This window comes from Rhea pennata, chromosome 17 (genome assembly GCF_028389875.1).
Source record: "Rhea pennata isolate bPtePen1 chromosome 17, bPtePen1.pri, whole genome shotgun sequence".
In the NCBI taxonomy this organism is placed as follows: domain Eukaryota; kingdom Metazoa; phylum Chordata; class Aves; order Rheiformes; family Rheidae; genus Rhea; species Rhea pennata.
In genome coordinates, this window is record NC_084679.1 from 9,822,041 (window position 1) to 10,110,398 (window position 288,358).

General features: G+C 40.0%; 10 protein-coding genes across 17 annotated transcripts in view; 4 read left to right on the forward strand and 6 right to left on the reverse strand.

The window, feature by feature from the left end:
* Positions 1-268: 268 nt before the first annotated feature.
* CDC45 (cell division cycle 45) lies at positions 269-12,234 on the reverse strand. 2 transcript variants are annotated; one of them, XM_062590058.1, is made up of 18 exons: positions 12,184-12,234; positions 10,887-10,946; positions 10,462-10,554; positions 9,882-10,019; positions 9,412-9,555; positions 8,165-8,220; positions 7,522-7,570; positions 6,682-6,743; positions 6,247-6,297; positions 5,374-5,493; positions 5,003-5,134; positions 4,489-4,587; positions 4,166-4,327; positions 3,804-3,942; positions 3,382-3,465; positions 2,081-2,199; positions 1,198-1,274; positions 269-345 (listed from the first exon to the last, which is right to left on the reverse strand). In XM_062590058.1, the coding sequence occupies exons 1-18, from the start codon at positions 12,232-12,234 to the stop codon at positions 281-283; spliced, it is 1,701 nt and encodes a 566-aa protein (XP_062446042.1). In that variant the 3' UTR covers positions 269-280. The 2 variants fall into 2 exon arrangements, with proteins under 2 accessions (XP_062446042.1, XP_062446043.1); XM_062590059.1 differs by lacking the exon at positions 9,882-10,019.
* Positions 12,235-12,570: 336 nt separating this feature from the next.
* Positions 12,571-20,703, forward strand: UFD1 (ubiquitin recognition factor in ER associated degradation 1). 3 transcript variants are annotated; one of them, XM_062589840.1, is made up of 12 exons: positions 12,571-12,642; positions 13,283-13,415; positions 14,078-14,110; positions 14,971-15,092; positions 15,441-15,571; positions 15,986-16,058; positions 16,758-16,826; positions 17,282-17,347; positions 17,549-17,596; positions 18,063-18,151; positions 18,905-18,986; positions 19,820-20,703. In XM_062589840.1, the coding sequence occupies exons 1-12, from the start codon at positions 12,640-12,642 to the stop codon at positions 19,892-19,894; spliced, it is 924 nt and encodes a 307-aa protein (XP_062445824.1). In that variant the 5' UTR covers positions 12,571-12,639; the 3' UTR covers positions 19,895-20,703. The 3 variants fall into 3 exon arrangements, with proteins under 3 accessions (XP_062445824.1, XP_062445825.1, XP_062445826.1); XM_062589841.1 differs by lacking the exon at positions 18,905-18,986; XM_062589842.1 differs by lacking the exon at positions 12,571-12,642 and having other exon boundaries at positions 13,306-13,389.
* Positions 20,704-20,856: 153 nt separating this feature from the next.
* On the forward strand, positions 20,857-22,799 carry C17H22orf39 (chromosome 17 C22orf39 homolog). The gene is made up of 3 exons (XM_062589844.1): positions 20,857-21,046; positions 21,128-21,295; positions 21,958-22,799. Exons 1-3 carry the CDS (start codon positions 21,023-21,025, stop codon positions 22,081-22,083), a joined length of 318 nt encoding a protein of 105 aa, XP_062445828.1. The 5' UTR covers positions 20,857-21,022; the 3' UTR covers positions 22,084-22,799.
* Positions 22,800-23,126: 327 nt separating this feature from the next.
* On the reverse strand, positions 23,127-26,046 carry MRPL40 (mitochondrial ribosomal protein L40). The gene is made up of 4 exons (XM_062589843.1): positions 25,944-26,046; positions 25,208-25,291; positions 23,846-24,001; positions 23,127-23,720 (listed from the first exon to the last, which is right to left on the reverse strand). Exons 1-4 carry the CDS (start codon positions 25,985-25,987, stop codon positions 23,411-23,413), a joined length of 594 nt encoding a protein of 197 aa, XP_062445827.1. The 5' UTR covers positions 25,988-26,046; the 3' UTR covers positions 23,127-23,410.
* Positions 26,047-26,948: 902 nt separating this feature from the next.
* On the forward strand, positions 26,949-65,328 carry LOC134148144 (protein HIRA). Of its 2 annotated transcripts, none has more exons than XM_062589966.1 (25): positions 26,949-27,065; positions 36,869-36,931; positions 37,700-37,810; positions 38,587-38,677; positions 39,190-39,284; positions 40,082-40,177; positions 41,494-41,654; positions 42,568-42,735; positions 43,244-43,357; positions 45,074-45,144; positions 48,719-48,824; positions 49,420-49,647; positions 50,474-50,559; positions 51,270-51,464; positions 52,843-53,013; positions 54,538-54,742; positions 55,532-55,636; positions 56,430-56,578; positions 57,859-58,020; positions 58,685-58,743; positions 59,784-59,889; positions 61,422-61,544; positions 62,018-62,181; positions 63,761-63,849; positions 64,418-65,328. In XM_062589966.1, exons 1-25 carry the CDS (start codon positions 26,987-26,989, stop codon positions 64,532-64,534), a joined length of 3,114 nt encoding a protein of 1,037 aa, XP_062445950.1. In that variant the 5' UTR covers positions 26,949-26,986; the 3' UTR covers positions 64,535-65,328. The 2 variants fall into 2 exon arrangements, with proteins under 2 accessions (XP_062445950.1, XP_062445951.1); XM_062589967.1 differs by having other exon boundaries at positions 26,956-27,023.
* Positions 65,329-66,774: 1,446 nt separating this feature from the next.
* PPIL2 (peptidylprolyl isomerase like 2) lies at positions 66,775-143,005 on the forward strand. The gene is made up of 20 exons (XM_062590263.1): positions 66,775-66,862; positions 67,157-67,206; positions 67,833-67,878; positions 68,805-68,867; positions 69,054-69,105; positions 84,497-84,548; positions 86,751-86,842; positions 88,677-88,766; positions 96,558-96,633; positions 97,731-97,891; positions 99,445-99,520; positions 100,728-100,834; positions 113,567-113,656; positions 115,631-115,664; positions 125,546-125,663; positions 128,167-128,223; positions 139,169-139,241; positions 139,393-139,455; positions 140,011-140,150; positions 141,357-143,005. Exons 1-20 carry the CDS (start codon positions 66,831-66,833, stop codon positions 141,448-141,450), a joined length of 1,566 nt encoding a protein of 521 aa, XP_062446247.1. The 5' UTR covers positions 66,775-66,830; the 3' UTR covers positions 141,451-143,005.
* A 6,372-nt stretch (positions 143,006-149,377) lies between these two features.
* Positions 149,378-176,304, reverse strand: YPEL1 (yippee like 1). Of its 2 annotated transcripts, none has more exons than XM_062590160.1 (5): positions 175,853-176,304; positions 167,703-167,985; positions 157,256-157,299; positions 155,765-155,873; positions 149,378-153,726 (listed from the first exon to the last, which is right to left on the reverse strand). In XM_062590160.1, the coding sequence occupies exons 2-5, from the start codon at positions 167,817-167,819 to the stop codon at positions 153,637-153,639; spliced, it is 360 nt and encodes a 119-aa protein (XP_062446144.1). In that variant the 5' UTR covers positions 167,820-167,985; positions 175,853-176,304; the 3' UTR covers positions 149,378-153,636. The 2 variants fall into 2 exon arrangements, with proteins under 2 accessions (XP_062446144.1, XP_062446145.1); XM_062590161.1 differs by lacking the exon at positions 175,853-176,304 and adding an exon at positions 175,252-175,272.
* Positions 176,305-198,491: 22,187 nt separating this feature from the next.
* On the reverse strand, positions 198,492-237,045 carry MAPK1 (mitogen-activated protein kinase 1). Its single transcript, XM_062590512.1, has 9 exons — positions 236,710-237,045; positions 219,811-219,993; positions 217,983-218,172; positions 211,900-212,016; positions 210,017-210,131; positions 209,274-209,405; positions 206,866-206,975; positions 205,201-205,328; positions 198,492-202,641 (listed from the first exon to the last, which is right to left on the reverse strand). The coding sequence occupies exons 1-8, from the start codon at positions 236,850-236,852 to the stop codon at positions 205,212-205,214; spliced, it is 1,107 nt and encodes a 368-aa protein (XP_062446496.1). The 5' UTR covers positions 236,853-237,045; the 3' UTR covers positions 198,492-202,641; positions 205,201-205,211.
* Positions 237,046-257,374: 20,329 nt separating this feature from the next.
* Positions 257,375-284,462, reverse strand: PPM1F (protein phosphatase, Mg2+/Mn2+ dependent 1F). Of its 2 annotated transcripts, XR_009960142.1 has the most exons (8): positions 284,236-284,462; positions 274,528-274,658; positions 270,677-270,876; positions 269,884-270,072; positions 268,553-268,696; positions 267,340-267,433; positions 261,216-266,399; positions 257,375-257,451 (listed from the first exon to the last, which is right to left on the reverse strand). XR_009960142.1 is itself a non-coding variant. In XM_062589915.1 (7 exons), exons 1-7 carry the CDS (start codon positions 284,409-284,411, stop codon positions 266,026-266,028), a joined length of 1,308 nt encoding a protein of 435 aa, XP_062445899.1. In that variant the 5' UTR covers positions 284,412-284,462; the 3' UTR covers positions 261,196-266,025. The 2 variants fall into 2 exon arrangements, 1 of the variants encoding a protein (XP_062445899.1); XM_062589915.1 differs by lacking the exon at positions 257,375-257,451 and having other exon boundaries at positions 261,196-266,399.
* A 2,928-nt stretch (positions 284,463-287,390) lies between these two features.
* TOP3B (DNA topoisomerase III beta) overlaps positions 287,391-288,358 on the reverse strand; it is a 14,707-nt gene continuing 13,739 nt past the window's right edge. For both annotated transcript variants that reach the window (XM_062590310.1, XM_062590309.1), the window contains one exon: positions 287,391-287,916. In XM_062590310.1, the coding sequence (XP_062446294.1) occupies positions 287,435-287,916 (482 nt within the window). In that variant the 3' untranslated portion in view covers positions 287,391-287,434. The remainder of the gene's footprint in view (positions 287,917-288,358) is intronic.

Below are 288,358 nucleotides of genomic sequence, written 5' to 3' on the forward strand. Positions count from 1 at the left end.
AACTAATTTCTCCATTTCTGTCACAAGAAAAACAGCTGCTCCTTTTCCAGTTGAAACTAAAAATGTACAAAAATTATGAAAAAGGCAGAGAAGCTAATAAATGAATATATCTTTTTGGGGGGGGGGTGAAGGGGAGGAGGAAGGGGAAGATGCTATTCATATGTAGTCTATCCCTGTATTTTCTTACCATGTTCTACAAATAATATATGAATTTCACTTGGTTACTAATTTAATTCGTATTATTAAGTTATGAATTAATCTTCCTTACATTGTCTTACCCCTAGGACAGGAGAGAAATGAGGGCATCCAAAAATTTGCTCCGGTCTTCTGTTTTCAACTCAATTACTAAAACATGAAGTATTTTTTTCAGTTATTTGCATTTTGTAGTAATTTATCAGATACCACACTTCAAGAATATTAATTCTAGGTATACTCATTCACATTCCTAATCAACTTTACTAAAGAATTAGAGAAGGTATTTATTTGAACTAAATATGAAGTACATTGGTTATTTCACTCCTAGACTTCAGCAAGCTCAGAGTTCTAGGTGCTCAATAGATATAGCCACTACTCTTTAATCTAGGAATCTTGCTTTTTAGGCTCAATATGCACACATAACATAAGCATCTAGAGTTAAAAACTGCCTCTTTTGTGAGCACATACGAAAATAGGCAAACCTTATCGCATAAGTATCTTGTTTTACAAATACACAATAAAGAATGCATCTCATATACAAATCAAGTATATTTCCAAATATGGCATTGATGCAGCTAAATATAAAAAACACCATAGATAACAGATCTTTATTGAAGTGCACTGGTCAAAATCATTACTCCACGTCAAATAGATTGTCTCAAGGAGAGATATGCAAGCCTCTGCTTAGTAGTTTATTTTCATTCCATATTTGGCAGATACTCAATACTTGCATATTAGTAGTTATTTTCTAACTTAGTAGTTATTTTCTGCACAGCAAGACACTACTTAAAAGAAAGGACTGACACAGTAACACATAGCTGCATGTTATACTGGAGTCAGGAACAGCATATCACATATACACACCTGATGCGCGCATCTAATACATACACAAATCAGTATACTGTCCACAGTCATTATGCTTTATGGAGGCTGTGTAAACACTGACCCCTAAAGGACTATTTGTCGAATGAAGTAAGTGATGTAGAAGATAGCATTACTCACTTGACATGTCAAAATGGTTGTGTAACGTCCTGGAATTGGTACTCTCTGCAGCTTTCTCAAATGCTCTCCCAAAAAAGCTGAAACAACAACAGAAATACAAGTTAATCACATATTAGAAGGTACAATTCATTAAATTTAGAATTTATTTTTCAAACATTTTACCTGAGAAAAGATATTTTCCTTCCCAACATACATCATCTGAACTACATATGATCTCCTACAAACACTTAGCATCTGCACAGAATACATAAAGACCACTTGTCTAAAGCACTTCATGTAAGAATAAGTAAGATTCTTTCCTAATTTAACTTTAATTCAATAATCAAAACTATGTTGTTTTTCATATAACTACCTACAAGTTCCTCTGTAAAACGTAACCAAACAAAACACAGACTCTGAGAAAAGTAAGGACTTAAGTTATAAAAACGTCTTTATTTTTGTAAAAGGATAAATATTACAATAAGTATTAAGAGAAAAAAATACATTTTACTAAGGCAGAAGTAGAAAACTTTATCCTTGCTGAGAATTGAAAAGATCTTTCAGATGTTTTTCATGTGCCATATATTCAACATACATCTCACTTCATTCAAATGCAAAAATCTTAAAGTTGCTGGATTTAAGAAATGAAGTTATGGGCCACATATTGAACTATATTCCTCAAAGAAATAGTTGAGAGGGGAAAATTAGTAAGAGGAAGCTGAGGAATATCTTCTCTTAAAAATATCTCATGCACACTATATGCAGGCAAAAAAACACATGTTTTTAATGGTACAATTCAAGTCAACATATTCAGTATTAAGTAGGTACAGGTAAGATGTATATCTTCTGGAGAGGAAAAACCTGTAGATAACCTCTAGGAAGAACATTTAAATAACGTCCTTACTTCTTTTTGTCAGAGCTTTCTGACTCCGGAGGAATCCCCACCATGATCACAGTTCCCTGTTCAACATCCATTGGTGCAGCCATTACCAGTGGCAGCAATTTACAGCGTTTGTTTTTTGTCTGGAAGTCAGAATGTCTTAATTAGACTCGAGAAACAATTTAATTTCACGTCCATATTTGACCTAGTAGTACAAATATTCACTTAAAGAAGCAACTATAAGTTGGACCAGCAGAAAGTGGTTTATTTCCGTAATCTCTTGATTTCCTTCTTATTTGAACTAAATCATTTTAAGGATCACTGGAAATTTCAATTCTTTACTAATCTGCATTCCATTTTAACATGGAAATGACAAACAGAGATAAGATATAATTTATGGTAAAGAAAAGAATCATTTAAAAGAAATGTACGTATTGTATGTATGTATGAACTATATCTAAAAACATGGAGTCAACACAAGATTTGCAATAATCATTTTGCAATGAAATACAACAGATAAAACTGACAAATACAACAGTCTTTACTGCACATCATTTTCTCCTGTCATATTGTTTTACAGCAGTAAGTGGTAGCTTTAAATAAACTTCTGCTTCATTTACTACCTTTTAAAAATATCTTCATAATTCTTAATTAAATCACAGATTTTTTTTAAAAGTGTTCTGATCTTCAAGTCAATATCTGATGAGCAGTTTTAAAATGCTGTTCTACTCTTAAGGCCAAGCTGGTTATTCGCAACGTCCTCCATCTTTCAAAATGAGGACTGACATATGCATCTAATAAGGAGGAACTACAAAAGTTTCGTGTATAAATTGGAAGTGCTCACTGTGAAGAGAGATCTTAGTTTAACCTCATTTTCCATCTGAATTGTATAACTAATTTATACAGTTCCAATAGTAATTAATGTAACTGAAATTAGATTGCCTTTCTCAGGATTAGGGTTTTTGTTATTTAACTAAAGAGAGAAGTCTTTAGATAACAACAACCAGTCCTGCAGTGTTCCTGTTTTCTGTGTCAGATTAACTTTTCTGAATACCTACTTTGTGATGTGCTCCCTCAAATTTTATAAATTACACAAAGATTCTAGATTATTAGCGTTTTGGAGATGAAAACTCTTTCTAGTGCTAAGAAGTTTCCCAGGCAGATATTTTTCCTAGAGCCGTATTCACATAGGAGCTAAAATTACACAACCAGTTAACTATAAAAAATTAAGATCTTCATATAATGTTTTTATAATCATTTCTAAGTATCCAACAACTATTACACAGACCAAAAATTAGCGAGTTAAATGTTTCTGATTTACTTACAGAACAAACAAAGGATTTAAGTAAGTATTTACTAAGCAGGCACAGAGACACTGGTTTCGAAAACAGTTTCACATCAGGCGTGCCCTGAGAAAAGAAGAATTATTTCAACTATAATCAAGTTCTTCCACTTATTTAATCTTAAGATCAGCTGGCACATCAAGAAGTTTTATGTCATTCAAAGAACACTAACAAGAATAATTACAATACACCTCACCAACTGGACTCGATATAAAGCCTTTCCTTTAACAGAACCGATAATACTTTCAGAAAGTTCAGAGCAGCTCTCAACAGTGACCCATCAGAGAACATACCGTATTGAAAAGTAAGTTCTTTCTGAACTCCTAATGGAGTCAAGCAGTTAGGAAAACGGTGTTATACACCAGTAAGTCAAACATGAGAAAGTCAAAAATTAGGACTCTGACCTCCATGAGAGCGCAATAGAGAAAAGGCCCCTGAGAAATTACAAGGTTGGTACAAATACAGCTGGCTACTGTCTGCTGAATAGCACGTAACTGTTTTTTGGCTAGGTCCAGTCCTTGGTGCAGTTTGTCCAGGTTGCCCCTAAGAAAGACAGAAGAAAAGGAAACAGTTTCACATAAAGCTTTTCACAAAAAAAAAAAAAAAAGATCCCCCCAAAAAGTGAGACATCTCCAAACACTATTCATAGGGGTATTTTCTATGAGTTTTCTTCAGTGGTTTATGAAGCATTAATTCATCTTTTATATATATTCAACCCATGTTCTGAAAATAAAATTGTAAAAGAATGAAGAGATACTTTCAGTACCTGGAGAGACTGTCCAAAGCTTTAATAAAGTTATCTGTTTCACGTCCCTCTTTCTCTATATTCTCCATGAGAGAAGCTGTTGCATAAACTATATCACTTGCTAAGAACTTGTTCTTAAAGCCAAAGTGAATGCTGAAGGTCTGAACTCTTAAATCCTTCATTCTGCAAAACGAGAGAAAACCATTGAAGATACATTATTAACACTGACTACCTGTTTCCCTGGTACATTAACATTAATCAAGATGTAACACTCCCCACACACAGAATTTTAACTTAATTGAAAAATATTTTCAGATAAAACTTTTGCTTCTAAAACAATTTACCCAAACTTGTTGGCAGATTCTTCAATCATTTCCCGAAGATTTTCTTTTAAAGAAATGTCCATGGAATTAAACTTCTGTTTCACCTGCTTCAAAGGCAAACTAGAAACAGAACGAAAAAAGAAGTCACTGATGGGTATGCCAGAACAGACTTAAATATTTTGCCTTCCTCTCATAGGGCATTCTTACTGTTAGATAATTTAGCAAGTTAAGCCTGACTAAGCTTTTTTTGGAATACTACTACTTTAATCATTGAAGAGAGAATGTGAGAAAGCACAGGTTACTTACTAATCTTTTATTCAATAAAGGCATACAGCTGAAGTATTCCTTCATAAGGCAACCCACAAGTTCTGCTACTCAACGCAGAGACTCCACAACCTACTCAAATCCCCATGATCATATTTAAAAAAGAGAGTTGAATACTTATTAGCTTAAGAGATCTTTGCTGTGTTCTGAATATTTTTCTATAATTCGTTGACAAAATGATTCTTCAATTGAGATAGTTTTTACAACTCACCCCATGTCAGCCAAAAACTCTTGAAGCCTCTTCTGCCCTTGTACAGACCAAAGTTTGAGGTTAGCAGAGGTATAAGAAGTATTACAGAGACTTTCATACAGAGACCAGTGCTGGTAAAGTGCCAGGCGCAGACTGAATATTAATAGGAATTAGGGAAAATAATTATATATATACACACATATTCTTCGAAGTTACAAATAGTAACAAAACTTAGTATCTAGTAGGTAAGTCTTAACTGCCCTGATGTAGTCCATCTCTACGCTCTAGGAAGGTGCAGTTAGATGCTGAAGGGGCACATAGCACAACACAATCAACACTGACTCATCCAATGCTGAAAGGTTAAGTTGAACTAAAGTTACATATAAGGATACTCGTATTCAAATGCTATTCGCATGCAGTCAATTGACAGAGAATTTTCTTCATCCTCGTTGCGGTGGTTATGGCGAGATACATGACGCTGTAGTATTCCAATATCAGTCACATACTTCATCCTTAAACAAAAACAATTTTGCCAATTCAGTTTCTTCCCATGTATTTTTGTAGTTAACTATACGAGTACAAACATGCTTCTTAAAGGTTATGAACTGGCCAGTCAGCAGTATAAAAACTGCAGATACATTTTTAGAAAATACGTTTAAAATAATGTTCATGCAAACTTAGCCATACACCCAATTACTTAAAGATAAAATAACACCAATACAGAGGAACAGCCAAAGAAACAGATGAAAATAGTTACTTATCAAATTTATCTTCTTAGAGACATCAAGGTACTATTAGTAACAGAACACTATAATTAAGGTCTAGCTACGCGCTACCAGAATTCTAATGGTTTCTATTAGGAGATAAGTACATATGGGGAAAAAATAAAGGGGGGAAAGAGAAACAAATTTGTAAGTAAAAGTAAGTAAAGTAAGAAGGGAGGCCTGGGTATACAGAACGTACTGATTTTTTTCCTTTAAAAAACTGTATCAAGGTCATATTTAGGTAAACTACAATAAAACACCATTTCTTATGGAATCAGAAGTGATTATTTTGTGGAAAACAAAACATTCTATATAGTAAAAGATGAATTACCTTACACTGACAAATACTCCAAATGTGTCTTTTGTAAGGTTTAAAGTTACATTTATTAAGATATTAAATGCCACTGTCTATTAATTATCTTATATTGTATTAATTAGTCTGTGTCCTGATTTCTATTGATTACTATTAGTTATTTCTAAAAAAGAAAAAAAAAATCTTACTGAGTAATTTTATCCTGGACCCATTGATCTGTTAAGCCAACAATAGCCCACCTAAAATTGAGGAGGAGGGGAGGGAAGTTAAAGCAAAATATATTTTGGTACAGTATATTATATTCAACCCTGTAAAACATGTAAAGGAACAAGTCACAAACTCAATTCACAATCTGCATTAAAGGAGAGCTCAAAAATAAAATTACATATTATTTTCTTTCTCTAGCAGATATACACATACAGTACTGTTCTCCAAAATCTATGGTTCCTTGTAGTTAATTTACAAACGTGAACGTATCTTACTCCAATATGTACAAAGACATACATCCACACAGAAAATAAACTAGAAGTTCAAATTGAAATCAAATAGTTTTGGGAAATTTTGTCACTTTTTACTATGGAATTAAGCTGTAGCTTCTACAAATAATGATCATGGACACGTACCACAACATGTCATTCAAGTCTTTAGACATTATCCATGCCAGATCAAACATCATCATTGCAGACTATATGAGAGAAAAGAAAAGAGAGGATAAATGAACTCTCACTCCATAAAAACAAGCAGGAAACATTTAAATTTGCCTAGTGCTAATATACAATTAATGCTTTAGAAATCGCAGTTCAGTCTGCTGATCTGCCGATGCCTACTTTCTAAGACACTACATAGAGAATAATATTCTATACAGCTTCACAAACCTGTTTTATATATAAAGCAGCACTCAACAAAGTATAAAAATAATAAGACAGGAAGCCAAATGAAGGAAGGAGCTGCTTTGTGTCTTAAGTACTATGTTTGAAATACCTTGACAGTTTGAAAACAGAAAAAGACAAACAAATTTCCCATATCTTAAAGTCTTCTTGAGAAAGCATTTCATGCATAGACAGGTATTTCTATCACAACCTAAAACAAATACGCTATCACCAACTTTTTATATAAATTACCATCAACAATTACCGAAAAAAAAAAAAGTTAATAGTTCTGGTTTATTTATTTTCCATTGATCACATTATTTTACTCTCTATCAGTTAGTTGGCTGTTATCTCCCAATCTACCAGTATTGCTTTTATAACACCTAATTCCCCAGAGTTAAAATCAGATGTATGCAACCAGAATACATTAAAATAGACATAAATCAAAGTATTCAGTAGATTTTAAATGTCTTATCAGATAGGAGAATATTATTATAATACATAGTATTATCAATATAATTAAAACACTGGATAACATCCAGTTACTTCTACCTTGGTATCTAGTGTTTTTATGGCAAACAAGTTCACACTTACTGAGGTCCCATGATATTCATATTGCTCATAATCAAAAAGAATTTCTCGTCTAAAAGAAAAAAAAGAAGCATATTTAGTCAAATATGGTGAGCTGAGCATTAGTTCTGATTCAAAATATAAACCTAGAAGCATGAAACAAAGTTTTCATTTCATATTAGCAATGAGAAAAAAGTAAATTTGGGCTAGAAAATGTTTATTTCTGCAAGAGATTTAGATTTTTAGCAACAACATGGAAGCCACACTGAAACTGTAGAAACGAAGCATTAAATCTTTGATTCCTCAGAGCCTAATTTTTCCTCTGATATGTTCCTGCTCATTCCCATTGACAATAATGGTATTGCAAAGAAAGAAAACAGAAGCAAGAACTTCACCCTAAGACAGACGAGACAATAATGCTACAAGCTGCTTAACAGTCAAGCACTGCACATAATCACTTACAAATTGAGTAGCAGTATTTACAACTATGATCCATTTAAAAGTTGTAATATTTGAATATATAAATAATCCCCTTTACTTTCCGAATAAAGTTAGAACTAAAGAAGATTCCAAATCAAACAGTGTAATACCATGTTTTTGCATTCTCAACAAGGTTTCCCCTCAAACAGCCAGAAATATATGCAATGTAAAAAACACTTAAACATACCTTCGTGCCTCCCATTCTCGCTTTTCTCGCCTTTTCATTGTTCTCTCAATTACATCCTGCAAGTTGATTTAGATGTTAAACGGGTAGAAAAATTACTCTAGCAAGTTAGCATCGCTCTAGTTATTTGAATGCATACGTCTTCATTAAAAAGATGTAAAAGCAGAATTAGATATTGTTAATAGGAACCGTAGAAAAATTGTTATTATTGAATATTTTCTGAGGAACACATTTTAATATAGTCACAGCATCTTTCTATGGTAGGGTTTATTTAGCTCATCTTCAGAAGTAGAAGTGCTTGCTGTAAAGTGCTTTCAACTAAACAACATGCATTCTGCCATCTTATAGCAAATAAATGAAGCTGACGAAAAAATAAAATGAGATGATTAATCAAGATCAGAAAAAAGGCAGCACAGCACTCCTCAATGTTTATTCATTCTCCAGAAATAGTATTATCAGCTTGAAAACTTCAAGAAATCTAAAAGACTTCTGTAAAACACTTAATAGATTTTAAAATAGCTTTTATATATAATATTTATAGATGTTTTGTAATTTTCTCGAATTAGTTTTTCCTGAGTAAATATATTTCTTCAATTGGTAGGAAAAAAAATACAAAGTTAAAAGAAAAGTAAAGTAATATGAAATGAAATTTTATTTTATTTCATTCAATTATATGAAGTGTATTACATTTGAGAATGCCCTTATGTTTAAGTGGCTCGTAACATTGCTAGATTCATGTCTTTGCTTTCTTGCATGTGATACTATGAATAGAAAATTTACTACAAATAATATGTGTCAAATTATTTTTTTGGCCTCTTTACCATAATAAATATATTTTTGCTAGCGCATTCTTAAAAGCACAGCCAAAAAGACACTGCTTAATTACTTGTGAGCTTCTATCTTCAAGCAGTAATTAAAAAAAAAAAAAAGTTTTTATGTAAATGACAGTTTTCACTAGATTATATCTCTGATTATGTGCTCTGGGTTTTTCAATCTCTTTAGTCTACTGATTATAAAAAGAGATCGTGATAAGAAAATATTAATGCACAGTGCAAATAAACGTTTTCTGAACGTGAAACACAAATGGTCATAATTTTGTTAAATTATTATCTTACACTTGAATTTGTGATCTAATGGAACAACCTTTTAAAAAAATCCAAGTGTGATTATTTATCCTGACAAAATGTATTTGTACATATAGTTTTATTTTCCTTCTTTTCATAATAAAGGTGCAGAAATGAGAAACACACCTCCTCAAATCGTCTACGCTTCTCTGAAGGTTCTGGCCCATCACTTTCATTCTCAGAGACCTCTTCTTCATCCTCTTCATCTCTGAAGATATCATCATAAGCAGGAACATCAAGATCATCATCTTGTTTAACTAATAGCTTAATCTAACAAGAAAAAGTATATTTTAAGAAGTACCTTGTTTAGTAATTAAAAAGCATTTCAAATGATAACTATAGAACACTTCATACTCCTTTAGTTAAAGAAATTAATGAAAACTATTGCACTTGCTCACAGTATATTTATCACAGAAAATAGGGGTTTTTTCCTTATTATGTACATTACCACTGCAAGCGTCGTTAACACTGCTTCCTTAACCATTGCTGGTCTTTTAAAGAGTTTTGCAAGACGTAGAAAAACACTATGCTATCTACCAGCACATTGGACATTCTAAGATTTTTATCATATACGCTTTAAAAAAAGCTTTATTTACCTGTGTCTCATTGTAAACATTCACTACATTTATTGGTCTGTGACTGTCGCATACGAAAAAAAACGTGTCTTCTTCAGGCTGCAGGATCTCCAACAGGTCAACATTGGCACCACAATTAATAAGAACAAAGTATTTGAACTGAAAAAATAATAATAATAAAAAAAAAACTTTTACTCAAATTGGCAGGAAACATGGAAGACTGAAAACACCTTACAAAACCTCCGAAGCACTTGTTGCTGTTGAAATTTATATTTACTTCCTGACATTTGATGCTTGAGAGGAAGGAAATAAGTTTGTAAGATTTCATTCAAATTAACCCAATTCCAGGATGCTGAACATCCAATCTTTCACATCCCACAATAGGTGCAAAATTAATTTGAACTTAGGAGAATTATTGCCCATTAGTTTGTGTAGAAAATTTTACAAGTTTGTTACTGGTACATTTAAACTTATCCACCGTTTTGAGGTAACCAATACTAGTATTAGTTTAAGAGCTTACATTTTAGATTGAGAAGAAGAGGGAAGTGCATTTATACATTGCAGTGCACCTCACATAGCCAGGTTTCAGTATGATTTTTACCTGATCTTTATGTTCAAGAAAGGCAGTTTCAAGTTCTTGCCACCCAGATACTGGAACTAGTGTATATTGTACATGATCACATTGAAATAAAGCCTGAAAAGAAACAAAGAGCTGTTAGCTAACAGGGAGGTGTACTCTACTACAATGCTATACATACTCCACTACAATACTACACTATCCTATAATTTTATTTAATAAAAATCTTTATCTGGAAAATAAAAATGACAAATTCTAGATGACCTTTGGGAACTTATCAAACTTATCAAGTGTCAGTGTCATGACTAACAGAGCAAATGTTGTAAACTATAAAATTAGTTTAACAGTTCTAAATCATTCCCTCATTCCTCAGTTAAAACCTATTAAAAGGATCCGAATGCATCATTTCTTTCACAGGTAGCCTACAACGATAATGAGCGAGGACTTACTTGGAGTATTTTACAAGCACATAATGCATCAACATCTGAAGCAACAAGAAGAAGAACACGCTGCAAAAATAATAATAAAAAAAGCATTAATATATTAGTGTAGGTGACAAATCACAGGTGCATATACCACTTTCAGTTCTTTCTAAAAGTACCAGCTTTCTTACACAAAATTTCAAGTCCTATGCAAAGATGCAATCCCAGAGAAATGCTTAGATCACTGTGAGAACAGAAAGGTAGGAATTTGGGCAGAGATCATTATAAGCATAAAATATGTCTTTTGAAAGGACACTCCAATTGAAATAACTTCATCTGGATCACTGTAAGTATTGGAACAATATTTACACCTCCATCTTACAGGAAGGTAAGCCTTAATTGTGACACAACAGTGAAATCAGATTCAAAACATCAACTGCTTTGAGTAAATGCAATTATTTTGACCAGTATGAACAGTGTATGATTTTGAAGGTTCAAAGTTTGTCAACTCTGCAAACACTTTAGAGCATGTTTCAGGTAATGTAATGGATTACACGTCTAGAATGGCCTCTATTTTCAACATGGTACCTGGAGCAGTTTTGACAAAGGAAAACCGGGGGGGGGGGGGGGGGAAGAAAAGACAACCCCTGAAATAATTAGGCCAAGACAAGAGACCTTGCCCACAGCTGGAGAATTTGAGGGAAACACATTTACACAGTCCATAACACAGTTTCACAGGTAGAAATACTAAAAGATCGTCCAACACAAGCTTTTTGTCAAACAAAAGCTTTACCACTTTATTATACAGCTCAAGTCCGAACAAAATTAGCAAGCAGCAAACAAACAACGAGAGCAGCAGACCAACATTAGCATCACCGTCGCAAAAGACTGCGAGAAAAACTTCGAAGCAGACAGAAGACAAAATTTAATGTTTGGGCAAACATGACAGTGATTAAAAGGATAACAAGGAACAGCTGCAGGATTAAACCAAAGAGTTGTTTTAAAAAAATATATAAAAAATAGAAAAGGCAGGTTTTGTGTAAACAGCTGGTGAGAGCGAGGCGCGGGCTGCAGCTCTGCCGCAGGTTCTCCCGCTGTAAAGGCGCTCAGGACCTCCGCACAACGGCCGCCAGCCCCCGCGGCAGCCCAGGGGGCCCAGGGAGACCCTGAGGCGCCGCGGCCGCCTCCGCTGACCGGGCCGGGGGCGCCGCGGACCCCTTTCTTCCCCCCCGGCACTTCGAGAGGGGAAGGGAAGGCCCGAAGCACGGGGCAGGGCAGCCCTCTCCGCTCGGCTCAGCCCGGCCCGGCCCGCGCCCCCTCCCACCTGGTTGACGATCACTTCGTAAAACTCCCTTCGGTAGTCGGAGAGGAACATGATGGCGGCGGCAGGGAACGGGACCGCGGCAGGCCGCCTCCGGTCAAACCGGGCGCCAAATCACCGCCGCTCCCCGTTGGCCTTCCCGCCACAGCCCGCTAGCCAATGGAAAAGCTCCCACCGCTTCTTCGCAGCTCGGATTGGTTAACTGCTCGACCTGTTCACGGCCTTCGCCAATCGGATTGGGAAAAGCCCGCGGTTAGCCAATCCGCACAGCCGAAAGCAAAGCGCCAGTTTGATTGCCATTCCGCCATCTTTAGTGAGGGCAAGGCGCTTATTTTGCCATTAGGCCGCACTGACATGCCGCCGCGCGGCACGCTGGGAGCGGGGCGGGGCGGGCAGCGGCCGCGGGGCCCGGCGGGAGAGGGGCAGCGCCGGGGCAGGAGGAGCTCGAGCGCCGCCGCCATGGTGAGGCCTGGGGCGGCCGGGGGGAGGTGCCGCGTCATGGCTGGGCCCCGAGCGCTGCCGCCGCCGCGCTGCCCGGCCTGGCCTGACCCGAGGCGCCGGGCCCCGGTGGGGGCGGAAAGCCGGGCCGGGTTTCCCTCGCCGCGCTCCCTGCGGCGGCCGCCGGCCCGGCCTGCGGCCGGTTCTCCTCAGGGAGGTTCTGCTCCTTTGCCAGACCTGTTTCCCCAGTGCGGGAGTAATGGGAGCGCGCTGTGGGGCCTTCCCTCCCGTGCAGCATGAGCCGTAGGTCCGGGGCAAGAGCTCCGCATGCAGCCTCGGTGAATACCTGCTGTTCCTGGCTTGGGCACTTCCATCTGCAAACACTTGTACTCAGATCTTACTCTAAATGTAATCTAGCAGCGTGCTACCATATTTTTTACCATACAGTTCATGACGTATACATACAGTTTATAAAGACTTGTGTTTTGAAAGAAGAACAGCACCTCAGTTATTAGGAAAAACAAATATAGGACTTGTAAACATAGTTTTAGCTAAACAGAGTTCAAGACACTTCAATATGGTTAGCAAATGTGGTAATACTTCGATTCCTTATACTTGAGAAGTCATGTTAATACACTGTTGCTTTTTTTTCTCCCTTTCCTAGTTCTCTTTTAATATGTTTGACCATCCAATCCCACGGGTTTTCCAGAACCGATTCTCAACTCAATACCGTTGCTTCTCAGTATCCATGCTTGCTGGACCTAATGACAGGTCAGATGTGGAGAAAGGCGGGAAGAGTATGTGCATGTTTTATTTTGACTAATAAACTGTTGAAGGCTATTTGTGAATAATATCAAGTAATACAGCTTTTGGTCAAGACTGTAGAAACATTGTTGGACAGTATGGAGATGTACTGTTGGCTGTGTGGCTTAAGCAAGAAGAGTGCTAAGGGGCTATAAGAAGGAAGGAGGAAGATTTTTTTAATTGCATTATTGTCTAAAAAATTTAGTAGGGAGTCAGTCCTAAGGATCTTATCACTGTTATGAGAAATTCATGACTAATAATTTAACTTGTCTTGAAGAAAGAAAATAGGTTGTCCAATTTTACTTTCAGAATCCCATCTCTCAGGCCAATGCTGTGTTGTTTTGAGTTAGCCTCAACTCAAGGGGACATGTAAGCATAAACAAATTAAAGTACCTTTAGGAAACATTTCCTTTAGTACTAGGTATTGTAAAATTTTGTCTTATCTAATTCCTGATTAAAATCTAAAATTCCTATGCTCGGAGGTGTATTTGTTGTGACTGATTCTACTGGAATCTGTAGTTCAAATATTAATTTACGTGCAACTTTAGAGTAAATATTACTCTACAGGAAAGAATGCTAAAACTGTATGTTACATTCTCTTTGTACAGTCATACTCTTCATAATCTTACTTTAATTCTCTTATTAATTTCTGCAGTAATTATGCCACCATCTGCTTTGGATCAACTCAGTAAGTGGAAATGTTATTTTGCAATAAGAACATTAGAAATATCAATATACGCATAAGCAAGTATTTTTAAAAATTATCTCTTAAAATCTGGCTTAAATAGAAAGCATAAGATTAAGTTGTTTAAAAGTTGCATTTAGGGGCATATTTTGTTTCTCAGAGTTAAGGAATTCAGTCTGCCTTTAAGTATAGACATCTGAAGTACCAAGCTACTGCATGCATGAATCTATACTTATTAACTATTAATAACATACACAATGTAATGGTTACAGTTAATCCAGTGAGTTCTTAATCTCACTTACTTGTTATGGACACTTCCCTGAGGAAAAATTTATTTTAAAGACAGAATAAATGAAAATGAACCTTGAAATGTGGGAAAGAGGATAACTGAATTAATAGTTTAAATGGTGTTTATTGCCACTTTTAACAGGATTTTTTTTCTTCTCTGTGTTTCTTCCTTATTAGAGTTTTTTTGAGAAATAAATTAACTCAGGATTTATTTTTAAAATAGGCAAGGGATGCTGGAAATCTTTGGGAGCTAGCTAATAAAAGCCTAAGGGCATAACAATAGTGGGGTTTTTTTGTTTGTTTGTTTGTTTGTTTGTTTTTTGCTAATACCCACTGCCTGCTTATCTCTTAGTTTGAGGAAATTCTGGGGAGGCATTTAAAGCTCTTAAATGCAATGGCAGTGGAGTATTCGTGTATCTGCTTTCTCTCCTGGATGTGTATTTTCGGGGAGTTGGAACAATGGTTGGGATGGATCTCCTATACTCTCTGCCATTCTCTTGCTAATGTTAAATCTCTAAAAGCCTTGTAAAAGTGGCTTTATAACAAATTAAATTCTTTTTATTCTTCCTCACCAGGCCGACTTAATATTACTTACCCAATGTTGTTCAAGCTGACCAATAAAAATTCAGACCGAATGACACACTGTGGAGTGCTTGAATTTGTGGCTGATGAGGGCATATGTTACCTTCCACACTGGGTGAGTTGTCTCATGCTGACCTGTCAGAACCTGAAGGGTAGGATTAATGAGTTGCCAGTTTAATATTAAAGAAGCAAATGGTTTGCTGAAATTGCACATCTTTCTAGTCATGTTCCAGCGGCTGCTTTCAGTTACAGCTCAGGTTTCCTTCTGTGTTAACTAAATATGCAGAGCTGACTGCTTTTTAAGATGCACCTGACTGTTGTCTTCCTGAAATTAAAATAGAAGTAAACTGGTGGATTTCAGGTAAGATGGTGGCCCCAATGTATATAAGTATATTCAAGGGAAAAAAGTAAAAAAGATCTGTTGTGTTGATACGGGTTTGCATCTTTGTTGTTATTCTTGCAGATGATGCAGAATCTGCTGCTGGAAGAAGGAGGCCTGGTACAGGTGGAGAGTGTTAATCTCCAAGTTGCCACTTACTCAAAATTTCAGCCACAGAGTCCAGATTTTCTTGATATCACCAATCCCAAAGCTGTGTATCCTTTCTATTCAACTATGGAGCAGGGAACAAAAGTTTTCTCCCAGATTGAGATGATGAAGCACGGTTGGCTTTTCAGGTGTTGTTTGTACTTTTCCAGTAGCAGATAGCTACTACTGCCTGAAGACAAAATGGAGGGAGGGCTTATATACAGAGAGGTTGCAAGCTCAAAGTGCAGTCTAGAGTGAGAAAGCATGCATTTTGGTTTAAAGTCCAGTGAGTCTGAGTGTCCCTTAGAATATCTACAGAGTATGTTGTACTTTTTTTGTATTTACTAAAAGGCTGCTCATGATACTGATGATTTTTAAACTGTCTTTGAGAGATCAAGGACTGGAGTTCTATAACTTAGTAATTTTTAAAGCTTTGATGTTACATTGAGCACAAATACGTTTCACCTTAACATACTCCAAAGATTAGAAAATGCATTGAGAAACTTTGCTTGTCTAACTACTGGGGATGTTATTGCCATCAACTACAATGAAAAGGTACAGTATACAACATCATGTGTGCAGGTTTAATTTGGATGCCATCAATCTGAGGAAAAAAAATCTGCTCTATATTAAAAAAAAAAAAAAAAAAAAACTCCCACATTTCTGTGTATTGTGACCACTTATATAGTTTGACTACATTCTGTGGATAGATTTGATAGATGAGCAGTAGTGGATAAAGCTTTTGGCAGCCCATGTGCACATTTGATCACTTAGGGTTGCAGGCTAACTTCTGGATGGTGCTGCAAAAACAATAAACACAGAGCTGTGCAATATTGTTGACATGCAAATCCTAGATAGTAGATTTCACAATCAATTTTCTGTTGAAAAACAGGCAATTAAATCTTCCTCTGAGCTGCTATTTAGACTGGTCTTTGACTCATCAGAGAAAACTTTATTTGATTTTTCCAAACTTCTTATAAATCATAGGACAGAAATCATCCTGAATCCATAATTTGCTTTCAAAAACACAGGTTGACAGTTAGATTTCCTAGCTCCAGTATATAGCGATCATGTCTAGGTTAATACCTTTGTTCTCATATTCTATGTAGACCCTGCGGAATCCAGTCCCCAATCTAAAGAGCATGTGTTTAAATTTACTTCAAACTTTCTGAAGGGAAAGGTTTAGCTATGCTTTTCTTTTAGTTACATTGTGCTCCCTCATGTACAATCTTAAAATATTCATTACTATTTCAGATATATGAGCTTCGGGTAATGGAGACCAAACCAGATAAGGCTGTGTCCATCATAGAATGTGATATGAATGTAAGTTCACACTGTTGTGGAAAGTCTGCTCTTACTACGTCCTCCTAAAAGGAGGTGGTTGTCCATTAATAGCACTGAATATCAGGTACCTCTGATGAAAGGTAAAATCAGATGGGGTGGCACTTAATATGCCTTCAGGTGCCTCCAGTGCCTAAAATCTCATACGTAGCTTCAACATATCATCTTATAGTCTGAAGAGGCTTACTTAATATCCTTGTCTTGACCTTCAGTCTCCAATTGCACTGCAGAGTTCTGTTCTCCTGGTCCATTCCAAGTACATGCCGAGACTCATACGTGGGAGGGTTAGTCTTCTCTTTTTCGTAATAAAAATGTTTAACAAACCTCAGTTCATTCTTGTTTAAAATGGAGCAATAGTTTCTGGAGTTCTGAGGAATAGAGATATAAAGCTTATGAAAAGAAAAATATTGATTATGCTTATTTTCCTGTGTAAATAGGTAGATTTTGATGCTCCTTTGGGGTACAAAGAACCAGAAAGAAGTGCACAACATGAAGAGACCACAGTAAGTGAAACTTCTGTTCTTCAAAATGCATTTTCACCAGTTACCTGCCTTGGTTGTAGGAGATGGCTGTTTAGAACAGTCCATTTCCGAATGAACAGTGGGTTTGAAGACTTGCTGTATTTTTTTTGGTCAGAAATATGCGGAACTGTTTTCTTATCATAACATGCACATATTGAAGTAACTGTTTTTTTCTCCTCACAGGATGCTGAAGCAGACCACAGTGGATATGTGAGTGACCTAGGATTTCGTGTAAGTCCTCTATTTCTACTGTTTTCTAAATGTTGTAAATGGTGAGGGAAAGCAAAATCCTATTCCAGACTCTCTCTTCTTAGAGGTGTTCTTCATTAACTGGTAAGTGTGCTTTCTACCTAGGAATCCCAGCAGCTGCAACTCCTACAGCCTGCTTTTCAGAAAGTAGGTCATCTTTGTTGATGGTTTGTGGTGCTCATGGCATGTAACTCTGACCTCAAAAGGCCAGTCTTTAAACAGGAGACTGAAACGTACTCCTACACCTAGGGATCATCAGCTTATTATATGTACTAAAAATAAGCATACTGAGTCAAATAAATAAAAATGATGGTATTTTTTTAGGGAATATAGTATTTTTGTGCAGTGTGCATTCAAATACAAGATATGGTTAAATCAAAACTCATTATATTTGTAATTCTGAAGTGGAATGTATAAAGACCTAATTATATGTCTTGTACGTATGTAGGCATTCTCTGGTTCTGGGAACAGATTGGATGGTAAGAAGAAAGGTGTTGAGCCTAGTCCGTCACCAATTAAACCAGGAGACATTCGAAGGTATGTCTGTTTCATTCACTTTTCAGCCAGTGAAGGATGAGGGAACGAGTACATTGTTTATACAGCAAAAGCAGGAAAAAATAGCTGATTTCCTCAGATATCTGCATATAAACGTACACAGTCTAATTTTCTAGACTGATCTCCCTGACTATTTAAAGTGCTGCCAAAACTCTCTTAGTTCTTGCTCTGTAGAAGACAAAGAGGCAGAGGCAGCAGGTCGAGACTGGGGCTGATGAGCTGCATCCAGCAAGGCACAGAACCCTGCCAATTTTCTATAATGAAATTTGGCTTACAGTGAGATCTTTCTTGAGTTGGGCACATAGCCAGAAACAAAGGCCATGGGATTTTTTTTTTCTTCCCCTTAGAAGCAAGCTTCTAGATTCAGACTTAATAGAAGTGGTCTTCTGGAAGCAGTGGAGGGATGCGTTTTTTTTTTTTTTCATTTATAAGTGTCTCAATAAAACTTGAACCCTTCTGAAAAGGGGTCCTTGGCCCCATGGAAACCACAGATGCTGGGGAAAAATGCCACAGCCAAACTTGTGCATCAGCTTCAATATCTGATTATTTTCTTCATGCAATGTATGCTTACCTTCAGGAAATAATGCAATAGTTTAACTCTGTGATTATATGGTAATGAAAATTGCAGCAGGCATTGGTATAGCATTGAAAAGAATAGAACAGGTCTCACTGTACTGGATGTTTCATTGTATAAAGTTTCTTCTTTATTATACTATTGTCATGCTTCTTTTCCAGAGGAATACCAAACTATGACTTCAAGATTGGTAGAATTACATTCATTAGAAACTCACGTCCGCTAGTTAAGAAAGTTGAAGAGGTACATAAAGTTTGATCTTGCTAATCTTACACAGAATATGTGACAGATCAGGTATCTATCTCCAAAGCAGTCTACATTGCTTGCCAATTCTGGCAGACCTGTTTGGAGTAGTTCACTTTTCTTATCTGATGATATTGTATATCTGAGAGCAGAACAATTGAGAAGATACAGCCAAGGGAAAGATTAACTGAAGAGCCAACTGAATTCACAATCCTTTCCCAGTTGTATGTTCCTGTATTTGCACTGCCCTATTTTGCTCATTTCTCTAGTTATGCTGGGCCATTGATTAGTCTGATTTGTCCCCTCATCTGCTTCAGCATATGGTCTCACCATATGGCTGTAATAGTCGCTTTAGTTACTTTTCATGCATCCTGTAGAGATAGACTGGAGTTGAAAAAACACTGTCCTGTGTAAAGCAGGAACTTCTTATTTGGCAATAATAGCTTTTTGCTGAAGGCAGTGGAACCACTGTCTGAGTTTGTGGTTCCTCTCTCTCTGTATTTGACTTTTCACAGAGAACTGCTGTTACAAAATCCTGTTAGTAAGTTTCATTTACATGAAAGCAAGCTCTGATGGCTTTGCTTGCTGATGAAAGATTAACCTTATAAACGTTTAATAAGCCAATGCATACTTGTGTTAAGTTGCGGAAAGGTCACTGAAATGCTCATATTTTTTTGAAGGAAAAAAGCGGTTATTATGCAGATAAGGATGTGGAATGTTTGCAGTTTATTGCTGCTCCGCTAGGATGCTTTTTCTGGTGATTGTTCAGTTCGTATTACACAAGCAGTGAGCAAAGAAAACAGGTAACAACCTTTTCTCCTTCCTTTATTCAGGATGAATCTGGAAGCCGGTTTATTGCCTTTTCAGGAGAAGGCCAATCCCTGCGCAAAAAGGGAAGAAAACCATAAGTTGTGGAACCTTCAGTTCAGTTAGGAAGAAAATAAATTAACAGTTGCAGTATATTGGATCTTAGTTATTGCAGTTGAGAGGAGAGACCATTTTGTAACACAGGAGCACTTTTACTGATTTTGGTTTCATGTTTAAAAATGGAGCTTAAGACTGTCTTAGTTTTCAGTTGAAAATTAACTTCTAGGAATTTTGAAGCAGTGGGGTTTTTGTATGTGTCGGAAAGAGGGAAAGTTTATCTCAGGTAAACCTGGGAAGCAAAACCAATGAGTTTTACCTTACTAAAAGGTCCAGTTCTTAGACTACATTCTACCCTCTTTTATATCCTGAGTGATGATGGTCTCCCATTGCTTTGTGCTTGATTTCCTTCTCTCTATATATATTCTGCCACAATTTCCGATCAGCTTTTTGGTGTGGTGTGAATGAAGGCTAACACTTAAGTGTTGGAAGACCTTGTGCAGGGAGCCTCTTTGATCTTAGCTTGAGGGGCTGGGTTACAAATCATTCTGAGGCACCTCAGGCTCTGACACCCCTCCCCATCGCTTTTTATATTTAGAATTAATAACACGCCTTTTTAATAGTTCAGATAGAGTAAGGTATCCTACACTCTAGGGCATGCGACCCCCACCTTCTGCGGCGCCTGCGATGGCGTGCGGCCGCCTCGTGGGCCGTTCCTGGGCGCACCGCGAGGCAGAGGCGCTAACGTGCGCCGCCCGGGAAGGAGGGGACCTGCGCTGTTCACCGTGGGGGCTGCGGGCACCTTGTTAACCGAGCGCGTCGCGTAAAGCGCGCAGTAAAGGTCCTGATAACAGGTGGTGTGTGGTGATTCCGGACGCCTGCGAGCGGCCCGCGCGGCGGCGGAAGCGTCGTCCTTGCGTCACGAGCACGCAGCTGCGTCACGCGGAGGGTTCTGCTGCGCTGCCCGGCCGCAAGCGGCACCTGTGCGGGGGGGAAGGGGGGGTGAGGTGGCTGCCATTGGCTGTCCGGCGAGAGAGGGAGTGACGCTCAGCAGCCGCTTTGTCCCGGCGCTCCCCATTGGCGAGGCTGGGACGCTTTCTCCGCAAGCGGCGCAGGGATTGGCGGCTGGGGGCGGCTCGACCGCCGGGGTGGGACTGCGGCGGCGGGGCGGCATGGCCGGCAACGAGGCGTGGCGGGTGAGCGGGGCGCGCGCGGCGGCGGCGGCGGGGGGAGGTCGGAGCCGCGGCCCGTGCTAAGCGCCGTCTGTCTGTCCCCAGCCGCCGCGGTCGTGCGAGGACTACTGGGCGGAGTGGAAGCAGTGCCGGGGCCTCCGCCACGCCTTCCACCACTACTACGCGCACGGGGAGCTGCCGTCCTGCGCGCAGTGGCGGGCGGACTACGCCGCCTGCCGCGCCTGGGAGAGCGGCGCCGGCGCCGCCGCGCAGGTACCGCCGCGCCCCTCGCGCCTGGCCACGCCCCCCGCCGCCGCGCCCCTCGCGCCTGGCCACGCCCCTCCGCGGCCCCGTGAGGCGCCGCCGAGCGACGCGGGCCGTTGGGCTGCGGTGACCGTTGGCCGCTTCCCGAGGCGGTAGCGGCGCGTCCCGAAGACTGTCAGGACGAATTGGAAAAACTGGCCGCTGGGTTGGGAAGGACATCCATGAGATTTTTTAAGGGATGTTTTTGTACTGAATCATTTTGTGTTGTGCACCAAAAAGCTCTTCTGTCCCAGTAATTTATCTGAAAATGAAAGATTATCATGCTACAGGGCAGAAGCATTCCTGAGGCGCCCAGAAAAGCTCTCTGCTACTGACCCTTTACACACTGGGAACAAACTTCTTTTATTAAAGAGCGGAGCAGCAGTCTTCCTTTTAGCCAACAAGGACTAATTCTGGGGAGGGTAGCACAAAACTTGTGGTTTTCCTTATTATGGGAGAATCAAAAGCAAAATGTACATATGACATAGTTAAAAGCTTGTCTCCTGACACAATATTTATTTTACCATAGTAAAATTGTGTTCCTGATTTTATCTCGGTTAGGGTAGGAAACAGCCTGTGTAAGATTTGAGCATCCAACAATACTTTGGGTAATACTTCTTCCTGTATTTCAGGAAGCTTTGTGCAAGAGTGAGAGATCTCGAGTTCTGGAAAAACAGAAATATGCTCCAGTGTGGCAGCTCAGGAAGAGCCCGCCATCTGACTGGTACCTTCCACTCGACCAAGACAAACCAAAATAACAAGACTGTTATGCCATATTTGGTCAGTATGTAATACACAGTGCAGGACAATGCTGTTTTTTCCTTCCACATGATCTTGAAGTTATAGAATTATAGCTCTGCCCTGTATAGTTTGTCCACCAGTTCATTCGAGAAATATTGAAAGTTTATTCAAACAGCCAGTATTTTTTAAAGCGAGAATTTAGTGCTTGATTCCTTCCTGCTGTCTCACACTTCAGGACTTCTTTTCACCAACTGAGATGCAAACAGCTCTCAAGTTAGCACATCCGACTGCTCTTCCTCAACAAGGACTTCTTCCCTGACCTGCTGTTGTTATACACTGTTGGAGCAAGGCACTACCCAAGACCTGCCACTTGAGAACACAAAAGCAGGCTAGGACTCCTCTTTGCCTGTGCAGGACGATCATAACCACTAGCATTTAAAAGGCATTATACAGATTCAGTGTTGTCATACTTCAAAGATTCTCTTGTGGTAGCATGATATTGCAGATCCTGAAGCATGCCTGCCTTTGTGAAACTGCTTTTGGACAGTGGTGTTTGTTCTTTTTAAATGTCTATGGCAGTACTCAGTGTTACTACAAAAATAAAAGCTTAAATGACTGAAAAGAGGTCAGTTTCATTCTAAGCAAATACTGTAAAATATAGCAGCTTATTACAATATTACTTACATACTAAGTACACACTAAACTTCCTACTGTACTACAAGGCAATAAAAAAAAAAAAAAACTTATTTCTGGCTTTGTCACAGAATGTTTTTCATCCATTTCCTCCCTCCCTATTATACACATGGATATTTCAGTGAAGTCTGAATAGAAGAAAGGCAGGAAAAACAGCTACTACCTCTCTTCTAATATAGACTGATGTAATTACTGTACCACTGTTTCCTCATATCATAGGAATCTTAGAAGTTTGGGTTTGTGCAGAACCAAACAATACTGCTCAGGAACATATGGAGGGATGAGAGAAATAAGGCAGATAAAATATTCTGTGAAATGCTACTTCCCTAGGCTTGTTCTAGTATGGGAAAGAAGTAGAGCAGTACAGTTCTGTTGAATGTTTTATTACCTAGGTAGCTGGTTTTGAAAGGAAAACACATTTCATGGTGGTGAGTTTTTGGGTTGTTTTTTGTTATTGCAGTCACACACCTACAGGGTTTTAAATTGCAAAAGGAATCATTCATTCTCATTCTGATCTTTTATTCTTCAACTAGCTGAGTAGCTCATGCCAGATGAACGATAAACTCTTCCCTTCTCATTACTTTATTAAAGTAATATAACTTCCAGCACTCCAGAATGTAGTATGTTTTTATAAGATTTTCTGCAGACATCTCACTGTGTATATACCTTGGTGATATCAACACATTTTCCTTCAGGAGGATCATAACCAGGAAGTGGTGGGGTGTAATTAGGTCCATCTCTCTCAAAGGGAAAAAGTCCCTCATCTCGTCTTATTGCTGCTTGATATAACTCCTCTGATTCAAGGCGCAGCTCCTTTAGTGCCTCTTGTTGAGATGCTACAAGAGCCTGAATTGCTTTCTTCTCTGCCTCGTCTTGTTTCTGCTTATACAAAGACCACTTTTTCATAAGTAGAACTCTTCTTTCAGTCTCCTCAAAAGACAGAGTTTGAAGACTTCGCACTCTGATAAAGAATAAAACAACATTGTAATAGAAAAATCTCTTGCACCCTGAAGAGCAAATTACCCCCCCCCAAAAAAAAAATCCCATCCCAAGTACAAGCTCATGGTGAAAGACAGTCTTAATTACCTGTTGCTTTCTGAGTATTTAGGCAGTGTCAAAAAATCCTCAATTGGAATCATTTCTGGGGCAGCTTTTTCCAACTTTCTTATCTTCTTCTTCATACGATCCTTCTGTGCTTGCTCTCTCTTTATATCTACTTTCTTCTTCTTCTTTGGTTGTACTCTAGCAAGGGAAATAATTACATGCATGAAAGAAGGCATGCTCTCACTGAATTCAACACCAGCAAGTTGCAATTCAACTTTATTTTTCTAAAAACCATTCCTTCCCATTGCCTAATTTTATCCCTAGTTGAAATTCCAGTCATTATCTTTAATAAAGTAATATGACTTCCAGCACAAGGTTATGAGATTTTCTGCAGATAGAACTGTATCTGCCAGAGAAGAGCAACCTCCAGTTCTGTGCTAAAGGTCAGAATTACTTTAGGAAGTTCCACAAAATTTGAACTGGAACTTGTTTCTAACTAGCTCAGAGCGCAACAGGGCAGGTAACAGGTTTATCTTCAAATACTCTGGTCATCTAAGATTGAAAAACAGTGAGAGGGTGATTGTATACAAGTTTTTAAAATTTCCACGCTTGAAGCCAAATTCAGGGTCCAGAAATTACTCCTCTGTTGTACTTATCCATACAAACCCAGTATATGTAAGAGGACATACGCCACACCACAAACAAACTGATCCTCATGGTAGTCCTGTAGGGTATCATTTCTGCTTTACAGGTAGGAACTTAGAGATAATGCAGTTACTGGTTGGCAACCAACTTATTTTGCAAATGGGTACTAGAAAGCAGGCGCTCCCACTTTTAAGTTTGGTGTTCAAATGTCTAGAAGAGGCACACTGTCTCTGCAGCACTGCATACAAACAGCCTACTGACAAACAACCTGTAGGATGTGAAAGTCTCTCTGATAGTAGCAAAAAGTTACCGTATCTTAAAGCTACAATAATTTAAACCTAGTTGCATCAAAACAAGTATGGATACCAAATCGTATGAGCATAAATATAGGCTATCTAATATATAACTTTAATATAAAGTATTTTCAGTTTAGCTAGTTTTTCATTTCAACTGTTGCTGAGAAGGGATCTGTAGAACACAGTTTAAATATGAACCACAAATCTCCAACCATATTATATGGTTGAGGAAGCAAGTAAACACAACTAAGTGTGTTTACATGCAATACATGCATGCAAGTACATGCAATAATTTTATAGATTAGCATTAAACTCTTCTCAAGGACCCAACAGCTTTGCTGTTTTTGCATATAATATCCTAAATGCAAATATCTGCGTTCAAAAACTAACTTGGATTGGGGAAAATTTATGTTCCTGTAAAGATGAAGACACATCTATGTAACTCAATGAAAGTTGCAGTCACCTCATAGGGAGAGATGCCTTAAATGCCAGCAATGAAGTTTGCCAGTGACTTCCTTGAAACTGAACCGTCTGGGGCAGCCATGAACTAAAGAAGAAAAAGAAACATAAAGTATTAGGAAAATCTGAGTTTGATCACGTTGATCTGGGAAACTGTACAAAATATTCATTAAAGTCATACAGAACAATGATGAGTTTTGAATCACCTTTGACTGTTTAGGCCACGACAGTATATGGCATCAACCCAGAGACAAATGGACCTCTTCAACCAGGTAACTGAATCCAAACTTCGGAGTGTTCAACACTGAATCCAGATGGGTCCGAACAAAAAAATGGATAACTTAAGTCTATGAATGGATTAAAGTGATTTTATTCTAAGATTCACATAATGCTGTTTGAAAGACTCATTCTGGAGAAATAAAGTAACCGCAGTTTAAATCGGAACCAGAGAGAGGAAGTTTCCCAGGCCTCAGAGGATGTCACGAAAGGAAGATAACCCGCTACCGTGCTTCAGCACCAGCTTCTCGCGGCAGTTCACGGGGCACGGCCTAGGGCTGCCCACACGGCCACCGGCGCCGAGGCGCAGGCCCAGGCCGCCGGGGAAGGAGCCACCGCAGAGCCCGGCGCTCGCCGCGGCCCCCGCCAGGTGCCTTCGCTGGGCTCCAGCCCGCGGCCGCAGCGAGGGGCGCCCGCCCCGCCCCGCCCCGCCCCGCCCGGCCCGGCCCGGCCCCCCGCCGTACCTGAGCCAGGCCCCGCCGAGCCGCCGGCCCGCCGCCGCCAACATGGCTCCCGTCACCCGGCGGCGGCGCCGCCCCGCCCACCGCGCCGCCCGCGCGCTGCTCCCGCCGCTCCCGTTCCGGCTCGCAAAGGTTCCGGGGCGCCCCGGCGCCCCTCCCCGGGCCGCGGCCCCCTCCAGGCGCTGCTGGCCCGGCCCGAGCGAGGCGCCGGGGCCCCCGGGACGTGGCGATGCGGCCTGAGCGGCCCAGGGCGGCGCGGCCGAGGCGAAGCCGGGCGGGGCGCTGTTCCTCCCGGCAGCCGCGGCGGGGCCCGCTGCCGCGTAGCGTCCGCGCGGCGCCGCCAGCCCTCCCCGCCGCCGCCCGCGGCCCGGCGCCCGGCCCCTGCCGCCGCCCGCCCGGCCCCGGAGCGTTTCCGAGCGTCCTCGGCATGAAGCCAGCGCTCATGTGCGCAAGGCGAAACCGCCCCTGGCGGGCGGCTCCCTGCCGCCCCGAGCGCTCCCCAGTCCCCGCGGCGGCGCGCAGAGCTCGGCCCGCGCCGCCGCCCCGCCACGGCCGCCGCCCGGCAGGGGGCGCCGCCGCCGCGGAGGCTCCGTCCCCGCCTTCGGCACCCCGCGGGCGCCGCCATGGAGGCGGGGCGCGGCGCCGCGCGGGAGCTCGCCCCCCGCCCGGCCCAGGCGGGGGGAACGCTGGGGCTCGGGGGCGGCTGTTTCCCGCCGGGCCGGTTAGGCGGTTGCCAGGCGCCGAGTTCCGGCGTTGCCGGGGAGCCGAGCGGGGGATGCGGCCAGGCGACAGCGGCCGCGGCTGTGGAACGGGCGCGGGCGACGCCGGGGCATGGAACGGCGCTGAGGCGGCTCCGGCCGGCGGAGGGGGCGGGCAGAGCGGAGTGCGGCGGCGGCGGCGGCGGCAGCAGCGGCGGCGGCGGCGGCAGCCCATGGTGGCCGGCGGCCGCTGAGCTCGGCGGCGCGGAGCGGAGCCGCGGGCAGCCCGGGCGGAGCCGCCCTGGGGCGCCGGGGGCCGCGGCCCGAGGGGGCCCCGGGCGGGCGACAATGAGGCTGCTGAAGCCGACCTGGGTCAACCACAATGGTGAGGCCGGCGGCGGCGCGGGCGGCAGGTGCCGCGAGGCAGGTGCGTGCGCGGGCCCCGGCGGGGCAGGTCGGGTCGCGGCTGCCCCACCGCCCCCACGGGCCGCGGTTGCCCCGCTCCGCAACCGCCGGGAGCCGGGGAACAGCCGCCTGGTGCGAGTTAACCGCAAAAATGTAACCGACCCCGCGGCGTAACGCGGTTGCCCGGGCGGGGGGGCGCTTTGGGGTGCAACAAGTTTTCGGAGCCTGGGCTTGCCTGGTGCCCGCGGCGCCCGGGCCGCGGCAGTGGGCGAGCAGCGCCTGACGCGGTTTGCCAAGGTGAGTGGTGCAGAAACGAAACCGCGGCCTCGAGGGAGGCGCCGCTTCCCCGGCACGGAGTCTGGGTGCTCGAGGAGCCCTGGGGAGGGGGCCGCGGAGCAGCGGGCCGTTGGGTTCTGTTGGGGCCCCCGCCGCGGCGACGGCCGCCGCGTTGGGGCAACGGCTGCCGCGGCAACGGCCGCTGCGTTGGGGCGACGGCCGCCGTGTTGAGGGGCCCCCACCGCGGCAACGGCCGCTGCATTGGGGCGCCCCCACCGCGGCAACGGCCGCTGCGTTGGGGCGACGGCCGCTGCGTTGGGGCGACGGCTGCCGCGGCAACGGCCGCTGCGTTGGGGCGATGGCCGCTGCGTTGGGGCGCCCCCACCGCGGCAACGGCCGCTGCGTTGGGGCGACGGCTGCCACGGCAACGGCCGCTGCGTTGGGGCGACGGCCGCCGTGTTGAGGGGCCCCCACCGCGGCAACGGCCGCTGCGTTGGGGCGCCCCCACCGCAGCAACGGCCGCTGCGTTGGGGCGACGGCCACCGTGTTGAGGGGCCCCCACCGCGGCAACAGCCGCTGCGTTGGGGCGACGGCCGCTGCGTTGGGGCGCCCCCACCGCGGCGACGGCCGCCGCGTTGGGGCGACGGCTGCCGCGTTGGGGCGTCCCTGCCGCGGCGACGGCCGCTGCGTTGGGGCGACGGCCGCTGTGTTGGGGGGCGCCCCCGCCGTGGCCTCTCTCCCCGGAGCCCCTGCTCAAAAGTCAAGAGCTCATCTGCGGCACGTGTTCCGCGGAGCACTGGCTCACCACGGCGAGCAGCCAAGTGCTGCTGGCTGGATGCTGAGCTGCCTTCACCTGCCTGGCACAAGTTGAGCAGTGGGACCAGTCCCTGTTTGCGAACGCGCCAAATGATGGCTCGAGTCTCGTGCAGTGCATGGGAAGGAGAGCGGAGGCCCTCACACAGCAGTTTAGTCTGTCAGTCTGGCGTGGAAGTCCCGTGCACGCGGCAGTGCTTACTGCAGTGGTCCCTCCTGGCCAGCTGTGTTCAGGGTTAAAGTCCCCAAGTGGATGAGCTTCCGCGTCAGCCTGCTGTGCTGTCATTAGTTGGGGGGTGGAAGGCTGTTTTGATTGAAACTTTCTGAGTTTGTACAGTATCTTGTCTGCCTCTCCTCTAACGATATCATAGTGATGGGTGAAGTAAAACACTTTAGAGTTAAGTGTTAATATTGAGACAGAAATCTATATTTTTCTAAATTAGTAACTACAGGACAACATCAGTGTTTTGTATTTGCACTGCTTATGAACACTCTGAAGAGGAACGTTTGTATCATTCCTAGTGTAGCAGTAAGAAGAAATATAACATGTGAAGAGCTCCCTTTTTGAGTGTGCAAGCTTTGTCCTCAAATTCATGCATACAACATTATTTTGACTATAAATTTTATACACTGATATAAATGCCTATAGTTGGACTTACCTAGCTGCTTTCTATCTAGAATAAGACCAAGCTAGAGCCCAGCTCATTCAAGTTGGAGAACTTTCCTTTGAGTTAAAAAACAGTTGCAACTTTATATCTAGCCTTCAGTAGGCTTTGCTGTTTTTGTAATCATGCCACAGGTTTTAAGAACCTAGCCTACTTAAGCCTAATGTTGCAATTCATGTGCATCTTTATTACCCTAATTATATAGTCAGCAGATGAACCTAGACTTGTAATGAAGGGTCACACTGAACTAAGAGAAACATGAAAGTACTTTCAGTTGAGGCATGGTTTACATTTTTACTCGGTTAATCTGAACAAGTGTAGCATTTAAATCTTGATCTTTGGCTGCATGTGAGCACACTGTTGTATGCCTCTCTGGATCTTAGCATCAGCGGGAGCCCATTTGCAAAGACCATTCCTGTCTTTCCCTTTCCCCACTCAGTTTGGGGATTTTCATTTTATTGAATGGACTAGAACAAGTTTAGTGATTCTTACAGGCATACATTCTCCGTGAATTAACAGGAATCAGAAATCAGTGTCACATGGAAATCATGTTCAATACAAATGGAAATTGTACACAGCTCAGCTGAGATGCTGTGTATTTACTATAAAAGCACTTTAATACATTTTGGTTCTATAGGTTTTTGTCTTGGAGTTACTATTGTTGACTTATCTGAGTACTTATTGGAAGTGTTTATTCAAATGGATATGCTGTAAGTCTTTCACACTGTTAATGCTAATTTATTAGATTTCTCATGAAATTCTCATCGTAATCTTGTTCTCATCTTCCATATTTCTTTGACTTAGAGCAGGGGAGCATATTGAAAACCATAATTTCATGGCTGAGGGTGGTGGTGGTGGTGAGTTAAAAATAAACCTGTAAAATGTAGAAGGTGTGTTTCTCCTTCCTGGTTTCTTTCATTTGGTACCTATGTAAAGATGTATCATGTATCCACCAGCTGTATATACATATTTTGCACACAATTCTTTGAGGACCTTGGTCTTTCAAGATGGTTAGTGCAGGTGAGTGCTGAACCCTACAGGAGATCCCTTGTAATTCGGAGAAACTTTTGCAAACCCCAATGTACTGTGCTGTTCATGTATAACAATTTGTAGAATTAGAGCCTGCTTTTGTTTAAATGTAGGCATAGAGTTTATTGTCTCTTCAAGGTATAATGGTGGAATGTAAATATTTGAATTGATTTGTGAGTCATATTGAATGTTACGTAGTAGATGGGCTGGAAGCAAAATAAATAGAAACTCATTCATATTGTAGTACAAAGTCACTGAAGATTGTCTTTATAGTTCATTGATTGTTGCCTAAAGTTAAAAAATAACAAAAATAACAAATATTTAAAGCTGCCCATATTTTTTAAGATGGGAACCTCTCTTTGAGCTATCTTGACTGTATTTTTTTTTCCAGCTTGTTTCACTATTATTATTTCTTAAAGCACCCGAATACTTATAATATACGTAAAGCAAAGAATTCAACAGGATGTCTCAGTCCATCATAAGGTGTTCTTTTTCTGCTGAACTTAGTTTTCTTTTTTTGTGTTGAGTGATATTGGAACTTCAATAATTTAAGCTATTTTTTCTAGAGATTATTACAAGAGTAAGAAATGTCTTAAACCACAACAGGTTAAATTTTATTGTTAGTGTTCAAGTTACTTATATTTTGTTTTTATGCTTAATTACTAGCAGGAAATTCAAAACTTCTCCAGTGGCCTGAGTATCCAAAATGTAGGAAAGCATTTATTCATTTTAAAACAGGATTCTTTTGCCCTTTGGCTCTTTTTAACAGGGTTTAAAAACGTAATCAGTTAAAGGAAGAAGCAGACCCCGAGAAGGAAGTGGTTGCTATCAAAAAATGGCTCCTTCTCTTTATTTTGAGAAAATATCAGAAGTGAGGGACAAATACAGTATCTGTGATCAGTTTATAAGCCATAAGTACTATGGAACAGGTTTTATAGCTTTAACCTGTGAGAGTTGTCCACTACTGTAGATGGTCTTACCCCAATAACTGCACCAGGCAAGAAGAATCACCCTGAAAATGACTTTTTGCCTTTCTTAATTTCTGTCCTGTAATCAGTTAATCTATAGTCTCTCTTTCTCTAATCATTTTACATCTGTAGACTTATAAAACTAGAAGGAAATGTAAGTCTTCGTTTACTTGAGCAAACAATCTAATGATTGTTGAAGTTGTTCTGTGTTTTAAGGGATATAGAAAACATTGAAGTGTATTGAGCAAATAGTGATTAAGAACTACCAAGAATTTCCTTTTAGATTGTAAAAGAATTAATATACATTCACAAGTATGCAAGTTTTTATTAATGATCCCATGTTTTAAATGTGTCTAATCAAGACAAGCTGTTTCTCAATAGCCGAGAAATTGTAAATGCATGTAAGTCTTGGAAAAGAACACTAGAAAGATTTTCCTTGTCAAGGAAAGTGTGTTTCAGTACTCATGCTTCTTACCACTAGCTTAGAGACTTTGAAGTGCCACTATGAAGTCCACATATATTTTACCTATCTCTACTCATATGTGTGCCTGTGTAACAAAGCTGAGTTGAAACTTCATGCAGTGTTTGTGCTAAATGGGAACTGAATTTGTTTGTGATTTTGATACACTGCTTTCTAATAAATAGTAAAGGTAAAACTCGTTTCTGGAGATGAACAACTTTCAAGCTCAGTTGTTTTTATTGAGGATTAATTTGCATGCCCCAAAAAACCCAAACAAAAAGAAAATAAACAACCCCACAGCAAAAGCTGCCTTACCTAACTCTAAAAGTACTGTATGAATCCTTTTGGAGTGTTCTGAAAAACTTGATTTTTTCTACTTTAAATAGGCTTTTTTGGTGCACTTGGAACTTTTGCACTTGGAACCTCTTTTTTTTTTTTTTTTTTTTTTTTTTCTCCCATGTATCACATAAAGTTACCTGTATCCCATTCAGATCTGCCTTTAACTTTTAACACACTTACTTTCTACTTTTTTACAAATACAAAAAAAAAAGTATGTAGCATTTTGTTGTTCAAAGACCAGTGTGTTGGTACTAAGTACTTGTATTTTGTAACAGAAGCAAAAGTGCTGTTCTGTGATTACTTAAGGTGATAGACTGTTCTTCTGAATCCTTCCCTTTTCAGGCTCCTGGAGAGGTGGTGGTGTGGTGGTTAACGGCGAGTTTTAAAAGGACCGTGAGGGCACTTGGCTAACGTGTACACAGCAGTGGCTATGTGCAGACCTTCTACTTCTGAAACACTTCACCTCACTGCTATAAATATAAAGTCATATACCTCTGTGCATATGAGCGTGAGTGCGACTCACCCATGCAGTGCCTTCTGGTTTCCCTTGGGCTATAGGGCATCATGTGCATGAGGTGTGTTCTCTTTTGCTTCTCATATGAAACTCCACTGCTTGTACAGAAATAAGGAGCAGACCTGCGAGTGTGTCCAGTTATAACTAGGGCTCTTCTACAGACTGTTCCTTGGGAAAAGGGCCCAAACTGTGTGCTGCCTCGTTTGGGTTATACCCTATGCATCTGTGCATCTCTGTGCTTTCTGGTGCTGAATTGCATAGTAGCTCTGCTATTGCCTAAAAAGCAAGTGTGAACAATCTAGCTCAAGTGGCAATAGCTCAGGCTTGTAGATCCAGTAGTTGTTTCCTGCAGAAAGCCCTAAGCAGGGCTGCCGCGGTGCTTGGCTGTTCTCTTAACCAACAGGTAAGTTGTATGCAGCCAGAGGCAGGAATGGAATCCTGATACCGGTGGTCTTGAGGTAGGTCATAAGTGGTTGCTTCCCTCACTGGGTTGCTCTTCTCAAGTTACACTTACGCATTCCTCCACTAATGAAACTTGTACTTGAAGTGCAAGAGCACAAAAAACATTGTGGACTAAAGGCTATGGGCTCTGAACAACTGTATAGTCCATGATTAATCATATTATCCACAGATCTTAGAATAGCTTCCAAAGGAATTTGAAATAAAGTCCAGATTGACTTGGAAATGATATTTTATCCAGGTCAACTTGTAAATATTTTGCTGTGCTAGTATATAACATGGCATTTTGTAGTTACTGTTTGTGTTTTGAATAATGCAAGATGTTCACTAAGAATAGGTGACAGATTGGCAGTGGGGTTTTTTGAGACTGGATGTAGTTTGACAGATCTCCTGTATTTGGAAAATGGAGGACTCTTATCTATAGAAGCTCCAAGAAGTCTGCACTTTGATTTAATAAAGTAATGTTTCTATAGGGGGGGAAAGCATACCTTTCAGAGTGAGGATTAAACATTGCACTTGTTAGCAAACAAGATGCATCTGGATGTTGCTGGTGAGATTCATTCAGAGACTTTTCTTTCTGTAGGTAATGTGGCTAAAACTAGCCCAGCTCATTGGGTGTTATCTATCAGATGGGAACTATTTGTTTCTTACAGGAGATGAATTTCACATGCACAAGCTGCCATGCTTTAAGCTAATTGGCTGATCCTGCATGGCTCATTCTGTATGGGTAGTTACCTGTGGGAGAAGTTCTCTTCATCAAACCTAGGAAACTTTATCTGCTATTTCTTTGAGGGCTTTGCTTATCAAGGCTGTCTTTCTTGAGTACGAAATCCATACGCTTTTTAAACTTTGCCTGCAAAATGTTGCCCTGTGATCTGATGACTGAGACCTCCACTGAGATTTGAGTTTTTAGGACTAACAACTTGTGAAATATCTACTCAATGCTGATTAGATCAAAAGCCACATTTATGCTAGGACTAGAATTAATAACTGGAAATAAAACTTTATGCTACTGTATAAACACGTGGAGCATTTACACTTGAAGAGGCTTTCCAATACAAGTTCCCTCCAATGTCGTAAAAGATATTGGAGAACTGAAAGAGGCACAGAGAGGAGAGACCAAAATGAGCAGAAGTATGAAACAGTTTTTCTACGAGGAATGACCGAGTAGACTAGGACTCTCAGCTGGAAAAGGGAGGACTGAGTGGGAGGTACGGTGAATGTGTATAACACTGAATGGTGGGGAAGGAGTGAGTGTGGAATGATTTCTTCCCATCCAAGAATTAAGGGCATCAGAGAAACAGGTAGCAAGTGCTGAGCACATGAGGTAGGTTCTTCACTGAGCTGCATAGCTGAGTTGTGGACCTCCATGCATCAGGGGTAGTGGGTGATAAGGATTCTAGACTTGAAAAATGACTAGAGGAATGTGTAGAAGATAAGCCAATTGCAGGGTACTGAGTACAAAGATCCCATCTCTGGTTCAGGAAGTCCAAACTGTAAATTCTTGGAGCTGGAAGATTGTTCTAGGGAAGAACTGTTGTGTGATTGCCATTGTAGATAATCCTTAGGTAGATACCTGGTGCTGGTCCCTGTTGAACACAGAATATTGGGCTAGGTAGACATTTTCTCTAATGTGGTGTGGCTGATTTTAGGATTTTATGATGGATTTGCAGCTAAATTACCTCTGGTTCTGTAAGTAAGATAATTTGTTAAATTTCCATCAACTCCATTTGTGGAGCTACACAAAAGCTTTTCCCAGAAAGAGGAAGCTAGGTGATGTTACTAATCCTGAAGAATTGTGCTCTTAGAGTAAGGCAGAAATTGGAGATGTTATGATAGTTTTAAGACATAGCAAAGAAAAAGGTAACTACATTTTAACTCCCTTTTTTAAAAAAATATAATCTAATAAATATTTTAGTAAAGCCTATTGTCTTTTGGGTTTAATAATGTCACATCTTGTAAGTAGCAGGTATCCAGATTGTAGCTTCAAATGTAGATGTCTTCAGTTTATCACTTTTAAAAATTGGAACAAATGATCATGTACGCTCACAAAGGTAGCTCTCAGAAGAGATCAATGTTATCTTGTAATTTTAGGTGGCACACTAACATTTTAATGTCAATTTCTGCAAAGCAATAGGCGTAACACTGATTTCACAGTCATTCAGAATGTGTGTGTGGTGTGTCTATTTTGCCCAAATAATGAGAAGCCAATGTGTCTGCTAAACAAAAACTTGCCATCGTGTGCTTTGGTTGCAGTTACTTTTTAATGCAGTCTTTTGCACCTTTTGGAAAGGGTGAGTGGTGGAATTGGAGCAGATGAGGGAAGGGAGGGGAGAGAGGCAGGCAAGGTGCTATTAACAGTCAATTTAGTGGAATGGAACTTCCCATGCAAGACAGCTGCATCTGCTAAATGAGTTTTAAGTGCAGTATTGCTGAACTACAAACCACATGAACTCTGAAGCCTTATTCATATGGGCATTTTCATCTATGGAATTTAGTCTCCCCTGCTTATTGATGTCCTCCTGCTAGAGGTTACAAACCCTTCTGATTTGCTGGGCAATTGTTTTCTAGTCCTGTGCGTGATACCTAATCTGCTATAAGCAAAATGAACCAGGCTCATTCTTTGACAACTGGAGGGAGCACTTACCTGATCTTGTGCAAGGGCAGGTCTGAGCATAGAGTAACTTCCTTCCTTGGAACTGTTGGCACAGATGAAAGCCTTTCCCACTGCGAGGTCTATGGAATAGCCTGTTTCCGTGAGTGTTAGTTTTTTCATCTAGTTTAAATGATGCACTGACTTAATTTAAGGGAATTTCATTATCTTTGGAAGAGTAAAATAATGTTTTCTTTCTGTGCTCAAAATGTTCAGCTTATCCCTGTATGTTACATTGAAGGTAGTAGAATAAAGGATAGATTCAGGCTCAACAACCTGAAGAGAAGCTGTAGCTTAACATCAGCTTGTGTGTCTTATGTGGTTTAAAGGACATGGAAGGAATGTAGTTTTAGTGCCATCTTTCTGTACTTAAGGTCTTTGCTTGGCTGCCTTTAAAATTTTAAGGGAAATCACATGTCAGGGTTGCATTAAGAATCCAAATAAAATAAACCTTAAAAAAAGTGAACATAAAAGTTATTCAAAGCAGAGTGCATATCCCTCAACAAGTAAGAAATACTGGACATTTTATAGCGTAAAACGTATGGTTGGATAAACTGGGTAAGTTCCCCAGGTTTTGTCATTTATGTCTTAGCACACCACAGCAATACAATGCAAGAATAGACATACCTGGGAAATTTATCAAATAATCTTGACAGGTGAGTTGTGGTTCCTTTTGCCACTACAACAAACTGCCATCTTTCGTGCTGGCAGGCTTGTGATCTTGCTTGCGGGAGCATTCTTATTTGTAGAGAGTTCAGACTGCTGCCAGAAATTATTTGAATGTAGAAATCACGTGTAGTCCTTAGGTTTTGCTGCTTGAAAATCTGGTGTACTTCAAGTCATCCTTAGCACTAGCTTTTCCAGCACTGTTGAAAGGCAACAAGTTACTTCTGTGTACCACCCTCTACCCACTCCTGCAGAGGCTGAACCAACTGTGAACGTAAGGAGAGTGCGTGATCTAATGGTCAGAGCAGAGCAGGCTGAGAGTGGAGACTGCCTGCTTTCAAAAGCTGTTCCCTCACTATGCTAGTTATTTGTTGGATAGTTTAAGTTTTTATAAAATGATTACTTTTCTTCTGGAAGATACAGCCTATGGAGACTATGAATGACTTAATTAGTCTTCCTTTGTCTATTTAGAAGTCATAAAAGTAAAAGATAAATTTTTGGCAGAAGCATTTCATGACAACAAAATTCAAGTTTGAGGCAGATAGTTGTATGACCAACAGATGCAATCTGAGATTGGGGAAGATTAAAAAAAAAAAAAAAAAGAAAGAAAGAAAAGAAAAGGGAAAAAAAAGAAGGGAAACCTAAAAACAGACACAAAATCACATGTTGCTCCAGGTTATCAACTAATGAACTACAGAAACCTGAAGGAAATTGCTTACTCAAATACAGTTTTACCTAGTTGACATGTGCATTGTGAGATTATTTTGCTTTGCTGTATTTGGCGTATCCTGCTGGGTTAAGGGTCCTTGATTGTTACTGGTTTATTATGCTGTGATAACTTCCACATTATTTTACATTGTAGCTACAGCTTTTAGGAGAAAATTGTTATTTGATAGCCAGAACAGTTAGGATTCTTTTGGCATTGCTGCATTTTATCAACTATAAAGCATTTCAGTATGTTTCTTCTTGTTCCCTAATTGCAGGAAAGCCAATATTTTCAGTGGATATTCATCCAGATGGGACCAAGTTTGCAACAGGAGGGCAAGGTATGTCTGTGTACTGACAGAAGGCAGAATTTTGGGCTACGATAATCTTGTGCTCTCACAGCACTATAATCATTCTGACCCTTTTAAAAATGCATTTCTTAGTTCTCCAAGAAGCAGATAATTATGTAAATCATTAATATGTATTGAAAAGTGTCCTGTGTTGCTAGGGTAGGCAGGGTCATAGTTTCTGATGCCCTTATCCCCTTGAGCATCAATTGACATAGTAGCTGAGCAGTTGAGATAGTTGAGTTATGATCATACTGGCCACATTGCTTTTATATCTGAAGGGGAACTGAATGCGAAGTTTGGCCTTTTGAACAGCTACGTAGTGGAATTATTGGGACAAAAAAAATCCAGTTATGTAGATTGAATTGTTCAAGAAATATAAGCTAAAATATAGGTTGGATTGCTATAGTGAATGATTTTATATTGGATACAGCAAGTACAATTTAGGTTTTGACAGTCTCTCTTCTCTTGTTAAATACAATTTGATTATAAATAATACATTCTTATAGTTGATATAACTGTTAGGTATAGTGGAGTTTTTTGTTTTTCTTGAACCAGGCTGTATAACTCTTTTTTAATAGCTTCAGGAAAACACTTTTGAGTACACAGTTGAATCAGAAGGACATCTATTATTAAATATTTCCAAAGTTCCCACTGCAGTAGTGCTTAAGTGCTACTGTCTGCTCTGAAACTGAGAGTAAGTTGAAAACCTGTTTTGATTTTTACACATACATAAGAGGATGGCTTTTTCTTCATCTGCAGGCCAGGATTCTGGGAAAGTTGTGATCTGGAATATGGCTCCTGTCCTGAAAGAGGAAGATGAAAAGAATGAAAATATTCCCAAGATGCTTTGTCAGATGGACAATCACTTAGGTAACATAGATTCTTTGTACTGATTGTAGGTAATATGCCAAAGCTTAAGCACTACATCTGTTTGTAATTATGAAAATAATGCTATGTCCAGTGGTGAAAATCAATAAAATACAGCAGAGCAGTCTCAGACTTTGGCTATGTACTTTTCTAGGTATTCAATGGAACATGTTGTTATGCTGTAGAAAAATATTTGGAGAAATATAGAAGTATTTATTTTTGGAAATCTCTTCCTTATGAACCTTTTCAGCTGTGTCCACAAAATAATTCATAATACACATTTTGAGAAACTGGATAACTTTGAAGGAAAAAGCAAGAGAAGGAATAAGTATGAAGGGAACATATGAAGTATATCGGTTATAGTTCAATATTATTTTAGGTTTATTGCATATTGTATTTGAAGGAACAATGGTTATCTGTGTTTTCTTCGAGATATACTTTTCCTTCTTTTTCCATCTTAATCTTGCCTAATTTATAACAAGCGGTTTTCTTTGTTAGGTGAATATTAATCTTTATCCTTATGAATTACTTTTGCTGAAGCTTTTTTTTTTTTAAATAAGGGGTGATTTCTTTAAACTAAGAAGTTCTTCGACTGCTACTGTAAGATAAGTACCAATTCATTTATCTGAAGCAGACAGAGTAACTGCTTTGAGTAGAAAAAGCACACCTACTAAATTCTAAACATCTTCTGTTAAGTTTTGCTTATAATGAATTCTTTCTCTGGTCTAGAACCATTTATGCTTGTTTTTATCTTACAAATTTTCTTTTCTACATTTCAGCTTGTGTGAACTGTGTGCGATGGTCCAACAATGGAGTTTACTTGGCTTCAGGGGGAGATGACAAGCTGATTATGGTGTGGAAAAGAGCTGCGTAAGCATGTTTTTTCCTTGGCAGTTCTGTATTTTACTTCAAGCAGGCTACTCTGCTAAGTCTCTTGCTTCTTCTTCCCCATGCCAGCCTTTTACAAGTTCTGTGCTTCACATTATGCACATGGTGCCGAAATCAATCAGATCACATTACTGATATCGGAGACTTGTTCTCTTATCCTGTCTCTTGGCCTGCAGTGTCTCTATGGGACAAGTCATGCTCCTGTCTAGGAGCTGAGGCATTTTCTTCTGTCCTTGAAGAAAGCTTCTCAGAGATTTAAAAAGTTATCTTAAATATTAGCATTTTCTTACTATCTGTAGACTTTCTACTTTTTGTTAGTTAAATTTTAATAACTGTAATTACTTTGTTTAAAAAAACCTACATTTTTGTGTTTCAATTTTCTATTTACTTGTTTCTGCAATGAAAATAGAAGTGTCCTTTCTTTAGGAAGAAAGAGATCAATTAAGAAGTTGATGTGGTTCTGCTGATAATTCTGTTGTTCCTGTTTTAATTAGGTACATTGGACCTAGCACTGTGTTTGGTTCTAGTAGCAAACTTACTAATGTTGAGCAGTGGAGATGTGTATCAATTCTCAGAAGCCATTCAGGGGGTAAGTTAAAAGGTGTAGAATGAACCTAATCTGAATGTATTTGTTAGAATTTGTTTTCACTAGCATACTTCTCTTTTCAAAACCTATAGAATCGGTGGCAAGTCAGTAATCCCTTTTAAGAGCAACTGTGAAAATCTGTTGGAAAATGTTGCTAATCAATTTTCAGTTTTCATACAAGTAACTTGTGGCTCTGGAAAAAATGAGTAACTAAGGAATTTCTTTCACTATTTATTAACTTAAAAATTAATCTGAATAAAGGAAGCTAAGCTGTATTTTTATTTAAATAAATGTCCAAAGTTAAAGTGGATAGTCTCCTGGTTGGCAAAAGAAAGTTGTGTAAACCAAAGAATATTAGTGTTTATTTAGAACAAAATAATGAAAGAGCAAATACAAAAGATGAATACAACTCCCACTTGTTGATGTGAACTATGATTAAAATCAAGATTTCAGTCACTTTTTCCAACGTACATGAATTGATCAAAGTAAATGCATTGCAACAGCTGCTATTGTTTTTTCATTCAAAAAGCAAAAAATATACTTTCTATGGGTGTATTAGTGCTTCCTATAATTTCTAAACGTTGCATTTTCTACCTAGAATCTTTTTTGTCGTCCCCTGTTGAACATTACAGATGGGAGTGCCTTGCTCCCAGATAGTCATGTTCGTTTTCTTTCTTTCTTTCTTTTACTCTGAAGCCATAATCTTTTTCACTGATGGGAAAAAAATTGTCACAAGTTTTTTAAATAGAATTTTGTTTTTCAACAATGTCTTATATGAAAACATTTGGGTTTTTAAACAGATGTCATGGATGTAGCATGGTCGCCTCATGATGCCTGGCTGGCATCATGCAGTGTGGATAACACTGTTGTCATTTGGAATGCTGTCAAATTTCCAGGTGAGAATTCTTATATTTTAGATGTGCAGGTATGTAACTCTGACAAACTTCTCCCTTTAATGCTGTATGTCAGTGATTGTGAAAATGTAAATGTAATGTATATATGTAGTGTATGTATATGTGGGAATGGATTATCCTGTCTTTTGAGATGACACGCAGTCTGGTGAGTCAGTCATTATCCCAAGTTTTGTTGACAATGTGCTGTGGATTCCTCTCTGCTGTAGAGAGAGGTTACATTCAGATTGTGCTGCTAATTTTACATGAGGCTCGTTATTACATGTATCTTCTTTCTCTCTTTCTTTGTAAAATCACAGATAAACAGAAATTTGGCATAATATTAGGAGTATATCTGTAATTCTTTTTCTGCTGCTTTGGTACCAATAGGACTTTCTGTCCTTTTAGCTTTGAGGGCCCCTTATCTTATTTACCACATTCTAAATATTGCTGCTTAATAACCTCTCTGAATTTACTTGATGAAAGGGAGAAAGGAAGAACTAGGAGAGCCTTAACGCCATCTTCTCTCACAGTAACAAAAGTTCTTCAGTCTTCCCTTTGGCTGTTTTCCTTCTACTGCTGCAGTGCTGGCAATTCATATAGTCCTAAGGCCAGGTGCAGCTAGTCGGTCTACAGGACAGCTTTATTTGACTTGCAAGGGCCTGCAGCAGCCAGGGAGTACGTGCCTTTATTTGGCTACTTCTCTTCGCATGATATGATGTAGGCTCAAGCTCCCATTGCATGATGCATAGACACTATGGCTTGTTTTAGGGCTACTGCCTCAGTATCTGATAATATCAGGTAATATCAGAGGTGTTGTTCTTTCAAGCTGTGTAGCCTGTGCAGTATTCTCAACCTCTTCTTTAACACTCTGATAAGCAACAGATTAACTGATAATAGGTTACTGGGTCTGCCAGGCTTCCATATCTCTTCAGTCATAATTTAATTCATATTTGGTATACAAAGATAGGTTTGTTTTGATGGTCTTTGGGTACAGAGGAAAAAATGAAAGTTTGACTGAAGTGCTAATTAAAGTACAGCTTTCCATACCTTGAAAGTGCTTTTCTAGACTTCCTAGGTTCTGCTGGTCTCCCAGCTCTGATCTATTTCTTATATAGGGTTTGACACTCCTTATTTTGACCAGAGTTCTCTTTATCATGTTTATGTATCACTCTTGGTTTAAATATAAGTTCCAGTTTGGTTGGTGTTTGTATATTTAGAAGAGATGATATTTAATATACTGTTTCAAGGAGACCTGTCCTGAAAGAAATACAGTATCTGTTCTGTATTCTCTCCTTTTTTTTTCTTTGGTATGTGCTCAGAAATTCTTGCCACTTTGAAGGGACATTCTGGCTTGGTGAAAGGACTGACTTGGGATCCTGTAGGAAAATATATTGCCTCTCAAGCTGATGACCGAAGCTTGAAGGTGTGGCGGACCATGGACTGGCAGTTGGAAACCAGCATCACAAAACCGTTTGATGAGGTATGAATGTGTGACTATTCTTTATAGAATAAATTAAAAATTATAAGAATAACTCTGATGTTACAGAAGTATGAATTAATTAAAAAGTACTGGATCAACTGAAACTAATCACTGGTAGATTAAAAAAAAAAAGAAGAAGAGGTAGAATTGAGACTCAGATTGCCATCGAATGTTGTGGATGCTGAAAGTTTAAGTGGATTACATAAAAAGCTAAGTAAATTTGTGGAAATGCAGCAGTCATTCCAAGGAAGTATTGACCTGCCATTCCATTGCTCTTATGCTCTTCCCTACACATCTTCTGTCAGCCACTACCAGGTAAGTATCTGGGATCTTTGGTCTAGCCTAGTAGGGCCATTTTTCTGTGATGACTTTGACTAAAGGATTAAATTTTGGGGTACAGAAGCTGGTGCTTGGTGAGTGGAACGTTTTACAGTGGTCTTCTGGTACTGTGATTAGTGTAATTGCTCTTAGCAAGAGATTAAATTCCTGAATTTGTGTCTGCGTTTGTGTTTGCAAAGTCAAAATTCATTGTTGGCAGCTGTTATGCTACAACCCTGTCACTGACCAAGATCTTGATGAGTGTACAGTATCTAGAGAGACTTGCATTATTTTAAATGCTAAAGAAATGCACTTTCTGGATTTTTTTTTTTCCTTTTTAAAAATTTTCTGAGTTTCTTTTTCCCCCTTTTGGTAAGGCTTCATAAATTATGTCACATCAGCTGTATAAATGTGGCTAAGTGCTGAGAATTGTGTGCAGTGTCATTCTTTTATATCCTCAGATTTGTTTTGTGATTATTTTCCCTAAATATAAACTTTAAATGATTTGTATTAAAATCTTTTGTTTGCCCAGTCCAGACACTTTTAAAGCTCTGGTATGCTTTGTTTAGTTTTTGTTTTATTTTGTTTTTTCCAGTGTGGAGGGACAACGCATGTGTTGCGTCTCAGCTGGTCACCTGATGGTCACTATCTTGTTTCTGCTCACGCCATGAATAATTCTGGACCTACTGCTCAGATCATTGAGAGAGATGGATGGAAAACCAACATGGATTTTGTAGGGCATCGGAAGGCAGTAACAGTAGTGGTGAGTGAACGATGGTAACTTATCTCCAAAGTAAAATTTCTAGTATGTGTTTTCTGATAATTTTATGCATAAATGGGACAATAATTGGAGAGAGGTGCAGAGGTTAGTAAAGCTAACACATGATGGTGTTTAAAAATGTCAGCTTTAATGTTGGAATCAGTTCATCAACCTGCTCTTGAGGTAAGGGAACTGAAGGTAGATGAACACACTAGGAACACCAAACACTAACTTTGTTAGCTGTTCAGTGACTAGATTGAACTGACTCTAGGTTTCTAGTGTGTTCCAGTTTGCTAGGTAAAATTATATTCTTTGGCATTCGTGTTAAGGCATTCAGAAGGACCTTTAAGAAAACATATGTGCATTTTGTCAGTGCCATTATAAAGTCTGGTTATAGAATTTATTTCCATGAAATGCTATTTTTTTCATTTTTTGAGTATGAAACTTGCTTTTAAAGCAGCTATTCTAATGTAGTTACTATAATACATCTTGTGTTATCTTGCTTGTTCAGAAATTTAATCCAAAAATCTTCAAGAAGAAACAAAAGAATGGGAGCTCCACCAAGTCAAGTTGTCCCTACTGCTGTTGTGCTGTTGGTAGCAAGGATCGATCTCTTTCTGTCTGGGTAAACTTTTTTTTTGCTTTCTTTGACTAATGTGATCATTTGGATAACCTGAAGATTTAGCACAAACGTCATATGTTCAGCATTAGAGTCATATATTTAGATTCATGTTTATTTTTTTTTTATTCTCCCTGTTGTTAGAGGATTAGCTGAGGGGAAGTGGATTGGTATTAGTTCATTTTAGGAATTCAGTATTCTAGAGCCAAAGAGCAGCTAGAAGGGGATGACAGACTATGCTGCCCTGGTTAAGGAGAATAATGCATTGCCACAGCTAATAAATGTAATTTAGCCCTGTTTTCTTCCTCTGTCTTTTATGCGTTCTCCATGTAAGTCTTAAAAGAAAAAGACTTTATTCCATGTTTAACCCACCTATCCTTTAATAACTCCTAGAATCTTGTTTTGCTACTCTGTCTTTTATGGGTATAAGAATAATATAGCAGGTACAGCTTAGCTGTTTCTAAGTGTATATATGCCTCATCTGCCTGCTTCACACTGGCTTTTACCTTCACTTCAGAAAAAAATGTGAAAGTGAGTTAACTTTTTAAAAATACTTTCAGGTTTTCAGTATATGTGTATATATACTTTTTAAGCTACACTAAAATTTTATTTTGTCTGAGGGAAGATTAGCTATTCTCACATTTATAGCTGCAAGATGGGTGGTTTGGCAACTACGAAGAGTGGGGAATCAGTTTAACTGATTGTAAGGCTTTGTGATGAGAACATACACCAGAACACACTGATTGCTAACTACAGTCTACTATTTATAGATTCTAGTGTGGTATTTATCCATCAGTCACTAAATGCATAACAGTAAATCTGTTTTTGGCAATGCTACTGGTGCATACTCATATCAAAGTATCATTCTAAGTATATTTTGCTTTCTATTTATACCATGATTTCATGTAGAGTGCCTGTTGAGGTTGTACTAGGTATTGTGGAGATTATAGGCAGTCTTTGCCCTGAAGAGCTAAAGAGCAATATATACACAACACAGATCTATGATGGAAACATAAAAGAAATAACTATTGAAAATCACGCCTTACATCTGTGTACCTATGAACATGAAACATCCTAGATCACATTGACCTCTCCTGTCTCCATTTTACTTGTACCATATACTGTAGCTATTAAGTCCATTGATTTAACTAATCTTAAACTTAGAACAAGTTATTGGGAATTTTCATACTCAGTTCTTTATTACTAAGGTGATCTGTAAGTATAGAGGACTAATTTTTAAGAATAATAGCAAGTTGATTTCCCCTTGCTATTGACTGGCTTCGCTTGTGTAGAGGAGTAGTCTGAATGAGGACATGGAATCCTAATCTGTGTTCTGTCTTTCTCTTGTCCTGGCGGTTTGCAACATCCTCATCTCAGTAAGGCTTAGAATAGAAGCTGTCTTTAGCATCTATGGAATTACTTTTTGACTGGTAGCCTTTTATGCTGCATTCATAGAACTTTAGGTTCATTAAGAAATTCAGTCTATGTTTAATAAAGGAGGGGAGAATGGAATGTCAGCCATGCTTCTCCAAGAGTTTTCTGTGTTAGTAATGGAATTGCTAACTTTGCACTTAAGATATTGCCCTGTCAAGCATACAGCTGTCTCTTGGCCAGATCTTGCGTGGTAAATATTGTTAAGACTCTAGGAGAGGATTAATGTGCTAATATTTGTGCTAATATAGGACCTCTACAATTCTGAGCTCTGTTTCTTCTATTTTTAAGCTCACGTGTTTGAAACGACCTTTAGTTGTCATACATGAGCTGTTTGACAAATCTATCATGGACATCTCCTGGTAAGTTGTTTGCTTCTGTTTGTTACCATGCTTTAAAAAAAAGTTTCAGTAGAATAGGTATTTGATAAAACTTGAGTCCACCATGTCATGTTTTGCGCATTACGTCAATGTAAAGTTATTGCACTGTGGAGTGATGACAGTTCAGGTGAGCCTTCTAGGCCAACCGTTCCTTTATGCCTAAGGATACAAGTTATCTTATATCCAAAGAGAAAGGTTTTGGATGTGGTGTTTTTTTCTTTTTAAACGCACACACAGATGCACACACAGACTTTGCTGGAGAATTTTAATGTAGAAAAAAGTGAATGTAATATCTCTGGTCGTTTAGCAAGAATATAGTTACACGGTGGTATTGCAGTGCCATGTGAAGGGTATAGATTGCAGTGTGGTAAAGAGTAGTTGTGGCTGATCAGGTAACAAGACTCAGAGAAGGGATAATGAAATCATTACACCCAACTACACCCCTTTCGTCAACCACCACACAAAGGTAGCAGAATGGGAAGTACTGAGCTTTCCTAGAAGGTTGCAGGATATGACTGGGTTGGACAAACCCTTCTCCCATCAGCCTACTAGCCCAAATCTATTTTTCTCTTTTCATGGTAAGTGTTGCTTCCTCCTTTCCTGCTTTCTTCCTGATGCCAGTGGTTGCAGAAGCACTGCAGTGCCAAATAGTAACAAAAGCCATGTGAAAAATAAACCAGTTTAGCCAAATATGCAAGGCTGCTGAAGTCATTCTTTGAACACAGTCAGTGACCCTATTGTGTATTCCCAGAACCATGTCATAGTTCATCCTGTCCACCTTGGGTTGGTACCTTGGTGCTACAGTGGAGTGGGAGATTCCTTCTCTCCTCTGAGTGCTCCCAGCTGTACTGAAACCCACCTCTTCTTGTCTGTTTGGGAAAGAATTGCAGCAGCCAGAAGCATGGCACCAGTCCTGGTAGCAGCAGGAGGAGGTAGTGTGGCCAAGATTGATGGGATGGCAAAGAGCAGGCTGGAAAGTGGGGAGGCAGGCCAAGTTTCTTCATTCAGCCTCCTCTTGCTACTGGTGACATCAAGTCTTGGGCTTTCCATGACTGTGCTTCTAACTAGCTTTTCCAGTTTATATCCTCCAGGTTCTTCTGTCTGTCATAGCAGTCCAGCTGCACCTTCCTCCTTCTGTTTCCCAAGGGCTACCCTTCTTTCTCTCCTAAGAGTGTAAAGCCTGAGTTTAAACCTGCCCCATGTTCCTCAAACAAACTGGAAAACCAGCAAAGGGAAAGCAAAGGGAAAACTGAGACTAGAGGAAGCTGGAGGGACTAGGATAAGGAGGGAATACAGCTGGTACAAGAACTGCTAACAGAAGAAGGATAGGAGCATGGGGGACAAGATGTAAGGGAACTAACTACACTGGAGAAGTAGCTCCCAGTTAGTGGAGTCTACCTCACTGTAGGGACAAACCAGCATCAAAGCCCTGATCATAAAAAATACGATAGTTCTTTATTCACTACATGGTTTGAATAACAAATGACAAATACATGAGATCACCCAGTAAATGATACTAAAAAGAAACATTCTGTGCTCGTACATCAGGTAATTAACAGAGTTAAGGGTTCTGAGGAGGGAAATAATAACTTTCTCATAGTATGCATACAGCTTAATTCTAGCACTTCCTAGCTTTTGAAACAGTACCTTCACAGCTGTTACTGTTCTTGGTTTTTATGCTGTAAATGTTAACGCTTACAGTCATGCAGCTTCTTGTTTTTTATGTGCCACATGGATTTTGCTATGAAGCTCAGAAAAGCATTGTAAAAACTTTTCAAAACATTTTACTTCAATAAGTTAAGGCTTGAAAGCCAATAAATGGACTAGTTCATGAGAACTGCTATTCTTATTGTAGTACAATAGCTTTGAATACTTTTGTTTTTCTGTATTTTTTCTTAATTCTCCATCTGCAAATTGCACATTTTTCTTGGCATAGTGTCATTGGGAGTAATAGCTGGTTAATATTTTTCAATTTCTAAGTAAATGGTTTTGTGGGATATTTGAGAGAGACAAAGGATCTTCAGGAACCTTTTTATTTTATATCCTGTTTATAAATCTGAATGTATGACTAAAATTTCAATAATATGGGATGTTCCCAGAAACATGTTCCAGTTCTTCTCCAATTCTAAAACTAGACCGAATAAATTCAGAGAAACTTTATACTATAGTAGTGTTGTAGCTGTCAGTTTCTATTTTAGGCTTTTAGACTTGCATCCATCATTAAAGTCCCTCTGCACCATTATGTTTTCATGTAATAATTGGATGCAAAGGCCAATAGAAGCAATTCTATATATTAAGCAAGCAAAAAACTCCCAAGATTTTATCATTTTTCTAATTTACAGTAGTATTTGTTAACCTAGTTACACAATATTGAGGCAAATTCATCTGGATGCGATAAGATCAGGACAACAACCACCAATAATAATAAAAAAAGCTGTAGGTGTTTGAAAACAGCCGCAACATACGTATTATATTTTTAATCTGTATTGTGCTAGTTTGGATAGGACTTCAGAGTTTTACGTGTTTTCTTTTCTTCTTTGTTCTCTCTGACAAGTCATTGATAAACCCACATGTCACTGTCTCTATAAGCTCTGTGATTGGGAGCTGCTGGGTCAACAGTCAAAATGCCTATCAAATACTTTTTCAAATACTTTTTCCTCCCCCCCCCCCCCGCCAGGTGTTGAATAATAGGTTATAGATGGAAGGCTGTCATTCCATTAAGGCTGCAATGTATAGTTTCTGCCATTTCTCTCCCTCTAAGAAAATCCTTGAGACCTTCAGAAGAGTTAATATCGGGCATCTCTACATACAAGGGCACATGAATTTTGCTTAAAAACACAACGAAATCAAACATATGCTCTTGCCTAATGAAGAGGTTAATGGGCTACTCAAATGCACATCTTGCTTTCTTTTCATTGCTGTTGCTTCGGATAATGATGATAGAGAAGGGTTAGTTTAGCCAACTAGCTATATAGTCTCTTCTCTCATTCCTATCTTGTTTATTTAGAGTGTAAGCTGCTTATAGGTATGGACTATCTGTTATTTGTCTCCCATGCATGCTGAATCTTCATCTTCTGTGGGCCTCTAGATACTATGCGAACACAGTAATTCTAAGGCTTAAAAAGGTACATATCCATTGCTTCGCTGCTGAAGGCCCCTTTCTTCACTTAGTTCCTTTAACATATTAATTCTTCAAACAGTTTCTACAGCAAGTATATTTATAATCTGTCATTCTTTATTGTGAACAGTTTGGTTTGTATTCTGTTCCACCTCTACAGAAAGTTTTCATGGTGCTGATAGTGCTGTGGGTAGGTGTGTTGTTCTCGAGCCACCTTCCTCTGTGTCCTCTCTGATGTGCCACCTTTTGGAATATCAGCACACAAGCTCCTGCTGTCCATCACTCTTTCTCTGTGCTCTCCTACTACTTTTGTTCTATCAGTAGTTGCTGTGATAATAAATCTTATGCTTCATGTTTTTATTCATCTTTTATTGCTTATTGGATTGCCTTTCGGCATCAGTAAAAAACATTGAAAACAAAGATCTTTATTTCCTTTAGGACCCTTGATGGACTTGGTATCTTAGTGTGTTCCATGGATGGATCGGTGGCATATTTGGACTTTTCCCAAGATGAACTTGGAGATCCACTAAGTGAGGAGGAAAAGGTACAGTAAGCACTGAAACATTCTGTGATAGTACATACATAATGTATTGATTCATTAAAATATTGGATTATTTATAGAAGTATGTAGTGACTTGTTTTCATAATACAGGAAAAATGTGTTCATGTTTACTTTCAAAACAATTTTTGAAAGTAGTCAAGCTAAGAAAAAAATCGTAATATTAGTATCTACTCTGGAAAGAAAAATCTATTTGAAAACATCCCCTTGCGTATACATCATTATACATTTTAAGTAATCATTTGGCCAAGCAAACAAAGAGTGGGTGCTTCAAAACATTTTGAAATTGCTCTTTGACTTATTTCTATGCAAGTCTCTTTTTAAACTGATTTGGTGTTCGCTGTTACTTCTTTTCTTTCTTTTACTTACTGCTATTAGCAACTAAAGCTTTGTATCCCAATTAATTTAGGTATTGATTAAAATATAAATAAATAAAAATCCTTGGCATATAAATTATACAGAGGATTTGCATTTTATTGATTCCAGTAGATTTGTGTAACTCCTTTACAGCATTATCAGTGATGTCATGCTAGCACTTATAGTCACTTCTTTGCTATGGTACATTTTTTAACACCCACAGAGCAACATCCATCAGTCCACCTATGGTAAAAGCCTGGCGATAATGACTGAAGCTCAGTTGTCTACTACCATTATTGAGAATCCAGAGATGCTCAAGTATCAACAGAGACAGCAACAGCAGCAGGTGGAACAGAAGAATGCGTCAATAAAGGAAGCGTCTGGGACGGCCACAACAGCTCCCAAGGTGGCAAGCATGGTTAATGGGGAGAGTTTGGAGGACATTAGAAAGGTGGGTGTTCTTGGATGGTTGTTTTACAGTGTCAAGTACTAGGTCTGTAAGTATCAAACTGGTTGTTTTAAAAACAATTGCTGCATCCTTGTTCACATTGTAGGGCACCTTTCAGTCTATGAATGGGCTCATTGACATTTCTGGGACTTGCTGAAGGCTTGAAATGCTCTAATTTGAATTAAGACCATGCAGGAAGAGACTTGTGGCTATTTCTATGATGTGTGCTAAATTCTGGATGTGCAGAAAGGAAATCAAAGATGGCTAAAAGCAGTCTAACTATAGAACTGTACTTCAATTTCTCTATGGGAGAGGCTGGGAAGATCAGTTAATTCCCTCCTAAACACAGGAGAACAATTTTAATGAAGGATTCAGTGCACACAGATGAGAATGTTTCAGACTTGGCTTTGTAATGGGGAAAGCAGAATAGTTCTGAGTACTGCTCTCAGACCATACCATAATACAAATTATTATTGCCCTCAAAGCACATATTTTTAATTTCAGATTTATCCATCTCTAGACAAGGCATTTTTGGAGAATGTAGAGTTCTCTGTTGTACTTTGTACTATATAAACTTTTGTTTAAACACCTATTACTAGTCAAAAAATGTTGCAATACTAAAATACGCTTACATAAATAGGAATATAGATTGAGCCAGCATTTACATAATAGTAGTGCAGTCCAAAGACATTATACCAAAAAAAAAAGGTCTCTTAACAAATTTAATTGTGGAACATCTTTCATCTAATACATTCATCTGTCAATAGAGGTTAAAAAAGCCAGACTTTTCTATTTATCAGAAACAATAATGAAATGTATTTTCCAACAGAATCTCTTAAAAAAGCAAGTTGAAACACGGACAGCAGATGGTCGGAGAAGGATCACGCCTCTCTGCATAGCTCAGCTGGACACTGGGTACATTTGGAAGTAGTTTTTAAAATCATTCCTGACTTTATGTGTATTTTTTTTCCTAATGCACACTAAGAACTTGGACCTGTTTTGATCTCATGGAATCTTAAAACGTTTGCTGGGAATATCCTGCAAGTATTTATTTATGAAATGTGTTCAACCTGTGTTTTCTTAATAGTAAAATCTGAGAATAACCTGTAAGTTGTTAGAATTGAAAGAATTATTATCTCCTCCAGAATGGTTGCCTTTTTAAAACTTCTAATGGATAAGGTTCATGACCCATGATCTACCACTGTAGATAAGTGAAAATTACTCTAAGATACTTCAGGTTCCTATCTGCAGCACTACTTATTGGCTTTAGTTTCATTTTAAATAAGAGGAATGACTCTTGATAAGAGGAACTTTGAAAGGTCGTATATATGTATCCATATGTGGAAAAGGGAATAATGGGATGAATGTTGTAGTTAAAAGATTTTTTTGGAAGTGTTTTAGAGAAAATGTATTTGTTGTTTTGTCTGTCTTTTTGCTTAGGTTTTTTTTGAAGAATTTCAGAAAAAATATATTTGTTGTTTTGTCTGTCTTTTTGCTTAGGGATTTTTTTGAAGTATTTCAGAGAAAATATATTTGTTGTTTTGTCTGTCTTTTTGCCTAGGGATATTTTTTTTGAAGTATTTCAGAGAAAATATATTTGTTGTTTTGTCTATCTTTTTGCTTAGGGATTTTTCTACAGCGTTTTTCAATAGCATCCCAATATCTGGATCTCTGGCTGGCTCAATGATGTCTTCTCAAAGTAACCAGCAACTCATGTCATTAGATTCTAATGCAGCCAATTCCCTTAATACTTCAAAGCCTTCTGTAGAGCCAACAGCAGCCAGTATAAAACCAACAGATGATACAGCAAATAAAGATGGGTCAGTATTTGCAGAAATGTTGTTTCTCGTTTACATGACTTCCTATGAATTTTAATCCTCCTTTACAGTTCTGCAAGCATGCAATTATTAAAGTGGTTTCCCTATCCCAAAACTTCAAGAATCTAACATTCCTGCAAACATGAAGGTTTTATTAGTGTTTGGTTACACTCTAAAGAGTGATAAATCCCCATGCATAGTTCTGAAAAAGAACTTCAGTGCAATGAGCTGTAGAGTTGATTGTGTGCTAATGCTCTAACAAACTGGCTTGCTTATAGAATACTGGCTTGCTATCAGTAAATAATAAAAGCTTTCCCAGCAGTGGAAGTTTCCATCAAATTCTGTCCTGAATCCCCTAGATCTCCTCTCCTCAAACGTGATGCTACTTTTGTATAACACCCTGTCAGATGAGAGAGAGCACAGGGACTGGCTCGTCAGTGCATGTGTGCTAGTTGGGCAGGGTTTCTTTCAAATTAAGTATGGAACATGTAAATTTTACCTGCACTTCCTTGGGTGGTAACACTAATTTGGCTTCCTCTCCTCAATACCACCACTGTTTTTATAACACTTGTGAGAGCATAATGTTGTTGGAACCTCTACCACTCCATCAAACTTAGCTGAAATTGGCCGCAGATTCAAAAGTGAGTGAGTAGACTGTGAGGGATGATTGACAGACAAAACAATTAAATCTCCTTTCCTTTAGAAATTGGGCTTCAAACTTCTTTTTAGTACAAATGTCAGTTGTCTTAGAGCTATTCTTTGCTCTGAATGAACTGAAAATCTCAAAAATAAACAGTTATTCAAAGAAAAAGATATCTGGAATGTTTTAGTATGGGGAAAACATAATTCTTTGCTTTAGAGTTATACTTGGAAACTGCCTAAGAATTGGTTTGGATTCTTCAACAAGAACAACAGAATTAAAACCTGGCATGAAATGTTTCAGCTCAAATTGTTTGATTAATTAAACAATGGAATATAATCTTGTAATGGAAAATATTTGATGACCTGAAAAGTAGGTAAAACTGGGAATTCTACTCATCATTTAAAATAATGATTTCTTCTGCTCTATACATAAGCATAAGCTGAAAACATTGTTTCATTCCTGAATTAAAAAAACCTAAAGAAAGAATCATTTAAATATATCTTGATTTAAAGATTCTATGCAAGAACATCAAGATCTTAACTCTCATAAACAGCTTTTGAGAGTAGATAAAGCTTAGAAGACATTGACACATGAAAGGTGAAAAAAGCATATCATGAGTGAAAGGTTTTAAATATGGTTTCTAGTCAGTATAATGAATATTAGCAAGTTATTATGAGTGACAGAGGTTATAAACATTAAAATTCTTTCAATCTGTTTTTCTGTCCTTTCTATTGACAGTGTAACTACTACCTCTGCTTCCACTGTTCCTCCTGCACCATCTTCTTCTGTGCTTACAACTCCATCCAAGATTGAACCTATGAAAGCATTTGATTCTAGATTTACAGAACGATCCAAAGCCACCTCAGGGACTGCTGTCGTAACAAATACAAATCAGACTGTTGTGGACAGGTAAGATATAGCATGAGGACAAAAAAAAGGGATAGTAATGTACAGAGTTTAAAAACTTGGTTTTCTGTGGTATGAATGTCATGGTGCTGGTGTTCTGGAAATTGTCCTAGGTCTCCTCTACAGATGGAAGGAAGGAGAGCCATGAGTAGGTAAAGTTCTTTGCTGGCATTATTCCTTTTTTTATGTTCGTCTCTGGCAGACCCTTCAGGATATTTTCACTTTAAATTTTTTGTTACAAGAGACTGTGTATGTGTGTGTGTGCATGCCTTTATGTGCGGCTGCGTGCATGTGTGTGCTTCTTAGAGTATGAAAGTCCCCAGCCTGCATCTCTCTGCAAGAGTGCCGTTTACTTCAAGATAAATTACAATACATGTCTGCATTGTATGTACATACACACTGCAGATGTGTTTCTGTGTTTTGCTGTGAAGGCATGCGAAGAAGACGCTATGTTTTTAAGGTTTTGGCTCTGGATCCATATGGCTTAAAAAAAAAAAATAATAGTAGTAATAGGAAAGCCTTTGGTTTTGTGACAGATAGTGTGTTATGGCATAAGTATTCCAGCTTCACCAAAACAAATGTTATAAAGCATAGCAGTCTTGAGAGAAGTATGTATTTCCCCAAGTTAGTACCAATAAAACATTTTTTCCTAAATATCTCCATAATTTTATATCATAGGGTTTAACCATGTGATACAGAGGAAAGGTGTTAAACTTACTCTTATAATTTTCTAATGTTTTGATAAAATATGGATAAAAGAGAATTATTTGGCATAATTCTGATGCCCAAAAAGGGGAGATGGGGTGCTGACTTGTGCAAAATATTCACAGGAAGCTGAATGGTTGTGGAATAAGTCACAAAACATTGTCCTAAGTTAATAACTGGCTATTCTAAGGAATGTGAAGAATATGTTTAAATGACCTATTTTAGGGTAGAACAGTTAAAAGTTCACAGGGTGTTGTACTTTTTCATCTTTAGCTCTATTATATTCCTGAAATGGAAAATGAAGTAGTGAGGCCATCTGTATGGTTTGCACATACACAACTTATATTAGTCAAAGCTAAGTAGGACAAGTTTTGTGAATAGACAACACAGTAACAAATCAAGTTCCGCCTGAGGGAGCGGAAAGTGTAATGTCCGCTGGAGGAAAAACATTGAAGTATTCTTGTACCTTAGAGTTCTGAGTTACCTCTACTCAGGGAAGAGATCTGATTGTAATTTCAGTTAAATGCTAAAATAAAGTTATTCTTTATAGCTTCACCCTGTTGCTAAATGGTAGTATTCATTTTTTAAGGTGAGATTATATCTTAACAACCTACATTATACATGTTAACTATTGTACTTATACAAAGGATTTGCTATACCTCTTTGGCTTCCCCTTCTTACCTTTGTGCTTTTTCAAATACACTCAAACAAACCTAAGGATATACTTTCTGACCTAGAAGCATGCAATGAGTAGGGTATTTGGCAGCTGTTGAAACCAGCTTGTATAAATTATGAAATATGTGGGCTTCTTTACTTGCTCAGACTGAAGGATCAGAATTTAATTAAAGACAATAAGCCCAAGGATATTCTGGAGAGCAGCAGTGACAGTGAAGAGAAGATTCCAGCTGCTAAACCACTCAGTGCACCTAAACGTAAACTGGAACTTGAGGGAGAAACAGTAGAAAAGAAGAAAAAGGGAAGGCCTCGAAAAGACTCCAGACTTGTACCAGTGACTTTAACTGTTCAGGTAAAATAAATAGATTGATAACATTCATTAGAATTTTCGATGTTCATCTAATTAAGTCCTGTGTTGACTAGTCTTAGCTTTAGCCATGATCAAGTCAAGGAAAGACCAGTAGTTTAAGGACCCTCAGAATTTTTAGCCATTCCTCTTCCTTGCTTTTAACATTATTATTTTAAAACTTTAAGATCTTAAAAAGAAGATGCACGTGGTGTGGCAAACCTATGTGCTTAGTTCATATACAAATGCAGCTCCTTACTAAACAGTGGGTGGCAATTATGCCAAATATCTGTATGGAATTAAAAAAAAAAAAAAAAAAAAAAAAAAAGCAGTCCATTAGCACATACAGGGACATGGCACATACACAAAAGAGTGATTTGGATTCGATGCCTTGAATGGTTATGACTTGCCTAGAATCTGTCAAGTAATAATATACCCTAAAAAAGATCAAAACTCTTGATTTAATTTAAGTCCTCTATTTTCAGTATTCCAAGCTTGGCTTTTCCATGAAATGTACCAGAATTTCCACTAATTGATTCCAGTTGAAAATTGTTAAAAGCAGACAGCCCATTACAGAAAGTAATGGCTGCATCTAGTTTTTGTTTGAATTCTTAGACTCTAGATTAAAAATACTTGCATTTATAAAACTAATGGGAATGAAATATATATTTCTAACAGGTGTTACTTGGAATTTCTAAAAGGTCTCCCCATTCCCAGGAAATCTATAGTATAGAGTATCTTTGTCCTTAACTCCTTTTAAGGAAAAAAAAAAAAAATTCTCAATTTTTTTTCCAGTCTCCAGCTACACTGGCCTCTGAGAAAGATGCTGCTTGCATCTCTGCACCAGCATTAGCACTTAAACTGCCAACCCCAATCCCACAGAAATCATTTACTTTGCAAGTAAGTAATTAACTAAAATGAATCAAATCTTGCTTATTTTTTACAAAAATAGAAGTATTTGTTCAAGCAGGATGTATTCTTCAGCTTCTATGAAAATGTGTGTGTGTGTGTACATCACACGTACATATATGGGAAAAGTCGATAGCAAATTTGCAAGAATAGGACACTTGTAAATTAGTTAAACTTCAGAGAGAAATACCGGTGGTTCGTCAATCCCTACTTCTGGTTAGCCAAAGTGTGTCAAAAAGTTAACACTGTCGACCTGTAGTAAAAGCTGCATTGTTACTATAGTTGAGTTGTCAGTACACTGCTAAAGAGGACAAAGTTGTTACTTGCTGTGAGATCTTTGGAGATCCTCTCCGTTAGAGGAGACTGGGAAATAGTATTAATTTAGGTATTTATGAAAAGGTTGGGGGGGTTTTCTGTTTGCTTATGCATTGGTAATTTGGTTCTAATGCAAGAATGCAGGAAGACCAGGCATATCTAGGCTTGATCTGAGGCCATTAAATAGGAAGCACAGGCTTGTGGAGGAATACGCAACCTTTCTCCATTCTTGTGCTCGGAATAGGCAGAAATAATTCATGTGTTCTAGCCAAGACTTATCCTTGGAGGTTTACTTCTTTTGAAGTAGCACAGTGTATTTTGAAGCTATTTTAAAGAGAGTGCCATCATTCAATCCATTCTTAGATTTGGCCTTTTTTTCGCATCTAACTGAGGTTGCTGCTTTTTTTTTGGTGGGGGTGGGGTAGGCCTTTTCCTCTTCAAAAAATATTTTGTTTTTTTTGTTCTTCAGATAAGTACAGATCCATCAATGTACCTTGAAGTGGAGAATGAAATGAGCACAGTGGGAGGTTCAAAGTTGAGCAGGTTAAAGTGTAATCGAGAAGGAAAGGAATGGGAGACTGTCCTCACCAGTCGAATTCTCACTGCAGCAGGAAGCTGGTAAGAGAATATATTTTTTGAGGCAGTAGGAGCCTGCAGAAGATAAGTAGTCCAGAAGACCAGAAAAAAAGATTTTAGGGTGCATGTTATCATTTTAAAATATGCTTTTTCAAGGTACACTTTGGGGAGAATCAACTACATAATTTTTGAAGATATTCTGTTTCATTTTTCTGCTATCTTGGCCTAATTGATGTTCTTAAACTCTTATCTTGTGCAGTTTTTGTGAGAATTCTGGTTTATTTCAGTTAACCACTTCTATTTACTGGCTTTATCGCCTTTCTTCCCCTACCCCTTATAATCTTTATAAAATACTGCATAATAACTGTTTTGTGGATAAAAATAATATGTACTGATTTTAGTCTCATGAGCAATTCCACTCCAAGTATTAGCTTTAATCTATGCAGTCTTATTAGGGTGTCTTGAATTCTGTAGCCACTTAGAAATATTTTCCCGTGATGTTACTTTTCTCCTTTAAATTTCTTCGTTAATGCTGACTAAATCATGGTAAGTAACAGTTGTTCAAATGTTAAGTACTAAAGAATGAAAAATTTGAAAGGAGATGCTATTGTAATGTAAAAGTATTTTCTGAAATTTTTGCAGTTTTTCTCTTTTCTCAAATTTACTTTTCTCAATTAGCTTTTTTGCCAAGAGTTTAAATTTAAAGTACATTTCTGAAGCCTAAGCCACGAGATATTCAACATTTCTCACCGAATGTTTTTGAAATGTTTTATTTTCCTACTCCAGTTTTAAGCTGAATCTCTGTTAATATCTTTAATAATATTTGTAGTTAGTAGTAATATCCTTTATTTAAACAGACTGGCATGCGTAGTTGAAAAAATTAGAAAACCTTTCAGGTGCACAATGCTTTTTTCAGGTCTGAAAAAGAAGCAGCAGATTTTAAAGCTAAATACAAGTTCGGGCCTGAAGAGTTCGTATACTCAGAAGCTCAACTATTTCCAACTATACCACTTGGTCTAATAAAAGATACTGTCTCTGCCTGCAAACCGCCTCCTGCCTATATCCTTAGATCATCATATTTATACTACTTAAATTAAGCAGACATACCATGCCTTTTTAATATGCCATTTATATTCATCTATAGGAAATCTGTCTGTTTTCTGGCCTTCCCATTTGAAACTCAGCTTTTACTTAAAAAAAAAAGAAAGTTCAAATAGCTACCTTTTGGGGGAACTATCTTGAGTTGTATGATAATCTAAGAAAGCAGTCTGGTTTTGTGCTACTTGTATTTGACAAAAATGTTGGGTGTTTTTTCTTTTTAGTGAGATTGTAAGCGTAGCCTGTGAGAAACGAACATTGTCAGTATTTTCGGCTTGTGGTCGTCGCCTTCTTCCCCCTATAGTATTAAATACACCCATCTCTACCCTACATTGCACGGGTTCCTACGTCATGGCTCTCACCACTGCAGCTACGCTCTCTGTCTGGTAAGCACCGAATTAGGCTGCAGCAGCTGCCTGGGCTGATTGCTGTAGGTTATCTTGTTCAGTGGCTGCGCTCATGCATTGCTGTTGAAACTGTGGCTTAAACCAAGTCAGGTCTGAGCACAAGTCCCTTTTGGGTGTAATATGCACTCCTGTGAAAAGTGTTAATTGTGCAGGAATTGAATCCTGTTTCCTCTCAGTTCTAGGATGGCACACAGCGTTGAATTTGATGCTAGAAAGAAGACAGGTGGTCAGCTAGAAGTTATTGGTTTAAACAGCTGCCCTAGGTTAGGCTTATCATGCATGTGGAATGATTTGGAGGGGGGTGTGTGGAAAAGAAAACTACGGATATTTCCAACTTCCATTGTATTTTAGCCAATAATTATTGAAGAAGTATTCCAGTCTTTTTCACAATACCAAGATAAAAATCGAAGTGCTTCAGCAAACTGTTTAGTTACCTTGTTACAGGGACAGAGGCCTTTACCAAAAGGGTGAGGTGAAGTGCAAGTACTTGTTTTCGGTTGTATATTTTAATCCAATGTTTAATGTAAGCAAGAGTCCTTAAGAGAACTGTTGGGATGGTCAGTGTTTGCTTATCTGTAATGAGGTTCCCTGATAGAAAGGGCTGTTTGTAAACTGAATATCTTTTCCTTTTGTCTGTTTTCAGGGATGTTCACAAGCAGACAGCCATAGTTAGAGATGAGTCTTTGCAAACAATATTGTCAGGTAATAAAAAGGATTATTTACTTGTCAATCTTCAAGCACAGCTATACTATTTAGTGCGTTTTAAGAATATGCAAAAATTTTACAAAACCTGAAAAGCCTAAACAAATAACTTTCCTTCTTTGTTAATGTATATCAAATGGAAGTCATTGGCAACATTGAACTTAGTGTATAAATAATTGAGATGAAAACATCAGCCAGTAACAGATTTCTACATGATTCTATTGCTTACAATATTTCAGCTTACTTTTGAATGTGAAGATGCACTGTCGTGAAGAACACAAGACAAATACTTCATGTAATCCTACTACTATTAGAACAGTTTCTCTGTACTTTGCCCATGTATTATCTTAATGATGAGCAACTTAACTTCTGGTTATCTCAGACCCTTCAATGTCTGTCATTGCCAGTGTCTGGGCAAAGGAATGATCAAAAAATCTGTGTCTCGGAGCACACTGGCTTCTGTTTTAGCTTTAATCCATACAGTATTAGTCAAAGTCTGGTAAACTTCCGGTGATGTCTTCACTGGAAGTTATATGGGATAATTAATTAGTCCCGTACTCAGAATGTGCACAAACCCTGGGAGGGGATATGCTGAGAAATGAGAGATTCTAGCTATCCCACTTGTACTATGTCTTTCCTAGAGAGCCTATCTTAAGTGTGCTGGTTTTTAGAATTTTGGCTTAATGAGAAAAAGAAGCTAAAGGTTTTCAAGTTACAGAAGACAGGGCAGGATTGCTGAAGATTTTTCTCTAGATATGGAAAATGTTTTGATTTAAGCCAATGTCTTGTATAAACTGTAATGTCAAGATTAATAATGTAATATGCAGCAGAATGATATTGATATTACTGCACTGAGCCTACTGTTCAACGTTAGCGTTATCTGATGCCTTGGCTTTCCTGTTGGTGTTTGAGAATAACACTTACTCAACCTTTTTCTATTAGTTGCTACGAGTAGTAATTAATGGTGGATAGCACTTAATACCATTATGAATGTTATGCAAAACTCCAAAAGAAATGTTTTGGTTTGATTTGATTTCTAGGAAGTGATGCAACAGTGTCGCAGATCTTGCTGACTCAGCATGGTATACCTGTAATGAGCATGTCTGATGGAAAGGCATATTGTTTTAATCCTTCTCTTTCTACGTGGTAAGTTGTACATTATTTCCTGCTTTTACAAATAGCTGAATTGACATGTGTGTTCTAATTTACTGTTTCACTCCATACTCTGAAAGCTAGTCTGATCAGAATCACACTCTAAGCTTTACTTTTGCCTTAGTTCATTAGTGGGTGTCTAGGCTTTAGAATTCTTTATATTGTTACAATTTGTTATGTTTAAAATAAGTTTTAAAAACTAGAAGGTTGAACTACAATTTTGTTTATCATTTTTTACTATACCATATATACTATTTCATGTTATTTATACCCGCCTACGTATGTGTACTTCTGTTGATGCACATCACTTGTATGTGTCAAGCAGTTGACAATAATTGAAAACCGTCTAGCCTTACAACTCACTCCTTTTACACTAAAAAAAAGAACAGTTCTGGGGAAAAATAGTCAAAATAGCTTTCACAGTTTTGTTGGAGGTTTAAACACATTTAAAAGATTTTGCCTGGTTTCCTAGGAAGATCAGACTTACGTGCTCCAACCCTGAGCGTGTATGTGTCTGACTGTCAGTGTTCATCATTCTTTGATCTTTTTTGGTTCTAATGACCACTTTTGGTCACATTTGAAGAGGGCCAAATGCCTCCAAGACGTACAAGCTTAATGAAGATAGCAAGTCAGGTAGGGGAAAAGGGAAGAAATCATTTGACCTGAGAAAATTCACATGGAAAACTTCACAGTCAATAGAGAGTAAAGGACAGGCTCAGCTATAATTCTGAATTTGTAACACAGCTTTGGGATTATATAAAAGAGCAGTTCTTTAGTCATCAACACAGATTTAAACATGATAAAGCAGTGAAAATTATTTTAAGTATTTGTACTATTTTACCTCTGATCTATTTGGAACTCTAAACTTAGCATTCATTTGAGCCACTGATTCCCCTGGCATCTCAAACCAGAGAAAATGATACCCCTGATTAGGTGTGGAAATGTCAGCTCTAACTGTCAAGCGCCCTCAATATGAAGGAGAAGTTGTAGTGTATGGGAAAGGTGGTCAAAATGTATGATCTATGATGATTTGTCTGGTGGGTGGAAGGACCTGACCTGAGGTAAAATTAAGTTCATAATGAGAAAGTCATTACGTGTGTTCCCTCCAGTCTTCATTTTGGAGCATAATTGTGGCAGATGGAAATCCACTTCCTACATGTTATTTTACATGTGCTTTTCAAAATTAATGCTGAATTGTATTGTGTCATTAATCCTGTCAGTTTTGGGATGAGAGAGATGTTTCTGTGAAAGCATAAGCAGAATTTGGATGTTGAATCAGAATAATTTTTGTCTGTGGAATTCTTAAGTGCCTCTGTGAGATACGTATATATGTGTGCATGTGTGTATATTTTTATTTATTTATATAGTGTGTGTGTGTGTGTATGTATATTTGTGAGTTTTGTTGGATTTTTTTCAGTGATCTCAGTGAGTCAGGCTCTGAGGCAGAACAGAGCAGGACCACTCAACATCACTGCTTATTCTCTTCAAACTTGTTTTTTTTTTTTTTTAATTTGCTTTTTTTACAGGAATCTTGTTTCTGACAAGCAGGACTCCTTAGCGCAATGCGCAGACTTCAGGAATAGTTTACCATCCCAAGAAGCCATGCTGTGTTCTGGGCCCTTAGCTGTAATACAGGGACGAACATCAAAGTATGCATTTAATTGTTTTGTTTTGTTTGATTCTTTTTATCTATTTATGTTCCTGAAGCAATGAGTTAATTTAGGAGTTAACCTAGGAGGAGTATAAATAGGAAAGGCAAAGATAGTCATCTTAATTTCCTGTAAACATTTAGGAGGACTTTGTCCCTGAAAAGCTTGTAATTTTTTTAAAAGAGAAATCAGATGAAAGGAGAAGAGAAAGAATAGGAGGTAGAAAACCTTCCACTGGCCTTGACACCTGTAAGCAGTCTAGCAGAGGAAGAAGGCACTTCTGATTTCTTCCCCATGTGATACAAGGGATCTGCTGCGAAGTGCTGCCTTTGTCATTGAAGATTTAAACCCCAAAAGCACTAGGTTCCTTTGAAAGACGAGTGTAGAGTATTTTCTGTATTACTAGAATACATATTTCATAAATTAACCTCTGAGTTTATGGCTGCTATGTTAATTTTCTTTTGGTTTTGCAGTTCAGGAAGGCAAGCTGCAAGATTGTTCTCCATGCCTCATTTAGTACAACAAGAAACAACGCTTGCATACCTGGAGAATCAGATAGCAGCAGCACTTATGTTACAGTCCAGTCATGAATATCGCCACTGGCTCCTTATCTATGCACGGTACCTAGTTAATGAAGGTGAGACCTGGCATGCTCTGTTACTTCTTTGCAGCTCTGATGGATTTTTAAGAAACCCTCCACTCATGTGATGTATATTTATGATTGTACTTAATCTTCTCTAGTTTAGCACTTCCCTTCTGGACACAGTGGTTGATTAAAAACAAAACAGCTGAAGTGCATTTGCTGCCTATAATGCTCAGTGCTTTAGAATCTCATACTGACACACTGACTATGAACTGGTAACACTTTGGGGAAACAGTGCCACCTATAGACGTCAATACCAGGAACTGCATTGTAAAGGAGGCCAGTGATCTGTCTGTTGAGCAATATTATAGCCAGATATATTATCTGGCAGCAACTACTGGCATGTTTGGGGAAGCAGCAATACCTTGTAAAATATGTCGTGTCCTCAGCCAAGTGGTGATCACTGCATGTTGTGAAATGGAAGAGTTGCTAGGGTTAGAGTTTATATCAGCGCATGGGCAAGCTTGCTTGTGTTACATACCTTTTTAAAAATAATATGCACATGTGTGTATGTGTGTGTATATGTATATATAAACATTTTAAATTTTCAGCAGCATGGAGTGGTGAGTTCCATAGGTTAAATTTCGTGAGCAAAGAAGCACAGAAATAAAGTTGCTTTGTATCTATTTTATTTCTGAATATAGTTTTTCTCTATGCTATTATTAAGGTTAATCAACTAGCCTTCTTCATGCTTCTTGGATGCAAAAGCACTCCATTGTACCTTTGCTTGTCTGTCTTCCAAATTTAGTAGTTCCCACTAATTCTGCCTTATTCCTCACCATGCATAATCATTTTACCTAAAGGGAAGCCACCTAACACCATGCTGGCAGAATTAAAATTCAGATAATTAATTATTGCCTTTTGATCACAACTTTATTAAATAAGAGCCAGGTGAATTGCATGTGGTTCTCTCTGTCCTCACACATTGAAATTAAAATGTTCATCTTAGGCCTTATGTGAACAAAGTTATACTTTAATTAAAAATCTTTGCTAGCTGAAATCTTCCCCAATTTGTACGCAGGATTCATCTTACAAGGTGATGACACCTTCACATTTCATGTATGTGCTGGATATCCTCTTTTCCCCTGCAGTGGTTTTCATCCTCTAGCTAACTCCTCTGATATCATTTTTGCATTAGTTCTTCAGTAGCAAATTCTGTCAGTTGCATAAAACATTTCTGCTGTTTAAAAGTATGGGTGTGTGTATACACTGTATACACTTGGGGGCAGGGGGAGGGCGAACAAAATGGAGGTTGGGATGGCTGTTGTAACAAACTAGACTACCTACTACAATATTTTTCCCTGTTGTAGAACAACATCAGTAGCTGTTTTTGTTTTTGAGAACTTCAGGTAAAGAAAACTTTGGAAATTTGAAATGAATCCTTTACCAATCATCTTATCTTTACAAAAATTTCCTGTTAGTTAAAGGAGAATATCTTTTTCAGGAATCATGCTTTCTGGCTTTATTTTATTCTAGATGCTTGTAACTCTTTTCTGAAGGGTTTTAGTTAGATTGTATAGTGGTTATATATAGTTAAATGTTTATGAATGGGATTATTTCTGATCATATTCAGGATTTGAATATCGTTTGCGAGAATTATGCAAGGATTTACTGGGTCCAGTCCATTACTCAGCTGGAAGCCAATGGGAATCAACAGTAATGGTAAGTTTTGACAAAGAATGAGGGAGAGTTCCTCGTATCAATCGTGGAAAATGGGTAGTCCATATAAATTAAAATATGATTGAGGCTTTGTAGCAAGAAAGCAAATGACTTTTGCTAACCCTGGAACGCCTTTGTTCTCTGCTTCTATCTCATAAGAAGGCTTCCTCCTCATGGAACTTGTATTTGTATCAAGTAAAACAGTAGACAAATACTGCGTTTCATGGTCACCGTTCTGATGCTGTTTTGAATATCAAGCAGATGGAGTAGAGTTGCACATTCAAGTCTCCACATTCCTCAGACGCCAACTCTGCAATAGGAGTGTGCCAGCAGAGTGTCTCCCCTTCTCAGCAGCACATCTGGAGTCTGTAACTGCATGGAGGATGCACCAGCTTCATGAATATATAAATGCAAAAGCAGATTTTATTTTGGGAGTTATGTAAATGGTATAAAAGCATGAAATACACAGCTCTCTCCAGGCAGAAAAAAGACAGACATGATTCATAAATAGTCCTATAGAAAATATTCACGATATTGAATACATTGAGCGTGCTTTTGTGTTTTTATGCAGGGTTTACGAAAGAGAGAACTATTGAAAGAACTTCTTCCTGTTATTGGACAGAACCTCCGCTTCCAGAGGCTTTTCACAGAATATCAAGAGCAGCTAGACATCTTGAGAGACAAGTAGCATGTCTCTAGATTTTCCCTGAGGAGCCTGGTCCGAGAGAAACTGCTGAACAGTGTTAAACAGAGTTAGAGGAGAGAACCTGGTCAGAATGGGACACTCCTGAAGAGAGCAATACTCTAAGGGTCCCAGATACTTCACGAGTGACCTACTTTAGTTTCTAAAGAAGCTCACATGTGGATTCATGAATATGAGCAGAAGAGCTAGACCATTTCTAAGTGAAACTTAACCATCAAAGCTGTGGCCTCTGTTTCTATGGAAAGTTGTGGATATGTACTTCAGGGGGTCCTTTTGGATCTGGATCTCATTTTAATATCAAAACTAGCTGAGAACTATTTGTAAGGTTTCTTGGATGTCCTGTGAAAAGCACAGTACTTCAGAGTACACTGAACAGCATATTTAACCCTGTTTAGGGTTTTTTTTTTTTTTTTTTTGCCTGAGGATTTATTGAGGCTCAACACTATATTAAATTAGATGAATGAGCCACATAAAAAGAAATTTCATAAATATTAAGGTATTATGCAGCCAATAGACTCTTACCTGTGAATATAATAATAATAAGAGGCTGTTCTAACACATGGACTATTTTTGTACTAGAATTTGCTAACTTGTAATATGGAATTTTATTTGGCCAGTAATCAGGCTATCTCTACAGAGTCATCTTGTAGGAAATTTAACTCTAATTACAAAAGCTATGTTTCAAAATAATTCTACCAAATTAACATGTCACCATCTGGTTTTTAATTTTTAAATGTTTGTAAAAGGCATTTGGGGGGAGGGGGAGGGATATAAGGGGGTGGCTCTTTTTTGTAAGTACAAAAATAAATGAAAGCTGCATTGGTTTAAAAAAAAAATCGTGTGTTATTTCAAAGGGTGCAGGAATCTCCAGAAATGCCAACATAGGCTGAATCATTTTAACATGTCTGAGGTGGTTTTGACTTAAGAATTAGAGTATTGAAATGACTAACTGCATGTCATTATCAAACTGTCACATAGGTGCATTTTGTCTCCTAAGCTCCTAGCAAAAGCAAGCAAAATCCTTCGCTCTCGTTAGGAATGCCAGGCAGCTGTGACAAGAACGTGCTGCCTTGGACTTTGGCTGGCGGGGACTGACCCTCTTCAGGCAGGCAGCTCTGCTGTTTACATGACTGGATGTTAGCAGGAAGGATGTTTTCTTTAACAGCAACACAACCTTCCAAAGGTGGAGATCCTGTATCGACTGGTCAAGGTCTTCCGCTACCTTGCAAAGCCCCAAACCCGTGAAAGGCCCTGACAGCCAGAGGATTACTTTTACTGTAGCAATCTCATGTGCATGCTGACTGAACTGTCTTAAAAAGCAATAAAAACAATGGGCTTCACAGCTATTCTTCAGTACAACATCAGTCCAAGTCTTCGGCTGTCACTGGGAAATGTCCTGGGAGCACAGTTAGGTTTTTTTCCATGTATGTGATACAAGCAATCCCACCCTCGTTGGAGACTCTGACAGCAGCGACTGTGGCCTCGTGCCCGCATCTGCTGCAGCCCCTCTCCTTCCACGGCGAGGAGGCGACGCCGGAGGCAGAGCCTGCTCGGCTCGCCCCGCTGCGAGAGCCTCCCCGCGGTGGAGGAGGAGGAGGACGAGGAGGTCCCCGTGGTGGAGGATGAGGAGGAGGAGGAGGTCCCCGTGGAGGAGGACGAAGATGAGGAGGAGGAGGTCCCCGTGGTGGCTGGGGAGAGACACTCACAGCCCTTCACCTCCCCCGAACCTAACAGCGCTGTGCCAAGCGTTACTGCCGTGAATGACTCGCTAGTTTATCTCAGCTCACGGGAACAGACCTCACATTCATCGTTCCAGGCGAGGAGCACGCTAAAAGGATTAAAACACCAGACAGACGCCGTACCGGGGGGCCTGGGCGCCGCTACAAACCTTGGGGCAGGCGGGGCCGCCCCCTGTGTCCGCCCGGCCCCGGAACGCCGCCCGCCGCCCCCTGTGTCCGCCCGGCCCCGGAACGCCGCCCGCGTCCCCGCCCGGCCCCGGAACGCCGCCCGCCGCCCCCTGTGTCCGCCCGGCCCCGGAACGCCGCCCGCGTCCCCGCCCGGCCCCGGAACGCCGCCCGCCGCCCCCTGTGTCCGCCCGGACCCGGAACGCCGCCGCACGCGGAGCGGGAGGCGCCGCCGCGCCGCGGTTGGGGGCTCGGGGAGGCGGCGGCGGCGGCGCTCGGGCCGCGTCCCGGCGGCGCGGAGGGGCCCGGCGGCGCTCGGGCCGCGTCCCGGCGGCGCGGAGGGGCCCGGCGGCGCTCGGGCCGTCTGAGCCGCCGCCATGGGGAAGAGGCAGCACCAGAAGGACAAGATGTGAGCGGGCGGCGCGGCCGTTGGGCCGGGGGGGGGGGGGGGAGGGACACGCGCGGGCCGGCGCCGGCGCCTGCGAGCTCCCGGCGGGGCGGAGGCGGCGGGGGCCGCGCGGGGGCCGGCGCGGGGCCGGTGGGGGCTGCGCGGGGGCTGCGCGGGGCCGGCGGGGGGCAGTGCGGGCCGGCGCGGGGCCGGTGGGGGGCCGGCGCGGGGCCGGCGCGGGGGCTGCGCGGGGCCGGCGGGGGGCGGCGCGGGGGCTGCGCGGGGCGCGGCGCGAGTGACGCGCTGTCTCGGCAGGTACATCACGTGCGCGGAGTACACGCAGTTCTACGGCGGGAAGAAGGCCGGTGAGTGGCGCCCGGCTCCGCCTCGGCCCCGCGGCGCTGCCCTCGCTCCTGCCGCCCTCGCTCCTGCCGCCCTCGCTCCTGCCGCCCTCGCTCCTGCCGCCCCGGCCTCGCCCAGCCCTCGGCTCCGGGCCGCCGGCAGCCGCTCTCAGCGCTGCTGCGCGTGTCCCTCCTCGCTGGAAAACCCCGCGGCCTGGGTGCCGTCCCTCTCCCTTGCGGCCTGCCGACGTCCTGCTCCTCTTGCTGACTCTTCCTTGGTTTTCATTCTGTCCGTTCTCGTGTCTAAAGTCTCCTTCTGTTCCCTTTGTTGGAGCGCTTCGGGGTTTGGTCTCCATGGCCCCTCCCTTGCTTCCCCCGTGCAGGCACCCCGAGGCTCTCGAGGACGAGCGGGCTGGTTCCGCACCGGGTGGCCACTGAAGTGACCTCTTCGAGCGGAGCGTTCTCCTGTTGCTGCTCTGGGGTCTGAGCTCGTTCTGAGCTGGCTTTGACCTGCTGGACTTCAGAGCCCTAAAGCGGGGACACGGATCTCAGGCTTTCTCAGCTGTTCTGTGTGAAAACTGTAGGAGTATTTTTGTTACCTAGAATACTATATACTTATTAAAATCCTGTGTATTCTTTTTCATAAACAGACCTCCCACGAACTAATTTTAGACGTTTATCGTTCGATCACTGCAGGTAAGAGAACAAAATCATGTTAACACTATTCAGTGATAGAGGTATTCATCGGTCTGTTGACCTTGAACTATTACTGAAGTTACATGTTCTACTGAGGTAGCTATTTCCATTGACTTGTGTCTGCTATGAAATTCATGTGACGAGAAATATTCCACTGAATCTGTGCCTGTACTTTCCATGATTAGTGTCTGCTGAGATTGAACCTGATAGCTAAAAGAGAACAGAATACACAAGTGATAAAATATTTCAGTTAATATGCATGTTCCAATCTTACGATCCCTATAATTGGGACTTGAATCTCTGCTTTTGGTCAGAACATTCTTAATCAATCATTCATCTTTCTGCAGCAGGGGTTAGACTGAAGGAGTATACATGTTAATAATTTATGCTTAGAATTTACTTACAGTGCTAGAGTGAAAAGAGTGAACTTAGTAAAGGTGTTTTTAAAATCCTCTTGTGAATCAAATATTTCAAGAAGTTACTGACCCCATCAACAAATTACTGTTGCTTGGCAAAAAGCTGGATGGATTATGGAAGCACCCCTAAGAAGGGATGCTGATGTGACAGCTGATTACTCCCTTACCTGCTTCAGTGCAAAGGCAGTGTGTGCTTGAGCTGTCTTTTGTGCTGCTGGGAGCTGGCATAGCAACAGAAGCAGGCTTGGGAATAATACAGCATCCATTCCAGTGGCGGTATGGTTTTGAGCGCTGGCAGCTACAAGCTATTGGACTACATTTGTTCCTTTAAATAATTTTTTTTTAATCTTATTTTTGTGGAATCAGATAACAGGTGTTGGTAACTACTCAGTATTTTCATTGGTGTAGACTTTGCTTTAATGTGCCAATAAATCAGCAACATGTTATTTGCTTTTGTCATCATGATTTCCAGATGATCTTGCTAAAACAGTATGTACTTTTTTTCCCTAGTTTGTCTCTGCAGCCTTTTGAGTACCCAGTTTGCACACCAGATGGGACAGTCTTTGACATACTGTAAGTTACTGTCTGTACTTTGCTTTATTTTTGTGTCACTGAATTGACTTGCTTACAGCTGTGCCTCAGTTTTCTGTGTGATCATCATTTGGTCTTGGCAAGTTGGCAAAAGCAGTTTGCCCGTCAAAGCAAACAGAGGTTTTTGGTGGCACTTTTCTCTTACTAGTTTATCCCTTTTCATTTCAGGAGCATTGTTCCTTGGATAAAGAAATATGGAACCAATCCAATCACAGGAGAAGTGAGTAATTATGGTTGTATTCCGTGATGTGTTGGCTTTGGTTATGTTCAATTTCCTATTTAATGTGTGGGAGAAACAGAAGTGCTTTTGAAAACAAAAAGAAGTCGAATGAAAGTGTTATTTTGAAATACGATACTTATGAGAGTAAGTTTGCTGAAATTAGACTACAGATTTATTAAGAATCTCCTTTTTTTAGCTAAAAAAATAAAAAGGAACTATTTAGTTTTGAGACCTGACATCTGCTCGCTGCCATCCTGCTTATTATCTTTGTAGCAGAAAATAGTGGGCCTCTGACTGTGTGTGGGGAGGTGCCAGAGGAAAGAGGAGAGTGTTACATTTTCTTTTCTTTTTTTTTTGTTTGTTGTGTTTCTGTGTGGTAGAGGAAGCGAGCAGTTAATTTATATAAAATTCCCAGAATATCTTGCTTGTACTACAGGTGTGCTGTGTCATAAGTTACTCTCTTGAAGGTTAATTCATACAGAGAGTTTGTTAAATCATGTGAACAATTTATTTAATTAAGTAAGCAGCCACAAGCAAAACAGCGCTGGGCAGCCGGGGAGTCTCAGCTCCGCCAACGGCGCGCGCCTCCTTCACATACAGTCCCCTTTTTATAATCTGCGTTGTAATCTCCTGGTGTGTTTTGCGCATGTGTGAGTTGCTGGGGGGGGTCGTCTGAAGCTCTCTGGTGGTCGTGGAGAGGAAGGCTGTGGTCGTCTTCTGTCTCTTTATTTTGGTTTGTCTCCTTGTGAGTGATCACAGGGGTTTGCTTATCTGTTGTGTTGACTCCCTTTTGGGATGCTGTTCTGTGAGAAAATTACAGGCGCCTGCTTATCTTTTCTTTATCCTTTTACCTTCAAAACCTCTGAGCAGCTTGTTGCTTACTTCAGCTCTTCATAGTCCTGCAAGATAGCTAGGGCCCCGACACTGGTTCCACAAGGGGTCATATAAGCTTTTGTGCTTACCATAATTTATTTGTCTGACACCATGTCTCAACCCTGATTGTTGTAAAACCTCCTCCTCCCCCTTCATCGGCTTATTCCTCCTTCTAAACAATGAACAAATAGTTACAATTTATTACATGCTGTAATTAAAGTCTGTATAGAGGAATATGCTGACTTCCCTGTTACTGCTAGTGCTCACAAAGCTTAATTGGTGAGTGATAGATGGGTGGATTTTGGAAAAAGCTCAGTGCTGCTGCCTCATACAAGCAGAACTCTGTTCTATATGGAGCAAGATGCTGGCCAGTTCACCTCTACATCTGTGATAAAACTTGCCGTGATGCTTCCTACCCAAATGGATATTTGGCTCTATGGAGATTAGGGAGATAGCTCGTTTTGCACCTCAGAGTAGCATTGATCTGCGCTAGTTTTATTTTGGCAATATATTTCAGAAAAATTCTGTCCTATCTCTTATAATAGTTCATTATAAGACTAGGATTTCACACTGTAATCAATGCTTTAGGTTTTATATTCCTTTATTCTGCATAAGTGATAGCTTACTATTAAGGGATTATTTTGTATAATAATGTGAAGCTACAGAACACCAGATAAAGAAGAAATACGGGAGAGGTTTCCCTGTTGGTGTTACATTTTTGCTGGTGTGTTTAAAGTGAATGAACTCTTTATTAGGGCATAGAGAAAAAAAGAATTAATAGAAATTGTTGTGTGAAGTACTGAAACTTGTTTTTTCCTCAAGTAAATGCAGTTACTTTCCTGAACATTAGGTGGCAGCTAGTGCACAGAGTTTTGGCTGGTTTGCGGATTGTTTTGTGGTAACAGATTACCTTTGAGACATCTTGTGTTTTGATTAAAGATTTTCCCAGCAGACAGATATAAGGAGAAGCTAAATACAGATGCAGCATTCCAACTCTAGATGTGTGCAGTCTGTCTGAGACTGGATATCTCTAGAGTTGTAGCAGACTGCGGCTGTGGTTGCTTGTGATCATCAGAGGCCTGCCTTTGTACACGAGGAGGTCAATATGCGTTGCTCAGAAGGAAAGGAATTACAGCTATTTCATTTGTCTTTGCCACCCACATAATGCCTTACTGCTCTATGTGTTGATTGGGAGTTTTGGAGTGTTGCCAAGTTGCTTGTTTTCACTCAGATCAACTTCATTGCACCTGTTCTCATTTCATATTGTGAACCGTGATGTGGTTTAAAAGTACTTCTGTAAATGCTAAGCAAGATGTGTAATGTGGCTAGTGGTATTGTGGAGTGCAGAGTGGAAATTTGATGTATGACGTTTGGTCTGTGGACTTCTAACAGAGTTGTTCCGTTACATCTGGTTAATTTGTACACTCCCTCTTGCACTGCCTGTGCTCTGCTGGGAGCACCATTCCTCCCCAGCAGCAGTGTTTTAACACAGGCTCCTTGTCCCTGAGCAACAGTGCTCTGTTATTATTTCTACTGATGGAAACTATGCTTTATGGAACAAGTGAGATTGTGCAGGATTTACCTGCTGAGCCATAAATGCTCAAATGAAGTCCAGCTTTGAGATCTGCTGGCATAGTAAACCTGTGTTTCCACAGCTGAGCTGCAGTCACTCCCACCTCTCCTTCACCAGTTTCTCCCCCACCTTCTATGTATCGCCCTGTTTAGGGAGCCCTTTCTCCTTCCTGTTTATTCCGAGGTTTACTCATGCTGTACCACTCCGTCCTCCAGAGGACGAAGGTGTTCCACACAACATGCAAGAGAAAGGAGGTGTTTGCACTTCGTAGCAGTGCACAGCACCGCTGTACCGAGTCTCGTGGAACTATAGTTTGAAGAATGGGGTTGAAAGAGATGTTGTAACTCAGTTGTCGTTCCCCAGAGAGCCAGCTCTGTTTTTATGAGGGGGAGGATGGTGCTGGGCAGGATGGGGAGGGGTGTGCTGGGACAAGGCAGGGTAGATGATAGAGGAAATCAGTCAGCTGAGTTTATGCAGCTCTAAACTTTACTGACCCCCAGGCTTAGTGCTTATCACCCTCTATTTAACTTATCACTGCGCATGCACCTTCTGTTACTTGTACCACTTGCTCACTGCTGAAGCCAGAAAAAAAATCTGTGATGAGTTGGTGGCTTAGAGAACTGCAAGTCTCCAGGTTTGTTTAAAAGGAATTGGACCAGATAAGCTACGCCACTGTTTTGCAAGACAGCTGAGGAAATTACTTTGTTCAAACTGATGATTCCTCACAGTGGTGAGGCTCTAGAGCATTTTTCTCCTTTTTGTCCTGAAGTTAAAAATGATAATGAAGTCTTCTGTGGCTTGTACTTGTGTTGTTATGGTTTGCTACAGGCTAAACATTTGAGATAAATCAATAGGCTACTTGGGAAAGGTATTGTTAATGACACACTCATGGTACTCACTAATTCTGTCTAGCTGTCTTGTTTCTGAAGTGGCCCCCGCAGTGAAGATTTTGAGAGCCTTGCAATCATTAATGTATTTATCTTTGCAGTGCTCCCAGGAGGTAGAATTGTGCTAGTCTTTTATTAATTTCATGTTCGTGGAACTGATCTAGAAGTAGGCAAAGTTACTGCTCTGATTCTTCCGAACCCTAAACCATTGCACTAGCCTTCCTTTTAAAGGAATTTTGCAATGCTGAGATTGCAGTTATTCTTTGATATGTTTAAAACACTTTTTTTTTTTCTTTCCTTCCCTACAATTTCTCATGGTTTATTTCCTCTTGCTTTTCTGAATGTCCTCTTGAGGTGCAGTGTGGACACCAATATCCTTTTTAGGAGAAACAAATTACTGTTGACCTTTGTCTAGAGTTTCCCATGAGCTGTTCAAGAAAGTAACCTTAGATTCTTTTTTTTTTCTTTTTAATAATGCAGAGCAGTAAAAAAAAAAAAAAAAAAAAAAAAAACACTTCCGTTACTGCACTGATAATTTTGGAAGAAACAGTGCATCTCTTGCAGCTGAACCACAGCCTGTCAGATGGTGTTGACTTGCTTACATTTTTGTCAGCTTTGCCAGGACACTGCTCTAGCTTATATTTACACTGAAATTGCATCAAATAAAGAGTAACTGGGAAAGTCATAGTAATCTCATTCCTTTTCACTGAGAACAGCACTTTGGCCTCTCAGGCCTGCAGAGAGCTGCAGGCTTGCCGGAACGTGTCATGCAGCAGCGCGCTGCCAGTGCTGCCCACTTGCCCACCCCAGGCGGGCGGCTGGGCTCACGAGTGCTGCTTCTAGGAAATGAGATTGGTCGGGTCCTATCTGGTTTGTTGGAGTCTCAAATATGAGCAGATGATAGAGCTGCGTGAAGGTAGCAGTGTGCCTTTTAACAGGAATTTCAAGCAAAATAGATTTTTGGAACAGATATCTTATGTATGAGTTATTTTTCTCCTTCATACTGTAACGTTTTCGATGTAAAGACCAATTTTTTCACTCTGGTTCATTGACGTTCTCGATATGTGTGGGCAGACTACATTATTGAGATTGACCTTCAGTTCTGTTAGAGCCTGGCTCTGTAACCCTGGGCAAATTGTTTCTCCTCCATTTCAGAAGTAGCTACAGTCCTGGTCCCTTGTTCCCACTTTTCTGTGGAAATTTAGTTCTTTTGGACAGTTGCAAGTCAGTTTGTCTCTGGTATTTGTTTCTAAGGCTTTGGTCCGAAGTCTGTGGTGATTGTAAGGACATCTGTTTTTAAATTCATGTAGAGAACTCATCTATGCAAACTTTTTGTGTACTTCTCAGAGCAAGCTAAAATTCATATGGCTGCTGAGTCTGCATAACCCCAAGAAGCAGTGCCCTTCTTCAGGGGCATGTGTGGCTGTCACAAATGGATCTGTCTTGAAGGGCAAAACAAATTTGGTGGCTCGGTCAAGTTAATTTAACTTGAACTTAATGTACACCTAAGAGTGCAGCTACGACACCAGAAGGCCCTGCCTGGTGATTGCTGTAGCTTCGTGATCTCCGCAGATAAGGTGGTAGTGCTGCTCTGCAGAGGCGCCCGGCCCTTGTGCCTGGGCTGCTGGGCGCCATGTGTGAGCGCTTCTCCTCTGCAAAAGCACAGGTGAGCCAGCTCAGTTTCTGCTGTGTCTGCCCTGCTGCAGAGCTACTGCCACCACGCTAGGGCTGAGTGGAAGGACAGTCACTGCCATACCTGCCAGGAGCTGGGCTGAGCCCAAGCTTGGCTCTCCTGCTGGTCTCTGCCTGCTGATGGGTTGCATAGGTTCAGATGGGAGCAAGCCCCTGGCAGCCAGCTGGAAACTGTTTACCAGTCCCTTTTCCTCCATTCTTGCATGGTGTCAGGTGGTTGGTGGGTATTTTTTTGACAAAGTGGATGGAAAATAGCATTTGTTGAAATCAAAATTCTTTGCAGGTATGGTTTCTAATGAAATACATTTTGGGAAAGTGTTCTCAGCTCCATTGTGAAATTTCTGATCATAACCATGGAGATGAGTACTTAGTGGGACATAAAACATTAGGACTCACATTTCCAGTCCAAATGAGACAGAACACACTTTGGTTTGTGCCTTGTCTTCTGCAAAGCTAGGATCTGGACCTATAGGCTATTTTGAGAGAGTCTTTCTGTAAGTTAGCATCTTACCAAGGAGAAATAAGGAAATCTTTCAAATTGGGAGGATTTTCTAGAATTGTGAAAGCCTTCTGCTTGGGCTGCCATAGAAGATATCCATAAAAAGGAGTCTGGTGATACAAAAAAGCAGCAGAAGTCAGAGCCAGCAACATGGGAAGTAAGGGTTAGCTTTGGGGTTGGAAGGTTGCAGATCTCCAAAATTTCCCACTGGGAGATCTGCCTTCTTAAAAGAGAGCTCTGCCCAAAGTCTCACTCCACGTAAAGGTAAATATTTGCTGCTGTTCTCCCCTACTCTTAGTCCTTAATTTACCAAATAAAAATGTCACAGGGCTGAGATTATGACTAATGTGATCAAATAATTGAGGGTCTTAGATGTCTGGCAGTACAGGTGCGTGCCTTGTCTGCTAAGCCTGTCTGATCCACTCTTTGAAGGCACCTGTAGAGGCAGATCTTGCCCCTTGCTGTGCCCTGCAGCAGTGACAGAGGGCGCAGCGGGCACCTGCTCTATCTGGCACTGCTGGCATACAAACCTTGCTGCATGCAGATGTGGGCAGTGCTGTTTTTTAAACGTTTGTTTGAAATTGGTAATGTGATGCTTGCCTGAGTAGTTACAGGCACCTTCAGAAATACTAATTTTTCATCCCCCAAGAAGAAGTTGTAACCGAGTCTGTTATTTTAAAACTTTAGAAGAATCATTCTCAAATACATTTCTTAAGTATGTTTATGAGCTCATTCTTCTCCCAAGTGCTGGGGATTGTTGTTACCTCATTTAATTATGAAAGCACATTTTCTTTTCATTTTGATAACTGAAGTTCAGGCAATCTCAGAAATTAGTTGCTGGTATTGAAGTGGGAGAAGCTTACTGATGAGGTTGATGGAGATGGGGTGTTGTAGGATTACTTCCTATATTCTCTGAATATATTAATCACACTTTAAATATGAACAAACAGCCTTACAACATTGTGGGTTTTTCCTGCTCTAAAAAAGTCTTTGGCTATCTGAATAAGGGAAATCCTGCCTGAAAAGGATACAGAGGTTGGAGCAAAGGTGGAACTTCCTTAAACACTAAGTATTTTTTTACCCTGTGTATGTTTTGAGAACATAGATACGAAGATAGAAAGCTCTGATAATTATTTCTTCACCCGAGAAAGAAGGCTTGGATATTTTTTGTTTGTTTGTTTTACAGTGTTGTAATGAAAGAAACTTCATGGAGTCAGAAGTGTGAGAAATACCTGGTACTGCATTGTAGAACAGGTGTTAAAGCACAGGTTAAATTCCAGCCAAGGTTTTATAATTCACTACAGATTGCTCTACGCCTTTATCAAGTAATCAGTACAGAGCCCATGTGCTTCAGGAATGGATTCTGGTAAATGGGTTACAGGAGCCAGAGGGGTAAAGGCCAGGATCACAAACAAAACCATCAGTGTTGCATGAGCTGAGTGGAACAGGTCTCTGGCCTGAATGGAGGAGAGGACAAGTTCATGTTTAATGTGATTCTTACTAGCTAAATCAATGGTGACTGTGATTTTCAACTTAGTTCTTACAGTTTGTGTGGTAATTCTTTGCAAATTGCTGTTTTAACTATGTTATTCCAGGTATGTTTCCAGCTAGTGAGCGGCAAGTAATGGATGTCCTCAGACAGGGATCGGTGGTTTGAAGGTGACCTCTCTTGTGCCAGGGTAGTAGTAGCTGACATTGGAATACACTGTCAGGAAAATGTAATAGCTGTAGATAGTATTGAGTATGATGACCTTTCTGAGTACTTGTCTAGACCTTTCTGCAGCATGGCAGCAATATTATCGTAGGATTTGGAGGGTCTTTTAAAGGTGACGTGTTGCAGCATGAGTCAGTTCTTCCTCATGACTTTTCAGTTTTACTTTTTTTTTTTTCTCTCTTGAAAAGTTTTTTTTCACTCTGACTCTTTCCAAAGAGAATGTGCTTACTCTGAGCATTTTCTTTCTTTGTCTAAATATAAAATGCTGTGAGAGGAAAATGCTGTGCAGCCTTATATAGTCAGGCTATCTCCACATCATTTTTCAATTTCTAGAGTACTGGGACTATCTAATTATGAGGAAAACAATTTGACCAATCAAGATAGTTTTCATTATTTAGAAAAATACAGGAACGCAACATCCTCCTTTCATGGGGATTTTTTCCTCAAGATCTGAGACAATTCCTGAAATCCAAGTAGCCTGTTGCATTTTCTCCGTGGAGCATTGAAAATGAATGATCACTTAGGTGGATCAGTAACTTCAGGTCTCATTTGGTTTTAGTGTAACTGATGAATAAATGAGAAATTTAAATCTTCTCCAGGGGAAACTTGTTACCTGCATGTCAGAAGAATTTGGCACATCTTCAGCTTTAGAATTCAAGGGATATTTCTTAAACTGTCTGATGCAATTCAGTCAAATGTTCAGCTGTTACACAGGTGAACATGTCAGTTGCCCTTTTTTCCTTTTGATAAACTCACTATATTTTTTCACTTCACTTTTGAAATGAAGGAGGTTTTTTTTCTTTTTTGGGGGGGGGAAGGTGTTAAGAAAAGTTCTAGTGGGGGTAGCAGTACAACATTGTTCTGAGTAATAGCTTACTCCAGTGCAGAGAACAGTGCTTCCAGGAGTAAAGCCAAGGGGAGTCTTGTTTAAAAAAGATTTAGAGAAATCCAGTTCAGGTGATATTCCTGTGCTGCAGAAGGAAGAGTGAAAGGATCAGGAGCCTAAGGCTGGAAGACTCTCATAGCTCTTCAACTCTCCTGAAATTTACTTTGTAAACTTTGTGCTGTCTTGAATTCGTTTTCTTTCTCCCTGCTACAGTTGCTGAGAGGTTGTCCTGCTGCCTTTCCAGTTGACAGATATCTTCTTTAAATTTTGATTTTGAGGGGCTTATTCTCATTTCCATTTGTGCTAGTATTGCTCTTCTCACAGTTGCTGTTTACAGCTGTGTATATGTTAGAAAGGAATTCAAAGCTTTCTTGACGTTTTCTTGTTGAGACTTGTATTTTCCTGTCATATGTTCATCTTGCCTGTAGGTTCTCTGTTCCCCAAATAGTCACAGTCATACTTCTCTACATCTAGTTTAATTTATCTTTGAACATAGATAATCTTAATTATACACAAAAAATGCTGGGTGAATGCCTAATACAGTAGAGGGAATACTTTCTAATCTCTTCTTGCAACACTGATAATACTTTGATACATTATACATGATATTTTAAGACAGAAAATGTTTTCAGAGTATGTGTTGAGGCATGAAGGTTGCTGTCAGAATATGATTAAGTCGACAGTTTTCTCTTGATAGCTTCAGTCATTTCAGAAGAAGCAGGTACTTTTATAAATAGGAATTAGCCATGATGAGCTGTGGTTCTTCCTGTTCTTTTTTTGTTTCCAGTTGGATGTAGCATGTTTTTCAGAAACAGATGTTTCCAGTCTTCTCTATTGATTCATTAAAAAACTCTCTCCAGGTGCATTTTTATCTAAGTGGATAGCAAATATAGGCCCCTCTGCTTAGATGTCTAGAATCTGCTTTCAACAAAATGAACTCTTCAATATGCAGCAACTGGACCATATCTTCTTACCTCATTTGCTTCAGAAATCATTAGCTTTTAGCCAACAGGCTGCATGAGTTAATATTTGACTAGTGACCATAAATTTCCAAGGTCTCTGGACAGAAACATATTGGGATATGATTCCTGCCCAGAGCAACAATCAGAAAATCATGTGTCATGACTCGTAATAGTCATAAAGTACATGCAGGTCAAGGGGATGAAGGTCCTGGTTAGCTAATAACCTGAGAGAGGACTTTCCTTTCTTACTGGTGAACATGTAGGTAATTGTTGGCTGTTTCTCTTCCAAAGTTGTATTTGTGTGTAGTAGACAGTTGTATCTGCCTACTACAGTAGGTAGCAGTGCAGACAACACTAATAAACATTTGTGTTTTTTTGTTTTAAAAGGAGGGTTTGTTTTTTTATTTCTCTAAGTCTTTGGGAAAGAGTGAAAGCAAGGATGATGAGATTTACCTAGACTTACTGTCCAAGGGCTTTATCATAAAAAGCAGTTTAAAACTCCCCAGTATTGAGAGTCCCTGGCCAAGCTGCTGTGTCCCCTTTGCACTCTGCTGATGGGAATTGTGGTGGTGGTGGTAGGTAACGTTTTATCTAGTAAGCCAGCTCTGGACACAGATAAACATGTCTAGCATTATTCCTAATGCATTATTTCCCTTACAGCAAAAAAAAAAAAAAAAAAAAAAAAAAAAAAAAAAAAAAAAAAAGTATTTACATCTAGATTTTATAGACTGAACAGATGGTTTGTTTTTGTTTGTTTGTTTGTTTTTCTTCCCCTCCCTTCTTTGTTTTGATGGAAGTGTGCACCACAGTGGATGGGTTTTCATGATTGTGACACTTGGAAAAACTAGCAGCTGTGAAATGCTCTAGCATTAAATGAGATGCAGTATGAGGTTCCCACAGATCTTTGCTTGCCTATTCTTCATTAAAATTGGAGACTAGCTTTTTGATGATGCTGCATAACTTTATTTCCATAAATCTTTGTGGATTTGGTGGTGGATGCTTTCTTTGGAACAGTGACTTCTGACTGCACTAAGGTTGCAGGTTTAATCTTATACCCGAAACAGCACATCTTTTTTTCACAGTATTTTTTGTTAATTTACTCTTTGGTATAGCAACATTGTTGCTAGTATCTGTGAGCCGTGTGTATGTTATCAAACATGTCTTTATTATTCTCTAGACGAAGCTTTGGTGACTGCATGGTGTCAGTTTAATTAAAATTGAGATATGGAAAAGCAGTGGTCTGGAAGTGGGTAGAAAAGGATCTTTTGTATATACTTCCATAGTAGATGAAAGTATTGGATGAAGCTGTATTTTTACTGTACTTGTTACGGAAGTTAATTGAGGTTCTCTCTTTAGCACTTGGTCGGCAGTTGTCCATGTGATAAATAAATAGCATATATGCTGTTGAACTGTGCGTAGGAGTGTTTGCTTGAATCAGGAGACTGTCCTGTCCTGTTGGTTTTTGATCCAAAACTTTCTATAAAGTATTGAACTACACGAATACAGCTTATCTTGTTAAACTAGTGCTGCTGTTTCCTGTGGCATTCCCATAATGTGTAGAAATCAGGATTTCCAGTGCCTTTCATCAGACTGAAATCCACCTTAAAGGTCTGAAATAAGTAACAGTATGTATGTAGTTATTCAAATACAGTTCCAGCATTCAATTATTATCCCCATTTTTCTTGAAGGTCCTACATCAGGAAAAATTATATGGTGACTTCTTGAAATGTAAAGTTACATAGAATAGTATGTCTCTTTAAAGAAACCAAGAGTTTAATACAAAATTCATGTGCTGTTAAGATGAATTTGGTACTTGGTAGGCAACATTCAATTTTAATACTGATATTTAGTTTGGTTTTCTCTTCTATTTGTGGTGTTCCTTGTTGCTTGTTTTGGTAGGATGAGAACCTACCAAATGGTCATGTCAGCACTGGATGATTTTGACTTGGTGTCATCTAACGGTTCAGATGTGATACATTAATTTTTCCCCATGATAGCATTACTGGATTATTGTGTGTTCCTGCCAGAGGCCAGTAGGAAGAGATCTGATTCGTAAGTGTTTAACGTTTTAATGTTAACTCAGTTAATTTTGATAAAATGGGAAAATCTGTATTTAGGAAATACAGCTCGTGCTGCATGTCACCAACTCCATCCACGTGTGGTTAAAGACTCGAGTGAGTCCCTTGGGACTGTTTTCCCAGCGGGTGCGTGTCCGGCAGGGCCAGCACGACCACGCTGCCGCAGACCGAAGGGAGGCAGAGCGCGTCGCTGATCGATGCGCTGGAGTTGTAGGTCGCGTCGTCGCGAGAGGCGCAGCGATGGCAAAGGATGGCTTAATTAGAAACGATCGGCACGCTTCATCCGAGAGCTGCCACAGTGCCCCACTAACCTACCCATCCTAATAACCTCTGCTTTGAGCGGCTATAAAGGAGCTGCTGCCCTTTGGGAGCGCAGGAGGGATGAGCGATGGCAGCCAAGAGAGGAGAGCAGGGGGCTGGATGCTGCTGCGAGAAAGTAGGTCACAGCCCAAAGTAGCCTTGGCTGGCTCCGTGGAAGTGTGCCTGCGAGTGAGGCGTCAGCTGAGGAAAAAGCCGTAATGTTTTTTGGTTTTGTTTTTTATAGTCCTCCCTTGTTGTCGAGCAGCTGGCATTACATGTCATTAAATGATTCTGCTTTGCAGTATTCTTGCCTAAAATATTTATAGAAGTCAATATACAGCTTTTATTTTTGTTTAGGGGAAATGATGCATGCTTGTGGCATTTTATTTTGATTGCAAGCTTTGATTATGAATTTGGAATTTTAATTAGATGAAGTGTTTTTAATAAACAGAGCTTTTTCCTTCCTTTCTTTACTGGAATCTTAGTGCAACTTGATAGTAGGTGCGTGGAGCGGGGAGGCTCAGATTAGAAATAGCTTTGACCTCAAGTTGTGTATGCAGTATTTTAGCTCCTTTATGTTTTATTACTAATAAGAAATACATGAAAACAAGTACTTTAACTCATTTAAGGGCTCATTCGCTCCCGCTGTCTCTTCCTGTGAAGACTGGCTCCTCTGGCATAATGGTCATTTCCATGGCAACAAACTGCGCTCTGGCACTTAGAAAGCTTTGACTTTTGATGGAGCATAAATAAAAGCAGATTCACCCACATGCCGGATAATCCTGTTTTCATGTGAAATAAAGAACCTGAAGAGAGGAAAAAAAAAAAGATGACGCAGGTTTCAGATGCCGTCTTCTGTCACGGTTTCCTGTGCGAGGTGCAGGCCTTCAGAAAGGGGAAAGGCTGGGGGAAAGGCTGGTGCGCGGGCCGGAGCCCCTGCTTGCGGCCGCCCCGCGCGCGGCTGCGGACGCTGCCAGCCCCGTCTCGGCCACGGCGCTGCCTCTCTCGGCCCTGGGAACTCTTTGTGGCCCAGCAGAGCCTGTTTGTGCTATTCTGGTGCTCCAAAGATTTGCTTTGGCAAATCCTGTCTTTCCACACATTAGACACGTTAATCAACCTTTAAAAATATTCTCAAGTGTAGCCCTAGTGATAGTCTCCTTGTGTATTTTTTTCATATGCAACCCACAGTCCATTTGCGTCCCTCTCCGTGGGTAGCTTGCACAAAGAACACCCTTGGGAAGCATTAGGGAGTTTCCTCGCGAGACGGCAGCGGGCCGTGCGCGAGCGCGCCGCTGGCCTCCCCTGAGCTGGAGGGCAGCGCTCCGCCGAAGGGCGCGAGCTGAGGTGCCAGGAGGCCAGGCCGAGGCGGTGAAGCCTCGGCGTCTGTACGGCACTCCGGCGTGGAGTCCACATCCCGGAAAGAAACTCCGATCCATGCATGCATTTCAACTCTTAAAGGAAAATTACTATTTCTTAATCTATTGTTAAAATACAAGACTGTGTAAGAGCTGGTGACAGAGGAGAACAGTTATCAGCTTAAGCAACTGGTGCACTGTGAGTAACTGAGGCTGAAATATAACATTTTTCTGTATTATGGAAAGATGTGGCCTGCAGTGCCGTACTATTTCCTTGAGTACAGAGTAAGAGTCCAAGGGGTTGGCGGCCTTTGCAGTGACACATCACGCTTTGACAGATGAAACGCTGTACTGCAACTTTCGTTCCTTTTAAGTCTGTATAGCAAATTTAATCTCTGTTCCACTAAATTTCTGTCAAGGTGTAAATCTGAATTTTCAGGTGTGCTAGAGTCTTTCCTGGAGAACTGTTTGTATTTTTTTGTTTAAAGATGATCTGCTCACATGTTTTGGGGACAGCTAAAGTCTGCCAGGAAGATAGTTGAAAGGCCTTCCTTTTAAATTGTCAGTGTTTCCAGAGGTCGTTTCTCTAAAGAAGCTTTTTTCTTTTTAAACATGATTTTTAGGCTGCTCTACAACATGTGCACAGATGGTTGCTGCTTTGTGTTAATAAGCTGTTTAGGTTGAACAGATCTGTCCAGGATCATATGTTCATTTTTGGCACCTCGACTATCTCCCTACTACTTCTTTGACAATTTTATTCTAGTAAAAAGGTAAATAAGTAAATGAATAAAATTCTGTACTCATGTAGTCATTTGAGAACCTGCTGTTGCCTTGCTGTCTCTATCCTAGCAGTGTGCAGATGATTTTTTTTTTTTCTTTTTACCCCCTTGGGAATCCATTTAATAAAACCAACCATACTGGTCTTGCATCTCCTGACTGTTGGACAAAATATCACCTATTTTGGCTTCTCTCTTTTGTTCCTGTCTTTCTCCTAGTAGCCCTCCCTGTCTCTCTCTGTTCCTCTTGCGAATAAGCCAGAGGGATAGTTACCTTCCTGGCAGCGAATTAGCCTGCCAGGTGACTAAAAACAACTGGAGAAGCGCCCTCCTTCAGATCCAGCTGTCACAACGTGTGTGCTCTGAACCAAGAATACGGCGTTTGATTAGACATAGAAAAACCCACTGACTTAGCGTCGCACGGTTTTGTTCCCACTGTTTGCCTCAGTGACTGAACTAGCAGTGTCGGCGCCGCGGCTGGCAGGTCTCCACTCGTGTCTGTTTATAAAGAGCTGTCTGGGTTATAAGAACATCCCTAATCTGTTCAGGTGCATGTTTTGAGAAGAGAACTGATTGTTTCTTTTGAAAGGCCTGTGCTCCATGTGCTTTTAAGGGTGAATCTGGCAGTGAAACTGTTTCTGACAGCCGATACCATCAAAGGGCTTTTTTTTTTTTATTCCTGAGCTCCTGGCTCAGCTTTGAAGCCTGCTGCTTGCCGGGCTCAGTTTTGTGTCTGGGCTGGATGCCACAGCTGAGCGCTGCCTGTCCCTCCTGGCGAGTCCTGCTGTGGGTTTGGGGGGACCTGGGGCAGCTCACCACGGTCCTGGTGTGCCCCGCCATGCCACTGCGGTGTCCAGGTTGCATCCTGCTGCCCCTCTTAAATGACCAGCGTATGTGGGCCTGCCCCAAGATGTTACTGAAGATGCACCTTTACTTTGGCCTCTCACCAGGTTTGGGGGCTTTGGTGTCTTAGGGAGGCTCCGAGAAGGACGCAGCCTGATCTTCCAGAATGATTTGCTCTCTCCAACCTGCGTGCGGGCCGCCCCAAAAAGCTGGGTAAATCGTTCCAGTGCTGTGTGGAAGTTGGTTTAGTTTGCAGCGCTCCCTCTGAATTAGAGCGCCTTAAAGTGTCTGCGCCAGCCTGTGCAGTCTCCCTCCATCAGCTGTTGCCACAGTCCTGTAATCCACGGAGTTGCTGCAGGAATTAACCGTTCCCAAGCTGCCTTCTGGGAGGCTGCCCCAGCGTCCCCAGCACGGTTGGTTCCTCAGTCACGCCTCTGCCTCCCTTCGTTATTGCCAGTGCTTTACTAGTTACCGTGTGCTCCACTGTGAGTTTGCCAAAGGAAAAGAAAAATGATAGCTACTTCAGAAAAAATAAGCTTGACTGCCAAAATAGTTTGCTGGCTTTGACTTTCGTCGGAGGTCCTTTCAGCACTGTCCCTTCTGATCACTAGCAATAACCTTTGCCTCTTGCCTTCTCATGCCAGCTCCCCTTTTGATTTGTGCCAGCGCAAAGCTACATTAGTTCTCAAGTTTATTCACTTTGTTTTAGCACTGTACTATATCAAACTACAACACTGTTAAATCATCCTCCAGTGCTCAGGTTCCTTGAGCCTCACTTTTTGGGCTGTCTGTAACACTTAGATTTCCAGGGTTGTGATGATTCAAATGACTTGCAGTTTATTATCAATTAATTATGAAATATTAAAGTACTAACACTAATGTCACAGTTTCCTTTTATTTCCATGGTTAGATTCTGTTGTGACTATTTTTTTTTCGTATTTTATTTTCTGTAGAAACTAGATGCCAAGTCACTTATAAAGCTAAATTTTGCTAAAAACAGTGAAGGTAAGTGCATTGAATTTCTGTGATTTCTTTTTCTTAGTGCATGCTTTAATAAAACCTTGTTTGTCTCCTACTCATGTAGCTTGTGTTCTCTGTTATGTTTATTTTATTTTTTTGAGTGGAATAACTGCTTTGATCAACATGTTTATCTTTAAAGCCCCATTTCTGTTCTCTTTACACTGGGGAGCTGGAAACTGCTCAACAATTCCACTTTACTATAGCTACTACTGTAGTAAGGTACTGTTTACTGTAAGGAAAAATTTCAGAAATGGCTGGAATTTCTGTACTGTCTCATCTTTTTCTAAATTTATTTGTGGCATTATTTGTTGTTCATTTGATTTTGAACCACATTTTGTATATAAAAATAATTATTGGTAAATGAATGTGTTGGATTTCATGAGTAGCAGCATAAAAGAAAGCAGCCTCAAAACCTGCCAGGAATAAAAGAAAAGAATAGAAATAAATTTATCTTTTTTTTTTTTTTGAGAAAGATAATGATTCCTTTGAAGTGAGAGTGACAAGGATCAGGTGGGAATAAAATTCTGAAGTGTTTGTCTCCTCACCCTACCAAAGTCCATAGACTGTGGTCTGTTCTCAGACTCCTGTAGCTGATGGATTTCCTCTGAGTCTTGTGTTCCATGTACCTTAAAAGCAGGGAGTTAAAAATGATCAGTAGTCACTTTGGACAAGGTTTTTGCAAGATATGGTGAAACTGTGCTTTCCTTAAAGAAGTCCAGTTAATGATGCTGAGGTGGAAAGCTGGCAGCCATGCAGCCTCAGAATCTTTTCCCCCTTTAAAAAAATAAAAATAAATAATTATAAAAAATAAATGGTATGTTATGTCATTAGCAGATCAAGGGAAAATGCAATAAAAGAGGAAGCGTAAAAATTATATTTAGGTCTATCAACAAACACTTCTTGAAAACAACATGTTGCTATGTATACAGAATCTTTTCTGTTCACACCTGTCCAATAAAAAAGGCCCTCATATGTTGCAGTTTCTTCCATTTAATGATGCCTCTTTAGCTGAATACCTTTTATTCAGATCAACGGCATGTATGTGCCCTCATGAGCCTCACTTGTGCTAAAAAGGAAAGCAGGGTGATCTGTTTTATGAAGCTGGAATGAGGCTTCACATTTCACTAGTGTGTTTATGTATTCAGCAGTTGGGCCCTGATGCCACTTCTAGAAAATCCTTTCTGAACTTTCACTTGAATTTCAGGCCTTTGTGGTAACAGCTTTCCTTCAGCTCTAGTGACACTAACAAAAATAACGCCAAACTTTTACTTGCTTCTGCATGTCGGAGGTCAGAGTGCCTCCTTTGGCTGATTTCTTAATAGGTAAATGCTCGGTAGGTGATTGCTTTGCCTGTATTTGTAGGTGCTGTGAGCAGTATATATTCCGGTCTCCCTGCTGGCTTTGATTTTCAGATGGTAATTAGGAAGAAAAGAATCAAATAGGCCCAACTTATTTCCAAACCTTACCCAAAACTGCCAGTCTAGCAAACTGATAAAGTATTAATAATCTTCTCTTAATTGCTTTCTACTGAGTTCATCCAGGCATTTTTATTTTTCCTCATCCATTGGCTTCCATCAGTTTGCTTGTTGTTGACATGCTTAATATTTATGCTGACCCTCTTGGGAAAATTCACAGCTTGATTAGAGAAGAAGCTGGGTTCCTTATTGAATAACGTGTTCAGATTTAATGAGATTCTGCTTGCCATGTTTGAATACAAAATGCTCTCGTCTCTTAAAAGCAGAACAGCTTTCAAAGGGCATCATCTGCTGTGAACTTTTGGGTATAAACTAAAGTTGTATTCCTGAGAATGACGCTGAAAATGGAGCAACTGGCACGTAAAAGATACAGGCTCATGCTCTCAATAAAACTTTGATTACAACAACAATAATCATATTACGATACTTCATAGGTATCAAGCATGTTAGACGAAGTTTTGTGCTGGGGGATTGAGGGCAGTAGATTTCAAAACTGCATTTCCATTTCTTGAGTTAAAATTCTCTTGTAAGTTACTTTTTTGTTTAGCACTGAAGAATCAGCATGAGTTAAAACAACAATAAGTAGACATTAAAGTTGCCTTTTATGTTGAAAAGGAATGTAAATATTCTTCACAAAGATAACAGAGTTATTCCATATTTTAGAAGTCATGAGCAGTTTATCCCAAATTCAGGCTTTTTCTCCCCTTATTAGGTAAATACCACTGTCCAGTGCTGTTTACTGTATTCACCAATAACTCCCATATTGTGGCCATCAAGACAACTGGAAATGTATTTGCCTATGAGGTAGGTTCTGTCTTGCATTTTGTTAATATTTTATGTTTGATGCATTTGATTCAAGATCATAAACAGTTTTACAAAGATAGGTAAGTTTTATTCTTGTTTTACAGCCAGGGAAATGAAAGTATATGGAGAGGAACTGATTTCACGTGGACATGAAATGTCTTGACCGCACAAATTGTCACCCCACTTATGCCTTCAGAATATCAGTAAACCCACAATACAATTTAAATTTACTTTTTGAAGTCTTTTCCATAGTTAATTTGTATGGAACCAAATATTGTAGAGATTTGTAGACCAAATGTGTTGCTTTTATGTGCTCTTCAATTGAATTAATAGACAAATTTTCTGTTGTCGTCTTTCTAATACGAAGTCATCACCAAAACACAAATCGCCTGCCCTCTGTTAATGCCAATGAATAAGTATTTTAACTGGAGCTGGGGAAAGAGTGGGGAGAATGCCTTAGTAGACACACCCAGTATGTGTTCTGTGAACGTTTGTGTGATCCCAAGTGGAATTTCTGTTGTAATTTTTTGTTTATTTGTATAATCTTATTGTAAAAGCAAGTGTTATTTGTTTTTCAGTAGCAGATAAATCCTTCAATTTATGGATTCACCATATCTATTATTATAAAACGTCTGAATGTTGAAACATCTGCTTCTTGAAATTTACTGATGGGAAATTCCTGTAGAACTTTAGGATATTAAGAGAGGAAAAAAGCTGAAACACTTCCAAACAGGGAAAATGCCAGATTTGTCACATTTTTGAAAAATTACTCTGTTGTAGTTGAACTGACTTCATTCCAGTTTCAAGAACAGTTGAGATTAGGTTAAAATAAAAAATGTTTTCTATTCCTTCTGGAAACTTGAGGATTTGATTGGTGTGATGAAAATCAAGAATGATTTTAGAGTAGTTTTTGTTAAATGCTTGTCCATGTTATGAAACTGTTACTCAGTTTGTTGTATTTATAATACAGTGCTTCCTAAAGAGAAGCTTGGTCAAGAGGTTGTGTTTCTTATGGAGTATATTACTTGAAACAAAACATTTATATATTTACTATAAGCTCACAATTCATGTGTAGACTTCTGGAGTTACTAGAAAAATACTATTAATTTTAGCTGAGGAGACTAGAAGGCAATTGGATGAGTAATGCTGAACCTGTATTTTTGCAGGTAGACCTCCGTAGTCATCTGTTCATGCGATGTATTTGGTCGTAAGAACAATGTATTTATTCCACATTGATTCTTACTGTGAAGTAACATACTGCTGCTTTGCAGAACATCGTTTGATTTTTTTTTCAGGTGGACATAAGCATTGTTCCAGGCTAGATGCAGCAGTGGGGTAGATAGAGTATGAGGGACTAATGCAATTCTGCGTGTGCTGTTGTCCCAGCTGACCTGGAACATGCATCTTTCACTGAGAGGCCCTGATGGGCAGGGGGAGATGGAACCCCGTGTTAAAGCTGCCTGCCTTATACCATCTGTAAAATACTTGACCTAGAAAACTGCAAGCAGGGCTTTTTATTTTGGCACCACTTTTAAGATGAATTTGTTTAAAATCATGTGCGTTAAAATCATGTGTGTAAATAGGGAATGCAGATTACTTTTTTTTAAGAAGAAAGCTTGAACAGAGGTAGAGATGAAATAAAGGCTTCTCATTTCTCATCTCTGTTAAGGCACACAATGAAAATACTGCAACTGCCAATTGAGAATGGAGGGATGAAATTGTTTTCTTCATCATTTTATATCTGAAGGTTTGGATAGCATAACGTCTTTACTTGTAATGCTTACATATTACAGTGTGATTTTTTTAATATCTGTATCTTTCACCTGGCCATTAGGCAGTTGAGCAGCTGAACATAAAACCAAAGAGCTACAAGGATCTCTTGACAGATGAGCCCTTCACTCGGCAAGACATTGTGACATTGCAGGTAAACTTTCCTCTCCTCTGCGTGTCTTATATTATACCTTTTTTTGCAGATGAGGTGTTATTACATAGACTGTTACAGCATTTACAATAAAGTAACTGAGTTGAGAAGCATTGTTCTGTATGTGGTGTTGGTTAGGAGACTTGCTCTGTTTTCTTTGTTATCTAGATGAGCCACAATGATGCCAAGTAACTTAGAGCCTGAAAAATATTTACAGTGATCTCTGTGCGCCCTATATATAAGTAGATTGCATTAGCTGAAGTTTGTGAATTGAAGAATAAAGCTGTATGGTGCACAAAAAAGTCAAAAATGTGAATTTTGACAGATGTACTCGTGTTGCCAGTTCACAGGATCTTACTGAACATAAGATGTATGTAATCATAAATTTTAGTTATGAAACTACTTATAAGGATTTTTGTTTGTATCTATCCATTTTATCTGAAAATTGTTGCACCACTGTTTTATTGTGAGACTTAACAGAATTGTGTTAGGGTAAAGGTTGAGACTGGATAAGGGAAAGGAAGAGGTATATCCAGAATCATCTTCAGCTGTGGACAGCCTGTGTAACATGGTCTGTGCTACCCAAAACAACATTCTTTGGAATGGTGAAAATTTGCATGTAGAAGACTTTCACATTAAAGCTGAAGTTGATTGTCTCTCTTAGTCTTCAAAGGAGGCTAAAATAGTCAAAGTTTCGGAAAAGCAATTTTTATAGAAAGCTTCCCTACATGTAGTATAAAATAAGCAGCAGTTTGAAGGATTTCATTTAAATGTTTGCTTTTGTCTAACTCCAAATTGTTTTTAAAGGGAAACTATAAAATGAGAAGATGTAAGTCTATGAAATGTAAAATGGAAGAGAACTACTACCACCAAAATTGAAATGTTTTTTCCTCTTAAATGTGAAGAGATATTGATGTTACAGTGTTTAATGATTTTAACAATATTAAAACCTAAATTAAAAGCCTGTAGAGCAGCATTTCAGAATGTAATAGATGTTTATTTTACAAATGAAGCTTAGTATAAAAAGATAAAAAGTATAAAAATTCTGTTTAAAAAAATAAATCGTAAAATAAAGGCATTTTAAGCTTGTATGATTGCAAGATTGGGGAAAAGAAAATTTCAAAAGTTATTATTATTGGAGTCATGAGTTAGTGTGCATCTCTCATGAACAGGTAATTGCCAGCAACCAAGACTAATACAGTCTAATTTGAATAGAAAAATATTTTTCATTTATGTCTAACTTTAATTGAAGTGTATCTTTTCTCTGCTGCCCCCCAATGCTGAACAACATGTTTACAGATTTTTTTTTCTCCCCATTCATTTGGGGACATGGCTGTATCTTTCCTGTATCAATACAACAAAGTAAAACATTTTTAATCCAATGAAAGCAAAAATACAACTTTTTTCAGAATTAAGTTTCCCAGCAGAATGATATTTGAATGTAACTGCATGATTGCTAACGGATTTGGAACAGTAAAAAGAGACGTGAGTGAATGGAGAATGTTTCTGTTTAGCAGTATGGAAGACCAAATGGTTTTGAAGGAATAATTGAAATGTGCAGTTATTTAAAATATTTTGGTATTTTTTGTATGTTTGGAATTGAATGCATGTATGAAGAGTGTGTTCTTGTTACAGGCCTAGCTTAGATTTTTCATTTAAGCAGCCATATGCTGTAGCTCTCTAAGCTTCAGAATGTGGTGACTAGCAATTTTGTGATGCCTGTGTGGCGACACGGTGTTTTTCAATGTGTTTCAAAACACCTATCAATGTTTCTTATCTCAGTTCTATTCCTGACATGTTGGGTTTCTCTTTTGCTCACAGTAGGATGTCCATTAATAGAAACTAAGCAGATTATGATCAGTGTCCAGTCACTTGTACATTTATCCTACCAGCTACATGGAGGTTACAGTCAGACGCTGCTTCTACCTCTCCTATGCCCATTCTATGATTCTCTGATTTAGGATGATGTATATAGTGCATGAGTAGATTTGTTCCCCTTAAATAAACAATATGTTACAGCCTTATGTTAGCTAAGTTTTTGTAAGTGCAAAATCTTGTGGTGTTATTGTCTCAAAGCAGCTTAGTAATTGCAGAACTTTCACTGTCTTTGGGATTAGTCTGGAAAAAATTTTGATCATCCGAAGGTGGTTAACCAACTAAAGTTTGACCCTCCATCCAAATAGTTTTTAAATCTTATTTCAAACAAGGATGTTCAGCAAACAGGCTAGAATGACTCTAGGGTACTGAATGAGAAGACGACTTGCAGGTATGCCTAGATTTCTCCTACTCGGATGCCACCAAGCCTGACATGCTTAATTTGAGACCAGGATCAGCTCAAAGTGGTGTGGCTAGCCTGGGTATTACTGCCTGTGTGTATTTGATATATGAATCTGCTGTTATTTTCTTGTAGTATTTTCTTTGTGCAAATTGTTGTGAAGGCAGACCAGTATCTCCTCCAAATTCGCATGTTGACAGTGCTGTAGTAAGCGTCATGGCTTCGTGCTGCCAAGCTCTGCCACCTGTGGCTTTGGTTCCCCGCCAGGGTTCGTGACTGCAATCTGCTGTGCTCCAGTTTGTGGCTCTAGAGCTGTGTCCTCTGTTTCTTTCAATTATGTGCTGAAATTTATCACTTTGTTTTCCCCCTTCCCCATGTAAATTGAGTATTGAGTGAGCTGGTAACACTGACCCTGCTGTTTGGCAAAAGGTTAGATATAAAGGAGGTTGCTATAAAAAAAAAGAAGAAAAAATCCAACCAACCAAAAAAAAAAAAAAAACCCCACTCTGCTTTGCAAATAACAGCTGAATAGGACTGTCGTTAATAGCTCTGTTTATCAATAGCAAACAGCATTTCCAGAGTCTGACTCTGAATGTCCTAGGAAGCAGATGGGGTAGATGTGTTTGGTAGTGAAATAGAGCAAGATAAATGGAAAGTTTGAATAATGTAGTTTACAAATTATTTATACAAACAAATTTTTCCTTATTGTGCTAAACATTGTGCAAACTTTAATAACCTGTCTATGCTATCTTTTCTGGTGAGCATCATCTCAGCTGGACTTTTTTATTTTTATTGAATCCTATGGACTTCTTTTGATCACAATCAGTGTGCAAGTTTCCTAAGGAGAGCACAGTAACACCTGTCATGACATTCTGCTTGCATGAGGCCCACGACCCATTTTGGGGCAGTCTTCAGAGGTACCCAGCAAAAAAGAGCTCCCCTTTGCCCCCAAGCTGAGAAATGACTGCAAATTCTTTGCCTTCCCCTGTATCTCTGTACAAAAATCAGAAATAAAATGGCCCCCAAATTTGTGGGGATACAGAAAAAGTTATTCCTGCTCAGGGAAACCCGTAGAAGCTACTGGTGGGCTGTGCTCAAGGGGAGGGGAGCTGGCAAGGGATGCACAGCCCTTCCAGGCAATGCAGGAGCAGAGGTTGCCTGTTCCCCTGTAGCTGGAAGAATTGCAATAAAACCCTGCCCTGTCATGCCAAAGGTAATAGGCATCGTCCCTCTCCGATGGCAGCCTGCCCAGAGCCTTCCCCAAGCGATGCTGCTGGCTAACGGCTCTGCTCTGCACCACGGACGCGGGTGGAGCTTTCCTGGGAGAAATAACTAGAGACAAAAGCGCACTTGGGCAGAGTGCAAACAGGCTTGCAAAGGAGAAAAGGCTCATACTCTTACGTGCTTCCTTCTGTCAATTTTATTGTTTCCATACAACCTAATCAGCTGTAGACAAGACATGGCTCCTGACAAGCTGTTAAACACCATTGGCATTTGTGACAGGGAGCATAACTAATGAACCTAGCTGGAGGTAGCTGAGCAGCACACCATTAATTGATGTTTCAGTCCGCAGCCAGTTCTCGTTTGCTCTTCGTGTGGCAGGAGGTCAGAGCAGATTTTCTCTCGGTTGCAAGTGAGGGCTCTCTGGCAGTGAGTCAGGCACATACGTCTGCATGTGCCGGATGGCTGCTAAAGAGGGGGCATGTTGGGCTGTGGTCCACGCTGAACTTCTCAGCTGGGGGGTAGGAGGGAGAATATGGCCCCGTTCCAGAGAGAAAAATGCAAAGAAAACCCAAGAAGTCCCAGCGTTTTGCAGTCCAGGCAGAGTTCTTGAGCAGACAGTGTGTCTGAAACTACCTGCAGCCAAGGGGCAAGGCTGCCTCGCTGGGCTGGGGGCATTCATTCACAATATTGTTTTCAGAGACAGAATGCCAACTGGGAGTTGTTTGGAAACCAGTCGTGTCAATTTGCAGAACTTCTCTCAAATTTAACATGCCTGGAGTCAGACTTTATCATCGGATCTGCTGTGTTTTTTATGCTTCCAAATTGTGTGATTTGAAGATAACATTCCTGAAAATAGTTATTTGCATGTAGTATGGCCAACCAAACGTTAATAAAGAAACCAGGCCTCTAAGAGATCCCACAGTCTCAGACTCTGTATTTTTTTTGACCTGATTTTTTTTTTTTTTTTGTGTGTGTGTGTGTATGGTGCTTAAGATGAATGAGTTTTAAGCTGTGTCTCTGAGTAGATGAACTGGAAAATGTTGAGGGAAAAAAGTAGAAAAAAGCTCAAGATTGTTTTCAGAGCTCAACTTTCAGGAAAACATCAAATATGAGATTTATAATAATCATGATTGTTAGCAACCCTTTGAAGTCAGTATCTGTGTTAGTAATTTGCTAAATTTTAGTTTTTAGTTCGTAGGCTTAATTAGAAAGACCTTGAGAATGTTAGCATGTTTAAAAATATTTATTCAAATTCCCATGGATAAAACAAACAGAAGTAGGTCAATTAGCTCTGCTCTTTGTGGGTCATCTTGGTTTTTTTGATTTCAATGTGCTTACACAGAACTTCCTTCTTTAGTTTCACAACAACAGCAAGGTAATGTTTAAACAGCAGAATGGTATTCTGTAATAATAATAAAAACACCAATTTCTGACCGGAATGAACAAAAGCTATTTAGGTGTTCAGGATTCTTCCTTATAACTTGGCATTTCCCTTTGCAGGTAGCAGAGATCCCACCCTCTTGTAGCTCTTAGCAAAAGGTGGATTCATAAAGTAAGACAGAAATTTGCAATAATCATCCAGCAGGCTTCATGTCATAGGCCTTAATCTTAACGAGAGCTGGAATATTCCTCATGTTTTCAACCTTTCACTGAAAAGGAGAGACCATTAATACAGCAGAGCTCAAGGCTTTCGTGAAACAAGTACGTTAGCCTCTCTGTCTGTACGGTGTCAGCATTCACATCTTGGTTGGACTGCTTTGGTTCTGCGCCCAGGAACTGTCTTTGAGGCACTGAGTGGAACTTGGCAGGCTGATTATTAATGTTGAGACAATTTTCTTCCTGAAGTGATATGTTTGAAGAATGTGTGCACGCTTTAAATTTACATAAAGCTACCTTGAAAAATGCTCATCTTTTGCAATAGGAATCTTCACCATCAGTAAGATGTTAGTCTGTGTTCTCTGCAGGGCAGGTTGGACTGGCCAGATCTATTTCTGCTATTGGGGACAGTAGAAGCAAATGGTATCTTGTGTTTAAGTTAATATTCAATGTGCTACTCCTGGACTTAGTACACGTATTTATCTGCTTCTAATCAGACTTCTCCTAGTGTCTCATAATGCTGTTTTGTAGAGGGAGGAGTCTGTGGGTGAGTTGTCCTATGTAACCTGTGTAAGGTGACACTCAAGTTTCAACTTGTGGAACATTTTTTGTTTTTTCTTTCCAACGCGGGCAGAGGGAAGCCAGCTAGGGAATATGCTTGAGTTGTCTGCCTTGTCACTAGGTGACCATTTGAGTAAATGGCCCACCTGCATGTAATGAAGAACTGTGCCCAGGACTTGGGTGTCTCGTTTTGGTCGTGGTGGCTTTGAGCTCTGCAGGGTCTCAGAGAGCAGAAGGGCTGCGGTCTCTAAGGCGAGAGAGCAGTTTGGCCCTTAGTGTCCTTCATACTGCCATGGTTGAGCTGCCGGTGGGGAGCTCAGTGAAGGTTTGGAGAGCCCTGAGGAATGTCTTACAGAGAAGGAAGCTATTATTCTTTTTTTTTTGTTCTTCTTTTTTCTTCTTTTGAGGGGAGGGGGGTGTTGTTTTTGGCCTGAGTTGCTCAGTACCAGCAGTTAGGCTAGTTAAGCCAGTAAGCATTTAAATGAGCTGTTTGTGAAATGATCTGGACTAAGCTGATTCACAGTACCCTCTGCGCAAAACACTTGAGATTTCATAAGGCACTGATAATCTGGATGTCCTTTTTTATTTTTGGAAGACCTATAAATCAGTAAATCAAAAAGATGTGTTTAGAGGAACAGAACGAAAACGTTACCTGGTTAATCTTTACTGCCGTCTCCTGCCCTCTCTCCCTTCCGCTTGCTATGAAGAGTCTTTTCCAGGAGTGAATCTTGCCCTTCAGTTTTGCCATGAGCAGCAGCAAAGCGGCTTGCTATAAATCCATTTGTCTGTATTAGTATTACTATCCAGATTATTTTCCCCTTCCCTGGAAGGGGCGTGCAGTCTTGCTTGCTTTACTTGCAGTGGTGGCTCACTGAAGTGCAAGGCCGTCATTTCTGTTGGTGGATGTTGCAGTTTATGATTAGTGAAGAAGATTTGGGAAGAGGCAGGTTGCATCTTCTGGAAGCAGAACATGAGCCTTTGTCTGGGCTTTGTCCACACGTGTTGTTGACTGTTGGAGTGCAGGGCTGAAACCAGTTGTACATACATATTTTTGAGGATGGTCATATTTTTGTTGTCACAGAAATTGCAGGAGTCAAGAGCATACAAAAATGGCTTAAAAGTAGGTTCAGATTTCCTATTTCTTGGTAGATTTTTGTAAAGAAGGTCTCTTTCTAATGCAATATCTTAAAGATAAAATATCTATTTTTTGGCATCCCATGTCTTGATGAAGATCTGTCAGAGTGGCTATAGTAGGGCAGCAAACAACAGAGAATGAGTACGTGATGATGTGAAAAAGGACAGAAAAAAGCAAGTGGGTCATCATTAGGGTGTAGGCTTATGCAACTTGATTTCATAGATGTGTTTTGGTTTTAGTCTCAGCCATAAAACTGAAAGTGTACTCTGCACTGGAAGCGTACAATTTCAGGGATGAATGAAAGGCATAATTACATCATTTAACATGTGATGGAGCTACCAGCTCTGCTTGTATTAACCATTATTTTAGCAGAGATGGAATTGTCAGTATTTTTTTTTTAACCGATAGGAGTGGCGTAAAAAACTTTATTAAATTTATTCGGGATTATACTATTTGGATCAGTGTTACAGTCCTTTGCATAATATGTTGCATTATTTTTATCCTGAATTTAAAGACTATTGCATTTTATTGAGATAATTGCTATAAGATAGAATTTCTAGAAATGGTTGGATGTCCTGGATGTTTTGACCTTTTTGTGATACAGAGGAGCTTGAAGAACAAACCTTGAAATCATTGTAGGAGGAGGATTGAGGACTATTTAACAATAAGATAGTGTAACCTAGGTCACCAGTATGCATTCCCTGTCTCATCCACTCTAACAAAAGGTCAAATTTGTGCAGAAAGTTACCCAGTGATAGGATAAAGACCCACACTTAATGGACTGTGGATTTTATTGCTCATTCCTGTAGTGACCACTTAATAATACCACTTTTTATTGCCTTTTTTAAAAAATGTTATTCTGTGTCTAAAAAAATGGTTATGCCTTTTCTCTTGCTGCTCTCTTTGGGTTTATTATACTGGCATCTACCCTTCAAACTAGTTTGTTTCATGAAAACCTGTGCTTACCAGACTCTCTGATATTTGTCTTTTTAATTATTTTTAGGACCCAACAAACTTGGATAAATTCAACGTTTCTAACTTTTTTCATGTTAAGAACAACTTAAAAGTAATTGATCCAGGTAAGGATGAATTGATGGCAGGCTGTGAAAACACCAACCCTAAAATGTAAATTCCAAAGACTACATTATGAATTGGCAGAGTTTTCTGAATGGGCAACCCTCAGTGTCTAATGGTAATTTTGAAAGATATTTTTGAAAACATTTTAGCATTAACAACTTGTTGAAACTGTCCCTTTCACATCAAAAGGTGTTGATATATTTTCAAAGAAATGATTCTTTGAGAAATGATTGACTATCTCGGTTGGGTGCTGTACAAACAGAACACTTGTATGCCCGTTAAGAATCGGTAGATAGGTAGAATAGGTAGAGAGAGATGTTAGAGAGGAATGAAAAATGATTTGTCAAAAAGTCCATTAGCCTTGTACCAGAACCAAAAAAGGTGAACCTACGTCTTCTCATACCTGCCTATTTTGTGGTAGGCGCTCTCATGTGTTAGCTGTACTTCTGTCTGGATGCCAATAAAATTCTTTCAAGGTGAAGATTGATTTAAACTTCCTAAAATGCTATAAATATTCCCCAAATTATTTTAATCCTCAAAAAATAACTGCATATTTTATCCTTTTTTTTGTAATGCTTTGATAACTGAATGCTTAGTGATATGTGCTAATATTAAACTGTTGATGGAAAAAATGTTTCCTAAGCCCTTGTGATTTCCTTTAGAACTGTTTCTGATGAGATGTAATTGCTGATCCTATACAAGTTTTTTGGGGGGTCTTATTATGTTCCTCTTTTTGTTTTAAGCTATGAATTCTACAGGAAAACATCTCTCTTTGTGTATTCACATTTATTTTCAGTGGATAGTAACTCGGAGATTAAATGTTTAATTTCCAGCAAATAGTAACACCAAGACACAGAACAACTGAAATTTATAAAAATATATTTGATTTTTAGTAGATTTTTGCAGTAATTTATCATTATGTATTGCCAATTGTTACTGTTTTTACAGGAATAAACAGTTTTACTGTACTATTTTATTAAGAAAGTAGAAATAACATCTGGAAGATTTTTTTTTGCAACAAGATACATAATACGGTGAAGGAGAAAAAAAAATAGAACTTATCTTTTAACTCCAAATGATTTGACTTTGTTTTATCTAGAGGAAGAAAAAGCAAAATTGGATCCATCTTACTATTTGAAAAATACAAATACAGAGACCCGAGAGACTTTACTGGAACTTTATAAGGAATTCAAAGGAGATGATATTCTAGCAGCTACTATGAAGGCTCCTGAAAAGAAAAAAGTGGATAAACTGAATGCAGTAAGTTGACTTGATTTATAGTTTGGCACTAATTGACTTTTTCAAGAACAGTGATAGATGTTTTTCCTTTTGTTTTTGTTGCACATAAATTCATAAATTTATCATAGATGAGAATATGAGAATCATATTGGGATTCCTTTGTAATACATTGTACATGTCACTGAGTTTCTCTTTGTTAAATCATTGTAAACAAACTAAAACATTTCAGAAATGGATTACAATAAGGAGGATTTTTTTATGATGTAGTTATGATGTATATGTTGGCAGAGCCTTTTTCTCCCTCAGGTTGTAATCTCTTGCATTGAATTTGTTTATCATTGTTTCCTGCAGTTATTGACAGAGGGAACACACTGTAAGGGCAATGCAAATGAGTCATTTCTGGTGTGGGCAAATATATAAATCATCACAGCTGCTTTGACACTTTTTCCATGGGAATGCAGGAATTTTAGTGAAATATTTTAAAGGATCTTCTTCTAGGTGCATATTACTGTGTGTTCGTGGCTGTCGGGAGAAATAATTCATCTACATCTTGATTTCCTGCATTAAAGGCTGCTTGAAATGGGAAGACTGTGTTCTTTCCTTTAATAATTCTGGAACATATGTGTCTTTGTGCTTTGATTACACTTACATGAAAATGAATTGCATTGCAGCACATGGCTTTTTATGAGGGGACCTTGTGATGGATTTATTAATGAAGTTACGTGACATAGGGGTAGGATCACACATCCTCCTTCTTCAGGGAACCATAGCATTATAAGAAAACAAAAGATGTAGGGAGAAAAATTAAAATGAGAAAGAATAATGAGCTCTTCATATGTTGGAGAGCCAGATTGTCAGCTAATAATGTAGACGGATATAACTGTAAACTCTCATAGGATGTAGTGTGACCTAGTGGTTGGAGCATTGACCTGTGACTTAGAGACCTGTATTCTCTGCAAGAATTGCTCCAGAGTCACTGGAAATGTCTCTGGTTCATTTGGTCTTTGTGATTCACTATAAAACCTGTGTGTGCTGTTCAAGTTTCTTTTCTGCAAAAAACTTGTGAAGCTCAGAATAGGCACTGGAAACTAAGAGGTGGCACCAGTGCATGCAGAAGTCCTGTGCATGAGAGGAGGTTGGTTGTTTTTTCTCCTCCACGTTGCCATGGTTCGTTGGATCTTCTATCCACTCATTCAGCAGCATTGGAAAATTTTTACAGATGTCTTGCCAGCAGTACTCATTTCATATCTCCACCTCTGGACATACAAATATCTTTTGATAATAAAATCTTTGAATAATAATGTATTGAACTATTGTGGAAGCTGTGAGCGCTTTCAGCTCATTGATTGGGCAGCCTTAAGTAGAAATTCATCAGAGTAAATGTTATTGGTAACAGATGGAGAAATATCACTGCGTCATGCATTTGTTTCTTTCTATAGGAACTAGAGCGGAAAGTCTGCCTTCAGAAGGATAACATAGATGACATTTGTGTTTCTAATATTTAAACAGTATAGAAAAAAAATGGAGAAATTCTAAGATGAAATGTCTTCTCTTGCTTTTTTCTTTGTGAACAGGCCCACTATTCCACTGGAGCAGTAAGTGCTTCATTCACCTCCACTGCAATGGTGCCAGAAACAACCCACGAAGCAGGTACTAGAACTACCTATCTACAAGCTATTTCTGTCCAGTTTTGAAGTGTACTCCTTAGTGCACACACATTTATGTGGGCTGCAGGAAGGCATTGGTAATTGGTTAGTAATGATGCCTTGGCAATGTATTCCCTGAGCAGATATATCCTTACTTTCTGGTGAGCTAATTTTGAAAATAATGAAACAGTTATGAATTAGCTTTGGATTTGAATGTTAGGTATTTACCTTCAACTGAAATTAATGAGGTATTTGCTATGCTCATAGACCACAAAATGGGATATCCGCTTACGTAAGTTAGGAATGAAGCATAATCTCCCCTCAAATTATGTATAAAATGTTTACCATCTTTTCAACTTAATCAAGTATTGGTTAGAATGACAGCAAAAATTTTGTGGGGATGACTTTTGATTTACTGCTTTTCAACGTTAAACTCTAAGCAAAAATATGCTTTAATACTAGAACGTTTCCTTTCAGCTTAAATACAAAAGTATATAATTTCTTGTCACTTAAATGGCTGGACAATTAGTATTTCCAGCAGAAGAGAGAGGTTTGACTTTTTGCACTGAAAATGTAGGAGTATGTCACACACACAGGCAGAGATTGAACAGAGTGGTAAAATTGCATGCTTACGAAATTCAGTGTCTTTACTTGGTGGATTACAATGATTTGGAGATGAATCTTTCAGAATGTTAAAAATATCTGATTAAACTGGGTGTTTTGACAAAATAGAAGTGGAAACATCCTACACTGGTCCTCTAGTTTGACTTTCCTGTAATGTTTCCAGTAACTTAGCTTCCTATGTTTTCAGAGCTGGGTAGGTTCTCATATGTCAGCAATTTGTGGTTGACTGATTACTACCTGCTTGGCTTCCAAGTTTGACAAGAAACAATTTGATTTCAAAGCAATGTCTGTGATTGGTGGGCATTACTTGAAAATTATAGTATGTAACACTGAATGTTTTCGTGACTTAAAATATGGATGATATTGTTGACTCCAGAGGAGCTGGTGCCTTTCTAGAGTGCAGATTGTTTTGCATGGAAAGGTTAATATGAAGTTATCGTAGGTGAATTGTAGAGTGCATTTCCAAGGCCCAGTGCCCCAGGGAAACAGGTCAGACAGTAGAATCTAGTCATTTTTTTGCTGATGATTTCTAAAGATAAATGAGTAAACTTCCAGAGAGCTAATTATTGCATTTTGTTTTGAGACAGCTGCTATTGAAGAGGATGTTGTAAGATACAAATATGTGAAGAAGAAGGGCTATGTACGACTTCACACTAATAAAGGAGACCTAAACTTGGAGCTGCACTGTGACATGGTACTGTATGCCACATAGGCTGAATCTTATAAGGGCTCTCTAGATAATGAACAGAATAGGAAAAGGCAAAGGAAATACCCAGGGATAGGAGTAGTGTGTAGTCATAGTAGATACAGGCAAGTAATTGGCTTTCAGTGGTTTTGGTGTTTCTTTATCTATGGAGTTTTATCTTTCAGGCAAGATAGCATAGGAGATCTTGAGAGCCTTGGAATTGTTGCAGGGCTGAATGTGCTTCCCTTGCTGTCGGTCATCTAGAGAAGAGGGTTTGTAAGTGAACAGAGGTTACCTCTTGATGGTAGATGTGATGAAGTTTATGAGAAAGAAAAAAAAAATCTGAATACCATAGCCAAGCAGATCACCTCGCTTTTTTTGAGGGGATTAAGGGGAAGCATACCTTAGTAAAGTAGGGGTTTTTCAAATGCTTCCCTTTCAGTTCTGAATGAAGGTTCTTGCCATTAAGAATGAAATAGGTTGAATAGAGCAGCGATGTATTCTTGTCTCTCTCGCTGATGCTTTGTCTGTACCCTTGCTTTAGCTTTTTTTTTTTTTTTTTTTTTTTTTTTGAATGAGGATAAGATTTCTCCTTCATTATTTCTCACACCAGTAAAGCATTTAGGTGATTCTTGGATAAAAAGGCTGTGTTTATCTGGAGGACTATTGTTTTACTATAAAGCATGAAAAACTGCACCAGTAAACAAAGTTAGCATGAGCTTCAAAATCAAGAAATGTAAAAACAAAGATACCGGTAACATTTAACTTTGTTTAGTTACACGTCATGTTTCTGTTCAGAATGACGTTAGACGTGTGTTCAGTTAATTGTACATTTAATCAGATAAACAGTCATAGGAAGTAATACATATGTGCAAATCTGACTGTTCCATTAGCCCTTGGAATCTTGTTCTTATGTAACAATTAAAATTGCAATTTGGAGATAATTTCACAATAGCTTTTTTTTACCTTTTTAAAGAAACAACTATCTTGTGCCACCTGATGAGTACATACTCAGGCACATTAATTTCATGTAATAGCTATGTTGCATCTATGTTCATTAGGGCAGGCTGGACTGCATGTACTGGGCTCCCTATTGTAATGTATATATTTTAGTGGAGCTATTTAAAACATGTCAAAGTACCTGTTTAGAAGTTTGAAGGATCAGGATTGTAGTGACCCAGGCAGTGGCTAGGCAAGGAAGACACAGAAAAAAGGAGGAACAGCGCAGAGAAGGGAGACTAACCCAAGATTATACAGCAGGTTACTGGCAGAACCAGGAAAAGAACTTGAATCTTGTAATGATCTCACATGTCTCATATCAACTAGACTTTGTTGCCAGTATTTCTTTTATCGGGTAGTGCCACTGAACCTCAGTGAAAATCAGAGCAGCCAGCAGTTCAGATCCCCAAATTACAAATTCTCCATGCTGAAGTTTGACATCAGTGCTTGCTGGTGTGCTTGCTTACTTGTTTGTACAATCACATTTATAAAAGGGGAGGAAAAAAGGGAGCATTTTCAGTGTTTAAAAACAAACGATCTTCCACTGTGTGCTGAGTTTTTAAGCTTGGGAAATTGCAAGCCTGAATGTAGATGTTTTGGAAAGTTAAAGGATATGAATAGGGGCTTAAATGGTAAAATTTCCACCTGTTGTGACCCTCATAGAACTATAGGAGTACAGGAACTGGGACATCCAGGTACCTGCTGTGGAATTGAGAGCTGAATTGGGAGAATCCATCTATTTTTGCCCAGCCGTTTGCATGGCTGGGAAAAAGAAAAATGAGCAGACAGGACAGGTCTGCCAGCTCTACCTTCTCCTTTCTGTCATGTGAGTAAGGAGCAAGATACACACAAACATCCCAGCCTAATCTGTGGAAACCACATGAGGATCTCCCCAGCAGCATATCATACTGGTGATTCTGTAGGTCTCTGTCATCCGTGCAGGTGTTTTCCGTTCTCTTAAATAGTAGCACTATGGATTAAGGCAGAAAGCAGAGGATGTTAGTACGACAATATTTGGGGGAAGCAGCCGAAGGAGCAGATTGCTTTGACTCATGTGTTTTGCCTTATGTTCTGGAGCTGGTGCTGGCAGAGGCGGGCCGGCTGCAGCCGCTTTAGCCAGCAGGGTGTCTGGGGCCACGGCCACGGGTTGGACCAGTATCACTCGGTCCTGCAGACCCAGCCTCATCTACCTTTTTTAAACTTCCTGAATGATATCCCTTATGTTTTTTTTTTTTTTTTTTTTTTTTTCTTCCGGATGAGTCCCTGTTCATTTCCCTTTCACGTACTGCTTCCTCCTGTGCACACTGGAAATTCGCGCTGTTTTGCACAGCCAAATCTGCCTGAATGCTGGCCTCTGGCCATCCATTTCTTTCATTTCTTTGTGCCACTTGAGTCTACATGACTTACACAGACATTTGGCACTGCAGAGGGAAAAAAGGTATATCTTTAGAATAGGTAGGAAGCGTGCTGCTTTAAGTTTTTCACAACATCCACTTTAGATCACCATTCTAGGTCTGTTACATCAGTCCTTCCTGGTGTTGGTTGTTTTTCTCTCTTTACTATATAAGGAACTTGTACATCTTTGTTTTTTCCTGAATCACGCTGTAGTTAGTTACATAAAGTAGCTCAGTGTAGACAGAACAAAATTTTTTTTTTTTTTACAAACACATAATGTATATATAGGTCACACATACATATATGGAACAGCTGCAGTAGATCTGTAGAAATAGTAAATTCAGGCTTTTTTAAAGACAGCACTCTCTAATTGGTTGTTGCCTTGCCCTGACCACAAACTTTTTTCTATCTTCTTTTTTTTTTTTTTTTTTTTTTTTTAATTGCTGAGTGATATCCTGTCCTTGGGTTATTATGGAAGCCATCCTAACAGTGGTTGTATTTGCACTGTATTGCATAGATGTGATTGTGAAATGCTTGAAGTTTGGGGATGAAGTTGCTATATAAGTATGAGAAATGAATACTTGTGTCCAGAGGTAGGACTTGCAATGGTCAAATTATTTTTTAAAATAATTTTATGGGATAGATTTCAATACATATTTTGAGGTGAAGTCATCCTGCTGAAATAGAGAGTAGAAGTTTATCTACCATGCAGTCCTCAGCTGTATTTTCAGGCCTGTCTGTTTAAACAACTGAGATATTCTTGCAGCTCTGCTCAAACTGTCTATCTGTCTGGTGAAGTTATGTACCCAATATTGTTTTTTACCCATCCCCCCCCCCCCCCCAGCCCCTTGGGTTCTTCTTTCCTTTCCCTTCACAGTTCCCTGTCCTCAGTTCTCTCTTTCCCATGTTTTTTTGTGAGCTGTTCAATAGTGTGGATTATCTGAAGTTCAGTCTATATGTATGTGTGGAAATATAGTGCTTATTTTCATTTAAAATTAAGTCTAGGGATCCTCATACACTAGTATGAGCACTGTATTTAAGGTACCAGTCTAAAGACTGATAGAGTTGAGATTTTTCCTAGCACCAAAAACCTAATCAAGAAGTGTTGTGTATTGATCCAGGGAAGGAAATCAGTATTGCAGTGTGATTGAAGTCATCAATTACTTTGTGACAGGGTACAGAAAGAGGGCATGAAATAGGCCAGGAATCCAAGCATTTTTTGTGTTTGAAATCGCTTGTTCAGAGTACCAGAAAACATCAGTTAGGTTCCAGAAAGGCATCGCATGGTATAAGACATTGATCTGAGAAGAGGCAATAGAAAGGCTTTGGAAGATAGGCTGGATTTCCCTCACACAAAACTTTTGATTTTGTGCCTCAAGTGAGCAAAAGTACATTGCTTTTGTCTTTTTCTCTTTGCACTGTAGTGGTGTGACTATGACTTTTCTTTGCTGCTACTTTTCCTCCTAGTCTTCTCATTCAGATACACTGTGTTCCTCCTAATGAGGACACAATCAGATGGCCATTTGTTAGGGACATTTTCCTGGAAGCTCTGTTCAGCTGGGCATAAGCAACAGTTGTTGTATATACTAATTGGAAACAAATTTACAAAAATTCTGCTTGCCAGAAGTCATTCTGGCAAGTACAGATGATTTAACAACATCCAACAAGTGTTACTCTTTCGGTTCTGATCTTATGTATTGCCAAACAAATAAGTTATGAAGAAATAACTGATAAAAGCAAATGAATATCGCTTGTATTTTTGTATTTTATTTCTATGATCTTCCTAGTCTTGAGCTATTTTAACCAGGATGCTGCTGGGAATGACTGTTTATATCATCTGAGGGGATTCTGCTGTATTACTGACTATATTGATGCAATTAGACATCGTAGATGATAACCTGCTAAGTGCAGATGGAGGCTTTATGCTGTGAAACATCTCGGATTGATTTGGATGTGTGAGTAGAAAAGTAGCATGGTGTAATGGACTGAGTAGAGAAGCAGGACCCAGGAGTCCCTGAGTCCTGGGCCTTTGCCATTGACTTGCTGCATTACAGGGCTGTATCACTTGGATATGTGGTTTGTTTTTTGAGGGGAGGGGTATTGTTGTTTTTAACTAGAAACATCCCATTTTTCGCTTCACTGTGCATAATAAACACGGGCATCATTTTGAATTCCCAGGCAGCAGCACACATCATAGATGCCTGATTGTTGGAGTGTAGCTACCCAATTAACCTAAGCTGTGTGTTCAAATCAGAAGCCCTGCCTAAGAATAGACAGAGTATCAGACTCCTAATCTCTGCACCTGTAAAGGAGGGAAAAAAATACCTGCTTATGCTTCTTGGTTGATTTGGGGCTTTCTTATTTATTTTCTTAGTGCTTGTACTTTGTTGCTGTGCTTTGGAAATACATAAAAAAAACATAGCGCTCCAGAAGTCCCTGCCAAAGTGATTAACAGATTTTAGTGTTATGTTCCATTTTTCTTTTCTAAGTTCTCCTTATAGAAGTGGTCACTATGGAATAATGATCTGGTGGCTCAAAACATGCTGATAGCTGTAACTGAATACAAATCTGTAACTGGTTCAGCAGTTTTTGTAAATTCTTGTTTCTCTTGGATTTAGTACTTTAAGGTTTAAGGGCAAATTGGCATAACAAAGAAGAATGTGAGATGGATTGCAGAGCTCTATCCAGCACTCCACAAATGTCTTTTGAGGTTTTAGGATCTGGCAAGCTGTGCCTAATGGTGATGTCTTGGCATAACTATCTGAAGAAGCCATTATTCTACAAACACTGATGTTTTGATCTTCTGAGGCCCTCTGACCTATTAAATATGCTTGTGATCTATAAAGGTGTAATCCAGCCCCTGTTCTTTGAAATCATCTGTCCTGTTGTGTGAGGGACTGCTCCAAATATTGGAAGCCTGTAAACTACTGCTCCATTTCCAGGGGGAAAGAAGCAAGTTGTTTTTCTTTTTTTAAAAAAAATCCTTTGGCTCCATGTATGCCAGTGTTTCCCAGTCTTCCAAAATCCCTCATTTTTTTTCTGATTTTGATGTACTTTCTGCTCACTTGCTGTTTGCTTCATCAAAGCGCTGCATTTGGCAAATATCTGACTGATGTTATACCAGTGTCTTGTTCAGTCAGAAGTATGGTTTTAGGGGGGTTAGTTATCAGTCTCAGTTGTAAGTGGTTTATTCCAGATGTTTTTCATCAAAATATTTCATTGCAGATACAGTTGTTAAGTTTTCATCTTTTAGCACTCTTGTCAACGGAAACTAATAGTTAAAAAACCAGCCAAAAACTGTTCAACTTCCCAATAGGAGAACAGTCAGGCAAAATGTTTGTTAGAGAGGATATATTCATTTACTAGTGGGTGGTGGGGTTTTTTTGTTTTGTTTTTTTGTTTTTCCTGAACATGCTACAGTGGCAGACAGGTCTATTGCCCTCTGTTGTGGTCAGCTGTGGTCAGCACTAGAAGAGCTGCTCACAGCCTCTGCTGCTTAACAGGTCATTTCTTGGTTGCTTCGAAGCAAGTAGGAGCTAATATTTAAAACGTTTTTGGATGTAGCTTCCATTCGTGAGATAAGAGGATAGTTTTAAGATATTAGTAGGAAATGATTCACCTGGCTGCTGTCAAAACACCACGCAGGACAAGCAGGTAAAGATCAGCAGTGAGGAAGAGGCGTGTCCCATCCCCGTGGTACCTGGCCCTTGGCAGTCTTACTTGTCCACTTCTTCCCTTGACCATCCCATCGTCTTGGGGACCTCTGCACCAGACTTTCCTGGCAGCCTTTGGGCAGTTGGGAAGGCATCTGGTGCATTTGGACCTTTCCTCCTCCTTGGCACCCCAACAAGCTGGATCCAGGGGAGGGAATTGATCACTACCAGCTTGTGTCTCTTGTTTTTTGACTTTGGATGAGACAGGTATGCTGTACAGCTGTCTGCGGCTCAGCGATGCCAGGCCAGAGGGTAACACAGGCGGTTCGGAGTTACCCGACTGCAGCTCTCCATCTCCCATCTGCACCTTGGCTCCTCTGACGAGCGCCTGGTGACCCTGGCAGGCTGGCAGCCACCAGGGCTTCGCGCTCTGAGTCCAGAGTTGTTATGATGGCATCTCTTGGGAAGGCGGACTTTGTGTGCCAGTGGTTGGGCTGACTTAAAGCTGGGCAATGGCCTCTGGGCCCGTGCTTTACAGCTGTTGAAGCTTGCTCAAGCAGTTCAAACTGTGTCTCTTAAACTGTACCTGATGGTGCTACATGAGATTTGTTGGCCTTGTCCTTATCAGCATCTGGCCTTGCGCAGGGCTGTCTGACAAGCTGTTCACCCTTGTCTGTCCTTGGTGCTTATACTTGTGGGTGGTATTTTCCTTTTAGTATTGTAATAAATAAAAGTTAGAAGGAAAGTCCTGACTGCAGCTGGGAATGACCGCTCTACCTCTGGAGAGCCAGCAGCGAAAGCTCACAGATTTGGTGAGTGGATTGAATGCCCTGTTTAACTGGAATCAGGCTCATCTAAATTGATCGATTGTCCCTGTACTCACTAAAAAGTGAAAAAGATGACTGTGGTGTCTGTTTTTAATTGGCATCTCATCTAACCTTAGCATCATACTTAGTCTTTGAGGAAGTCTTTAGTGGCTGCATCATTTTCATGAGTGTCAGCACTCTGGATAAAATGCCGTTGAAAGTTTTAAAGTTCAGCTATCTCCTGGAGTCTTTGCTAAACAGCTAATTAAATTACAGCAGTTTTTGGTGTAATGAGAATGAAGTAATTCTGCTGTTTGTTTTGAGCAAATTTTGAGGTAGCAAAAAAAGCAAATGTTTGCTATTGAGTCAGCAGCCTGTTCATGGAGGCATAGTTTGCTTCTGATTCTTTTCTAGTATCAGGAAGAGTCTAGCAAAGTGTTTTACCTCCAGTGCCCCGATGCTTTGGTCTCACTGGCACGGCGCTCCTCGAATCGTGGATCACAGGTTGGCCTGAAGGTGTCTGCACGCTGTGTCATCAGACTGGTGAGATTGGCGTCATTCACATGCGCTGTCCGTTCTGAATCGAGCCACAGTAAGCAGCTGTTAGCGTTTCCAAAGCAACCTGTCACCGGATCGACCCTTCGGAGCGCGGGGCAGCCGTTGCCGGAGCACGGGAGCTGGCAGGGGAAGTGAGCCAGAATACACGGCTGTGCTGCAGGAAACCACGTGGGCTTCCCTTGGTGAAACCCAGCAGTGCTTTTGCAGCGGGCTCCGTAGGAGTGCGGATCTTCTTGTCCTTTTGCTCTAAGACAGAAATGGAGTGTGCTCCTGGTCCGTTTGGTGCAAAGTGAAATAGGGAGTTTAGGTTGCCTTCCAGTGCAATGTTTTGCTTTGAAATGTACTGAAAATATTTCTGGGCAGTTCCTTTCTATGGCTTAGGGAAGGGAACAGACACTTTACCTGCTGGATGGCAATTTCTGAACCTGCTGTTACACAGCCGTAACAACAGTGCCTCTCACTAAGCCCTGAGTAAAGCTGAGCTGCTTTCCTGCTGCACAGGTGGGCTATAAGGATTGGTGATCAGAAGGGATGGGCAGAACTGAGCTTAAGCCTTACCAAATCACCTTTATATAGTTCATGCTATGGAACAGTTGTTAGAATGAATAATTGCACAAGTGAAAATGCTCCTTTTTTGAGGGGGGGAGAGAAAAAGTAAATTACTAAAGCAAAACAAAATCTGCTTTGCATTTTAAGAGCTCTGCATTAAAAAAAGTTGCAGGCTTAGTCTGAAGCCTTAGAAATTTCCATCACTGGTTCATGTCTCTTAGTAGCAGGATTCTGGCATTTGTGTAATAAGATGAAGACTAGTATAGAGAATGTAATTTTAATTCATGAGGAGCCAGCTTCTCATTATTACAGATTATTTCAGCTTTGAAACATAGAGTGAATGGGCATATATCAAAGCTCTGCAGTTTAGTGTAACTACGGTTAGACCAATTCAGCAAGACAAAAAGAAATGAAGAGGTAGAATTAGCACAAAAAAATTATACAGATGTGCAAATGACAGCTTCTGGATGTTTGGCGTGAAATTTCTCTTTAAGGTTCATGCAGATCCTCAAGGGATGGAGCATTTTGAAATGATTAGCTCTTCACATGGCAAAGCCTTCTTCCCTGCAGTCATAGCAACAACGCCGAAGCTCTGCTCTTCTCCCATCCGCTGCACCTTGGCAACAAGAGGGCCACGCGGTTCTTGTCTACCTCTGGTTGGTTTTGCAGCTGTCCAGTACACAGGCTGAATTAAACTAACTTTTAAAATTATAATAACTCATTTTAACTGATGAGAAAGGAGATAGTAACCTGGCTTATTTGATCTTTCCCCTGAAGTCTTAGCATGCAGTAAGAGAGATGAATTTCGCAAGGTATGGTACCACCCTTTTGGGGAAGAAGGAAAACAATATCAGCCCAGTTGATACTTAAAAGTGAAACAAAACAAAAACTGCATGTTTTCTAGAACTTTATAGTAATGTCTTTTTTTGTTATTTGGCTTTATTTTTTTTAACTTTATATTCCTTTGTCAGTGTTTTCCCAGTATACATGATTTCACAGTCAGCTTCTTGTCCCTACTGTGTTTGCATATTCATTCTTTAGAGCAGTCTTTTTTAAAATCCTGATATTTGTCCAGGCCTAGTAACTGGTAGAGCACTGATGTGTGTGTCATGGTACCGACTAAGTGTTCTAGCTAAATGGAGGCTTAAACAAAAGTAGAAAACCATTGGGCTGTTTCCGCATTAAATATTTATGTCTATGAGCCAAGCAAAGTATTTGGGTCGTCTTCTAGGATAAGTACTCTTCTGGATTCCTGTTTTGAAAGACTTAATATAAGTTTATTGCTTGTTTTGGGTGTGAATTTTTGACAGTTGAACGACAATTGTCTGTCATATTGGCATCTACAAAATAAATGGGGAGCAAAGTGGGGACAGGAGACTCATTTTAGTATAACTGAGAGGTGTCTTTCTTACCGTTTGTCACTTGAGCAGAAGTGTCTCTAAGGTGAAGGACGTTGTACAGAGGCACCATGTTCATTTCTGCATAAAGGAGGATTTCTCACGGCTGCCCTTAAAGACCGCACTCCTTGGGGAGAAAAGCTTTCCATAATTTTGACTTCTTGGGAGTATCATTGTGTCCTTGTGAGAAACCATTGCGGTAGACTTAAAACATAACCTTTCTGTTGCTGACTTTCAAATGTAGGATTACAGAATGAAGCAGCATTTTTACCTTGACTTTCTTGAATATATGTCAAAATCATTGTTGGCAAATTAAAGTAACTTAAGTCATTTCCTGCTTAATGCAAAGAAAGAAGAGAGAGAGAAGTTAACTGTTGCTGCTGCTGGCAGTTCCAGATGAGAACAGCCAGAGGTAGAATGAAAATCCGGAGTCTGTGATGGGTAATGAGCCAGTAAGAACTCAGCTTTGCTTGCTGCGCTCACCACCTTTCCATGTGCCTGGACCGTTGCTTCCATCCTAGGGAACAGGATGATGCCGTGATGGGATGGACCTTGCTGAAGAAGCAGAATGATTTGCATTCCAAGGTGGCTAGTCCCAGGTCTTCCAACAGATCTTACACTCAAATAACAAAGACATTTTTGTTTATATGTATTTGTCATCAGTCTTTGTAGTTGGAACAAAGACTTCAAAGACCAGCTGTGTTTATAGTCAATACAGAAGTAACTTGGTTCCTGAGGAGCTACACCTTCCCCTCCAACCTCAAGTCTCTTCCCTTGCTTTTGACAGGATGCTGCCTAAAAAAAGCCTCTGAAATATGCTTGGCAGTACAAGATTTGGCAAGAACATCAACTGTTCTGATTTAAATCAGATAATTTGAGCCAGATAGTCTAGATCAACTACCTGATGGAAACTGGGGTTTATTACTGATTGAATGCAAACCTTGTTATTTGTGTGTCTATTAAAAGGCATCATAAAAGGCAATGGTAATGTTGCAAAGAGCTGTTTACCTACCAAATGTATCTGTATGATACATGAAGTGACCATGGGAACCAATTTGGTGGTAATTATTTAAAGAGAAAACCTTGCAATAAAATAGTAATTGCATGTATATGACATTGTATTTCAACAGTTGCATAGGAAAGCTGATTTTTGGGAAAAGATGTAACAACTAGAAATCTGTTTTGAGAGAAGGACCCAGATAGGACTTGCATAAAAAAAATACATTACTGGAGCCAGTTTTTTTGATGTATATTTTACAAATCGTGTTTTTAAAAGCAGTAGGAAATCTGTGTATGGTTATCAATGTTGTGCAAGTTTAAAACAGTTTGCTATGTATTCCTGAGGGACTCAGTCTTTCGCCTGATTTCATTTTTCTTAAAAAATTAATTACAGGTTGCTGTATTCCCCCCAGAGAACTTATTAACTGTGTCTCTGTCTCCAAAGAGCATTTGGTTCTCATGAGATAAAGAGCCTTAGGCAAAAAGCTGCCAATTCCATTTCTGATTCATAAAGAAATTTTTTAAACTTACTTTTATCCTTACTGACATTTTTCATGAGTGGTAATTAATAGTACTACATTAGGATCAAGACTTATGATATTGTCTTATAAGGGAAGCATACTCTCCACAAATTGTTTTTCAGAGCTTCAATTTTACTTGAAGTGTTATTTAATATATAAAAGATCATTTTCAAGCATATATATATATATTTATGCACAGTTCAAAGAAGAATTTTCAATGCTGTAAGCACTGAAACCATTGGAAAAACCTTCTATTGCTTTAAGTAATTTTCGTGGCATATGTTTACTTACAAGTTGCCTTAGGGACGTTACAAAAGTACATTCCTAAGCATCACTGTACCAAACACCATTACCATTTTTACCCAGTAATAAATTACATAGCAAATCTGAGATTAGAGTTAGTGTAAGACTGCATTAGAACTAGTTTATTCTTCTAGTAATGGTAGCTGATAACTTTGTCCTTTATCTGTGTGAAGTGATTTAAGAGAGAACCAAAGGAATTATTTCCAGTGCAGCAATGATACGAAGCATTTGGATAATTAAGGGAAATTTCAGTGTAAATAATGTGTTTCTGATAAGGACATACAGCATAAATTTGAAGTTTTGGATTGTTGAGGATGAATACTTGAATGGATATACTTTTAAAAGGGTGGAGATTCTTTCATCCTCAAATGATCGTAACTGGACTTGCTTTATTTTTAAAATAGATCCATGGGCTTTATTTTAGTGATTCTGAGCCACTGCAGGTTGAATCGCTCAGGCGCGTTGTGTCTTTCTGCAGATTTCAGACTAGTGGTACAGACCAAGCATGAAGTCATGTCGGTGCAGAATGAATCAGGATCTTTGAGAAGGAGGCTCAAAGTCCTGTGTGTGTTAATTCACAGACCCTGCGACTCATGCTGAGGCTTTATTTGCAGGCACGTACCACAATAAGGACATTGTTAAGGCCTGTAACAACTCGGATTAGTTAGATGAATTCATTTGCAAGATTGGATCATATTTATGCACACAATCCACAGTGGGGATATAAAACATGCCCAAATATAGAAACCATGCTGTTTCTGTACATGTGTTTTGTACTTGCATTTTATATACAAAGATATTTAAGTGTTGCAGGAAGGAGAATCTGTACAGGATGATTGAGATAGACAGCAAAGGTTCTGAGAGCTAATGTTTGAATGCTGTGGCTCATTTCAAATAAATGGGTTTAATTTAAACACTGTAAAAGCAAGAGAGAAATGGGCAGTATAATGAGTCTCTGTTTTTTTAAGATTTTTGAAAACAAGTTGTCTTTCCATCTCCTCCACTTCCCTTCCCCCCCCCCCCGAATGAACCAACTTTCAAAATGAGGACTTGTGGGTCAGTCTCATTTTTAGTTCCAAGTGCTGAAGAAGACCAAATGCTTCTTTCCTACTTGGCTTCAATGTCTTCACTTTGGAATAGCTGAGCAAAGAAGTCAGGTTCTTTCTTACTCTGAGAAATAACTTTTTTGGGGTGCTAGAAGTCCTCTTTTGGAACAGGATTAAGATGCACTACTGGGACTGTTACTTGAAAGTTTCTGAGCTTTTTTACTTTCGTGTTCATTATATCTACTGGGAGTTCTTGCAAAAATCACATTTTTCAGAAAGAGTTCAGTACTACTTTGTGCTAACTGGGAGGTCTAGGTTTGATTTATTTAACACAGCGTGCATCTCTCCAGTATACTTTAAATTTTTTTTGTAGATGAAGACTTATTCTTCTTCAGAGGTCATACATGATTGTTTCTATGTAAGATGCACACATGAAAAGTGATTCTTGTAAGTGATTTAATGACCAGTTTGGTTGTCTAAAGGTATTGCTTACGTAAAATTTCTTTCTTTTTCAGACACCACGAACATGTGAAAACTTTATCAAACTGTGCAAGAAAAACTATTACGATGGGACAATTTTTCACAGATCCATTCGTAATTTTGTGGTAAGTAATTAACAAATCCTGTGTAATGAGCAATAATTGAAGTCCTCGACATGTTTATATAGGTTAATTAAGCGTTCCTTCCATGCATGAAAGTTTGCAGTAGATGTATAGTAAAAATATACCAACAGAAGCAGAATTGTCCTTACTTACTAACTTTGTACTTTACAGGGCTTACTAACAACTGTCTCTGACTACTACTAGCCCTTGGAGCATCACTGCATTTAGCAGTGCTTTCACTGGCATTCAGACTAAGCTTTTGGGAGTAGTTGCTTTAGCAAGATTCTTGTTATCTCCCCAAAGCTGTGTGTAGGTGGCTAATGAACAGAAAGAGAGAGAAGGAGGAATGCTAATTTGGATAAGTGATACTGTGAGCATTCAGATGAAATCTGGTTTTAGAAAACAGCCAAATTTCTGTTTCGGGTTGTGGTAGTTGGATGCTATCAGATCATCCTTTCCTGAAAGTGATCCAGGACTAAATGCCCAGGCTTTGTTTGTGAAGGGGTTAAAAAGCATGTAGTGAACCTGGAAGCTGACTTTGGTAGTCAAAGACCTAAACTTTCAGTATGTAGCTGTGGTCCTTACACAGCTTTTACCCACTGGTTTATGTACAGTTTTAAGCACAGCTGGTAGAAAGGAGCAAAAGATGCTCTCATATGAGCAAAGCCCATTCTACAGCGGTGAACAGTTTGGATTCAGACTTACTGGTCATTTTAAGCATCGGTTCAACTTTGAGTGTGAGAGTAGTTATACCATAAGCACCGTGCACAACTGGCTGAATTTGGATGGAGTGCTCAATGCTATGTGAACTTAAGTCATTAGACTTTGTCTAATCAGATTTTGTGAGCACACATCAGTTTTTATAAAGATACCAAGCTTTTTTGAAGACATCAAGCTTTAATCCTTCAGCAACAGTTTAGAGCCTTTCTAGGGGAGCTGCATTTACTAACTCATTTTGATAGTCTGAAGAAACATGTTTTATACTGGGAGATTTAATTCTTGGAACTGAAATTTAAATTTGGTTACTCAGCATACCTAGTAAATGGCTTTTCTAATGCATTTTTAGCTTTGTATAAACAAATGTCAGATGTTATTAGGAGATGAGTTCTTGATGCATCTTATTGCTATTGCAGCCTATTAGAAGGCCTGGAAAGATAACCTTTGTTTACATAGGTACTGTTCCGGCAGCTTGGGATGTTGTGGCTGTTCTGTAACTTCTTTTCAAAATAATTAACAACTTGATCCTGGAGGCAGTGCATGTCTTTCAGGGGACATCATTGAATGTTACATTCCATCCTGTCATCCTAAAAAAAGCTTTCTTCTTTTGACAGCACTGTGCATTTCAGTTGGTAGTTAAACTCACAATTAAAATTGTGCTTGTGTGCTACCTCTGTAAAGCTGGTCATGTCATGCTCCTTCTAATAATATTACAGTATTGTTTCTGTAGGTCCTGCATACATATACAATGATTGATTTTTGTTGCTGAAAGATCACTTCCACATAGGAATTTTTGCTAGTGCAGGTAATAAGGATGATGCTGAGAAATATAAACTCAAATACAGAAAATATTTCATATCCTATTTCCTACTTTCCCATTATCTGGAGGATTGGTGGCAAAATATAAACCCTTTTCAGGCTTCAAAACCAATGCATCATCAAGCAAGCTAGGACCCAGCATGTAACAGAAAGGATGATCTGGTTAACCCATTTGAGACTGTTTATATTCCCCGTTTACCCACAAGAGACCTATTATTTTCATGAAATTGTCATTCTGCTCTTGGATGAGTCATGTAGGAGATGACAGCCAATTGATAAAAGAAGGTCCAAATGAGTAGTAATTGTTTCCTTGTTGCTAACTTGTCAACGTGACAAAATACAGAAGGAAGAAAATTGAGCAGAATTGATTTTTATGGCTTATATTTAATACCTTTCCTACAGATATATGTAAGGTAATGATTTTTTATTTTAATTCTGCAGATCCAAGGAGGTGATCCAACTGGAACAGGAACAGGTAAGATTGTATTTAAATTAAGCAAGCTGTTTTTGTTTCATGCACTGTGTTGTTACTTTTCTTTCAAGCCACCTTGTAGAATAAAATTTACTGATGACCTGTAGTCTTTATTAAGCATTTCTGCTTTAAAGCAGAGGTCCAGTTTTGTAACTATACTTTTATGGCATTTTGAACTATGCTTAAAATTCCATCCCTTATATTCTTAGTCTAAAACTTGGGCAGTCTTCCGTGTACAATTCTTGTTGGAACTTTGCTTGCTTTTTATCCCAGAAAATAAGTAAATAAAAATTATAATGGTTTTGTAGACAGCCTTTTCCAGGGTGAAGAACAAAGGAAGGAAGAGTCATGCAAAGCTGATTTTGAACATTAAATCTGAAAATTAGAGACCTGCCCCTGAATTAGTGGATGGCTAGATACCATCTCTTCTTCCAGCTGGCTGCCTTGAAAGGCCTAAGCTTCTCTTTTTCTAACTTTTAGAGATCAGTGCCACTAATTTCTTCTGCTTGTTCTATCTTAGTGATCTGTATTACACCAGTACTAGAAAAGGTTGAGAGACATAACAGCTACTCCTTGTGTGCCCTGAAGGGTGCTCAGGGCATTGCCTGCTCCCATGTCCACCATCCTGTGATGGCCCATGCATTTTTCTTCTGATTCATCATGCATCACATATGCAAAAGCACTGTATTCTTGTGTGTGTGCTTGCAGGTCATCCAAAACAGATGCCGTTGTAATTGCTAAATACTTAAACGTTCTTTATTTTTTAAGTAATATCACTGTGAGCTGCCCAATGTCTTTTTTTCTACTGCATACGTTAGTGCATGCAATGTATGTGCTGAATGCAGTTGCTGAAGTATGCGACTGTTGAGTGAAGCTGGTTAAAATTTCTGTTTTGCCCATTGACAAGAGATGTTACTCTATCTGCTTGGACTGTCAAAGTAAATGTTTTTTAGAAGGAAAATACTGATTCAAATCCCAAAGACATAATTAGGAACGTCTTTTAAAATGAGAAATTAAAGAGGTGTCAGGAGACTAGAGATACTTAATGGGTTGACTCAGAAACCTCTCACCCTTGTAGGCTGAAGTTCAGACCTTGCTAGGGAATGAAAATGAACTCGTTGGTGTCATTCTTGTCTCTATTTGTGCAAATGGTAAAACTATTAAAAGACAGCACAATTAATAGTTGGCAGAGGAAAGACCTATCACTGACCAGCAGCGCAACTACATTGAAGGTCAAGACCTAGCTTCAGGGCCAAAGCAAGTAGGAAGTAAAATGCATAGAAGAAAAGTATTTATGCGTATTCTGTTATTTTAAAAGAAGAAGTCTAATGATGTCTAGGTTTTTTCCATCTCATTTTCCTCTTTGTCATCTTAGTTAAATATGCATATACTGCAGACTAGGTGTCACGCAAACATCTGTAGAGGCTATTAAAGTTCTAATGAACTGGTCAGTTTACGCTCAAATAGGTATGACAGGTGTTGCAGATTTTTAGGCTGTTTGTGGTTATGGCAGAGTCCAGGTAATAGAGCCATCATCTTTGCAACTGAATGGGTTTGGGGTTTGGAACAGGGCTGAATTTTAAATATCCTTACTTAATCAGAATACTAAATAAAATGCAACTGCACAACCTGTTGAGCTACTAGATTTCTTCTGTGTATTTAATATTTATTTAAATGAAGCAGCTTAGCTGACAAAATGCAAATAGACTGTCAGGTTTTGTTCCCAGTTATATGATAGATTTTGCACACTTGAGTGTGAGGTTGGCACTACTTCACAAACTAATGTGTTTGCCTGCCTGATTTAGCTGGTATTTTGTGCTCTTATCTAATTGCATTGTCTTCAGTTGTGGTGTTTGGTTTTACAAAGCATCTCTGATTAACAGTTAATGAGCAAATAACTACAACTCTTTAAACCCTTTCCCGACAGTAAAGTGCAAGTATAGCCTTTCAAAATGTAAGTTTTGAAACTTTCTGATCAACTTTGCCGAACGTTTTATCTTGTGCTGAAAAGGAGCATTGGGATGGAGACTCGGAAACATTCCTACCTCTCCTTTAACAACAGGTGGAAAAATTAATGGGTGCAATCTTGATCCACAATTCATGTGGTCACAGTATTGTCAAGGAAATTTGGAAGACAGATGCAGTTTTTAATATTAGAGGAGTATGTTGGAGGGAGGGAATGACTGAAGATGGATAGTGTCGTGGATGGAAGAATTGGAAATGCTTCTGAAGTCATATTTCAGCATTCCAGGGGAAGCTCTTTTCATGTTATAGAGGGAAACTAAACGTGTGGTTTCTGCAATTGCTTTGTCCTGGATATGTAGGAAGGAAAACAGACTTAGATTTTAGCAGGAGACAGTGACAGGCTGTTGTCTGATAACTTTATGAATGTTGAAAGATTTCAAGCTCAAAAAAGGATGGTTTAATTTTAGGCATAAAGACAACTAAAATGTTTTCTGTCTTGTCCTTTAATTTGAGATGTCAGGCACACAGTAGCTTTAGATCAGTAGGAAACCTGTCTTAATAAACTATAAAACTGGCAGAAGAAAGGGGGGAGTGAATGCTGTTCCCTGAAACTCTCTGTTCCCCTGTACAAATTAATGAATTGTTTAGGGTTGGGTGGCTTAAATAATGTGAATATTTAAGTCTGTTTATGTTCAAGCATGTCTACTGCACAAGAAAGGACGTGTTCATCGTGGATTTAGCAGTGGAACCACTAGTTGGTTGCAAGTGACGTTCAAGAGCATTCTGGAATTGTTCTGCTGATTCTGATTAAATAAACTGAAATATTTCCCATATTATGTATGTGCATTGTGGACCTTCACAGTTCACCAGTGATATGAACTAAGCCTTAGGTAGGGTCATAAATGGTTTTAAATAGTCAGAGAGATTTCTAAAAGCAAATTGTCAAAATATCTATTGATACTAAGTTGAACATGGAGATCTCAATTATGTGGGTAGATTATTTACGTATCCCCCGAGCATGTGCTATCAAAACAGTGGTGAAACCCGAGGCCTGTCTGGCTCCCTGCTCTCTCCGCAGCAGTGTGGCTCGAGGAAAAGTACTGCCAGGCACCAGTGGAAGGGATGCTCCTCCAGCCTCCAGGGCTGTAAAGCTTTGGGCCCATTTCTAGGGAATAGCTGAAAGTAGTTTGTATATTGTTAGTGTGGTCATCAGAATTAGTGCGAGCTTTAGAGTAAAGCGCTGGATTTCAGTATTTTATACTTCTTTCACACAGGTCTTGCATGTTATTTGCGGTATGAATTCACTTTTGGATGTCTTCTGGTAGCTGGAAGGAGTTTTGATACATCTTTTACTCACGGTTTCCAGGAAAACAGTTGCATTGTCTAAAGTGGAAAAGACCATAGAGGTTTAATGGTCTTTAGAGGCTTATTTTGGGGAGTAAATAATTTGACTTCTGTAATATTTGAGAATTATATGAATAGGATGGGGCTTTTTCCCTGCCGCCTTTCCAGATATTTCCATTGGTAGTAGGAAAGACTAGTTGGAGGTTACCCTGTAAATTTGTATATTTTAAATGGCCAGAATTGTTTCTATTCGCCTTTTATAGGAAAACTTAAGACAGAACAAACCTCTTTTGTTTCCCTTTCCACAAAGGACCTTCCGCTTTAACTGAAATTCACTGGCTTTGAGGTTTGGAGGGGCTTTAAATGCCTTCTCCAAACTGATATGTGGATGGCACATTAAGCCTGTGTATATTTTTATTTTGTTATATCTATTTACTTATCCCTGTTCATCAACTCAGGAGCCAGAATAGACTTGTTCAGAAATCTTCCCACCATTTGGTTTGTGTCATCTGACATTCATCCCCTGTTCAGCAGCAGGTGTCAGGTTTATGGTTGCACCACCCAAATGCTTCGATGATCACCCACTCCATTACTAGATAAGCTCAGGGCTGCTCGGCTTCTGGGCGGGTTTGGGCACGTTCAGTGCAACATGACTGAAGGTTACATGTCATACATATATAGACTGCAACTATGTGCTCAGCTTGCAGGGATAAATGTGCTTTTGTTCTGGACTCATGTCACAAATGTAAAATGCCAAGCTGGTTATGCATTTGTGTCCCCGCTGAGTCTCTGTCTGACTGTCATTAGTGGAACTGTAGCCTAGTAAAGCATGTGAAAGCCAGTGATTTCTGGCACTCAAGAGTTGACCTTGGGATGGGAGGAGGGTAGAAGTTAGTGTTATGGCATCCTGAAGTTAAGATACCACACTAGGAAAAGACTGACGAGTAAAGTTCTCAGTAGCTTAACATAACTGGCAGACCTGCATTGCAGAGCACTTAGGTATACAATACCAGGCTGATACTTCTTTAGAGACCCAAACTAATTTTCTACAGCCTTGAACTTAATATTTCAGAAGAACATTGGGAGAGATTTTATTGTGCTGCTGGAGCTTATTTCTTTTCTTTAACAAAATAACCACCCATAGAGGCAGTATTCAGAGCAATCAGCTGAGTCACGGTCATTCTTTGTAATGATTAATTATTTGAAAATGAATTTTACATTTATGATGTATTTTTTTTCCTGCTGTTCATAACAACTCAGTGGTTGAATATTGTGAGTAATTCTGTCTAGCTCATGCTAGTGCAAAAGGAACGTCCGCTCTGCGTTTTCAGTGTTCCAAACAATAGAAGAAAATTTGCATGGAGGAAAAATAGGTTTAATATCATAAACCCTCTGTACAAAAGAAGGAGAACTATTCATAGGACATGACATTTTTAAAGCAGTGCGGGAATATTTCAGGTACTCTCACCTGCAACCTATTGGAAGCTTTTATGAATTGGCCCGTGTGCGCCTCTGTCCCTTTGTGAATCCCAGCGGGCACAAAGGTGGTGTTATAATAGCTGCAAAAGTCCAAGGCGCACTACCACCAGTAGATGGGAATTGCGTTTTGGTTGGCAACTAGCAAAGGAAAGCACTTTCTTCTCTCCTCTGAACTCTCAATAGCAAAGGGACTGCGGAGAGACTTGGTTGGTTCTGCAATGTGTTTCTGTAGCAAGAAAGGTGCCTAAAATGTCCCCAGTTTCAGGGCCGCTGTTCTTGTGTTGGCTGGAGCTTAGCAGAGGGAGAAGGGCAAGGCCTTTTCATCTAGTGGTGTACTCCTTTTAAACTGCCGCCCCGCTGAAAACCCAGCCTCTGCTGTGCGGGGTGACATGTACAAAATTAATGTTCTTTAATCATTGGGTTAAAGTGCTCTATCCTCTTATCTGAAAGGAGAGAAGTACTTACGTCTCTTCACCGGCTGAGCTAAGGCTTTCATATTTGCAAAGTGATTCAAGAATTTGACTTGGAAAGCTCTGTAGAAGTGTCAGATGTTATTATGCACTTCGTTGTTCCAACTGACAAGAAGAAAATTGCAGAAAGTAAGCCGTCATTTTTATGAATCAGAGCCCTCCTACTTCCTTACCACTGCCTTAGCAATTTTTATGCCAAAAAAAGGAAGGATTTTTTTAAATTCACAACTGTCATGAGTGATGATTCCCAGCCCACACCTGGGTTTTGGAATATTACATTTCTGAAGCCTGAGGTGCATCTCTCAGCTCCTTGGAAAAAAAATCGTTAAACTGTCTGAGATTTAAACAAAAAAAATACTTTCTGAAAAAATAATAGTTTTAGAAAAAAATTTAGACTACCAGAGAATAAGCTGTTTTAGTTTGCAAGACAATCTGAAAATGTAGCTTTTTTTCATTGTAGTTGCTAGCATATGATTGCTCTAGATGTCAATTTAGATCTATCTACCTTTTTGCTATCAGCACAAGATGCAGATATGAGACTGAGTAACTAATCATGCTTCACCTACAGTCTAGATATATATGGCTATCCTGCACAGAAATGATAAATGCAATTTTAATATTTGTGTGATGTGTGGTCTGTTTGATTTCACCTCTAATTCTTGGTTAGAATTAGGTAAATGTCTCCTCATATAAGAGAATCTTTTTCATTGTGCTTTTATGGAAAATGTGAGGAAGTGGCTCTCAGCTGCCTTCAACTTTGAATTTTAGGTATCTAGGTAGGTAAGTGATTTTTATTTTGTGGAATTTTGCAAAGAAATCTGTCCAGGTCTAGGAGGCTTTTAGAAGGCCAGGTTATTGCAGTAACCGATCCAAAATATGTTTTCAGCTTTGTGCAAATGAGAGGTCTGTGTGTGCAGGGTTATAAGAATGTGAGCTCCCTTTTGCACTCCCAGCACCAGTCCAGCCAAGTGGTAGTACCCACGTGGAGCCCTGCCTGCTGCCAAGGGGCTGTGCCTTTGATTGTGCCACTTTGGCACAGGATATCCCCCAGGATTTTTTTTTTTTTTTTTTTTTTTTTTTTTTTTTTTTACAGTACTTTTTCTAAAAAGGATCTCAAAAACATTGCAAGTCCATTAGGTTCCACTGTGACAGAAGATAACCTTATCTGGGAGTAAATTGAGAGGAAGGTGAAGTGACAGGCAGCAGTGCCAGCCGTGAACTTAAGACCTGGAGTCCGCTCTTGTTTTCCATGAGCTTTGCTTGCAGGCTGGGTAAGTCGGCTTGGGGGTGAGGTTTTTGCATCATCTTGGCTCCATATACAGCGAGTCGTGACGTGTGCTCTTCCAGAGGAAAATTTAGGGACTATGAGGAGCTTCCTTTCTTTGTGTGATATACAGAGAGTGTAAAATTAGAGAGCTAAAGTAAACAGTGCAGCTATTCCTCCTCCTCTTTCTCCTCCCTTGTCTGTATGCCTCCATTCTGCATGCGGAAATCAAGGTTGATGGCACATGCACACCTCCCATCAGGTTTGAGCATAAATGCAGTAAAACTTGCTCAATCCTCCAGAGTGCCTCGTAATTGCCATCAGTAGGTTTGGGGTGTGCAAGTTAATTTCCCAAGTTTATACTGGACTCTAGTAGAGAGAGCGAAATGTGGAAATCTGAACTTCCCCACTGCCCAAGCACTAGGCGTTGCGCTGTCACGCCAGTGTACTAACAGGGGATCTGTGCTTAATCTTCAGAGAGAGTCATTCTGGGTTTCAGTAATTAAAAAAAAATACATACATTTAACTTGCCATCTTTTAGCTTGCTGCGTCTGGTCCTGCTTCAGGCAGATACTTGAAGGTTGGAACGATTCCAGAGGTTAGCAGGAGTTTGTCAAACAGTCCGTTCCTGCTATTTTTAATTTAGGGAGAATACTTTCTTCTCCCCCCCCGCCCTTTAAAACGACAAAAATAACAAAACCCCGAATCATTCCTTTGCTGTGGTCTCACTGTGTCCCCTTGCCAGGCAGCGCTGCCAGGCCTCCCCGGCCCGGCGGCTCTGTCCTTTCGAGGACGTCTGGCCTTTGCGGCGAACGCTGTGCCGACCACGCTCTGTTCTTGCCTGCAGCACTTGGGCAGACAGAATTAGCCTTGGAAACAGCTGTATGGCAGACAGAGGGAGCGAGCGCCCAGATCTAATGCTCTAACTATCTACTAAAATAATTGTTCTTATTTCCAGAGAGCTGGAATGGACCGAAGTGAGCTGTTATACATATCAGATTAATTCTGACCCTCAGTGTATGATCTGAAACAAAATTACAAGAAAACAAGTATTCCAAAACCTGAAGACCATAGCTCATTGCTCCTGTCCGTGAGCTCTTGAGTCTGGTTGCTTGTGCCAGGAGAAGGGTCTCTCTCTGTCTTTCACAATTTTTTGCTTTCCCTTGGATTGTTTTTCTGACCAGCTGAGGTTTTGGGGTTGATTTCACCCTCTTACAGCAGCTTGACAGTGCTGTAATTCCAATATATACTGAGAGCATATGAAGGGTGTAACAGGCTCAAGGATTTGGCCGCTTGTGGCTGTGCAGCGTCTCAGTTGGATGTGTTTTTGTGTGCATAGTATCTGAAAACATCTAGACAGCAATTACTCCTCTGGTTTAGGATTCATAGCAAATGCATCTGCCTTACAAATAATTAGAAGTTCCTTCAAAGAGCTCCTTTGAAGTGAAATTATCTATTTTTCTTAGGGAAATTGGAATGAAGTTTATTACCTGGGTGCCCACAGATCCAGCTGCAGTAGAGTCCAGCGCTGCAGGGCCGCTCTCTGTCGGCAGAGAGAAGCAGGGGCGGCACGGGAGCGTCGTGGTGCTGGAGGCAGGCAGTCCTCATTGCTGCCAGGCTAGGCCAGATCACAGTGGCTCAAAACAGCATGACGTGGTTGTCGGCCTGCGAGAGGACTGCTTTTCTGCAGCAAAGCAGGCGCTACGCAGGAAACCCCTTTTAGCAAATAGGAACGTGCAAGGAGATTCATTAGCAAAGAAAATTATTATCTTCTGCCAAGACATTTTCTAATAGGTTGAACTCTTTGGATTTGTCTAGAAGAGCTGTTTTTTGGATCCATCTTTGGCATAGCAGAGTTAACTGTGGCTATACCATGCCCCTTTCACCCAGAATATAGCATTGGAAGAGGCTGTCATACAGAATAAAGCTGACGTAATTTATTTGATCTTAAAGTATTCAGTAGCCAAAGATTGCTGATGTAATTACTCCATCTCTACTCCAGATTACAGAAAATCCCTGTAGGGTTTGTTCCCTTTTGCTGCTTTTCATCAAACTGAAGAGCAGGCAACGTTCCACTCATCAATAAGTCTTTTGAACATGATTAATTTGATTTTTAAGTGGGTTAGTTTCTTCTAAAATTTCTTGCTTATTGAGTTCTACTGGCATTTGCAGCTGTCTACCTGTGATTCTTCATTTTCATGGGATCATCTAAAACCCTTTTCTCATCTGATACACACTTGTGATTTTCCACATAAGTTCTTATACGAGCCTGTTTTATTTCTGTTTCATTTGCTTCTTGCCTGTACAGCCATATCATCAAATTGCTTTTCTGTATTATGTATGCAAGTAGCTGTTGAGCACTGCAGATGCTTTACTGACCTCCTGCTTTGCGAGCAATATAGCTACTCTGGACAATTCCTAAGCTGGTTCTGCAGCTGGACCAGTCTTGTTGCCTGTTTGGGTAGTTTTGTTTGTTTTATTTTTAATGCTATCCTAAGTTTAAATATTCTTCATGGATTGTCAAACAAGATTATGGAGTTGACTGTAAAACTATGACTCATCTTAGCATTCTTTTTTTTCTTATTAAGAATGATCCTGGAGGAAAGTGAAAACGAAAATGTCAAATCTGTCATAAATAATGTAAAAATGACAGCCAGGAAGAGAGGTCTCACTGACCCTCTTTCTAGCCTTAGCTATAGAAAAGAAATCAATCTTGGAAGGCCAGGTCTGAGGCTGATGCAAAGTTTTATCAGCCTTTTGGGCATTTGTCTGTGTACATCATCCAAGCTTCTTGTCCAAAATATCTGATTTTTGGCTTTTAATTTGGAGGAATGGATATTCTCATTCATAGTTGTTTAGCTAAGAGTTAAGCATCTGAGCTTATAGTTCATGTGCTTAGCTAATTCTGTGAACAAGTTTCATCTCCCTAGTATTTTATTTCTGGAAGCAATACTATATCCAGAGTGTAATTAAACTGGTAATTTTTTGCTCTTTCTTTTGTCAGGAAACCACCTTTAAAGATTTAATATGTCTATCTCTCAGAAAGAAAAAAAGTACAATGGACCAGCAATAAAAAAATTAAATCCTTGACAGTTTTCCAGCGCACAGCATGTAATGCTATTAACAAGTCCCATCTGCTGCACTCACTAGCAGTGTGGAGACACAGAATTGTATTGCCAGTTGCAAACATTGATTTCAAGAGCATGCTCACCTATTAGCTTAGCAATAGAAATGGGGTGAGGATATGTTAGACATAGCAGTCAGGAGCCCCAGAAACTTTGAGTTTAATAGCAGTGTCTGTTATAAAATGTAGTAGGAAACTAATGAAAACAAACATTTATTCTATCTTTTTTTCTTTCAAGGTGGAGAGTCTTACTGGGGAAAACCTTTTAAAGATGAATTTAAACCCAACTTGTCCCATACAGGACGTGGTGTTCTCAGTATGGCCAATTCAGGACCTAATACAAACAAGTCACAATTGTAAGTAGTCACTTGCTTTCTGTGTTTTATCGTTTCCCTCTAGACACTGTGTCTTATACTATTAAGAAAAAAAATGACATTTTATGAGCTACTCTTTAAAGTTCAGTCAAGTGAAACGTTCTGTCAAGTGCTGCATATTGAAATCTGCATAGCTGCAGCTGCTCTTTCCCACTGTAAGAGCACCATGAAGTATGTCAAGAAGACCTGTGTTTTATCATATCATCATTAACTTATCTTTTCTGGTTTTGTAATTTGTAGTGTTTTCTTTTTCACAATGTCTTCCTACTGTTATTCTTCTGAAATTATTATACCTATCCACTCTGTTTAAATTTAGCCATATAGTGAAATTTTTGAAGACCTTGATGAAATAGAACGTATATTCTCTACCGATGTTACTTCTTTTAGTTGCCCATTTTTAAATAAATAAGAACAATTCTAGAGTATTCAAAGTGTAGAATCTAAGTGACAGTGCAGAATGTGGGATTGAAAATTATTTATTTTTCTGTGTACAAAAGCAGAATAAGGACTCAAATGAGAAAAAATGAAGAAGCAGAAAGAACAGCAAATGAAATTTTAAAATATTTTAGTAGTAATCATCTACTTTGTGTAATGTTAATGCGGACATTTGTCTGCAGTCTTTTTGAAGTGTTCTGTGTCACTGGAACCATTTATTGGTTGCTCTCTAATTACTGAAGTACAAAAAAGTTTGCCTTTATTGGTAGCCTTGAGGAGGGTCTGGGTGGGTAGCACACAGTGCTGGATGTTGGGACTGGGGAGCAAGGGAGGAGATTCTGGGTTGGTCTTCCAAGGTGCTGAGGTTTATTATAGCTTGGAAATTATGCAATGGTGTGATTAACTTTAATTAAACACAAGTGCTAGTCTAATGGTCTTTAATAGACTTACTCACGTGCTTAAGGCTAAACACATGTAGGGCAGTGTGCAGGACTGAATTGTTGTGGAGCTTATTTTAGACTGGAATTTTATTGCAAGTACTCAGTGCTAAGTTAGGGGAGAGTAGAGGCTTCAGAAAAAGGATCCAGGAAGCAGAAGTTACAGAGACTGTTCAGAAGTGATGTGCTGTATTCAGTTGCATCATCTGCCATTCCAAATGTGATCACCTACCTCCTGAGAGAATTTTTAAATGAATGTGAAATTCCTTTATATGTGAAATCCTTGAGAAACTCCAGCTACCTGTATTAATAAAATTTCCTTAGCGATATTTAAAAACTCTGACTGTTGTGACCTTACGAGCTGGGTGAAGAAGTCTCTGGGTAAGTGATAGTCCCTGCAATGCAGAACAAGGTGGGTTCATTGTGTAAAGTTAATGCAATGCAAGTACGTGCAGGTGGCACTAACCAGAGCTGGAGGGATGCTCAAGACTTCTCCCCCAGGATCAGCAGGAATTAGGTTAATTCCATTGACCTTATTTTATTTTGATTGTTCTGACTCTCTCTTTCTCTCTCTCTCTCTCTTTTTTTTTTTATTACAATATTGCTAATTGATCACCGGATAATCTAAGTACTGGATATCTGGGAATAAACTGGTGCACTGCGCATGTGCACAAGACTAAGATACAGTGTATGCCCTATGTAGGAGTTTGTATTCTCCACACTGTCTCAAAGCTTTTCCTAGGGCAAACTATGTCTTAATAGATTATCTGGCAGATTGCAGCCCCTGCTATTTGCAATCATATATCTTCCCGAGGCACTTGCTTATATGGAAAAGTGCTTCTGGAATGTTTATATATTTTTAGCTGTCTGTAATGTAGCGTAACAGATGGAGACAGGGAGGAGAGCCAGCACTGCCCATCCAGCCAACACAGACCATCGTGGTCTGCAAACCACAGTGATGGAAACCTCTGTCTCTTGCAGTCCAAGACTTCCAAAGAAATGTTAAGCTTTAGAGAAGAGTTCTAGTAGTGAGGGTTGTTTTGGATTTGGTATTTTAGTTCTCGTGTGTAGGTTTAAAAATAAAACTAGAATATATTAAAAGTCTTAAGTTTCTCAGTTTTTTTTCTGCCTCTAAGACTTTTAAATTTTCATCTATCATTTTTGTTACTTAAGCTCAAATTTGCTGGATGCAGAGAAAAAAGGATTGTGGGAAGGCCAATTTAATGGAAACAAAATGCAGAAAGTAAATATCCTGAAAAATGAAGTTCATACTGGCAGGTGGTTATTGAGTTGTATAACTATATTTGCTGGATACAAATTCTCAATCACGTACATGAGATGTACTTCACAAGCAGGAGCCAGGTCTTACTGCCCTGCAGTGAGCAGGGATACTATTTGCAGTACTATTAAAGGATGTTAGTAAGGTATAAATATGAGAAGTCCAAACTCCAGAAATCCAAGATGAAATCCACAAAACAAGAGATTGCTGAGAGCTGCTGGGAGGGGAGAAGACCCTGTTTCCTTGCAGGGGCTGCTCTGTTTCTCAGCCTAGCCAGCCGCAGCTGAGCCTTGAGCAGATAACATGCTAAATGTTATGTCTCTCTTCCTTCCAGCTTTATCACCTTCCGCTCCTGCGCATATCTGGACAAGAAGCATACAGTGTTTGGAAGGTAAGTGAGGGGTGATATCAAACCACAGTGTAGCAGACATGCTCCCTGGTGGGTATAAAGCCTGGAGAAGTATCTGGTGACTTCTGCAATTGAACTGGAACAAAATCCTAGCTCACAACCAGTTCATTTGATTGGGAGTGCATGACCAACCTCTCACCGGTGCCAGTCGTCAGGCTCTACTTTTTGTCTCTTTACCTCCCACCTCTGTAAACTGCCTTATTATTAAGAGTTTCCCTTCTGTATGTGGCGCTCTGGGGAGTCAGGAACAAAGTAATCAGCATTTGGTAACCAATCATCTTAATATTTGTGCACACTAATTGCTGAGATGCACAAGATTACCTCTTCAATGCTGCTTTCATCCTTTTAGGAACTGTCAACCAGTGAGTCAATCGACTGGTTTGTCTTCGTTGTGGGGCAGGGCGTAGAGCTTTTGCATAGATAAGGTCTTTTGGCCTTTTTCATTCTTTATCCCTGACATTCAGCATTGATATGTAGGTGTGTGTATGTATATGTATATCCACATACACACACAAAAAAGTCGGCAATGCCAGGATAGTGAGGGAACTTCAAATCATCCTTTATAGCAACTGCTGTAGTACTCCCAAAAGCCTTTTCCACTCAGGCCCTGATATATATATTACAGAATATATTACAAAATCTTTATATTACAGAGAGAAGGATGTACCTGTTTGCTCTTCATTTCTCCTGCTTCAGATACAAGTCCTGATTATAGTATTTACTAAGTGGTGCATAGCTGTTCTAACATATGCCTTGATGTGGTGATAGGCCAGGGAGTTTTACTAGCCTGCTTCGTTTGTGCTTCCCAAAGATTTTACAATAGTTTTTAAATGATTTTTTTTTCCCTAATTTTATCCATTTGCAAAGCAACAATGGAAAATAAACGCATGTGCTGTTTGCTTTGATTAGGTGTGACACAATAGAGCTGTACAATGAAAGTGATATATTTAATCCATCTGTTCTGCCTGCAAGTTCTTGAGGCAGGAGTTGGCTTCATTGTAGACTGTAGTAGTGCAATTAGCTCTGATACTGATTCTGCAGTAATTACTCCCTTTGAATTATACTTTCCTTCCTCAACTCTGTCCTAGCAAAATTTAAAGTTCCTTTGTCATTTGGTGAAAGCAGATAAATAAAACACATTCTAATACTGAAAGCTGAGAGCGAGTATATTCTTGCAGGAGTTAAATTACCGGTATCTTAGGACTGGTCTTTGTTGCAATTTCACTCAAGCTACAACTTGAGTCTCCTTGTAAAAATCCCATTAAATCTAATATGCTAATGCTGTTAACCTGAGCTTGCCATCTCATCAACTAATATTTGGGTTAAGACTGCTCAGCTGAAAATGTGACAGTTCTCCAGTTCTGGAAGCAGCCAGGCTTCACTTAGCATCCTGCAGTCTGACCGTGCCCTGTTTCCCAGGGGTGCCCCAGGTCGACCTTAGTTCGCTGAGAAAGAGCGTGGAGAGCGGCAGAGCTTCCTGCAGCGCAGGGAACGTGCTCCCAGAAACCTTGGCACTGTGCAGGACATTTCAAGCACCTTATGAGCAAAATAGTTCAAATGATGTTTCACACTGTGCAATGGCAGTTAGAGAGGAGTACTTGGTGTAGGTTACTCTGGTTAAATGTATAGCAAAGATATATTGAGTGGCGGTTTTAGCCTTTATTCTTGAAGTATCCTTGCCACTACAGAAACCTGAGTTTGGTTGCTATAAAGAATTGTTGCTGCTTTCAGAGAACTGGAAATGTTCTTAGTTAACTTTTTTTATTGTCTTAAAACCATATGTGGCTCCCTATATGAAAAATAACATCTTCATCTGAACACAGACCAAGTGAATTTTACCCTGGACACTCTTGTATGTAGAAAGATTAATCCAAAGAATGTCAAAAATGAAGATGCCAGAGTAGGTGCATTCCTATCATAGACATCCCATATTTATCTACAAATTGAATATTTGAATAATCAAATTTACCTATAGATTTAATATAGAGGCCCAATCTATGCAGATCTCAAGATTTGTATTCTACAGTGAAAATTCTATAGCTGTTTTTACCTGTATTTGTTTTTGTAGGCCATAAAAGCCAGACGACTGAAGAGATCATATCTTTAGTGCAACTCTAGCTTCATTTTGCTATTTTAGATCCTGGGTGTTTCCAGGATTTGCAGTCTGTATCTGATCTTAGACTGTATAATACAATAATATCTGGGAAGCATATCTAGGAATGATATCTCGGGTTAAGAATAGAATGAAACCATGAAATCAGAATTCTTTGTTTCCATGAATGTTAAATTGAATTGTCTTAACTGGGTGATTACTGGCCTATTGTGACTTTCACATAGATCTGAGGATTACTTTTTTTTCAGTTAATATAAAAGCTGAATCCTCTCTATGAGCGCTGCTCTACCCTCAGCTATTTCTGTGCAGCTCTGGTTCATGTTAGTGTGTTTGACGTGTGTCTTGGAGAGCAGAATTTGACCAAACAGGTCAAATGTAAACTTTACAGAACTTTTCAGAGGCTTTTCGTAATTCTGAGAAGCGCAAAAAAAGGGCAAAAGATCAAGAATTCTCCCTTCCTTCCCCCCTTTTTTGGTCTTGTGTGGCATAAGACATTGAAAAGTTCCTTCTCTGAAGAACTGCATTTTATTCGTGTCCCCACTAGTTTGAAATCCAGCTTTTGAATGGTGGTTGTTATTAGGAGTTGGACGTTTGGCTATTAAGTATGTTTGACAACCACAGCAGCTGGGAAGAGAGTCGTGTCGTGAGTGTGCTGCCGACCATGGCAATAATGCTGATGGATGTTACTGAAACCCAAGGAGATAATTTGGGCATGGAAAGGGAGCAAGAATAAGACAGTGAGTGAGAAGTGAATGCCTTCCCTCAAAGGTGCTGCGTGGCTTTCCTGCTCCAGCAGAGCTGCCTCAATTAACTTAGTAATTACCATTTCTAGTAATTACCATTTCTCCTGACACGGAGAATGCTGTAATTACCTTGAAAACTAACTACTGGCTTTTGCTGGTTTCTAGCTGCCTGGTAAGAGGTTTAATGTAGAAACCCAAATAATGTAAACCAACTGGTACTTGCTCTTCCATGCTGCTGCGCCAAGGTGGTCCCTCCTTAATGTGCAACGACTGAGAATTCAACGGCTGCATGAGCTGCGTGAGCTACAGGGATAGTGCAGCCAAAACGGCCAGTTTAGGCTAACGTTATTGTCTGTCACTGGCATGCTTTATGAAATTTAGATGCAAGCACATCCTGTCTGTGTTTTTGTTATATTTTATATTACTCCAGTGGCTCATAGCGCCAGTGGGTCAGAGATATAGTACATTTGGCCCTTTAAAAGTGGAAACAAAGATAATTTCTGTCGCAGAAGGTTGAACATGTAAGTAGAAAAGCGCCTGCATAAAGATACAAGTAAGCTACAATAGTGACCTGTTTCAGCCTCCCTTTCACCTAACAGCTTGTACGTACTTGAGAATCAAGGGAAAATGAAATGGCTTTGGATGCTTTTGGGGAACCCAATCCAAATTTAAAGGGGTACATGAAAAACTACATGTTAAAATCATTGTGGAAAGGGATGGAGGTGTCTGGATCACCAGGAAGGCAGAAATGATCTCTGAGAATTTTGGGGGAGATTTAGGACAAGGAGGGCCTGCTGGGCTCGCGAGTGAAGGTGCCTTGCAGGTATGCAGTGTGATAAAAGCAAGGCACGAAAAGGAGTGACAAGCAAAGTGGCGGGGGCAGTGACAAAGCTGGAGGTGGTCGGCGCAGCAGCTTGCTCTGTTCATTAGAGCAGCACATGTGTTTGCCGAGGTCTGAGAAAGGCACGTGGTGACAGAGACAGGAGACGAGAGTTTGGAAGATGATTTTTCACTTTGTATGTGGCTGCTTGCATCTGTCTTGCACAGATCTTTAGCTGCCTGGAAACTTCTGCCACTCATTCCTCGTTTCTGATGTTCCCAAGAATAACAAAGAGGGTGGTTTGGGAAACCTCAGACTTGGTCAAAGTGGAGGCATGCGCCTGTAGCTGATGTGCAGTCAGCTTCAGCTTCTCTTTTGCTTCCTCCTTCCCTTGCCAGATGCTTTTGTGGGAGGCTGTTGTGTTTCCCAGGATGATCATCATTCTGTATTAAATACGCCTTAGCCTCTCTTCGAGGTTCTGTGTTGCAGTACTGTTGAACAGAGCAATAAAAGCAACTATTGTCCTTTAAAGTGATTAGCTACTTATAACTACTGCTATGTGCTGTTCAGCTCTCTAGGTGTAGTTAAATAATGCATGCCGTCTGTTTCCATTTGTAACGTTCACTGTATGATTTGAAGTGGTGAAACCTCACTGCCTTCTAAGCTGGGAAACTCACGTTTTTGATGCTCTTTTGCTTTAGTACATCTGAAGAACAGAAATTGTATGACAGGGAAAGAAGAGCTGATTTTATTGCCGAATCTGTTCGGGGAGCCTGACGTAATTTTGCTCTGCAGAGTCTGCTCCCCAGGCAGCAGGACAGAAGTGAGGAGCGGAGGGGGAAGTAAGAGGCACCCCCGTGGACCACATCACGGTGGTGTGCCGTAGATCTCTGCGCTCTCAGAGCTGGGCTGGTGGCTGTAGCATGTCTCAGGACAGTTGTATGATCTCTAACGATGAACCCTGTGCCAAAGCAGAGAAATCCTTATGTGCCAAGTTCATTTGTTGAGTCTAGTTTCAAAATACTGTTTTTCCAAGTTACTCTTGTTTTTTCAGTGCTGTCATTACTTATCTCTCCTCCTAGTTTAAGCCCTTAAGAGATGTTTTGACTGCTTCCTTGTTGCAGATCAGAAATGTTTGCTGTGTTTCAGATCAGTGTGTTCATAGAAAACATGTTGTACTAAGTGGACGTATGTGTTTGTGAATGTTTATATGTTGAGGGGGTGTATAAATACATGTATTCTTTTTGTAAAAATAAGCTTGAGGGCAGAATGCATTTACAAAACAAAGTTTCCTTCTGGTTTCTGTTTGCAGTTAAAGCATTTTTTTTCACAAAGTCCAGACATTGTTCTTGTATTGTCTGCTAGCCAGGAAACTCTATCGTCTTGGGCCACTGCCATCACCAGCATTGCATAAGGCTTAATTCTTATAGTTCTTCTAAACAAAAGCATGAGAAATAGGAAGTCCATGTGTGAATGTCTGTGAGACTTCTAGGAAGTCACATTTTTTTTTGGGGGGGGGGTAGCGCTAACTAATGTGGAAGTGAAAATTTGCTTGGCATGTTGCAAATGAATAGAGCTCCCCCAGATATTCCACTTAAGCTTTATGCAAAGCTATTGCAGTGATTATGAGACAAGGTTACTAGTTTGCAAAACGGAGCCATAACAGGAAGTAAGATTTTAAATTACATCTGTAAATTTGAGATGTAAAGATTTCCAGTGATACTCAGTCCAGGTTTCAAGAAAACAGAATTGCACAAGTAAGGGTAGGTGCATGCTTTTGTTACTATGCTAGCGCAAAAAACTGGATGTACCTACCTCATCATCCATGCTTAAGTGTAATGCAACATTTATCAAGCTCCACTAAAAATACAACAAGCTGTCTCAGGGATGCTGAGCTAAATATATAGTTGAGATCATCATTTCTCTGTTCAACATCTATTGGAAGCAAACAGCAAAGCAGTTTCAGTTCTTCTAATGCAAGTGGTGTCTTGAAGGTACTTTTCTTTTCATTGCAGGTTGTCATCTGAACATCTGCTTAAACCTCACCAAAGTTTACTTGGTCAATTTAAAACAAAGTGTGAATGACCCCTTTCAAATGAATAGTGGTTCGTGTGCAGGCCTGAAACAGTGGAGGAGGTTAAACTTGTTTCTGCCCTTCGCCCCCCTCTTTTCTGCTGTGCTCCAAACTTAGCACAGCTGATGCTGACTGAGAAAGGCTGACGCAGTGTCAGGGATATTGGTCCAAACTTCCGGAATTTACGTTTAGTTGTAATGAAAATGATATACAGAGTTCCTTATGTTGGGACTCATATTTATTAATAGTGCAGATTTTATCTCTTTTTGTAAAAAGTTAGGGTAATATTTAATAGTGGCTCTTTTAAAGATTTTTTTTGCATGCTTTGATATACTTATCTGATAGTCTTTTCCACATATAACTTCTACCATTTTTTTTAATCAGATGTATGAGAGAGCCTTTCTTTCTAAGCCCATAATGTGTGTTGTGGGACAGGCAAAAAAAAATCATCAAAACTTCTCAATGTAGCATGTTTGTTGTGTCATTCTGTATGGAGTAATTTCTTTAATGGATGTCAGTGCATTGGCTTAGACACGTTATATCTTGTCATATTGATGTTGGTACTGCAATGAAGCATAATGAGATTTGACAATAACAACATACAACATTTTCAGAGCCTTCATATGTGTTGTCTCCCCACTTAAACAAATCAGAGGAAAGTTTGCAAAATCCTTCATGGGTTCCGTTGGAATATTTATTTTTTTGCATCTTGATGAGTGCCCTGATTAATGTGTGGTTCTGTTTTTACTGGATAGGTGACCTTTGCAATTGGGTGGTGTTCTTTATGGATTTTAATTTTTACTGAAGAAGCACCTAGCTCAGCTATGCCTGATCCTTGACAAGGCTTCCAAGTACTACCCTAACAAAAATGACTAGTAAATTATTTCCAGTTCCTGTGGTCATAACTCTCTTGTCTGAGCAAATTTGTCATATACAAATTCATTTTTATGATATGTTGGTATTACAGCAATGTCTAAAGATGTAAGCGGATATGGAGTCTTCCCTGTGCTGACACTGTAGTATGCATAGAAATACTCTGTGCAAAAGGTTAGAGAAGGCAGGGTATGACAGAATGCAATTTTCCCTTTTAGAGCCAAGCAAATAAGAAGAAAAGAATGATATGCCCTGTAGGCCCATCGCTCCAGTGACATGGGAAGGACATCGTTCCATCAAATGTAGTCAAAGATAGTGAGTGAGGCGCATCCTTGCTAGAAACCATTCATGAACATAAGGAAAACTTCTAGAGGCAACCAAAGCTGGATTTTGGGGAACTGTTGCCATAAAAGAGCCTTCATCTCTCTGTGGGAAGAGGGCAGGAACATCAGACTGATACCGTGGCCCAAGGCAAGGTGTACATTTAGCTAGTGTGCTCCTTGTAGCCAGGAAGGCTTGGCCAGAACAGGAGCCTGCACTGGGACCTGCATCCTTGGAGCACTTTCTCCCTCTCTTCAGGACATGCCTTCAGTTTCGAGTGGAGTTGGTTTAGTATCTTAATTTGCAACAAGATGCAGATTCTGTTATGTCAAGTCAAACTTTACCACAACAACAAAAATGATAGAAGGTATTAAAACAGCCTAGGTCCATAAAAAGTCTCAGCTGGCACTTTCTACTTGTATTATTTTATGGCATCAGAATGGTAGAGCTAAAAGACACCAAAACACCTTGAACATAACAACTTTCTGCCTTCTTGCCCCTCACCCTTTATAGTTGTGTCAAGATAGTCTGTATGTAGGTCATTTGCTTATGACCTCTGAATGCCGTGTTTATCGCAGCCTTTTAAATGTTCAAGTGACAAAGTATTCCCAGTAATGTTTAATTAGCCCCGTGAATGAAGATTTGAGAGCATCACCAAAATGCATTAGGGCTAATAGTGTGGGAGGTCTAGCTACGGGCTAAGGGAATACTCGACTGAGATTTCCAGTGTGTAGCTGATCTGGCTATTTCAGATTATCAGAACCTAATTAAATGAAAACATACGAGAAGATAATGAATGGGGCTGTTGGATAGAAAATCTTCCAATATTAAATCAGGAGTTTGCTTTAGGGGCAATGAAAATGCAGTGAATGTATCTTAGGTTGTGTTTTAATCATCAGTATTGTAAATGAATCTGATATTGGCCTGGAGGAGGATTTTAAAATTGTGTTTGTTATGAACTTTCAAAAGTTCATGCAGGGTTTTAAAACCCTGTCTGGAAAAATTCCCCCAGTGTGCTACCTCCAGCTGCAAACAAATGAGTCTGTTCTAGCTTGCGTAAATGTTTTTCAATTGCTCTTAGAAGTCATGACCTGTTACAGAATATCGATAGACCCTTCAAGATTAAAAAGGAGAGGTTTGGAGTAGTAGTGCAACAGCAGCAAAGCGTTAGCAAGAACAGAGCCTGCAGGGCAGGTGTTCAGTAGCTCCTTTCTGACTTGGATCATTTTTTTTTCTGTAACTAGGTCTTTCTTTTCAGTCTTGTTTAGTGTCTCTTCTTCCCAGCAGTGCTGCGGTGAGTTGCAATGAGGGACAGTGACACTGTGCTTAGCGTGCGAGGTGTTAAACGTGAAGGACCCGCTTGCCTCTCAGGCTGCTGTGGTCACTGTTTCGTACGGCTGATGCAGCTCTTGGAAGGAGCCCGTGAAGGGTGGGAAGAGCGTGGTGGGAGGGAGGTTTCTGCTCTGTGCCGCGTCTGCGGAGAGACCAGCAGTGGTGAGGGCTGCTGGCTGGGAGGACTGTCATGTTGGGGCTGGATGGAGCTGCCTGCCCGGGAGACACCCGGGAGAGCAAGGTTTTACAACAGAAGCTCACAAATGCATCAAATACTAGTAAATATGGGGTGTGTTTGGACTGAGGTATACAACCTCATTTTGAAAAAGTTGAGCTATTGCTCGTTTCATCGCTATAAAATCAAGAGTTAAGTAATAAAATACTCATTGCTAAAGAAAAATCACCATACAATATATGTAGAGTATCTCTGAGCACAGATTTCATGAAAGCATGAAAGAATTTGAGCTCAATACAATTTTTCAATGTGAAAAATTGTGGTTTTTATAAAACTGTTTCAGAATCCATAAATAGCTTGTTTTTTTCTGAGTGAAAATTGCTGTTAAAGAAATCCCATAGCAGAGCAATTCAGGTTTGCTGTTGTATGTTATGGCAGTAGTAAAACATCAAACTACAGAAGTTACCATGTTTGTATGGAGAAGCATATAGATGAAATGTCCTGAATTCCCTGCTTTCCCAGACCGAACATGCCAGTAGAAAGGGAAGCCTGTGGGATTGCAAGCTTCGAGCATCCACTGGGGCTTTGGTTTTGGAGAGCCGCCCCCGTCCGCGACTGCCCCATTGGGGAGGTGCAGCACCCGGGAGAGGCCCGTCCCTTAGCGTGCGGGAAAGGTTGCTCTGCGGGAGGAGGTGGTCTGCTTTTGCAGGGACAAAGGCTGAACGTTGGTTTATCGAGCTGTCTAGAAATTTGAGGGCAGAATTTTCTTTTTCTATTAAAAGCCCTGAGTGTTCAGCAGCAGCCCGGGGAGCACGGCAGGGTCCGACAGAGCTCTGCCTTGCTTGGAGCTCGCGCGGCAGATCCACACCAGCAGCTCTGCCTGGCCCGTGACAGCCAGGGTCTGCACGGGGAGGCAGCAGAGCTCACGGCCCAGCCCCGGACTCCTCCAGCTCCAGGATCAGTCTTCGTTAGAGCGGCTCTGGCTTTGGTTGTCCCACGGCCATGCACATGGGCTGTGCTTCTGATTCGCAGCCATGTGTTTGGCCATATTAAAGCAGCTGTTCAGCTGCAGCCTGCCTTTCTGAGGGATCTGGATTGCTCTGCATCAATGGCCTGTCTTCGTTATTTACTGCTCTTCTAAGTATAGCTGTTTGCAAACTTAATTGGGGATGATGACGTGGATAAAAGTGTTAAAAACCTTGCAACCAAGATCTGATCCCAGCAGGACCCCTTTGGAAACATACTGACTCAGTGGTTCCTATTTAAAATTGAGATTTTGACATCTGTCAGCCAATTTCATATTTAATGTGTGCTGTGTTCACTTCATATTGTTCTAGTTTCTCAATCAAAATATCAGCTGCCTTCCAGAAGCCTGTTCCACTGACACCGTTATCCGTATTAACCACATCTGTTGTCTCAAAGATAGAAGGTTGTTTGACAGAATCTGTTTTCCACAAAACCTTGTTGATTGCCGTTACTTATTTCCTTTCTTTCTTAATCATGTCCTCTCTCTGCTATTCCACTATTTTGCTGGGATGGATGCCAAGATGACAGACTTATAATTATCTCGGTCACCCCATTATCCTTTTAAAATATCCTTTTCTGGAACTTTCCCATTGTTTCACACATTTTTGAAAATGAACAAGCAACAGTCCAGGAATTCTTCAACCTAAACAGCTTGAAGCAAGTATTTGGATATCTGACTTGAAAAATCAGGGTTCTGACATCCTCCCAAATAAAACCTGCGATGAGAAGGGTCCCAGTAATATCTCTTGGCTGTGACTTGGTGCTCTGCTGCTTTCCCAAAGCCTTCAGAGAGCTGGCAGGCGGGATCCTCGTGCTTCCCATGCGCCCTTGTGCTTCCACATGATTAATGTCGTTATGGGCAGGCCTAGCATTTTTTCTAATATTGCTGTAGCATAGTTATGATTTTCTCTCTTCTAATAGCACTCTTTCTGATGCAGAATAAAAAAAATAGTTAAAAATCAGAAGTTAATGAAAACATTTGCTTTCTTGACCAAGACTGTTAGTTTAGTTTTCAAAGCTCATGGGGGCAGGAAATGAACTCCAAATGTATGGCTGTAAATTTAGCAAGTGAATCCACTTAGAAATGGGTTTGTGTCTTCATGCTCAAACTGCTGTGTACAATTGCTCTTTCTCCATCTTGCTGGTTTGCGTGCATTAGAAAAGCTATTTGGTTTTAGACAAATGTTTTTGCTTTGCCTCTTTTGACCCTTTCATGTTCTGTTTAAATTGAAATCTCGTTTGAAAAAAAATTCCGTACCTTCCACACTGAATTAGGTTATCTTAAGTCTTCCAAATATGGTTGCTGATTCTCCTTCCCCTAAAGACGATGGTTTAAAAGCTTGGATAATCTGAAAGAGTAATGGACAGAAAATAGATCTAGACTATAAGGGTGCAGAAATATTTTGAACCTACTGTCACAGCTGGAAATCATGTCTTTCATCTTTTTCAGAGTGGTTGGTGGCTTTGAGACTCTGACTGCTATGGAGAACGTGGAAAGTGACCCCAAAACAGACCGTCCCAAGGTAATTCAGAAATGAAAGCAGGTGTGCAGCAAGGAGCTAACCCTTGTCACGATGCACTTCACTCCACTGCTAGCTCTCTGAAACAGAGCTTGGAGAGGATGGAGCAACTTGAACAACAGCTCCTAATTGCTCTTTTCTCTCCTGCTCTCAGGAGGAAATACGAATTCAGTCAACGACTGTTTTTGTTGATCCATATGAAGAAGCAGATGCCCAGGTGAGGGTAGAAATTTATTTATTTATTTATTTATTTATTTATTTTGGATAGCCCAAAGCCCTTCCTTGCAGGACTCTGTAACTTGGTAACTTTGATTTTTATTCTGATTGGTCCCTCGCAGAATCCCTGCTTCTCCCGTGCTTTTTCTTCCTGTTTCTCTTTGCCTTTCTTCCTACATCCTGCTAAACATGGCCAGCCCTCTTACACAGGTGATTGCCGTTTGGCAAGGCTTTGTATGCGAGAGCCATCACTGCTGTCTTGATGTAGCCATCTCGCAGGGCTCCTGCTCCATCCTACTAACCATGACTTCCCTTCCCAGTGCCCACAGCACATGCTGGGGAGCTGCAGGTGAGGAGGGAGAGATGAACTTCTTCATAACAGCTACAGACAGCCCATTTGTAGTTGCCCTGGAGATCTGGCTTCTAAAACATGCCCTGTAATCACAACAGCACTCTTCGCTATTTTAGAGTGTTTTAAAGTTTCAAAATGCTTTAGGCATTGCCTCTTCACTGTGATCTAGCTCTTGTAACAGATTGTGCTGTTTGCTTCCTACAGGTTGCTGCAGAAAGAGAAAAGGTCCAGCTAGAAGAAGAAGCAGCCAAAACAAAAGCTGAGGTAGCCCCACCAAAGAAAGAGATCGAGATGCCTAAAACTTACCGGCAGGGGATTGGAAAATACATTAACATGGCTGCAGCGTAAGTTCCTTGCCCGACTGATCTTTGCTTAGTGCTTCAGTTGCCTTTGCTGCTGGATCCTAACACTACCCAGTGCACTTGCTCAGGGCTATTCGCCAGGACTCTGTAACAGGCCAAATGTTTGTTTTGCACCATCTCTTTGCAAAGATGCTTGCATGTGGTTGTAACAGTCAAGAGTTCCCTCTAGTTCTGTTGTTTTTCATGGTTAAAACTTAAGTGAGCTTTTATTTCTTCTTTAGCATTTGGATGGGACCTAGTTGGTCCTTAGCAGCATGGATGTGCTGACTTCACAACTGTAGATACATTTTCATGATACAGAAGTCCTTGAGGGGGAACTGTACTGTCACTTCCCTGATCATCTTTAATTCTGGCCTCTCTTCCACTTCTGTAGCTATTTCTGAAGGCCACTGTTCCAAAAACGTCTCTGCTAGCAGCTTCTCCCCTGCTCAAAGGAGTTGCCTTAAACTCGTATCGGTCTGCCTGTCCCATTCACTGTGCAGAGACAAACAAATGTACCTGCAGAACTGAAAGGGCCAGGAAGGGGAGCAGGTTGCCAGGGTGGCCGTGGGAGCACAGGATGCCTGGCTCGCAGCTCCGGGGTGCCCAGCAGGTTGCTGAGGCTCGTCCTGGGGCATCCTCTTCCAGAGCCCCTTTGCGCACTCGTCAGGATTGGCAGCACTGCTCATTTCCCTAAGGATAGGATGGAAATCTGCCTCAGCAGCAGCTTAGCATGGATTCTGGATAAATTAAAATAAATTTGTTCTTGATTTTTTAGCAGCCATCTGTAAAAGTATTTGCAAAAATGCTCTCCTCGCTGTGCTGCAGAAAGGCATGTATTTATGTATGCACGCCTCTGTGCACCTGCTTAATCAGCTTGTGTGTGCCTGTACATGCATTTGCATGTCTGTAGATGCAGAAATAAGTGAGCCCATATATGAGTTTGATGTGATGTCAGTTAAACATTTCATTTGCAACCTGAACCATCCCCACAGACTTGACATGCTCTCCCTCTTTTTGAGTAAGCCAAAAGCCCCCATCCACAACCCCTGCGGCTCCCGTGCCAGCACAGGGCTTAACGCTTTTCTTCCCTGTGTAAGTGATGGGTGGGCTCTGGGGTAGCTGCTCGGGGAGAGGGAGGGAATCTGCCTGCCCTGCTCCCCCTCAATAGTAAATAATCCCTGAGCGTTGTTTTTCTTTGGGCTCTAGGAAGCGCAGTGTGGAAGATGATGGGCCCTCAACCAGCACAGCTGCGAAGAAAGAGAAAAAGAGCACAGGCTTTGGGGACTTCAGCTCCTGGTAGCAGAGCGAGGAGCCTAGCACCGGAGCAGCACAGCGATAAAGAAGAGAGGGCCTCCCGCGTGTCCCCAGAGAGCCCCAAAGACAATCTGTCCTGGGGAGGGAAGGCACCGGCCTGCCCTTCCACTGCAGAAGAAAACTGTTGCTTTGTTAAGGCTAGTTAATGCGGCTTTGTTTTCGAGAGCGCTGCGTTCCCCCAAGTGCATCTTCTTCGAAGGCCTTTTTGTTGTTGTTTTGCTGAGCGGGGAGCGGCGGCGCTGCTCCGGGGGCTTCGCTGCAGCCCGGCTCCACCTGGCTGGCAGCAGGGCAGGCTGAGCCCTGCCTCGCCGGGTGCCGCTTCCGTGGACGGCTGTGCTGGTGAATGAGCTCCTTTCTCAGGTAATCGTTACCAGATGAGCCCCATCTGCCAGCTGAACAAATGAATTAAGGTGTCAGGGAAGCACCTTTGCAGAGAGGAGGAGAGGCCTCCGGCTCGTTCTGCCCTCCCTCGGGCTCCCTCTCCCTCGGGTTCCCTCTCTCTTTCCCTCCTTAACAAGGACCAATTCTGTCTTTGGCTGCTTGTGCCTCCGGGATGGCCCCAGTCTGCTGTTAGTCTCGGGGCCTCCTTGCTCACTCCAAAATGAGCTATGTCGCCCCATTTGTTTTTCTCTGGCAGCCTGGGAAGCAGCTGAGCTGCCTGAGCACCTGGTGTGACTGGTTACTCCATGTCACTGGCCTTGCCAGAGCTGTTGTGGCAGCCCGAGGGGCCAGGACGCATCAGTTAAACCTGCCCGCTGGCTCCAGAAACTTCAGCCCAGAGGAACTGAACAGGAACAGAAACTACTTTGCAGGGTTTATTTTAACCATCCTCAAAGCCTGGGAACACGTACTGCAGTCTGCCCTGACTTTGGGCCCCCATCGTTAGAGAAAACACGTGAGATGCAGCCAAGAGGAGTGCAGGGTATTTACCTTCAATGTCCACAGACTGTTAGGATGCTTAATAAAGGCCTTGTGGGGTAGAGACGCATCAGCCTGTGAAGTTTTAATCCAGAAATACCATGCGTATTACCATCATTCAGGCATAGGAGCTAGATCCAGATCATTGCATTTTTAGTTCATCTTAGGTATATTCAGATGACAGAAATGCCCTCCCTATGTTTGTGTGGCTGAGGAGATAGTTTTGTAATCAGATTTATAACTGATTTATATCAGTGCTTTTGTTTTTTAAGAGAAGTCTCCATTTTTATAAAACTGAAAAACATGTTGAAGGTTTTTACAGCATTAAATGTCTTTATTTTCTTTTGAACACTTGCCTTTGTGTTCAACAGTTGTTTCCAAGATCGTGGCATTACAAAATTGATTGTCCTACCAGGAAATGATTCATTCTTACTTTTTAAGATTCCCATAAAAAAACTCTGGGATTTTTGCGGATATGATTACATCTTTGTTAAATCATAGGAAGTTCAAACTAATTTGAAAGAATAATAGGGATTTTTTGTTGTTTTGAAACATCTTGCAGTGTATAAGTTTGAACACATGTTTGATTCCTGAAACAGGGGATATGATGATACTTTCCTCAAGCTGAGTTTCTTGTGTCTTCCTGAAACTTCTTGCCTCTCTTGGACTGGCCCTTTCCTGATAAGTTGTTATTGATCCCTTCTGTCTAATTTCTGCTTCAGCGTACTTTTGAGTTGTGAAGCTCACAGTATTGCTAAAGTTGGCACAGGCATAGTTTAATGAAATCTGTAAGAGTAGAATAAAGTGCTATTAAAAGAGATTAAAATGCAGATTAGTATAAAAGAAAGGAGCTTCTGGTTTCAAGGAAGGCAACGGAGGTATCAGCAAGAGTCCTTGCTGCAGACTGAGATAACAGACGGTTTCCACTGGCAGCAGCAGGCTGCAGAGATAGCTCAGGTAGCAGGGGAAAGGGGGCAGTTATCTGGCAACAAGCTCTGTGGTCCCGGAACAGCCAGTGCCTTGCAGCGGGCCGAAGGCCTGGCCTTCCGGGCGGCCTTACCCCCTGCCTGTTCTGTTACAACTTTCCACTCTAACAAACGTCTGACAGAAAAGAGAGAACAATTTCCTGACTTTGAGGATGGGCTGACCGTAACCCGCTCGGTCTTGCTCTGCTGGCCCGTTCTCTGGGCTGGAGGAAGGAGAGGTGAAGCTGCTCAGATGTTGTTCACCACTTGACCTTAAGCATGTTTTCTCGCTGGGCTGCTGGTACTTTCCCAACCTTTCTTCGTTTGCGTTCACTGATGCTCAGGAGCACAGCGGGCTGGGAGGAGTTGGCTCTGGTCTGTCACCACCAGGATGTTGCAGCTGGGCACGGGAAGTCAAGTGGTTTGGCCACGGCCGCGTGCCGAGTCAGCAGCTTGGCGGGGACTCGAACCAGGAGCCCTCGCACTGCAGCAAGCGCAGTCGGCGCTCAGGCGGCCAGACTGGGCAGTGAGGTTTCCTTCCCGAGTCCCACCTCTTTGCCTCAGCTCTCAGGCTGTGCTTCCTCCTACACCTGTACTTTTTGCCTTGATGGTGAGAATTTTTAAATTGATTTTCTTCTGATTGGCAAAACCACAGACACAAAATGGTACAAACCCCTTTCTGAAATACGAGGCAAAATGTTTATCCATACTGGCAGGGGCAGAAGCGGGTGCTGAGAACAGGGCAGTGTGTTGTAGAAACCTAGCTGCTTGCCAGCTGACTTGCAGGGCTGTCCCTACCTGAATCAAGAAGCGGGGAGGAGGAGGCTTTCGGAAACCTCTGCCCCTGCAATCCCCTTTGGGAGGAGCACAGTGTGTTAAGGGAATACCCGAACCAGCTCTGGCGCTGGCCTAAGGGATAGGCAAAAACTGTGTAGCTTTGCTGCAGCTGTGGTAAGAAAATTTCTTCTTTGCACTCTTTGTCTTCAGCACTTTTACAGGAAATCCTCTTGGAGGAGATAAAAGTGGGATTTTAACCAGAGAAGGTTAAAATAGGTGCTGTCTAGGTTTGGCTAGAGTAACACGAGCCGCCTGTTACTCTGCAGTGCTCCGTACCTGGACGGTTTTGCTGAAAAGCAAAGGCACTGGCCGACTGGCAAATTCATCAGCGTTTCCCGAGATCCTGCGTGGCCGCAGCAAACCCCGCGGGCGCGAAACGTGCCCCAGACAGCAGTGGAGCACAGCGGGCCGGCGGGCCGTGCCCGGCGCTTCGCACGCGGCCGCGCAGGGTCCCGGCGCTCGCAGGGGCTGCAGGGCTTTTCGCCGCTGCTTTTTCCGGTGTGAATTCGGCCCAGCCCTTCAAGGAGTGCACGACTGTCTGTGTGGGAAACGGTACTAATTCAACAGTTTGCGATTCTGTTTCCATATTTAGCATGGGGAACAAAAAAAATCCCAAAATACTGTTCTTCGGTTTAAGTTCGCCTATCCCCGCTGGTTTAAATTGCCACAACCCCCTTTCTTGGAAGCGGGAGCTCGTTCCAGCAGCTGCTCCGCTTTAATGTCACAGGGTTGGTTGTAGCGGTGCCAGCTCTGGCGGAGCTGTGCCTTGGGGCTCCTGCGGAGCCGGACTCTGTGCTTTAACGCCTCCAAGAAAATCCTTTCTAGGCACGCGCTGCGGCTCCGCGCGGGCGCCCCGGGCGTAACGCGGGAGGCACCGAGTACCGGCAGCGCGGAGGGGATCCTGTCCGCCCTCCGCGTCCTTCGTGGCTGAGCCCTGGTGGCTTTTTGCGAAGGGGTCGCAGCCCCTCGGGGGGAGGAGAGCGCCGGGAAGCCGGTGGCTTTTGGGGAGATCACTGCGTGATCCCTCCCCGGCTTCCTGCGCGAGGCAGCTCGCGTCCTTCGGGCGGCTACCGCTGCGCCGGATCTTCCCGTCCGCGCCGGAGGAGCTCGGCTGGGCCCGCCGGGAGCGCCCGGCGCCGCCGCCGCTCTTGCGAGCGGAGCCAGTTCGGAGGCGCTTTGGACCCGCATGACTCCGGTCGCTGCTTTCCATCAGCCCTGAGAGCAAACGGTTGGCTTTCCGGTCACAGCAGCCGCCCTGGAGGGCTCGGCCTCCCCGGGGCGCCCGCAGCAGCCCCGGGCGCCGGCGACGAGGCACCGGCGCACGGGAGCCCCCGGGCTGCGCCGCCTCGGCTCGTCCTCGGTGCCCAGAGCGCGGCCGGCGCCGTGGGGCTGCGGCTGCCCCAGGCCTGAAGGGGCTTCTTTTTTTAATGAATGTCCAGATTCTTTTTTTTTTTTTTTTTTTTTTTTTTTTTTTTATTGCAGCCCTCCTTGCTGCTGAGCTTGGTTAAGCTTTTAATAGCTGGGTTCCCAGCCAAAGGCGATTGCAAAGTGATTGCAGCAGAAATGGCAAGTGAAGACAAATATAGTGCAGGCTGCCTACAGGGAGCGCGCACGGGGGAGACTTCGGACGCTATTTTTGGTGCTCTCTCTCCACTGCTCGCAGTATTTCTAATCATTGGTTCGGCTTAAAAACACGTTTGGGGTTGGAATTCTTTTTCTTTCTTTCTTTCCTTTTTTTTCTTTCTTCTTTTTTATTTTTTGTGAGTTGCAAGGAAGAAAAAAAAAATCTCTTCTCTGGAGAAGGAGCTTTCCGGGCCAGCTGCTGTCACCGTCACCGCCGGCACAGGCTGCCGGGGGAGGCTGTGCAGCCGGCAGAGCTGGTCCAGGCCCCACACGGCTGGTGGCTCCCGCGCCGGCTCCGAAACCCGGCTGGGCCCAAACCTGAGCCCCCCTTCATAGCTCATCCTTCGCCCGCTCCTGGCGGAGCTGCACCATGGGCAGCACTGAAACCCCCCTGGTTTTCCACGTTTGCCTTTGACCAGCAGGAAGGGACCAGCTGCCCCCTCCCGCGGGGATCCCCCTCCCGCGGGGATCCCCATCCCGCAGCGATCCCATGGCTCCCTGAGAGCGGCGTTCAGAGAGGCACCAGCCCCCTGCGGAGGTCACCCGGGTTTGGCGTAGCTGCTGCTGCCGCCCGTGAGCGAGAGGCTCCCGCCTGCCGGGCTCGTTCGCGCCGGGCTGGGGGTGTGCGGGTGTAAAGCTGCGCCGTGCTGCTCACGCTGAGAAGGTGCCCTCGGGTCAGTAGTGTTCACTTTTCTCTACACTGTTTTTAAACATACTCGTGTGTGTGTGTGTGTATATCGATCTAATATGTATGTATGTACATATACGTATGTGTGGCATTTGTGTGAGTGTGTGTGTGTATTTAAAAAAAAAAAGTGTGTCTATATGTGTTTATAGTATGGGGTGCATGCACATGTACACACACACACACCCCCAGCGTGGTTGTGCGAAGGAAGGAGCGCTCGCCCGGGACCCCCAGCCACGGCACTGAATTTAACCATGGCAAAAACGCCTAACGGAGAGTCCCGACGTCCCGCTGAGGCACCTGCCCGCCTCTGCGTAACCCTAAGTAAGTCAGGGACCTGCTAATTGCCCTGGAACAGCACTAGAAGGCACATGTCAGAAATTCAGCTAGTAAGCACTGATGGTGGGTTTTCCAGTCCCTTTGCTGCATCAGAATTTAAAGGGTTGTTGTTACTGTGAACAGCTCAACTCTAAAAGATACTTTTGTCGGTTGACTCTCCATTTCTTTGATGATTTCCTTGTCAATTTTTTTATTTTTTTTTTTTTTAACTCAACTTGTTTGTCACACAACCTCCCTAAACTGCCGTTTTAAGCCTTTTTTCTTTTCCTTTTTTTTTTTTTTTGGCCTGATTGGGGGAGGGGGGGGCCCTTAAGAGAGTAAAGCCGGGGGGGGGGGGGGGGATCAAATTCAAACAACTAGTGCTTTGTATTTAAATTCTATGCACAATGCGACTGTGGCTTCTTAGGCTAAAAAAAAAAAAAAAAAAAACAGAACCACACAACATGGTCTGTTTTGGGGCTAAGATTGTCTGCAAATGTAATTTCATCAACAATTTAATTATACTTCAATATGCTCTAACATACAACTACATCTTGTACTAGCAAATAACTATCTACCAATATGAAGCACCCTTTGTTGAAAAGTTTGTTTGACCAGCATCATGTCACTAAGGACAGGCCTACACCCTGTATTATAAAGGAGAGTATATTAAATAATTAATTAAGTTGCTGCAATGGAACCTGGCTATAACATAAAGTTTTTTTTTTTTTTTTTTTTTTTTTTTGTTTTGTTTTGTTTTGTTTTTGATTTTTTTTTAAAGGGATCTTTACTGTAAAAAAGTTAAAAAAAAAAAAGCGAGCTTTTGGAATAATTTGATTAAACTGAGATAGATATTCGTTTCAATCTATAAAAAGTCTTCCAAATTAATGAGGTTCCAGTTCACCTGTCCTCTTGTAATTACAAACCATTAAAATGTCATTGTCTTCAGTGTAATTTTCAGGAGAAAACATGGTTTTGCTTGGCCTAGGAGTTTAATGACCATCAATGAGTAGCAGAAGCTGGATTTTCTGAAGGCAGCATGTGGGGTGGGGATAGGTGGGAGCTCAGTGACTGACTCACTCCAGGGACAGGCAGGGAGGAGGGAGCTCTCAGGGCACGTAGTCCCCTCTCAGATCCATTTCAAAACATGTGAAGAACAGAAAAAAAACCAAGCAGGAACCATCCACAGCATGTAAGCAAGGGCAGAATGTGTTTGACCGACTTAATTGCTTCAGTGAGGAATCAACTGCCTCTGTAGCGTGGTCTGATGCCATCATCTTCTATAGCATTCTAGAGCCCATTGCAGCTGGCTGAACAGGCAATTAGGTGCACTGGAAATAACCGGTTGAGCTTTCAGGCTCCACCAGTAATAAGCAATGGCTCCATGTCCCAGTGGGCAGCCAGCAGGAAGCCAAGTACCCTAACACTCAATAGTGGGGCTCCTATTGCTCAAAAACCTCCATGATACAGATGAGCTACCTGGACCCTTAACGTTTCAGACAGTTCTACATTAGAAAGGGTAGCTTTTGTGTAAAAGAATAGCACTTCAACCTCCCCCCTTGAGGATTCAACTAATAGAAACCTGAAAGTCCTGAGAAGTGCAAAATTCTGCACCCAAGGTCAAAAAAAACCCTCCTGCTCTCACATGCACACTGCCCTAGCACAGGGATTCAGCTACGCAGCAGCCCTGCTGAAAAGGGCCTATGGGTAACAGTGGGTGCCAGGTTGAACAGGAGCCAGGGTCCCCTCACTGTAAGTAAGTGAGGCAAAGTGCATACTGGAGTTATGTTGGAAGAGAGACCAGCAGGTCAGAACTGTTGCCCTCTTGCTTATTTATTTTTCCCATTCCAGATCCAGCCACCTATCAGAGCTTGCTTTTCTGTATAGGGATTTTACACTGGAGAAGCCAGGAGCCACTATCATGTCATGCAGCTACAGGCTGCAGGCAATGTGCTGGCTGACCTTGGGGGAAGAAAGTTGGTGTTTGGTTCAGACTTAGGTACAGGGATTGAACAAAGTGTGCTGCCTCTCTATGGGAGGCACAAAATGGAGTCAGTACCAATTTCACTACGATCTGAGCTCTTCAATGGAGACAATTTTTCATCAGATTCTCATTACTGAGGCATGGTGGGGACTTAACTCCTCTGACATGTAAAAAAGAAGGGTGTTAAGCTTGTGAGAGGAACTACAGAAGTTCCTCTCAGCAAAAGCAGAAATAAGAGTGAGTGCCTGTGCTCCATCTCAGGCTGACCAAAATAATCCAGAAGAAAACATGCTCACACTTCCTAAAATACTCTGCAAGTTAGTTTTAGAGTGTGCACTGACTGACTGTTTCTTTAAAAGCATTTTATTTGCTGAAGTTTTTTTTAATCAAATAGCTCAAAACTGGGAAAGAGCTTTATAAAGTAGAAACTCCTTTTGAGTTAGTAACATTAAGAATCCCTTGAAGTCAAATTCCATCAAAAGCACTGCTTTTCCCTGGCCTTATGAGAAGGAAAAAAAAGAAAAAAAATAATTTAAATGAAAAGCATGAAAAGACAGTACAAAGGTAAGAAGCAACTCAACAAAACAATTAAAAGCTTTTATTGTGATACCTCAAGTAGATACAATATAGTGAAACAACAAATGATGTACAGTATTGCTAGGACAAAACAGCAACACAGCCATGTCACCTGTAAAAGAAAGCATTGTAAAGAGTTTAAGAAACAATGAGGCACAACTCAATCGCTATTTATGACTCATGCTTAGGCCTTAAACAGTTTGTAACAGTCCTTTTAAAAGAAACCTCTGAAACATCTGTTCATTTCGCACTCCTGTAAGCCAACCAGCAGTATAAACACTTACTGCAAAAGGAAGTACAATAGTATCCAGAAAGTTTAACATGTGAGAGCTTCTCCCACTCATCTCCATTATCAAAGAAGGGAGATGTTAGAAGTTTGGTCTGTGACTCTCCAGGTATCCCTGTTCAGGCAGAACTGCTGCTGCAATCTGAGTGCTGAGAGGAGCATGCAGAAAAACCTTTAAAGGCATTATTTGGAGAGAAGCATGAGTCCAAACATGGTACATAGTCCTAATTAACTCACTAACTTGATACACCAATAATAAATATGGATGACCACTTGCTTATGGACATCTTGATAACTGTTTGTCAGCACTTTTGAACTTGTTATTTCTCCTCCCCTAGATCACTAAAACTGCAGGCACGCAAGGCACACTGCTCAGACTGGCAATTAAACTACACCTTCTTACTGGGAGCTTAAGACCAAGTTATAACAGGCTTCACTAATACAGTTCATCCTTTTATACCTTACAGTGAATGAGGAAAAAATTCATATGCTGGTCTTTTTTATTGGCAGATAAAGTTACTGAGGTTAGGCTGATGTGTCAGCAATCCCTCCCTAAATTCCGCAGCTACTTCTCAGTAAGTTTTGCAGCTCAACAAGATTTTTTTTTATAGATGGCAGCATTGCCTTTCATTACTCTAAAAACCTTTTTAAACTAATCAGCCAAAGAAATAATTCTAGTGTTTTGGAGGCACACTCAGTTCTGGAACACTTATGTTACAGCCACTATTTTGGACCTAGACAGAGAATAGGTCAGATTACAAAAGTCACATCAAGTTATGTTTAATTATTTCAGAACAGGCATGGCTTTAGAGGTTCACAGGAAAACCTTTCAATACATGTACATTTTTGCTAGCAAATTCCTATGCATCCCAATGAACATTTCTAAGCCAGCTCATAGTCAGTTCATTTGGTCCAAGAAAGAGCCAGCAAGAAACAAGGGTTCACAAAAGCTTTTGTTACAGTTGGTAAAAAACAAAATACAAAATAAATGTTAAGACCAACAATAAAAATAACCAGTACAAGTAACAAAAGTGCTCAAGTTGGAGGGGAAGTAAAAGTAAACTTGCCCAGAGCAAACACATACAAACTTTAAATATAATCTTTAATATATTACAAAAATTGGTTAGAGGGAAAATGCTTTAGTAAATTTTTTCAAGTAAGTTTTATTTTTCTTTCAAATGACTGCTGGAGGGTTCAGTGACCAGACTGACCTCTTCACATCAGCCAGCAGCCATTGCTATCTGGATTTTACTTTCACCAAAACCAGTAACAAGAATACTCTAAATCTTCACAAGGGAAGAATATAATTGATGCTGCCAAGCAACACAGGAAAAAAATTCACACTTTCTCAATAAAATGAGCCTAAAGAATTGTTACATGGCAGCATGTAATAGCAATTCTGTATTAGTTCTACTCCTTACTCCTCCTAAGCTTCCACTCTTAAAAGACCAATGAGAATATTGCTTTGTTTGGTTCTCTTAAAAGCCATAAATATCACATAAATCATTAATTCCTTATGCCAGTAGTCTGAAGTTCTGTGCGCTAAGCACTTGATGAAGTCCCAACCTTTGGCAAAGTTAATTAAGGTTTTGGTGAAAATGTCCAGTTTGAAATATAAATAATGCACTGAAAAAAGAGGTTGAATTACTAAATAAGAATCAGAGTGTTACAGGCAGCATTAACTTACAAGATAGCCAAAACCACAACCGTATAGAGAAAAATCTTTAATGTTTTACATACTCAAATTATTTTCAACTCTCTATTGAAAAGCAGCTATTACTTTTGTCTTCAGTCCAGTGTACTGCTTCAACAAGTCTGTAGCCAGGAAATACGGGAAGCCCAAAGATGCACCTATTTCCTATAAGCCTGTTTAAGTATTAACATGACAACTGAACTTTGAAGCCAACACAAACTTTTTGCTGATAGTACTGTTAGTGCTTTCCTTGTTGGCAACACATTACTACAAAGGAAAATAAAATCCCAAAGATTCCAGGTCAAGAGACAGGCAACACCAAAGCTCATCCTGCATCAATGACATTGTTAAAAAGGAGACTTTGAAGCCTGATCTTACTTGTAAGCATAAAGTAGTAACATGTAAGCCACAAAATCTAAACTGAACACAACTGTACCACATCAGGTCTTTGGACTGAAACCCAACAGCTTTAACTACTTCTCTAACTTTTAGATTTTTATTTCACAGACATAGATCATGACTTCTTGAACGCAGTTTAGCCAGCCTGCACCACAGATGAACGCTTCCACTGGCAGAACTCCCTCCCTCCCTCTCCACAAGGACTGGAAAGCTGGTTTTAAAGATCTGTATTGCCCCTACCCACTGGCATAATTTTAAATGTATGACAAAATTTCTAAAGTGCAGTAGAGTTCAGAAAGCCTAGAGATTCCCATAAGCATAACAGCAGCAGCAACAGCACCAATAACTAAGCTTCACAGGTGCCATATTAGAATTGTTATTGAAAGAGAATGATTTTTGTATTGCAAGGCTTCCTCAGTATTTAGTTATAGTACTTATGTAGTGTTAAAGGTTTTTCACAAGCATTTGTCCTCAAGCATTCAAAGGATTAAAATACAAAAGGTCTTCAAAGACTGTTCAATTTGGAAATAAATTTAGCAAATTTATGCAGAGATTTTCTTGCCTAGAATGTGCGCACACCATTACTAATAGTTAATATTGTGCAACTTCTTAGAAGTTTCTCTCCTTAGTCATTCCAGTTAAGAAACACTGGGGGAGTTCCATATAACTTTAATATAAAAATGCACTTGGGGGTGATTTAGCCAGCAAACCAAGAAACCCCCTCCCCCCTTATGTTTTAAAAACTACCTTGCTTTTCTATTTTATGAAAAAATTAATCAAACTTCTCTGCTCTTTTTACCTCTCCTTTTTTCCTACAGATACTATATTAATTTTCATCTCATAGGCTCTGGCTATTTCCCAAAAAAATAAACATTTTTGTTCAAATATAGCAAAACCAGAATACTTAGTTTTCTTGATATCAACCTCTTTGTCCAGTGCATTAGGGCCATATAGCTACATGGAACCAGCCATAAAGCTTTACTGATGCACAAGTCTGTTACTGGCAACGGTACAGTACCAAAAATTAAATACACTGACTAATTTTTTTCTCCAAAATAGAAGATGCATATAGTTCTGTGCCACTTGATCTTGCAAGCTATATTTTTTCTTTTTATAGATTTCTTCCTTATCCAGCAAACTCCTTGGGTAATCTTTTGGTCTTAACTGAAGGTATTCTACAGCATTATCGATTTTAAAAAAAATCCATCTAAGATATTTCATTAAAATACCAAGCCATTGGCATATCCCTTCCTAACAAAAACTTAATCTGCTCATTTCAGCCAGTGCAATTGAAGTGTTTTTAAAGTGAGCACTGTACCTTTAACCAACTCACCTACATGATGTACGCAGGTTGTAGTACACTCAAATTTAAAAAAAGAAATGAATAATTACAATACTGCATCCCTTTCACTGCCAAATACATCAGAAATTGCTACATATAAAAAAGCACCCCATCCCATACATTCTTTAGGACTGCTCAGATATAGAACTTCTACAGGATTGGAGTGTAGATGTTTAGGCAAGAAGCATGCACAGCAGAAGGTAGCATTAAAGGCATAGGTCAGAGATAGATGCTAACCAGTAAAATTTGTTTTCAATTAGTGAACTGTTTCTCTAGAGTTTGAGAGAGTTTAGAAAAAAGGTCATCCAAAATGTTCCAAAACAACCATTCACACAATAATACACATACAAAAAGAGGGAACTTACACAAGGAGAAAAGGCAAATATGGCCTGAAACAGCCACTTACACTACACTACTCGTTTGTGAGGTTTCAGAGTTCAGTGATATTCTCAGGGCCACTTTAGCCAAGATCTTCCTTTACTTTGCATTAGTCTTTATAAAGCATGTTCCACAGAATATTGTCCAAACTGAACGAAAAAGATTGATTCACTCCCAGCCATTGTCTTTTATCATGTGGGCAAGTTCAATGATAAATTTTCCTTCTTTATATTTCTGACTGCTCTCAAAAGCATGTTCCTGTAAAGAAAAAAATATTAAATAAATTGGGGAAATTAAGTATTTTAAATATTGAATTTACATTAAAAAAGCTAGACACTGGCATCTATGTTTTTTGAAGCTGTTGGGAGCTGTGCACACTTATTTTTCCCTCCTGCGTGAATTGAGCTTTCTGGATACATGGTTTTTATCTTTTGCATTATACAGTCCACAATATCAAATATAAAAGTTATATATGCATTATTATATTCAGTGTACTTAAGTATTTTATAACTACCCTAGCCAGTCTTTAAAGCAACCAACAACATACTTATGCTAAAGTGAGGTTATATTTCTCTGGAAAATAATCAACTTAGCACTTCTCTTCTGATTCTGGGTTTATATATCAGGCTGTTTATACACCACGAAATACAGATTTGCTAAGACAGATCTTTTCTGGAGAAATTCTGACTTTGGCTGAATTTCTCACCCTTCCTTTGTATTTATTTCAACAGATCTTAACTGTGCATCAGAGTCACAACATGATGCCAGTTCTTAGCAAACAACCAAAATACTCAGTATCTTTATCCCCCCTGTTCTATTACTACTAAAAACACAGATTTCAGAATATAATCAGATTAAAAATACAAAGCCAGTCTTGCATGGTGTAAGTAGGGTTGACAAGCCATGGTAGGATCTTGAACCCTCAAAACAACCAGTTTCTTCTATTCTGTGACTTGACAGAGAACACCTGTCTTACCACCTGTCCCGTACTAAATGAACGAAAAACTTCCTCCTTTGGCTGCTTTACAATTTCTTTCAGAGATCTGTCTAAACAAATACAGTTCCTCTGACATCCTGATAGAAGAATCCATGGTAATCTCATACCAAGTCATATACCACAAGAAATGGGCCAGCAAGTCCCAGAGGGAGATATAAGAATAGTAGATCTTTTCTAGCTGTTGCTAGCCTGTTGCACATGAGGTCACAACAAATGTCAAAACAATGAGTGCTTCAGGGCACGCAGCAGAAAAGGGGCTTTTTTAATGCTGTCTCCTACGCTGCACTTAATTCAGGGTTTTGCTTGAGACAAAACAGCCCAGAAAGTTTACTGCCTTTTGTACTGAAAGTGAAATACTACAAGATACTTATTTAACCTCTTACACAGAAGTAAACAGAAACAAAACCACTTGTAACTTCAATTCCTCACTTTCTTCAAAGTGTTTCACCATTGCACTAATGAAGGTTTTTGCTATCAAAACAGGAAACATTCCAGTTAACATCCTGTATTGGTTATACTGAATCAGGGGGTAGGGGGAAGCACGTAGAGGAAGAAGAGATTTAAGGAGGAAAAAAATTCTCACATCTAGAATCAGCACATCTACTGCATGGCACATCTTGCTTTAGATCTTTCCACGTTTATCACTTTTTTTAAATCAAAAAACAAGAAATACAGCATTTAGAGTCTCCTTATTCCCCAAAATAAAGAAGCAAGGGAAACTTTCTTGAAAGCTCTCCTCTACATTTAGAGGGAATGTATTAGGCCTCCTTCTTTCTAGGAGATCTGAAAGTGTGCTGAATCAGTGAAAACCCTATATATAACCCTATCCAGAATCTAACACTTCAAAGTATCAGACCTGCAACAGTGGTATAGACAACTTCTGAAACCCCAGAATCAAATTCACATTAGTTGTAAGCAGGAAGAAGTGCTTAGTACCATTCATCATAACTTGCATTTTTGGTATACGAACCAACTTGCAAAACCAAACCCCTCCAGACAGTTTTTTCCATTCAGTTCAATATATGTTGTTGATAATATTCCAAGAAGTACTGTAGAAGTAGTATTAGATAGCTGTAGCAGTACATATAGCTCATGCTGGCTTTACTCTTCTCTATACAAAATTGTATCTGCTTCAGTATTCCAGCAGATTTAGTGGAAGTAAAACTATACCACTACTCACTGACTGATAGATGGAAAAGCACTAGACTTAACATCAACGAAACTACCAGTAACACTTAGCCTATTTAGATAGCTGTGTTTCAACACATGAACACTAATCAAGTTAGTTATATTCCTTACATATTTCCATCCAAGAGTGGTTTTACAGTTTTCACAATAGATATCTGCTACAGCATGTAAACCTGTCAGAAGGACTCTCTCCTCTGCTGGACCACAGCCCACATTTACCCTGAAAAAAAAAATGATTTTACATTTACCACAGGAATGCGTTCTTTCATGTCATCTACTTTTCTTCTAGAGGATAAGAACTAATTAAAAAATTGTACATGTACATAAATATATATATAAAACATAAGAATTATACATCTGCCTTATTCAACACTTCAAATAATAGCTTCTATTCTTGCACTGAATAGAAAAGAAACTGAAGAAAAAGTTTGATTGCTGATTTTCAAGTGATTGGTCTACATTACTCTGTTAGTGAGGCTAACTCACTCCCATGAAGCAGGACGTGTTAAATATTTAAACTTTCAGAGAACAAAACACTACACAATAACTGGATACCTCTTCAGTTTCAGGCTTTTTTCAAAAAGAAAAAAAAATGTGACCTCTAGAATAGAGGTCTGTACCAATATATCAGCACCAGCTTAACTTAGAACCAACTGCAAAACAGCAGCAAGGAAAAAGCCTCAACAAATAGCAAATTTAAAAACAAACTATGCTATGAAATAGTGTCAAAATACTTTTTCCTGGCTAAAAGCCTGTATAGAAGAGATCAGACAAGACTAAACAAAGTTTGCAGACAGCGTTACACAACAAAGTTTTGCCATTTTTGCTCTTCTATTACCAGATTCTTAGTACTTAACAACTGTACTAGAAGTCCCAAGTCTCCACTAGGCAACTCCATATAAAAGGAATTTCAAGGATTTGCAGTCAAATCCTTTATAGTTCTTGCTCCATTATCCTGGTCTATAACGGACCAAGAAACCAACTTAACACAAACCGGTTAAAAAAACAAAAGTGTAAATCCACATATCAGCAACTTAAAATACAACCGCTAGCAAACTCAGAGCCTTATATGGCACATGCCTAAAAAGGCAAGTATTAGGCTTGATTAGATCAGACACCTTTTGCCTCCAGTAGGTTTGCAATACTCAAGGTTATTTAAGAAGTGCTAATTATAATGTAACATTAGCCTGTAAAGGTATCCATCTCACTGAAAATTTCTCCTTTAGACTACAAAAGTTGTTTAAAGCAAATTTAGAGTCATGCAGTGTACTTTGATTTCTAGAATATATCAGAACGGCAACACCTGCTCAAGACAGCGTTACCTATACAACAGGAATTTTACAGTAATATCCTGTCCAAAACTTTAAGTTGTTAATATAATTGCTTAAAAGATAATCTGTTGTGTGTAGGGTATTTAAAATCAAGTCAGTGGCTTTTTAATAACTACTGCTGCCAAGTGAAGAAGTAGCTTAGAAGAACAAGGTAGAGTACAGCTACTGATTCCTACCATTTTCCATTTATGAAGCATACAAAAAAAAATATACTCTGTAGGTAGTGTGCATAACTAATAATGTATTTACACAGAATTAAAGAAATACTTACACAGAATTAAAGAGGTAGGCTCGTCCCTGGCTTCCCTGAAAGGACTGCATGAAAAAAGAGTACTTGTTAAAAAAAGTTCCAGAAGGGTATGTTATTAAGCATATAAACTTAATACAAACAACAAGTTTCAGCTGAACTACTAGAAATTATATATTATTCATAGGAAGGCCTCATCAGCATTAGTTTTCACCAAGTTATATTTTAGCAACTATTTTAAGTTGTCAAATACTCTTGCTCAAAATAACCAACATCCATAATGCAAACATTTTCCCCCCCTCTCAAAGATATCAGCTCTCATTTTCCTAGGACAACTGTCATACTAGTTAAAATAATCTGCTCTTACAATCAGCTCAAAGGAGTTGTTTCTAACTTTTCCTCTCCCCCCTGTACCACAAAGATAATTTATTTCAGTTTCATTGCATTATTTGAGGTAAAAGCCTCAACATTCTGGACTGAGCAAAAATCCCAGCTCTCTACTCAGGGAACCTTTCTGATCAATTTACAAGCTCAGCTTGACTTTAATAGAATGACTGTTACCATCAAGTGCCTAAGCAGAGCCATGTTTTCCCATCTCTCACATTCTTGCTAGATTACGGACAAAGGAAGACTGACTTTATTGGCTGCATCTAAATGTTTTAGACTACAGCAGTAGCACAGTCTTGAAGTAAGAGCCCTAATCAACCTCCACTCACCACAGGTTGCTTTGGTTTGCAGAGTAGCTTTAGTGCATGTGAACTACATCTTTGTTCCTCCTATATCAAACTAAACCAAAGTTCTTCTACTGTGCACACTAGGAACTCCAAATGCTAATGAAGTCACAGGGGCTGTGACTAGTCCTTCAAGACAGCCTTGAGCCACAAACACACTGGCAATATTTGTGGTCAGACTAGATCCAGGTCTAGGGTAAAACACTCAAAAGGCATTAATACATCCACTGCTTTGATCTATTGACTTTTTCCTTCTGTATCAAGTTACTTGCTATTTTTGACATGGCCATTATTTGCCATTCAAACCAGACCACATTTAAGTGCACCTGTTCTTTCATCTCCCTGCAGTACTGGACCTACAAAGACCTCTGAACTCCTTCTTGCTATTTCAGTTTCCCTGAATCACAGAATGGGTAAGGTTGGAAGGGACCTCTGGAGATCATCTAGTCCAAGCAGGGCCACCCAAAGCATGTCAGACAGGGTTGCATCCAGGCAGGTTTTGAATCTCTCCAGAGAAGACGACCCCACAGCCTCTCTGGGCTAACCTCGTTTCAAAGAGCACTAATCATTTTCTCCATACTGAAGAGAAAATGCAATTGTTTCAAGAATCCCTGAAGTTCTAGTATTTAAGATCAAAGATCAACTTTTCTTAAATATACATTAGATCAACATGGAATGTTTTTGGTGAAAAAAATCTTACCTGGAATATTTTTGAATGGTTTTTAGTAACATTAGGCATGGAACCACAGGCAGAAGTACCCTCTCACAATGGGTTTTCTGACATATGTTTGGATTTATATAATCTAAAGTCACTTGGCACCAAAATCAGTGTTTTGTCAGTCTAATGATTAGCAACATAACACCCATATAACTGTCGTATATACTTAATTAGAACAGTTTGCAAAAAAAAGCTGTCAAAGAGAAATATGACTATAAATTAACACTTTGTTTGGTTCTAACTGATTATATACCGCAGAGAATGTTAAAAGAAGAACTATAGACTAATGACTATAGACTACTGTAAGCACCACAAGTGGCAGAGGAGTTGCCTACAGCCTTTAGCTACTCAAAATCTCACATTAAGATGACAGCTTCTACCTAACAGCTTATTACTACTTTAGCTTCTTTCTATTGCCCATTTAAGACGATTAAGATTTTGCTCACAGAACATTTCTCCATCTACAGCAAAGACAAAAGGTACATTCTCCATTATCCAGCATTACAAGTCTTACTCTTCACAAAGCAAGGAAGAGGATAAGTTACGCAGTACAGTGAAAGCTAAGACTTAGGCTACTACTGACACTGAAATAAAAGATCCAGTTCAGTACCATCTTGACAGCTATGCCAGGATGTAACCCCTATACCTTCCTCAGCCTGCCTGAACAAGATCCACAAATTCAGTTCTGCTGAGATGCTTAAAAACACTTCACAACACTAGGAGAATGATACAGAAACTAGTCTGTAGTTTCTGCAGAATAAGAGGTGCTTTCTAAGTTAGAGTCTTCACATCAGTCAAGACAAAAACAGAACACCTGAAGAACTGTTTGTACATACTTAAAGATATTAGTTAATAAGTTCCCAGCTTTAATCAGCTTCAAATGACAAATTTAGACAAAAATTTTCAAATTTAGACAACTACAGCTGTCTAACTCCACCCTTCCCCCCCCCACAAAAGCAGAAGAAACACTTTAAAGATCCTTTTATTCATGAAATGCTAGATTTCAGTGCCATATATGTGAAACAGAAAACCTTCCAAAGCATTCTATAACTATTTGTTGTCTAAAATTCTTACACTAAACAACTTGCAAGCCATTTTTTAAAATCTTATTTTAAAAGCTTTATTTTGCAAATTATGATTCACAAATTAAGTTGCACTAAGAAATTCACTCCCCTGTTAAACTAACCACATGCTTCATCTCTTATAGCACAGTAACTAGTTCCTTCATTTATAGGCCATTGATAAATGTAACTGCATGTAAGTTGATTTTTGTCCAGTCCTACACAATCACATCATAAAAGTTGTTTCAATGCAAATTTTTCCTCAAAGATGAAAGCATACTCAATATTCCATGTGAAGTCTCACAAAACTTTGACCATAAGCATCACTAGTTCCTTCTATTGGACATAGATCCTCTGATGATTGCTAGGATGGCATTTGCCTTTTTCCATGGACATATCAGAGATATTACTTCTATTACTTCGCAGAATCAGTAGGGTTGGAAGGGACCTCTGGAGATCTATTCCAACTCCCCTGCTCAAGCAGGCTCACGCACAGCATGTTAGACAGGGTTGCATCCAGGCAGGTTTTGAATATCTCCAGAGAAGGAGACTCCACAACCTCTCTGGGCAACCTGTTCCAGTGCCATCCACTCTCACAGTGCAGAAATTCCCCCACGGTCAGGCGGAACTTCCTGTGGTTCAATTCTTGCCTATTGCCTCTTGTCCTGTGGACAACTGAAAAGAGTTTGTCCCCATCCCCTTGACACTCTCCCTTCATGTACTTATATCCATTGATACAATCTCCTCTCAGTCTTCTCTTTCCCCAGGCTAAACAGGCCCAGCTCTCGCAGCTGTTCCTCAGAGGGCAGATGCTCCAGTCCTCTGATCATCTTTGTAGCCCTATCCTGGACTCCCTCCAGCAGCTCCACATCTCTTGTGCTGGGTTGTCCAGAACTGGACACAGTACTCAAGATGTGGCCTCACCAGGGCTGACCTCCCTTGGCCTGCTGGCACTCTTCCCAATGCACCCCAGGATGCCATCGGCCTTCTTGGCCACAAGGGCACATTGCTGGCTCATGGTCAACTTGTCATCCACCAGCACTCCCAGGTCCTTCTCTGCAGAGCTGCTTTCCAGAAGGTCAGCCCCCAGCTTGTACTGGTGCCTAGGGTTATTCTTCCCTAGGTGCAGGACTCTGCACTTGCCCTTGTTGAGCCTCATAAGGTTTTTTTCTCTGGAAAATCCACATCTTTATGCAGTTCTATAGGCAGCAGATCTACAAAGATCCATAAGTTTCTTGTTCCAGCGCATTTGAATGTCTAGAATGTCTGACAGTGTAGGTAAAATAGTTTAAGTGTGCACTTAGGAACTATACTGTAACAGGCCCACTGTAACAATAGTTTGGTATTAACTGATATTTTAAAATCATCTGACAAAATTAATATATTTTATAGTAAAAAAGCTTTAAATGTTTCACTTAAACACTAGTACATACCTGCAGAATTAGATATGCACTATACTTCCAAGTTATGCAATCATTTCCTAAAACAGCAGGATTAGCTTTTTTCAACCAAGGAGAAAAGGAAGTATCAGTTAAGCAGAACATATCATATATTTACTGCCTTAGGTATGTCTTAAGAACATGGGTGGGGGGAAGATACTAAAAAGCTTAGTGTAATTATTCCCCACAGATGGGATGCATTAGAGATAGAATGGGTGACTACAGAGCATGCTCCACACTTAATGCCTCTCATACCTTTAGTAAAAGCCAGAATGGCATTAACAGTACCATACCTAAGCATAACTTGCAAGCTATTCATTACAATGAAAAGTAATTTTACAGAACAATGAGAGTCTATGGTTTATTTTCATTTGCTAATTTCCTTTACAAATTAAGGTCAATAAACTTGAATTAATATTCTGAAAAAAACTCAATTCAAAGAAATATGACTCAGTAATACTTTTAAACAACAGTATTAAGGGCAATATCTTACATTTAAATTAGAAACAAATCCAAGCACTCTGATGTCTGAAATTTATCATCTGAATAAGATGCATTAAAGACAGTAAAGATCTCTTGGCACTTCAAGATTAGCAAAATGAATTCAAAAAACTAAATTAAACATAAGAAACAGCCAATGAAATTTATCAGAAAAAAATATATCCTATCTGTTATTGCTCAAGATCTTTTGCAAGCCACTAGATCCCACTCCTTCTCTCTAGCAGAGAACTAGAGACAGTGTTGTTCAGTTGCTTGTTAAGCAAGTTCTAGATGATTCCAAGACAAATCAATATCAAAAGACATTGAAAATACATTTTCATTCATTTTCTACTGATTTTAATCAAAGTCATAACATTCAGTATGTAGAGAGCAACCCTAAAAAAAAAAATCCTAAAAACTGCATGTCTGCAGGTTTAGCAAATGATATTTCCAGAAGTGAAGACTTTGTCAGGCAGTTATCTTGAGTTATACAGCATCTTGAATGCATTTCAAAAATAATTATGTCAAAACACCCAAAGAACAGAACCTTCCTGTGCACTCTCCAGCTCCTCTAGGCTCTCAAATCTTTTACTGGATACTTTCCAAAGATTATTTCTCTTCCAGAAACTAGAATCTTTCCTGACAGAAAAGAGAAAAAGAAAACAGAAACAACCCCAAAACTAGGAGCTTATTAGAACAAAAAAAAATCAGAACACTTAGAAAATGACAGATTTCCAAGTTTTCTAGTAAGGGACAAAGATGGCCTTCAAACACACAGCAGGCCCAGCTATCTGTCCAAGTATTCTTTATACCCCTAGATTACCCAATTGGATCAAGCTAAAAACAGCACATTTAACAACAAAAGCCCATGAAAAAATTTTGAATCCGTCAGTTAAACAATAGACAACAAAAGCAGACTTGCTAAATAAGGCTAAAATTGTTCTGGCATCTATTTAAGCCAGAGACTTATTCTTCTCATCAACAATAGGAACAAGTGTACTAAATGCCTTGGAGAATTAAATTTAATCACCAAGACTGCTGTTTTATCCACAAGGTGTAAGGGCTTCCCTGGGAAGTCAATGACAGTTATAATACACCCTGCAGCAGAGCTTGTTCCTGAAATTATTTACACACCTAGTCTTGCTTGTGGCTTACATACACCTTTTTCCTCTGGTCACATAGGCTTTGCAATGAATGATACAGAAGAAAGCGACAGTATTTACACAGATGTCTACACATAATCCAGATTTTCTTCCATCCCTAGCATTAAGGCACACTGTAAGATGATTCAATAGTCATTGAATCAAGCAGATCCACCTTCAGCAACAGAGCATTATCTATTGCAATATATCCCTTGTCTTCTACGGTTTCTATTCAGTTTTCACAATTTATGGGATCTAGTCTAAGTTTCTGCAAAATTAATGGAAATCAGCTTGTATAACATTCTTTTGCTTCCCCTTAAGATTTCTAATGGTTTCAAAAAGAATGAAGGATTCTCATACTCCAAGAATTAAATGAACCAGTTCAGAAAAAAAATAGCTTGTGCTTTCACATCCATCACCAGTTAATTCAGTATAGTACATTAATTTCAGCAGTAGATTAAATTAATGTGTTTGATTAAACAGATCAGGACTACAGCTAGATGAAAAGCCAGAGATACCCAGTCAGTTGTGTGACTGCTCACTCAGCAGAAATGAGTTAGAACCTATGTTCTTAAAGCAACACTTTGCTAGTTATCATTGCACATTCTCTACCATTTCTGATCAAATCAGAAGAAACCTTTTAAAATTAAGCTTAAAAGACTTGTTTCAGAATTACTTTAAGAGCCACATACATGCACTGTTTTGTACAGGCCCCATAAGTGGCAACCTCCCCCAAACTTTGAAGAGTCTTGTAGAACTATATATGCACACCCTTAGTAACATGATTCAAGAAAAACTGATTTGCTGCTTTGAAAGAGAAAGCTGCAGGTTCTTCTCTACTCTTCAGAATCCCAAGTACCAGAGACTACAGTGAATGTTAAACATTGCAAGGAATACAGTAAAGTCTTTGCTAAAGAAGCAAGGGATCCAGCACTTGTCTGCTAACACCACAAGTCACCAGCATTTAATAGGTATTTAAACATCACCTCAGTATTCCACTTATTTAAATTAAACAGTTGTCTACACTGCTATTCTCTATTACTACATAATCCTTCAAATCAGTGTTTTCCTAAGAAGGCACAAGTTATAGTGACTACTGATCACACATGTGCATCATGTATACTGCATGAGCTGTTCATGTACATCTTTGCTGTTGACCACCTCCCAGTTCAGGACTCCTACTCCCTTTCCCAAGTGTCCCCAGACACAATACCCAAGGTTATAGCAGAAAAATACCTAGTTAACATATCCTCTACTGATCATTAGCATCCAAGTAGGTTTCAGCACTAAGCAGCATGTTCAGTCCTTTCGTTGTTGCAAAAGCTCCCACAAAACTATGCATGAAAGTGACTTTACTTGTACCAGCACCACATTTCATAATGCCCAAGTAGCCTGCATTCTTATTTTTAAGCCACTTCTAAGATTCTTGGTTGTCATTTTATCATGAGCATAACAAAATTTACAGTTAGGGAAAGAGCTTAGTGATTAATTCTAGAGGCAAGAAAGAATATCATGCTGTTCACACAGAAAAGAAATAAAATGAGAAGGCAAATCATGTGTGCTGCCATCCTTGACAGACAATTGGCATCAATGGTTCTCAAAAGCAGAAGAGTTGCAATTTATATTGAAGTCTAGTAGATTAAAGTCCCAAATCAGAGGAGAGACTGACAAAAGAATGTAGCACTCTTTGCTTTTCTTTTTAAGAGAAACATCACCTATTTCATTGTACAAATTTACATTTTGAAGTTGAATAATATTAGTGTCAAATGTAACAAATGTTTATGCCTGAAAATGCATTAGAAAGTTATTTGTAGCTGCTTTAATTTGAGGATATACAATGTATTTAAGCTCTTTTTCCAGCCAGGCAAAAAAGAAAGCCCTGTATCTGGGACACACACACACACACACCCCGCCCCAAACACACAAATGTATCTAATACCATGTCCCTTGTTTCTGCTGAAAATTATTTGTACAGCAAGGGGTTCTGGAGTGAGTTTCTGTAGCAGGTAGCTGAAAACAAACTAAAAGACTTTGTAGTCAGAAGTTACACTTAGCATCTACCAGAGCTTCAGTTTTAAACTACGCCCTAATGGTGGAGGCAGGGAGGAGAAATAAAACTGAGCAGTCTGAGTCTCTGCTCCATCAATAAAACCAAGATGGCACAGGAACTATGCAGCACAGTATAGAAAAGTGACACTTGACATACCCCAACTGCACCAAGATCAGATCAGGGGATTTAAAGTAATTGTTTTTGAAGAATTTTAGATTATATACAGTCAACTTGCTACACTTCAAACAATTTCAGGTATTTTTGCTGCAGCATATGATAACTACACTTCAGAGCTAGTTAATATGAAGCATCTACCTTACTAACTTACCTTCACTTCTACCTTGTAACATGATGTGGATTAATAAAGCACTTACTGGATGACATACTGCAAAAGGCTACTTAAAGAAGTTTGTGAAAAAAGTTCACATGAGAAGACAGTTCTGAGTTATGTTCATCTGCTAGTACCATTGCAATTTTAACAGCAATTTCTACACATACAGGCTGTCTAGGATACTAGGTAAGCTTTTAGTTTCTAAGTTAGCAAGTATTTTTATTTAAAATAAAGGAACACTTACTTACTCCCATCTTCTCCTCATAAGGAAAAGCAGTGTTTGTTGTTAATTTTGATCTTTAAACTTCTCCAATGTAGGAATACAAAGTTTAAGTATATTTTTAAGCCTGTATTTCAAAAACAAGTGCATCAGACATGCAATTTTACAGATGTACAAAAAGAGATACCTCACATTTAAGTGTATTTCTCAATCTCACACAGATTTGCCGGATCTGTCAAGTAAGCACATGGTCAACTGGCAAACACAGCAACGCTCTTTATCTTGCTTCGTAGCAAGTCCTCAGTGGAAATCACAGGAGCCAGGATTAAAGCAGAAAGCCTTTCCCAATAGCATTACAACTCACTTGAAAATAAATATTGAAATTTACTAGAAGCTTTAAGGGAGTTTTTCATGCATTCTATAGCCTCTCAAGTATCTGGATTTTTAAAAATAAAAGTAACTTAAAATGGATTTTAGAGTTGTAATATGAACATGTACTTCTCAAAATATACTCAAAAGATCCCTCTAACCAAGACTTGAGACCTTGGAGTATGCTGGCCCTTGCAGGAAGTATAGCAGTTCAGTGGTACAGCACAAAGTCTAGGTCAACAGAAAGAGTTGCATAATAAAGTATGTGTGCATAGGCTATTTTCTTGATAAGTTTATAAAACTTAAGAAAAGCCACTAGCAAAAATTTCTTGTATTCTTTCTGTATGCAGGATTAATTCCTACAACTCAAAGTTTGGGAAGAAAAGTGTAATTCCTCCCACTAGTTTTAAGCCCAAAACACATAGCAAATAAAGCTGTGATTCCTTGTAATTTATAATCACATGATGTCAGAAAGGTCCCTAATACTGAAATTTTTAGATTAAAATGAAAACAAATGAAACTCAAATGCATTCATGTTACTGTCTGAAAGCTGCTCTCATTTTTGATTAAATTAAGAAATACAAACAGTCACTATAAAGAAAGTGAGAAGCATTTTTAGTTTAATACAATTAAGACTTCCCTCTTAATTTCCTCACATCATTTTATATGTAGCCAGTAAAGTGTTTTGCATTTAATGAGTTAGTTTCCAATTCCATGCAGTAAGAGTACTTCATACAAAAACTAAATTGAAGGAAAGAATTATTTAGGGGAAGGGAGCAAAAGGAAGAACAGAAGAAAGTAAGCAAGCTATAAGATACCTGTAAGTAATAGAGCCGAAAAATGACCGAAACAGTAAATTTAGTGACTAAAAAGTGCTTCAAGATCTAAATAAATATCAGAAAGATCAGTAACGCAAGAAAGATTGTAGGCGTGGGGGGGGGGGGGAAGGAAGAGAAGAAACATACATTGTTCCTGATAACCTTCTGGAGGATAAGTGAGCAGGTATGTTTTCTCCTTGTCCAAGAAAAACCCGAACTTAAAACAGCAGCAGCTTTATCTGTAGCATTCAGGAGAATTACCTCAGTACTGCTGCTGAAGACAAGCAAGCAGAAGTAACAGGCAGTGATAAAGGCAGTCATAGAAGGGGTTTAGCACTAACATTTTTATTCAGCAAAATAAGTTTACAGAAAGCACTTTCAGAGATAAGAAAGTGAAATGGTTGAAGTGTTTTCTCCAAGACATGATTAAGAGCAAATCCATTAGGAACTTGTTTTGAAACAAAGAATGAAACAGTGAAGTATTTATCCCAAGCTTCAAGTTTCCTACATATTTCATACATCACAAATCTTGGTTTCTTCCAGTAACAGGTAAGAACAGGCCTAGCCTGTTTCAAGGATCCACACTTCCGCTAAGTAAGTTTCGATAGTCCAGCTATTCTGAACATCTCACACTAAACATTTACTTTTGCTGTAAAATCCTTCAAAGAACGCGTTGACAGACTTCACAATACCAGCAGGGCTTTCTGGAAACAGCTTTGTGACCTTCAGTCAAACAAGCTCAAGAGTAATCTTTACCTAGAATAACCATTACCAGAATGATTTCCCCACTTTAAGCTCCATATTTGCTTCAGACAGTTTTCCTTAGCAGAATTCCGAGATATGACATCTCTCACATTACCTACCTACCTGGCAATAGATGGAGGTTGCAAAAACTGAGAATATTAGATCAGCCTTTATATGGCACATTCAGGAGTTCCAAGAAGATATCCATTCCTTAGTATACAATACCTATAACCCAAGAATGAATCCAGAGAAGATGCTCTGCAACATATGCATCAGATCTGCAACCTTTATCTACTGGAAGCACCAATACAGTGACAACCATTTTGGTTAAGATGATAATTCATAAGGTCTCTAAACAAACCACTTGCCTTGGAGATCAATTCATCATGATTGGCTAGATGGGCTCTGCAGTGGATACAGCTGTAGGTTCGATGACAGTTCGGCAGGTAAGCCTGGAACGTTTTTGACTTTGTCATTTTCACCATCTCTGCTGCTGGCTCCTCACTCAGCTCAGGGCTGGCACTTGAAGAATTACAACTTTGCTGAACACGCTGACAAAAGAAACACTGGAAAATGCAAGCAAAAGCCGTTGTTGTTCCGGAGTGTGTGTGGCACTTTCCACACAGACGACAGAAGAGAAACAGTCACAACCTGTAGGTGAACAGAACAGTGAACAGAAAGTTAACAGTTTTACAGCAAAGCCGGGATTAACTTGTTATTCAACTGTTTTAGACACAAAAGTGTTATTTACAGCACAGATACTGGGCTATACTACAGTTACCTTGCTTCTATGAAGCTGCTTGTTTCTGTGTGAAACAGAACTTGAACCACGCAGTTCTCTATTAGAGAATTCAATAGAATCATTTCCAGTGAAGGAGATTCAAACAATTCCCCATAAAACAAATACATTCTATGTTCTAAGACATCCATACACAAAGTACTACGCTGGAAAGAACTGCTTAGTAGTTACAGCAGAAAGGCAGTGCATTAGTTAGTTCTCTTTGAAATTCCACTGGTCAGTTGCAACATGGCAGGTAGCAAGGCATCTCAGGAAACATTTTGACCAACAATAACCAAATACAGATACTCACACCTCAGTTTTCAGTAAAAGATCTTGTTATATCGTATTTGTCTTCAAGTCAAAACAACAAGTAAGATGCTGCTACACAACTGAAGGGGGGGGAGAGAAGGGATATCCTGATCTTTGAAGCTCAGCAGAATTACACCTTTCAGCAAAGGCTTTTTAACTAATGTCCTGGTCAGAGCTAATTAGATTTCTTTACCAAAATAGTCTTAATGATTGCTACCCTGATCAGTCAGGCAATAAAAAGGTAAATCCTATGCAAAGAATATACAGTTGCGTTCTTAATCTTCAGAGCACCTTTAAGAGATACTACGTGTATAAACAAAAACAGCCAAACCTTCCAGCTAATGTTAGAAAACTAATCCTTCAAAGTTCACCTGAACTGACTGAAAATTACATAGATTCTCAGTATTCATAGTAAATATCTACTGATTTGTTAAAGGCCACCAGTTACCATGCTACATGCGTCAAGCTAATGAGCAATCCAAACGTGAACACTGCAGCCACTTATGTCATCAGCTATCAGATGACTGAGAGTAGGTCAGTAGCACAAGCACTGAAATGAGAGCCAATATAAAAGAATTTACAGCATCCCAATCCAGCTATTAAAGCGAGCAGGGAAAACACTTATCACAGTTGTAAACTGTATACAGTGCAGCAGTAAACTCCTTTCTAGCAATAGGATACAAGTAATTCAGAGAACAGAATGAAAGCCACAATTTAAAAATTAGTTGTTTCTCATCAACAGTCACTGTGCTTCAAAAGAAGCCTTGAGAAAGTTCTGTACAGCCTGCCTAATGTAAGGGACAAATGCACAAAATTTGAAAATGGGTTTTTGAATCTTCAGTCCATGGTAACAGCAGGGAGAAAACATTAGAAACTACTAAGAACTTACTACAAGAGTTTTCTAAAATGGAATTTTAAAGGCAGTGATGAGCCACATAAGACACATGGCTGAATATATATAGTCCTAAAGCAGACTGCAAGGGGAACAACTTGCAAAAACCCAGTCATTTTTGACTTGCCTCTCACAGCACATATCCACAAGACAGTGAAAAGGAACACAGATCTGTATTAATATACTTGAAATATTAACCCAGTTAGCATGGCCAGCAGAACTCAATGACTAAGCATAACATATTGTGGAGGCAGGAGACAGAAGACATGAAAGCGCCCAAGCTTGGAAGTTAAACATGAGATTCCCCTTTAAATCCCTTCCTTTAATCCTCACATTAGAAACAGATCCTATTTCGGGTTGAAAGCTTCAAGTCCAATAAAAACCTCACATCCAGATTTCAGCTAGATTTAAAAACATCACACAAGTCAAAAAAAATCAGGGTTTCAAAACAAAAGATATCATGACTTTGGGTCAGACCCTTTATAATTGAAACAACAAAACAGTTTGTGAAAGTCTGGCAAGTTAAAAGTAAAAGGAAAACGTTCAAGGTATTCTGAGATGTCCTTCTTAATCCACTTTAAAAGTCACATTGGTCTTTTACAGACTTAATATATTGACTTCAACTACAGGAGTTGGAACAGAACCTTCCACAGCTCTTGACAAAACTGTATTTGGTTTTCCTTTGCTCAAGGAGAGGGAGACGCTAAGCATTTGTTATATGTTGTAGTGAACAAAATACACACAACTTATTTCTTCATGACGTTAAAAGTCAAGCTTCAAAACATAACACATCTTAAGCGTGCAATGAGAGCTCTAGTAAAGCTGAGTAAGTCTAATTTCACCTCTGTCTGACAGTCAAACAGTAGCAGTTTCTGTAGTTCCTTGTTGGGGCCCTGTGTCTGGGCCCTGGCTATCTTGCAGGATTATAAAGAGCTGAAGTAAGCAACAAACTGCTCAAAGAAGGAATTCTTTTGAAGACAAAAGGCTAAAGAAGAAAAGATAAGCAGATGCCTGTAATCACTGACAGGATATGCATCCAGAAAGGGAGTTAACACAACAGATAAGCAAGCGCCTGTGATCACTCACAAGGGGAGTCAACACAACAGCCAATTAGAAACTGAGCAGATGCGCTTGGACAATATTAGACAACCAATAGAAATGCTTTGCGAGGCGTGTTGATACATGAGCTTGTTAGAAAAGATATATAAATTAGGTAGACAAAGGAATAAAGTTGGATTGAACTTGCATCACATTGATGTGTGTGTGTTCCTTCCCGTGCTTGCCAAGGATGGGCTGCGGCATCTGGTGACCCCGACGTGATCCTCAGAGATCAACTGGGGTAGTAGTGGAGCCGTAAGCGGGCAAGGATCCTGCATAGCCAGCGACAGTAGCTGGGCGCCCGAAGAAAGGCGGATTGTGGCCACGACTGACCGGTGAGTCAGGGAAGCAGGATGGGATTCGCTGCATCAGCGATAGAACAAGCAACACTAGAGAGCCTGTTGAAATTGGCTCAGAAAACGGACACCCAGATAACGAAATCAGACTTAACTGATCTGTTACTGTGGTGCCGAAGAAAGGGGCTTATAGCAGAAGCCCTGCAAGTATACAAGCTGGAAGTATGGGAACGAGTCGGAAAGGAACTGTGGGAGAGCGTGCAAGTGGGATCTAAGGAGGCGCGGTCGTTAGCAAAGATTTACCGACCGGTCCGACTGATGCTGGAACAGTTGCACGGAGAAGCGGCTGTTGCTGCTGCCATTCGCAGCGCCGTACAAAGTACTGACGAGGAGCAGGAGGGCTTGGGAGACTCAGAATGGACAGCTGTGAGTGGCTCGGGACCTCGGTATGAGAGGGTGCCTGACAATTATAACCTCAAGTGTCCCCTGCATGCCTGTCCTGTTTCCGTAGCCGAGAAGGAGGCTTGGGGGGGAGTAGACGATGATTTGCCACCCTGGGAAGGGGAGGACCGTCCGGTGTGTACCGCTCCCCCGGCGAACATGGACATTGATCCAGTAAAGGTCCCGCTGCCGGATGATGAGCCAGCGGACCAAGAGCAGCTGAGAGAGATTTGTCAAGAACTCCGCGGCCAAGCCGACAAGATGACTGCCTTATTGGACCAGATGAAACACCTCGATCAGGGATCGGGACGAAGGGACATAAAGGCAGCATATAAAGCTGCCCATAACTCAATTGTAGAAGGGGCTGAGAACATTGAGAGACAGATCGACAAATTTGAGTCGGGTTTGGCGGTCGGTTGTGGGGCGGGTCGCGGGACAAAAGGGATAAATCCGGACAGGGTGTTGTCATGGTTGCAATCGGTGGTGCATGGCAAGGAGAGGGAACTGTTCGGCTCTGTGGGGAAGGAAGGCAAAGATGAGGCAGTGCCGCCTCATGACCTGAATTTTAACCCTGTTACGCGTTACAAGGGCCTTATAGAGAATGCTAAGTTGGAGGGAGAGTTTCTGTTCACTCCTACGGCCATGCCAGTTATATAAAGAGTGGACGGACCAACATGGGAACCAATAGATAAATAATGATAATAATAATAATAATAATTATATATAAAAATATATTTATAATTATAATATTATAATTGTGATTATAAATATATTTATAATTTATAATAATAATATATAAATAAATATAAAAATAAATAAAAGGGATAGAGGAAAAGATAGCCGGCACTGAGGCTTATCGGTACCAAGAAAATTTGCCAGGGATAGAACTACGTGGATACCAGCCAAGTGGGTGCGGCCGTGGCTGACAAAGGAGAAAGCCGAAACAACAAATGCATTACAGGGTGCTGAAGCAAACCCAGAAGTGTTGCCTAAAGAAACATGAAGGCACAGTGGGTTTGGTGGTTGGGATTAACTGGCGTGATTCATGTGTGGTCATTAACGAATATTAATGAGAGAGAAAACATATGGGTAACCGTAGCTAATACAACAGGTCAGAAATCATTTTGCTTGAGCCTGCAGAGACCAGGAGATCCATTTCGAACTTGTTTAGTGGGAGTGCCGGTGTGGCAACCGGGAGAATTTCAAGGATTTATTGGAAATGTAACATGTCTAAACTTTACTACGGTCAACCAGACGCTGAAAACTCCGGGTTTGACTGATGCACAAAGAGATGGTGGGTGGCAGTGTGAGATTATAAAACAACTAAACTACACATTGCGGTCACCCCCAGAAGAATTAGATTTATTAGGATGCGTAAATGCCACAAATGGCACAAGAAACGGAGGATGGGTGCAATTTGAGCCCCTAAGTACAGAGCTTGACATGCCCAGTAAAACATGGGCGTCTGTCGAGTCGGGATTGAAAGCAGACAAAGTAATGGGACAAACATACTCCAAATGCAATCTAACTGATAAGCCAGCGCGGCGATTGCCGCCTGGAATCTTTTTGATCTGTGGAGATAGGGCATGGAACGGAGTACCAGCAGGACCGAAAGGGGGACCATGCTATTTGGGGAAACTAACATTATTTCACCCAAATGTGTCGACAGTGATACAGTGGGCAAATAGTCAAAGGAGTCGTCAGAAGAAAAGAGAATTGCATCAATTAGACTGTAGCGAAGTGGGAGACCCTAAATTTTGGAGTAGTCTGAGAACTCTTTTAACGAGCATGGTTTTTCCCGGGGCTACAGCAGCGCGTGCAATGACAACATTAAAGCAGTTAGCTTGTTGGACAAAAAATGAACTTAACATGACTTCTGACATTCTAGATCAATTATCTCAAGACGTAGCCAGCGTAAATCATGCAGTATTGCAAAATAGAGCAGCTATAGATTTTTTATTATTAGCGCATGGGCATGGGTGTGAGGAGTTTGAGGGAATGTGTTGTATGAATTTGTCTGATCATTCGGAATCGATCCATAAGAGAATAAAGGACCTAAAAGATGGGATGAGTAAACTGAGAGAGGAGAGTTGGGGCTTGGAAAGTTGGTTAAAATCGCTAGGTTTAAGCTCTTGGTTTGCTTCTCTCGTTCATCAATTTATGCTTATGGGATTGATTGTTCTGATGTTACTTGTATGTCTACCTTGTATATTGCAATGTCTGCAGCAATCCATGCAGAGGATAGCTGACTCTGTTTTTGAAAAAAGAGGGGGAGGTGTTGGGGCCCTGTGTCTGGGCCCTGGCTATCTTGCAGGATTATAAAGAGCTGAAGTAAGCAACAAACTGCTCAAAGAAGGAATTCTTTTGAAGACAAAAGGCTAAAGAAGAAAAGATAAGCAGATGCCTGTAATCACTGACAGGATATGCATCCAGAAAGGGAGTTAACACAACAGATAAGCAAGCGCCTGTGATCACTCACAAGGGGAGTCAACACAACAGCCAATTAGAAACTGAGCAGATGCGCTTGGACAATATTAGACAACCAATAGAAATGCTTTGCGAGGCGTGTTGATACATGAGCTTGTTAGAAAAGATATATAAATTAGGTAGACAAAGGAATAAAGTTGGATTGAACTTGCATCACATTGATGTGTGTGTGTTCCTTCCCGTGCTTGCCAAGGATGGGCTGCGGCAGTTCCTGTTCAGGATTCTGTGGAAAGCAGGGTATCTTTCAAGATGTGAGGCAACTACTTATTATTCATACTCAGACAATAGCATAGTTTGTGCTTTAGTCACATAAGTCACAGCTAGTTTTCCTGAAGATCTAGGGAATTCTAAAGAAATTGCATGATTAAAATGCAAGAAAAAGCATACAAGTTGCTCTCTAGCCATTTCTGAACTAGTGTCCAGATACTATTTTGGATGACTTGTATCTGTGCTTATTAATCTAGAAGAAACATGAACTTTTGGAAGCATTAATAACTGTATTCACTGTAGGCTGTAAACCACGAGAAGACCTGAACAAATCATTTTGGCTTTCTCGGAATGGTTTTAAAACCACATCATAAGCACTACATATTACTTCCCCCAACCATGCAGCCATAAAACAGATCAGCTTCAGGAGAACATTTGTTTTAAAAACATCTGATGTGGAAGTATTCTTATTTCCAATCAGGGAGCTATCGAACTGAAGAAAAAAAAAAAAAGCACGCACGCCGTCAGGATCAGGAAGACCTTCGGAGAGCGCATTTCCTCTCACGTTAGGAGGGCCAAATCAGCAGCCCAAGCTCCTTCTGAAGCAGACGAACAGCGGCGGGTTCCAGCCGGGCGCCCGCGGCCCGCCCCAGCCCGCCGGGGCCGCCCCGCGGCATGACGTCACGGGCGGCGCAGCCAATGGCGCGGCAGGGGCCGGCCCGCGCGGCTCCCGGATGTGTAAACAAACAGCGCGGGGAGCGTGGCGGGCAGGTGCGCGCGGCCCGCGCCGCCCTCCGCGGCGGCTCCGCGCGCCGCCGCCCGCGCCTCTTCCCAGCCTTTAAGCTGCTGCTTAAGGCAAGTAGGCAAGTCAGAGCTATTAGTAAGGTGAGTAAGTTTGCGTAACTCATTCCGTTGAATGAATGCGGTACTGAGCACCTGCTAAACAGGGCAGGTCCGCGAGGGGGTTTTCACACCGCTGCTGGTAAATCACCGTGCGATCCACATCAGCTGATGGAGAGAAAGCAAAAGCAAATAGACCAACCAGCCAAAACACAGCCTCTCATACGCCCTGGTTCCGGAAAAGGAAAAAAAAAAAAAAATCACAAGCAAGAGTCTTCGTCTAGGTCCAAAAAAGCTAAACAAGGACTACATACACGCTCTCAATAAGCGATGATTTGATTACTTCAGAAAAACAAAAGCTATTCTAATTGTGAGCCGAGCATACTGGAGCGTCATTTTCGCTTTAGATAACAGAAGTAACAGCAACAAAATGCAAAGAGCAAGCTACCGGCAAAGGCCGATCTTGGTCTCCCCACTGAAAGAGGCAGGCTGTTTAACACGCACTTAAGTGCTTTTCCGTGCGCCAGGGCACAGCGACGGCGGCGACGCTGTACCTTTCGCCGTACCTTTCGCCTCCCACTCGCAACAGTACCTGCAGGACAGCGGTTTGCTTTCACCAAACCGCCAGAAAGCAGCTGGGAAAAAGCCGTGCGCGACCGCCCAAATACAAACTCTTCTAGCTCCCTGGCTCCGTCCCCGGCAAAATCCAGGTAGGGATCCGCCACAGCGCTTCTCGGGCGCGCACACGGGCGCCGCGGGCGAACGGCGCCCCGGGCGCAAAGGGGAGGGAGAAGCGGGAACCCTTCGGTCTCCGTCTGGGCGAGCTCAGCCTCGCCCCCCCTCCCCAATTATGTAAACCACCACAATCCGCCCTGTAATAAGGAGGCTACAAGCAGGCAGGCAGGCAGCGCTGCCGTCATTTCCAGGCGCTATAAATAGAGCCAAAGCCCTCCTCCTGCCAGCAAAGTTGCCTTCGCGGCCCCCCGCGCTAGGCACGCAGGAAACCGCGGCACCCCGCCGACCGGGGGCGCCCCCCCCCCGAAGCCGCACTCCTCCCGGCTTCCCCCAATTCCTCCCCCCCCCCCCCCAAAAAAAAGGAAAAACAACAACAAAGAAAAACAAAACAGAGGGAGAAGGGCCGGCTCCCTGCGGGCGCTGGGTACTCACCGCCGCGCCGCGCCAGCTCCGCTCCGCAGCCCGGACTCCGTGCAGTGGCGCAGCCCCGGGCCCCTCTCCCGCGGGGGGCAAGGGCGGGGGGGGGGGGGGGAGAGGAAATAAGTCTTCACACGGCCACCAGCGCGAGAGGGACGGTGCTCGGGGAGGGGGCTAGCAGCACCAGCCGCTCATCCGCAGGCCGGGACCGGCCCCGCGTGTGTGCGCGTTCGCATTCAACGAAGGGGCAGCGAAAAAAAAACAATAAAAGGGGGCGGGGGGGCGGCTTGCTTCGCCTCGAAAATGCCTTCTTGGCGGCGGCAGCCAGTCAGCCGCGGGTCATAAGCGGAGCCGGGGACTGGGCGCGTATCTCCTCCCCTCAGGGCCGAGAGGCGGCCGAGGCATCCTGCTGCGCTGCGCCGCTCCGCGCCCGCCGCCGCCTTTGTTTTGTTTTCCTGGGGCTCGCTGGCTGCGGCGGCCGTTAAACCTGCTCCGAGCGTCGGCGGCAGCCAATCACCGCGCGCGCGCGCGCCCTGGCGCCCGCCCCGCCCCCTCGGCCCCGCCCCCTCGGGGCGGGCGAAGGGGTGGCGGCGGTTGCGGAGGGCGCGCGCGGCGTTCTGTGCCCCCCCCTCCCCCCGCCTTTGTGAAGGAGGAGCGCGGGGGCGGAGCGCGCGCACGCTGCTTTGTCCCTCCCCCCCCCCCCCCCCCCCAACCGTTCTCCGCGGACCGTTGCGCGGGGAGCGGGCGCGCGGCCTCAGGCTCGTGCAGGCTTCCCCTCCCCCCCCCCCCCCCCCGGCCCGGGCGCGCGGCGCCTCTGCCCTCACAGCGGCGAGGCGAGAAGCGACGCTCGCCCGCGCCGCCTCCGCTCGGGCACGGCGGGGGGAGCCGGGCGGGGGCGAGGAAGCCCCGCCGGAGCCAGTTCTCGGTGAAGAAAACTCTCACAAGGCAGGAGGGGAAACAAAGCGTACGCGAGGTAAACTCTGCGGCCGCAGCAGCCGAGAGCGTTTAGACACGTTTCTCGCTGATGGTTTCAGCCCTGGGTATTTTCAGAGTGGTTTTAAAGTGAAAGTGGTGTAATAAGCAATGTAAGGTTGCGCAGGTTTTTGTTTGACGCCAAAATGTATTCATCTTTTTTAATTCTCTGCTGAGAGTAAGTAAAAAAAAAAAGTCCTTTAAAAGTTCAGCGCTGTAGAAAAATCATTAAGAAATAATGCCCCGTTGGAGATTGAAGATAAGTAAAAATGGGTCATTGAGCACTTTTGCATCTGGAAAGGGAGTTTTGGGAAGAGCATTTTGCTTATGAAGAAAAAAAATGAAGTTTTAAGGTATCAAAATGTAATATTGAAGACTTAGGACACCAGAACATGACTCATACAAGTAGACTCATACATATTGTGAAACATCCATGGTCTGCAATAACTGATCTTGTTTTCCTTTGAAAAATAAATAAAAGCTTGCCCCTACTATATTTTGGCTTTACTCCCCTATTTCCAACAAAGAGTATAGAGATAGGAACTGTGAGCAGAAGACTGAAAGTGCTCATTTGTACCTTGGAGAAGGGCTCTCTTGTCATGCTGCATAATACAGCATCAATAAAAAATGTTTCTTCACCTCCTTTTCTTCTTATCAGTACTGACTATCTGTTTCAAATCCTTATAATCATTTTTTTTGACCCAAAGGGCTTTGGTTCTGTGCAAATCAATCTTACTAGAAAAACAGAATCCATTAGAATTTAGCCAGTAATCAATAAAGGATGTGCTAGATTTTATTCAGGATATCAAATTTTAATATACATATAATTCATACATCCGTGCATTCTTTTTGTTACAAACTTTCACCTTCTTATTGGTGAATTAATGGCCATTTCTGAGTAATAGTTAAAAAAAAAATCACATTTGCACAAGGAAACCAACATCTGTGAAAGTATTTCCAGCAGAGTTTTTACCCTACTGACTTTTCCCATCATTTTTCTGTCTCCATTGCTGGTAACTGTAATGTTGTAGAAACGACAGAAGTGGTAATCCATTTGACTGTCTTAGCTACACTTCAGAGTGTACCAAATCAAGCTTCCTATCTAGCTGCCACAGATGAGTTAGATGAGGTGTGATACGGCGAAGGGATAGAGAACAGAATGGAGAAAGAGGCAGGGATGCAGCATAATTTAGTAAAGAAATGACATTATATCCGATAAAGTCTTGAGAATACAGAAATCCTGAGTTTCTTTTTAAATAAGTTTCAGAAGTTAGAAGTTAAAAATTATCCCATGAACAGCTTTTACAGATTTTTAACATGTTTCTTATACTTCATTTTGACAGGCCTATTACTAATCTCTGTTAACAAAATAGATTTCTTAGTCCGTTCTTGTTTCTGTCGCGGAAGGATACCTGACTAGATGGACAGCTGTTGTGATCTAGTATGGCCAATCCTATACCTTGCTCCTTCAGCCAGCTGCCAAAAAAGCTTTTGGTACAGTTGTCTAAAAAATACGCTTGCATGTATGGTTCAGAAGCTACTTCATAAGACTTTTAATAACAGATAGCACTTACATTGTATTTTAGGGGGGTTAAATAGTGTACTACAGTATGTTTAACCCTAGTTCCAACTTTTGCCCTCTTCTTGTGGCTTGGGAAAGAGGCATATTGAGCAATTAGCAGAAAGACACACAGTAAGAGCAGTATTGATCTTTGAAGGTGCTTCTCTCCAACCGTCATTCATAGAAAGCCAGTGGGTGAACTGGAAGGCACTGGGCGTATGGTTTAAGTGCTTCTGCCATCCATAGATTGAAGATGCTCTGCCATTAAAAAAGGCTTATTGGGATGAATGGCTTTTACTGGGGTGGGGAGGTCGTCTCTCTCATTCTCACACCTAATTAAAAGGACTAAAAGGGGAGTAGTCAGTCCACATAAACCATGACTGACACCTCACTGGATTACTGAAACTAGTGGCAAAGCTCCCATCACAATACATAGCCTCTGAACTTCAAAGTGATCATAACTTCAAAGGGTCCTGATTTTGAAATGAGACAAGTACCTCTCTCGCTCTCAAAGTCTTGCTGATGCTCTGTTTCAGCAGTGATTCAAAGGAAGGCGTGCAAATACTGAATCACTAGCCCTGTTGTATGTGCTTTTCTACAGATGTGAATTCAAGTATCTGATTTCTCCTTCCTGTTTACCTCAAGACATGCTGTGATCTTGTTTTAGGTTTAGGAAATGAGCTGATTACACAGAAACAGGAATCACATGAGGAATAAAAAATACTAGCAGTCCAATCCTGAATATAGAAGTGGCTCTCCTTTTAAGTGATGACATGATGGACAAGGAGGAGAGAAAATGTCAGTCATTCAGTGAGGACAGCTAAAGATTCTGAAAGCAGAACAATGTTTCCATTATTTTAACACAAGCTCTGCTTCTCCCCTGAAAGATCCAAATGACAAGGACACTAAGGGTTTCTGTCTCTTCGCTATTTGTTTCCCTAGTAACAAATACACAAGCTGCACTGTTAGAATACCATCCTTTTCGAATACCATCCCTTTTTTTTCTCTCTCTCGTTATTTTTATTTTATTTTTTTTAAGATAAAGACATATCTAAGGATGCATTCAGTGCTTTCAATAGCAGGTTAAGGTTGCTTATACAAATGAACCTCTGATAATGCATCACATACTTGAAAGTACTGTTTGTAGTCCACTGACTTACTGAAAAAACTTAAAAAGTGTGGGTGTAGGGGAAGAGATGACATGCATGAATCTAAATTTCTATCCTGTTTGGCTTATAAACTTTTCAGGGTAGAGTCTGCCTCTTGAAGTGATGCTCTGATCTTGATTAGCAAAGCAGCTATCATACTATTACTACTAAATCATGTCTAGAGTCCTAACTGTACCACAAGCATATCATCATTAGCAATATAATGTACAGCATTTTAATGACAAACACTGATCTTAACAGTCTGACAACTCCTATGTTTTTGTTGTGTGCTCTGCATCATGAAACTTCTGCTTAAATATAATTTTATAGTAGGAAGGGGTTTTATTGTTTCTTACTGGGATTCTAATCAGCAAAGAAAGTACAGTCCAGTAGTTCTGGAATTCACTGGATTACAGCAATTAGAGAGATGTCATGCAATCATTATGTGTCTTCGTGATTTAGCACTTTAGAAATAGAACTAGTAGGTGAGTTGTATCTGAAAACATAAAAAAAGATCTGAAAACAAGATTGAAACTAAAAACCTGGCAGGTAGGAACAGATGTGGACATCTGCTCATATAAATATGAATGGATGTAAGATGGGGAGAAGTTCTCATCACCCAACTTTAGACACCTAATTTGGAAAAGTATGTTATTTCTTTAGTCAATGGGCTGCGACACACACCTCGAAAAGGTGATTTGTGTTGTGCAAAATCTGAATTGTTCTTTTTTCCCAGCCATCTCCCCCCCACACACACATCATTAAGTGCTACTTTTATCTCTTATGTGACTATCAAAATACCAAAAACATCTAAACTTCTCTTGTATTTAGACTTACAGTTATACCAGTATCCTACCAAAAGCAGAGAAGTTCACCAGGGAATTAACTAGCTTATAAGCCTTGCAAGCTTGAGCCTATCTTTGTAGTTAGCTGAAATTTTCTTTATCATTTTGTTCCCCCAGAATTTGGTTTTATAACACTTAAATATCTATTTTCAGTAGGAAAATCTAGACCTTTCACTGCATGGTAAGAGTAGTAAGAGCTTAAAATAATTCATTTTTTGTTATATAGTCCTTTTGGACTTTAAACAAAAATATAAGACCAGCAAAAATAATTTATGTTCTTTCAATATGAGCACAGTAACAAAAGTTGTGTTCAGAGGAATAGATGGCAACTGTATTTTTTCCTGAAAACAGATTCTTCTACTAACTAAGCTTTGGAGAGAAAGAGATACTTAATCCATAAAATTCTGACTATCCTTAAAAGCAAAGGCAGCCTCAGGGACTGTGAGCAGGTACTTGCGGAGTTCAGTGAATGGGGAAACCCTGCAACTGGTTATTTCTGCTTTTCCTGCTAGCTTGTACTATATATGCAGAAAGTCTTTCAAGAGGCTTTAGAATTAAACAATTGTAGTGTGTGCATACTTATGCATGTGCCTGTATTTATATACAATTGTCAACTACTGTTTTTCTAATGGAAGAATTTATAGCAATGATCTTTTTATGTATATATCCACACAGTCTTATATGAATTACAACCTCTGGAACTGTAGGATTCACAGACCAGAATCCAAAGGTTAGATACAATAGAAATTAAGTCCTAAAGTTGGGGACACAGGTGTTTTGACTTATTCTAGTATGCTTTATAGTGCTACAAAATAGGACTTTGGGCCAAAAGAACAGTGTTTAAATTGGAATGTCTTTCTTTTTTAATTAACAGTGTAGATTTGGCCAGTTGTTGAGGCTAAACATTGTAACTCTCAGTCTTAACTCCGAAACTCTGAATCTTACTGTCTATAGGCAGTTTGCCTCAGGTTTCTCTTTCTGTGAAACAAAGATAAGCATTTTATCTATCAAATACAGACTTGCTTTGATAATTAATTTTGTCAAAGCATACTAGAAATGGAAAGCAGTATGAAAATGGTAGGCATTCTTAACATTTTTCTATAGCCTGTTTCAGAATTCAGTGTTTGGATTTAATTTCTTATTATGAAAGTGCGTTGGCATAAATGACTGGCCTGGACAAAATTGGTCAGTGAACTAGACCCTAAGCTCAGCAGTTGTCTGATTTTCTCCTTATCTCTGAAAGAGTAGCAATTACTTTAGCCTATCCCAAGCTGCTTTGGGGATCTAGATCATATCTAAAGGCTGCAAAGACAGAGCTATTCCAAACCTCTGACTGCGGCTGGTAATTCTGAATAAGGCTGGGCTGTGCCTCCAGTGACATACCCTAACAACAGACAAGAATCAGACCACTCCTTACCATGATGAGACTGGAAATGGCATCATAATTTTGCAGCTACTCACTCACACTTGGATCTCTATTAAGCTTGCAAACAGGAGGAGCAATACAATAAACCAGTACAACAATATGTGCAAACTAATTGCGCTTTATCAGGACGATAGCATTTTAAAGCACAAAAGCAGATGCTGGCATGTGTTGTCTGTATTAAATAATAAAGAAAGCAGAAGCAACATCTCTCTAATGCAAAAGGAAGAAGTAATAGAAAAAAAAACCCACAGAAGTTATTCCATATACGCATACATATTATAAGATCCACCTTTATATAGGATTGTCATCTCTCCTTCCTGTAGCTACTGCCTGCCTTCTTGTTTATGTTGGCCAGCTATTGCTTATCTGAGAAGTTAAACCTGTACTTTGTGAGCTGTAGAAAAGCAAAGATTCATTTGCTATTGACACATGTTTTGTATAAACACACTCTGCATATGCTTACCTACATATGCAAACAGTTGGTTAAAGGCAGGGATTCAAGCTTTTTCTGTTCTTGGTTTGTTTTTCAGAGATATGTTTCTCAGCTTAAAACCTAGCCTTGTATTTCCATCCTCACCTAATCCTGTCTAGGTTAGGGCATCTCAGCACAAATATATTGTATAGTTTCACAGGTAAATAGGGTCAAAGAGATCACTGTAAACATTTGGTACAATCTCCTGTATGACAGAAGCCATCTGACTGTCCATGTTACTTGTCATTTAAACCAGAGCATCCCTTAGAAATAAAACATCTCATCTCAGTTTAAAAATTGTTAATTCCTTGTAGGATATTTCAGTGGTTAATTACCCTCTGCTAAAGACATACATCTTATTTCTCCCTTGAATGCATTTAGTTTTATCTTTCAGCTGTTATAGCTATTTGTTCCTTCTTCTGTAAGGCTGAAGAGACAATGTGGACTTACTATAGACATGAGCAAGTCACTCACTTGGTTAATGGCCTTTTATAAAGTACATTTTTCAGTTTCTACGTTGTTTCTACAACTCTTCTCAGAGCCTTCTCCAAGTTATCAAATGATTTATTGAATTGTGGATTCCAGTAGTGATTTTATCCCTGCCATACTATTCCATACATGATCATACAATTGATCATGTTAATCTGTTTGCTTAATTGTCAAGTGAAATGTTCAAATGATTCTTCATTATAATCTCTAGTGGCATTTCAGTACTACTTTCCATACTTCAAGAATATGATAACTTTCCTACTCTCTATTTCCTTTCCAAGCAACTAAATTTGCAAAGTTTAAAGCCCAGAGAGGACTTTATATAGAGGGAAATGTAATCTTGAAGAATCTGTTAGCCTCCCTGAATTACAAATAGCATTTCAGATACATCAGAGATGCCAAGTTGATTTTTTTTTAAGTTGTAACACCAGCTTTACTAATTTACTAGATACCTATAGCAAAGTATGTCTAATCGCTTAAATAAGTGAAAACCACCAATGTTTAAGTGAATATAAACAAATGGACTTCTAGGAAGAAATAATACGCTAACTGATCTAATGAAAATGTTAGACCATCCCACAGACTCTCTCTTACATATGTCTTTAGACAATGATAGTTTATACGACGCTAAGAAAAATTATTTCTATTACTATTACCAACAGCTCCACTGCAGCCATTTTAATATAGTTAGCTGTTTGAAGAAACAATGTTAGAAAGATAAAAGAGTGCTACAGGAGATGTTTAACTTCTGTTTTTTCTATAAACAAACAGTACCATTATGCAGATTATGTGTTATGCAAACATATCCATTTTTAGGTTGAAAAAAATGGAGGTGTGACTGGCCTGTTCATACGTGCACTGAAACTTTAATGAAGATTTCTGCTACTTAGAATTTTGTTATATGGGGAAGGCAAAACTAAAGTTATCTAACTTACTGTAAAAACATTTTCTGCTTGTTAGTGTTTTCTCCTAAACTGATCCAAACATATTGTACAAGTCTAAACCTTGGCTATATTCAAGAGCTATCTCTTGTCAGTAATGACCAACAGTTCATCTGGATTTTTTCAGAATTTAATCAGAATATATGTTTCCTTAGTGAAGTTAAAGGCTGTACACTATAAAAACATATATATATATTTAGGAGGGTTGACCTCTTAGGGTAGTTAGCCCACTGTTGACAGGGCAAAATGCAACAGGGCAGGGCAACACTTTAAGGCATCACATTATTCTCTAGAGTAGCAGGAAGGCATATTTTATTAAAGAGCTTGGTCTTTTTCCTAGTGTACAGCTGACTATACAAAGCAAAAAGCAATGTTGGCCAAGGAAATTCTTATTTGTAGAAAGACAAAAATAAAAGCTTTTATTATAATTGAGTCCAGCATAACTTTGAAGCTGAAACTGATAAAAGGCAGTAACAAGAAGAAAACAAATGCTTTGTAACTGTTAGAACACAGAATTGTACATTATAACTTCGTATTGCAGGCAGACCTGACTGACAAATTTCTTCCTAATAACCTTCTGTCTAAAAAGTGTCTAAAAAGATTGATAGAAGGAGAATTCACACAGCAGCCTTTCTTTTCCTTCTCACTGGGATTTTTACTATAGTAAATGCACTGTGTTAGCTGCTAGAGCTGCCTCTCCTGTTTGTCGCTTATATTGACCCACCTGATTCTGTCAGATTAACCCAAATGCCTTACTTGCTATCTTTTTTCCCCCTCTCTCCCCTATATCTTTCCTTCTTCTTTTCCTTACCTCACTCAATTTCATAAACCTCTGGAGAATACAATTGAGTCTAAAAACTAGCTTAATTTACAGATTCGGGAAAGAAGCATCACTGATTTTTAGTTTTCTTGATCAGAGCTGCAGGAGTTTCATTTGTGGGACAGAACTATTTATATAAGTTATATATCCTAAATTAGAAATATTTCTGTTTTTTACTTTGCCACTGCCATCTCAGTAACTTTAAATGAGAAATGAATAATTCTCTCAAAGCTCCTGATACTGCAGAAAGATCCAGTGAGACAAAGTAGCATGTAATATTTTATTTAATTAGAAAGTTGGGCCTGGTATTGTACTGGCTCCATCTTGTGGCTGAACCTGTAAAGAATTGTTGGTGATCTGAATCTTGTTACCATCACTCTTACAGAAATACTGATAAATAAATGTGTAAACTTCCTTTATAACATTTAAAACAAATGACTTGACCGTTTCTGATCATAAGCAATAGTGAGACAGTTAAAGACAAGATTATTGCATGCAAGCTTTACCTATTTCCCTGTGTAGCACTATCAGTCATAGTATTTGATTACATCTGTCTTTGTTCCTGTTAGAGGAGCCTTAGCTAGGCATAGTGGGAACAAGTATCTGTCAACACTTTTGAACTCCAGCCTGCAATAATGTTGCTATTCAAGATTGAACTTGATGTGGCTAGTAGAGTAACTTGCTGCTTAACCTAACCCTGGATCTATGCTTATGTTTTGGTAGAAAGTTTTGACAAAATTCTTTATTTTAGCATTTTTTTTTCCTTCTCTAGAACATTTTTTTCCCCCAGGTGGCTGTCATTGAATAAAATGTTAGCATTTGAATAGAAAAAAAAGTAAGCAGATACCTTTCAATCAGCTTCTTGGTCATCAAGCTCTATCTGCCATCCCTGCACTCTAAGAAGTATATTCAGTAACTACCTGAATTGAAATGCTTGACCACCCAAACCATGAGATCAGCACAAGAAAGGACAAAAGGTGTTGCAGAAATTACAGAAGCTTGCCAGTGTCTGGATTTACTGAGCCCATAGCTCAGCAAGCCCCCCGTTCATATCCCAGTTATGAAAGTTCATATTTTGGAATATAGCATAACCATGTATTTTCTTCAGGCTGCAAAAAAGTCAGTAGTTCGTTCTTAGCACCCTTCAGTGGTGGCAGCAGGAAGGCAGCGAGCTGACACGGTATGCCCGATTGGCTCCTCTGTTGCCTATCAGCATGTATATTATTGGCCAGAGCTTTCAAGGGCCACATTAGAAATTGCATTCATCTGTCTTTAAAAATCTTATCAGAGACACAAGATTGCAGAGATCAAGAGAATACAATTCATGTTTCCAGAAACTGCTACACAGTTGGTTGCTGAGTACCTAACAGAACTAGGCTAGCTGTCACACATACTTTAGCAGTCCTAATACCAAAGACATAACCCCTGATCCATATGACATGGAAACATAGTGCCTGTTTCCAAGGAGTAGCAAGATCCCAGCAAAATATGCTTGGCCATAATAGTCTCGCCTAATACATCATGTACAGTATCCACAATATCCAAAAGCAAATGACAGAACTTTTGTAATGTTATTGCCAAGCTGGAGCATATTCTGTATATAGAATTCTGTTTTATGTCCCCTGCAGACATACTCAAAAATCTCTGAAAATACATACAAATTTGCCATTATTGGCACATAATGAATTAATAGTATTGAAGTCTCATTCCTTCTGTTGTACATCATATTCATTGCATAAATCAAATTTGCTCATTGCTGCACTGCAGTTTTATAAGGAGAATTCCTTGCCAGACTTTGTACCAAGAAAAAATACTTACATTAATTAAATACATTGCTCGGTCAGAAAGCACTATGCACAGAGCACACACTGAACTGTGTACTTTGCAGTACAGCTACTGAACACTTACTTTGTTCTGCTCTGGTAGTTACATGTTTGTCAACATGTTTTCTGAGTCTGGCACAGTCACCAGTTGAGCTTGTAGCACAGTGAGGCAGCGCAGGGGAAGACAGGAGAGAAATGGGGTGACCTGGCTCTTGCAGAGGGGCCCTATCTTTCTTCTCAGTCACAGCATGGTTAACATTTCAAATAACTGGAGCAAGCATCACAGGAAGCTATAAAACTGTAAAAGGCTATCTCATACGTGCTCCAGATAGCAGCATCCAGCACTAGGCATAGAAGTTACCAGGCATGGGTGCAATAGCAGTTACTTAAAATAAAAGCAGAGGTAATGCTGCTTCATATTCTGCCATGCCCCTTGGTAGAAGGTTGACTGATAACACAGAGAAGAAATGCAAATACTGCAATTCTATCTGAGTCTCCTGTGTTTTGGAGAGGCTGGTACTCAGGTATCGTTTAGCCACAGTCTATGGGTCACAGTCATCATCATCTTTTTCCGCATCAGTGTATTCAAAAAAGTATGTGTCAGCGGTGGCATATTGTACAAAATCACTGCCGAGGTCTGCGTGCTCTTTGCTGTCTTGAAATCCATTTTCCATCTACTGCCCTCCCAGGTATACTAGCCACATCTCTGTTCAGCTATCCTTTTTTGAAAGCCTTAAAAACACACACAAATTTCAATGCCTCATCTCTGGAGCATCTCAAATCTTTAGTCTCTCTAAAATGTAAAATCACCAAGGACCTCTTTATGATTCAGTGAGACACAAGACAGGTCTGGACCAAACTGGCTGCTCTCACTGGAGCATAGAAATGCAAGTCATTTAACTCAAATTTAATCAGGAAGGTGGCATCTGCTCTTTTGTCAGCCCAAAGAATTATACAGTAGATAGAATAGCTTTGCACACTCCTCAGAGCATAAAGCAGTGCATAAAAAGCATTCAGAGTCCCCAGAATAACTGCCAGAACCAACAATATCACAGAGCATTAGTATCCAGAAACCTCCTACAAGAGAGATTTTTTGCTGCAACAAGCAAGACTTTGCAATCCCTTGGATATTATTACAAGTGACAAATCAAGTCACATACACAGGGATTTGAAAAACACTGCAAGTGTTTAGTAAATTTTATCTTTTCCTATAAGCATGCCACTATTCTGTTTTCTCTCATTTTTTTCCCCAATCCCCCCTGCTTTATCTTGAACTTATTCTTTTGATACTTAATGTTAGTATGTATGAAGAGGGGGAATGAGTATAGTGATATGAAGAATAGTGTGGAAAATTTGACAACTATCTAGAATAATAATATCCATTAATATTTATATTAAGGAAGTACCCAAGGCTTTACCTTGCATCTGTTCCTCATTCCCCAACAAGAGTGTTGTGCTTTATTTATAGGTGGTTGGATTTGTTTAAACCCTTAACAAAAACTACAAAAAGGGGAAAATGATCAAATCAATCACCATCAAACAAAAATCTATTTTGACTTCTTCATTTCTACTGCCTTGGCAGTCCTACTGCATACACAGTGCACTCAGGCTGCTTCCAAAAAAAAAAAAAAAAAAAAAAAAAAAAAAAAACCCACAACATAAATCTTTCCCCAACAGTTTCAGTGCCATGTTCCTGACCTAAACTGTTGCCAGGCTAGCATTTGATAACCACGGCAAGTATAATTACAATTCTAGCACATTTCCCTTCCTTCCCCCGCCCTTCACCAAAAACCAGGTATTGTTTTAAATTTTGCTCTTTAATCTTTGTATTCAATGGTGATGCACCAAGGTTTTTATTTATATAAATGATAGTCATGGCAACTTTCCACCAGCAGATGGCAAGACTATGGGGTCATAATCTAAATAGTTCTAGATTTACTGAAATATGGAGAACTGATAAGCACACAGGTCCGAGCTATAGTTGTTTTTCCTTTAATAGCTTTTATTTGGAATTTTATAGAAGCAAAGATTCCAGTGAGATGCTGAATAAAAAGTATCATTACACACTTACTTGGGCCAATTCTATTTTTGTTCTTTGAAGACTGTGTGATCCGTTGCTGAAAAAATTTGACCTGATGGCAAAATTAATAGTGAACGTTGCACAAAGTGGCTTTCTGTTTCTTGACTGTACATTGTCTATCTTTGTGAAATCCACTTCTGGAAAAGCAGAAGAATGAAAGCTTTGCCCACAAGCAAGACCGGCACAAGCTACAGCAGTGCACTGTTCTCGACTGTACTCTACCCAGGTGCCTTTGTGATGATGCTGGCAAGTGTGGCCCACACAGCGTGGAGGCAGCTTTACTATTTGCATGCCTGCAGTAGCTAAAAGCTTCATACAGATTTAAATGACATTCTCATTCAAAATTCTCCAATCAAAACAGAAGAAAAGGGATGTTCTGAGGGGTAATATCCTGTATAGCATACAGACCAATGTGACTGATGTACAGGTGAATACAGAAGTGAAGGTAAAATCTACTCCCAAATCTATGACCTTATCACTGTATTGCTGAAGATCTGCAAAAAGCGTAAGCAAGTAAGAACTAAGGATTTTCCTCCTCCTCCTCGAGTAGGTCTTCTGCAGTCCAGTGGGAGTCCTTGTCGCTGTATTTTCACTGCTGTCAGCCAGCTGGACCAAGTGACCTGCAGAGGTTCCTTCCAGCCTGAACTAGTCTATGGTTACCTGTGTTGGCTAGACCAGCATTTGACAAAAGCTAGAATAGAATTGCAAAGAACTGCAGAAAGATCTCATGACAGTTAGTGGCTAGGCCATAAAAAGGCAAGTAAAAGTTTAAGCAGACTTTTTCATCAGACCTATTAAATATGAAAATATCATCTCTGAGCCACAAAACTCTATAGATCCAGAAAGTATTCTGGAGAAGTATAGCTATGCTTGCCTTATTCTCCGTGGGCATCCATGGCCGGCCACTGTCCCTACTGGATTGTCCACTCTCTATTTAAGGCCAGGCATTAATCTGACCCTAGAATAACCTTTAAGCCTTTCCAAGGTAAAGGACTAAAGGAAATTAACTGATTACAGGGGACAACAAATGAAAAAAGGGAAAAATAGGGAAAGGGGATACCAAGCACAGCACCTCTGACAGTACCATTGCTTCCTGAAGGAGACAGGGTACTGGTTTAAGCGAACCCACAGCTGACTGTTGTATTAGGATCAACCTAATAAAGCGTGTGCCACTGGAAAACCACATCTCCCTCGGCAGCATCATTGCTGCTGCTAACCACTGAGCCCTGCAAGCTGAGAGCCCTGGTTTAGTTGTCAGATGTAGGAAGTGTATTTACAGGGGAGCACAAGTTGGATTTACATATCTATTTTCCTCAGGCTTTCTAGATATTAGCTAGCTATTCACTGTGTAAATAAGTGCAAAGAGTATACAGATATATTTATTATCCCGACAGGCCATACAGAGTTTGTCATTTTTACTCATTTATTTGAAAGACCTGTTTTGTTCTAAAGACATTCTAGGGCATGGAAGGGTGCACTCAGAAAGAAAAGCAAATAATTTACTTCTCCTTCTCTAAATACAAATACAGTGAGCAGGCAAGAGCAAAGCAGGTTCACTGAAATGTACTCACACCTCTTCACAGCGCAAATTGCTAGGTGTTCAAGTGATTCATACCTTTTAAGTAAAAACAAAAAATACATATGTAGAATTTCAATGTTTTAACACAAAAATGTCATCATTAATCTTTTCCCGGTGTAAATGAATGTCAAGGCAATACTTGAATGTTATGAATAAGCACATTTAGAGCTGAAATGGACTCTCTTGGTTAATTGCTATCTTTGTTCAAGGAGGTGTGTGGCAGTTTGCAGATAGGAATATTTATACAAGAAATGCCACAGTCTTCACTGTTGCTGCCCACCTCTCAACCCACAAAAATTGCCTGGGTTATAATCAGCACCTTCAGACAATCTCTTTTCCACACAAGAATTTCATTCATTCAAGAGCATTACTTTTATTTGCTTTTGAGACATGTTTTGTTTTCTAGTACCTGTTTGTTGATTTTGCCAGGGATTCCATTCAATAACTATCATGAGTATGACAGCATTTTATGTTGCAAAGGGTTGCAGTTGTTTTGAATTTGTTTATTTTTTGAGCTAAATGTTTAGCTTAAATGCTTACTGTAAATAAACTCAATTACCCCTTCTTAAGGTAAAAGGCTACAAACTACCTTGTCACAGCTACTGCTTTGTGAAACAGTTTGATACATCTTATGTGGAACTGCTTCCAGAGAAGTGTTTCCACAGAGTAAATATTTGCCTCTTAATTCACTTAAATACCTTAAAAAACAATCAGGCTCCCCATGACTATATCTAACAGTTGCAGGGAAACAAAAGGAAGAATAAGGCAAAGAATTACAGGAATAGTTGAAAGCTGAGGAGCAGAAATGCTGTCATACTCAGTTTGAAAATCATGAGCCACACTGAGGTCAGTTCTTTCTCCCTGACTTTAAAGGATTGATTTGAATGGAAAACATTTTTCTTAATTATTTAATAATAACATGAAGGGAAGTTGTAGTCAGAAATAATTCCATGCCTTAAAACAGTCATTTTCAACAAACTATGTATGACTGGCAGTGTCTGGAGTGGGAAAAGTAAAAAGTTTGTCCCAGCTAGTGGTTGTCCATATCTTGAAGGCAAAGGGCAAATTATTTGTTCTTCACCCATTTATTTGGCATTACATAAATTCTAAATGTAACTAACATTATTAGACAACATCACATAGCCAAAAATTTGCATTATTGGTTCACTGTTTCATTTAAGAGAGTTCTCACTGTTTAATTTTGAAAGAGTTCTGACATTTCTTATCTGCTTTTCCCTTCCTGGGCAGTCTTGAGACAATTCCAGACTAGATGTTGAGTACCTGCTGCCAGTGACTGGACCTCTGCAGCCCTTCCTGAACGCCCTCCCCTCCAATAACCATGCTTGCACTGCAGATCGTTAGGACAATTATTTTAAAAAATGAATGCATCAAATGTTTGCTAAACCTGAACAACTTTCTAAAAACAAGTTATTCCAAATTAGTCCTGACAGGAGAACAAAAGCAGTTTTTCTCAATAGTCACCACAATATACACAAGGAAGGCAGAAAACCCTATTCTGATTTTTACCTCCATCAACTCTATTGACCGAAACAGAGCAAGCATAACCAAACAGGACTTTGTTAAGGGCTTTTTGTAATTATTATTATCACACAAGAGTGTTATTTGCCTAGTGTAAAACTCAACACTGCAATAACTGGTTCATAAAAAAAAAAAAAAAAGAAAGAAAAGTCAGAAGCAAACTAGGTGTGAAATCTCCTTCCAGGTTAACTTAGAGTAGGGGCAGCAGGAAAAACCTAATCACGGGAGAACAAGGCATCAACAAGAATAAGCATTCAGTCTGCACTGACAGGAAAACCCACGGGATGGAGTCACAAGGCAGAAAAGAGAAAATGGCAGAGGCTGAATCCGTGGTTTTACCCCAATGGGAGGAACGACTGTAAGGACCGTGCATTGCGAGCAGCCTATCCCCCATGCTCTCCTACACAGAATCCATTTCAAAAAGACGCTGTTTCCACAGTCTGGATTAGAATGTATTTTTACCAGTATGCATAAAAGACGGCTCACTGCAGACTCAGGTAGCTCTTCATGACAAGCCACTTACCTCTGTAACACTGCAAAAAATTCAGCCATTTTATTAAAGGATTCCACAGGATTGACTAAAACATTCTTCCCCCCAAAAAACATTAAATTAAGTATTAAATAGTATCTACTGCTATGCCAACCAAAGATAGTCCCTCCACCACGCATGCATACAGGAAGGTATGTTGTTCTGCAGAGCTTAACATCTGACTGCTAATTCGAGCTCCTCAGGACTCTGTTCTAGAAGAGAGAGGTGGTATTGTTCATAAGCACGTCTCGCTCATCTCCTCACAGTGCCTGCCATACCTTTTCTCCTGCCTACACATCTCTGCAGCCAAACACACAGTATTTGTTGCTCTGTTTCTGACTGCATGCCAACCATGAAGAGAATGCAAGAAAGCAGTGTACCTCTGGCTTCTCCCCATCCCCTTTTACTAAAATATGGCACTTTGTGTTCTTTACACAGGTCAAACCTCTTCCACCACTCTCTCAGTTGGATAGGAAACAGACAGTCCTTTGCTAGAGCTGACAGGCTCCAAGGACAAAATATTACCAAAACAACAGTTTCCTAATTAGCATCCAACCATAAATGAATTTTAAGTACATTCTCTACTTGCTACACAGAATGCTAGAGATATATACATAAAATTATATTATTGCTCTACTGACAATCAGTTTGACATAAGTGTTGATTTGCTGTCATCTAGCAAATTATGTTACAGAGTTACTGCTTAGAAATAATTGCTGTCATAGTTGCCTGGAATTTGTTACCAGAGCCAGATTGCTGTGCAGGCTAGTCACAGAAAGGTTTCTTGTCAAAGGCGCAGACACAGGCTTTGGAACCACTTGGTGCAAATTCTACATCCTCTAGGAAAGCACAGTAAGATTTACAGCAAAGGTAACGTCACACATTTACAGAGCAGCACCACAAATAACTTGACCATGTGTTCACAGTAGTTTTATTTACAAGTTACCATAAGACACCTGTAGTACTACAGTCTTTAAAACACCATTAGCAGTAAAATAAGTCACATCTAAGACAACTGGGAGGCAGCAGAGAAAAACGTGCATGAAGAATGCAGAAAAGCTATTAAGTTATTTTTCCACAGCTTTTTTGAAAGCAAGGATGAATACTTGCTGAGAGGAGCAAATTCTTCACTCTTGTTATTTTTAGAGCAATAACATTTTTGTATAGTGACTCTTTACTGCAGTGAATACTACATACTAGCAGTCAAAATGCAAGTGGTGGGGAGATAACTACCTTAAGCCATGTCCTTTTGAGCACCCGGAAAGGAAAAGAAAGGTTCCCTCTTTTAAAGGAAAGTTATCCAGGGATGATTTGCTTACAGAGCCAGTAGTGCAAAACTGCTCCGGGGGCCAGGAGGTACAGATCCTAAGGACTAGAGAGAGTTTGCATGCATTGCATATTGCCTGTGTGGTCTTATCTAGTCTTAAGATAGAGTTGGTGAGGAAAATCAGCTGCAGTGTTCCACCATTCTTTTTAGAGTGCCGGGATCTAATAAGGTAGAGCGTAGTTTAGCGGAATCCCAAAACCAAGCAGGGAAAATAGCCCTTCTGCTCTCTTATAATCCTTGGCTCTAACGATGCTGGTGTTGAGCCTGGGTCTTTTTCAAAAGGAAAAACAGAGGAGCGAGTCCGGAGAAACTCTCTAGATCTGGATGTATTCTGATGATAGGCTTGAAAGAAAATAAGCTTAGTGCAGCATCAGATGCAACCCATCTCCGCTTTCAAAGTACGGCAGCTTCCAGAAAGAAAACAAATATTAATTAGGACCTTTTTACCCTCAACAGCTTGAATAGCCTGGGGCAACTGTCAATGCTCACACTCTGCACTAGTGACAACCAATAGAAAGACAACAAAAATAAAACCTGCACAGTAATAATTATTTCCACTACTAACTACACACAGGATATATTGCTTTTGGTACAATGCCGTTTATTGTCACAAGGAAAAAAAACAGTCATTAAGTTGAGCAGACTTGAATTATGCAGATCTTTGCCATGCTACAGTAATGGCATATTATCCTTAGACAAAAATCATAAAGTCAGCTGTAAAAACAGCTTAATACATTCTCCCAAAATACCAAACTCTACTTTCAAAGCAGAACCTTAAAAATTAAGTTTATCTACAAAAGGATGCTTATGCAATGACTATAGTTTTTCCTAATCCCCACTTTTGGCTAGACTGCTTTGTATATGCTGCATGCTAGAGCAAACACTGAGTTAGAACATGTAGCTATAGCGACATCAGCAAAATGCACCAACTATTTTTGAGTAATTTGGCCTGGAAAAGGTTGTGTGTTCCCCCCACATCCATTTCTCAGTGGCATATCTATTTATAAAGCCTGCAAATTGAATATATATGTATAAAAACTAACAAACAGTTTTTTAAAAACATTGGAACATTAAAAAAAATCTGAAGTTTGAACTCTTAAGATGCTTCAATTAAAATCAAGGGTATCTGTGAATTTAAACATTTCCAGGGATACAGAAAAGATTTCATTTTTTCTAGTCAAAATTTCCTCTCTCATAACTGACAGCTGCTGAAATTAAAGCAAAGAAAGGCAGGCTAGGGGAAATGTTTGACTAAAAAACCCTGAATTGTTCAGCTCACTTGTGATATAATCATTTCAGTAAATGTGAAGCCAAAATTCTGGAAATTCAGCACTTTTGCATGAGCAGTTTTAAGGCAGAAAAACATTTTCCAAACAAGCCATTTAGTCTTGGATATAATAATAAAACTAAAGGTGCATCTCAAATCTTTTAGTGATAACAATTTTTTTTTTTAAATTAATTTATTAGGCATTTTCTTACAACTGAGGAGATGAGGAGAGAGGAGGTTGCTAGAGAAGCCTGAATTCTGAAAACAGTTTTCAGAAGTCCTGAAGCATGCATTGCAACTAGATGGACTAAAATTTTCCATTGTTATTTCTGGGTTGTGTATTCAAGTGCAGCATTAAGATTGCAAGGTGAAGTTAACAGATCACAGCTCTGTGCAATGCCTTTATTAGAGCTATCCCAGGTATTGGAATGACTGAGGGCAGCAGAGGAGCTGTTCTGTGCTGCACAAGCTTTCTCCCAAGAGCCAGCAGCTGTAGCATAACCAGCAGCCCAGGATTCAGTTGTCCTTAACTAAGGGTCCAGCTCTGTGAAGCGCGGCTGTGTCCTTGGCTCAGTTTTGCAGAAGGAGGGGGGGAAATGCTGAGCTGTAAACATGCAGATAAGCTATAGCCATGCAAGATCAGGAAAAGTGAAAACAAGCAAGTAAAGTCATTGAGTCAGTCATGGTAGTCAGAAGACTTGGCAGAAAAATACCAACATGAAAAAGTATAAAAACCCTGAGGAAGAGAAGCATTGCTGGAAGATGGCAACTCAGTAAGATTAAAGATGAGCCCAACACAAGCAGCAACAGAAGGAGTTTCCCCACCTGACGGATGACCACATGGCCAGCAGAAACTTATCAGGTCTCTGCATTAGGGATGGCAGAGATGCGGAATCGTAGTATTTTAGTAGACAAACTGGTATGTGGAAAGAGACACACAAACTCATCTTTAGATCAAGAAGACTCACAAATCAGTTTAAATATGTTTTTAACTCTGTATCTTTAGATGAAAAAAATACTGGAACTCCAACAGACTACCCAGGCATTTCTTGCTCTTTTCCAGGAAATCAGAAATTGAAAATATTTTCAAAGTCCTTTAAGTCTTCATGCACACACAAACTACTTATGTACTGTGTGAAATGAGGAGCTAGAAGGATCACACACATTTATCTGCCACACCAATTAATTTAATGGAAAGGGATAGAGAAGATGATGAAAGGCAATTCTAGGGAAGTAGCAAGAAGTTTCTATTATTAACAGTGTACTGAAAGAGTTAGTCAGAAAGCGAAACATTTGAACCAGGGACTACTAGACTGCAGGATGAAGCTCCTGACAGCAACAAAGAAATCTAGTGGAACTGATGGATTGGTAGATCTAATTAATCCAAAGGCTAATCAGAACTCCAGTGGCAGAAGAGTGCATGGTGGAACCTGACAAGCTTGTCTTCTGGTTTCAGCTGCAGTTATATACTCAGGCAACATGCTCTATCTAAAGGTTAGAGAAACTGTACCATCACCACAGCGAAGCAGTGGGAAAAAAATCACCTACTTTCATGGTTATGTTCCATCTTGCTTTCTCAAACAATCCAAAAAAACATTTTAGTTTCATGCTACATTTTAGCTAAATTCATCCTTCCTTTCTGTTCATTCTATCCATTCTTACATTGCCTTTCCAGAAATCAAGGTATCAGACAGCATGTTGTACTTATGACAAAAAGAGCCTGAGCACAATTTTCATTTTTCCTGCTTATTTCTTCAGTGGAATTTACATCAGTTAAACTAATGGGATCAGTAAGCCACCACTTATTGTCAGAAATTTCACGAATTCCATAGGAGAAAGATTTCTGGAACCACTGGAAATTTAGGCTCACTTTGAATAGGAAGAAAAAGAGGACAAAAAGTTGTCAATGGCAAGGTATACTGAAAGAACTGGCAGAGTTCTGGAAAACACCTGGAAGGAAGGTCTTAAGTGCGAGTCATTTATAAAGGGGAAAGATACAGGATATAGCATTTCCAGGACAATCCTCACGTAGAACTTCTATGATTAGCCTTCACGTGAAGGTAGCATGAGTGGGACTGTATTTCAGTTGGGGATTTAACACTGACTACCTTATGCACCTGGCAGAGTGCTAGGACCTTGCTCCAAGGACTAACCAAAACCTTCCTACAGGCCAGAGTTCCTGCTCTAGAATTCTTAAGCTAACTGGAGAATTTTGCCTGTTGTCGAAAGGCACATCAGTGCAAGATAACTATCCACAAACCCGGCATGTATTGATGTGGTCAAGTCTGTAAGTCTGCTACTCTCTTCAAACATTTTTCTTATAGCTTTATCAAGTGTTATGTATATACAACTTAGTAAAAGGTATAACTGAAAGTAAAGTGTACAGAGCAGTTAGAAGCTAGCACCTGTGGTCTGCAGAGAATACTGCAGTCAGAGCTCCAGAAACCTTGACTCTATCAAATCTACACTAATATCTACTCAAATAAACATGTTATATTCAAAAAAGTTCCTCACAAGCCTTCATAAGTGGGAATGTACATCCGAGGGTACCTCTTCCCCCAGCTCTGTGAGCCTGGCTTCCAGAACGTCCAGGGGGCTCTAACTGAAACACCACAGCCCAGACAAACCATAAGCCCCTGCCCAGACTCAAGTGCCCATCTCCAGAGTCTTTGACTCCAGGAGTTTAAGATTGCCCATTACACTTCAAGCGTACAGATGGAAAGGATTGGTGGATTGCAGGAAAGATACATGATCTCTCAACTGAACCTACTTAAATGAGCATTACAAGAGTGTCAAGTCAATCATCAGCTTGTCAAAATCTCAGTGGAGAAAAGCTGCAGTTTAGCTGTATTTCAAAGTAACTCACTGAAGTGCAAATTACTGTAGACACAGGGTTCTGCTAGATGGAACAAAGAAAATGAGAGGCAGCTACTGTCAGTGACAAAGGTAGAGCATGTACAAACCTATCTATGGCAAAGTGAAATTCTATAATGTTCGGGAAGGTGTGGGGAAACATACTCTAGTGTGAAAGCCAGAGAGACTATGGAGTGAAGAACTTCAGAAAGCTACTTTTCAGAGAGCTATTACACATCTGACAGTTACTGCTAAACTTCCTGAGTTTCAGGTCACATTTTCTATGTTTTTACATTAGAGAAGTTTCTAGCTGCTACTATCTAAGTAAACTTTTTAGAGCTCAGTTCTTCAGCAAAGTCTCGCTTCAGACTAACAAATCATTAAAAAAGCAAAACAAAACAAAAATCAGCATTTTTTGCTTACTTGCATTGCTCCCAGAAATGCTTCAAACGTTAGCTCAGGGTGAACCTTTTTGTGGAAAATGAAAATATTTGTTCTTTAAGGATTGATCACGTAAGTTTTTTTTTTTTTTTTAAGATTTTCTGGGAACAGGGGTACAGCTACAGCTATATGAATGTCAATATCAAGAATGTCAAGAGAGTCTGTGAATCATCAGATACACTGAAAACCATTTGCATTACTCTGTGCGCTCAACAGTTCAAAATGCTGATGACTTCTTAACTTTCTTGCCATTAAGATATAATGCTTCCGCCTGTCTTTAAAGAAACTTTTCCCTTTTTTTTTTTTTTTTTTTGGATGGCTTCTCCCATTCTAATTTCCAGCAGACATCTCATATACTGGAATAAACATATGGGTGTATTTGAGAATATTAATGTAGGCTACTAAATACTGCAGGGTTCAAGTCACAGTCACTTTTTAGATCAATTAATGTAATACACATCAGCATATTTATGGGTTTTAGAACAGCAGTTCATTTTAAAGCAAAATTCCAGTCATTCTATATATGCACAATACTATGCTGATTTGGTAATACAGGGACACAATTTAATGATTTTCTTTGCATTTGTTTTTACAAGATTCAGATGCCAAAAACAAACAGAACATTAAGTTACCTGATTTAAAAAAGGAAATCACATACGTTTACAACATCAAAAGAATAAGACGAAATATAAACCTTTGCTACTTACAATTGTTCTATACAGATTAATCAAATCACAAATCTGCCACGATATAAACGTTTAATTGTTACAATGAATAAGAACATACAGAAAATGTTTTTTTTGTTTTGTTTTTGTCTTTTTTTTTAATAAAATCTTCCTTTGCTTTCTTATTTTAAACTTACCATTAACTAAATTAGCTATGCAAGACTTTTGGGGTACATGACTAAGAAGGCACCAACAGTACAAAGCAAAGACAAAGCAGTTTGAGTATTTTAAGAGTGCTCTACACTGATACAACACAAGAAAAGGCAACAATAGTAAGTAAACCATCTGCAACCTTTAGAAATTTGTTCTAGATTTACAAAAGTAGTCCAACCTCTACATTTCCTCCAATGCTTCACTTAGTTTGATCACAGCACATGCTACAAAAATCATTGTAAGCTTCACTTGACTAATGTGCACTTTTCACTAATTTAGTGTCTTGATTTCAATTATCAACTAAACCATTTTAAAGCACAAATATATTTAAAACTTAATAAAAGGATTGTTTGGACTTTTTTGTTTTTGTTTAAACCACTGCATTTACAAAAATATCTCCCCTAAAATCTGGGATTGCTTGAAGACATTGCTGTACAAATATAAAAGTACTATGCAAAGGACCAAATTCATCTGTATATTGTGAGTGTGTATAGACCTATATTTATACCATATCACTGCGCTGTAACAACACAATAAATTTATCAATAACCAAAGACTATATAAACTATGCTAACATAAGCAAATATATATTAATAGTTTAAATCTATAGTACAGTTGCTCAGCAAACAACTTCGACATGGTATAAATATATCATAGCATATTACAGTGGGAAACAACAGGTTTTTCTTTTTTTCTGTTCTGTAAGGAAAACCATGCTAAACTCCTTGGGTTTCGTTTGGCCACTGCCCAGTTGCGTAATCACCTGCTACTCCTGAAAGCTCACAGTGTACCACACCACTCAGTCCCTGCAGTGTGTGGTACACTTCAAATTTTATGTGTATTACTGATGAGGAAGATTCTGGTGACAGTCAGAATAGCAGAGTTAGATAATTTGCCAAAGCATCCATGAGAATTTTATAGGTTTGCATATATTTTTCTTCAGCTATGTTGGAATGTTTTTGACAGTCAACTGTTTACATTCCTTATTCCCAAAACATCTTTACCATGGAATATGCATGTCACTTAATTTGAGTTTCAATTCTCTGCTCTACAAATATAGACTAAGTAAAGAAAAAAATAGAATTATGAAATAATTGACATAACACAGTGTTATTATAGGCACCTTCTTTTAAATTATTTCCCAAATCTGACAAAAAATGATCATGCTTCTGCTTTTAATGCCACAACAAATTCAACTCAACTATGCTTATTGACTTCAGTAAAAGACTGATGAATGCAATTACTGATACTGATGGATGCCAGTTTGATTCAGCAATAATAGCTAAGGAAGAAAGCCCCAAAGCACCAAATGTTAGATAAAGCAAACCCTTGGCTCCTCATTCCAAGGGAAGGAATTTAAGGGTAGGTCTATACCTCCCCCAAAATCCACAAATAAAGAAAGTATTAAAAATGAATGGGGAAAGTGAAAGATGAATTAAGCTGCCAAAAGTTCTTCCTTAATAAATTAAAACTGAGGTGTCAAAAGCTAGTTTTTCAGTAACAGTCATCTTTCCAACCATGCCAAATTTATTCCTGTAGTCACGATGATCGTACAAGAAGCAGAGATTCTAGAAATAGTTCAACTTTTCAAAACTGAGTGAGAAAAGCATTTTGGTAAAGATGTGTAGAAATGTCAAGAGAAACTTCTACACTAGTATCAACAGTCAAGTGCATATTTCTATAGAAATGTTTTTAGCATAGGTTCCATACCACAATTCAATGATCATTGTGCAGCGTCCTGAAAATGCACCTAATATGTTCTACACAGAGATTTATGTACCACAGGAACTTCCTAATAGAAAATGCCCTTTAAAGATGAACCCTTGCTTATTAAAAATTAATTTTGGCAGACTAACACTTAAATTACAAGAAAAGAAAAGTTCTGAAATGGAATCTTGTAAGCACCCTTATCTATTGAAGTCTAAGTTAATGGCTTTCTAGATTTCTTGGAAAAGCAGACTAAGCGGTATGAGGAAGCCTGGAGTTATTAACCAGCAAGCATCCTTGTATACTACAGTAGCAATTGAACCTGATTTCCATTCAAACACATTACCCAAGAGGAAACCAAAAACTAATTCTTAATGTTAATGTGAAGATACAAGATTTAAATTTATTTCCAGGAATTACAAGTGCATTTTGTTCATATTAGCAAGCAGTCTTTATACAATCCATTCTTCACTGCTGCCAAAATAAAATGAGAAAAAGACAGCAGAGATATGAAAAGCTAAAAATAGAACTATTTTCCTAAGTTATTTGTTGAATAGCATTTCAGTTGAACACAACTCAGAGGTAACAATAGATTTTTTTTCTCAATCATAGGCATGTGGCACTTAGACAATCATCTTTGCACAGAAAGCTTTAACAGTCATGCGAGGGCACAGTAATTATTTTAAACAAGGCAAATTTTTCACCACAGAGAGCAGTGGGGAAAGAAAAGGAGGCACTGCACTGGAACATAACACCTAGTAAACTCCACGTTATACAATTTCAGTAACAAATACTTGAAAAGATCATTAAAAGGTATACAATTTTAAACATTATTTAGTGCTAGCTTTGTTTGGTTGTCCTAACTCAGCATTATCAGAAAAGTTTGATAGTACTTGACAACAGAACAGTACTTCATGTCACGAGCTCATGGAGGCTGGATTACAAATCACCATAGTGTAGGTTGCAAGAAATGAACTTGAGATGCTGACATGCTGTAGGAGCAAAAGTAAATTCAAACTTTCTCATTTAAAGATGCAGTGTTCCTCTCTGCAAGTACTCTGAATGTCAGTAATTAGATTCAAATGTAAAAACTATCACCCTCATTTGAAGCATTTCATTGGTATGCAGTACGTAGACTGAGTTTAACAACATCGTATTTTGGTTTCTCGCTTACCACCACATATGGATGCCTTCCACAGAGAAAAGCATTCACCATTAGGTCATCATGCCATTATGTCTTTGTTAATCTTCCACCACACAGTGAATAAATATAAGCTGGCGAGCTGCCACTCATTCTCTTTGCACAAGTCTCATAAACACTACTACCTGGTATGAACTTTGGAAGTACTACACCTCCAAAATGGTTAAACTTTAAATGATCTCGTTTAAAAAAGGCAGGGACAAAAGGTACAAATTTTGTGTATACACGGAATAATGTTTCTTTGATGAATTCAATTGAGTTGAGTTCCTGTGTGGCTATTTAACTGTATAGAATACCTGTTTATACAGCACAGGATACCCAAACAAGTGCGTAAGCAAGATTAACATGAACACAACTTATGCTGTAATCCATAGCATAATGGTATAAATTCCATTGGATGCTAACCATTTCTATTTAAAAAGGAAGTGCAAAAAAATCTGGGATGTCACTGACTTAAAGTGCCCTGAATAGTAGCTTTTCTAAAAAAAAAAAAAAAAAAAATGCCAGCGACTTCAGTAAAGTCAGAAAAACCATAGTTCACGGTGTAAACTTCTTACAGGTTAATGAATTTTCTTCTTGGTTATTGATCCAGGAGTGAAAGGAACCACTGCATCTTTCAAACCAGAAAGCAAGCAGTTAAAATACGGCCAGCAGTAGGTGCACTTACAGTACAGTACTGCAACAGGTCAACAAGGGGCATTACGCATAGGAGTGTCAATTACAATTCTTCAGGCTTAAAAGATTCATTGAAAGCATGAAAAGCCAAAACTACCAGAAACTGCTCTCCTGAATGGCTCAAAGGAGTTAGTGGATAAGCTGAGAGAGGCCACAAGACATGACCAACAATAAAGAACTGGGAAGAAGAACAGCAACGTTTGAGCATGCCCAGTCCTTTAAGTCCTTGTCCTACAAAAAAGAGCAGAGACATGTTTCAGTGAAGGAAACTTTAACACCGCCTTTGAAAACAAATCCTTTCTCTGTTTTACATAGACTACGTTTACCATAAGTTACAAAGAGCAGTACTAATTTATTTGTTAGCAAAAAAAAAAAAGAAGAAGAAAACCTCAAACAAAAGAACAACCCCCCAAAACAAACAAATGCACACCACTGAGAAGCTCCTTAGCCTAGAAAGTAGCCAGAGCACCAAATCTTCAGAAATGTCTACTTTATTATCCACATGGGATATACACCCCAGGACACAGGCCATTCCTTGTATAAATCCTCTTAGTCTTCAATGACAAAACAAAAATAGTTAAAAACATGGCTAGAAGTTTCTACCTTTCTCCAAATATATTAAGTACATTATTTTGTGGTCTGAGGAACCAGTTATTTTCACACAGCTTTTTATCTCCAAAAATACAGTCAGTTATGTCAAATTTTGAACCTCAAAAAATAATGAACTAGAAAAGCTAGCTGATAAACTATGGGGGAAGGAGCGGAAATAGAAATCCACAGGAAGAGAATGTTATTGTGTATTTTTAGCCAACTGCTGATGATTGGCCTTCACAGTAAAGTTAACTACTTATATTTAAATTGTTGTGAAGTAGAGCAGCTAATAACACTAACCATGAATGATTTGTACAAATTACCAGCATATCATTATTAAGGAAGTAAAAATAGCTAAATTTCGGTATCCTGTCAGCCAAATAAACTCTTCATAGACGCATTTAAAGGTAACATTTTCAGCAGATCAGAAATCTCCCTTAGCATAGGGTCACTGATATCTTTATCCCTGAACTTTTTATCCTTTAATCCCTAATACAACCTAGTAAGTATGAACTGGGCAAAGAAGCAGATAGAAGAGATCATAACCTGGGATTTACCACAACATTAGCTGTTTGCCCTCCTTCCTGGATGCTACAGCCTATTGACAAGGGGCTTCATCTTCCTTCTAAGTGTTACATCATTCTCCTCCAGGAGCACGTACATAATGCCAGTGCTTCTTAAGCAGAATTAACATTAAAGAGCACGAAGGGAAATAAGCACCATCCATGTTATGGTGTCCCAGGTCGAATTCTATTGGCAAAGACCAACTAGTAAGAACAGCCAGATGTGTTAACTTCAGATTCACTTAAAATGTAATTATTAAAATAGTTTCAAGTGTTAGCTAGTAAGTTTAATATACAAAATACAGTATTTGTAAAATTCAAAATAACTTCACCTTTAAACTTTCATACATTTGAACACTGTCACCAGTGGCAACAGATGTTTCCCTATTTAAGTAAAATCTGTATTTCTAAATGTTTCCTCAACATTTTTGTTTTCCCCCTTAACATTAAATAAAAGCAACTGGGGGTAAAAGTAATCTAGAAACTGAAATCTCATTTTCAGTGAGGAAAAAGAAAAGGCAAAGCAATAAAGCTTCCCTCACTGCTGCCTCAGCCATGGATCTCCTGCAGTGAGGAAGTTCACAGGCTCAAAAATTAGCTTTTCTGATGAAACAGCCAACATTGTAGAACGCTGCTGTTGACTGAGAATAGCAAAGAAACTATTTTTTAAGACTATAACCTAGGCAACCTAAATTAGGCTGCCTTCTTTAGTTAATTTTTCTTTTCCAGTCACAAAGTTTAAAAATACTGTAAAATATTGTAATCACAGAAGTTTCACAAGTTCACAAGCATCACAAATATCATTTACATCCGTATTTGACTTTGTACAAAACTACTGAGACTTCCAAGTCTTGCAGTATATGAAGACCAGTTTAGGTTGTCGTATATATTCTATGATAAATGTAAGCTGTCAAGATGTAAAGTAAATATTCTTTCCTTATTCTTTGAATTATAGATATTTAATTGATTTAAAAAAAGAATTGCCAACAGAGACACTGGAATTCAATCAGTACTTTTTAAATTAACAGATTTTAAATCTTCAGAAGCTTAGCAAGCTTAATCAAAACTTATGAATACTTAGATGACTATCATTATATGCTTATACAACTATTTCAGAAGTACTTAAAACTGGAGTTTTAGGTCATACTCTTTTTTTCCCCCCTTTTTCTATTTAAATAAATTCCTAAGGGATTTCTCTTCTGTATATTACATTTAAGGAAGTATTAGAAAAAAAATTTTGAAGCCATACAAAATAATGATTCTATAATATTTTTTATGAATATCTCTGTCCCTTAAAAACGCCTTTTGAATAATATTTGCATAGCTTTCCATAGCTTTTAATCTGAGAGATACTATTTAAATTTAGCTGTCATTCCTTAAATGTAATCTGAAGTCTAGGCAAACATCTCAAAGGACTGTCTGGATTCCCTACAGACACTTTAATATTGCACAGAAAATTAAACCTGTTTCTTCAATAACAGAATAGGACAGGTCAAATTAATAAGCATAACCAGCTATGAAAGGACTGCTTTACTGTATCAAGAAAAAAGGTAAGTTATATATTTCACTAGTAGCAATCACAAAGTTGCAAAATTCTTCCTCCCACCAAAATGGTTTCTTATTCTTGTGACTTTACCTATGCACAATTTAAGATCGATATCCTGGCTGGAATCTAGCAGTTTCCTCAAAAATCAGTTCTTTCAGCTTTTCCTTCGGCAAGTCATCCAACTCCATGTCAAACTTGAAGGGTGCTTCAGCTACAGGCTTAATAATATAAAAACACATTAGTACCTTTTCCTAATATTACTGTACTCTTGAATTTCGTGTCATTTGTGTATGAAAAAGATCTGAAGAAGAATGTATGCCACAAATAATCTATTACTGTACTGACTTCAGGAAACAGCCCATTTTATTAATCTTTTTTGTGCTTTGTATATTAATTTACTAAATTTTAAAATCAATCTGTAGTAAATAGATACCAAATCTAAAAAACAAGTTAAAAATATTTGCTTAAACAGAGGCTCGTAACTTAGTAACTACCTGAATGAAAATAATTTGAAATATTTTAATTCCTTATAATAATTTCTTTGTCCCAGAAGTCAAACTTATTTCTTTATCCTCTACTTTTGCACTGAAGTAATCCAAAATCTCATCAGCATTACACTAAACTACAAGTTCAACTTTTTCAGTCTTCTTTTTTTAATGAATAATCTGATGGCAAGGTCAGTTATCTTCCTCCCTTATCTCAGCCATTATGAAACAAAATCATGGTGCATTAGAGAGTCTGATTTTCAGAAGAGTATTCCTTAACATCTACTCATTTTGTACTATGCCTCCAAAATGCAGTACTGTAACAAGTAATACTAAATAAAAACAGAACATCAGTTTCACATTGGGAGTAAAATCAGACAAATTTTGTGGTTTGATTATGTAAAATGATGCATATTTAAACTACCATTAGATATCTCTATATACAGGCAAGTCTTTCTAATCTGGAAGAAAATTAAGAATACAAAGCCAGACATTATCAAGTAAAACCTAACAATTAATCTGTCCATTGTTAAAGAACAAAACCAAACAAGGAACACCACATGCTCAGAATCCCATTGCTTTTATAATTCTGTAGTTTTAACAGAGAACAGATACACATGTGCCCTTAAAAGGGGAGTAATATAGTTAACCCATAAGTAGTTGATTAAATGATGATACCTTAAAGTGTATTTTTCCTAAATCTATACTATAAAAGCCTGCTGAATAGAAATTATGGTTTAGAAGGATCTTTGTAACAAATCTGTGACTAACTTCTTGGTAGTGTATTAATCTGTGTACTCATTGGCATAAATCTATTTAAAAGATATGTAGCAAAGTTTAAAGTTTCCTATGAAAAATTAATACTATAAAATTTCTTGAAAGATACCTAAAAAGAAACAGCACAAATTTCAAATACAGAGTACCTGCAGTTCTTCATTTAACTTCTTACTCTCAAGTTGAAACACTTTATTACATGTCATTTTACACATAATAATGTATTATTTTGAAATTTACCAGGAGTCAAATTAGTGTTCTGAATTTCCATAGGGAATCGGAAAGCAAACACTGTCTCATGTAGTTATAGTGATTACACACAAACACATACTGTGTAAACACATTTCTAAAAACTGATAGGTTAATTTTTATACTTCATTCTTAGTACATTTTTTAACTCCATTACAACAGTAAAAATATTGCCCTTAAGCTAATGAGGAAAATAACCTATGACATCATTTAATCAAAAACATATACATTCTAATGATGTCTTTACCTCATCACTTGGATCATAATACTGCTCCAGATACGGATGGGCTAAAGCTTGCTCCACTTCAATTCGCTTATGAGGATTAAAGGTCAACATTTTATCCAACAAATCAAGTGCTAAGAGGAAAAAAGTAAACAAGATTTCAATATATGCTCCAAATTGCAATGCACAAAAGAAGTTATAATCACTGATACTACATAGAAAAGATAATGCTCATAGAAAAGACGCACTATCCTAATTTTGTGCTAATTTCTATTTAAGACTTCCTTAAATCTTTGTAGTTCCTCAGCTGTAGTAGCAGTAATAAGAGAAGCTGAGTGTCTTCCTCGGCCCGTATCAGCAAGCCTTGATTAGTTTCCTTTAACAAGATGTAGTATGCTTTAAAAGAGTCTTTAAAAAAATATACCCTTTCAAAGAGTCTTCAGTGTCAGAATAAACACCAAGGAAAAAGATGCATAGAACCTTATCTTTGGTGCAATCTGATTTAGCTACAGTAGAAACTGGACAGACTGGGTTTCCTTATGCAAATAGATGCTCTGGACTTTTGGCAAAAAAAAAAAAAAAAAAAAAAAATCTAAAATAAGACAGATCTTTTCTAAAGTAAAGAAGTTATCAAGAATATACTCCTCTTACAGAAGTATAAGAAGGTGGACTAATAAAGCTGATGGCAGCTCCAGCTACCTGCTTCAGTGTTTAATGATGAAAATCTCATCCAGAATTCATTACTAGCACTGCAGAAGATACTCTCCAGCTAAGATGCAATCATGTTCATATGAAAGAGATTTAGGCAAAATCTGCTGAAGACACCTAATAAAGACTCCACAAAGAACTTTAAGATCCAGTAAGACAGAGAGTGAGGTTTGATCAAATTCTGGACAAATATTACAAGTTAAAGTTACTGCAACCCTTCAGTTGCTCTGATTGTGACAGATTTTCATTCCCAAGAATTGGGGGGGGGGGGGAGAAGAAGAAGAAAAAAGACGACTTTAGCAGTAAGAAACCCAAATATATTTGCAGTATCATGACTTGTACTCCATTTCTTCTCCTCACCACATGATTTACAGTACAGAACTTAAATATAGGTTCTCACTGCACCAAAGTACTTGTAGTTTTGCATCAGGATAAGATGCCTGGATGGATACAAAGCATTTTAGAAGTTGAGACAAAAATTTACCATTACATTTAAAGGCAGTCTTAAAAGGCCCCAAACTTAGACTACACAACAATTAACATTAAATATCTTTATATAGTTTTCTCAGTACTGAAAACTTGTATGTTGACAGCATGCTAAAGCAAGTTGTGCACAGTGCTTTTCATTGAAATGTTGGCAAATAGTTTCTTGAAACACTGCTCTGTCAAAGCTACTCTGCAGACTTAGATGAAAAGGTGTTACAGAAGTCATGCAAACTGTATGTTCTCCTAGCAGCTAAGCACATCAGCATTGCTACAATTTGAGCTGTCAAAAGTCCACAGTAGAAAATTCTCACAGTGATGAGCACCATTATAAAAGCTGAATAAATCACTCCTATCTGAAGTAAGATCTCTCAGTGATAAGAATAATCAGCTCTACATAATTCCTTGAGCAGAAATCAGTCTTTGTGTGGTAGTTCAGTACCTATCAGAGCCTATAGATCCTATTCACCGAGAGTAAATTATTGTATCAGTTCAAAAACTTTCTGTGTGACTTATGAATAGTGTCAGAGCAGGTAAAAGAGCCCTGTACTATGAATAAAGCAACTCAAACTGCATGAAGTGGAATTTAAAAGGCAAGTTAATAGTTACATAGCAAAACAAAATATATGTAACCTTTAACAAAGAAAGATAAGAATTCTTACACTCCTTGCTTTTACAACTTTAGCTCCAATTATGATAAATAGAGTATTTTTAAGACTTAGAATTTAGCATTTTTTTACTGTTTAAGCACACACATTTTTGAAGGACATTATCATATCTGATATAGAGTTAACATACAGACTGCACAAAATACTCAAAGTGAGTTTGGAATTAAGAAGCTATCTTCTGTTTCCAGAAATTAGGTTCAGAATTTGTTTGATGTCCATGTCAAAATCCAGTCCCAACATTCAGCACTTGAGTAACATATCATTCTTTTGAAGACAACAGTGAAAGTCAGGATTTCCATGTTTTACTTAGAAGATAAATCTCAAAACACCACAATATGAAATTCTAGGTTGTTAGTAAAATTTGTTTAAAAGAGAGAAGCTGGTAAAATAGCTTCATGCTAATTCATGTTTTCATAATGGATTTATAGAGCTGTTTTAAGGGACCTGGATGTTTTATTTCCGCCATACATGACGGTAAATGCTTAAGGTAATTTTAAAAAACCCATCTGGCTATTACTTTCAGTGCTCACTTCCATTTTTAAACATTCGATACAATGTAATAGAACACAATACCTTTGGGGTCAGCATTTGGAAACAGCCTGTTCCATGGTACCTTATTTTTGTGTGGTAGGGAAAGTAAGTAGTTTCTGGCCTTTAAATTTATTATACAGTTCAAATCTTCTTGGGAGGGGGATCCAAGTATACCTTAAAAAAAAAAATTACAAGTAGTGCTGCATTCCTATGAAAAGTGCATTAAAATAGTCACTTCACATTTTATAAGACTCAATATTAAAACAACCAGGAAAAATATTTCATTCTAAATGTTTCAGGATTACAGAATATCTTAGGAATTTTTAGAAGCATTTACTAAAAATTGTCAAGTTACATTTGTCTCCTTACAGAAAAATTATTTAAATTTTCCTAATTACCAGTACTCCATTTAAAAGATCTCAAGGCTATATGTTGCTTCCTTGTAAAAATACACAAAAGAATAAATTAACTTGCATCTATTTGTATATTTGAGCTTTTTTCCATCTTTTCTGGCGTAGTAAACAAACTGATAGGTATCTTCTAGCTTCTCCAAAAATCAACAATTTATCACAAACATCACTGCAGAAATAACTACAGGGAATAGATTACGCACCTGTGGATCCGTATGTTACATATTCTTAAAGATATTACATATACACATAGTAGCATAGAAAAAAAGGAGATAAGACCAAACGAGAACGAAATGGGTGACTGAGACTAGCCTAGCTGGTAGAGATGGAGAGAGAAGAAATGGACATGGAAATGTTTGTTTATATTAAGCTTACCAAGGATATGGTTAAGTTGGTCAAGGTAGTGTTTTCCTGGAAAGATAGGTCTGTTAGAGAGCATCTCTGCCAGAATACAGCCTACTGACCAGATGTCAATAGACTTCGTATAACCCTGCAAGTAAAGGGAAAATACATTTTTGTTCAAAGATATTTTTGCATAATTGCAGTAACACATTACTTTAATAAATTCTGGAAGTGCACATGTGTAATTCATTTTTCAAGATCAGATGAATCATGCTTACTCATGCTCTTCAATTTTTCTGGTACAGTAAAAAGTAATTAAGAATTGTATATCAAAAACACTACTTAGAAGTGGTAACATGAACTGAAATATCAATATATGCTGTTCCAAAAGGATTCTCTTAAGTTTATCTATACCAACTTAGTAATACCAACTGTAATTTTTGCAAGGCCCCTTAATTTTATAGTCAATTTACACTAACAAATTTGGAAACAAGCTAATCCCTTATATTCTTAATAATTCTACAGTTCCTAACAGCATGTTAACTAAAAGTGTGTGCCATAAAAAGATGCAGTCTTCTTTCCTAAGGGGACAGGATTTAAATATGACACAAGACGTAACTAAGCAGCGTTCATCCTCAGAAGGATGGAAAGACAAAATAGATTGTTGGTTCATCAGTTTGTAAAACACAACAGGTAAACACTCAAGATGACGTGAGAAGACTAACAGTAGGAAACAAGATCTATGCGATGTAACAGGAATGGAACAAATTACATTATTTTCATACATGTAACCTGTGTTATCTGTAAGAGGAGGCTTGGATTCAGCAGCAGTTTAGTTACCCTGGTGCCTGGGTAATACAAGGGCAAGTTTACTTCAAGAGTCCTCACCCTAAGAGCTCCCTTGCCTCATTCTCCCATAGCCTGCTGTCCACTACTCTCCTCCTATTAGCAGAGAGCTTCCAGCAAAAGATAGTGACTTTGCTGAACTCACAGCCACATCAGCACCAGCTTCTCACAATGTGATTTGACTGTTTTCAAAGCACTGTAACTCTAAAAAGAATCAAGTTATAGGCCTGGAACATAGTAATTTCATTATTTCTTAAGAAACATACACAAAATACTTTCTTGTAAAAGCTGATAAACATATGTGGACATCCAGAAATAAAGTTGAATTAGGTTGTCCTATGTTTTATGGCTTCAAAGTGATTTTAAAATACAAGAAGTCTTTGGAAAAGAAATCCAGTTCATCAGATTACTATTTTCTAAAGTGCATGAAACAGTATTGCCTTAAAATAAAACTCAGTGTGCGGAATATCTGAAAGGACCTGGTCAGACAGTTTTGGACTCTGACAAAAGGTTATGAAGGACTTATCACACAGAGGAATCAGATATACCTTTACACAGCCACAGAAGAAAATGTGAATAACTTCAAGTATAAAATACAAATGGTTGATTTGATTACGATTATTGGAAAGAAATTAAGACTGACATAGAGCAAAGATCACATGCCTTTAGAATCACATTTACCCTCATTCCTCATTATATATTCTACACCTAAATTAAGATGTCAAGATAACACTAAGACAGCATTTGCAAGTCTTGATGAAGACACTAGTAAAATGCTCTCATTACTATTCTGTCCTGCTCTATTAAAAGGCCATTTGATGGAAAGAAGGCTCATGAATGACACAGAGCGGGCACATGGGAACTCACACACATGTATGCTCAGTTGTACTATCCCGTAATTATACCTGGAATGACACGTTTATTGGAAGCCGGTACCTACACAGCAAATCCATTATCATGTTTCCTCATGACTATGCATGCATTCTGATCCTAAAAACACAGGACGGAAAAAAGCAAAATTGGGTACTCAAGTGAACAAGAAAACCATAGTAATGCACTATGGTTCTTACCTTAGAATTCAGCATGATTTCAGGAGCCCTGTACCAACGTGTGGCTACATATTCTGTTAAGAATCCTGTGTGATCATGATCTGGATCTGCAACACGAGCCAGTCCAAAATCACAAATCTGGTTTTAAATTAAAAAAAAAATGTATTAGAAACACAGCTTCCAATGCTACAATAAACGTTAACTGATCAAGTCACCTTTCCCAAATGTATGATGAATCACCTACAAACATAGTAATGTTAATCTGCATTGGCAAAAACAAATTATTACACAAAAGTTATGAAAAGTGTTTTGGATGCAAAGTACAAAACGTATTTTATTAGGCCCAAAAGGAGAATGAATGGTATGGGAAAGAAAAAAGCTCCTGGTGAACAGTTTATTTTCTGCTAGCAGTAGGCTTTTTCTGCTAGCAGAAAGCTTAACACCTTCTCTGCTAGGCAGGTGGCAAGATGTACTGCTCCAGCTTGTTATTAGAAACTTATCAGAACAAGTATAGAGAAAAGAGAAAAGAATTAGGATTGCCAGAAAAACAAAATTACTGACCAACACACTCCTAGCATACTTCTATACCCCTTTTTACAAAAGCTACTGTCACAACTGTGCATCTTTGCAAAAGAAACATCCTGCCTAATCATGAGATAATAGTAGACTGGAGAGATCATAGGCTACTGGAGGAAGCATGAGCCTTATTTATTTATTATTTTTATTTAATTAAAAACAAAAGCAAACCCCCCACCACAGCATTTCGCAACCCTGTAACAGGAAGGTAATTTTATCCAACCATAGGGCGGGGAGGGAGAGAAAGCTTGATCTAGGCTGGCAAGAACAGCAAAAAGGAAAATTTGTTTTTGACTGTCCTCTAATAAGAAAGCAAAGCTATTTAATGGGAGAAGAAGCCCTTAAGATTTGACTAGTGTCCTCTCTCCAGAGCACATTTCAGAAAACTGAAATTGTAAAGAAAAATAGTTTTCTAAAATACAGCAGCTGCTGCTTTCTATCATCCTACTGATAAACGGCAAGCTTGTTGAGTGACGTATTAGCCACATCCATATGCTTTCACTGCCAAACACTATGCTAAAATAACGATCAATTTCAACATTAAATTTATAACAAAATGATATTTGCATAAGAGTACTTTCTCTCAGAAAAATAAAGCATCAAATATTTGTGTAACAAACAGTTAAGAGGTTCCTCCTATATCCATATTTTATACTGGACACTCTTTGATAGTTAATTGTTTGTACTGCATATATTAAAGAATGGAAAATAGTAATATATTGTAGTCAATACAGATCGTACTACATAATCTTGCCAAAAACTCAGAAATATCCTTGTACCCAGCAACCTCTTCTTGCATGTTCCTGGAAGGACAGCCAGTAAAACCTAGTTCAGTTAAGAGACCAGTTAAGTAAGGAGTGATTCAGCTGAGTAAAAGCTACATCTGAAAGTCAGTATTCAGCAGCCGGCTGCTACACAGACGGACTAAAGAAAAGACGACGACGGAAGTCATAAGCCAGCCTGCACAGGACTCCTTTGACTTTAGCTACATATACCTCCTCCCTGCCCAAATCCTTAAAAGTCAAATAAACAAAAGGAACTCCTAAGAATATCAAGGTTTTCCCAAGCTACAGAGATAGGGCAGCTGCCTTGTTTGCAATTAGCAGCTTACATAAAGAGAACCAGCACAAATAATCAGATGAGTTTCCTGTAAAGACAGGCCAAGAAACCGTAGATAGCATTATGGACTTCAGAAAATAGTTATGCAGACAGATAGAATTGTTGCAACCTCTTCCTCTTACCCTCACAAAAAAAAAGCTAGACGAGACTGAAGTAAGGAGATCTTTGCAGAATTAGGATATCACATACAAGCAAAGTGCTGTAATTGGTTATAATGAAGACAGAAGAAAAACTCTCTCCAGTCCACAGTAAGGAGAAAGAACTGAATTAAATAAGATATCTGTGAATCTCTCAGCCCTAGTAGAAAGAAGTGAAACATGAGATGGAAAGGAGTATTATTGAACAAAGAGCGCTCATTAAAATGACAGAGTCCCTGCTGACTTGCACAGAAACAGGTTAAGCAGAAAAGAAGAATCTGCATTAGTGAGAAAGGCATGGAGTTTGAAACTGTAAGAAAGGGCAGCTTTCGGCTGTGGCTTCACCAGCTGCAGAGCTGATCAGAAGCATTAAGAAGGCAGAATAGAAGAGAAACTGGAGGGTCAGCATTCTGCCCAAAGTCCCTAGCGAAAGGGAAGTAGAACAGACAGACTGTACTCTGGTGGGGATGGACAGTTCTTGCCCTGTGGCAACAGAACACATTTAACAGAGCAGCAACCTGACATAGGACAAAAAAAGTTGCGGGTCCAGTATGCCTGTTCAAATATTAAACTCAATTTGGAAAAGTCAAAGTACAAGGATGAGATAGGCTTCTCAACCCCAAATAAAACAAAAGAAGGAACACAGAATCTGCGGGAGTGGTATAATGACAGTCAAAAGAATTTTTGACATTTTGCTCAAGTCATAGCAGAAAATAATAAAACACACCTGCATAATGCAAGACCCAGATGTTAGTCAATGCTTCATACCTTGTTTCTCTCACTAAATAATAATAAATCAGCATCCTATGTATATATTTAACTTCCAATTCTTAGAAACAATATTCCTGTAATCACTTACGATGTAAGTATTTTTATAGAGATGTCTTTTAAATTGGATGAAGCTATGAAGCAGATGGGAAAGTTTATCAGGAATATACACTTATGACTGTTTACTAAGCAAGTTACATGACATCTGACAGTACTACTAATAAACTGAAATATCTGGCTGTATCAGACACTACTCTATGCATGTGTAAAAAAGGAAAAAAAGATGCTTTCATGAAAATTACTTATTAATAATGAGAGGGCAATTGAAACAGTTTAGAATTTCTAGAGTAACTGTTGAAAACCTGAAACAGACAATAAATTGCAGTCTTCTCTCAAGAAAAACCTTCCTTGTCCCCTTCTGCTTAAGTCCATTAAACTATCCAGCACCTTGTGGATGTTTAATACTTGGAATTCTGTTGCTTCTCAATGTAGCTTTGCTTTGTATTCAATATATATAGAGAAAAGCACAGCTTATTTATGATATTGCTAGAGCACGTTGATTTTTTTAATCAAGTTAAAGGAATGGATTCTCAGCTGGAGTAAACTGGTGCACTGAGGACAGCATACTCATTGAGAATCTGCTTAAAATAACTTTGATCTGATTTTCTGAAGTATTAATGCTATGGCCTAGGAAATTTATGTGGTCATGACAGCTTTTATGTCATGTATTTCATTTATGAGACTGCAAAACAGATCAAATTCTTGGGCACAGATGATCATGACTGCACATGAAAATATTTCCAACAGTAGATAATATTTCAGAGTATATTCCAGCCCACAGCATGTCAGAGTACATACATCTTCATTATTTATGGGAAAGATGCCAGGCTGTAAAAGAGCAAACCTAGTATCTTTACTACCTGGGACTCTCACTGGAGAGAGCTTGCAAGGTACTAGTTTCATGAACCCTTAAACCTAATCTGTGACTGAGAAGACATAAAAAGAATAGTAGTTAAGTCAAATTATGCACTCTGGACTTAGCACATTGTAGATAAAAATTGTAAAAGTTATGACTTCAAGGCCTCATTTAAATGAGTAGCTTAAATGCAGCTTACCCTAAGGAAAGAAAAAAAAAAAAAAAACAGCTCTAGGCTCTGCACTTCTGTCCTTAGCCTTTCAGCTGATCAGGACAATCTATGGGGTTCATAGACGTATTGTGTGAAAAGAGACAAATATATTCCTTTCCTGGAAATGGAATCTACAATCCAAAAAGTCAAGAGCATATCTAAGAGGAAAGGAGGAGCTCCTGTTACAGCTTGTAGGACACTGGGCTCCAGAAGAGATTAATACATCTCTTTCGTAACACCTTTAATAAAAGAGGCTAATGGCATTACTACTGGAGACGAACAAACTTTCTAATTTTGTTCCTCTGAAAGCGTGATTTTTTTTCCTTTAAGTTGTGTACTTTCACAGTATGTCATATTCTGAATTTACGTACGACGATTATTTTGCAAGCATGCACATGCAGTCCCACAGATTGGCAGAACTGCCCTAAAAGAAACAAGCTGGTACAAGCAGAGCATTCATCAGACAAGGCCTAACATGCACTAGTTTTCTCTCCAATTCTTTTGTTTAAACTTTAAATGTGGTATTGCAGCATAATACGAGAGTTCCCTTTAGGTTATGAAAAAGCATGTGTGCTGGCATACAGACTATCATACTCTCCACTAAGAAGGCATATATTGCACTGGCATAGTCTAAAGCACGTAATTTAAAAAATTTTAGAAAGAAATTTGAACAATATTTGCCAAGATCATATTCCAACATTTTGCCATCCATTGAGCTTAACTTCCTTTTTCTGACCACCTTACTAGTGTTAAAAAATTACCTTTTGTTCTTCAATTGCACATATACAGAACTACACTCAAATTGTTCTTTCCTGCTTCCTTTACTCAAAGTTGTTTTACCCCACCTTTTTCCAAGAGGGGGTTAATGTCTTGAGGGAACCTGCAGTATCAGCAGATTAGTTGCTAAAATCTCATAGCAAGATGACTAGTCCAGCAGTACCATGCATTATGTGAACCTGACAGTATCAGTGGGAACATAAAGCAAACTGCATAGCCAGTATTTAGAATGGATAAGTATACAGACAGCAATGATTTTTCTTAGAACTTGCAGCTTATTTACATTTTGAAGACTTTTTTTTTTTTTAACGCTGGACTGACTATCAAAAGCAAAGTGTAATTAGGTGCAACAGAGCATGTATCAAACAGCTGTACCATGTCGGATCACAGTCACATAAGCTCACTAATCTCTCTCCATCAGTGGCCAACAGCAAATACTTAATACAGAGTATAAAAGAGAACATATTCCAATGCTCCTCTATTATTCTCTCCAATCTTCCATGAATTTGCCACTACCAGACTCTAAACCAGAGGTAGCATCTTTGTATTCAACAGCTTTTTCTTCTATTAACTTGCCCAATGTTCTTGTGAACTTGCATTATCTTAGCATCTGCAGTACTCTGCAATACCAAGTTCCATAGCTTAGCAATGCAGAAAGTCAAATACTATATCCTTTTGCTCTGAGCCAACTGCTCCTTTCATTACCTCTTTTACAGGTACAGACAGTAAGTGTTTATTCGCTCTCCTTACATTGTTAATTTTATCATTTTCTATTGCATTCTTTTTTTTTCCCTCAAACAATCTTTTTCCAGCTGAGGTGACCCAGGCTAAACAGCTCTTCCTTGAATGGAAAGAAGTACTTTCAAGTCCTGGTTCCCTCATTTTAAAAGAATATCAAGTATGATCACAGAATACTTAAAATTCAAGAACAGCAGAAAGTTACAGACTGGCATGTTTTCTGTTTTCATCTCCATTTCTGTTCTAATTCTTCACATTTGGTTTGTTCCACTGAACATAAGCATAGGTATTTTCCAAGAATTATAACTGCTCTAGAATCATCTTTCTGTAGTATTAACTAGTGTAGAGGCCATCACCGAACATGTAAATGAGTGTTCCCTCTCCAAGTAACTGCATTGCATTTAATCTGCACAGAATTTCATGTGCCATTTTAGTTGTCCACTGATACAAAGTCCTTTTCCAGTACTGAACAATTACTAGTTTAAACATTGAGGAACCAATACCTGAAGTTTTAAGTTTACTTTCTATGTACAAACTATTCTTTGTACAGAATCAATCATACAGAACATATCAAGTTGTACAAAAATGTTACCTATCTGTACACAGCTTCCAGCTAGACTGTTTCTAAGTCAGCCTCCAGATAGAAACATTGATGCACTCATCAAAACACATTGAACAGAGTATGAAGTTCTTAGTCACTCAAACCTTAATGATTTTATCAAAATCAATAGCATTTTGGCAAGATTACTGGGATAAAAAAAATCCCATTAATTTCCAGTAACAACAAAAAAAAATCATGATTATACTAAGTAGCTTTTTAAGACACCATAGGAGCAAATTTTTTTAAGAAACTTGAACTAACCTTGAGATCACAAGTGGTGTTAAGCAGCAAATTTGAAGGTTTGAGGTCACGATGAAGCACATTGGCTGAATGGATATATTTTAATCCTCTCAGAATCTGGTAAAGGAAATAACAAATGTGGTCGTTGCTGAGGTGCTGAGTCTTTAAGAGCTTGTAAAGATCTGTCTCCATAAGATCTTGCACAATGTATCTGTAAGGCGTCAGATGTAAGGCAGCAAAACAAACTTAGTCTCATGTTAGGTATCAACACACAGTACCAGATGAAACTCTTATCATCTAGTTTTTGTCTCATCTGTTTCATGACAATTATGAAACCAGATGTTTCTCACTTTACAAATTTTGAATCTAATCAATTCTGTTACACAGCCCTTTACAGAATTAAGAGGCACCAGCATATTGTCCTCTAAAATTAGTCATCATAAAACACTCTTCCTCTGTATCAGAATCCGAGTTTTCTGGGTATCTTAATTTGATCAGATCCCTATCCCACTTGCCAGTAAATGAAGACTGGTTTAGTGTAATGAGTAATATGATTCAGAGATACTTGCTTCCAGTAGCATAGAAGTATGAAGAGGTAGAAACTGCTCAGTCTCTCTGCCACCTCTCCAGTCCAAGAATTCAGCTGTTCCTCTCCTTTACTGTATATTTAGCATGCTACATTGAACACAAATAGTCCTTTGTTTACCACAATTAAACCCTAATATTTTCAGTCAGATGATTTTTCCTAAGATTGGGATAAACAAGAACAACAGAGGGTTTTTTCCGCTCTAATAGAAACAAGTTAACTCTTGGGTATTAGTTCCATTATCACTTTTCACTAGAATGAACAGGGCTTCACTGGAAAACACTGCTATTGCCATCCCAGCTGGGTGTTCCCATCCTCCCCTCTGGGCACAGACTGGAAAACACTACTACGACATCTTTTTGGAAGCAGCATGCACTGGTGTTACTTCAGACTGGTCATGGAAAAGGAACCTCAGACTCCCACATAAGACTGACTGAACTCAATATATTGCTCATTTACAAAGTGAAAACATTTGACCTAGAATCAGTGAATTCTATTCCTGCCTCCATGTTTCTAGGTTTTTTCTTGAGCAGGCACCTACACAAATCTAGGGAAACCAACAGAAAACCATACACATGGACTTGGGCAAGTTAAGCTGAATCTAAACAGGGTCTTGTATCTTAGGTATAGTCACCCAGCTAAGACTACTTACTACCTATGTTAGATATCTCATGAAGCCAAGTTTCCTATGGAAGAACACCAATAGAAAGGTTGTATTTACCTGTATTAATCAAGCATGTTTATCTGCTCATGCTCATTCTGAGACTTTTCATGTATGCTGGAAGCACTGTAAAACTGTGGGGCTTTTTTATTTTATTTTATTTTTTAATATGTACCCTTTCTATTCTTCAAGAAAAAACTCTATTCTTTACAGAAAATTTAGACAATTATACTAGAGTTGGGCCATTTTTATCTTCCCCTCAAAGCAATCAGATAGTACTAACAATGGCTCTATTGAGAATGAATGTAGTTCTAGGATTAAGTAACTAAACTAAGTCCAGCTCTTCAATGCTGAGTCCTTTGCCCTGGAAAACAGAAATGAACATGTACTTCTTTACTTGAAAATGAACAAACAAAACCTGTGTTCATCTAGGTATCAAATCAGGGACTCTTTAAACTTCCCTTTCAGTTCACAACAATAGGAGATAAACTTTGATTAAAATTTAGTAAGGAAGAGACTGGAAAGGGGGAAATGTGCAGAACAGGGAAGGAGAAGGCATCCATCATCAATTATGAAGAACAACTTAAACTTCAAAAGGATACACATCTTTCATTTGTTCAATAGTCGGAGCTCTGATAATATCATTTATTCCAATAATATTCTCATGTCTGAAGCGCAGCAGAATCTTAATCTCTCTCAGAGTTCTCTGGCAATATGTCTGATGCTCAAAAGGACTGATTTTTTTTATAGCAACTCGAACTTTGTTGACGTTATCATAGGCAGAACTGGAAGAGAATTAATAATATTATAGTTTATAAGGAACATTAAATTCATTCACTTCGGAAAGCAAGAATGTGAATTCAACTGACTCTAGGGGCAGCACATTTGTTTTACGTTTTATGAAGAGTGGCTACAGCGGTACGTATTTTTTTAGTTTGATAAATAGATCAAATATTTATGCAGTATCACCAACTTATTTGGGTATCTACAAGCCCTCATCTTTTCCAACTGACTCAAAGTCTGCTGAGTTTTCAGTATCTGAACAAAGAAAACAGTATTAATCTTCTTCATCAACCTGTGGAAAAAACAAGTTTCGATCTTTTCCTATAAACTGTAATCATTAAGAAAGAAATTTAAGATAAAAAGTTCACCTTGGGTTAACCCACTCACTTTGGAGAGTAAAAAACTCTTCAGAAGTTATTTTTCAAGTAGTGAATCCACACCCAAGTCTACATTCTGCAAGTAATTCCAACTGCCACAATCTTTGACTCCTCCACTAGGCTACATTTTCTGCATCTCCAGTGAAGATTAGACATTGGAGAACAAAGAGGAGGAGAGCTTGTGAAAACACCATTCTATGCTCAACTCCAAAGACAACTGAGTTCCAGAAAAGAAAAATTAGACTACTTGTGTGAAGTCAAAGCAAGGAGCATGTTGATTTTGATATGTATTAATAAACACACTGGCTGCTACAGATAGAGTACTCTGCTTTCAGAAGCTCAGAAAGGTATTCCTAGCTATGTCAGGTAAAGCAGCTTCAGTTCAAAATGCTCACTGTTTATTAAGAATATTACAATTGGTAAGACTCATAAAAACATTTATGATATTTTAGAATTTAGATTCAAGACTTATTACTGACTAACAAATTTTAGGATGTTTTATGTGGTCCTGTTCATGCAAACAACAAAGCATATCATTACAATCTTTTGTCTCCGTATTACAAGCATATGGTAATTGAGTGGAACACTCTCTCTCTCTCTCTCTCTCTCTCTCTCTCTGTGTGTGTGTGTGTGTGTGTGTGTGTGTGTGTGTAAAAATATACATATAATCTTATTTTTTTACTATACATAAAAGCTTCTCTGGTCCACCTAGAATTTCTTTTTACTCTCTACTGATTTGTTTCAAAATTAAAAAATAGTCAAGCATATATTTTTGCTAGTCTCAACTATTTCATTTAAAAAATAAATGTATTAGCCAGACAGACTTTACATTCCACAAATTTTCCATAATCAAGCCACAGAGCATTCTCTGAAACCTTCTTCAGGGACAACACTCTTGCTGAGATGTCCAGGTAGCTGGTTATCAGGTGAAGCAGAACGAAATCTGAAAGTCTGATTAGAAAAAGAAGACCTAAAAAGAATTCAGCTGTCCAGACACTTCAGATTCTTCTAATACAAAGCAGATCTGTGGTGCAGCAATGTGTTCTTTAGAAATTAAGATTACCACTGTATAGAGAAATATAATATTTTTCACTTTCACTATTAAAAATGACAGAGAACCTCTGGTGCCACTGAGATACTCAGATAGTTCCTGTATATGTACCTACATCCTTCTGCATGATTCTTGCATAGAATCATTTTGGCCTGTCTTCATCCATAACTCCAGTCAATAAGCACAGACAGGCTGCAAATTTGATTTGCCTCTAGAAACACTGAACTCAATGGCTCCATAAGGTGTTTTGAAATTCCATATGCTATGGAAGTGTTAATGACAACTGCTGCTATTACATATTTATAGATAACACAAACAGTTCACAAATCTCAAAACAGGTAATAGCCAAATGCCGTAAGCGGAACTTGGCGTAACATTCAAGAGCACTTCACCTTTAGTAATTTTCTTAGTTAATCAGTTAATCACCCGAGTTGCTTACAATATACCAGTAAGGTAAGCCACAAACAGAAGAAAAAAATAGAAATAATTCTGAAGAAAAGCTTGTGTTTGAGAAAAGAAATAAAAGAATCTTATAGTTCATTTTATCATTTTACACAAGCCTCCTACTACCTTTTTGTATTGACTGAAGCATATTTTTTCTCCTACAATGCAGAATCTTACTTCCTTTCAAAGTACTGGACAGCAGCAACTATGCAGCATAGAAAAAAGCAACATGCCCAATATTTAGTAATTGATGCTGTTTAAATGAAAGCTCCAAATCACTTACAATATTTGATAAAACTCTGGTTTTGAGATTACACTGAAGCTTGTTTCTCAAGCAAAAGTTGGTTATTGATGAAAAATATGCATCTTTCTTCACACAGATTCAATGAACGTGAATCAATCAAATATGCTATGATTTTCTCTCTTGTAGCTCCACTGAAATTATAGTTCTTGAAGAATTTGGTTAGAAAAAAGCTTAGGCTATTCTCAAAAAAGAAGGGTATTTTTGTTTTCAGATGGTTCTACTATGCAATATATGATTCAGTGTGGAAAAAGTATTTGCAGTAAAGATGTAATCAATTTCCTCTCCAGTGTACATTTTGCATACAGTCTTTTTTCTCTTCCTATCTGAAGATCTCACCACATTAATGTACCTAAGTATGCATTTATGCTACTGTTGTGAAGACTGAGCTCATAAGAGCAAAAACAAAATAGAATTTAGTTGAAACATTAAAGAGACACTGGATTTATTCCCATCATTCCAGTTTTTCAAAAATGGGCTTTTTTGTAACATAAATGTCTGAAACATTACCCAAATTCCTACGAACAAGAAGCTAATCATACAAGTAGTTACATACATTTGCTTATGCATATTTTAAATAACATGAACAATATAGGTACAAGGAGAATCTTTATTATCAAGTTCAAAACATTGTACACTCTGAATGTCACAGCCCTTAAAACAAACATGGCCTTGAGTAAACTGTGACGCTTTAAGAACCAGTGCCCTTTTAATAAGATATGTAACCCGAACGCCTTCAAGATCATGAAGATGCTGATATTAAAATACATCGGGGGGTAGGGGGGAGAGAATATTAGTTTAATCCACTAATGGTTTTAATTTATTTGCTATTATTTAAGCAGAAAACATGATCCATGTCCTTAAAACTACACATTAGATTGAATTTCACCAGAAATTAAGAGAGCCGTATGTTCTCTCTCATTCACATACCACACATAGCAGTATTTATTCCATGATGTAGGAAACTAACACAATTGGGTTCTTCATAGGTCAAAGACTTAGTCATTTCCTGAAACCTGTTCCTATTCCTCACAATCTTTGTCCAACTTCTACCATCAACATCAGGTCTACCATCAACACAAGTTTACCTACTACTCTCCAGAACACTACTGAAGACAAACATGCTGCTTATGCACGTTTACCATTGATGGTGTTAGTCTATGAAACACGGCAACTATTAAAAAAAAACGCAAATTCAAACTAACAGATTAACTCACTGCAGTTAATAGAAAAATTACTTATCTCTTAACATAGAATTCATCTTGCTTAACCTTAGCTAGAATTAGAGACCTAATTTTATGACTGATAATCATCTAGGCTCCCCCTACAGTTCAATGAGGAATAGCTCCACAGATCTATCCTATCTACCACCAAGCATGTCCTAAATTCAGATGATGTACATTCTAGAAGTGCTGTCCCAGTGGGCAAAGCCAACCTAGTTGTCTATTCAGCTTCTACATAGATCTCACAACTGTTTATATTTTCTCTGAATCACTTAACTGGGACTACCTCCTGAAGAAAAGGATCTTCTATTATCAAGACTTCTTCCCAAGAAGATAAAAGATCTGTAAAGTAGCTATAACACTTCATATATTGACCACAAGGACTCAGACCAACAACCTTCAGAGTGCTAATTTATAACTTCTTGTTTATAGTTATTAATCACTTACACCAATCACTACATATAGAACTTTCCCTTTTAATGTTTTCTGTGTTACTCACATTATGGTGAAGCTAGTTACTAATATTTTAATCACTCAAAAAGCAGGACTTCTTTTCACTCGAATGGTGTACAGCTTCACAAGCTGGTGCAACCATTCAGCTGTGAGGTCTATTTATCTGTAATGTGATAATTTTAAATACAGATTTTGCAACTACCCAACTCTAATATACACAACATTATTCCTATTTCAAGCTGTACTTACTATCCTGTGACAACTTGCTATAGCACTATTATCTAGACACTCTTAAGGCTCTTCATAAAAACCAATACAAGCCCTAACAGTGCAGTTTTATCATTCCTAATATTAAGCATCTTGTAAGCGTATAACAAAGTTTTGAATAAATAAAACATTTTGCACACTGTACAAAATAAATAAATACATGAGCATTTATAATCTAAGAAGTTGTGTCATATGGTTTTTAAAGCCAGTGTCTTATCCTTTTACTACTCTGATACTGACTTCCTGTTTGAAACATCTAGGGTGGGGCTGCTTCCAAGTTCAATAACCAAAACACACACTGCAATATCTGAGGAGCTTAAAGAAAAAAACACATACCAATTACTGAGCTGAATCTGTTACATATCCCATCTCCCACTAGTTCCTTCTCTCATGGAAGAAAAGCTTTTCACTAGACAGAATGGGACTAATGCCAAAACTTAGCTCCTTCTACCCACAGTGGCTGCTACATGTTCTTCCATCCATTTCTATTCTTCATGTGTTTCATTTTGGAGCAGAACTGGAACAAGTGAGAGCATGCTGCAGCTGCCGTGAGGAAAGCAGCCAGCTTCTGGCAGCAGTTACATCTCACAGAGGGCTGTTTCTTCATAGAACCATTGAAAAACAACTGCCTACTCTGTCAGCACCCTCCATCCTCATTACACTCCTCAACCATGCTGCCTGAAGGCTCACCCCATCATGGGTTTTTCTTCCAGCACCTCTGGGATTATTCACCTTGTAGCTGTTTTACAGGCCGCTGTTAGTATATGTGTACATATACATAAAAATGCACAATGCTACCAGCAAACATCCTAATTACAACTCCAAAAAAAAAAAAAAAAAAAAAAAAAAAGAGAGATTGATTTGAAGTTTCAAAATGATCTTTTATCAGTGGCTTTGTGTTGCTGTGGTAACAAGATTCCAAGGGCATATCCAGAGATAAAAATCCCTTACTGCTTACAACCAGGATGGGGAAGGGAAAAACAATTCCAAGCAAACAAGACAACCTATAAAGATGCTTACTCTTTTTACTGAGTCTACATTTAGCTCAATCACAGACATTTCCCCAACATACTGACATTTATCAAGTTACAATGCAAATAGCTTAAACTTATTTTTAAGACTGCTGTAAGAAAAATAACACATTATTACTACATAGTTGCCTAGCAGTATCATAACGGACTGTTCCATTAATTGCCACAACTTCTCAGGGTGGGAGAAGGTGATTATGGGGTGTGATTTCTTTTTTTAAAAAATATATATAAAATCAAAAATCAACCCCTTCAGCTTCTTCAGAATAATTATTTCTGACTCCAGATGATCAAAATACAGGCAGCTACAGTGGATTATTCTGAGTTTTTTTGTTTTTGTTTTGTTTTCCAAAGAGCAACGATTGGAAAAAGGACAAAAAGAGCCAAAGAGTTTCAAATTTGAGGACATTCAGTAAAAGGTGTCAATTTTATAATACTGAATATACTTTTTGTCCCCAACTGTAAACATCTAAGGTTATTAGAAGTCTTTGTTACTTTGTTCCTTCCACTTTTACGTATGATTTTTTGAAGGTAAACAAACATGCTATTCATTAGAATTTTATTACTATTACCTTACAAAATCAGCATCTTCTCTTTGAAGGAAAAACAGATACTCAGATTTAAGGTGTACTTGCCTTGTTTTAATGGGCCTCAGTACATAAAAAGGCAATCTACTTCTTGCCTAAAAGTTTTCTTTTTGATTTATTAGCTTTCTCTAAAAGCACTTAATAACTGAACATTTCCTAGGCTTCTCAGTTACAAATTCAGGAAATACAATCCTTTTGCATCAGAAGAAAAATTCAGTGGTATTCAGTGATAAATCCAGGATTAATCTAGTTTGTCATTTCTGTACATTGCATCCTGACAACTTAAGGGTTCTCATCCATTCTGTCACAAGAAATAGTGAAGATGATATATATTAAATGTTTAAAGGAACAGTAAAATAAAAAACAAATAGTGACAATTAATAATTGATTTTTAATTTGTGAGAGTCACTATCCTTCTCCTTTTATAAGGTTGGGAGGAAGTGAGAGAGATGAGGAATATTCTTTTCTACTGCATCATGCATGACAAACTACAGAAAGAAGAGCACCTTAAGACATTTCTACCTCTTTCTTTATTAAAGGTTTATATTTATACATTTTAATTTCTATCACATAGAAAATTTAAATCTATGAAAAGAGAGAGCTACTCAAATATTAGATTCTTGGGAAAGAAAATCCCTCAGCCTTAAGACTCTGGTTGTTTTTCAAGCCTCAAACATTATAACTTTATGGACACAACCACGGGATACTTTTGCATGCCACTCAGTGGGACAAGAGTCAAATATGTTGTAATTCACACTTTTGAATTATCTATTAGTATGCTACAGACTGTCTCCATTGATTATTAAAAGCCAGCAGTATATGTTACCTTCTCAGTCATATGAAACATATGTAAGTATTAGCAAGCTTATAATGAAAGAAAAAGCTAAAACACTTAAATTCAAAACCGAGATACTTCAGAGAAAATTCAGACACTAGCAGTATACACTGTATTTCAAAAAAAAAAAAAAAAAAAAAAAAGTGAGAATTGGACCTTCTCTCATCCATCACAGAGCCATGAAATACACAATAAAGTTTTCAAAAGTGAAAGTGAGACAGGAGAAATATAGAGCAGCTATTCAAACAGTTATCCGATTGCTGAATTCTCCACCATTTGTATACAAAGTATCAAAATACTACCTGAAGTTATAAATTACAGGATGACCACAGATTAAACTCTTCTTTTTGTTGGGGTTAGGGGGAGGGAGGGAGGGAGCTATTTGTAGGTACTGAACAGTTGTCAGGTACTGACAACTTCTCTGCATTTTTTTTTTTCATTTCACGCTACGAAAAATGGCAGCAAAGGCAGGCTGAGCAACAGAGAACGTTAAAATAACTAGAAAGTAGATATGATCTATTTTGCAGTAGGATTAACCTAGTCCTGCCTGAAATTTCCTAACTGCACAGTATTTGAACATTTATTTTCTTTTATTGATTTTTGATTTGCCAGGATTCTAGTATCACTGGATAGATAATTGCTTTTGACTAAAAAAATAAGAACAGCTGTTTCTAGATCTTGTATCATGATCCCTTTGTAAAGCAACTGTCATACTTTACACACTCATCCTGAATTTATCCATATCCTTAGTCTCTTTTTATCTGTAGTTCACCCCCAAATCATCAAGTCCTGCCACGGTTTTGTTTTTAATGGAAGATGACTTGAGCATGATTTTTTTTCCAGAAATGAGGGGGGAGTGACATCTTATTTCTAAAACAGTGTCCTCTAAGTTTATCCCAAGCGCATAGCAAGGTGCCTAAATAATCAGTGCTGACTGGTTGATCATTACGATGACCATTAACATTACTTTGTCAGACCTCTGAAGATTGCCTCAGTTCTCTCAAATTTGGACTATAACTGCATTAGCCTCACCTTTACTATGTACTTTTTGCCATTTCCCCCATATTGTTTAATATCAGTCCTAACATTAGTGGTTTCCAGCACAATTATGCCAGTCTTTCACACCATGACAAAAGTGAATAATTATTCTTAAGTGGTTTTACTCTTTGGGAGTTTCTGATCTACCACAATTTATTGCCCTTCACACCATGAATTCTTAAGGCCCTTTAGTAATTACCTATAAGAGATTTGTTTTTATTAGTCTATTCAAATAATTCTTGTAGGTTTCAAAGACATAATCTTCTTTTTCAGAATTAGAAAAGTAAAATCTGATGGGACCTTCCAAAGCATTATAATTTTGAACTATTTAATATACACATGATTTCACAGTTTAACTCTTTATATCATTCCTACTACTTTGAACAGAAATATCTAGCCAAGGCAAATGGAGTTTGAGTCTGTTAAATGAATTAGAACCACCAAAAGCTTAGTCAATTTGTAACTTTGGATATGGTAGACCAAATGATAAGTTGTTTTGTCAGCACCTATTAAGACAAAATATGAAGAGAGCTGATTCTAGAACTATGCCTTAACATTAGTATTATAAAGATATCAGCTATTTCACCTGATATTCTGTATGAAGTTTGGTTAAAGAAGTCATAACTTCATTGTATTCTGATCAACCTTAGTTATTCCAGGAAACCTATCAGTTTTCCCAATTTCCTATGCCTTTTTATATGTATTTTTCTTTCTATACCTTTAGCTGTTTACCACTATGACTCCAAATCACCCTGTTTGTCTGCTCTGTTTTATGCCACTTCAGCTCAGGCTCCAGAAAACAGGCTTGTCAAACAGTCTCCTACATCTTACTGTTTTGTCTACTTTTTTGCCTTCCCACTTGTCTTTCTCCCCTCCCCCAATTTGGAGGTCTACTGGTGCCAATTACTTCCTCTGATGCCAATTACTTCCTTTAATACCATCCATGCAAAATTTAATGCTTAAGCAAACTTCACTTCTATGTTTAAAGGCTTTTTGGCTATCTCAAATAAGATCCCTATTCTGAAAGAACACATTGCTATACTAAGTTTCAATACCTTTCTTCTCTCAGTACAAGCTTAAGACAACTTCTGGGAGAATAAACTCCTGAGTAAAACTGAGAGAGTTTGGCAATACCTAAGACAACCTAAAGGCTCGGTGAATTAAAAGGAAGAGCATTTCTGCCTATTTTTTTTTTTTTTTTTTTTTTTTTTTTTTTTGTAGTTGTAGTAGGGGCTTTATCTGTGCCCAAACTGAAACAGTTCAAAGGCAACAAAGCTTGAAAATACAAACAGTAAATAAGTCCTCTAGCTACGTATTCCTATTCCCTTCTTTTGTCAGCACTAACATTCACATGGTTTTGAGTCAGTCACATCAACTGATTTCTAGTAAATTCACAATTTTTCAGCTAAAACAGTTTTCCAACACTTAACTCTGCAGCTGTGTAAGCACTAGCAGCAGCACAAGAAAGGAGGAAGGAATTACATGACCTGAGGCAGGGAAGGAAAGGCTACCCCTTTAGAAGCAGCACAGGCTTAGATCAGCATAAGTCAATCATGAAAACCACGGCTTAAGTTTCTAGCCCTGATTGTCCTGAAAACTAAACCTCCAAACATGAGCCAATAAAGTGCTGGCTTCCTCATTCTGTGCTTACGACTTCTCAGAGATGCAACAAGAAGCAACCAAGAAAAGTGAAGACAGGTCAGTTATGTAACCAATATCACTCCAGGTCCTCGGAAAAAAAAAGTAGCAGCAGCAAAGCAGGTTACACGATTACAGGAAGTACCTCCTCCTTTCCCTCAGAAGGGTGAGAAAGTGCTTCCAAAGGAGCTGTAAATGACAACAGTATAACCAAAACTGCCAATCAGATTTACTCTTTTGTCTAATAAAGTTCTAATTTTTTCTTCTATCCCAAGCACTTTTCCTAAAAGCAGTTTTACAAAATGTGAAAAAATATAAGAGCCACACAATTACTTTAGTTTTCAGGAATTAGCTTATTTCATTCTTTGATTCCACATGATTTACATCTTTAGAAAAAAATAGTTTGATGTTTAACTCTGAAAGGATGGAACATCAAACAAATAAACAGACAAACAAAAAAATCCATAAAACCCCAAAACATCCAAAAATCACTCATGCATACTCAGAAGCAGAGGGGTTCCCTAAACCTTCAGAAACATGAGTCCAACATAAGAAGTATCACAAAGCACCACAGAAAGCAAATTAATTGTTAGTGTTCATTCAGCCAAATAAATAAATAATCAGTAGCATTGTGAATCTCACCATTTCCCTTCAGTGTCACAGTTTATAGGGCGTTTTTTGCATGTTTAAAAGAAAAGACATGCCAACACTAAACCCTGTAAAACAGCAGATCTCAGTAAAATTGGGCAAATTCCAGGCTGATCAACTGAAGCAGTTTGGGGAGCAATGATTTTAAGTGCTCTAACCACTTCAGATTTAATTTAGGACATATCAGCAATATCTCATGGAGCAAATTACCTTAATATCCAACAAAAAACAAGGTACTGCAGTGACAGCTGCTAATTTTAAGGAAAACTGTAAAATGAAGTAATTATATATGATAAACTATAAGTCTAATTACAAGATGCTGGTACTTAAAACATACTCACAACATAGATGAATTACTTTTTACCATGCAACAGAAACTCTCATTTGCATTCTAATCACCACAGAGTATTTCACCATTTTATGAAAATTCTGTTAAAATACAGAAGAAGAACTTCCAAGAAAATATTTTATTTTCCCTTAATAGAATTACATTTTATGATTTTAGATAAACTATGCCACTGAAAGGCAATCAGTCCTAATGAGAAACACAGCAACCATTTTACAAGTCTTTCTTTCAACCAGCATGTAGATAGCCAACAGGACACTAAAAATGTCCCACCACAGCAGTCAGAGTGCAGACAGTTCTGGGTAAGAAACTCCTTCTACATTAGCAGACTTACCCAGTGACTAGAAACAGAATGGAAAGGGGTGGAGAGAGGAATGCTCTCTTTGAATCAGAAACCAACCTACTGCACAGTGATGGAGAATGAGAAATCTCATTTTGCCAGAGTATCCACCAATTTCTAATCAAATAACTCCATCTGAATTAACTAGAGAAACCATTACTTGGATCTAATTAATCTATTTGGTCAAAGCTATTATATATAAAATATATCGTATAATATAGTATATCATATATGATATATACTATTTCACATTTAATATTAACTTTGCATTACACACAGTAAAATTAGCTCTAAAATACACTTGCACAACCATACTTTTCATGTGCAAATCAAAACTGTTAATTTAAATATCATTAAAAACAGTTAATAAAATATGCTTTTCTTCAATGTCATTTGCAAAATTTCTAAAATACTTAGCTTTATGGAAATAAAAGTATGCTTTAAGCAAACAGAACAACATCCAACTCTGTTCATTAGCAGCGTGTGCTTGCAGCAATGAAGGCTTATCACATATTGGGCTGCATTAGTAAATATGTAGCTAACAAGTCAAGGAAAGAGATTACTTCTGTGAGGCCACATCTGGAATACTGTGCCCAGTTTTGTTCTCTCTCAGTACTGGAGCAAGTCCAGCAGAGAACCATTAAGATAGACAGGGGCTGGAGCATGACATACAACAACAACCATCACCCCCTAAGGAAATTGGAATGAATATATAGATAAAAATTTCACCATGCAGGTGGTTAAACACTAGAACACGTTGCCCAGAGAAACTGGAATCTTCATCCCTGAAGATTTTCAAAAAACTTGCATGAATAAGACCCTGAGCAGTGTGATCTAATTCTGAGGTCAGCCACACTTTGAGCAGCAGGCTGGACTACATAACCTCAAGATATCCCTTCCAGCCTACATTATTCTATGAGAAATATTTTTAATGACACCTTGCTGTGCAGTATTTAATAAATTGATCGGTGAATTCTCTTTTTAGAGCACAGTTGAAAGTTACGACAAAGAATCAACATATTAAAAAAATTATGACATTGGTGAAGTGCTAGTTTTCAACTGAAGCTGAACTGTACACATGTTCAGTTGGTAAGTGTTAACTCTCTTCCTACAGGCTGTATCTCCCCACTCATAAACAAGTAGCTCACTGAACTAAAAAAGCCTGATTTCCCACAAATACACATTTCTGTTCCCCTTGAGGGTATCAATAAACTCATCCCCTGAAACTGGGGCATCTATAATGTTTCCTTGGGGAAGTCTCTGACTTCTCACATTTGACCTCTTGATATAGTCTCTTCCTTAGTGGACAAGTTCAAAGGTTCTCTGCGCTCTACCAAAATACCTTTTTTAAAGAAACTTGCAGGAATTTTGCATATTTAAGACCTCTACCATCTGTCAAATTTGACTGAAGGCAGGCAGTAGGTTCAAGAGCCATATGTAGGGGTACAGGAGACAGACTAACACAACCACATATGGATAATGTGAACACGTAAGCCATATTTCCATAATAAATCATGCTAAAAAAACCCTCAAGTTATCTTTATCTGTTTCTGTGGGCTGGACCATACTATGTTAAGAAAATGCATATTTATTTATGAAATGCAAGTGTCCCTAAGCTGCACTCTTCAACTCTTAAGCTAGTATCCCATTACTTTGGGCAGACACGAAAAGATGCTATGGCTCATCTCCCATAAATCTTAAAGACAGCCCTAATATGCACAGAGAGAAGTAGCTGCTGCCCCTTCCCCAATGCTGGCTTAACAGCTTGCTGACCACCTGTTGCATCACTGGGAATAGATGAAGAGCAGCTCTAATTGCTCCTTTTTTTCCTCTCCACATCAGGTTAAGGAAATGCTAGAAATCTGAGTGACTTAATTGAAGGGAAGAGCTTACACTGTGTCTCTCTTACCCTGAGAGACGCTGATAACCAGCTACCAATTACATTCCTTAACTTTCTGCTCTGATCTTTGCACTAGCTAGAATGCATTACAGTTGGGTAACTTGTGTCAGCTCCCCATTTTCCATAATATACACACTAGAACACGTTAATTAAAAGGTATCAACACCCATATCCAACCTGTGCTCCATAAAAGCACATATAAGCAAGCACAGGTATCTCTAAACTTGCTCTATCACAGAACATTCACTCCAGATCAGTGGAATACTTAACAGAAAGAGTTACAAGTTGCTTCTGTTCTTTACCACCAAGCAAACAGTCTCCAGATCACCGAATCACCAATTTGACCCTTATAAACAGACACAACTAGTCTCCATACTACCTTTTTGTCTAACTTCAGGCAGTCTTAAGAGAACACATCATGCAGTCATTAACTCAATCAGTGCTATTTTCATCTTTTAATATAAGTGCCTGTATCTTACAGGGCAATCTCTCACTAATCTTTGCCTTTTTAGTCTCTTTGCAAATATAATTCTCAATTTTCATATAAAATGTTCACTCCTCTAAAAGGAACTTCTATGAGAGATCAGAAAAGAACAGAACTTTGAAAAAACTACTGCCAAATGTTTTAATTATTCCTTTGCAATATGGCATTAACGTTCACCTACTGACTAGCTTAATTTTTAAACATAACTCTTCTACAGAACATCATCAACTCAAAGATGTCTGTCTAACAGCATAGTATAATTGAAGCCAAGAAATACAGGATTTGAGCTTCAAGACTGTCTTCTTCCAAATGCATTCATCTTTATTATTTACTTGCAATATTTGCAGCAGTGATACCTCACATGTGCATATGTGTGATGATAAAGGGCTACCAAAAAATGGAAGACATGACAGAACAGCCTTATCATATTCACATTATTTTTTTCCTTTCAAAAATATGTTTTTTCTAAACTGTCAAATGATAATCCTTGTCAAATTACCACTGACTGAATAGATCAAGGACAATTCATATCAAAAATGTAAGTCTCAACACAGTCATATTTTCACCAGTGTTTGTGTGCATTTAGAGTACAGTCTGTTAATAGGTTATAAACAGCACTGCCAAAGGTGGAGGGGCAGGAAGAAGAGGAGAAACAGACTTGAAAAGAGAAAATCTCAAAACCTTGCATCTGCAAGTTAGTTGCGAAACTTTCAGATTTAGTCTGAAAGTCAGTTCTAAGTGACTCTCAAGTTAATAGTCCCTTATATCACTGAAAAATAGAGAATATCATTACATAAAGAACTTCACACAAAAATTCCTCAAAACAACCCTTAAGCAAAAGAGAAAGAAAATGAGAAATAGACACAGTATTTGCATGTACTTGGATAAAATAATTCAGAGTAACAAACATGACTGTATAATTCAATAACGGCTCAAAGCTGCTAGAATATCTTGCAGTCCTAGAAACTGTTGAAGATCTTAAATAAAATTTGATTTGCGCTGTGGTCACTTTCACATGCAAAAGGAATGAAAGCAAGAAATAGGTTAGAATAGGATATTGACATAAATATCCACTTATTAGTTATTTCACCACCACCAACACCCCTCAGCAACAAAAGCTCTAAGATGCAAGCTTATATCAAATGAACATTTTTGGCAGAGGACATTCCTGGAGGACATTATTATTGTGGTTTCCTTGAGAGTATGCCTCTCTCATATGAATCTGAGAAAGTGCAGCCACAACATAGCAGTAAACATTCTGCTCAGATAAATAGATTTTGAGTAATATAACTTAAGTTAAAAGTGACTGTAACAGAGAAAATTGTTAAATGCCTTTAAGGGCTTTCAAAATTCAGATGAGAGAATGTTCATGTACAGTATAATCCAATATTTTCCTCTATTTCTTGTGCTATTGTTTTATGTTCTAATCAATATTTCTCAAACATTCTATTCTCTCTGCGGCCAAGTCCAAATGGAAGACTGGCTGTAACAACGCTATTCTAAGAACACTTCATTTGCCCTTTTATTCAGTGACACAATTAAAAAGAATGTATTTTGTTTTCTACTCCCAAATTCAAAAATACAGAAATAGAGGTGAAGAAAAATATAGACAAGAGTGAAGGGTTTCAAGAGTTAAGTTACTTGATTTTCATATCACAAGCCTCATGTCAGAGTAACTAAAACCTCTGAAGTTGTATGCATTAGCTGGGGGTCTACAAAACAAAAACACCAAAGCTTGCTTTGTTTTGCCTTCATTAAAGCGTACAGATTTAAATGGATTTTGCAGCTGCAGGAAATATCTCCATTTTCACCCTCATAGCTTGCCCTCTAATCACCTCACAAGGGAGAGGCTTCTGCAGATCCTCACTGCATTACCAATCAAAGCAAGACATGAAACATTTAGTATTAATCCGCATAACCTATAACTCCATTGATTGACAAGTAATCTTATTTAATCATAGCAGCTCATATGCTGTGCACTACAGAACATTACATTTGCTATGGCATTTAGCTAGAACATGTGCAATCCAACACTTACAAGTATACAACACAAACTGAGACTTTGTTCCCTGTCATTGCACATCCAAGGCAGAGGAGCAACAATTAATTAAGAACATACCATATCAAATTTAGTGTTTCACATTAATAACTTTAGAGAGGAAAAAACTCAGGAGCCAAATGTGCACTTCAACCAACCTAGAGATTTTTTTTTCTTTTTTTTCTGGGGGGAGGCATGTGTGGGGGAGATGCATTTGATTTTTTTTCTTAATAACTGTACAGCATTCATATCAGACCAAAAAAAAAAAAAAAAAAAAACTTTTAAGTAAAAGATAACATTATATAGCCAGTCTTGGAGAAAAAAACTTAAGTAACAGAACTTAATAACACACCATCTGGAGGGGAAGAAAGCGTCCATATTTTCCCTATATCTGCTCACTAACCTAGTGATGCCAAAAAAGGGCATCAACTGCCATCACGTTGCTTCTTGTAATCTTAGGTGAAATATTTTAACTTTAATACAATATATGCTTGGATGCTGTGAAGAACCTTCACTGAGAAGCATATTAGTCTAAAAAAGATGAAACGTCAGAGAAAGAACATTACCACTGATACAGCTTTCATCAAGTCATAATCTATAATCTGTAAACCTCATTTAGTACTTCTGGTCCAATTTGAACGTGCTGAAGAAACAGAAGCAGTGTTGGAAGAAAGTTGATAAAACAACAAAAATAGTTTTAATTTGAATCCCTTATTTCAAAAATAAGCCACTTCATCCTGTTTTGCTAGTGGGGAAAATAGAATTAGAAATTGTAACTAAGGTCACACAGCATGTCACTCTTATAGTCCAGTCACTAAATTGACCATCTCACAGCATCATCTCAACTCAACCCACCACACAGAGACTGCTAAAAGAAAAGCCATCTCACACACTAAATCTAGTTAGCTTACATTTTTGCTATTACACAGTTCATTTGTTTAGCTTTTAAAGACTGATATTAACCAAAGCAAACACATACTACTGCTTTTTAGTGAGGCTTACCACAAATCTGCATGACATAATATAATCCAGAACTGGAAGAGCTCAATAGAACTGTACATATGTTCACCTGCATATATGTTAATTTAGACAATAATGTGGCAGGCTGTGCAACACAGACAACACATCCAAAGAAAAGGCAGATGGGGCAGCAATGCGTATGCACAGATTCACTTTTTTTGTTTATCAACTATGACCTTAGGAACATGCAGCACAGGCACAAAGAGAAATACAGAGCTGTTAGCATGATGTTATAACCTTTTTCCCTTTCTCAATATCTGTAATATGGCAATACGGAGAGGAAAAAAAGAAAGTGAGAAAGCAACCCGAGCGACAGGAGCAAAAACATATTTAAAAACAACGAGCACCCGACAGAAAGGAAACGAGGCGCGCAGCTGCACCCCACGGTGCAGGAATTTTGGCGGGGGGGGGGGCGGGGGGGAGAGACGACGGCCGCCGGGGAAGGGCCGGGCGATGCCGGAGGGACAACCTCGGCAGCACGAAGGGAAAAGCGGGGAGGAGGGAAGAGGCCAGGGGACGCCGCAGCGCCGGCTTCCCCTTCCCCGAGGGCCAGGCAGGGGCCGCCGCCCCCCGCAAGGCCGGGCCGGAGCCGGCGGCCGAGCCGCGGGCAGGGCGGCGGGGAGGAGGGAGGAGGCAGGCAGGGAGGGAACCGCGCAGGGCAAGGGCGCTGGCCCGGCGGGGCGCGGCGGCCGGCACTCACCACACCATGCCGTAGGCCCCCTCGCCGATGTAGGAGAGGTTGGTGTAGCGCGGCCCCACGTCGAACACTTGGCCCCGCACCATCTCCGGGCCGCCGGCGTTGGCAGCGCCGCCCGCAGCCCCGGCCCCCGACACCGCCGCCATGTTGTCCGTGCCGGGAACCGCGGTGACTGCGCGCGCGGGGGGGGAAGGGGAGGAAGGCGGGGTGAGGAGGAAAGAGGAGGGCGAGGAAAGAGATGCGGGGTGAGGGGGGAGAAAAAAGAGGCGTCGCCGGCCCCGCCGCGCCCCGCCGCGCCCCGCAGCTCCGGCCGGCTCCGAGCCCCCGTCAGCGCCGCCGCCGTGAGGAGACGCCGCCGAGCGCGCGCGCACCCACAGGGCCCGGCGGGGGGGGAGCGGGGGGGGCGGCTCGCGCGCACGGCGCGCGGGGGCGGGGCCAGGAGGCGCCGTGGGGGCGGGGCAGGAGGCGGGGCCGGGGGGACTGCGGTAACGGCGGCCGCCGCAGCGGCGGGGGGGGGGGGGGGGGAAGGGGCGGGGTCACGTGGTGGGCGTGGCCGCTCTGCGGGAGCCGCGCGGCCGCCCGGCGCCATTAGAGGCGTCAGGTGGCGGCGGCCGGGAAATGGTGTCGGGGCGGCGGCCGGGAAATGGTGTCGGGGCGGCGGCGGCCCCCGGCCGGCCTGGGCCCCGCGCAGAGCGGCCGGGCCCGAGCCCGCTGCAGCCGGGGAGGTGCCCGTGTGCTGGAGGGCAGGCCGGGGGCCCGGCGGGCCGCGCTCCGCTCGCGGCTGTGCCGCGGCCCGCCGGTGTCGTGCAGGGCAGGGTTAATACTGTAGCAGAGAGCTGGGTTATTGGCGTGAGGGCAGGTTTATTTCAGACACTTTCTAACTTTTCAGGGCTTATTTTTGCAACTTCTAATTAGTATATGGTTTTTATGTGTAATTATGTTACTTATTTCCCATATGAATGTAAATAAGCTGGAGGTTTGGAACAGGAGGTGAAGATTTAGATGTGTATTTCTGTCAGGCCCCAGTTGCTTGCAGCAGTGTCCGTTCCTCCTGTTTTCCTCCAAGGCGCTCTTTTCCTGCAATGATCTGTAGGTTTACCAGAAGTTGTACATAAGAGTCTCCCGAAAATTTTTTGCAATTCTCTAAACATCGTACCTACTTTCTGAGGTTTTTAAAGGCAAAAAATTGCAGCTGCCTTATCTGAAACCCTGCTGCTACTTAATTTTTCACAGCTCTTACTGCTGTTTCGGAGAGGTGCTGTCTCTCCTGTGCCTTTGAAAATGTGTTAATCACACGCAGATCTTGTATCTCAGCACACAAGTGAGTTTGTCCATGCTCACACCCATCCTAGCCTGTTGAAAGATCTGGGGTGAAATCATCCGATTACCCACTGACTCATGCTTTTCTTAAAAGTTGCTACTAGTAATTCTGTGTTCTTTAGCCAGAAGCTGTTCTGTGACAATAAAGTTCCTCTCAGGTTCTCGCTGGTTGTACTCTGCCCTCTTTCTTCTCAACATTTTTCTCAGCTCTGCCGCTGCTCTCTTTAGCTTTCTGTTGACATTTCTATATTGACATTTCTACCGACCATGCTGCTTCATGTCTCTCTTTGCCTTTCGGGCGTCCCTGCCCATGCACTCCCTGTCTTCCTTCTCCCAGCCGCTGGAGTCCAGCTGCCAGACAAACTGCCGGAGGGCCGGAGGGCCATTTCTTCCATCCCACCCTCTTGCTGCTTGCTGCAAACAAGCTTCCATCACCCTGACTGAATGACTGCAATTTTCTGTAGCTGGTTCCAATATTCTATGACCTCCTGATTACAAATTATTAACCTCCCAATTATTACAAATATTATTACAAATTATTATCCCCCAAAGCGCTGAGCTTGCTGTTTGAACAGAAGTCAAAAGGGAAGAGTTACCAATTTAAATTGCACAGTAGTTTAGTCTAACGGCAGCCTAAGGACCCTCCTTTGGCACAGACTTACCCAGCTGGCATCAGGGTTTCAGATGCAGCCCCAGCATGTTCGGTGGAGTGAGAGCTGTCCTGAATGACCAGCATAATCTAATGAAAAAAAATTCCTCCCTGTATTTATCAGACACTCAATCATATGGCTTATTTTTTGTAATACGATGTGAGATGATTAAAATTGCTTTTTTATGTATTTATTTTTCTTTCTATAAAATACTCTTCTGTAATGTGTTTTTCTTCAGTTTAGAAACTCAGCATTATTTTTCTCAGAAATTTCAGACAGCAGTAGATGTGAATAAATGTTTAAATTTTCTGAAACTGTGTAAGTAAAATATGATTTAAAAGGTTCTCTTAATTCTAAAAATGAAATTATGCTTGCAGTTCTGATTACATACATAAATAAATCTGTCATCAGCAAATGCAAAACAAATGATTATAGAGAATCTAGCTTAAACACAACCTGTTGTAGCAAAATTTAATTAAAAACTGGTGTATATCTAGATTATTTTCCACCTTCACCAGGATGTGTCAGATCAAAAAGGAAACCAACCAGGCAGACCAGGAAATTGTGGAAACACTGTCAACTCCTTTGAGTGCTATGTTCAAATATATGTCTAATGCAATTAAACCCAAATAAGCGGTCAAAAGGCTATGGCATGCTTTGCCAACAGTTCCTCTTGTGACAGAACATAGTTGTATGCATTTCAAGGTAGCGATACCTTGAAGGTTATTGAGTTCGACAGATAGACCAGATAGAAATGGTATCAAATGCTTTTCAGCCTTTATAAATAACTATAATTATCTACACTTTATGTTGGGCCTTTCCCTCACACATTAACAAGGTGACATAAAAGTCTTGGTTCTGCAAGGAATCTAAATATGTTTTAAGCAAATGATTAATTCCATGATCAGAATAAAGGGTTATGTTGGGAGGAGAGGTCATACTCACTACGAAATAATTGCAGATAACAAAAAGCAGGTGAAAAAAATGTCTCCGTTCTTCAAACAGAAATAAAACCACTGTTAAGAAGAGCTGTCCAAACAGCAGTGCAGTACCTTCGCTTTGAAAGCTATCTTAGGAAACAGCTAAGCCATACAATAGGTCAGTTTAAATATGCAATGGTTTGGACTATCTCCATCTTGGTATCAAGTTCAGGAGTCAAATGGATGAGTTCATCCTACAATCAGGGTCTAGAGAGTCTCTGTACTGTTACAAATACTACTCTAAGTGTTAACTTTGTAAATACATCTGTTGAAAGGTAAATATCATACTAGGAAAGACCCTATGAGTCCTGGAAACAGCATTATTAGGCATAGGCAAAGAACAGGACCAATACATAGCTGCCCCAAAGTGTCACTCTTCACTAAGGATGTGAGTTTTTTCTTTTTTGGGGGGGCTAATTTAGAACTAAAGCTACATCTCCTATCATCATCATCACTGTAATCATCGTATTATTTGTAGGGGAGCATTTAAGACAGCTTTCTTGGGAGCTGCCATAGGATTATGGCATTCACTTTCAGAGTACCCCAGAATGACCCTGAACCTCCTCATCCTCCAAACAAAATGTAAATATTATGTATGTAAAATGATCTTCTCGGCATTATTTTAAAAAGACCTCAAGCCCCTGTGTTGGGGGGGGAAGACACAGAGAACTATAAGGCCTGGAAGATGTTTTATGAAGGCATATTTTAACTTCTATTTCACCCAGGAACCATGGTGATGAATGTGACAAAAACTTAAATTACTTAGATATGAGAGCTCTGATCCACAGGGAACCATCCTAAGAGTCATAAAAAGCATCAGCTACTAATAATTTCTAGTCACTACTAAGCTGGGCTTGATTTAACTGGTGACATATAGCTGAAAATCCCTTGTGACTGATTTCATTTAAATGTTGGCCACTGCATTGACAGTGTAAAGTGACCTCAGTATAAATGAGAATCTGTAATCTTGTGCTGTTGGGAAGATAAAAACATCCTCCCACCCAAATTGCTGGCCAGTTGATGACAAAACTAACTTACTTTTTCCTTATGTTTTTCCTTCCCTATCCCCCCCCCGCCCCCCGCCATTTTTTTGCATCCAGCATTTTGACTGACTTTGCAGGAACCTGCAATGGCTTTCTTATACGTTTTGGAATTACAACTTGTAAACAGATTGGTATTTTTGTTTTCTGCATGCCAAGAGGAGCACAAAAGATTATTAATTGCAGAACTATACTATCAGTACCAGCCTTGATCTTGCACTGGATATCATTCTATGGCTGTCGCACTCAGTCACCGTTGTAGAAGTCTTGTGTCATATCATTGCTAAATTTACTGTTCACAAATATGACATTACAGCTTGAAAGCTTAGTTGTGATTTCAAGTCATTTCTGTTCCTTAGTTTTGTACACATAACTTAAAATTATATTCTGAATATTTAAAAAGGGATTAATTTTACAGCAAACTTAAAAATTTATTATATATTTCCAACAATTTTAATTAATATACAGATATTTGCTGCTGTCTGTATAAAATTAACTTGCTTTTATTTCTCAGCTGCAGTAGCAGCAGTATCTGGGCACTGTCCTGCACTTCAGTAATGGAAATTTCCCAGCCTCAAAGTACACACTGTCTCAGTCAGCTGCAATACAACTCTGAGTAATTTCAGTATTGTTGCGTGCTTTACTTGTCTTTCGTTATCTGGAGCTCCTATCTTCTGAAAGCCAACTTCTCTTTGGGACCTTGCTTCATCTTGCCCTAGAGTTAAAATTCAGCAAACAATGTAGATGATAAAAGAGTTGAACCATGCAGATAAGAAGTTATTTTACAGAATTGAAATGTATACAGTGTTACAGGGACTTGTGAGGATGTCACTGAAAACCTGTTACATGACCGTTGTTCTCTTGTGCTGAAGCTTTACACACTGAAATGCTATTAAATCTTAAAAAAAATAAGATTTATATAGTGTATAATAATTTATTTATTGATGTATTTCTGCATATGATTGATTGCTAGAGAGATACAAGAACATACAAGAAAGGAGATAAAATTATTACAAAAAACTCACAAGTCTAATGATTTAGAAATAGTGAAATATGCAATCTGTTTCCCCACTAGTTCTCATTTCAGCTGTAGACAGGACAAGTCATGCCTCCAACAAAGGCAGAAGTCAAAGAAAATAGAAATAAGATTAGTAGAATTTTAGGTTGTCCAGATATTGCAGTAACTCAATTTTTAATATTATCTGTTTACGGCTAAAAAATTAACGAGTACCTCTGATGAAGAGGTTGGCTGATGTGAGGGCAGAGGAGAACGGATGAAGCAGGAAAGAACAAAAGAGTATGGGGGAAAATAATGTTAAATAAAAATAATTAGGTAATAGGAATGAGCTAGAGGAATAGAAGTGTTATAGCTGGAGGGGTAACATAAGTAGAGATTCAAGGAAAGATCTCCAGTGACCTGTTTCAGGAAGTTCAATATTGAACCTCATATCTGGGAAACTACGGAGGTGGTGGGTGTCCTGACTGCTTGACCTGGCTGGTTCTTTCATGGATGGATCTTCAGGCTGCTCTCAGCAAATTACTGGCGGCATAATCCAAAGCATCAGTCATTCTGCTACCCAAACCCAACCGCATCTGGCTTTGTGCGAGCAGGGCACTTACCAGACACAGAAGCCCCGTCATGGGGGAATGGTGCCAGACCTTCTAAAAAGAACTTATGAAGGTTTGCTTTCAAGTGACGTTGCCGCCTAGGGTGATGTTCATCACAAAGAAACGTATAGTTAATGATTTTGTGACGGCACAGGTACGCTTCCTTCTTGTCTGCTATTTTCATGCTTAGTCTAAGCGATGGGCACCGGCCAAAGATAAATGAGTGGTGGGCAACAGTGCGCTGGTGGCATTCTGCGCTTTCCACAGAAAAGTCCTCAGGGTTCAGAACTAATCTGACACTGATACGACGTCACGTGGCAACCGCTTGGTAGGCTTTACGAAGCGATTTGGAGGCCTTAGCACTGTTACTCTGAATATAAGGTTACACACGTGAAAGCCGGCTGTCATACTTAGCTTTCCTGCTGGTAGCCTTAGCAGCCAGCAGGACTTGATGGGAAACGGGACTGCATTTCTCCTTGCTGGTCAGATCCAGGCCTTGTTGATCCCGAAGGACTGAACTGTAGAGAGGCACCTCCAGATCCACAGCTGAGACATGTTGCCTAAGTCACTGCAGGGAAATCCGTAGCTCTGCTCCCTAAGCTGCACCTATCCTGTGGAAGGGGAGGTATCAGTCTCTTCTCCTGGCACTTTGTTAACCCACGGGGCTGAGAGGCCAGAACATGCACACTGCATTTTTTTTATAAAGATATTTATAAACAAGACTTCAGTTGCTACAGTCTGAAATTGGTGAATCAACATTCATTTTTAAAGCAACCATTTCTTTGCAATTTTGCATAGCTGTAGCAGAAAGGAGCTATACAGACCAGAGAGATTTCCTTGAGGAAGTGGTGTCACAGTATTTTGAAAAAAAGCTCCTGGAATCTGTGTTGCGTTACATGGGTAATGCAATACATCTGAACGCTTCCTGTTTATCATGAGAGACAGAGTTTTCACCACGTTGTAAAACCTTCAAGCATTTGTTAATAAATACTCCCAGGGAAAAACAATATTCAAATATACAAACCCCTGTGGCATCTATCGTTATAAACAAAACAAGGGTTTTCATGGTATATATCAGGGGATTATTTGTGCAAGGCGAGCAGATTTTGAGGCTTTATCCAATTCTCACTGAAGTCCATGTCACATCTCTCATTACCTTCAGAGGGATTAGAATTGGACCCTTGGCATGTGATATTTTATATGTAAATAGCAAGATGTGTGAATGAACAAATGTGATTTTTATTATCAGTGTTTGTCATTTTTGTAAACAATGTTGGTATACAGAGAATGAACATCTGCAGAAATACAGGGCAGAACCTTATATGAAAAGGGCAAAAGTAAGATTTGCTTCTATCAACAATAATCTGCAAGTGCTGAGGTACCTAATAAAATACAGGATTTGTGCAGATGTTGCGAACAGTTGCTCTGTGGCCTTTCTCACTTGACAGCTCTGGTGTCTCAATTGATTCTTCTGGCTAAATTAACCCAGTCCGAACCAGCAGATCAGCAGTGCACAAGGGTGCACATTTTTCACCCACACCAGCAATGGGTACACTGCAGCTTGCCCCAGTGACAGATAAAATCTTTGACAAGGAAATACAAATTACTAAGACTGATTCGGGATGTTCTTGTGCTCATGGTTAGGACTCAGGCTGCAACTGATGGGCACAAAGGGGCTGGGGTAAGGAAGGAAATTCAAGATTTCTACCAGTTCTATAGGGAATAAGCATTTTATTAGGAAACTATACAAGTACAGTGCAAAAGAGAGCTCTTGCCTCAGAGAGCTTCACCAGCAAAGGAGGCTTCTTAAGTTCAGGAGGCTTATTTAATTTTCGGGGACAAATAGGAGCATTTGAACTGTACTGGAGGGTTTCATTTGGTAATGCTGCTGTATGGAAATTCAAGATGAGTAGTAACTGTGTACAATTCCTGCTCCTTTAAATGGCTAAAACACCGTATATAGCAAAATTTAAAATGTTATCAGCTAGATTAGGGCAGAGACTGAACTTTAGAACGATGGTCTCTCCAGGCACCAGCACCAGCTAAAATTATGAAGGCATTCATAACTTTTTGATTTTTGAAAGTTTTAACATTAGGAGAGTTATCCAGCTCACACTAACTTTGTTTTACCTGATGTATAGTGGTTACTACTCCAGGTTTGCAGAAGCTAATGATAAGAGATGCCTTTTCTAAGTGCAGGGCATTCATTGTAATCCAGTGCTACATCCATCTGATGGCATTACTGAGGCTCTGGGTCTCACACAAAATTATTGCGGTGGTTCGTTAGTGTCCTGCATCTCAATGAACTTTTCAGTAGGGTGTCACAGTTCCCGTGGACATCAGGAAAGCCAAAACTGATTCCCTGTCCTGGAAAATGTTTTACAGAAAAGTATTTTTGACCGTTGCAATTATGGATGCTTAGAAAAAACGAGAGAGAGAGAGAGAGAGAGAGAGAGAGAGAGAGAGAGAGAGAGAGAGAGAGAGAGAGAGAGAGAGAGAGAGAGAGAGAGAGAGAGAGAGAGAGAGAGAGAGAGAGAGAGAGAGAGAGAGAGAGAGAGAGAGAGAGAGAGAGAGAAGGCTGCTCTTCCTGAAGGATGTGGCATAATATCTGGAGGATGATGCTCTGCAATCACGTTTTACAGCTGCCATTAATGGAGGTAGAGCAAGATGAAGAGACCTGTTGTCTGCCAAACGGTAAGCACAGGAGAGCGGGCAGCAGACATCCAGCAACTTAGGCCTGGGCCTCACGCACCAGGCCATGGCGTGGAAATGTGTGTGGACATTTAATTGCAATTCAACTACAAATTGCTTGGATTTATGGGTCTGGAATGTGCCTATGCCGCAGTAAGAAACGAGTGTTTATTAGCACGGTGACTGTGCCGGTGTTTCCTCGGGGAGGTCAAGTGCACCCTTCTGCAGAGAACGGATTAACCGGGGGCAGTGTACCACTCTCAGGCCCCCACTTACTTTTGCAACGTGCAGATGGATAAATGCCAATACGCGAGATAAACTTCCAGCATGAACTCTGAACAGCTTTTACTGCCTCTTATCTCAGAAAATAAAAACGCAGCGGCTATCCCCTTATCAAATCCTAATTTGCAGAAATACAGACCTACATTAGGGAGATAAACAGGACTCCTCCTTCAGGGACTGCTACACAAATACCTTAGAAAAGCTCTTCAAGAACAAGATTAGCAAGATGAGGCTATGGCCCTGTATCGGGCGTTTTTCAAGTGCTCCTTGCAGCAGCCTGGGCATCTGAACGCTTCCTCTTTCCTCCGTGGTTCCTCTCGCGCTGCTCTTACCCGTGACAACGTCCTCGTGGGCTCCAGCGGGCCCCGGGCTGCTCCCCGCCTTCCCCGCAGCGAGGGCTGCCGCTGCCGGCCCGCCTGCCCCCGGCCGCCCGCGAGGGGAAGCAGCCGGGGCGCAGGAGAGCAGCGAGGCACCCCCAGCCCCCCCAAACGTCCAGCGAGAACGTGCCCCCCGCCCGGGTTTCTGCACTCGCTCGTTGCGGTTCCAGTCTCCGTTCTCAGCGTCCGACTCTCCTCCCGTCCTGGGCTGGTACTTCGCGATTTCTTCCAGTTTTTTGAGCTGAGGGAGCCGGTTAAAGGGGCCAGAGAAGCACTGGCCGTGTGCGAAGCAAGCAGGGCTGGGAGCAGCACTGGCCCTGGTGATAGCAACCGTCCGTTAGCCTGGTCCAGCTGCGCATAAGATCACTCCCTAATTCTCATCTCATCTGGGGAACAGCGACATTGGCCTGTGCTGCTGAGATGCCTTCAGACAGCTCTGGTACCTTCTCCAGCCTCTCTTCACTCTTCTCCGTTCCGGCAAAAATACAGGAGAAGAAGCTGTACTGGGGGCAGCCCGCTAACGACTTCCTTACCCTTCCTTACCCGCTCCTGCCTGCTCGTGGTCTTTTCCCCCTCCTCTTTCTGCCTCCCAGCCCACCCCAAATCTTACTGTTGTTATTCCACGCTCCTGATTTCCTTGTCCTACCAACTTCCATGCAGCCGTTGGCATCTAGGAACGCACCCCTGGTCCAGGGTCTCCTTCCCTGCGAACACGCGCTGCGCTGCCAAGACGCCCAAGCGCAGGCCCCCTCGCAGGACACGCGTTCAAAAAGGGGGCATTACACAACCCACGAGACACGAGCTCTGCTCGCCAAAGCAACCGCCGGTATCCTGTTTCTGCCGCCCTACCTCTCGGGGCTTGTTTCTCTGTACCGGTATCTTAGAACCAGGACCAAATCATTTTTACGTGTGCCTAAAGCTAAAGCCTCTGATGGGGTGGGCTTTTCTGTACAGCTCTAGCAGTGGGCAGAAGCAGCATCATCTGCTGTGATGGACAGAAATATCTTGGTGTGTTTGTTTCGTGATGTGCTATGAGTGTTTATACCACTGGATTACTAAAACAACCACACATAAGCTTATCAGATGGAATCCCTTGCTGAGCATCATTCATCACCCTATTCTTATTCCACTTACACTGGGAAGTCGTACATTATCTTATGAATCAAGGCACAAGAAACAAATGTCTTTTATACTTACACTTTTTTTGAAATATAGAAACATTCATATTCTCTATTTCTGTCTTTCATAAAAGGCAAGCTGTGTCTTCTTACCATCAAGTAAAAAGTAAACAAACGTAATTTCATCAGTTCTGTCTTTGGCCGATTTGCATCAGCAAGAATAAAAGACAAAGGCAAAGGCAGAAGGGAAAACAGCAGCTTTGTGCTAAAAGTTTGAATGCACAAAATACTTCTTTCTCCAGCTGTCAAACATTAAAAAACGCTATGCATACCAGTAATAATAAAAGTGTCAAACAGTTGACCACAATGGGAATCACAGTGCTTCATTAAAAGCTCTAAAGCAGAGCAGAAAACTCTCAGCCATTTGTTAAACAGAACTGAACGCCAAGATACTTGCAAACCTGTCGGAAGATGCTTTCGCCTAGTCTGGTTGGTCAGATAAATATCTCGTCGCTGAGCTGAGTCCAGCCTGGGAACTTGCAGCGTTTCAGCAGCGACAGCTGGAGATGTCATTCGCTTTGCCGAGACGGGGGCATCTCTCAGTAAAACAGAAAAGGTTGATGTCCTTCCAGACCTTCCTTCGGCGCGGTGCAGGGATATCATCTGTAATTCTGTATTTACATATGTAATTATGTATTATTTGGCAAACCTAACCTATTTGTTCAGCTGACAGGATAACGAATTTCAGCAGACAGGATATTTATAGACCGTTTATCTCTATGTACTATCAGAACTAAAACGTCAAATAATACCCAGAATGAAGGGTTGTTTCAGTTCAACTTTTCTTCATTGTTGCTTTTGTATTTTTCCCCCCCTCCCTCTGTCTCGTTGCTGCCTAAAACTTGGCAGTGAGAGAAAAAAGGGAATGTGACTCACGCTGACAGCTTCGTTTGCTGTAAGAGACCTCAGTAATTGCTATAACCCGCTTACAGGAAAGCTACCCCTCCTCTTCTGTCTTCCTCCACCCTTGGATAGACCGAGGCCACGTTTGTAAACTGAGCGTCTAGCCGAGCCCGGAGGTCGGCCTACGGCTCGAAGCAACCCGGCTTCTTCCTCTTCACTTTTCGTGCCCTAGAGCCGAGTTAACCCCTCGCGGGAGCCCGGAGCGGCTCCAGCCTCGGGGCAGCCTCGTGCCGCGGGTTTGCAGCCCCCCGCGGGGGAGGCAGCTCGGGGCGCCTGCGCCCGGCAGCCCGCGTGCCGCCGCGCGGTTTTCGCCTCCTCCTTTCAGCACGGGCGAGGGCACCGGGCACAGGGGAAGCAGCAGCACGGATGCCTATGCAGCACTCTACCAAAATATATTTTCATTTTTAATTACATAATCAGCATAACGAGAGCGGCATTCGTAGTGAGGGGGCGGAACAGATGGCGAAGACTTAGTTTTCAGCAAGACATTAATTAACAACAACTCTGGTTTCTGCTAAAAAAAAAAGGGGGGGGAGTTGTTCTCCTCTAGCAGGGTTAACATGGGTGATTACTACACAGCCCAAAACTCAGTTTCCAAACACAGAACAGTGATTTTTTTTCCTGTGTCCCTGTTGAAGTTTCCAGGATACTGTCCAAAACATAGCAATGTCCCACATCTGAAACTGTGTTAGAAACCAGCACAAGCTCGGGTCCTAGCAGCACCTTGGGATTCTCCTTACCAAGCCTTTTAAATGCTCTCTGGACAAATTAAAAATAAATAAATAAATAAAGGAAGAGTTAAGATGGTTAAGCGAGAGAGCTTTGTGCAACATAAACTGCAGGCAAGGCTCGTGTGATATATGGCATCTTCACAGAGGTGTGGTTAAACCTAAAGCTTGCCTAGATGCTCTGCACGAAGTTCTCTTTTTCCTCTGTTCCCCATATTTAGACTTAACATCTTCAGCATACTGATGCAGCTGAGCTGGAAACAGCCATGCCGTGGGGGACTGAAGCAGAAAGTAGCTTAGAAAGATATTTATTAAAACCACAGGCTCAGAATACATCACCCAGATGCAACGAACGGGGGAACAACAGGCACAGCCGAGAAGCCCAGCCTCTAGTTTTTTTGCCCGGTGAGCTGGCGGGCGAGCCGAGCATGCGGAGCAGCCCACGTGCCCTGGCTCGTCTCCCTGCGCTGCCCGCTGAGGCGAAGCTGCTTTTCCTGCTTTGCACCTACCCGGGCTCCCTGGACTTGTGCCCCACTGCGGAGGCCCAGGGATACCTCCGTCCCCAGCAGGAGAGAGGGAAAGCTGGATGGTGCTACAGCAGAGGGAGAGGAGAAGTGGTCATATGCTATAATGATGCTGTACAAATATATTAAATGTGTGTGTATATACACATAAAAGTAAGAAGGGCAACAGAGCTTCTAGGTTCATCTGCTACGGAGCTTGGAAATGAACCTACTACTCCCACATCTCAGCGCTCATCCCTTTGCTGCCAGCAAATAACTGTGAAAAGAAAAAGCTGAGAAGAAAATGCGTCTCTGCCCATTCAAGTGACACGTCCATCTAGAAAGGACATTTTTCCATTACTCCCAGTTACGCAGGGCAGGTAGAGGGCTGTAGGTCTGGGCTGTAACCTGAAAATCAACCCCAGCCTCAGATCACATGGGGGAGTGATACCATTGCACAAGATGAATTTTTTTTTCTCTTTTAAAGTTTGAGTTAAAGCATCGTGAACTACAATAAAAATTACGTTAAAAATATTGAGATTGTAAAGTCAAACATTGAAAAACAAGTACATGACCGAGTTAAGAATGTTCCATCTTCCTGCAGCCACTTGGTCCAGACACCACAGAGTCACAGAAGGGCTGAAGTTGGCAGGGACCTCTGGAGATCACCTAGTCCAACCCCCTGCTCAAGCAGGGTCTCACCTAGAGCACGTTGCACAGGATCGTGTCCAGACGGCTTCTGATTATCTCTGAGCCTCTCTGGGCAACCTGTTCCCAAGCCCTGTCCCCCTCACAGGAGGGTGAGAGCCTCCCCATGCTCAGGTGGAACTGCCTGTTTTGCAGTTGGTGCCTGTTGCCTCTTTTCCTGTCGCTGGGCACCACTGAGCTCCATCCTCTCTCCCCTCCCTTCGGACACTTACCCACGCTGGGAAGATCCCCCCTCAGCCTTCTCGCCTCCAGGCTGCACGGGACCAGCTCTCAGCCTTCCCTCCCGGGGCCCGGCTCCCGCGCGCACTGCTCGCAGCCCTCGGGAAGCGCGGGGCGTCACGATACCGACGGGCTGCAGCCTCGCACGCTGCTCGAGCCTCCATCAGCTCAGGCTCTGCTAACCTGGAAGTGGGCCACAGACAGGAACGCAGCGTCTCGCAGGTATCAGATGGTAGAGGTTCTTTGCAGGACAGTTTTAGAAGTGTCACGTACCACTGAAACTGTGGTTAGGGGCTGCAAAGCAGTGGAAAGAAAAGAACACAAAAATTATTTTCTGCTTAGCTTGGCCTACTTTTGCAGGGCTGGAGAAGGCAATGAGAGAACCCACAGATCCACATTTGTACTTGTGGCTACTGTAATTGGGGGAGGGGAGGAAGGGAGAAGGAGGACTAAAAACCTTTGCAGATACTACCTTTGAAGAAATAAAATCAGCATGAGAAGTTAACTCTTCAAGCAGAAATAAAAAGAAAAGAGACCAGCAGACGCACAGACAAGCACTGACTTCAGCAGAGCTGCAAGGCTGAATCTGGCTTGAATTCTGTGAAGTGCTTTCAAAGCAGGAACGTACTGCATACAAATGAGTGCTAAATAATTCTCATCATTAAAAGAGCTCTGAGCAGCTCATCTGGACTTTGAAAAAAGCTAAAGCAAATGTACAGTGTTTGAATACCATTAGGGACAGTCATTAACAAGCATTAAGACATCCACTGAATAGACACTTAGCACTGTACTAAGAGACCCACCCTCCTTTCCTTTCCTTTTTTTTTTTTTTTTTTTTTTTATTGATTTGTGAAATCTCTTATACACAAGCTTTTGAGTGCTACAGAATTCAGCAGTTCACATAGGATTACCCACTACTGAACTACACAATTACTTCTTATCTATATAGCATCTTTTAATTTAGGCTTTGAGAAACTTATTTTCACTTGTTTAGTGTAGGTACCACAGACAATTGAAACACCAATATATATCAGAAAAATAAGGATACAGAGAGATAAATGGGTTTATCCAGAATGGCGCAGAAGGACACAGTATAACAGGAACAGGCAAAAGGGTTGACACGCAGTTTCCTGGTTTAACCGTTTAACTTGGCTCTAAGCACCACCAGCGCAGAGCCAGCATAGACTACGGCCTCATAGCGTATTTCAAACGCATGAAAACATGTTTCAGAAGTAGCTGGGACACTACAGAACGGGTCAGGTGAAGAAAGCAAGTTGTGCAAAGAACCGAAGGTGCAATGCAGTTTAGTATGGATGAAGGCATTCACCCGCCAGAGCTGAAGGAGTCGACTAGCGGAGAAATACCGAAAGCTTAATGCGCGCAGCAAAGTGCACAGGGGGAGGCAGGGGCAGGCACAGCCTACAGGCAGTTGAAGGAAGCTGGAAGCTTAAACGAAGGCAGAAATCATTCTGCGTGACTCAGAATATTGGAATGCACAAAGAGAATTGAGAACAGGCGAAAATAAATAAAGCTCGGAGCAAAACCTAAAGGCCAAACCCCTCTCAACAGCCAGCAACGCTGATACAATCTGAGCAACTAAACAACAGGTCCTTGTGACAACCTCTGCCGGCGGCTTCCTGCGCGCCAGCCCCCGCGGCCGGCGGCGGCTGCTGCGGGCGGCTCCGGCCGCACCGGGCGGCGGCTGCTGCGGGCGGCTCCGGCCGCACCGGGCGGCGGCTCCGCGGGCGGCCGCGGCTCTGCCGCCCGCTCCCCGGCGGGCTCCCCCGCGCCCGCGCCCGCCCTGCGACAGCCCAGCCCGGCTGCTGCGCAGCCCCGCAGCCCCCCGCAGCCCCCCGCCGCGCCGCTTTCGCTCGCTGCCAGCTCTTGTGCGCGGCGCCGCTCTCCAGCGGTTTTACGTTCGAGCGGATTCGTGTCAGCCACCTTCCAGATCCTGCTGCCATCAACCTGAAATACATGCGGGCAGCACTGAGCTGAAAGCTGAAGGTCTACAAGTTTTGAAATAAAGACTGAAAACTAGGTTAGTCTCCGTTCTTGATATGACACAAATATAACGACGATACAAATTTTTGCCCTTCCTTGTTCAGTTTTTTTGTTGTTTGGTTTTTAATTAAGGAGTAGTCAGAAATTACAGTTATACACATTGGAATAAAACTGAGACCAGTAAGACTGAAGAGCAGGAAAGACTTCCTGACAGGAGACCTATTAGTCAGCGGAGCATCTCCCGGAGGAGGCAGCGGGAGGACAAGAAGTGCTTTAGTGGAGCCGGCACTAAGTGCTCCCGGTGGTGCAGCGAGCTCCTAGAGCACTGCCGCGGGACGCTGCCTTCAGCTCGGCAGCATGCCTGCCATTAGCCAGCTAATGCACATCCTGGCTTGGCCTGTTACTGTTTCGAAACAACTCATTGACTTAAAATTTCATTAACAAGAAAATATTAGAGGGCAGTTTTCAGAGGGTGGGACAGGCCTTTGCAATGTATCTTACCATTACAGAAGGTGATTACTAGTAAGGGGTGAGGGGAAACAGTTTCACTAGTATTCATACTAAGGAAAGAGTAATGAAAATGTCCTTAACTATTTCAAAGTAAGATGTTGAATTGCTTGAGTCCCCTTCTTCACCCTGCAGAGGCCAGCCACTTCCTAATCATTTCTGGTATTATCAAAAAAAAAAAAAAAAAAAAAAAAACCAAAAAAAAAAAAAAAAAAAAACCTCCACTTACCAGTTACAAAGGGGGTAAGACCGAGAATACAGATCAATAACTCCTTTACTTTAGAAAGCAAACAAACCTGAAACACCAACTGAGATACTACAGTTAATGCAAAATACAGTTTTATAAACACTCCAGGAGAAAGAACATAATGAAAAAATCTAGATGAAACTATTTTTCAAAAGTTTCAATACTGGTCCAAAACCAAGCATGTGATAATCCCAGATTAGTATACAATTTACTGCACTGCGTAGCAGGAACATCATTTCAGTGGCTTAATGGTACATTCCCAAACACGTATGTTTAAACTTTAAATATAACCTTGATACTGAATGGCCAGGGATCTGGTGTTTGCTTTAGAAGAATTATAGTATTCTCATCGTTCACCAAGACGGGCAACTCCGCTTTAGTGCTACAGGAACGATTTGATATTCCCAGCGTTGTGAAGAGATGAAAACCCATCCAGGTCATTTGGAAGGGGCAGTGAGCGGAATTATTTTTAAAAGCAGACTCACCCGCGCAACCAGGCTGATGGCAGTGCCGGGTCTGACCCGTGCCTCGGCCGCACGCTTTGGTCTTTGGGAGGGTACAAGGCTGCGCGTGCCCGCGGGTCCGGCAGCGGGCAGAGCTGTTCGCGGCCTCCGATTCCTTCTCCCACCTCGACTCCCTCGACAGTGCGGGTTCAACACGGAACAGCGCTACAGCAGCCACGCTGCAGGAAACCTTTCCAGAGCCAACGCTAAGGACGCGGCACCTCTAACACCAGCTTGAGAACAGTCCTGGGGATCAGCCGCACCAAGGCAGCAATCGCCTCCGATGCCTCGGATGCCAACGGCCCCGCTCACGTTACCTGAGCCTGTTGTAACCCAACAATTAGATCCATCCTTAGCAGCTTGCCTTAATTATAGCTTAGGACTTCTTCAGGCATAGGCTTTGCACAAGATTTTAAATGACTATAATTAAGCATGGAGAAAGCTCGAAGTGTCTTCCGTGCTGCTGTTAAGGTTCTTTTGCTTTCGCCCACACTAATGCCAGAACTCGGTTTTGTAAAGGATCTGGTCTTCTGTTTTGAAGTTAATGGATTTAACTATGCATGCTGTCAAACAAAAATTCCGTGGCTTTAGGGAAAAGCTAGAAATTGATTTTATCAAGTATGCACATGCAAAATAAAGACTTTGAAGACCTGTTTTAAGGCAAAAAACAGACTCCAAACTTAACTGACAAGTTAAAAACAGTCTCTAGACTAAAAAGAGAGATATCGCTTATAGGCTGATAAACATACACAGAGAAACATCTTTTGTATCTTATATAAAAGAGAAACTGTCCAGATATTGTGATCAAGACTAAGAGATGCAAAAAGGAGTATTATTCTAATCCGTACCGGTTTAGTCCCCCTCTTCACATGAATTATTTCTTTCCTGTCTCCCGTGTGCATGGGTCTTTTGCAGGCTCCCCAGATTACTGCTGTTGGCCATTACCAGAAATCTGGTACTGGGCAGGCTGAACCCAGCCTGATGTGGTCTGCTGTTACCTGCGCCAACAATCTCAATTTTTAGTAAGTTAAAACTATGTGAATGTTAGCCAGTAAAAACGAAACAGCGTCACCGCAACTTCTTAGAGGTACTGGGCGGGAAGGTATTACCACGCCAAGAAACTTTTCCCGTTCGGATTTGCAGTGGCTGGCTACAAGGTGGAAATACAACAGAGCTGACGCAGGGTGCAGAGGGTTTGTCCGACCCATTGGCGGCCCCGGGTAGCGCCGGAAGCCTTTCCCCCCCGCCTCCTGCCTTGCTTCGGCCGGAGGACGGCGGGGGCCCTCTAGGGGCAGAGCACGGCCCCGGGGGGGGGGGGGGGGGGGTACGGCCGCGGCCGCCCGCGGCCGCGCTGCCGCCGCCGCCTCCCGCGGCCCCGGCGCCTTCCTCGCCGCGCGGCGGAGCCGCTCCCGCCGTCACTGCAGCGGCTCGGAAGACCTGGGTTTGCGCAGGAAAATCAGGCCAGGTGGAAGAAAGTCACAGGCTGCTTCCTAGGAGTGCTGACTCTGCAGGCTAGAGTATAATTCAGCAAATAAGTCTTTTTTTTTTTTTTCTTTTTTTTTTTTCTTTTTTCCCCGTTACTGTTTGTGTAACCTTTTTCTAGAGAAAATTATCACCAAACTTCAGACCCAGGTACTGTAGCTAGCCTGCTCCACCACAGCGTACTTTTTCTTTTAGGCTGTGCTATAGATTTGTTTGTGCTTCACTGTACGCCTCAAGCGCACTGTGAACTCTAATATAAAGTGAACGGGTTTATGTTTGTCAAGGCATGTTCAAAATATTTCTTTCCAAGAACTGCTTCCATCTGAAGGCTATACAACAGCCACACCATTTAAACATTTAAATAATATTTGTCGATTCTCATGAGAGCTTAAGATCCTTTCCAAACAACTTGACATAACAACATGGGAATGTGGCAAACCCAAGCTTCAAAACATTTCAACTCTAATAAAATAATAATAATAATATAATAAAAAAGCAAATATCAGAAAGCATGTAGAAGGGGTGTTGACCTTGGATGTCAGCATAGTGGCACATGCAGAACTATGCATTATCAGTTTTGTGAAACAGCTAGCTAATACCCATCACAGTCTCTACAGATAATTTACAAGTAACTTCGCACATGGCATATCCAAAATGATATTTGATTTCTTAAAAAAATGACAGCAACATGAAAGCCTGCAACCTACACCAGCCCCCCCCCCCAAGGAAGACGCTTGTTCTAGACGCAGACCATGGCACTTGCCAGAGTACAGACATGAAGTCTCCTGCATTTCTGTGAAAATGCCATATTTCTTACAGTTCTCATCTCCGATGAAGCGCTTCTGGTCACTCCATTTCCCAGCTGTAGAGGACGGGCATTTCCAGATTGATCTGGCAGAGCTCGAGAATTAATTTCTGCTTAGCAGCCCCCAGTACAGTTTCCCAGAAAATCTGGATGAAACCAGCAAACACTTGTCAGGGTCAACTGAGCGACTGTATGGGAATTAAACAGTCCTCACTCGTTTTGTAAGAGTCTAATTTGGGCTCAGTCAGAAACATCTGCCTCAGCATCACTGTGATTTCACTACTTTCTACCATCTGGGAAATGAGTGGCAGCAGATTTTATCACACACAGTCTGCAAAGAAACCAGATTAAAAGGCGGGAGCTCTGGTAAACAGGACACACAGATTTTTTACTGCTTGGTCAAACAATTAACTGTGACAGATAACACTAGTGTCATTGAACCATTTGCTTAGATGCACTGAACCTCATCAATAGCATCTAAATTCAGCTTCACGTAGCTTTAAAACAAAAATTTGTATTAATTTTGACAGGTTTATTAGTTGCTTGTTGCTCAAATCCACCAGCAACAGAGAACTGCAGGTGATCGATATTACCAAGCAGAAGGTAGGGGATCATTGGCAACCCAATAGATGAGGAAAAAAAACATTCTCAAGTAGGATAGCACAGCCAGAAAGAATCAGCAACGTCTGGACTTCTCTTCCTACTAATACAAAGGGGTCAGTAAAACCAAAGTCAGGCAGCAGAAAGGAGAAACAATAGTAAGGTCCAGCTCTGTTCTCTTCAAGCATCACAAAACTGCAGCTGGAATGGATTCAGATCAACAGGAAGAAGATACACTCTGTTAGAAAGCAGCAGAGATACCTACAGCCTGTTGGAGTGATTCTGTTCAGCTCTGTGTTGCTTTCAAAGAGTAGCTGTAGCTGTCTTTGGACTGTGGAATTACCTGCATGACAGATTCCAGTAGTTGCTCATAAAACAGCAGCAGCAGTTATCTGTTGCTTATGCTCCCTGGTGAGCTAAGTGAAATACAGATTAGGGAACTGCTGCTAAAGGTAGTCAAGCAAATCCCAAACCTACGCTTTTTTGAGAATTTGCTGATTTCCTGGGAATTAATACAAGTAAATTTTCACTTCGGGAATTATTACGTTTTTCGAAACATTCAGAGCAATGAAATGGAAGATATTTTCAAGACATTTAAGGTCTGACCTGAAGTAGATTAAAATATGCCCATAGCATCTCCAGCAAAATCTATCTCATGAAAGATTGCAGTTATTCTTATATTCCAAGTTATTCTTATATTCTTATATTACCCCTTCCCTCTTGTCTGCTTCCCTCTGCTGCAGCATCTTGGAATCTTACTTTTATTTTCCTGTTCACTGGGATAGACATAGTACACGAATAACAACAAATTCTTTCAGTAATTGCCAATTATTCTTTACTCTTTAGGCTTGCTTCCTAAAAAGACTGCATATTTCCGATCCCCAAGACTGCCAAGACTTGCTTCTTGAGGTCCATTATCTCTGTCCTGCTGCCCTTACTTCCTCCTTTCTTGAAGATATTGGCACCAGCATTTCAGAAACAATCACAAAGATAAACTTATTTCCTTAGCCACCCTCGTATTTTGAAAGTTGCAATCCCTCTCAAAACTTCCTCTATGCTCTGGACTTCTCCTCCTAGAGTTAACCCTAACATACCCTAAGAATTCACTGTTTGTTCTGCCACATTGCTTCTTCAGCAAATATGCAAGTAACTAAATTCTCATCATCTTTGCTGAAACAGGGATTTTCAGATCATTATCTCATCATTGGAAGACATTAGGTAGCAAGCCAACCTTATCCTCCTGTTCGCTGCTAAAGAGAATCAAAGAAAACTTAGATCAGATGAATGAATGAGAACAGAAGTACACAGGCCATTTCTAAGATGACTTTAGGAACAATCTCTTCAGGATGCTCTGTGGTCCAAGGATTGTTTCTTCTAATGCTTTCCAGAAATGCCTCTTTTTCCAGAAAGGTCCTACGGAAGAGAGCAAGATTTGGTGACACCCACCAGTATAACATGGCAACCCCACAAAAATGTGGGCCATATGACTACAGGCTTCAGCTACTCAAAGGATTAAAATGAAAAACACATTTAAGAGAAGAAACAAACATTACTCCAAATCACTATGCTTTATTAATACTTCAAAAAACATCAGATCCTACATTGGAGAGCTCTTATCCCCACTTGTTTCCAATCTTTGCTTTGAAACATTTCTTGCAATATGCAAATAGATACATGAGGCACTGTGTGAATACAAAAGTGACAATACAAAAAAATTCAAACAATTAAACCTCAGGCAATACATTATATATATATATTTATATATATAAATATATATATATACAGTAATGTAGCAAAATACACACAAGCACTATTAGAACAATCCACATAAACAAACATACAATATGCATAGCATGTAATGATCACTAACAGCAGGTTTTTGACTTGCGCACTAAACCAGTCAGCTTGAGTAAGAAGAGTTTCAAGGAACTAGATAACTGGTTAAGTGACACTTTAAGAAACCTGCTGTTAAACAGCTTTTCTGCTCAAGATCACAAGTGCAGATTAACATACAAAATAAATAAGGACTAGAAATACATGCCTGGCTAACAGCTCCTATTTCAGAGTCACTGGCCCTCTTACTTTCATTCAAGGTTCATTAGCCAACACAGTGGCAAGAAATGTGCCTAAAGCAAGCATTCTGCTCTTGGACTTTTTTAATACTGATAAGAACACATATTTTTAAGTCAGCAGGAATAGTTACAGAAGCCTAATTTACCACTAAATAAGTATGGGTTTGGAGTTCTCATACAGACCAGATACTGCAGAATTACATTAGCTGAAAGGTTGATTAGCCGCATAGTATGCTACAGTTACCAACCTGTCTGTTCAGTCAACTAGGGCAGCAAAGAAGAAGAACCAAGGAGGTAAAGGAAGTTGAAAAGTGGCTTCTTTTGTTGTTGTTGTTCTTCCTCCCCCCCCCCCCCAAAAAAAAAAAAAAAACACAGTGCAAATGGTTAAAAATGCAGTTCTGCTGTAACAAAGGATACAGACAGAATAAATGTTCTCAAGTCCTGTAGTCAGAGAAAGAGAGCTCCTGTTTCCTGGAGCAAGCATAAGCATTCCTATGTAATGACATGCAAATAACAGGATTTTCTTCCTGCACATCCAATACTGGTCCGTGTCAGAAAGACACCAGTTGTAGTCTTGCATCTTCCTACATGGTACTTTCTACACTCTTGGGAGTTGCAGACCTCCAAGAATCAGACTATACTTACTACGAACACAGATAATTTTTTTTTAAGCAACTACAGTGACTTAACAGCCAATGGAGTTTAATGACTATGAAATAGCATTTTTATTTTGGCTGGCACATTTTGGCTGGTAGAAGAAAAACGAGACTGGGAAGAGAACAAGGAGGAGTTAGAGCAGGTCTGATTTTCAGAAAAGGAAATAAGAAAAGCTATATGCTTTTTGCATAAATTTCTAACCCCCAACAAAACAAACATCTACATATTATTAAAAATATGAAAATTGTCAAACCCACAACGGAAAAAATGACAGCAGCATTAATCATCCCATATTAAGCAGAATGCCTTTAAACAGAGTCAGGAAACAGCAATATAAAAGAGAAGCCACAGTATCTAATTGCCCTGAGAAGGTCCCCATAAGATCCCTCTAGCTTCCTAGCTGTTATTTCTATCCTTAGATATCCAAAAGGAACCATCATTCTTTAGGCAAAAGGATAAATACCTACTCCAGGCAGTTAATGGTCAAATGTTCCAGTTTTGCTTGCCATTGGGCAAACCTCCCACATGCCTAATATACTGCCATCTAAATGATAACAAACTTCATAAAGTGATCCACTAGAATGGGAAAGACTGATGTTCTCTTCTGCATGGTAATCCAGAGCCATTTAAATCCTTAACATCTCCTGGGAATTAATAAATCAGGCTTAATAGTTGAGAGAAAATTCAATAATCATAATCTAACTAGAATAGTCACAAAACCCAGATACACTCAGCTTCTCAGAAAGTTAAATATATCTTCTCCAGACTAAAAAGGGCGTATCAGCAAAAAGACATGAAACTTCAGCTAAAAGGAGTTTGTTAACAAAATAAAGCAGACATTACAAAGGAGACAAATTCATTTGCTTGAAATAGTGGTTTTAAGTTGACAGTGCACTGCCAGCTCTTTGAGGCTGTGTTTTTTTATTCCATTGTTTGCATTCCAAGAAGCTTGAAAACATTTCTTTCCCTATTGATTTTACCCTCTTCTGTTTGACAAAAGCTGCATCTTGCTAAATTTGCTAGGCTGCCAACACAGCTGTCTTTTGTTTATTTTTGTGTGCACCAGCAGCAGCATGCACAGATTGGAAAACCCACACATTAAACTGGCAACATGAAATGGCTTGGGGGAGGCCTTGTGCGCTTGTAGGTGGTGGTGGGTCACAGCAAAGTAAAGATTTAAATGATTCTCTGGAAGATTTTTGTTTCCCATTCTATTCAGTGAGCTAAAGTTAAGACCTCAAAGACCTATCAGCTCATTTTAAGGCAACATTTTAAGAAGCGTCTCTGACAGATACGTGTTCAGATCAACTCCCTCATGTCTCCATTTGAATACTTTTCAGATGACATGACTGAAATCAACAGAAGTAGCTTCAGCTATATATACGACATATATATTAAAAACAACCAAAACATATGCAAGTAGTGGCTGGCTCTGCCTTAGCTCTTAGAGCTGTCTACACTACAAAACAAAAACTCAGCAGGGCTGGCTGTTTCAGTGGCTAGATGTAGGAAAGCAGAGAGGACTACGCTCATGCTTTCTGTGCTGTCAGTTTTAAAGGTTATGACTGGTTTGGCAGAAAACCGATCATCTTTAGCATAATTATTCAAATAGTAACAGATGTACTATAAAAACAAGCTTAGTGAGAATACATAACTTAGCATAGATTAGGAAGTTTTGCAGTCATTTGAAAACTCCCTTTTCTCCCTCTCCTACCCTTCCTGAAAGAGATTTTGTCCATCAAGAGTTGTTTGCTCCTGAAAAAGGGGACTAGGACCAGTACTTCCTAGCAGGATTTTGTTTGACAGCACAGGCCCAATTCTGAAAGGGACAGCTATGCAGTAATAGAATAGGACTAAGGGAAATTTAATTCAGGCTTAACTGGAGCTGTATTACATAAGAATCATCTGCAATATGCTGTGTTGTGGCTAACATTCCCCCCACCTTCTCCCTAAAGCATTTGCTTGATACTTCAGCACTGTAAGAACAGAAATACACTATATCTTGCGCTATGCATTAAATACCTGCATCCACAAGAGTTAGAGTAACCTACCTAACCTACAAAATCTCTCCTATATACAATAGGGTTGCAGTCTTACAGAAGCTCAGTCCACTCCAATAACCCCTTTACATATTGACAACATTTACTGGTTCCTTAAAAGCTAATGCGTTTTGGGCAACACTGTTTAGAAATATTTGCTTTCTCAGGCACCTCTTTCAGAAACACTTTTGCTTTTTTTAAAAGGATTTCTGGGAGCAATGTTTCAACCCCAAACAGCTGCTTTCCCTTAAACTATCAATGGAAAATGGTTTTTCTAATGCACACAACTTATTTACTTATTAACAGAATTCAGAAAGCAAGAGCAAGAACTTTTCCAAACAGCCAACGCCCTGAACCAACCCTTCCCTCCTCCTCCCCCCCCCCCCAAAAAAAGAAGAAAAGCACACACCCTGGAAATTTCAGTGGCTCTTCATGACAGAAAGCTAATAGCACTGGAAATGCATTTAAAAAGAGCAACATCTCATCTGACTTTAATAGCATTTAATAGACACTTATCTGAATTCAAAGTCATCACTGTGATTAACACTATTCAACTGCCAGCTCTGCTGTAACTACTCTGTGCCAGATTACTCATCCTATGAGAGCTCACTAGCAGTATCAATTCATTAACACACTTCACGCCATTTACGCGTGGTAGCAGTTGCACAGTGACCAATAACTAACTGCATATACTGAATGTTTCCTCTTAACACTACCTTATACATAGCATGTTTAGAAAAATGAATTTAGTAGCATTACCACTGAAAACTGGAGAGTCACAGAAAGTCACCTAGGGTGCCAGGGTATTTTGATTCCATCCCTAGCTGCTTGAAGACAAAAGTTACCACATCTGAGTTTTGCTTTTAATGGGTGTGTTTCTAATTCTTTCAAGCATTGGTATTTCACTCTAAGGAACTGACATTGGTAGCTCTATTTTCCAGCCCACTTCCTTTTTAAAATAGGCATTAATAATACTTAAATGCATTCCTGTCTCTCTCTTTCACTCCTCCATCACTTAGAGGGTGGATTTTACTTAATTTTCCTGCCTATCCTCTATAAAATGTTCCCTCAAAAAAAAAAAAAAAAAAAAAAAAAAAGAAAGAAAGAAAGAAAAGCAAGTCACATGGAATTTGTAAAATTTTAATCTTTTCTACATTAGACCAAAAGACTTGGCTGTTTTAGGTATATCTCTTTCTAGGAGAGCGAGAGGTAGAGAAGGAAGGGGTAGCAGAATGAATTGCCGATACCAAAAGGCGATGTTGTATACCCACTAAGCAGTATGACAAAAGCAAGTTTTCAATCAAGCACAAGGTAAGAATTTCAAAGTGTGGTGTTTCAAATGCAGGCTCCTTTAAGGAGCAATTTTTCTGAAACTGGATGCCAAAATGCAGGCAAGGACATTCATTTGAGGTTTAGTAAAAATCCGAAATTACTTTAAATTTTCATTGAACGTTTGTCTTGAACCCTTCAAATAGCTTTTATGGTTTCAAAGATTTTGGCTAGACTCAATAATCGTTTTTGTTGCAAGATCGAAGTAACATACTCATCAGAAAGAAAATGAGGAGACAGACAAATTAGTCAATACCTTACACTGGCAGAAAAGCATTAATATTTCAGATGACACCAGGAATGCCCGGAGATGTAGGATCATTCTCTCACCAAAATTACTTACTAGTTACAGAGTGCTGAAATGAAGGGAGAGAAAAAAAAAACAAAATAAAAAAAAAATCACATTTGAAACTCAAGGAGGAAACTCAAATTCAAGAGCAAAGAAAGAGAAAACTAATGCAGCAGATTAGTACTGTAAATCCAAAACATAGCACCATTCCAGCTTTTGGACTATTTAGTTCAACTTCGTAATCTTCTGCTAGAGCTCCTACCTCTCTACTCCCACCACCCATACTGGTGACAATTATACATTATAGCTGTTGACTTCTGAAAGTGGTATCAAAGTCACAAGTGAAGCAAAAGTTGAAGGTTGTTATGCCATCCCAAGGATAAGATCACTTTTAGGATTGTTTTCAATAGAATTTTAAAAATACTCTTTCAAAATCCATAGTTGCATCCTTTGTTAAACTCACATTACTGATTTATATCAATGCTGATTTTTTTTTATAAAAAAAAAAAATCCATAGTTTTTCCAGACTGTCAAGAGCAGGTCAGACATGTCCCAAACCATTCTTTCCTTGCAAATAGCATGTGAAATCAGGTTGTACTCTAGATGATGCATTATGCCTTATTTAGTCCAGACAGGATACAAACTGCCATTTCTTGACCACGTTAAACCTCCTACAGACCCAACAGGAATTTTTAAAGCTAGTAAAAACCCTCTGGAAATTAGAGAAACACTTTCTCTCCTCCTCCAAAAAAAATCTCTAATAGTTCCTGAGGAGTATTCCTATTCCTTTAGATCTCAGAGAAATGATGCACCAAGTCATTCGGAATGAAAACATCCATATAAAGGAAAAGCTTATCAGAATGCAGAATTTCTTCCCTAAAGCATAGTTTTACAATTATTTAAGTTTTTGATTACCACAGACAGGTTTCTAAATGTGCATTTAGCACATAGCTCCCTCCCACCCACCTGAATCTTATTCCTTTCAAATTTGATGGGATAGTCTCACATGGCTGTAAGTATGTATTGTAAGACTTGGATTTTTTCCATCTGCCCCAAAAGCTTGAAACAGAAGGATCATTACAGAGAGCTTGGCCTGTTCGGTTTCACCCATGTTTCAGAAAATTGGCAAAATTTCAGAAACTAAACCATAGTATGAGTTTGCCAACATTTCACAGCTCCCTTCACGAACTCAGCAGTTTCTCCCTCACCCCCTGACAACAATAAACTTCAGAAAGCAGTGAAGTTGGACAATTCTGTGTGACTCTTACTATATTAATAATGAGACCTCTATTTCCATGACACCAAGAGGCACAGTGGTCATGACACTGAACATCTGAGTTAGAAACCGCAGAGCTGTGAGATGTAGGCACAAAGGGATTACTATGCTGTTCTGGAGGCTTCCTTGGCTGAAGTAGATTCAGTACAAAAATTAACATCTGCGCTACCAGGTTGCTGTCACAGAAAGCTTTCCCCACCTGTTTAAGGGCAGTAAAAGACACAGTAGAAAAGTGGTTACAACATTTCCAATGGAAAAGCTACAGTATTTCCACAGCAAAACCACCAAGTCTGCTATGCAATGTGATGGTTGCTCACTGAAGAGTTACTATGTAAAACTGCACAACTGTCCATAGTAATTGGGCAAAAGGCTCAAGTCACTCAGGTAACTGCATTGTCCTACACTAGATGACACCCCAGAGACCCCATGGACACAAACAGCGCTGCTCTGCCTTTGTTTAGTCCCCACAACTCTTCTACCTATGTTTTCTCCTAAACAATGCTAATTTTCAACACATTTGAATCAACAGGACTGACATACTGCAATGTCGTCCTTCTCCGTTAGGCACACAATCTTACTACAAGATGTAAAGCACTTACTTCTTGTTCAGGTACAGAAATACTAATACATTTGCCACTCAGCATTCTTGTTGAGATTCTTGCCAGACAGGCAGCAAGACAGGATAAAACACAACCTGTGGCTCTAACACGTAATGGGTATAACACTTGCACAACAATATACATGTTCATTAAAATTCTTTCATCCTTTCCTTAGCTTCACATCTCCTTAAAAAAGTTATTTGGTCTCAAAAAGTTGATGACATATGGCCAACATTAAGCATCTATTAAAATTTCAAATTTGAATAGTTGCTTAACCTATTAAGATCAAAATTCTGTTACTAGTCAGTTTTAAGCTTGTGCTATTAGATTTTCTTGTGAAGATGGGAAGAATATTTGCCTTTAAATGAAAGTCATGATGAATCAGCTATTTACTTTATGATTAACTAACGATAGCTTTTGCACGGAGGGGAGGGATATCACAGTAAGTATTGTGAAGCTTTGGCAACACTGAATGAGATGTTTTCTTGAAAACTAGTTCTCACTAAATCATTCACAAAAATAGAAGATGAAATAGTTAAGTGCATTAAACGTTAATATTAATGAAATTTTTAAAATCACATTTTTAAAACTTTATAAAGCGGCTCACCAGATTATGACAGGAAGCCAGCAATGTCTATGCTTGGATGAAGTATTTAAGGCACTTGAGGGTAGTCAGTTTTTAAAACCACATAATAAAGACATAGCCACTTTAAAATTCTATTTTAAATAAAAAACACAACAAAATAAAGTAACACTGCAAAAATCCTCCAACTATAAAGTTCAGTAAATAAACAAATAAACCTTTAAAATAAAAATAAAATATTCACTTGTTATAGTTCACATAAAAATATGGCAGAAACAGAACATGTCACTGGCAGAGCATATACAACCTGTAAAGGACCTCTTTCAAACATATCAATAAGCGTCCTTTCTTTCAAGGTTGCTAAATAGCCAAGAAAGTATGTTTGCTACAGAAAAATTATCCAGTGCAGTTAAACATTGGATTCCAGTTTATAAACTAGAGCATCCCAAAGAGCAGCTGATTTTGTATTATTTTTGCCGGGGGCATTTCTGGATAGCTTTCTTGCTCTTTCTCTGGAGCATTTAGCTTCATTTCCCACTCCTCATACACACATAATTTAACCTCTTTGTTTGAAGAAAGGTCACAACATTCTCTTAATATCATTTTTGGTACGAAAAAAGAAATAACTTACACAACACATACGCTGCTACTTCCGGTCACCCAGTTCTCTGGCACATCAAACCTGTTTCTACAGGCCACACACAGTAACAAGCTTCTCTTTGATGGTACAGCTTCTCTCATCCCAATCCTCAAAGTAACATCAAAATTAAATATAAAACATACAGCATTCTTTTTAAGTGCTAATTTAAAGCTTCACTCAGAATTCACAAACAAGCATTTTCATCCATTAGCTTATACATACTATGGTTTCTTACCACTTCCAGAGCAGAGGGATATGACCAGCAGCCCTGGGACACACTTTAAAATCTGTTCCCAGAGGAAAAATGGCTGCACAAGTCTCCAGGCCTGCTCAGTAGTTTTTGAAGAGAGGGAAAGAAAAGACATGAGGGAGCTCAATAAAAGGAGGCTTGCTTTTTTGCTAAATATTTGTCCATTTGTCATTTTACGTTTTGCCTATTATTAGAGGCTTCTTCAACAGAAAGCAATTCCTTTAGTTCAATGTTCTGGACTAAACGGATTCTGTCACTGTGTGGCTGCTGCCTCACAGCTGAGGAAGTTAAAGGCTGAGCTCCGCGCATCCTCACCGGCCCCAATGCTCTTAGGGTCTCTGAAACAGTCTGCCAAGATGTCCTGAGGGTTCCTCAAGAACACCACTAGAACAGTGATGTTATCACTGGATCCGTTTTCCTTTGCAGCAGCCACTAGCCTTTCTGCTGCCTTGAGACCCACTCCTTTGGTTTGCATTAAATGATCTAGGACCAAGTCTACAACCTCGTATGGTTTGATAGCATCAAAGAATCCATCACAGGCTAAGAGCAAGTAATCTTCAGAACCAGTTAGTTCAAATGAATCTCCATCTGCATCACCAGAGATGTAGGGTTTCTGATACAGGTCACCTAAAACAAACAATCAGAACAAAGGCTTTATTACTTCAAATATAAGCAATTACTTCCTTAACAACCAATTGTTTTTACTGTCCTCTAGAACGACTAGATCATATTCCATAGATACCTGATACAGGACAAAAGCAGTTGAAAGATACAGGATAAGCTTGGAAAGCCTTTGTTTCTTTGAGAACTCTTGGGAGCTACCAAATTCCAGCAGGTTTGTAAGGAGTTCATGCTTTCCTAACTTTGCAGGGAAACTAAGAAAATTCTTTCCAAGTTTTTTTTCTTTTTTTTTTCCCTTGAAATATATTTGTGAAGAGGATATTTGGGTCTTCATTTGCAAGAGTGCCTCTTATACAACCTTCAAAATGCTATGAAAAGAAGATTTTTCTTAGCTATCCTGATATATAGCATAATGCTGTAAGGATCTGCTCATATGCTTAGTTCAGTTTCATAAGGACCCTTCAAACACAAGTTACTACTGTTCCAAAGAAGTATTACATGGATTTATTCAAACCTATTTCTGTTCATGCATTACAGTTCCTGTTCAAGGTCCTTCCTTGTTTTGTCCCAACTGGTAACAAAGAAAGCTCTTTCCATTAAGAGAAATACTACAACTAACATGATGTACTTTGTTGGATATATATAATTTGAAGAAGGATGCTGCAATCTGATTTCTCATTTATGAGAAGCAATAAACTTAAAGTTTGGTCATGGCTAGAATGTAAAAATAAAACAGTACTCTATGCTTATAACAAAGTTAGTAAGGTTACGTAAGCAACGTAAAAATAATACAGTTGTCAGCTAGCCTTATAGCAAAGGCAGTAAGAGTGGTTTGCTACTTGGTCCATGCTGAGCAAAATGTCATTTGCAGTAAATATACAGTCTTAGGTGGTGTGTTTTAATCAAATTAAATCTGAACTGTACTATTTCTGATGGTTTAGCTTACCAATTGCTCTGGAAACAGCCAAGGTACCATTAACTCGCCAGCAGTCCATGTAGGTTACACAGCCACCAAGAGCCTCAATACGGGCTTTCTCATCCTAAAATACAGCAGAACACAGTTTTTAATGTCAAAAACCTACTCATGACTTACTGACCTCAGTATTACCCAGTAAGAGGAAAAAAGACAAAACCCCAAACCATGTGCAACTTTAGCTTCTATACGTATAGTACGAATACCACAACCACAGAAGTGTTTAAGAATACAGTTCCAAAATGGGTGCTTACTAGGACTACTGGGCATAGTCTTAGTACTCACGTACTTTGCAACCGTATCACTGCTTGTCTGTAAAAAAAAGCAGAATTCTTAACTTCCTGTATCACCATGTTCATTTCGGTATGCATGAGTGCCTCTCCTGCCACTTCTTCCCATCTCATACAGCAATTGGGTAAATATTTATATATTTGGAGCAAGAGACAAGATGGTTAGACTATGTAACATTAAAATGGTATTTGCAATGACATTACTTTAACTACTTTAGTTATTCATGCTGTGGAGCCAAAGGGAAACTATCTAAAACTGCTGGATCCCCACCATAGTCCATATAATAAAATACTGAGCTTTTTAAAATATGTAAGAAATGCAATATACTTTAAGTCAGTTACGCTAATAGATTAAAACTAGCTTTTAGATGACACAGCATAACGTGAAAGACCTGAATTACACTAACATTTTAAATAGATACTGATTTCATAAACTAAGAAACCCATTTATAACAACAGCACTTCAAATTTCACAAATAAAATCCCACAAAAGTCTACAAACCACTCCTAGTTTTGAAAATACAGACCAAGCAGGAACTGAAGTCACTACAGTACTATCAGTATTTTTGGGGGGGGGCGTCATAAGATGGGAACCACCTTCTCAAAACATGGGCACAGATGGAAAAAGTTGTCATTCTCTGAATTCCAAACTAGACAAAATTATGCAAGGTGCAGAACACTTACGAACTCTCGATTCTGAAGACTTTCAAGAGATATTCTGACAGAACTCACCTCTCTGTAGCGTAACATTTGAGGAGTGCATGACTACTAATGACTTCCAGGCCTGAATTTATTGATAACCTTTAACAAACCCTCTACCTCATCCCCTCCTGCTCCCCCCCGCCCCCCCCCCCAAAAAAAACAAAACAACAACAGCAACAAAAAGTCAAGCTTACTTCTCTTTCTGGTTTGTGAGGTTCCATTAAAGTCACAGCTTTTCCCTGCCTCACCAGCATCACCTGTGAGTCCCCAAGCCAGGCAATATGTAACTCGTTCCCTACAATCAAGGCTGATACACCTGTTGTACCACTCCGCAGCCTCTGCAGAAGAAAACAGGTATGTTAGGTGAATATTCAACAAGCCCTTCTAGGTGACACAGCAATATTATAAATTTAGGTTTAATCAAACCTAAATGCATATTATAATCCAGAAATTGAAAGGGAGCTGAGAAAATGTACAAGTGATTAGAAAAATTTAAAACAAACTGTTTACATATTCCAGCATCTAGGTAGGTGACAGTGCCTCAGTTATGTTCTTCCTTCTCTGCTATTAATTCTAAAATTGATTTAAGGAGACTAAGACCTTTATTGTTGAAAATACAAAGAGATAAACAAATGGAAGAGGGTCTGAATTTCAGCAGCCTAACACAAACATAGACCTCCTCAATCCCTTTGGCATTCTCACCTCTGCCATTAGCAAATACAATCATCTTGCTCCACATCTTCAGGTATTTAAATGAGGATGAGTGCAAAGGAAGGAATCCTAGATTCCCCAAAAAGATTAGAGAGAGTCAGACTCAATGAAGATGCTGACCCTTCTTTTCTGCCTTACTGACAAAAATGAAGATACTACCAGTGAGTATGTCTGTATTTAGTTACAGCTATAACAAGAGCTCTTTTATACAAGCATTGTATTATAATAAACCATCCTTCCACTGGGAAGATCTGAAGAATGTTCATTCGACTTTTACCAACTTGAGTCAAAGCAGATCAATAAGCCTGAAGAGTCTGATTTAAATAATTTTACATTTTAGATTTAAATTGTTTTTATGATTTAAATTACATGATTATGTTTTGTAAACTTTCTACCACTCCTGACAATAACAGTGGGACAAGAAAAAGGAAGACAGTGACTGCATTATTTGGAAAAGCGTAATCTCGTTTCCAGGTAAGAGACAGGACAACAGAACATCTAGAGATTGCCTAATTTAGGCAAAGAGGCTCTACAGTGTTCTCTACAATTGAATTGTCAGAATCATTTAAATCACTTCGCTCCTCATTTCAAACAGTCATCTCATGAGCTTGCAAGCACCGTCATCTTATTTTTCTTTCCCCTCAAAAAAATAAATAATTTGATCAATGAAAGCTTTTTCATGCAAGATAATTTCATACAGAAATCAGAGATTCAAAGGAACCTCACTGCCAAAATTTTCTAGATAATACCATTTTGCCCAACAACTCTCACTACACTTTAAATACAATGGAAATAATTATCTCTACTCACTCACCTCTCTTTTGGCTTTAAAAAGAAACATTTCATCTGTCTTCTGAAAAGAGCATTTCAAGGCCTCAGCTGGATTCTTAACAATTTCTTCATGTAGTCCAACATTTACATGTAAATGTGTTGCTGAATAATTGGCAGCATCCACTCCACCATGGCCATCAAATACAGCAAAGTAAGCTCGATCAGTGTCATCCTTTTGGAGGGAGGGGAGACAGGAAGATATGCAAGTGTTCAAAAATAAAAGAGTTCCTAGACTGGTAGCAAAGACTTCTCTGTTCTGGTCTTTCTTCCACTGCACAGGTTACGGCAATTAAAATCAGCTAACCCATGTGCAAAAGGAATTGAACAGGTAATTTGCAGTGGGATTATTTTTCATTATTTGCTGCTGGCCACTTAATATCTTCGAAAATACACTGAAATTGAAGTGACAGATAACTGATTCTCTAATATCTTCATTAATCGGTATTTGTCCTGGCTTAACTGCTGTTTTGCACTTTTTTCATCCATTACTTCAGTTACAAGAACATTAAAACTACAACAGCATAGCATTAGGTGAACTTCCCATTTCCCTACATCACTTCTGACATGAAGACCAATGTCACAAGATTCTTCTTCATCAAGGCAGTAGTTACTGACTCAGTTTGTTAGGAGCTAAGTCCTTGCTCCAGCACAGATGTGATAAACATCTCTGGCAACAAATTCTTAGCACTTCACAGCTCTTCAATCACTAAATCACTGTGTTTGTATGAATATTGAAAAGCTAACAAACTGACCTCCCCAATTTTGTCCAAACTTACCGATAAACCAAACAGCTGATTGAACTCTGGGAGCAAAACGTGGCGGTCTTCCATTTTCCGTCGAGTGTTACGGATGGCATGGATGGAAACGAGCAGGAAACGCTTCAGTGGTCTCAATGGTGGCAACTGCTTCTGCCATTCAAAGCAGACATCCCGAAGCTTGTTAAAGAAGCAGCGCTGCAATGAGTCTCCATCCAGCACTGACAGCAAAAAGACAAACAATAACTTGCGTGCACCATTTTTCTCCCTTATGCCATAGGGCACGAACACACAATTTGTCCTTTCTTCAAGTTTTTTTCCTTAAAGCTAGATAAAAACACACAACTCAGTGTTCTGCCTCTACAGACTTGACAAGAATGATGGTAGGTCGAAAATAATGCAGAGAAAAAGTGGCATTAATGTACAACAGTGTAATATTAAGGATAAGAGCAGCTTTTTGTACTCTATTTATCAGTTCTCTTTCAAAATAGAGGCTTATCAAATGGCTGATAGTTTTATGGCAATAGATTACACACAATTACATTAACGTCCAAAAAATCAGTCTGGTAAACTTAATGTAAAATTTATTATTATACAAGTAAAATGAACAGGATATCATGTGTGTGTGGGGGGTACACCCCCAAAATACAGAAATAATCAAGTATAGGTAGAAATATCTTCACATTGGCTTAGAGCTCCTGTTGTCTTGGCCAGAAGGGTTAAATAGTATTAGCCTGGCTTAGAATTAGGCTATGTCTTACTAAACCACTTCCACTAAAGCAACAAGGAGGTATGAGAATATGTTTTATTGAGGTTGACATCTCAACTCATAGTTGAACTGAACAAAAGATTAGTATTTTAAGCTGGTTGTCTTTATCTTTTTAAACACACAGGGTTTTAAAGCTAGACAGACAGAAGAACACCTCTGCCACTTTCCTGCTTTGTCATTACAGAGCAGAACTGCAAACATCCACCGAGTATAGTGTGAAAAGCTCCAGCCAGACACTCAAATCCTTTTCTGGATAGTTCCCAAAGATCAATTAATCCAAACTTATTGTTCATCAGACTGAATGTGGTGGCGTTTGGGATTGTGTCTAGCTTTGCAATGCAGTGTCTCTCAGAATAGATGATAATTTAAAAATTTGTTATTTGAGCAAGAACCCTGTCCCAAAGCTAAATAAACTAACTTCAGAAAGCATTGAAAAGATCATCTATACAACAACAAAGATTTGGTAACCACTAAAGTATTTCCTAAAAAACTGCAGTGGCATGAACTATTTTCATCATTTCATTTCTATCTCTCTGTGAACTAACTCTATACGACCTCTATTTTATCCTGACTCCTGCTAACACTGCTAGCATTAAGGTTTTTTTCAGAATTCCCTTTATTTCCCAGGTTCTCAAGCATTTCTCTGTTTCAATAACAGCCAGTTTCAGATACCTCTTTGGGCTTGGAGAATGAAGAAAGCTTAAATTTAAACACAAAGCTTTGATAAACAGTCACTATTTTACTATGCAAAATGACTTTCTGGTTTGCTTAATATTACAGATGTAAATAGGTATGAGATAAAATTTTTAAAAATTAAGTCAGCACATACGCAAATATTATTAAATAGGACAAAATCTTAGACTGTCTTGTCTACACCTATTGGTCAAGACATTTATGAATTTGTAAACTAATACTGACCAGCAAGACTCATACACGCATCACTGTTTAAACATTAAGGTGGTGAAATCTGGCAGAGTTTAGTGCCTTCATATCAGAAAGTCTTCTGCAGTACACCACATCAAATAGTGGTATTCATATAGGCAAACACATATTTCACTTGGATAATCACTTCTCTAACTCCAGGGAGTTATTATAGCAATGCAGAAAGAGAGAGTCCATGCTGTGCTGTTGCACAAGGAATATCTTTCTTTTCTATTTGTACAGTTAAAGTGATGTAATAAGCAATTATAAGACAGGGAAAACAAGTATAATAGATGCATGAACACAGTCCGAATCTGCAGAGAAATTAATACATTTAAAGTAGATATTCTTTGCCGAGTCTAGGCAATGCAAGTATCTGAACAGTAAGCAGTTTTTTATAGTGCTCAATATGAGGAGGGCAAATAGCTATCTGATATAAAGAATGATGGTCACACAAGAACAAACGTATATAAAATGGAAGGAATATGTAAGATGGAAATTTAAAAAAGTTTCAATTATCAGAACAGGAAAGGTTCTGGAACAATTGTCAACAAGGAGTAGTGAGGGAGAAGGGAACCTGAAAAGTGATTAGAAAAGCCATCCACAAGGGCCCTTGAAGACTTGTGGAACCTACTCGCAAGCTCGTTTCACGAGGAACCGCGGCAGCTCCCGAGGGGCGACCCCACCTGCAGGCGGGGCTCCCCAGAAGGCTGCAGCTCTGCGAGAGGGCGCCAGAGGGCGCAGGCCCGTCGCCCGCCCGCGGGCCCTGCGCGCACGGCCGCGGAGCGCCGCCCGCGGCTCCCTCGCTCGTTCCAAATACTTCTGTGGCTTCCTGCATCTCGCCTCTCGCGTTCTCTGTTAAAGTCGACTACAAAATCATTTTTCTGTGCTCTGCAGGAGGAAAGCCAGTGCTTGTTTAGGCCCCCACCAAACTGATATGGAGCCATCTCTTTCCATACAAAGTGCTGGAAGCGTGATAAATCTCCCCAGACAAACTACATCTACAAACATTAAGGCAAGATAATAAATATTCAGGGTGCAACAAGATTTGATTAAGTGCATTCCTCCTTGCCCTGTTTCAGAGTTGTAGTTAAATCCTGAAATAGGCTTCTGGAAAGTGAAGCCTCCTGGTTAGCACCAGAGCTCTGCTTAGAGACAAATAGCCCCTTCCCCTGGGGCAAGGAGAACTGCCTTTGAAGTCATCCTAGGAGAATGGAAGGGTGACTATTTCCCCCCTAAAGGGCAGACTAGTTTGCTTAAGATATTTATTTCTCTTTTCCATTTTCATCTTCAAATCCTGGCTGCTTCTTGATCTGTTTAAATTCTTGGCATAGGGAGTGAAGGTTTGGTGAAGTCGAATGTTAAATACTTCAGCATGTAAATGCAATAGGACCATCTGCTACATAAAGTGCAAACCCACTACTCAATCACTAAGGCCTGTTTTCTCCCTGATTCAGGTAGATAGAAAAAAATGCAGACATCAGGCAGAAAATATATGCTTCTTCATCCCTCATCATCCTACCTTCTTTTTTTGGAGGGTGGGAGTGGGAGGGGGGAGGACTCAATAAAGACAGATGCTGTCCAGAAGGTTGTCAAAAAGATCTGGAGGTTCAAGTTCTAGATTGGCCACAGATCCCAAAATTCAACTCCCAAGAACAGCCAAAAGCAAGATGAATTATGCAGGTGAATTTAAGGTTTTCATGTGGCTGCACAGTAACAACAATTCTGGTGAAGCCAACACCATGGTATAGAAGTAATTACCTAAGGTCAGTCCAACAAAGAGAAGGCGCTTTAAAAATTAGAAGAGGTTATCAACTTAATTTAGGAGCTGAATCAATTCAGTTCAAGTGAATTCCTCCAATGAAGAGCAGTTCTTAAGTAGTTCAGTTCAAGAAGTGGACATACTCAGTCATTAATCACTTCTGGGAAGAGAAACTCTTTTCCCTTCCTGAAAATCAACTATATAGTCAGTCCAGGGTACTTGACATCATGTTTGCATCTTGCCCCAAAACTAGCATAGCTACCTTTCATCCCACAGATGCACAGTAGGAGCAAATAAAGTTCTGTTCACTATTGCTTGCCAGGCATCCCAACCAAGTATTCTGGGAAAAGTTTCAAAACACTGAAGTCTTCCAACAGGCAGCCTCTGGAAAAACCATAAAAGGAAAAAATATATACTTACAGGTGAACCTTTCCTCATCTCCTTCTTCCTCCATTTCCACACTTTGCTTCTTAAATTCAGTAAAGTCTATTTGGAGAACTTCATCAACTGCGGCATGGATCAATGATGCTGCAAGAAGTGGTGAGACGCCCCTGATGGTAAGAAAAAGAAGGGAAAGCAAAAATAGACTGCATTAGTTTAAACTGAGCTACAGCTTCAATGTTTATGATTGGTGACTTTAACTCAAAATTAGAAATCATTACAATCAGTAATTCTAACTTTATTAGTAAACTAGGGAAAGAAACCATATGTTCAATATTTATTCATACAAGTCTTCAGTAAGAGCATTAGTTAGACCAGTGCTCTCTCCTATGTGAGGAGGAGGAAGCATATGAATCATGTTTTCAAACTATTCCCTCACACTTCAGTCACAGACAGCACCTCATTCTCTTGTGCTCTCTGATGGGGACTGCTGCCTTCAATTCTAACAAGTATCTGCAGGCAAACACTTTGTTTTTACTCACTGCACACTACTTCTCACTTGCAGTTCATTGTCTCAACACAGACAGTGTCAGAATCTCTGCAGTGTGGTACATGCAAACCACAGAAAAAGTTACTCAGGACTCCAATTCTCTTCCCTCTACGAAAGAGTTATGCTCAGTACTAACCTACAAACCTTTAATATTCAGTTTCTTCCGATTAAAAGTTCCCCCAAGTAATCACCTAGGAGGAAGTTGCAAAGAGTTGCCACTGGAGAATAAGCTAAGAAAAGACTCCAAGACTTCAGATTCAGCTGAAACGTGTCTAGAAAACAATAATGCCACATGATCTACCTACCCTTATGCAAGCTGTGTGTTGCATAGGAAACACATTTGCAACAATGCTTTTGAACCTACAAACAAATAAGCCATATCCAACTTTAAATCAGGGCTAATAGAAAACAATTATTTTCTATTCAGTGTATTTCCATGGTAGGCAACAACAATTACAGTACATAGCACACATGCCAAACATTTTCTATGAGCACAATGAAAAATAAGCATGGATATCCATAAAAAGGATTGTGCCCATTGTTCACAGAGTGTTTGATACCACAAAATATCAAGTTATGCAACCAAAGCAAATAAAGACATTAAGGCATGTGCAGCAAGTCAATAGCAAGAACTGATTTTGGCAGGAAACATTTTGGAAGCCCTGCATAAAACTGTTTGGTTACAGAACAAGAAATGATGGAAGCAACTGGTACCTGAAGGAGGTGAACAGGGATAATTTGGTTTTGTGTGCATGGAGGAGTGGGAAAGGGAAGACTGTGGGTTTTTAGAATATTTACAGCTCCTAGTAACAAATAGCTCAAATGCATTTTAACACTGTGTTTCTGAAAGGGAGGCCTTGTCATCTCTTCACAGCCATGTATGAGTACCTCCTCTGGTAGCAAATAGAAACCATTGTGTTAGCCACAGGCTGCTAACAGAAGCTTGTTTTATGTTATGCATTCTGCAGCAGTGATGGCCTACTTTAATGAGTCATTTTAGTACTTCAAATACACAGCAATGTGTTTGCAACTCTTTCAGTGCTAGCTGCAGTCATTTCAAATCATGGGAAAACAGAAATTGGCTTGATTTTATTTTACTTTGTAAAGGGCTGTTAACATTTAGGGGAGTCTGTTGCTCTTCCAACCCAAGCTCAAAGTAACAATGCTTGCTTACTAGAAACAGCATAATCACAATGACACCAACAGACAACCTCTTAGAAAACCAAGCAAGCAATAAATCTGAAACAGATATGGTAAGCCAGAAAATTGTACTTCCTTTTTTCCTTTCTGTAGGTGCAAAGTAAAGGAACAGGAAAATAAAAGGCACAAAAAACTTTCAGTTACACTGAAAGCTAGAAGCTTCAGTTAAAGCTCAACACTTTTGTTTTAAACTTTGTAGGCTTCTGCTCTCCAAAACCCTGACTCACTGAAATGAGTCCCTAAAAAGAACCTTAAACAAAAGCCAAAAAGAAAATGCCACAATTCACAAGTCTCTTTTAAACCTCTAATTATAGGAAGCCTGTAACAAGGAAAAGGGTTACAAGTTGTTAAGTTACTTCCTTCATCTTTTTCCAGTTGCCACTCAGTTCCTAAAAAGGAAATTCAGAGATTCCTCAGCACTGATAGGCCTCATTCAGCTTGAAGCATGCTTCCTATGCATTTCCTTCCTGCTCCCCCCTCCCCATTCTGTTTTGCAAATCTAAAACAGAATGGATGCTTATTGGGATTGTATTTTGTTACAGTCAGCAACAACAACGTTTTGCTGTTACTTCTGACAGGCTAACAGAAGATAAAATAGAAAAAAATACATATATATATAAAACCCTAACCATTCAGTTCAGCCTCAGTTCCAAGCAGGACGTATTTCTGCCTTACTTCATAAGCTCTTAAGGCCAATACTACCACCCAGATAAGCCTGGTTATCACACAAGCTCAGGTAAATTGAGTTCCATGACAACGGCACCTTCCCTTCAGATGTTTACTGGTTCTAATTCCATTCTCTAAAACAAAGACTCTAAGAGTTAACAAAATATATAACTAAATATATACTAAATACATATAACAAAATACATAACGAAGAGTAAGAACCTCTTACACACAGCTACGAGCTCTCACTACACTAGAGAGTATCTGGAAGCAGATACAGTACCTATGGCAACCAGTGCAAAAGTAGAAGCCCACTGCAGTTACCAAAACACACTTCAAACCTTTTCTGTAAACAGAGAAGAATGAAGGAAAGATTTTTCAGTAAGTGACAAAGAAGCCCTAGACACCCTGCTGACAGTCTGAAGCAAGCATAATTGAATTTTCATGAATCAGAAGAAACACTCTAGCTGTTTTCTAAGTGGGAAAACAAGGGCGTTGGGAAGAAGGGGGAAGCTACAGGGGTGTGTTATGTTGAAAGGAAGTTACCTTCTCTCAGGAGAGTCTTGGAAGAAACGTGTCAGCCCCCTTCCTATGACACACGCATCACTAATTGCCTAGCCTCAGCCCACACGCGCTAGTAGTAAAGAGTTGTAGAATTTCTTTGCTACAGGCTATTTCTTTGCTAACAAAAAGGGTGTGCTTTGACCACAATAAAAATAATAAGGAGAAAACATGTTATAACAGTGGAGATGAGGCACTGTAGCTTCACCACCAGCTAAAGTCAGATCACCAGTGGCTGGAGCATGGAGTTCATATTCTCCAGCTACTTCAGGGTAAAATACATGCCTCACTAAAATCTTAAGTACAGATACAAGTGGCAAGTTGAAGAGCGAAGCAACACTTCAGTTAATTAAGAACACATTCAAGTTTATACACCATCTTCCTTGAAGGATGCCACTGCACACACATGGCATTGTTAAAAGGACCTACGTGAAGGCCTGCACAGCTTTTGTTGATACATGTGCCTGAGGCCAAAAGAGTTACACACAGAAGTAGAAAGCAACTGATATTTTGCATAGTCTAGATTTGGCATGAGTTAGAGAACTGAACTTCTCTTCTTGTTCATTTTGTTTTTCTTCTGCAGTACAATTTATTTCCCTATTTTATTTCACTTTAAAAGAACAGCTGTCATGCCAAATCCACAGCATATTCATGTATATCAAATAAGACTGCCACCAACCCCTTACATATCATTCAGAAAGAAAATACGGAATATATCTGAGTTTCTTCAGGAAAATGGGAAACCTAATAAGATCGTTTCTTATTTGGTTTTATAGGTCACCAAATACCTCATACCATTTGCTGTGTGTGCTGCAAAAGAAAGACACAAGTTTGAAGACTCCCCTTCCCCCAATTTAAGAGAGTGCATTCAGAGATCTCCAGCACACAACCACCCAGAGCACTAGAAATCAGGCCATTACATCCCACCCACAGTCACTGCCTCAGCTATGACTTAGGCTTTTCTCAAAGGCTTGAAAACACACGACAGGCTTTCTGCGGTGCTCTAAGCCCACAGCTTACAGCAGCTTTGAGAAAGCGGAGTACTGCAACAGATGGCAGACTCCAAACAGCTGCTCTTCAGCACTTCAAACAGAGAGAAGCGAGTTCTGTGTAACCTGGTAGAGAGTGGTACAGATTCTCACCAGGACATACCAAATACCCAATGTTTACACAAAGCTTTCTGAATGTTAATTTACTTTTCCAGAAAGAAGATAATTCACATTTTCCCCCCACACACACACACAATCTTCCACAGTAATGTCAGGAAATTCCTGTTTATACTGTATAAAGACAAGCACGAGAGATTGCCAACGTTATCCATGAAGTCCGCTGATCACTTGCCACCAAGGAAAAAAAGAAGTTACATAATGTTCTTCCTACAAATTAATTATCAAAGTCATGGCAGCAAAGCAACAGTAAACGTGGTATTACAGGTCTGAGCACCATCATGCTTTTTTTCCCCCCTCTTTTGGTTTAGCATATAGGATAGTGTATATTTATATTTCAGAAAGATGCCTACATCAGGTTATAAAGGGATGCTCTCTCTGTTAGCAAAAGCTTCTAGCATAAGTCAGCTGTAGCAAGAGAGGAGTGAATATCATCTTTGCTCTCATTTGCTATACAGACTCTGTAACACCAGACAAGCACACACAGTGCAGCTTTGCCAGTAATGCAAAAGTTCTGTCACTGTGGACTCGGTGCATGTTCACAGTACACACTGTAGCTATATCAGCAAAGTGTTTTTAATGCAGATCTGCAAATGCTAGCAGTTATCTAGTAAGTGAAAGATCCACTCAGGCTGCTGGAATAACACCAGGTCACAAGTTTCCTAGTAAACAAAAGCTGCCTGTATTCAGTATTTTCTCCCTGATCCCCTAGTTTTGTTTCCCTCCTCCCTTTTTATTCTTATAATCAACTACAGAATGTTTCCACTGAAGTGGCTCTAAGCATTATTATTTATTACAGCAGTACACAGAACTTCCTGGGTAATGGTGACCAGAGCTCCACAGTGCCCAGAAAAGTACAAATATACATTCATCAAGGAGAGACCATCTGAAATCCCAGAGCAGGTAGTAAGTGGTTTATTCGGTTAACAACATCAGACCTTTCAGCTGATGAACACTGATGGAGTTAAAACAAAAGCTAACAAATATAAGAAACAATGTTACATACAGAATTTCAATTTTATAAATTTCTATCTTTATGTGAAGCCTTTTTTTCAGATGATCTGAAACTAATACAAGCAGCACCTTCAAAATCCCATCCTCACCATCTGTTTAGGCTTTCCAGTCATTATCTAACAATTTTACAGAAAGTGTATAATAGAGTCACCTGCTACTTCCATTTCATTCTCAGCAGGAATAAAAAAAAATTAAAAAAAAAAAAAAAACACAGCAGAGGAAGAGAGGCTTAATTCCACAAAAGTCACTTTTCAATTAAAAACTAAACCTGTTTTTTTTCAAAACTGGCTATTTGTTACCTTGATCGTTAATACTGTAAACTTATTCAAGCAAATAGAAGTACTGATGCTATCATTGCATTGATACACTTAATGGTACAAATTAAGAGTAAGGAGGTCAGTTCAAGGGGATTTGTTGAAAGCAAGTCACAGTAGATAAGGTATTAATATTTTTCAGAAAGAAAGACACTAAAGAGAGTTTTAAAGAGAGATTGGGTAAACCAGAGGCAAGACTGTTTTGTTTTTTCCTCTCCATGCTAACACCCCATAAAAGCATAAAAACATCAGGATTGCAGAATCAACCATTACAAAGCAGGGATATGCTGAAAATAAAGATGCCTGGGCAACACTTTGGGTGTGAGCATTACAAAGACACAAAACAGGATGCTGAGGCAACTAAAGGATGAAACAGTGAATCGTTTGGGAGGGGTCAGAACAGGAAGCCACAGTCTCACAACTGTTTTTGTAGTAAAGTCTCTTCAAACAGGAAGCCTGCTGGAATTTTACATTGTTCTTTCGCTGTATCACAGGATGGACATACAAGTTTCAGCTCCTATCAAGGGAAAGAAGAAATTCCTGCATTGGGAGTCTGATTTCATCTCATGCTCTGTTTCAATACAAGTTAATAAAATTCTAATTAATTTCTAAAGCTTCAGCAATTATTTAAGGATTCTTCGTTAACACTTATCTATTTCTGCCAAGTGTCATAGCATGTAGCTCTTACCCGACAGTGTGCATATATTAAAATTTGGCAAAACAAGACTACTTAAGCTTGCCCCAATTCTGTAGAGCAATAATTTAATTTAGCTTAGTAGAGACAACCAAGGGGTTTAAGCTTGAAATAACCAACTGATTCCACATACACGACAAAGCAATCACTTCTGAGAAGCAACAGAGTTCAGAAACTCCTCATGGGACCTAACAAATACCATTTCTTTCCCTGTTCCCTTCTCCACAGCAGTCCTCCTGGTGGAGGAATGTTTCTCCTTGCAAAGACACAATGGTTTATGCCTCCAAGCAACTGAAAAGACAAGCTAAACATCACTGTACCTTGTCTCACCAAACCAAGCATGGGCCTCTCAAAGCGTGACCCACACATCTATGCAGGTATGAATGAAATATCTGACCATAAAGAAATGAGAAGCAGAACTGCAGATCCGTCCGCAAAACTCAATTCCCAGTAACATTTTGATCTACAGACAAACCTTTCAATGTTACTCATCATCATGTAAAACACAAACTGCGATGCTGGAGGGTTGTAGAATTCTCAAATTTAAGAAATATAGAACAAGCACCAAAGCAAAATGTCAGCAAGGTACATTTAACAACACCTTCACAATGTTAAAACTGGTTATCCTGACGCTTTATTTGAACACGTGTATTTTCAGCTGAGCTGCCATCTATATGTTACACATCACCGTAACAGCCCACAGCAGTGGATCACTGGATCCAGTGACTTTTGAACTTGCTTCCCCACATGGCCTTGTTTTTGCCTCCTTAACAACTTCAACACAAACATTTACAAGTCTTTTAAGAGTTTTCTCTCCCCTCTTTTTTTAAAATAAAATACCTCTTAAAACCTTCTAAGTCCTTCAAAACCTTTAGAATCCTTCTTTTCCTTTCCTTATCTATTTTTGTGGAGGATCTGAAGGATTCAGATCAATTGAAAACATGTTTTAAAACTTCTGAGAGCTGAGTTTTGGTCCTTAATTATGTGGATTACGAGAAGAGGGGCTGCACTTTCACAGTTCTGGCTTACCATTCTTGGCCTTGGGTTCTACCAGTCCTTCCCTCTGCATGCAAGAACCCAGGCTACTCATTGTGATGTTGCAGCCTTGCCGTGATGGCAAACGACCTCCCTCTTCATCTTGGGAGTCCAAAACTGAGTTGCAGGTCTGCTGAGATTCCTACATTTGACACTTGAAGTATACTGTACTATGTCCAAGCACAGAGCTTGACAGAGTTGTTCCACCCCTTTGCCCACAGACAACCAAAAGAATAGATGAAACACTATTATTATGTATTTCTGTTTTCCAATTATATTTCCTGAAAGGATGCATAAATAAGCAGCTCTCTGTGCACTTTTATCCTGCTCTGCTTTTATCAGCTGCTTTCCCCTTCCTTCATGTATTTTGGTAATCCAACACAAAATGATTAAACCCAAGGAAGGAGAGACACTAGAAAAAGATTTTGCCACCTTGTGACTTAAGAAGCCCCACAAAGCGGGCTGTCTAACCAGAAATGGCCGTGGGGCAGGTATGTGAAAAATGCAGTTTCTGACATGGCAGGCTCCTTTTTGTGTAAACACCTGAAGTGACAGGTGAGATGAAAGTATTGCGAAAGCAACATTCCTTTCTGCTTTCACGTGTTAATATGCCTGCTAGAGAACAGAATGTTAGCAGATAAATAACTCAGAAAAGCTATTTTCAAAAATCACCACATCTTGAAGAATATCCTTTATCTGTAGAGCTCCCTGCTTCCTCCCCAAACCAATTTTAGAAAACAGTAGCCTAGCCCACATGGCAGATGGGTTGCCATACGATAAGTATTTGTTCAAGACCTGTGTCACACTGTTCCCTAAGCACTCATCCAAGACCATTCTAATGCCAGTTTAAAAAATTCAGTACACCCAATGAATTTGCAGTCTAATTTGGAATGCCCTGGCAATGGTTTACTCGAGAACAATTCAGTTACAGAGCACAGGTAATAACTAATGTAATGATCACCTGATCTCCTTCAAGTACAACATAAAAATCTAAATATTTTTATGTGTGTTTCTAATTTTTAGGTTTAGACACACCATTTAATCCAGCAGTGTTGCTTCCAGGAGTATCTATGTAATTATAAAGCACAGAAGTCATTTGACATTTTTAAGCAATTTAAACACCTAAAAAAAATCACTTATATGCTTTCAAAGGAAAAAAAAATACTTAATGTTCACAAAACCCACCAGATTGTACATAGAGATACAAGAGAGTCAAATCTTGTTTTTTATCTCTTCATCAAATTCTTCTAGTAAGTAGGTATTCAGCATACCTAACAAAACCAGTCTTCCTTATCTCCTTGTCTTCACTAATTACCCCAAGTAATACAGCACAGATTTAGCTGTTCATTTGGAATTTTTTTTAGAGGATCCACAACACCTTCTCTAAAAGTGCACAGCAATGAATACCTCTGTGAAGGGGTCTGGCTGAAGCTTTGTAAAGCCTCAAACACGCAGGTCCCGCTACTGACCTGGAGAGCGAGGTGCATCAGAATATAAGGCGTTACAGCAGCAGGACAACTTGGTTTTGGTGAAGCGCTAACTTGCCAAAACAAGCAAGTCACATCCAAATTATTACTAAATTATAAAGCAGTGTTAAGAGGAAGTCTAAAACTGTGAGGATGATGGTTACAAGTTGTCTCTCCTGAGACTGAGGGATCACAGAAACGTTACTGAAACAAGAACTATGTTTTCCAATAATGTGACTACGCTCCTGGAAGTTTTGAGGGAACCCCAGCTTAAGAAACCCATCCAAGTACATCCCACTCAAAATGACACTCAGGAGGGGTGGGAAGAGCGACAAAGGAGCCGAATGCCCTTTTGACCGGTGTGCTTCTTGCATTTGACAGCCCTACCAGGCAGGCTACATCTCAGAGTAACTCCTTCCCTCTCTCCGCATCTTTCAAGTATGCGCAGGTGCCCTGAGGGACCTTAACTCAGACTAAAGGCACTTTACCTCGAGAATCATCCTATCGTGCTAACTGCAGAATTGTAATGTAATCTCGCATGCACCACGAGCAGGAAAGAAGTATTTTTAATAGCCTGCAACCGTTACTATAAAGCCACAGACACCGTCAAGCCTGCAGGAGAAGCACGCTATTAGAAGCCGTGCTTTCAGGAGAACACTCACAGAAACACACGCACACCCCCCGACCCCCGGGAAGATTTTGAGTAGATCTTTCCAAACGCAGCCCCAGGCAGGCAGCAGATGGCACAACAGCAACGCCAAGGGCCCTGCCAGCGACGGGAAGTTTCCTCGGCAGGAGGGAAGCCTTCCGCGGCGGCCTTCCCAGCGCCTGCACCTGTTCATGTCCCCGGGCGCCAGCGAGGCTGGCAGCCCCGCACGGCCGCGCCGGGCGCCCGGGCCGCCGCCGCGCTTCCCTCAGCGGCGCCGCCCCTCCCCCGCGCGCCCCGCCGGGCGCCAACTGTCAGCGCGGCGCGCGCCGCAGCCGCTGAGGGGAGGCAGGGCGCGCGCCCCCCCCCGCCCCAACGGCCGCGGCAGGGCGAGGCGGGCGGGCGGGCGGGGGAAGGGGGCGGCCGCGCGCTCACCTGCCGCCGAAGAGGCCCCTCGCCAGCTCGGCCAGCGCGCCCGGCACCTCGGCGCGGCTCAGGGCGCCGCTGCCCGCGGAGCTCCATGGCAGCGGCTCCCCCGGGCCCAAAGGAGACGGGAAGTCCCTCAGGAAAGAGCTCAGGGGAGCCCCCGTCGCCTCCGCTTCCAGCGCCATGGCGGCGGCGCCGCGCTGACGACCGCCGCCGCCTCGCCGGGAGCGGGCCCCGCGCCGGCGGGGACGGGCGCGGAGGGGGCGCACAGGGCGCGGTGACGGCTCCTTTAAGTGGAGCGCGGGGGCGGGGCCAGGAGGGGCGGGGCCAGGAGGGGGCGGGGCCAGCAGCGGCGCCTGGAATGCGGGGGGCGGGGCGGCGGCCTCCACGTGGCCGGACGGGGCGTGGCCGCCGCGCGGAAGGGGCGGGGCCGGGGGGCGCGGGGGGACGGGGTGCTCCCGCGCAGCTCCCGCGCAGCTCCCGCGCAGCTCCCGCGCCGCTCGGCCTCCATCGGCGCTGCAGTGGCGCCGCCGAAAAAGTGTCCGAGGCAGCAGCCTTCCCAGGAAATAACGTAGTACAAATTCTCGATCCTGGACCTCTAAAAGTAAAGGGGTGTCAGGAGGACACAGGCAGCTAAAAGACTTGGCTGATCTCTTCCCTGCTCACTAAAATCTCGCTCCTTTTCCCTCCCGCAGAGCTGCGATGCAGTCGGGCGGCGAACAGCTCCACTGGAGCCTGGTGCTGGGCCACGGTGCCGTCGCTTTACCTCGTCAAACCCTAAAGCGGCAAAACCCTTTCCCAAACGCAGGATCTCCGGTTTATTATTTTTGTCTACTGTTTTTAATACACGAGAGAAGAGCATCTCATCACCTCATTTGGAGCTTTTTAAAGAATCAGAGAGGTCAAATTAACCTGAATAGTCAGTTTGAAATAAACCCCAATTTCTACAATGCAAAGTAAACCGAAGGCGGGAGAGGTCTAGTTCATAAGCCCCAATTCCTTTATAACATTTTCCAGTAAGAACTACAGACATGAAGTGTGCAGTGCTCATCCTAACTTTAAGAAACTTTAAGAAGTTTCTTGCTTACTTAATGCCTTTTAAAACAAGTCCAGGATTGTGCCTTTCACATGTTCAAAGTTTTAAATAAAAGCTGTAAGCACGTGTCACCTCCGCTCCAGAGAACAGCCACTGCTAGCCCACGCGCTTGGCCGCGGCGTCACCTCCTCGTGCCCTGCTGCCTCCTCCTGGGCCACAGAGCACCGCTCATTGCAAAATTACTGATGTATCTTACAAAGAACAATTCACTATCTGTGGAATTTACCAGGGAGACACTGAAGCCCACCAGGACACACAAGTAGTTGATTCTCCCAGGACTTTGCTGAGTTTACCCCAGGGGAAATAAAGATATTTTACAGCCAAAAGCATGCCTAGCAACTTTCAAAATAAAGACAGTGTTTACAGGAAGAGGAACGTTCCCCCATACAATTCAGATGCCACTTGGAATGACTAATGAGACAAGATTCCCACATTTCTAGGTCTATCGCACTAAAGATCACAGCAAAATCCCAGCCAGGATGATAGGCAGCAGCAGAAACGAGCTGAGCACACGGGCAGTTTCAGGGCACCACCCTAGCCTACCCAGGCAGGCTAAGGAGGGAAGAGAAGATATAAAGAGCAAAACCAGTACACGCCACCTGAAAACTAATACCATTTAGGCTTAGCTCTGTTGCTCTGAGAAACATTACAAGATGAACTTTTAAGACAAGAAAATGCTACACATTCCAGGCTAAGGAGAAGCGAAGACAGTTTGCTTTTACTATAAAAAAAGATTTACTATTTAGGAAAAATAAAACCCAAACAAACATGAACTACAGAAACTTCTACCTACATCTAGGTCTTTTAATTATTAAAACATAGCTCATGTCTGAGCTGTAACTATATAAACATCTGATTAGAGAAGCAGGCTTGGGGCTGTGGTGTTTTGTCTGTTCTCATGTTCAGTAAATGCCTACTCTGTGCCAATTAAAACAACAGGGTTGTACTTTACCGTTTGCAAGGCCTTGTCTTTCCTTTCTGTTGCCAGTGAATCATGTGTCGGGTTGCTCTGTGCATATTCCATGTTCAAATGCAGGAGTCTTTGCACCATACAAAATCGTGATGGCATTCTCCCTTCTGACCGCAACTAGCGCTGAAATGGTTTTTAGGGTATAGATGATAAAAGCCGTGTTTTATCAGATGATCTGTTGTGATTATCTGTGTGCACATGGATGGAAAGGAGAGCACACAATATATATATATATATATATATATATATATATATATATATATATATATATACATATATTCTTTAGTATGGCATTCAGGGCGGAGATACAGCTCCATACAGAAGCATGATGAAACCATATATAGAAGTGAGATGACATCCTCCTTTTGGTGACAAGGCCAAGTAACACTAAAAGGACAATTTGAGGCACAGATAGTATAAACTGTGTTTGATCTGCTGATCAGATATGATCAGCTATGTGAACACAGAAGAAAACAGCAGCATGGCACTCACATATATCCTCCAGCAGTGGGAGCAGGTCTCATTTAACTGATGTCCAATGGACATCAGATGCTAATTTGGCTGCGCCATACTTGAGAATCGTTGTTTCAGACAGATACTCCCCTTCAATTTATAATTTTCCTTTTATATGTCTATTGTCATTATTCTCTTATGCAGCACAGTGACAGATTTGAAGTGGTGTTCTTGCTATTGCTGACACAATTTAAAAATCTGACAGCTGCTAATCATTTCTCATTTTTGCAGATCCGGAGTCAGATGAAATGAGCCTTGTTCTATGCCTAATGCTTACAGCAGCAGAACACTGATCTTAAATAGCTCTTATTCCTAACACTTGTATCTCTGAAAAGGTCCTGGATATTTCAATTCTCTCTTTCTGTGGCTACAGGTAACACTCAGGTAGACTTCTCAAGTATTCCCTCCCTGCTTGTGAACTCTGCTTGGGCAAATGAATTCCAGGTGAAAGCTCAAAGGCTTACTCAGTCACTAACTGACCATCCAGAAGAATTTTTTTAATGATTAAATCAAAATATACAGCAATCCAAGGTGTTTAATTTTTCTAAAAATAAGAAAGCAAGATCAGAAATACTTAAAATGAACTAAATGGAAACAAGCTTTGTAAGAAGTTTATTTTTCTGTGGCCATTATACAAAATAAGCAGCCAGAGCTGCCATTTTGTCCTTGGGTTTCTTTGGATTGAGTCTTCCTCCAGGCCTCCGGCCTTTCCCTCTTCCCCGGCCTTGCCTTTTTCCCTGTCCTCCACGGTGCATGGGGTGCCTCATGGCTGCGTGCTTCAGCTCCACCAGATCTTGAAACACAGGATCACAGAATACGCAGCCCGAATGCTGGGTCTCATCACCAGGAAGGGGAGATTTGGCTTTGTTAAAATCTACGTCCACAAGGGCTGCATCACACGAGTCGCAGGTCTCTGGCGACACTCTGACTTTGTGGGCATTCTCGAAGAAGTGTACAATCACATTGCATTTGTTGCAGGCCATCTTCCACTTGGGACCTGATGTTGAGTCTAGCACCAGAACCCCATTTTCACATTCAACGCACTGCCCAATTCCAAGCATGCTCAGAGAATGCTGGCACGTGGGGTGGGTGCATTCATTGCAGCCCATTCCTGAGGGAAAAAGAGTAAAACTAGACCACGAGAAACCCTCTGTACCGCCACTGCCCATCTGGCAGGAAGTGAGACACAGCTTAACATGTTATGTGTTTTCTAAAGCACTACAAAACAGAACCACTCCACAAAAGGCAATCTGCCTTTGCTCAGATCTGGAGTAACCTCTGGCTCCAAAATGTTTCTATAATGGCTTTCAGAATTGCCAGAGAATGCCACTGTACAGTACAGGCAGTAAGACTATGTCAACAAGGAAAACACACAATTTTCAACAAAATATAATGGTTGTTTCACTTCATTTTTAGACTATATGCTGTTTGCATAAGACATTTTTATTTAAAAAATGGTAATAAAAAGATACCAGAAAGCTCCCGATAGTCAGAGCTTCTAAGTATTAAGTTTTGTCTTACAGTTAACAGACTTACTGCAACTTTTACCCCTT

What these genes read in the sequence shown, in the direction of transcription:
- MAPK1 (XM_062590512.1), bottom strand. Translation starts at nt 236,852, where the DNA reads ATGGCGGCGGTGTCGGGGGCCGGGGCTGCGGGCGGCGCTGCCAACGCC. An exon ending in ATTGAACAAATGAAAGATGT is followed by an intron (nt 218,173 to 219,810) that starts GTATCCTTTTGA and finishes GACGCCTTACAG; the next exon opens with ATACATTGTGCAAGATCTTA. An exon ending in AAATCATGCTGAATTCTAAG is followed by an intron (nt 210,132 to 211,899) that starts GTAAGAACCATA and finishes CTTTACTTGCAG; the next exon opens with GGTTATACGAAGTCTATTGA.
- PPIL2 (XM_062590263.1), top strand. Translation starts at nt 66,831, where the DNA reads ATGGGGAAGAGGCAGCACCAGAAGGACAAGAT. An exon ending in CTTAAAAGTAATTGATCCAG is followed by an intron (nt 96,634 to 97,730) that starts GTAAGGATGAAT and finishes TGTTTTATCTAG; the next exon opens with AGGAAGAAAAAGCAAAATTG. An exon ending in TGGAGCTGCACTGTGACATG is followed by an intron (nt 100,835 to 113,566) that starts GTACTGTATGCC and finishes TTTCTTTTTCAG; the next exon opens with ACACCACGAACATGTGAAAA.
- UFD1 (XM_062589840.1), top strand. An exon ending in TGTGGAGAAAGGCGGGAAGA is followed by an intron (nt 13,416 to 14,077) that starts GTATGTGCATGT and finishes TAATTTCTGCAG; the next exon opens with TAATTATGCCACCATCTGCT. An exon ending in ATCTGCTTTGGATCAACTCA is followed by an intron (nt 14,111 to 14,970) that starts GTAAGTGGAAAT and finishes CTTCCTCACCAG; the next exon opens with GCCGACTTAATATTACTTAC.
- LOC134148144 (XM_062589966.1), top strand. Translation starts at nt 26,987, where the DNA reads ATGAGGCTGCTGAAGCCGACCTGGGTCAACCACAATGGTGAGGCCGGC. An exon ending in GATACAGCAAATAAAGATGG is followed by an intron (nt 51,465 to 52,842) that starts GTCAGTATTTGC and finishes TTCTATTGACAG; the next exon opens with TGTAACTACTACCTCTGCTT. An exon ending in CTCACTGCAGCAGGAAGCTG is followed by an intron (nt 56,579 to 57,858) that starts GTAAGAGAATAT and finishes TTTTCTTTTTAG; the next exon opens with TGAGATTGTAAGCGTAGCCT.
- CDC45 (XM_062590058.1), bottom strand. Translation starts at nt 12,234, where the DNA reads ATGTTCCTCTCCGACTACCGAAGGGAGTTTTACGAAGTGATCGTCAAC. An exon ending in ACGAAGTGATCGTCAACCAG is followed by an intron (nt 10,947 to 12,183) that starts GTGGGAGGGGGC and finishes TTATTTTTGCAG; the next exon opens with CGTGTTCTTCTTCTTGTTGC. An exon ending in GAGTTTTTGGCTGACATGGG is followed by an intron (nt 4,588 to 5,002) that starts GTGAGTTGTAAA and finishes TTCTGTTTCTAG; the next exon opens with TTTGCCTTTGAAGCAGGTGA.
- C17H22orf39 (XM_062589844.1), top strand. Translation starts at nt 21,023, where the DNA reads ATGGCCGGCAACGAGGCGTGGCGG. An exon ending in CCGGCAACGAGGCGTGGCGG is followed by an intron (nt 21,047 to 21,127) that starts GTGAGCGGGGCG and finishes GTCTGTCCCCAG; the next exon opens with CCGCCGCGGTCGTGCGAGGA. An exon ending in GCGCCGGCGCCGCCGCGCAG is followed by an intron (nt 21,296 to 21,957) that starts GTACCGCCGCGC and finishes CCTGTATTTCAG; the next exon opens with GAAGCTTTGTGCAAGAGTGA.
- MRPL40 (XM_062589843.1), bottom strand. Translation starts at nt 25,987, where the DNA reads ATGTTGGCGGCGGCGGGCCGGCGGCTCGGCGGGGCCTGGCTCAG. An exon ending in AAGGCATCTCTCCCTATGAG is followed by an intron (nt 24,002 to 25,207) that starts GTGACTGCAACT and finishes TTCCCTTGCTAG; the next exon opens with AGTACAACCAAAGAAGAAGA. An exon ending in AAATACTCAGAAAGCAACAG is followed by an intron (nt 23,721 to 23,845) that starts GTAATTAAGACT and finishes ATTCTTTATCAG; the next exon opens with AGTGCGAAGTCTTCAAACTC.
- YPEL1 (XM_062590160.1), bottom strand. Translation starts at nt 167,819, where the DNA reads ATGGTGAAAATGACAAAGTCAAAAACGTTCCAGGCTTACCTGCCGAAC. An exon ending in GCCTACCTCTTTAATTCTGT is followed by an intron (nt 155,874 to 157,255) that starts GTAAGTATTTCT and finishes TTTTTTTTTCAG; the next exon opens with GGTAAATGTGGGCTGTGGTC. An exon ending in CCACTCTTGGATGGAAATAT is followed by an intron (nt 153,727 to 155,764) that starts GTAAGGAATATA and finishes TTTTCTTTACAG; the next exon opens with GAACATGCTTTTGAGAGCAG.
- PPM1F (XM_062589915.1), bottom strand. Translation starts at nt 284,411, where the DNA reads ATGGCGCTGGAAGCGGAGGCGACGGGGGCTCCCCTGAGCTCTTTCCTG. An exon ending in ATCAGCTGTTTGGTTTATCG is followed by an intron (nt 270,073 to 270,676) that starts GTAAGTTTGGAC and finishes TCCCTCCAAAAG; the next exon opens with GATGACACTGATCGAGCTTA. An exon ending in GGCTGTTTCCAGAGCAATTG is followed by an intron (nt 266,400 to 267,339) that starts GTAAGCTAAACC and finishes TGTTTGTTTTAG; the next exon opens with GTGACCTGTATCAGAAACCC.